This window comes from Strix aluco, chromosome 2, assembly GCF_031877795.1.
Source record: "Strix aluco isolate bStrAlu1 chromosome 2, bStrAlu1.hap1, whole genome shotgun sequence".
Taxonomy (NCBI): Eukaryota; Metazoa; Chordata; class Aves; order Strigiformes; family Strigidae; genus Strix; species Strix aluco.
This window is the reverse complement of record NC_133932.1, coordinates 51,867,790-52,156,147: the sequence shown is the minus strand read 5'-3', so window position 1 is coordinate 52,156,147 and position 288,358 is coordinate 51,867,790. Positions and strand designations below refer to the sequence as shown.

Sequence of the window (288,358 nt, the reverse complement as noted above, 5' to 3'; positions counted from 1 at the left end):
TCCTCCTCCTCCTCGCCTCTAGCAGCAATTACAGATTTTGTATATTGAGCCATTAATTTTCTACAGGGCTACATTTTAACTGCTTCTGAAACTTCTGTATGAGGAGAAGGACGTGGAGCAGCACTCATGATATATGGAGCTTCCATTTCTGGTGGCTGTTAATGGAGACATTAATACCTCTTGTGAAGTTGAAGGGAAAGTCATTAAGCCGTAATGGTATGAGGAAGATGTTTTACAATGATGGGTATATGCAAAGAGAGAGAGAGAGAGAGAGAGAGAGAGAGAGAGAGAGAGAGAGAGAGCAGTGCAGACCCTCAAGGGCACCCCTTGTTGACTCCAAGCTTCCTTTGACTTGGACTTTGGGTGTGGGAGTTTATTAGAGGGTGGGTAAGAGGGGAGAGGGTTGCAGGGGTTCTCTCTGCTCTCTTCCTCCCATCAGGCAGGGGCTTTGCAGGGAGCCAGACACTGAATCTGAGGATGGGAGCAGGGCCGCGTGTCTCAGATGAAGGCCATGGTACGTGTCAGCCTCAGGGGTGGGAGAGCTCAGATGCACCAGCCTGAAGCTTTCCTTTGCCAGGCAGCTGGTCCCCTTCCCCTACGCTGCCCAAGGCATGAACCCGGGACCAGGCTTCGGCACATGGAGTTAGCTGTTAGCAACAGAAATGAATCCAAAAGAATGAGCAGCTTCTCAGCCAGAGAACCTACATGGACTGGGCAGTTTTCAGGCTGACAGAACAGACAAGCAGTCGGGTAAGAAGCAGCAATTATGAGTGCAAGGAAGAGGTGGAGAATGGGGAGATGAAAGCAGGCAGTGGAAGCTGAGATAAGAGCCACCTCCAGGCCTGTTAGCATTGCACCTTTATTAAAGTTAGCAAGCAGCCAGCCAGAGAACGAAAGGGAGGCAAAACAGCATCCCTTGGCCATGAGTAGGTGACAGAGAAAAGGAAGGTGTCAGCTTCAAAGAGAAGATGGGGCCACTCAGTTTAGAGAGAGTGGGAAGAAAGGTGAGCACTGAGCACTGAAGGGGTCATGCTTTCTTGGGCTGAAGGCTGAGAAGTGAGGGCGGGGGGAGACCATCCATCAGATCACACGTGCGCATAGGGAGCACACAAGGGAGCATGGCCTTCCCGCTCCTGCTCTGGCGCAGCAGGTGACGGGAAGAGCAGCAGCAAACTCAGCCAGGTGGGAAGGTGAGGCAAAGGAGAACAGCGAAGGCCTCCGTTTCTCAGTATCACAGGCCTGAAGTAACATGTCTGGCCCAGGCTCTCCCACCATCCATACTCATATCTGCTATAAAATTGATATGTCAATGTGGCTCCCAATCAGTGCCAATTTTTCTTTTTTAACCACTTCTACGCATTTTCTGCTCAGCCCCCCCCAAGAGCACCAGGATGATTACACCATTTTGCACATCCCTGCAGAGGTTTGACCCACAGGAGCTCAAGGAGCAGCTTCACGCACTTCTTGCCTGAGAAAGCTTTCAGGGGAAACTGGCTGGCACAGAAGTGGCCACCAAGCACCAAAGGGAGCAATTCAGAGAAGTCTGTGCCCCTTCACTTGCACAGAGGCACCTCAGGACAGCGATCTGACAACAATAAGCAACTCGTTAACAGTCCTCATGAAGAATCTTAGACAATGAAAATAGCATAAAACAACATTGCATAATATCCTGGTGCCAGATGTTTTAGTTTCTTTTTGTGCTCAAGTTTATAAAAACATGCTGCAGGGCTCAGTCAAAGACCTCGTCTTCCTCTGGCTGGGATCGGTTCCAGCCTTCCCAAATGCAGCCAGCCTGCCACTACAACATTAATGATGTTAGTTTGTGCAATTTGCTTTTTTTACTCACCTTTCACTTTTTTCCCAATGCTTCCTCCTCCTCTTATTTAAAGTTGCATTTCTATTAGACTATACAACATACTCTTAATGCTGAAGTCTGCAATTCAGAGCACTATGGGTCAGTCCTTCACACACAAGCAAATCCCCTAATTTTAGTGCGGAAAACATATTTTCCACAGTTGTTAAAATCCTGGTATTGCAGCCCTGCTAGGAAAATCCATTCTGCTGTTAACCATCTGAAAAATTTCTTCATGTTTGGGGAGAAAAATTACTAATTGCTAAAATATTTAGCACTGTTTTGTGCCCATATACCCCAAAGCTCTCTCAGAATAATAACATAATATCCTGTTATTGAAATTATTAGGATACTTTCAAACTAAGAGGGGAAAATTAAACAAGCAAACGGCAGGGTAGAACCTAATCAAGTATCTGGAAGGGAGCACTATTTTCCAGGTAAAAACATTAGTTTTCAGTGTTAAGAAGTGCATGTTTCCAGTGAAGTGCTGGCAACAGATACATCTCATCCCTTCATCAGCCTGTGCCCGGCCCTGCCTTGCTCCTGGGATTACTAATGTTCCTTAGCCCACAGCTGTCTCAAAATAGTCACATTTTCTGCATTGTTTCAATATCATCCTTCCCACCACATCCTCATCAACAGAGTTCCTCTTTCTTTGCTTAAGAACTGAAGATAGGCAACGTTTTGTCCCTGTCTGGCATCTCGCAGACCAAGGCATCTCTGTGACACAGAACAAGGAGGTCCTTTCTGAAGCTTACGTACTGCAAGAAAACCCCTAAAAGTCCCATCAGTAACCATTAGAAAGCTATTAATTTTTGAGGCTTCTGATACACAAGCCATTTCTTGTTTACTGAAAAAAAACCCAAACCTTGCCTGCATTCACAGTTATAAAGGTATCAAGTGGGTTTTTCATTCTTTAAACAATTATTTCAAAGTAAGTACCTTGAAAGCTTGGTCCACAGAGCACGGTCCAGCATACAAAAGCACGTGCCTGCCCTTCAGAGACACTCCGCAGCTCAACCATGATGGCACAAAGCCACCACACTTGATCGTAAACCCTGATGATGCATATGCCACGCTCACCTAGCACCACCCGTATTCGTGTACAGGGGGTTGGAATGGGGTTAAAGAAGACCAACAGAATATTTAAGTGCTTGTGATCCACCTTTTGCCACTTTAAACGACATATTCAACAGCGCTCTAACTGTGCAACAATGAAGATCTAAGAGAGGAGAAGTGCTCTCTATGGATAGACTTCTTGGGCTAGATATTCTGGACATCTGGACTGTCAAGCGAGACCCCTTGTGTGGTAGACCATGGGATCTGCCAGCATTTCTTGGTTAGTATAATGTGCGCCTGAACATTTCCTTCTGAATGCCAACTAGCTCTTTCAATGAAGGACTCAAGTTAAGGGGTCTGTTCCATCTTGCAACAAACAGCACTTTAGGTGGGGAATTAGCTCACATGCTTAAGTTAAATGAGACAGGTATTGAGGCTCTTATGATAGATACTGGAAATCTAGTCAATAAAACTATTAGAGTCAACAGAGCTATTCATCTCTTTGTAAAGCAGATGTTGGTATCTGGTCAGGTCACTCATACCCTCAACTCGGTCACCTAGACCTCCATGAACTACAATGAGAGAGAATCTAGACAACTATGATATAAAGACATGAAGTTATATGAAATTAAACCCAACCTGGTATTCCTAGGCTTTGGCTCCTTAACTGCTCTGTCTTTAAAAGAAGTTAGATCAAGAGGGAATTGGTAGCAGCAGCTCATTCAATTAGGAAGAAACAATTTAAGGACAGAGGGAGGATGCCCCAAGAATTGGATAGGCAATTACAAGGATTCAGCCCATGTTTTCAGATTAAATCACATTAAGATAAAGTATTTCACACCCCTGACATGGTTCAAAATGTTAATTCTAACTTACCTCTTTAAAATCACAGCTCAACACAGTCAGATGCTAATCCTGACTCAACAGTCAGTGCATCCAAATCTGAAACAGTTTAAATTAGTATACCCACCTGGTTTTCTCCTTTCTGAGTTTCCATTACTTCATTATTCATATATTTTCCTTCCCATGTTTATTGCACCCAAACCCTACCACCCATCCAGGCTTCCATTTCTGTTTTCTTTCAAAAGTTAAATTTTCCCTAACCTGTTCATTTCCCGTAGCCAAACGCCACCCAGGCAAAGACAGTTTACAATTAATACACTATGGTGAATGCAAAGATGTATGATATGAAAGTAATATGGTCTCTTTGGCTGAGCTGGTCTCTTGAAAATAAACAGCTGACAGCATTCAGTTAAAAAAAAAGCACCACAACAAACCAACAAAAACTCCCAAAACTAAAACCAACCAACCAACAAAACCTCCAACTCCCCACCAGTGCACCTAATAAGCGGTATGTCCCAAGTACATTACAATGACCTATCTAGTACCTCACCCCTACAGCACAAGCATAAACCAAAGGTAGACTAAAACTGAGCATTTACTTATTAATTTCTCCCTCCCCACTATTTTGTTCATGCAAGCACAGGGACTTAAAAGAGAGACAGATTGACAGACAGACTTTGTAGACCACACCTTGAATAACATCACCCAGATGAGAGGCATCTGTTCATAACAGAGTACCACCAACATTCCCAGGCAAGCACTGAAATCGGTAGCAATAGTTGGTACCTACATCAGAGATAGAGCACGCAAGCTGCAGAGGCCTTTTCTTATTTTTCAAAACACATGGGAGTAAGAAGCACATGCAAAGATCCTTCCCTCAAAAGGGTCTCCAATAAGAGGAAGACCTGTTTGGCAGCACTGGTTTGGAGAGATGGAAGTTGAGGGAAGAAGAGTTCAGACCTGTTTGAAAACACCACTCTTGAGGATCTAGACAGCATTAGTACAATTGCTTGGGGAAACAGAGTGACTCCGTAACTACTGAAAAAAAACTAAATATGGGAAAGGGAGAAATCTAGTAAAATTACAGCCTCTTGCATTTGAGCATCAGACTTTCTATGGTGAGCCACTATTCATCAAGATTTTTCCCAATGCCTTGCCAATTGCCTCAGCTTCCACCTGGGAGGGTAGATGAGTCTTTGTCTTTCCAGTTCTTGACCTCAGTGCTGAGACTGCCAATGCAGGGTAATGGCAATTATCGTGGTGGTTTTGTGGTGTATTCATTTCCTTCCAGCTGTCATAACTAGAAAGGAACCATTGGCAGAGAGGGTTTCTGCCAGCTTCAAGCTGTACATCTGTTCGCATTTGTCTGTTCACACAACATGGGACGCGATCTCTCTTTCCGCTTGTGCTGGCATGTGTTTGCTCGTACTGTTTGTCCTGGAAGGGCTTTGATTTCAGAGGCTGAAAAGTGAATCTCTACGGATGAAAATGTCTTCATGTATTTTAAAAAGAAAAGAAGTAGAGGTGTGCAGCCTTCACTATCAGCACTAAGCAGTTCCCCTGCAGATAATGAACGCTGAAATAAAACTAGCAGTGGTCCATAAAGCTGCAAGGAGAAGCAGCTCATGCAGGACTCCTCAGCTTGTACAGCAGGACTGGGAGATTTGGAGCTGGAGAAAGCTAATTCTGATTCAAATGGGACATATTACAGCTAATCAAAATTATCTGCTAGGACAGGGATGGATGATTCATGTAAGTGAGGGATTTAAAAGCCTATTGGACCACTGTAATAGCAAATTTTAAGTACACATAGAACTCCAACCATCTACACAGCCACAGTAGTGCAAATTTATTTAGGACAAACCATCAGAGGAGAAATTTGTCAAATGTATGTATTTTGCTAGTTTTAAAAAAACAATCTCTGAGCTTCTCACTGTAAAAAAAAAAATTTTAAACAGTTAAAATGTCTCATAGTTACAGACTCAAAACCACTGTGAGTTTACAGCTGACTGTTCATATTTTAAGAAGATAGTCTCAAAAAGGCTCTGCATGACCTCTGAAACAACAGGAGCACTGACAGTTGGGGAACAAGATCCCAGGATTACAGACTGCTTAGTAATCTTTACAGAGTGAAAGATTATAATCAAGGCTGGAGAAAAAAGCAGCAACCATTTCACCACAGAAATGGATGTGAAATCAGCTTCTGCCTCCCTGCATCCCTCTTAGGCACTTCCAAATGAGCACTTTTTACTCACTCCAATAGTTTTACATGTAATAAAAAAAGAGAGAGAAATATATGACCTTTGAAATTGATCTCGAGGGGGCCTTTTCTTTTTTCTTTTCTTTTTTCTTTTTTTTTTTTTTTAATCAAGGCAGCCTAACTCTACATAGCTTCAACTCAGCAGAAACAGCAGCAGAAAGATGAAGATGGCTGTAACTTTTCAAATAGGTCCACACATCTAATATTGGAATTAAATACTCATTTTACTCTGTTATGTAACTAGCTAGTGAATCAAAATATATATACACTTTTAAAATGTGCATGATACTGCACTAAAATAGGCTATACTCTATAGGTGACAAAAGGAAGACTGGGGAAAATGTGGGCTGAAGGAAATGCGGGACCTCACTACACAGGACATGGAAAAGGCTGAAGTACTGTATGTCTGCTTTGCCTCAGCCTTTACCAGCAAGAGCATCCTTCAGGAATCCCAGCTCCCAGAGACCAGGGGGAAAGACTAGAGAAACAAATACACACTGGGTGGAACAGGATCTGGTCAGGGAATTCTTAAGCAAACAGGACATACATTAAGTCCAAGGGGCCTGATGGATGTACCCACAAGTGCTGAGGGAGCTGGCTGATGTCATTGTGAGGCTAGTCTCCATAATTTTTGATCAATCATGGTGAATGGGAGAAGCGCCTGAAGACCGGAGGAAAACAGATCTCACTCCTACCTTGTGGAAGGGCAAAGAAGAGGACCCAGGGAACTATATGCCAGTCAATTCCTGGGAAGGTGATGGAGCAGCTAATGCTGGAAATCATTTTCAGGCACATGAACAAGATGATGATCATCAGGAGTGGTCAGCATGGCTTCACCAAGAGGAGTCATGCTTCAGCAATTTGATAAACTTCCATGATGAAATGACTGGCCTGGTAGATGAGAGGAGAGCAGTGGATATTGTCTACCTGGACTTGAGGAAGGCCTTCAACACTGTCTCCTTTAAGATCCTCACAGACAAGCTGCTGATGTATGGGCTGGATGTGCAGACAGTGAAGTGGATTGGAAACTGGCTGAATGGCCGAGCCCAGAGGGTGGTGATCAATGGTGCAACATCTAGTTGGAGGCCAGTGGTGTACCCCAGAGGTCAATAATGGGTCCAGTCCTGTTTAGTATCTTCATTAATGATCTGGATGATGGGGTAGAGCGTACCCTCAGCAAGCTTGCTTATGACCAGCAGGAGCGGCTGATACATCAGAGGGTCACGCTGCCATCCAGAGCAACCTCAGCAGGGGGGGGAAAACAGGCAGACAGGAACCTCAGGAAGTTCATCGAGAGGAAGTGCAAAGCCCTGCACCTGCGGACAACTTCAGTCACCAGTATGTGCTGGGGGTTGCCCAGCTGGAAAGCACCTTGGCAGAAAAGGACCTGGGATATCCTGGTGGACACCAAGCTGACCATGAACCAGCAACGTGCCCTTGCCACAAAGGCTAATGGTGCTCTGGCCTGCACGAGTAAGACCGTTGCCAGCAGGTTGAGGGAGGTGATCCTTCCTCTCTACTCAGCAGTGTTGAGGCCACACCTGGAGTGCTGGATTCGGCTCTGGGCTCCCCAGTACAAGAGAGGCACAGACATACTGAAGAGAGTCCAATGAAGGGCCACAAAAACGATGAAGGGACTGGAGCATCTCTCCTGTGAGGAAAGGCTGAGGGAGCTGGGACTGTTCAGCCTGGAGAAGAGAAGGCTCAGGGGGTTCTCATCAATGTATAGAAATACCTGAGGGGAGGTTGCAAAGGGGACGGAGCCAGGCTCTGTGCGGTGACAGGACCAGAGGCAACGGGCACACACTGAAACACAGGAGGGTTCCTCTGAACATCAGGAAACACTTTTTCACTGTGAGGGTGACTGAGCCCTGGCACAGGTTGCCCAGGGAGACTGTGGAGTCTCCATCCTTGGAGATACTCAAAAGCTGCCTGGACATGGTCCAGGACAACAGGCTCTAGGTTGTCCTGCCTGAGCTAGGGGGTTAGACCAGCTGACTTCCAGAGGTCCCTTTCAACTTCAGCTAGTCCTCAATTCTGTAATACACTCCTCAACTCTTACTTAGAATGGGGCAGATACAAAAAGCTGTAGGTACAAAACCTGCTGTATTTAATTTGAAAACCCTCAGATCTATGCTGAGCAGTGTATTTGGTTTTCCCTGTAGCATTGCTTTCTATACACTCATTACCTCCAGTTACTATTTTCTGTTCTAGAAAAAACTTTAAAATTATATAGTTATATAGTTTCAGAGCAACTGGTATAGAGAACCATGCATAAAAGTTTCATAAGTGGTCTAAGACAAAAAAACTAAGAGGACTTAAGATAATCTTTGATAATGCAGAACGGAAAAAAACCCCAGTCAGCTCAAACCAGAAACAAAATAGATAAATAGTATAACACAAATTATCTTAAAACAGTGACTACCAGCCTATGGTTCAAGTTGGCTGGACACAGGATGCTTTGACTGCCTGGTTCTGAATGTCAGGTCATTTAAATTAAAAGTTATTTACATTATAGATTCACATAAACATACATATGAATAAACTTTCATTAGTTACTCATATTTAAAGGAAAACATGATCTTAAGTTGGCTTACTGGAATAATACACGAATAGGAAAAGGTGACTGGAGCCCTCTGAGTTAAGCAGGAAGATAAACTATTAATTCAACAGTGTACCCATGCTTCAGTTCTCTGAACTTCACCTCCAATTAAGGGAAAGACAAGCACAAAGAACCATGGCGTTTCATTTGACCAGGTTCAAACTTCAAGATTTTAGCCATCTTTACCCAGGGTTTCATTTTTTTCCCCTACAGGAATAATTGAGATATTCAAATGTAGAATTTTTGTATCATGTTCAGGGCATACACAATCACATGCACAGACTCACATAAAACTGTCATCAGAGTTACAGAGAAGGCTACCATTGCTTTTGAGCAAATTGTGTCCCTGAGTGACTAGAAAGGAAGAGGAATTCCTACAAATATCGTAAGTATTCAGATTAACATCTTTGCCCCTATGTCTACCACCAGAAGTAAAAAATTGTGTGCTTTTATTAAAAGCAACAAAAAAAGGGGAAGATGCTCCACCCTTTGAGCCAACACTTATAACATGATGTTGTTGTTTTTCACCATCATTCCTGAAATGTCCTACAATATGTATACAGCCACAACAAACTTGTTAGAAATGCAGTCATGTCAACTGCAACGTGCAATCACCCTGCCAATACAGCATTCTTCAGTTTCAGTATTGCATAGGTCTTCTGCGAGAAGAACTGTGAGAGCTGCTAGTCCTCCCACAAAGCACAAATCTAATTTCAAATAGAAGAGGCCTTACGATGTAATGAGGAGTTATGGCACTCTCTTGCAAGACGACTGAAAGATACAGAACCAGATAAGCAGATGAATCCTTGTCGATAGAAAAGCAACTCAGAGAATACACTGCGTTGTCTTCTATATCAAATACGCACCAAAGAGATGTTCAGTATCTTTTGAGAGAGATCAGATGCAAAATGCCTCTGGACTACTGTCATTACCAACTTCCAAGTTCCGTAATTTGCCTGCAAAGGAGTTGAGGTTACTATTAAGCCAATTTAACTTACTTCTCAAGCACAGGCTAATCACTGAGAACAACAACTACTGGAACAACAGACTTCTGTAACATAGAAATAAGAAAACATGAAATGTATAAAGTTCAAATCTATTGCCGTTAACTGCTTTGATTTAAAATACTTCAGGTCTTCACCTGAACACAGGACAAACAGTTTTTAGCCATCTCTTCCCCTCAGTGGTTATATGAGAATTCTGTCAGCTGTAAGTGGCAAAATGCTATATGCAAAACTAAATAGTTGAATAAATTCTTAAGTTGTTATTTTGAAAGCATAGACCAACCCAAGTTCAAACATAATTGCTTCAGATAAACAATCTTGGAATGATTTTACCCTTTTGATTAAAACTTCCTTACATCAGATGTTTACATGAACTGTCAAGAACTGCCAGATGTCAGATAAGATAGCTACCCTAGCCTATGCAAACAGCGGTCACACATACACACAACATCAAACAAAACAGACAGTTGCAACAATGAACAAACTATTTTATTTTTGTTGGCAGGTAAGAACGTCCCATTGAAAATAAAGAATAAAAAATATATTCTGCTACAACACTTTGAACGTTTCGATCTCACGCTATAACACATGGTGAAATTCTGGTACTGCAACATCACAGCAATCCCTGTGCACATGAATGCACAGAAACCCTTGAACAAATATTTATACCCATAATAGTGCCATGTACAAAAATGTCATTCCATAAAGGCCAAACAGAAAATTTAAACATCTTTGTTTTTCTTATGCCAATGGCAATGTAAAAAATGAAAACTGTTTTCAGTCAATTACTTCCACTTAAATAGTATGGAGATCTTTTTACGCTAAAGAACTCTGAAATTCAGCATAATAAAGTGTGGAAAAAGTAAAGTATACACAATATACTGAACATGTGGGGCATGATGTTTTCCTCATACAGCTAACTTTCATATGGTTACACCAACAATGAAGACTGTATTTTCCTAACACAAAGAGAAAATATTCTCGTTCTCCAATCAATGCTCTGACCTTTTCTTACTATAAAGAGCATGCTTGTATTATTCATCTAAGCATACATGCACCACTAAAGATATGCAAAACAAATTAATACAGATAACCTTTATTGTCAAATGTCTAATGATATAATAATAAAAACAACTCTTGAAGTCCAAATGACTTGCTAAATTAAAATTGCATTGCAGTCACTTAAACTCACAAAATACTTGGGACACTTGTGAGCCACAAAACTTATTATTTTGCAGCAGTGTATCTGCTGAAACCTGAGGAGTATCAGACTATTAGTAAATTGAGGCATTTTCAGAAAAGGAATTTGTAAAAAATACATTTATACTATATGCTTTCTTATAAAAAGTCAGTAAGAAATATAATAAAACCTACCATTTTAGGACTACACCTTCTCTAGCAAATAGTTTTCATCACTCGCACTATTACATACAGTACATTCAGTTTCCTACACAGAAAGTATATTTCCTTGTCCCTGATGTATATTACAATTGGCAGTGACAACAAACTGCTTTATTATCACTACTTATTCTTGCAGCTTATACAAACAGCATCATTTTTACCCAAAAAAGGCTTACCAGTTACATAGTAGCACTTCCTTATAGGAAATATAAGCCCAAAACATTGGAAGCAAATGTGTCTTTCCAGAAATATACCAGAATATATGGCTCAGAGTTAAGAGATGAATAACCAAGAGTATTGCATAGTACAGGGATCTTGCCTGCATGAATAAACCCACTCTCTGATTGTTTATCACTTTCTGACTCCAAGAATGGACAACAAATTAAACAGGTGCTAATGAATATGAAAGTAGTACACAACTAAATTTACTGGTAAAAAAACAACAAGAAATTGTACAGTTCTCTCTGGCACAGTGCAAAGTACACATTAAAAAATTGAATACATATGTACAGTGTGTATGTATATTTTTATATATATAGTATGTATTTCCCCGACACATACACGTGTATATATAAAAAGCATGAACACACATATCCATGCCAAACTTAGCAAAAAGATGGAATGTTTAAAATATGGATGCGTTGTTCCAGTTAAATCAGTCTGTCCTAGAAATGGCTGTTTAAACAGCCAGTAAGCCCTTCCATGAAACAGAAATATTTATTTCCTGCATAAATTGACAATATACCGTACATTTGTCCTTGTAAGTTATCAAAGGACTGATAATCGCACTTTATAAAAGCTTATATTTGTATTAAACCCTCTCCTCCATAACCCTTCCCTCCCCACACCTCCATCCCTCATAATCAACTCATATGGCTATTCCCTTTATGGAAATCTAGGAAGAATAATATAGAATAATATACTAGTGTATTACTCTGCTGGTGCATCAGACACAGTATTCACTACAGAGATGAAATCTTCTATTTTAAATTTTTTTTGCAATATATAGAAGTTTACAGCCACTCCTGTAAAAATTATTAACACCTGATGCTACTTTGTTTTATTATTTTCCTTTGGGATTCAGCTGTTTTGGTTCTGAATATGAACATGTTGGCTGAAGTCTGTAACAGAGAATGCACTTCTCAGGATTCGGTGAGCACTGTTACCTGACCTGCCCACCCCCAGTATGATCAACTGTCCTTCCCTGCAAACTTTCTGAAATAGTTCCGCAAAATACTAGAATGCAATACAATTTTTTTCCCCCTTCTTTATCCTGAATGTCTTTTTTACATTTTCAGAGCACTTTCAAAAAAATAAAGATGATTTATACCAGCAAAATAGTTTCCAATAAAGGCGATGGCTGTGAACCTGAGAGCTTAGTGTGATACGAACACACTTATTTGTGGTACCCCCACTGGCTAGTACTTTCCTTGTTTAAGTCGTTCAATGTGGTAGCACAACTTTAGCGCAGGCCCCAGCTTCAGTCCCATATATTTCATTATCATATCACTCCTCAGTAAGAGTAGTGCCTTCCCATCAATTTCCTGCAGAAGGAAGAGAATAAACACAACAACATACAACTACTTTAACAAGCTGCACGGTAAAACTGGAAAAATACATTATATTTCTTTATACTGTAGTAAAAATTTATCTATTATATATAAAACAGTAACTTAGTATAATTTGTTATTTACAGATGGCCACTGAAATTGAATTTATTTTAGTATTTTTTAATGTATGATTAAAATATTTAAGGTGCTAAAGAAAATTATAGTAAGTAAAGAAACTGACCAAACAGCCCTCAAAATTAGGTACCAGCTGGGAAAAAAAGTGAATGGGTCAAGGGGAAAAAAAAAAGCTGCAAAGGAAGGTCTGTGCAGTTAGAGATTAAATGATCCAAGCACCAAGGCCTTGCACTGAACCTTGAACACAGCTGTGGGAAGATTCTGGCATGTGCATGCAAACAGTCACATGGAGGAAGGGGTTACAGACCATCTAAATCTGTGAAATAAGACAGATCTATGTCCAGGTTAAACCAGACAGATTGTTAGGATCAAGACCAAGGACAACTTAGATTTCAACTGCCTGGTTGAAAGGTGCTGAAATGTGACAGTCCTAAGCTCTTAGTAGCATTACATACTGTAGACAGGCAATTAGTTCCTTAAAACACCATAAAGAAAACCACTCTGTCTTGTCAGGTTTATGTTTAAAAAAAAAAAAAAAAGTGACATTTAGTCTTGTTATATAACTAAGAATAAAAGACAGGAAACTCTGTTAGAAGTTATTTTGAGTTTTCCTTCCAATCCAGCTTACTCTGAGATCTAACTGTTAGTAGGAGCTGGTGCGGAACAAGGTTGAAATACAACCTCTTTTTGGAGGGCCATATATACAATGAAATAAGAAAGAAGTTCTTTGCTGAGCAATCTGCCATAGAAAAGCACAGTGAGAAGGAAGAGGGGAGACCAAAAACAGCACAGAGAAAATGACACAGTTGCTCTCTCTAAATACAACATCTAGTTAGATCTTATGAAACCCTACACGTTGTTTTTCAAAACAGATTAATTCAACATTTCAATTGATTCTCTGAATTTTAGCATTAATGACCAAGTGTAAAGCTAATGAGTCATAACTGCACCTCCACTTTGGGATAATCAGTCTTCAAAACAGACTGTCTCAGGGAGGTGTCATCTATGTGGGCCAAATGCCCCATACTGTACATGAGAATAGTCTCTTCTCTAGAAGTACCAGGGATGACAGGGGTACCATGGATGCTGGCCATTAGAACTTGGATACTTCCAGTACCGGCATTATTCCATGTAAGCTGGAAAGCAGTGGATATTTACTTTAGTCTAACAAGACTGGAACACAGAGAAAATATACTGCAGGAGGAATTTCAAGTGGAAAAATAATTTTCAGCCTCCCTCTGATATACAAAGTAGAATCTATTCTACCTTCAATTGCAAATAGAGTGATAGACATGAAAGCTGTATTTTAAGAGACTGACACGACACACAATCTACTAGAACAGAATGAATATGCATCATACATGTCTCCTGAAGAGTTCTGCATGGGGAGCTAGTGCCTGTGGATCAGCTTCTTTCACAAAATGCATTACTTCCTCTATTGACCAAGTAGAAGGATCCTTATTCAATATTCTTGAAGGTTCCCTCTTTAGTGAATTCAGATCCGGTCCAGTTGTGGAACTTGCAGCTTTTAGTATAAAGATATTGTGAAAGGAAGAACTTATCACTAGTCTATACAGGGATAACACATTTCATTTTACATAAGACATTCTTAATATTAACATGCAGCTTTTATTATGCATTCTTTGCAATATATTAAAATGAAAGATGCTTTATTTTCCTCCAAATAATATTGAACTATTCCATTTGTCTTTAGAAGCCTTATATAACTGCACATATTTATAGCAGCATAAACATTAGCACTACGACATACCTAGAGGGATTAGTTCAACTTGTACTTGGCTCCTGGGTCTCAAGATGCCATTAATTGGGAATGTGGCAAAGGCAAGTTAAGCTGTGCAGACAGAGGGAGGGACAGGAGGAAACGCTATCCCCATATTTCAGCAACATGGTAATAGTTGAGAAGATGCTTGGGAAGGGAGCTGCGTGTAACTAGCCCTCCTGGGTCTGGCGTGCTGCCGCGTCCACAACAGCAGTGACAGGAAGGTGCAGCAGGCAAGAACCCCCCTGGCTTACATGGATGTATTAGTTCTAACAGGCTGAAGTTCTGCCTTTGCAGTTACATTAGCAAGCCTGACATGCTTGGCAACAGCACAACATTTCACTCCATATCCAAGCTTTTCTATGGCAAAGAACTTTTTTATTCATAACTCTCGGACTTTGTACGTTAATAAAAGCAGTTATGTACTTTGGAAAGTGTAGTTATATAGCATACCTTCAATTCGCCTCTGTATTCGATTTCTACTAACTTCATAGTAACCACCGCTCCCAGCAGAACTCAAGGACAGCCTCCGCAGGATTGGGCCTGAATTTGAGGTAGCAGTCACTGGCTGAAGGGAATTTCTGTAATATGCTGCACTCCCTGATGTACGATATTCTGTGGAATTTTGATGGGTTGGACTTGAAGGATTTACAGAACTAAGTGCAGAATCCATAGAGTCCTCAGAAAATCGGTGTTCTTTGGAAGTGCTGTTTTCTTCTATAGGTAATGTTTCTGCTACATAAAAAACAATTATCAATATGTTCAAGGTGGTGGACATTATACCTTTGATATTCAACTCCTTGCTATGTTCTCTTGAAGATACTGACATACTGTAAACCTGTTAACAAATCTCCTGTGAGGCAATCAGTGCTGCTGAATGTTTGCCCCTTTTCCTCAAGTAATCATTGGGCTGTTACTATATTTTTAAAACATTTTTTGTAGCAAAAGATTTAATATGTCAAGTTTGAGACAGTCTTCCATAAATCATTTCAGTTGTATTTGTTAAGTACCATGAACAGGGAAGTGACAGAGGAAATTTTTTTGGGGTAGAATTGTCTGACATTAAACAGTGTTAGTCCAGCATTTTCATTATATTTTTAAAACATATTCTCAAAAAGCTAACTATTAAGAGTGTGTTACCTTTATCTTGCAAAAAAATTTTAATATAAATAAAACCTCTCATGTTAACTAGCAATTGTTTAATTTGTTCCAAACAGCAGAGGGAGTCACTAACTTCATAAACAAAACAAGTGGACGATTATCATCTCTAGATCCCAACACATTCAGACACTGAGGCCATCACTAAAAATTGAACAGGTTATAGGCAAAGCCACAGAAGGCTGCAAGTGCCAGGTACAGCACACTAACGTAACACGTTCTGACCACAATGCTCTATCTACATACAGTCAGTTCTTTGCACAGGGCAGGGTCTATGAGCACAGACTCTGGAAAGCTAAAGATACATGTAAGTTACTGAATCCACTGAGCAAGTTAAAAAAAAAGAAAATCAAGTCTCAGGAAGGGAGTATAACAACATTCCCCTTTTTAGTTCTTAACACTCATCAGCTAATTTCTACTCTGCAAAACACAAACAATGCCTGCTTAGAAGACTCATGAATTTTTAGAGCTTGTCAATACTGTTTCTAAGCCAGATGAGCAGAGTTTAGTGAGTTCCTTTCCCTGTGCCATGAAACAGGAGCCAGGTTTGCTTGATTACTGAAAATTCCACTCTCAGTCAACCAAATTCAGGTCTGATTGGGACAAACATGCTATGCAAGGGAAAAAAAAAAAAAACAACAAACAAATCAATGAGAACACCACTCCATTCTCTAGCAATCATATGTATTCTTCTCTGTTTGCATCAGGCCAATATCTAGCCCCAGAAAGAAGTTGGAAGCACGATGCACAAATCTGTATGAAACAAATGCTGCTTTGGCAGGAGAGTTAAGAGCTGGAAAATATAGCTAACAGGTTCACAGAAGTGTAAACCCCACACAAGCATCTTGAAAATTACTCTAGTGAAGTTATAAAACATATGCTAGTGAAGCAGCATATTCTTTGGGATAAGAACTGGTATGTTCTGTGAAACAAGTTCCTGAAATAAGCTTTTTACTACCCTTCTTATATGACAACTTTCAAGAATTTCTTGGGTGAATACCCAATTAAAACTGAAGGTAAAAGTATTTTCCTAAAAAACCCAGTGAGCTTCTCAAGCATGTTTTCAACTTGCTTCACAAGCTCTTACGTTCTCTGCTGAAACCTGTTTAAAAGCAGAGTGCAGTGAAGAACTGTTAAGTGTATTTTGGCCTTCAGACAGCATAGTCCCGAAAGGGAACAAAGGCACTCAAAGCCAGCTCCCTGTTTCGTGAATTCAGTAAGACAAGATCTGTAAGACGATGTAACATCTTTTACTGAACTAGACAGTCGTGGAATAAAGCAGCTTTTATGGACACAGGCCCTTCTCTTTCATATACACAACCCTCTAGAACAACTACTGCAAAACCTTCTAGTTTGTTAGATTTGAATCACAAAAGCAAAGTGGCTACTGAGGTTTTCAAAGAAAACATATGAGAAAACCAACTTCTTTACATTTGTCAGCTTGAAGTAGTTGCAGCAACTTAACAAAATAAAAACCAAAAGCCATCATTCTATAGAATTTCAGAGAGACTTTAAGAGATGTAGTCAATATGACTATAAAATTAAAGGGTAACCAACCAAGGGAACATCAGAACTGTAGAGAATGAAACCACTAACAGAAATCTCAGTCCAAGACCAAAAGGCAGAGGTGATACTCTAAATAGTTACAGCAAAACTATATGGAGGAGACTAAGGTTTAACTGACTGAACCTGTAGATTCAGATTTCAGAAGTCTTGAAGGGTAGGATGAAACAATGGAGACAATACTCTCCAGCAGAAAGTTTCAACTACAGTATTTAAGCATGTATCAGCCAACTCCATGTAATGTATTAAGAAAAAGCCTTTTAGTTTTTATAGTAAACAAGCAGGCATCCCACATACAGGTGTTTTTTCTAAATACTTGTTTTACATAATCCTTGTCAAGATTTCTGAAGACAAAAAGATTTTAAAAATTGACTGTATTACAAAAGAATTTAATTGTATTTGTACCAATTATATCCCAGATTTCTCTCTGATGATATATATCCTAAAGTAAACAATAGTAAATAGGACTCGGAAAGATCAACTCTGCTTTTTTCCACAAGATACCAGCATTTAAATTTATCTTCCTGTAAATTCTCAATTCACATACACAATGTGGAAAAGCTGGCATATTGCCCATCATCTTTTAGAGAAGGTGTTCCTGTTCAGCAACTATAGTGTCCAATCCACTTTCTATCCATCTAGCTTCTCTACAAACAAAACGCAGCTGTAATCTTGTTGAAAAAGTGGTCAACTGGTATGACAGCTGATTCAAAATCAGCATCCAGCAAATGGAGCTTTGCAAACCATGGAGCAACAAGTCACACACTTCTACTTCAACATATCGAACATTTGTGAATAACAGTGGTATGGAAAAACATGGGAGGTTCCACTGCAGAATGTCTGATCTTTGGGTAGATTAATAAAAGGCCTTATGTTTCAAATGTAAGGATGACAACAGACTGTTTAAACACTGAAGGCCTTAGCAGGAATCGGACGTTTTGTTTTCTTGAAGCTCCTCTGGGAATTAGAAGGCAGTTGTTCTGCCTCATACATAACGGGAATGATGTAATCGGCCGCAGTAGTAAGAACACTCTGTTTTCAGGGAGAGGGAGACTGAGCTATTCCCCACCCGCGCCCCCCTCCTTTATCTTTCATAACTTTAAGAAGAAACTGTTAGTGAGCATGAAAGAGCAAAATCTGCAAAACATATCCCTGAGCAGATCAGAAGGGAAGTAGCTGTTTGAAAGACCCTTTCCCACAATTATTCCACTTTGCCTTCAAATGATAGTTCAAAACAACTATTTCAAGACAACTATGTCTCAATGGAACCAGAACTTTTTGGAGGCAGATCTTTCTTGCTAACCAGCCCATGACTGACCGCTATAAAATTACCTCCAGATTTTCAGCGGAGGACATTGCCCTAATGGGAAACATGCAACAATAGAGAACACTTTGCCTCTTGAAATGCACAGAGTACAAATTCAAACCTCTGAAACCATGGCAAAACACTTAATTATTTTTTATCCAAGTAACTGCACTTTGTCATAAACTATTGATCTTAAAATGTATTTTAAGGAGTACACTGACTTCATTTGTAAAAGTGATCCATTAGTAAACAAGGATTAAAAAGCAGTATGTGCACGCATGTTTACTTGAGGAAGATTTCTTACAAGACAATGCAGGTCTACTCAAACACAATTCTGCTCCAATTGAAACAACTTCATTTGAGTATAATTAAGTGCTCTACACTTATTAAGTTACATACCAGAAATATATGACTTAGGTGTACAATATATCTGTGGAATTAAGCCAGTACCTTCTTTTGGAAAGACACAGAAATCGATAATCAATGCAGAACTGTATTTCCTGCTGCTGTTATTACATACAAAGAATATGCTACATATGTAAAATAATAAAATGTACTATTTTAAATAAGCTATCATTTTGAACATTTCACTTTGATATCCTTTTCTGCTTTAACCGTAGTCCTATGACTTTTTAATCTGCCCAGAAAAAGAGATCATTCTGCCCCAACTGATGCTAATAGACACAAAATGACCCCAGGATCTCCAAAAAGAATAAAAAATATATATATATATGAAGAAATAAATAACTAATCCCGATCATATTTCAAAAAAGCATTTGGAAATGCTGTGCAAATATCTTACAGCAAGAGAAAGTATGTATCAGATGGGATGAGTCAACATCAACAATTTACCATGGCTTAACCAGTTATGCAGCAAATGCAGAGTGAAAAAACCCACGTTTTCCTCAGTCTCTCTCCCTGAAGTTTAATCCTACTTTACTTCACATCTGAGGCAGACTAAGACTCGACACATGCTCAGTTAAGCTGAGCTGCAGCACAGGAAAAAGGTGCTATTCATCAGTGAGCTAAATCAATCTAACAACCAGCTGCCACAGGGAGGCTTCTCTGCTCCCCTGGCCATGGTTGCATTTTATTCAAACCTTTTCTGTGCTCATCTGAGTCCATGGTGAGTCAGTCCAGAGAAGTAAACTGCAAACTACTCTTAGCTTCACCAAAACTTTTTCTGTGCTTTTGCGCAGTGGTTCAGCTCACCACCCAGCCGGGCGGCCTGGAACCCACTGTAGGGACAAGGAGGCAAGGAAAGAAGGAGCAGCACAACTTTCAGTGGCAGCTAGCCATAAACTCAGCTGAGTTGTATCATCAAGCTACGCCCTTACTCACTTAATGGCCCCAGCCTAGAGTTATTAAGAGTTGCTTCTAATTTATGTCCTAATCCATTTTGAGGCAAATGGTTTTCTGCTAAATAGCCATATATGAAGCAGGAGGCTTCATCCATCACCTATTTGCCCAAGCCCCTTCACAAAAAAGGCTAGCAGGTTTAGTAGAAGGACTGCTGGAACTTGCAGTAGATCTTCCCTAAGTGCAAAATCTGTGCCAGTGATCAATAATTAACATACTTTCACCCTGACTTGTCAAAGGCTAGAGACAAACCAGACACATACGCTGAACTTGGTCCTTTTTGACTGGAAATACTGAAACCATAAATAATCCTCGTACATAATCCTGACATAATGTAATTACCTTCAGATGGATGAGCGTCATTTCTGGGAAGCTTAGGGGAAAGAGGAGCAGTATACGGCGGAGAGTCCTGAGAGTATCGTTTAGCACTCCTGTTTTCAGGTATTTCTTCTTTTGCTGCAAAGAGGAAAGTCACCACCTATTATTCTAGCATAAAGCTGCTCATGGGGAAAGTCCAGGAACAAAAGCAAAGACACCTATCAGTCATTCACCAAGTTACAGTTCCGTTTCTTGTGTCACACAGAATCGGTCATTTCAATACAAACTTTCAACGCTGAAGTACAGCTTAGTTTATACTGTCATCACCCAAATTACCTTACCTTGGCTACTTTTCAGAAAAGAGTTTAAACTAATAACTTTCATATGACAAACAGAATTATAAACATAATTTCTCCATTGGAAAGGGGGGAAAAAAGAAAAAGAATATTTTATTTTCTAAAGCAGCACCCAGAAGACAGACTCAGCTATCAGACAGCTGTGAGGAAGCTTCACACCCAATATTCATCTTCTGAAATTACCCTCACATCAAGGTCTTCTCAGCTATGGCTCCTGGTAACCCTTGGGCTGGGACTTGTAATACCAGGCCCTGGAAACAACCTGATGGGAGATCTTGTTCAAGTCATTTCATTGCTGCACTGAGAGTGTAGAGTGAAGGTGAAAAGATACTGGCCTCATACAAAATATCACAAGCAGCCACCTGCAAAATCCACCTTTTGTGCTAGAAAACTGGACTGTACATAGTAGAATGTAAAATTTTTGGAGCCACCACCGAGTAAGTTGAATAAAGAGGGAAGAAAGGATGTTTTACTGGTGTGGGAAGGCCTAGGCTGAATTCCCTTTCAGGGCAAGCTCCTTCTCATAAGGCAGTAAGTATCTTTTTGTAAGCTTATTTTATGATCTGAACATAAATTTAACAAATGAAATGTGAAGTTTTGAGCAGTATCACGGTGGTACAATACATATGTTTCCTGGCTTGGCTACAAGGAGGAGTTTGCTGAACAAAATGATTTCTGCACATGTGGTATGAGCTATCCCATCCTGTCAAAGCACTGCTGCACTGGAACCAATTCACTAAGAACTGAAGTGTATTCATTTCAATCAACTCATGTCATAGAAAGACAGATTAAAAAGTTACATTTCATGAAGTTGGCACGCTTCTCAAAAATATCAGCACTTTGAAGTAACAGTTGTTTAACAGTAGTACCTGGCTTGTTCCTATCATACTCCGTAGGACTATGCGCACATCCCACATAAGGGCTGAAAGGCTGGCTACTAAAGAGATTATCACACTGCAGGCTGTGGCAGAGTTTCTCCAAGAAGCGTAGGACAAACGATGCGCTGTTTACAGAAGGAAGATTGATGGCATGCTTTTCCCCATCAAAGGAAGCTGTGAACAAGAAGATGATGTCAAACACCCCCCAAGCATCATGGAGTACAGTAAAACACCATCATTAACTTAAAGGAGAAGTCATCAGATTTGATTTAAACCACACAAGACATGAGAGGAGTAAACAATCATTCTGGTAGTTTAACAAATTTACATCCAAAGGACTGATTTTACCTTCTGTTGGATCTATGTCAATTTAAATTTGCCTTGTGGGACTTATTTTAATAAAATAATTTTGGATTCACACCAGCATAACAAAACTTGCAACTATTCCCTCATCACCAAAACCTTACGTTTCTGTTGTTTGCTTATAAAACAGCAAGCTCTTCACCACATTTACAGGAGATAACACAGCAAAGACCCTTTACAGTACTTGCTAAAACAAAAAATACAAAATATATATAAAAAAAAAAGAAGCAAACAACTTTAAGATTTTTTTTTCTCAGTTTCTAACTGAACTGAACATACTTGTGGTAATGTGCTGGCATCCACTACCATTGAAATTCTGACTACAGAAACTGTTTTGCCATTTGCTATTTTATCACTAGAGAAATCTATGCTGCTGTCAACACTACAGTGGTCAAGCTCCCATTTATTTCAACAGGAACTAGGTGGCAGAGATACCACAACAGCCACAAATGGATCTGGTGTCGTTTAAACCGAGTGATTACAAAAAGCCTGGACATGTGCCTATGTCTTTTACTTGTTGACCTCCTTTCTTGCCCCCCAGAGTGTTGCAGCTTTTTTTGTTCCTTTTTTGTGAAAATTAGCAAGATTTTGAAAAGACTCAATACTACCATTATATGGATAAGTAATTACCATTATATTAGCTGAAACTTAGTTATTTCTGATTAGAAAGACATTATGACAAAGCAGGAACAAACTTGTAACTTAAGCTTAGGGCTAGAAAGAAGCGGCATAAACACCAGGTTTATGCATCAATTTGCTTCTTGGTTTTCAGCCTGTCATGCAGTTTTCTGTTGTTAACATAAGTTTCCAAACGATAAGTAGAGCTTTAAAGGATCACATTTTGTTGGTAGCAGATGCATTTAAAAAAAACCAAACCAAAAAACAGAAATTACAAGAAAGCCTTTATTCACAGATCTGAAAGGAACATTTCCATATTGTGTTACAAGAGAGACAGATAATATACACAAAACCAAAGAAAACACCCAAGTTTAGCATATTTTAGGCTTCCTTAGGAAATCAGAAATGTCAATTACTTATACTGTTGATGTACAGACGCTTCTGATTAGTTAACCAGCTAGCATCAACGGCAATGTGCTACCTCTCTCATCTTGCTTTCATGACAGACTGACCCAATGCAAGTGCTTAAAGTTTAAGGGTCAGTACTACAGGGACAAATCTCGGACCAATGTGTTTCCATGGCCCATTCGTTCAAACGTTCAAATGATATGCTAAATGATTCACAGTCCCACATGTGGCTCAGACACAAGGTCCTCTACCTCATGTTTGGGGAAGGGGTCTCCAAAGGCAAATTTTTGCTTGCAACTCAACCAGTTCTGGAGAGCAAATGGGCTGTGAGACCTAGCACAGCTTGATCTAACAAATTTACTGCAAGGTAGTAGTCAGCTACAGCAAAAATTTAAAATGCTTTATAATAGCCTTACGGATCTTCTTATATGACCTTGGGGAAATCACTTACTCTCCACGCCTTAATTTCTCATTTTGAAAAGAAGCATTGAAAAGAACAATATTATCTTAGAGTTGTCAGGAGGGTAAAGCAAGAAACAGTCAAGGCAATGTGACTGCCCCAGCAAGGCATACAATGGGGAAAATCCACAAACAAAGATTCAGTGCGAACACAGCTTCCCTATACTCTGAACACCCAAGGGCAACCATACGAACTTCAACCAAGGGTGTGAGATCCAGATCCATAGGCTCAATGATCTGCTCTGCTAGGGGACAACATAAACCTCTCACTTCCCACATAAATGCTAGGGGAAAAAATAAAAAGGAGTACTTCTGAGGTGCAATAACCTCAACCTTTAATGACAAATAAACAGGGACTGGAGCTTGTGTGTGCAATCCTAGACCCCAAGATGAACAGCATTCTCATTTCTTCACCTTCCATTGTGTAAGTATGTAAGTATGTTTTAAATACCAGGTTCAAACCAGGAGAAAGTCTGAGAGCTAAACTATCAGATAAATGTGTTTGTCTGATAGTGAAGAAACTCACCCAAGAGTCTGATTTTAATTCTCTGCTTGAGAAAATTTATCTGAGCCTCAGTCTATTTCATCCCACCAAACACCCTAGTCTCTGCGCTACAAGGAGAAAGAAGGGGCTGACACCAGCACCACCATTAGTGGGCTTGCTAATCAAGCCTTTAATTTCCTTTCAGTTATATTTGCCTGAATTGAAACCTTATGCATCAAGCAAAAATAAAACAGTTTGTGCTTTTGTTTGAGTAGGAAAAGATGGAAAAATCGTAAGTTCAGTTCTATTTAAAACAATGATTTTCTTTGGCAGCTGAACCAAAAGAACCCGCTAATTATTCACATGTATTCTGGCACGATTATTTTATCCACATCCTCAGCAGCATACAGTTTCCTTCTACAGCAGGTATAATACTCATCATGAAAGTATCAGTCCACAAAAGATTTAGATTTCTTTGCTTATTCTCTGCTGCAATGTATTTTTTTCCTTGTCAGTCTAAAAAAATATCTGAACAAGCCACACTCCAAAAACACTTTCAAACAAAAGCTCTACAAGCAAACACTCTCACAATTTCATCCTGTAATTCCTCATTTTATTTCACCATAGCTTTCCTCCTATTCTTTATTGTTCACATGCACAGCTGGTTGCAATGTGCTATATTAACCTAAGTCACATTCTGTGGTTCTCAAAACACATCACACAAATTTTTGATAAAATGACAGGGAGTATTTGCTCACCCACTTCTCAGCAACTTGTTTGACAAGCAGATGAGAAGGCAAGAGGTCAAGAACACCAGAACCCCACAGGGGTCTTGTGGCTCACTATCACCTGGACGAGGTCTCTGCTTCAGGAGCAGTCCACATCACCAAGTTCTTCAAATCCAGGGCTACAGAGCTGGTTTCTCTGAATCCAGGCCTTGGGGTGAAGCCAGGTGCAGAACAGCAATTCCTTTTCATACAGAATTTTTGAATGTAAACAAACCACAACTACACAATGATTCTGAACTTTCTTCCTCCTCTGTGAAGTAATTATTTTCAACTACTCAGTCACAGCCCAGATACGCCCCTGGCCTACAATTTAGTCCTTAGTGATAAACAATCACAAACAAAATACTGGCAATGCACATCTCAGTGTATTTTGTTCATGAAAATTGATTTGTCTGGATTATGTACAGCAAGGTATTAATGTAATAAATTTTCATATATCTTGAAAAAAAAAGCAATATGGGTTTCAAAACCACACATACAATGCCATTAAACCTTTACTACACAGCAGAGAAGCAGCATCCATTTTGTGAACAAACTCATGGTGACACATAAGCAAGGCATACTGTAGTTCTGCTATATGCAGGTCAGGGTGCTGCTTTTTAAATATTGTTAGACAGCAACATCTTTATGAGGATTTAATTGAACCTGTATTCCACTAATCATCTTTCACATCTGGTGTTAATGTAAGGAGATTAAAGTAATGCAAAGTCTTTTTATCGCCAATGATGGAATTATGAATTGATGTGCTAACTGTTATATAGAATATTTCCTAGCCTAGAAGGAAAAAAAATGTCAAGCAGCAGCTATTCAGTTTGAGATATAGAGATAATTTATCTGTAGACCTGCCATTAATATGTAGCAGAAATAAACCTATTCCATAATAGGGGACATAGGTGGATGAACACTGACCTAAGATACTGCTACAGTTCTGGGGGATGTGGGAAGGGAAGAAGCAGCAACTTTAGCATGTGGAATCACTTGCCTGGAAGCTAAACAGATTAGTTTGAAACTTTTCACCCACTTGGTTAAGACATTAAGAACACAAACACTATGTACGGATAAGATTATGTGAATGACTTGGATTAATAAAGCTGATATTTCACTTGTACTGAGTTTACTTGACAAATGTTTGGCTACAGCTTCTAAATGAGGTGCACGAGCTCTACTTAGTATAAGAATGTCACTGTACCACGTATATGTAATTTACCACTGCTATTGCTAAACTCTAATTTAAAGAATTGTTCAAATCATCCCCGACCCAGAGTGAAATGAAACACACACTGTCAACACTCTATTAGTAAAGAGGTTCACAAGTATATGTTCTTGACTGTGTGAAATAGTTACAAAAGTGATATAAACTCATTGCGGCTACTTCAGTTCTTCTGCCCTACTTCAAGTTCATAACCAAGTGAAGAAACAGAAGAAACAAAACATCTTCACGTACCAGTTATCATTTCCCCTCCGTGATGGCCAGATTTCAGAAATCCGAAGACTGTTTTGGATTGATAGGCACAATCCACGCAAGCCTGTACAGCCTGTTGAAGTACCACATTGACGGGACCTGGTCCAAAGTGATCCGGAAGCTGTTGAACCTTCTTCTTATCCAGGTGAGGCCCAGAATTTCCATGCTTGTTGACATAAACACACACTAAAAAAAAAAAAAAAAAAGCGCCATATTTATTGCCAAGGAACTAAGACATGTTTCCAAGTTAGAACTGCAAACCGTATTTTTAGTTTTAATCTTGAGGAAAAGATGTACTGGTCAACTCAAGAAGCTGAACAAGCATACACGCTTTCAGAGCATGCAAAAAGTGCTCTGTCTTCTATCAAGGTTCTCCTTTCTGCATGAGTCCTAAACCCACTTTTTTTTTGGTCTCTAAAGTCCTTCTCTACCACACTAACATAACAAAGCTGTCATAATCTGTGCTTATCTTTTATTTGGACTAATGTCTGTTCATACACTAGTTCAAATAAGGTAAGAATTACTGGCAGGTACTCTAAACTACCAAAATGCAATTCTAAAAAGCTGGCCTTACCAAGTTACTGCCCTAAATTTTATCCTATCTGAGAAGCTGCTACAAAGACAACCCTATGGTATATACCTACCACTGATGCTCATTCTGAAGCACCCATACAACATTAATGTGTGCACGTATAATGGTTACTGAAGTCTGTACCTTCAGAAGCCCCGAAACACTCATGTATGGTTTCCACACTGCAACTTGGCCTTCTTTGCTAAATAAAATAAACATACTTCTCTAGAAACACCGTAAGGCAGTTTAAAGCTTAGCACAAAACAATCAGATAGGTCCTCTGAAATGATTTCTTATAGACACTATGCAAAACTGTCTTTCAAAAGGAACAGCAAGGCAGAAAAACATGGGATTTGTGGTGATGAAGCAATCTAAGTATTCTGTTATACAGAAGACTGACATATTTTCTGAACTGTAGTATTATTTGGTCTTAGTTAAAAACCTGGATTTTTAAAAGTGAAATATTTCTGTCTTCATGCATATCTGCTCACTCTCTGATGTCTGATTGGAGGGAACCTATTTGTACAAATAATCAAAGATACAAATCAGCAAAAATAGTTTTCATGTCATCTTCTGTCTCAGCTCAACAACAACTGCCTCCTGAAAGATTTATTTTCCTAGGAAAAACATACATATTTTCCCCTCATCCATGACTGAAGGTGGGAGTGAGAAGAGGCTGACACCTTCTATTGTAAAAACAGTAATAAAGCACCCCAAACAATATTATCATAATTTATGGAGCTTTTAGAAAGTTATGACATTTCAGTTGACAACAATACAAATTGTTTCACTACAGGGTTACAAGTTCCACAATGAGTTAGTTCATTAACTAGCTTATTTCTCTTCTTCCAACCCTTTTCAAGATACATTTCACTATATTTCAAAAACAAACATAAGAGGAAGAAGGGAAGTAATTCTTCTGATTGCCTTTACTTGGTTTAAACAGTCTGAGTTGTTTCTTTTAATGTAAGGCTATACAGATATAAAATCTCCATTTTGTTATGTTACAGTACAGCCTGCATGACATCAGAATATCGTATGGGTTTTTAGCTACATCTATTCCCATTTCATACATTAAGGAGTGGGACAGACATGAAAGTAGTATACAGTTTCCTTCTTCAGACAGGAACAAACTGCTAGGTCTAGCAGATCTATCAAAAGCCCCTGTGCTCCAGCACTTCTTGCTATAACGCAGGCATCAAAACACTAGTTCTGCAAAGAACACTGGCACCTACGAGTATCTTCAAAGAGTAAGGTAGTTGGATAATGATTTACAGTAGTAAGTTTGCAGCACATTTTCCATAAAATTACACTAGTAGTTTGCTTGAAATGGAAGCCATTTCACAATAAAAATGTCATTAATTTATTTCTTTGGTTTTTACCTGTGGATATAACTGATGCAGTTGCACCCGACGAATTAACTCCATCTTTAAGTATCTGCGTAGTGCCACTGTCCCCCTCAGAAGAAGAATGAGGAGAAGGAGATGCAGAAGTCAGTTGCTCTGGCAAGATTTTTTTCTGTTTAGAGAAAAAAATTTCAAAATATTTAATGTTTTTTAAGGAGTCTACAAAACCTTTCTGCTATTAGTTACCTTATTACAAAAGTACTACACGCAGCAGAGAAGATAAAGTCCAGGAAAGGAAGACCAGAAAACTGACAGTTTGCATTTACAGCTACTTAAGTAAGGCAGTGGAAGACAAATTACTCAAAAAGGAACCCACCTCTATCTAAAAAGTGGGAAGAGAATGAGCTTTATATACTAATTCATGACCCTTCTAAATCTTAGGAAGCACACAAAAGGTGTTTTGGATTGTTTCCCAATACATGCCCTTCCCATCATCTGGGTTTATCACAACTCAAAATCAGTTAGTTGGGCTCTGTATATATTCCCATATAAAGCCTGAGTCACACTTAGGTGTCAACTTTACAGTGCACCTAGGTTCTCCCTCAGCTTGTTTCAAAGGGGCTGAAATACTCAAGTAATCACTTTCAGGAACTGGTGCTTTACACAAGATATCAAATAAACCAGTAGTTACAATCCAGCCATGTGGGTTGCCAAAACCTTTTCGTTTCCCAAACCAAACTTATTTGCAGCTTATCATATGACAGACAACCAGAGTTTGCAGCACAAAGATTTAGAAATTGGTCAGTGTGCATTATCTTCCACCTGAGGAAAAGAGAATTTTGTTGGACTGGCGTTTAGAAAAAAGACATGCACAAGGAAGGCTTTTTTAATGTGCTTTGACATTCTATGAAAATATATGGAAATCAAAGAAATAATGAATGGGAGAAAAGCTCATCACCTCTCCCTTCCCCATTTATTCTTGCATGAGAACATATTATGTTCTCATTCTCTTACCTACCAAAAAAATTAGGAATGTAAGAGATTACCCACGGTCTTGACACTGCTGAAGGCAGCAGAGACTTGGCTACTCATGTGGTAAGGATTTAGTGCGAAAATTGATCTACAGTGAAGTGAAAATTCAGTTGCTAAGGGAGGCTAAGCCCTCTTCCATTTAGCAGTATTCATCCTTTACACTTTTAGAAGCAGCATATTTTCCAAATAATATATTAAAAATTATGTAGAAAGCAATCAAAATATACACCTTCCTAATAGCAGCAGTGCTTAACTTCTTCACACCACCTATAAATTTACTTTCTTCTGAAATCTGGGGCACTTTAAACAAAATTTCGGTGCCACTTACAGCTCAGAGAAGATAGGTTTGGCTGGAGAAACTACCTGACAATATGGTACTTGGTGGAATCGCCATGAACATAAGAAATAGACTTCCAAGTCTTGGCATTGCATTGTGAATGAAACAAGGTGGCCCAGGTCAGACACTGAATCAAGTAGTGATGGATTGATTGTCAGGAATTGCCTATGTCACAGGGTGACAGAAAGGTGTCTCCCCATCCTTAACACAGAGAACAAAAACGCACTTGGAACATCTGAGCTTTTGATCTGAAGTCTGACATTCCTGAAAGTGCCTCTGGAGCAGGGACTCTTTAGGGGGGCAGCTGTCTGTCACCACGCTGCAAAATACAGATGCTTGAGTTGAGGGGAAAGAGGAGGAAATGGGAGAAACACAGGCATGAAAACAAATACAAACACTAAACTGTAGCACTGAGGAACTATCTGCCCTCCATACCAACATGTAAGTGTGGTGAGGCTAGCCAGCCTTTTCCTACCTTCTCCTTCAGGAGGAAAGAGCATGTGTTTTAGAAATACAGCATGCCGTGCTTGCTCAGCTGAGGTTGTAATTTTGCAAGCCCAAACTGATGAGCAGCGAACTGCAATCCCAAAGCCATGTTGATTCACGAGGCAGGCCACATTCCCAGCAGGACTCAGCATGTTTGCTTGGTCAGGGTGTTGATGGCTGGCCCCTGCCAGCTGGGAGGGCACGCCAGCTCCATTTGCCTGCAGAGAGCACTGCTCACAGTCTGGCACTACATGGCCAACTTCACAGGCTTTACCCTGATGCTTAAAAACTCTCTTCTTGTGGGGTCAAATTCAGGGCTGTGATCCACACTCAGAGCAAAGCACTTCCTCAAGAAATTCTGGAAGGATATCTTTGCATTGTTATGCAAAGTGTACTTTTAAAAATAGTGAAAGAGATGTAAAGAGATTTCTTCTTCATTGTGACAGAGTAAAAACATACAGTGCAAACTGGGAGAGACAAACAGAAAACAAAACCCAACATGCACCTCATACTTACAGAGAAGCTTAGAAAACTTTTAAATAAAGAAGAAAAATGACGTAACAGCTCATCATGCCTAGCTGTGTAATAAAAGTTAATACCTGCACAATGATAAACATTGCAGCATAACAAACTTAAAAGGGCAAAGAAAGTCAAACTGCTGTACAGAGTACCAGGCATAGGCCAATCTCCCTAAATACACAGGTTTTGAACTACCACATAGCCAGCTCATGCTTGAAGCACAATTACTTAGCCTGAAATCTGGAGGGTTTTTTGGATCAGTCTTAAAAAAGTACCTTCAAATCTCCAGGCACATTCCACTTGCATTATATTTGTGTATGTATTGTAAGGTATACAGGCTGTATGGCACTCCATGTAACATACACCCTGCCTGTGCAGAACTCCCACAAGACCATTTCTTCTTTTCCCCCTTATGCTAACAGGTGTAACAGTCCAAAGAAGAGCTTGCACATATGTATAACATGTCGGCAATTTAACCATGTACCAAAGCAATAACAACCTTTCATGGATTCTCAAAAGGAGCTAATTTTTAAAGTTTTTAAGGCAAAAGTTAGTGTAGTAAAACTCCCAAGTTAGATAAAAAAACAAGATTCTGCAAAACCTAACTCTTAGTTGCCTGGTCCCACAGAGGAAATCAGGAGTGTGTAGAGGTACCTTGGATTCACTGCCTCAAGATAGGGAGTATCAGCAGTAACCCTCATTCTGCAAGCAAATTCCCCCAAGTACCTCACACAGACCAGGTGCCAAATGCAGTACTCCAAGCAGACACTTTCAGACACCCGTTTTTTAGAGCCCAGAAGCCTCCTCTAAGGGTGAGATGCCTCCAACTATTCTTTCAAAGGACACATAAAGCCTCTCAATTTCTTTTTCATGATACACACAAACTCTTAGATGAAAGTGCGCATCTTGTCATACCCGAATATGTCCTAAGAGATAGAAGTTCTGTGCTGAATGCTCTCCTTTAAAGCCCCCCAGACTTATGGAGAACACCCCATTCACCAGCTGACTCTGTATGGGAGCACCTTTGTCCTCTTTAATCTGTGTCTCTGTGCACTTTTATATACCAAGCAAGAGATAAAGCTGGAGACCACTTGCATCAGTAGCCTACCAGTTTGGATGCCTGACTGGAAGGAGCAGGCAGCAGAGGAGACAGTGCTCAGCTTTCAATTTCTGGTCCCCAGAATCATTTCTTACCTTGTGGTCATCATTTCAACAAAGTGCCTGCTTCCAGTTTTGTGTTAGAGTCTTCTGGGTATGCTCTAATTATGTTATTTCACTAGCACTTTACACTGATCAGCACTATCACTGAAGGGGGAAGTCCCCCGCCCCCCGTGCCATTACTCCACTCCTTCCCACACACATCACTAGCAATAGATCCATAGCCCACAGTGATCCAGACTGGAGGAGAAAAACCCCAAAACTTCAACTTTTTGAAATATTTCAGTGGGCAGAGAGAAGAGAAAAAAAAAAAAAAACCACACCCAACAAAAAACCCAGAAAACACAATGCCCCCCACTCCCCACTGGTGCTAATGCAAAGGAGGGAGGAGCACAGGGACAGACACAAGTTGGGGAAAGGCATTGCAGGATTGCTACTCCTCTTTGACAGCCTGCAGTGGGTGAGCAAGCCTCAGAAAATAGATTGTACTGTCATGGCAATTCAAATTGCCATGAATCTGCCCTGCTGTGATCCTATCCTTCCCTGCAGCAGCTGTAGCATTAGTGCTTTTTGGGGGTGGAGCAGACAAAGAAGGAGGAAAGGGGGATGGATGCGGGTTAGCTGTCTACCCATTTAGCTCCCTGAACTAGCTCGCTCTGGTACTGTTTACCCACCAGTGTTGGTGTCACGTGGGAGTGGGAAGGGAATGGTTACAGCAGTGCCTATTTGTACCTGATCAAACAACTCCAGAGGAGCTGAAGCTGGAGGCAGCTGCCAGCGCTCCAGGTCTGACTCAGCTTGGCAGGGAGAAAGGCAGAAAGGCATCACATCTTTCACACCAGGGCAGAATTAGGTCCACGCCTGGAGAAATGTATTGCCGGGAAAGAAGCTTCCTGCTTCATGCTAGTATCTCCAGGATTAGGGGGTATCCAACAGATTCATTTGGCAAATCCAGCTGTATGCTTAAGATGCCTAAATTCTGCAACAAAGCCCTCACTGTTCCTAATCCTTTGTTTCTAAACACAAAACAAAAAAATAAATGAAAAAACATTATGCAAACTATATATATATGGTTCAGTAACAAAATAACCCAGACTAAAAAGCCTAAAGGCTTCCCTGGCTCTTGTAATTTTACTGAAAATAGCCATTCCAGAATAGTATTTTTCAACACCAACAACTCACCCATAAATAAATTAGTAATCTTGTTCTGGAATAAAATAATCCACAGAAGTTTATACTGAAATATTCCAGAATAGCTATTCTAGACTATTTCTTGTAATCAGTTGCTGAAAACAGTAAAGCCCTGAAGGCTGAAGAGAAGACAGAAAATTAAATAATAAAAAAATCTCACTACAAAATTTTGCAATATAAAGTAAAGTAGTAGATAAGAACTAACCTTTTTTCCAGGTTTTAAACTTTTTTTCCTTGTTTTAAGATTTTCAGTATGAGAGGTGCTTTTTGTCAGGGGAATATTTTTAGGAGACCTGCCCTTCTTGGGAACTGTAGACTGTCCAGGGGGTTTGCCCCGACCTGGTTTCCTGCCCCGTTGCGCTGGTACTGGAGCAGATTTCTGTGGAGACTGCATTGAACGCCGGGTCACTTTGGAAGGGGAAGATTGGATTTTTGCACTGCTCTTTGTAATGGAAACTGAGGAAAAACAAAAACAAAAGGGAAGGGGGAAAAAAACCTCAAAATGAACGATGGAAAGCAACTTTTCTAACGAAGGTTTAAAAAAATAAAAGTGTAGTGCACAATTTACATTGTAAAATAAATATACTTGGATATTTTGAACTTAAGTGGTTGGCATGAAACTATATAACTTCATTAAAGCCAAAGAGAGAACTCTTTATACTCATTCTTTTAGAGGGACTTTCCTAAGAGAAAAACATTCAAATAAAAATTAAAAAAAATAATTAATCCACTCACCTTATAAATGCTTCCCATAATTTAATTATGATATTTATAAAGTGCCATTCGTCAAGAAGGCCTTCAAAATACTTGACAAATTGTACAGCCCATAATACATCTGTTCTCCTCTAAGAGCAGTTTCCACAATTACAAGACATGCCAACTAGGGAGCTACAAACCAGTTCTGAGCAGCAAAGAAAATCATTCCACTGAACAGGAGAAACTGATGATAGGCAAAGTATCATTAATGAGCATTTGTCTGAGATGACAGTTTAGAAAGTTAAGTTCATATAACTATACCCAGATTGTTCTACTTGGAGCCATCCAGACTTAAAATTTTATTTGGAAGAAGGACTTCATTCTTTACACTGAAGTGGTTCTTTGTCGAATCTCCCATCCCAAACCGAAATTGATCCTATATGTATATGATGTGACTGTATTATAATCTGGTGTGAAGCTGCAATATGTAATCAGATTTCATTGAACAGAACTTCCTAGTTAGCAATCTCTTCCACCCAACTCATATCTGAAGTAATAATGATGGTTTTATTTTAACAATGCCTTTCTCAATGGACAAATTAAAACCCCAGAAGGATGCCCAACAGAACCTACGGATAAGGACATATCCGTATTGCACCATTCTACAGCAGCATCTGTGGCCAACGAAAAGCAATTACTAAGTCCAGAAGTCCAACAAATTTCTATTTTGTTGGTCTGATTCCTGGTAAGCAGACAGATGTATAAGTTGCAGAAGAGGTAAGTAGAAGATGAAAACGGGAGATTTTGTGACATCAAACCACCCTTGTTGTGAAAGGTATGGGAAAGGAACACACAACATTGAAATAATTTGAAGCCTTTACACTAAAATTAGATGGCTTTCTAGTATCACACTGCCCCTACCACTGCCTTTTGCATTCACCGAAGTTGAAACTCCTCTGACTCACCTTAACCTTAAATACTATGAACTTAATGTGACACAACTTAGAAGTATTGCAAGGTAGGGTTCAAGCAGGCTTTGACTGTGTCAATCATTAGTGCCTGACCCAAAGCACTACTGCTGACTGAAAGTGCAGCACAGGGGGCTGCTAATAGTTAATTTCCTGGATTTTTGTAAATTTGGAATATTTCTTCTCCTAAAATATTAGTATGTTGAGGCTTTCTGCTAAGCAAATAAAACATGAAATAAAACTCAAAGATACATTTGAAATGAAATCTTGAGAAAAGAACATACTTCAAGATTGAGTAACAGTTTTAATGTCTAGCTCTGTGAGTGACATTCACCTTAACAGTCCAGCACCTAGCTTTAAAACTGTTATGATTTTTTATTCAGGAGTTAACTGTTATTACGTATTTGCAATAGAAAATGTCACGGAAAGATGAAATACACACTGCAAACAGACTTCCTATAAAATACAAGTACCACTGACACATTTTTAAAGCTGAAGGTGCATTTACATACATTGCTATTTGATTTGGTTACTAATCTAAATGGCAGTTCAGAAGAAATCTCTTCATTATGGCTGGTTGCAATCCTAATACATCAAACACAGACATGATATCCCTAGGTATCTGAGATGGACCACCTTCTGGATGTGCAAAGTGATCACTTTCCTTTTATTTACGCATGCCAAAAATTATTTTCATGTGCAATGATGGCTTAAAATAAGATGAACAGAATTTTAACAAATGCTGGCATAGCATTACTTTTACGTCTCCGAATTGCTGAATGACAACTTGTGTCAAGTTGTATGTCTGGAAAGCAAAACAGTATCAACTGTATGCAGTACAATACAGTACTACATGTTGTGTTCTGTATTATGCTTACACTAATGTAAAATGCAGCTATTTTTATTTATTTGTGCCATACAATTACGTGTTTAAGAAAACAATCATAACCTCATAAAGAAATGTTGTTTCAGAAATTCTTTGTGCCTCTGACTCTGCTGAAATCTAGCAAATGCATTTCTATTCTTGCACAGTAAAGACACAGCTAGGGTTAAATACACAGCTAATTGCAATGTCAACAGGTTCTGGGAGCACAGGTATGAGTTTAGGGACACTGGGCAATCCCTGCTCCCTTCCAGAAGGACATATACCCGACAAAGAGTAACAATGCAAACAGCTCCAACCACTTTAGGCTGCCCTCTTGAACCACACACATCAAGTACCGTTATCTCAGCATCTTCCTACCTGTATACGCCAGAGGACCAAATATTAGCAGCATTAACCATTAAGGGGGGGGGTCAGGTCCCATTTGGTATTTTCCTTCTGCCTAGGGCTGAAGCTGCTGTTTTCAATAGGCAGGACTGCAACAAAAGCCCATGCTGCCTGGGCAGCCTCCCAGAGATAGCAGCAAATGAGGAGGCTGCTATTTGCATTTGTTGATTTAAGAGAGGATGGGGGGAACGCAAGGGAGTGGGAGACTGCTAAAGCAATTCCCATATTGTCTGCAGGCTGTATTGACAGTGATCATCAGTCACCTGCTCATACTTCCTTCACCCCGGCCTTCAGAGGGAGACCAAAGGTTACGCTGGGTCACAGGATCTGGAGGGAAATGAAAAGACATGCAAAATCGAGCTGCCAACCCACTGCATCTGTAGACAGAGTTACCCCCACTAGGCCACATGTTCCAAAACCTAAGATGTTTTAATAGTCTCATGAGAACTTGTTAAAATATAACGATGAAGAGAATAGAGGGGAAAAATGCCAAGCTCTGCTTGCAATTACTGCAGTATTTAGCTGGGATATTTACAACCAAAAAAGCACATTTGCCTTTTCAGGATGCTGCTTTGCATCACAAAGGCCTTCTCATTTGCACAAACAAAATCAAGCATTTGTGTCGAGTTGCTCTTCTACACAAATATCCACTGCTCCGGTTTCAGGAGTGGGATGCATTGCATGGCATTCTTTCCCAAGTCTCTTATTTACACCCAAAAACTGTACCTCAATAACTACATAAGCATACTTTGCCATAGTAATGTTAGCAACTGAACAGCATTTTCAAAGTTCACAGAGCTCTAGTTATACTGTCACGTTAGTGAGGGCTATCGGTGACTACCTTAATGCAACACACAAACAGCTTTCATACTTTCAATTACTGCTCATTCAAAACATTCTCCGCTTTTTCCCCAAACCATTCTGTGAGAATCCCAACACCTATAAACTTTGTATCCAACGTATGTAAGAGAAACCCCACATTCAGTATCTTGGAACTTACAGCCTAAAGATGCATTGCCACAACTCAGTCCTCATTCGCACAAGCAGATCCACTGGAGTCAACTGAGCTCATTTGCATGAGAAGGACATGAAAGATTAGACTTCAGATGAGGGACAAATTCTGCTTGTAAAAGCAGAAAAACTGCCCAGCCACATGCAGGACTGCAAAATTTGACCCCAGAATGTTATCTTGCCAGAATAAGTCAGATATTTAAGACAACTGTGAAATCTGAAGCTACTGAAATTTTCGGCACTTGGGAAGGGGATGGGACAGATGACAACTCAGAAGCCTGAATTCTCATGCAATTCTAATTAGTAAAATTCCCTCAAATAATCCAGAGTGATGGTTTCACTCTATGTTTTTATGGCAAGCAAGAGAAAAAAAGATTCAGATTTGTAATATTTAAACATTAGCAATCTGCTATTCAGCTAGTGTCACAAGATAAGACTTTAAAAAGCTGCAGTGAAATTACACAAAGCAAGGTAGGAGCCCATTCTGCTGTATATTCTGTGAACACAGCATTGCTGTCTTAGGTGGAGGTGCCAATTAGGACAGTAAAAACAGTAATTTGGTGTTTAAACTAGCATTTCTTTCAAGACAGAAACAACTCGTATTTGTACTGCAGTATTGTTCCTATGCCCCCTCTGAGACACAAGCCAAATGCTCTTCTGAGAATATAAAAACCTGGCCCTTCTCTCATCTACAGACAAAAAATACAAGGCGGAGAGATTTAGCAACTTACCCTAAATCCATGTGAGCATTCCACAGCAAAGTAATGGAAACATACCTCCTGAGTTCTAGCCTGGGATTTTAACTGTAAAATTAACCTTCTTTAATACAGTAAGTTATTATCATGATAGTTTTGACAACTGGCAAAGGAGGTGGAAAAAATTAGCAATTTTTCAAAACAGCTTACTGCCAAGGATTATAAAAATTTATGTCCTTATGTCTCAATTGAACAAGAGCACCATACAAAAGCATAAGTATCTGTAATACATGCCACCTCTTTCTATCTGTGTTTGGATTACTTCTGGTTAAGAGGTAGCTGTGAGATACTAATTGATATGTTGCTATGATACAAAATCAGTTAGAAGTCATCATTTTGCTATCTAAAAAGCGACACTGCACTTGGAAACTTCAACATCCACCTTGGCAAGACATGGACATTATGGCTTGCAATTTTCTTCTTTCTAGATTTTAGTTTCTGCTACCCATATAACACAAGCAAAGAAAATTAAAAAAAAAAAAAAAAAAGAAAGAAAAATAAGTCTTTTGCTATCTTCTGTGAAAAATCCTAGCCCTCTTTTCACAGCCCTGAAAGGTGAAATGGAGAGCTCCAAGCAAAACCGGAGGAAAGGAAAACATTTCTTTCCTAGTGACTTCCCCAGCCAGCATTGTAGCACCTTGGGTCCCTCATCCCTATCTCCACTCTCACACATTATCAAGAGCTAGGCAAGCCAGCACCTACAGAAAAGACCTGTGAAAATACTAAGATCTATCAAAACCCACTGCTAACCAAACTAACACACATCACTTCCAAAAAAACCAACTTTTAATAGCCCAGCTGGGGCAGGTGGCATGCAGGAGTGGGGGGTACAAGCAAAACAAAAGGAAGACTCCTGGAAAGATCTTTCCAGAAACCAAGAACTGTGAAAAGCCAGCTTCTAGTCTCACCCTTCAACAAAGCATTGCCATTGCAACCACACTAGCAAAAAAATTTAAAAAATAAAAAATGGAGCAAGTAAATACCTCATAATTTATCAAAGCAACACAAACTTGAGTTACCTGAAGACAGTTTAGGTGTGCTGCTGTTGAATCTGTCAATAAGCCTGACAAAGCCTAGCTCTTACACATCAGGTGAGAGTTTTAACATCCTGATTCTTCACCCCATCATTATTGATTCTGCCCAGGTTTTGCCATTATTTTTCCTCACACAGCATCAACAGGATGAAAGGTGGGGCCAAAATGAAACAATAAAATGCAACAAGTTTCAGGGGAAGAAAAAAAAAATACAGAGCATGGTTAGTGCAATGCCACAATCTGTTTTGTCTCAATATCTGAATGACAGCACTGATATTCTTAACATAGTTTATATGTACTAACACAGATTTGGAAAAAATCTACTCAATCCCATCCACTAGTTGGGCAGCACAACCACAGTGGACATCAGTATCCACAAGACCTGAACAAGAGCAAATAAAAAAATATTTTCTGTGTAACAGTCAAAAGTACATGTGTTGAAGTACTTGCAATTTAAAAGAAAATTACAACTACCTTATAAATAAACATGGTAAGACGGTGAGGAAACCAGACTTACAGTAAGTTCACAGCTTTAGGAAAGGCAAAACCTTTATTTTTTCTTAAGTGATTACTGCCCTGTAGCAGCACCATCCAGGCCTTGCTGCAAGATGCCAAGACATATTAATACCAAATAAAAAAAGCTTAACATGTGAGAGAATGTGGCAAATCAGATTTTAGCCTGAAGCACTGAGGAGTTTTTCATGTACAATTCTGAAGACAGCATAAATCTGCTTACTGTATGTGCCTGATTTAACTACTGTGACCTGCTCATGAAAAGAAGCTGGCTGCACCAAGAGAAAAATGAAACCTCCAGCAGTATGAAATTGTACCATTTCAGCATTTGTTTTTTCCTTTAATGAAACTTAAGAATTACCATGCTTATCTGATTTTTTTTTGGCTACTTCAAACAACACAGAGTCTTTTCACAGATCTAACTCTAGCTCTGTCTAAAGTTTCAACACTTCTTTTGTTTCATCTGCAAACACACAGTAGTACTTAAGTTTATATTGATGTAGCACATTTATGTACAACTCAGCTGAAAATACAGCACAGCTATTTCAACATCATTTAATTATCAGTAAGAGAAGTGCATCTCCAGTAGCTAGCTCGGAAAAATCTTCACAAAGGTGAGAACACATCTGAAAATTAAATAAAACTAAACTAAGAAATCATAAAACAGACAAATAAGATACTTTTTAATCTCTGCTTGAGCCTGTACTACTCATATTGCTGCAGACAGCTTTTGAAGGAGACCTTTAACATCACAGGCTGATTAGTGTAATGAAAGAAGATTGCTCTCGCTGACAATAAATGCACTGAATTGGGAGAAAAGCAATGAGGGGGCACACGATGTGGAAGGGGGGGATACAGAGGAGAAGGAAGGAAGGAAGGAAGGAAGGATAAAAGCTACAGTGTATCACTGTTTTTATTTGGATTACTACATGATCTTCTTTTGGTCACCCAAATTCTCTCCTGTACGGCACAGAGAGCAGTTCCTCCTTCATGAATTCTTGCATCACCTTTATCTGTCAAAGATCCAGCTTCATAAAACTGTGGGGATCAGAAACTGATCCCTCTCCAGATGCTGTTCACATCTAAATGATAGATACTACTTCATACCGAAATCAATCTTTGCAGGTGAAACTACTTATTTCCCACATGGCTTGTCCCCAGTTGTTCTTTTGTTTTCTCTCTTTTATGGAAAAGGTTTTACTTCTATTATAAATAAAAAGGTGGGTTGCCTAAGTAACTGCCATTTACGTGTAATGACTAAACAGTAAAATGAATTTATATAGAAACAGAAAACGGAAACTGCTCTGACAATCTCCAGTCATCTGCTGTCTACTTCAATTATAAGCCTCAGATACAGCTAGCTACAGTGCAATACAAGAATATTCTTAGTCATAGTAACAGCTTTCTCTTAGCCAATTGAGTAAAATAAAAATTACAAATTATGGTGGCTAAATAGAAAAGCATAATATGTTTGGCCTAGAAAAAGAGTTAATAGAAAAACATCCAACAGATATCCAACTTAAAAAGCCTTTTTAAAACATATCAAAAGCAGAAATTACATGGACCCAATAGAAGATCAGATTTCAGAATGAGCAAACACTGAAGATAATGCTAAAGCAACAAGGCTGAATGTTTTTTTGTGTTCATACTCACTCCAAGAAGGTTTATCACATCAGTTCCTATATCAGAACCCCTCTTCACAGTGACAAAATGAGTTTCCTGACATGAAGTACCAGTAGTAGAGGTCAGAAAACAGAGAAAAAACAAGCAGTATAGAGTTGACAGGACATACAGCACTTAAGAGTTCTAAGGAAATGAAAAGATGAAATGACCAACCATCCAACCTACTGATGGTGTTGTAGAAGTTTGTCCTTGAAACCACCTCAAGTTCAGAGACTTAAAAAAGTGGTAATGTGATGCCAACACTCTAGCCAGCAAGGTATGGACAGGACACTTGATGTTTGTACTGGCCAAGCTGCTAAAAACTCGTACCGAACAGAGGCAGTGAACCCAAAGATAAATAAGCTGTATTGGGGGAGAAGCAATCATAGCTTTTGTAGAGAAAAGTCATTTTTCTCTACAAAAGGAGGAGTCAATAAGCAAGCAGACAATGGAAAGTCAATTGATGTAGTCCATGGATTTGCACTTGACAAGATCTCACATCATAGTCTCTTAAAAAAATCCTTAGCTGGCAATAGATACAAGGGAAGATCCTCATGATCCTTCTAAAGAATTTCTTGGAAAATACCCTACAGTGGCCAGGAATAAACAGGTGTGTTTCACAGTCAAGAGAGGGCTCTAGAGAAATCTTGATGAGATCTCTGCTTGGGCTTGTGCCATTCAATACATATCTAGGACAAGAGTAAAGCATGATATGGTAGCAACTGCTGAACAATTATTAGAGTCAGTAAAGACGTATAAAAAGATCTTGTAAAGCTGAGCAGTTGCTCAGCAGAGGGAGTAACAGATGAAATTCAATGTCAAGCAATTCAAAATAATCCAGCTTCTGAGATCGATGATGGGCTATTAGCTGATGCATACAAAAATAAAATCTTAGTATTAAAAAAAGTATTTCTATTACAATATTAGTTCATTGCTCGGTAGTAGTTCAAAATTCCCAAATACCGACTCATGAATAATTATAGAAGGAACAGAAAACAAAACAAAACCACCATTATGCCATTAAGTCTTAAATACCTTATGCACTTCTGGTTCCAGTGGCTCAAAAATGCCATAGCTGAAATGGAAACAGCATGGAAGAACAAGGGTGAGCAAGAGGAATTAAACTGATCCCATAACAATGAAAAAGAAAACAGAACAGGATAGCTGAGGGAAGCTAGAATATAGGTCTACAAAATCATGATGGATATGAAGAAGGCAATTAGGGAATGACTATTCACTGTCTCTTCCTGTACAAGTGCTGAAGTACAAGAAGCTATTTCAGTACAAGAATACAAGGACAACATATTAAACTACCAGCAAGAAAAAGGATACCTCCTTTTTCACAGAACATATACTCAAGTACAGAACTTCTTACTACAGGATGTTGTAGGTGCTAAAAGTTCAGATGTCTCCAAAATATAACTGAACAAAATAAATCAAGCTCCTTCAGAAGGTACTCAGCATAAAATCATTATTCTGGGCTTGGGAGGTGCTGGGTTGTAGACGATATTAGGAATACTTCTGCAAAGCTCTCTCCTATGTGCTTATGCTCTTCTTCAGACATCTGCTTTCAGCCACTGCTGGAGAAAGCCTGCTAAAGCAGATGGTCCTTCACACTGATCCAGCACAGACATTATCATGCCAAATTCTTTCACCAGCTTTTTTCTTTTAGTTCACACCGATGCTCCTGAGTGACAAGTCATCTCTAAAAGCATCTCTAAAAGTGACCAAGCATCTAAAAGCATCTCTAAAAGTCATCTCTAAAAGTGACCAAGAGACACAGAGAAAACCATTTATTGCATCCTTAAAATATTAACCTTGGGCCAGCAGGCCAAGCCAACATCAAGCACTGTTGTCAAACCACACAGAACATAAATTACTACTATCAGAGATATTTCTAAGGAAACAAACTACAATATTAGCCAAGCACAGCTTCTGCTAGTATAAATACTGAACGCTGCATTTCATACCACTGTACACATACCCTGACACCCAGCCAGGTCCACTTAAGTCATATTTTCTGATAAGGACCAAAGACAAAACATCAACACAAAGATTAAGGCCTGAATGCTAAAAATGGTTGGTCAAAAACAACTTTTCACACACTTCTCCATTTTATCTGTTATTAATTGTGTCTTAGTCGCTGAGCTCATCTGTCTAAAACCAATGCGAGTTACAGAAGATACGACTATAAAGACTAAATATACTGTGTAATCTGGTCTGAATAAATTCACCCGCATCTAAGCCTGTGTTTAAACTGTTCTTAAAAACCTCCCATAACAGAGGTCCTACATTCTCTCTGGGCATCCTAATTGGCTAAAACAGTAAACAGCTGAGATAAAATCTTCCCTAATTTTCATATTGTCTCCCTTATTGAATTTCATCTGTCTTTCAAAAGGCAAAATTAGACCCTAAAATATAAGTCTCATGGCAGGAAATTTTTGTCCTAGATATAGATGAAATTTAAAGCATCCTTTATTGCTTTCATACTTAGATTGCAGGATATTGCTTTGGCTTGTTCACTAAAATCTGAGGGGTTTTTTTTCAGTCCTTTAACTAATGATTTAATACATTTAAATGCTTTCAGGAAAGGTAGTTACAAAAATCAAGAACAGTTCTCATTATATTCACTCTGAAATCTAAGCCACACTTAGTCAATTATTTTCACTTTCTACTGCGGTAATTCAAAGCAGAAATATTAAACTAACCTGCAGGAAAAAAGTCCAGGCCAGAATAATACTGTAATATTTCAAGTGAATCCCTACAATATATTACCTGTCAGACTTTCTTCCTTAACGGGAGTAGTCAATGTTAATGTGACTTAATGAAGAATCCTGACAACATTATCATATTTCTGAATTGAAATGACTTGATTACACTCTCCTTGAAGCTATTATTTACATCTTAATAAAGGACTATCACTACAGTTCTTTAATGGCTCAAAAGTGATCAAATAACCGTGCAAAACACAACCTGAGCACAAAAAATGTTTCACCCAGCTGTGTAAATTTGACAAATGCATATAACATGCACAAACAGCACATAAAAAATAAGCACATGAAGCAAAATTGAAAGAACGAAATTCCTTATGCTCAGAACGGGGGAAAAAGGAGCACACAAAATTTCCATACAACTGCAGTTAACTTTGGGCTCACTTTTAGAATTAAAAATAACAAAATCCCCAGCCTGCATCTCTCCGCCCTCAGTTTCTAACACATGTCCAAAATTCTTAGTTTTGACTACAAGTCTGTAAGAGCCTTGCTTCAGGTTTTATTAATGCCTAAAGTGTCATCGCTTTTCATAACAAAGCAATAGAATTCATAAAAATACCTGGGTAGGTATTTCAAGCCTTCAGCAAATTTGACCATACCCAAGAATTTTGTTTGCTTTATTACTTGAACAACTGGAACACATAATCAATTTTACTAACTAATTGTTAAACAATTCTTTGATCCCTATCAAGAACTAATCAGGCAAGAAAAATTCTGTATGTATTATCTCAAAATATTGCTGGTTTTCCAGCAGTGAAACTGGAGTAAACTAAACAATTTCCAGAAGATGCAATTGGACGCAGCAATCTAAACTGTCAGAAAAAATCTTCTAAAAATTTTACACCCTCTTATTTATACAGTTCCTTTTGTATAAAGCCATTTTATTTCACCACAATTATTACAATTAAATTACCATAATAACACATCTCATTCATGATTTCTCAAAACAAGGTCAACCTTCTGAAGAAGCTGAGGAATATACTTTACGGATTGGGAGCACAGAAACATTAAGACTGAGATCAGGCTTGGTACCTACCAGATGACTTCTGACTGAACATAGATCATCCTCACCTGACTTCCCCCTGACTTCTCACTGCAGGTTTGTACTGGCGGATCATCCTGGATCTGCCAGTACAGCTACACACATAGTTGCTCCCTTGTTGAAATCCGCCAAAACGGACTAAACTAGATTACAGGTACTATGACCACCAACAGTAACTGTAGACAGTAACTACAGGCAGGTGAGGGAAAGGATGCAGAGGTACCCTGAACTAATTTCTGTTAAATTTTCCATACGGTTCTTGACCTGTTGGCAAAAGATTAAGAAAAATAATGGGGATGGAGAGGGCAGGAAACATGACTAATTTCTTGCCTTCTTGCTTCTGTTCCTTTTGCACTTCCAGTGAGAGTTCTGCGATACCGGTCTACTTGTTCTTGACTCACCTAATACCAGCTGTGAAAATGTTTACCATGAGAACAAACTATTCTGGTCAATAATAGTAAAGTAATTAATTAAAATATGGTTCCCATCTTTAAAAACCTCTCTTCCTGTCAAATTTGAAGGGAATGAAGACAGAACAGCCTAAACAGTTTGACAGAAAAGCCTTTTACTACAGAAATATTACAATAGGTCCCCAGATTAACAGAGGGATTACATTCAGGAATAACCCTCTTTATTCCATTTCCCTTCTTTCTAAGGTAGATAGCTGTACATTATAAAGCACAGTGGCCATTAGTTAAAGGGACTCTATAAGCCTATGTAGAAACATCCTTAAAAGCATGAGGATGATAAAGCATTCAGAATAGGCAGCTTCAAGACAGAATTTTGTGAGTATGAAGGAAGAAACACTAACTATATAGTTTAAACCTTCAACCATCACAGAAACAAGACTACTTTACTTTTTTAGCAGTTAGCTTAATATAAAGTGCTGCTGCAGCCAATATATTACCATTAAACAGAAGCATTTAACTATCTATAATACAAACAGCAAATCTAGTTTAAGTCCAAGATTCTTCACAAGTACACAAAAATCAAAGATTATCAAAAGCCTTCCTAACAGTATTAAATAAAACATGTTCCCAGAGTTACTATGAACAGACAAAAATTGTTTCCCAAAAACTATCTTATTATCTTTAAACTACATAAAGAAAAATTAACATTTCATCCTCATCAGCTACTCACAAATCAAATCTTCAGTCTTATCTGCATACAGCCAGTTCGATTTAAAATTCTGCTGTAATTGAGGGGAAAAATAATTAAGCAATATTATTAGTCATCTTACCATTGCTCCCTGGTGGTTGTAATGCATCTCCTGTCAAGCTACACCATCCAACTGGGAAAATATCTCGAGAATCACATCTGCACCAATAGTCAAATGCTCCTCTCCAGCCATCAAATGTAACAAAAACTTCGTCTCCTTTAACATCTCCAATGGTTGCTGGGCAAATCAAGTATGGGTTCTTTCTATCTATAGCTTCAAGTTTCATTCCAACTTTAAAGCAGTTTGGCACAGGTTTTGGTGGTTCCTACAAAAGTAAGAGCGGTAGAGTATTTGTATTTCTATGGCCTCTGTTTTTCTTCAACATCCTTACTTCTTATACTCACTACTCTCAAAAAGTTAGAGCAGACATCCAAGAAAACTTACTCATACTTCAAATTTGCTTTTGCTCTTATGTAATTATAAAAATCTAGATTCTGTTCCCACAAACATAGCTGGGATAATTAGCAAAATTCTCTATGACACAAAGACCCTGCTGAAAGTGTTTACATAAGCAATAGGTTGCACCCAATACATTATGTCTGGGCAGTAAGACAGCAAAGACACTAAAATGAAATTATTACATGCTAATAAAGAAGAGGAGGTTTGCAGGGAATGGATATTTCTGGGGACTGATAACTGTCTAGTAAAAGCTTCACCTCCCAGTTAATCCATGAAAAATTCATTAGCATTGGACGTTATTTATAGGCCTCTGTTAACTCTGTTGGCCTTAGACCAATTCCAAGTGGACAAAAGAAAACCAAAAATCAAGTCAATGGGACCAGCATAAGTGTACCCTCACAGCAGGAGTTGTGACCTGATGGAACCTGAACTACCACCCCAGCCTCAGGAACCTCATTATCCAAGAGCCGTCTCAGATGTGCCAGTAGGCTAGCACTGGGAAGCACGGCTCATCATGCCTCAGAAAATTTATATAATCTTATACAAAAAATTATATAAAGTTAACATGCAAACAATGTGATTGCAAGTCTGAACCCAATTGTTTGATTTGCTGACATACTTGTCAATGTCACTCGCAGGATTAAAAATGAAGTCACTCTATGTGACAGCAGGGTTTTACCACCTCGACAAAAAACCGAACCAAGTCATTTTAATATTACTGTTGTTTTTATATAATTTTTCATGTTTCACGATAACTTACTTGAGTCATGTTTAAAAAACTGAACCACTTTTTCTCCTATTTTCAACTGCTTTCTCACTACATTTTAAATGATGAGTATATGCCTAATGAAAACATTTAACAAAACATTTCTAAACACCACTGTATTCCGATGGCTCTTATTCACCATTAAAATTTTTTATACTCCTGTGCACAATCACATGAATATGGTGCTGTTAAGAAATGTGATATGCATCATATCTTAAATCCATGAGACAAAAAATGAGCTAACGTAATCTTCCTAAATAACACACCATACTTTCAACTCAGGAAAAGAGATGCCCATCTTGATGGACTAGAAGCAGATTGCTTCCTGTCAAGCTTTGCAGCTTGCCAATCCAGTTCAAAGTCATTTTAAATAATAGTCTTGCTTTCCCGTGCTGCAGACAAGAAGGTAATATTTTCGCATCCTCATTCAAAAAATGTAACCATGGACCAATTGATAGAAAGTTGTTTACTGGCAGTCTCTTTCTTCTTACCTTCTTAAAGAATGCTGCGGGTGCCATTTCAGCTCCATTGAGAGTTCTTAGGAGAAACATTGGCCAAGACGATGCATTCATCTGAAATCCTGAGTAACAAACAAACAAATAGCCCTACTTCCAGTTTGTAAAATAAAACAGGAGAAGAAGGATATAAAGTCTGTTTTAACTAATGCCTCAGTCCCTCTGTTTTGGACTTGGCCAAAATAAAAGTAGGCAAGAAGGAACAAAGAGGGTTGCTGTCAGTGCAGAAAACCATGCAATACATTTCCATTCTGAGTGACGTGACTGCAGAATCACTCATCATAATTTGTGATATTACAGATAAACATCTGGAACTTAATGACATGCAAGTTCTAGTACAGGAGATCATAAGGTTGTCCCACACAGTCCCTGGTCCAATGAAACTTCTCCAGCCCAAGCGCCTAGTTTATTTTTCAGGTCTGCTTTTTGCTTTCATTCTAAAACAACATCCTCTGCTCCAACTTCTCTCATTTATTGAGGAGATACCTTTTTATTTTCAAGACTCTTGTAATTCTTTCACCAGACCACAGACAAAAAAAGAACAATCTGTTCCTTCTCCCTCCCCCATTAAAACAAATAAATAAATAAAAACCAAACAACACGTAACAGGGAAGAACTGAAATACAATTATTTTAATAAATGCATGCATCATATTGGAAAATATAAACTGGAAGATGTTTCTACTTTAATATTCTTCATTAGCAAGTGAATAAAAGGCACAAACCATAATCAAATTTGTTTAGATGAACTACCTTATTCAAGCAGAACAAAGGTTTGGCTGAAAACATTCTCATTCCAGATAATCTTCCCCCTGAATCAACTACTTTCCAGTTAAAAAATAAAACAAAACAAAAAAATCCCTTTGCTTTCTGTGCTTTCCAAATGGATGTTTCAAAGTAATGAGTAAGATAACAGACATAGTGGACATTTTTTCTGCATCTTTAGAAGTTATGTCTGGCACAGTTCTACAGAAAAACAGACATAATAGAGCAAATTGGAAATTTTTCCACAAAGCAAATAGTACTAGAGTCTGCCAGGAACTGATGAGTTCCCTCATAACTGAGCCTCGACAATTCTCTTAAAAAAAAAAAGTAACTAGAAAGGTGAAACATATCTGCAATTCTTGATCAGTTAAATCATTAAGTCATCTAAAATTGGATTATATGGTTCTTTAACTAGTAGCTTTAAGCTATATTCAGTTGCATAAACAGTTTTCAAGTTGGAACTACCTATGCAACACCTAAATGAATACAAAGCTCATATTTGATAAATGGTGTCATAATCTGAAGACTGCTGAGCTGATTATCAGTCCTGCTTTGACACTGGAGTCTTTATACAGCCTAAACATCTTTGGTTACTGAAACACAATATTCCTAACCAGCTAGTCCAGAAAAGACATATACGCAAGACAGAGGAATGACAAATGAACAACAGATTCAATTAACTTAATTTGGCCTTTAAGACGTCCTGGTAAAACCAGAGAAAATGTCCTCAACGTAATTTGTTGAGAACATTAAGCTCTCAACAACAAAAAAGTTCACCTATGAAAAACAGAGGCTGGAACAGGAACCCTTCACTACATTAATCACTTCTGTAAAACCCTTATGTAACATGCATAATTAAACCTATGTAAAAATCAGGTAGGAGGGACTACTTTAGCTAGTTATTATGATAGAAGCAGAACATTAGTATCCAGAAGGTTCCCTACTACTCAGAAAAAAATATAAAAAATCAGTCTCTTAAATGTCTAACAGGAGGTAATTATACACCCAATTAGCTTCCAGCTTTACCCAGAAACAGGATGCTGTAAAACTGCCAAAAAGGCTTTTTCAAAAATTTATCTAGGTATGGTGGAATGTTTGATTGCTGGAATTTAGCCTATCTCTAGAAAAATCCAGGGCAGGAGGGAAAAAATAATGGCACTAGCGTTCTTTTCTGAATAACCAGCAATTGTTCAGAGGACAGGTAAACTTACATGCCTGGGTGCAGGGAAACAGCTGCTTGTTAGGTGCTGCACTACGAGCAACCTGACGGAACAGGAGTAAGAAACAGTATCTGAAGAGACGGCATCAACCTTTCTACTGATGATCACGGAAAGTTTCTCAACAGATCGACTGCCCCCATTATACATAACGAGAGTTTTTTTATTCATCAGACTGGTTTAGAAACACATTTAAAAAAGCACTATCCTCCTGGACTGAAGCCATATATTGAACACTGTACATATGTGTAGCTGAAGGAATAGGTAGGTATACTCTTCTCTATTACAACCCTCTTTCATACTGGTATCACTACATTCATTCCACAAGGTTATACCAAGAACTTCAGAGAGGTTAAACTGAGTAACTTCTCAAAAAAGAAAAAAATCAGAATCTTTTCCCCCACGTGTCAAGAATTTCCAATGCTTTCATTCAAAACCTCTATATATCCACAGGAAAAAAGGAAAAAAGCCCATCCCTTTCGGGCTCAAACTGTATCTATCTATCCCAACTAATACTATTCTAGACTGGCACCCTGGTTGCATGGCTTTTCTTCTGTTTCTGAAGCAGCACAACAGCAGAAAAATCTACCCTTATAATCTATGTGAAGTGTCTTAATGGTTATGTCAACTGCTCCTGTGTCTGCCTCTACAAGTAAATCGTTTCATATCGTAGTGAAATGATACTTTTCATTTCATCTTTCCAGAACTGAAAGTTGTTAACAAATTGGGATGACAAGTTTTTTGAGAAGCTACTAAGAGAAAGCATACCTATCTTCATAAACCTCTGATGAGAGTTACTTATGACACCAAACCAGAAGTAGGTTCATAACCATAAGATGGGAAACCAGCAGTAACCAACTTCTGCTTACAGCTGATTTCTTATATTATTTTACATTATATTATTCTTATATTAAGAACATTATTTCTTGCATGTTCTAAAAATTACAGAAGATAACAGGATAATGGGGGGGGGGGGGTGTTGCTGTTGTGGGGGGCTTGAGGGGGCAGGTTTAAGATAAATTTTGGTCATTATTTTTCCTCTTTTTTAAAAGCAGAACTATTTTCAGACCTCTGTGAAAAACGTGTTTCTTTCAAGATTTCCACACCTAGAAGTTTAAGCTCTAATAAATATGGTACAAGAATGCAGATCTAAACATACAGGTTAATCACAGCAAAGAAAGGTGATATCACACTTTATTACCCCTAGTAGTTCGTCAAAGTTACCTCTGACTATTCATCATATAGTAAGGAATTCCTCTGTGCAGTTCCCCATTTAATAAACTTTTTTAGTAAGACTAAGTCCAAGCACTATTTTTCAGTTTGGGGAGACACATAATGTCACCCATATTGCTTGTGGAAGGCAAAAGAAATTCTGCATACTATTTTTAAGCATAGTAAAGCTACACCTTGTTCGAAAGCATTCATCATGCTCACAAACTCATCATGACAAACTGATCAGACGTTCCCCCAAATGTGTCGATTTGAGGAGACGAGAATCACATGCAACATAAGCTTGCAGTTTGCTAAAGCTCTGGAGTGCTATTTTTCCTACCTCAGAGCAGAATGCTGCAATACCGCCATTAACCCACCCTATGCTGCCTTTCCCAGACCACAACCAATTTGTTCAATCCCCGAAAAAACATTCAGGCTGTCCTGAACTGCTGCACCTCCTGCAGCCCTGCTAAGCAGGTCGGTTAACAGCGAGCGCCTTCTAGTGCTTCTCCGATTGACTGAAGAGAAAAAAGGCAAGTCGGCTTTCCCCAGCTCGTATGAAGGTCTTCTAAAAGGATCATGCACAGCATCAAGCAAGAAAATGTATCCATACACACTTGTAAGACATGAGGGAGCATGTATAGAATGGGCACATGACAGTGTATCTATCATTCAGAAAGCTGTCAGACACTCCCACTGAATATCAAGGTAGTATTTTAAAAAAATAACAGAACTCAAACTAATTATTCTGCTCATTCTTATGTCAAAACATCCAAAAGAAGAAAAAACCCATAATTCACTTAGCCTGAATTAGTCTGCTTACCTCTTTTTCAATTAAATAATGGTTTGGTGAAATCTTAGTACCACTGAATTTGCCAAGATAAAAAGGTGAAATCAACTTTATGAAAGCAATACTCCACAGACATTAGTTCAGAAGCTTTGTTTCTTACCAAGTGGAGGCTGGAGCATGCCCCCTTTCTTTTCGCAGGTCCCAATGGGCTGTATGTCCGAGGAATCCACAAGCCTCCAAAAATCATTTTTGTTGTCACTTCCATCCAGCCGCAACCTTAGCCTGGCACCAGTGATTCCAATTACTGTAGCTATACAAACTGAGGTAACATTGCGAGGATCGTGAGCTTCCAGTTTCATACCAACTTTGAAATCGTTCGTAGGTGGAACTCTAGACTACAATAAAAGGTAAAAGACTTTTTCTTATTGTTGTTAGTACTGCTAAATTTACCAGCCAGTTCAATATACAGCTTTTGTTCATCCAAACATATCATATAAATGGGAAAGATAAAGAAGCCTTTGAACTTTGAGTGTTTAGCAGCGAGTCAGAAAAGGCAGCTGGATAACCTACCAACAGCTACTTCAGATACTTGATTTTTCTACAGCATAAACATGACTGATTTCTAAAATGATAAGCACACTAAGAAGGGTAACAAGGTAATCCTGACGAAGATATGAACATAAAGATGGGGGAGCCTTGATTAATACTTGAAGTGAATGGAAAACAAGGACATTGGGAAACATGACATTCAACTCAAAAAAAAAAAAACAACCCAAAACAAAACCCGACCCACAAAAAAACGAACCACCCACAAGATTTATTAGCTTTCAATTCAAAAGAAACAGTTATTTTATAGAAATGTCTCAGAAATTTAAACAAACGTTGGACCCTACTACACTAGGCACTACAAAAGCTCAAGGCAAGAAAGAGTTTCTGCATCAAAAAAAAAAAAGCTTACAATACAAAGAAAGAAGACAGAAAAAGGAGTTACTGTTAACTGCATTTTACACAAAAACAGTCCTAAAGTCACATAAAACTTCTGTGCTAAGAAAAAAATTGCAGCTTGTGCTTATTCGTAGAGAAATGAATATATTCATACACATACAATGAAATGCCAATTTAATTAGCACAGGGAAACGAAATGTGATGAATGCAATTTGGTCTTTGAGCAGAACTTTTTGTCACAAGTTAAAGATGAACAAAAGAGAAGGAGAGTATTTTTACCTCATGTATCAACACACTATTGGCAGATTGACTAGATCACAGTCTGATTACTTGCCTACTGTAGTACTGCAGGCAATAATATCATCTAATGATGTTCAAAACTTTGTATTAACACTAACTGGGATTGAATGCCTCTCACTATTGTCTTTAGATGTCTCTAAAGATCTCCAGCCTAAATTTATTAATGGAATTTTTTGCCAACACTATCATTTAACTTAAATTCTTTTTGCACCTTTGCAACTAATAAAATCTATGCTGTATTTACAGAGGGCAACCTGACCCTCTCTCAGTACTCTTTTAACAAGGTATAAATAAGCCAAGCACTGAAGTTTCTCTTAGAAGGAGGTGACTATCCTCCTGTCACCCTGGAAGCCCTTTTCTGCAACTCTTCAGTACAAAGCTGCTCTTGAACACAGACACCGAGAACTGTAGGCAGCCTTCCCCATGACATTTAAACCCAGTAGTTATCCCATACAGACTAACACAGTCTGAATCCTAACACAGGAAGCAGGTAGAAAAACCAAAACCAAGGGCATTCACGCTCACAAGGTTCTTATGTCCCTTCTCCTGCCCTCCTGACCAGGTCAGGTGGGGATTCCATGGTAAGCAGATAAGGGTGCAACTTACGTGCCTGGATACACAGGAAAAGGCTGAAGAAATCCGCTACTGCAACAAGTGATATTTTGTTTCCACCACATTTAATTTTTTAAAATACATCTTGCTCTACTTACTATGGTGTGCAGGTGCACTGTTTACAACACACCCTAGACCAACAACAGCAGGAGCCCTGGAGGAGCCCGAGCCCAAAAAAGAAAGAGGCGAGCAATATTCAGTGAACGCTGAGTGTAGCATCTGCCAATACTGCATTTAGACAGCAGGCTGTCTGAAAGGGGAGCCTGAGCATATTAAATTTAAAGGGCAATTCAATTTCAGGATATTGCTTGTCAAGCTGTTATTTTCTACAACCATGAAAGGCAACTGAAATTGAGAAATTGGGGAGTTTGTTTATTTTTTAGTAGAAAAGATGAGCTTGTTTAAATCCCAACAACTCAAGGCATTGTACTAAAAAGGTAACTCCTCCATGCCAGTCTGTCCTGACAGCAAAATAACAAAACCCACTCAGTAACAGCCTTGTTTTAAACTCTGTTCAAATCACAAGGGACTAAACTTTTTTATCTAAAATTTTCAACTGCCTGAAAAAAAGTTTCAGGGTGAGAGAAAGAGATGTGGAATGCACCAAAATTTTAAGTAGTAATTAAAAACAACTTAGAGGAACAGATAAAACACCTTCTAAATTAAGATAAATACATTAACCAATTTCCATTAGCTGTCTGTGCCTGTATCTTAATTTATGGTACAGCCTTTAATTTATTGCTCCCCAGTTTATTTTTAATTTCCACAAAATTTAAACTTTGTAGAATTCCCCCAGGTCACAAATTCTGGATGTAATTGTCAAATTAAGCTTCTCTATGCTATTTGTTTTCTGGCTGGCCACAGCAGTGTATTTCCTCGCATTACACAGAGTGATAATGACACAATTCATGTGTAACCCAATAGAAGTCAAATTAGTCCTACACAAAGCTCAAGCACTTTAGTTTCTAAAATCTGCAAACATTATGTAGTGAGAGGAGCTAGCTCTGCACTAATTAATATTGCATATCACTTTCTACTTAAAGGTCAACTCAGAAAAACTGAAAGTCTGCATATGTAAATTGTTTTGAAATTTGCTATGCACAGAAATTAAAGCTCTTCTTTCCAACCCACACACTCCTTAAGCAATCCAGGTCACTCAGATTTATCTATTTCAGTCAATGCATGCCATTTCAGCGTCTTTATTTAAGGTGTTATTTGGTTGTTCAGTTTGGACCTCTTGAGCATTAGTAGGGAAGAGGAAGATGCAAGAAAGGCACAAGGAAAGGCTTCTGAGCAGCTTTCTGCAGTTGCTGCATCTCTCAGGAGCATACACCCTGGTCATGGTGGCCTGTGAGTATGGCATTAACCTCAGAATGATCCAGGGATACGCTACTGCTCTCTGCCTCTACCCAAGCAGAGTTTGAAGTCTCTGCCTTGAGCTGGTATCCACTGTGACAAACACATACTGTAGAGTTATTTCTGAAGCTCCACTCAAACAGAGCTATGGACACTGCTATTTGTAGCCATCTCTCACTGAAAGCAACATGTGAGGGGCTCTTTGTCCATTATCCTCATCTGCAAAGAGAAAGCTGAGATTCAAGATCTAGTACAAGGAAATCCTACCACCTGCATTTCTCTCTCCCTGTTCTCCATTCCCGCAACTACTTCAGATTCACTGAGTGACAGTTCCTCTTCTCCTCAGACTATTCTGTTCATGTTGCTTTTTGTTTGATTCCCACTGGAGGCCAATATCATTTACAGTACCATCAGACTACCAAGAAACCTTAGAAGACACCTTTCTGAACGTGCCCAATCCACTAAACTAGATGTGCACCTCTTGTCACATCTATTACAGTTCTGTCAACCTGAACTATCCAATTCCTTCAGCATCTTCCTAACACAGTGAAGGCATACAGACCAAAACTCATCCTATTTAACTTTACACAGCTAAGATCCTCAACTTGTGAAAAGATCAGCCCCACCTGCCTCTACAGAGAGAAAGATGCCTGCAGAGGTTGAGTCAGTCTCCAGAGGGCTGAATAACCAGAGGTCATTAGCTCACACAAGATGGTAGATTTAAACTGCATCTGCAAATACATACCAAGCCATCATGCAGGGGGGAATCAAACTTGTAGGGCACAGTGTAAAATATAAACCAACACATTAAACACCCTTCATTATAAATCCAGTATTTCCTTTGTATTCCCATATATTCCCTTTGATTTATTTTTTTAAACTTCAGAATCTGTTACTCCTTAGTAAAAAACACTCATCTCAGAAAGAGACAAAATTAAACATATTTGAGAGATCCAGGAGAGAAATGGTGAATAAACTCTCCTATACACACATGTACACACGTCTTGTAGCTAGCCAGAATTTAAAGGACTCTTTCAGAAACGGGGCAGGAGAAAGGCTCCTCTGACAATCAGCCAAATTTTAATTCTCACGAAAACCATGGTACCTATAAGATTACCAAAAAAAGTAGAAAACACTTTTAAACTCTGATAAGACTATCTGTTTTCATTAACTAGTCTTTTTTTAAAGGAAAACAGAGTCTGAAACTACAATTTTAATGAAACCCTCAAAGTTTGGCTTGAGGCAGAAACCAAGAATGAAAAACTTCAGTAGCTAGCATCTGCCAAAACTGTACACCACTGATAACTATAAATCAAAAGAAGTCAAATGGGAAGTTTGCAAGCAGTCTAAACATAAAAGTTGCTCTAGGATCAGCCTGTAACATGCATACATACACACACACACTTGCAAAATAGTATCTGTCATACCTGTCTGAAACAATGGAGAGGGGCAGCTACTGATTCAGTCTCTTTCAGATAATCATCCCAATTAAACTGTTCTGGAAGACATAAAATAAAAAAAGACCATACAGACAGTTTTTAAAGGGAACTTAAATTAAAAGAGGGGTTGGGAAAAGAAAGGGACAGAAATACCCAACTATCTTGTAGAATACATTTTGTTTCAAGAACAGGATTACTCTCAAATGGGAACTCCATTGTTGAAAAACATACAACCCTTGAAGGAGCTTTAAGAGTACCGTTAATTCACAGAGGTGATCACACAATAAGCAAAATCAGTATCAACCTTCCCCAATTTTTTTTTTTTTTTGTCATCCACATAGAAAGATACAAGTCAGGATATCTAGATTCATTTCTCTGTATAAGGACCTCCCAAGCATCCCTGTACAAATCACATTAGCCTTTCTGTACCTTAGTTCCCCTAGCAGCAGGACTGATACAATAACCTCATAGGAGTAGTGAGATGATACATGTTGAAAAACACAGACACATAGATTCTGTTGAAATGTTATGTTGAGAATACTATCCCTAGTCAACGAGAAAGCAAAAGGATTAAAACAGCCTTCCAAATATATCTTTGTCTCTTTTCATCTGAAGTCTGATAAAACCTTTGTAAGGTAATTATTATGGCAATATTCAGCAACAGAATCATGGTATATTTTTTCCAGTGTTAACATTGGCATTGTTTACATGCACGGGTGAGTGTATTCTGCATTTGATTTAATCAGTGTTATCAGTTTTGCATGAATGGAACAGTATGAAGTACTAACATCAAACATATAAGCAAGCATGACTTAAATTAATATAAAGCGCAAGAGAAAAAGTACAATGGCACAACTAGCATTTTTGTTCCTAAATTATATAAGTGAGCTCTTTTGCTTATTTTTCTTGTTTGGGCAGCTGGCATCTTTCTGATGTTCCTGAAGAGTAAATCACCCATGAACCCCAAAATGATGCAGTGATGCCACCCAGTGGCTCAGCAACAGCCATTCACATGGCCTGTAGCAAAATCCTTGGTGATGATGGAGAGACCACACCAGGTTTATCAGTAATCCTTCCAAAAATGCCACTGGGCAACCACATCTCTACAATTTTCAGGAGAGGGGAGAAGCAAAGAAACAATCAGAAAATGGCAGCACTTTCCAGCACTCACACACTGCTTCTCTGAAGGATACATGGTGGCTTGAATCCAGAGTCTACCTGCATTAGCATAACGTCTAGTTGAAAATATATAGTGCCTCAAGCAGAAGAGAACTACCCCCTTGGCTTGCTGAGATCCTCTTTTTTTTTGGCACAACAGACTCAGAAGCGTAGGAGTGATTTGTCCTTGACACTGAAGAGGCCAAGTGGTTGTTAGCTATGTAGCAAGTCAGTAAAATCTCAGAAGCTGTTAATTTGGTGACCCAAACTGTATGTAGGCTGATAACAAAGACGTTTCTATACATCTTGGAAGTCCGCCTACTTTGGAATGAAAATTTTATTTACACATTTCTACAGTTAGATTGATTTTGTATTACTCACAAAGGACAGGGTACATTAACTTAAGCATATGTTAGATATTTGTTTTTCAGGAAGGCACGCTCAGGAAATGGCTCTTCAGAGCCTTCTCCAGAAAGTAGCCTCCAGATCTGCTGCTCTTTTCATTGACAGGCCAAGGAGGCTGCAAAAATTAAATATGAACAGCTAGCAAAGTTTCATCTTATAAAAATTATTCTTTGAGTCTAATAATAAAGTTGCTGCTTGAGGTTGACTTCTGATTTAAAAAAAAAAAAAGTTGCTTTTTAATCAGAGTTTACTTTAGTAAACTTTAAAGTACACAATTCAATAAAATTAAATCTAGCAAAAAGAAAATGTTTGTTATGTCCCGGCTGTCTCAGACCTAACATAATGTAAAAGCTGTAATCATGAATCAGAGCCTCACTGTGTTAAGGACTGGATAAATGTAGGTATTTCAGAGACACCACCTTTCACCAGGAGAAAAACCCATTCACCTCCTCCAAAAAAATTATCTCTCTATACCAGCATTTCCCAAATGTTCTCAACTGTTATAACACGCCTGTAAATTTGGTGGGATAACCCAAAAGTACAGAGAGAAACAAGGGATTTTTTCCAGGGAATATTTACTAGAAAGACACATAACATAACACAAGCAGTCAGCTGCAGATAAAGCCAAGGGGAAAACAACATTGCCTGGCTCTTTGCTTTAAATCCTGGCTATCAAAACCTCTTTCATCAAGCAGAAATGACCTGAAGTTTAAATTAGAACCTCTCTACCTGTGAAGATACGTTGCATTAAATTAAACCCAAGCTCTCAGAGATGGTACTAATTATCCTTTAATTACTGCAGTCATAGAAATAGGAGATTAATGTATGTTTGCAACATGTAAAATACATGTCTAGGAAGATAATCACATTGAAAAAAATCTCTGCACAAAAAGCTTTTCTGTATTCTCAGCATGCACAGGTAAAGAAGCAGTTGTTTTGTATATATTTCTAATTCTAAAGCCCCTGAAAACATGCAACTTCTGAGAAATAAAAATCCTTAAGAAAATTAACTCACACTAAATGATTTAACATGCATTTCTCTTCCCACTCAAACCGGCAGGCTGAATTAAACAGCTTAAGAAAAATCCCTTATGCAACAAGCACAATTTATAATCCACTGGCAAAGTGAAAACTAGAGAGAGAAATTAATTTTTGACATTGAAGAACAAACCAGCATATACTGGAAACAGGAAAAAAAAAAAAAACAAACCAAAAGCAAACAAAACCGGAACATGCCAGAAGGTAACTAGGACCTTTTGTAAAAAAAATTAAACAATTGGTAACCAACATAAGACTGAGACTCTAAAACAGTGATCCAAGACAACCACCATAGGCAAACACCCTGACTAATTTAAAAATGGAGAAAGTTTATGCCATAGTTTCTTGCATTACTGGTAACAACCCATGGGTCAACGACCCTTGATTTTCTCTGCAATGCTGTATCAATACTCTTACCACTTCTTGTCAAACCTCCCAATCACAAAGCAACTCAAGCTAAAAGGAATCACAGGAGGTCTCTAGTTCAGCCTCCTGCTTCTCCAGGGTTACACCACTCTCAATGTGAAGATTTTTTTCCTTCTGTCGAATAGAATTTTTCATGCTCCAGCCAGTATTTGTCGCTTCTCATCCTTCCACTGTGTCTCTGAGAGGAGCCTGGCTCTGTCCCCTCTACAGCCACCTGTCAAGTAAGTGAAGACAGCAAGATGATCTCCCATAAACTTTCTCTTCTTTTGGCCGAAGAAACCATTTTTCTGGTTTCAGTACCAGTTTTCCGCTTGCATCTTGCATTCCAGCTCCTTCATTTTTTTGCTGGACTGACAGCCAGATTTCTCCAGTATAGCAGTGTCTTCCTTGTACTGGGGAGCTCAAAACTGAACACAATACTCCAGATACAGTCTCACAAATACCAAAAAGAAGCAAATCCCTTCTCTCGACCTGCTGCCTACAGTTTTGCTGATAGGACTCGGTATGCAGTTGATGTCTTTCACCACAAGAGCACACTGCTGGCCCACACTCAACTTGCTGCCTGCCAGGGCTCCAGGGCCTTTCCTGCAAAACTGCTTTCCAGGCAGCCAGCTTCCCGCCCGGGCTGCTGCAGGGCTTCAGTCTGCCCAGGTGCGGGAGGGATTCTCCATTTGTTTTTGCATCTTACAGGGTTCCGGTCAGCCTGTTTCTCTAGCATGGGGAGGTCCATCTGAAGAGCGGCCCTGTCTTCCAGCCTACCAGCTACTCCTCCCAGTTAGATGTTGCCCACAAACTAGCTGACAGTGTGTTCTGTCCAATTGTCCCCATCTGTCAGTAAGGCATAAATGGCATCAACCCTAGTACTGACTTCTGAGAAATGCCACTAGCTACCAGCTGCCAAGTGGACCTTGTACTGTCTGGCAGTCCAGTCAATTTTCCATCCACCTATCCAAACCACATCTCACCAGTCTGGCTGCAAGGACACTACAGAAATCGTACAGAAAGCCTTGCTAAAGTTGAGACAAACAACATCCACTGCTCTCCCCTTGTTTACAGAATCATTTATCACAAAAGCCAGTCAGTCACACACAGTTCACATTTGGCAAATCCATCTCAGCTGTTTCTGACATCATATTTGTCTATTTGCTTGGAAATGGCTTCCCGGCATAGTCTTCCCAAAGACTGAGGTCAGGCAGGCCAGCCTGTAACTCCCCAGGTACTCCCTTCCTGTATGACACTGGACATACTGTTTGTCCTTTTCCAGTCATCATGAAACTTGCCCAGTCACTATGACCTCTCCAAAATAGGAAGAGAAGCCTCACAGTGACATCAGTCACCTACCTCAGCACCCTTGGAGGCATGCCATCTGCTTCCATGAATGTGAATGCCCACTTTGCTGAAGTGCTCCCCGTCTTCCACTGTAGATAATGCTTCAGTTTAGTTTAAGTCAAAGTTTTACAAAATTTAAATTGAAGATTTAAACCATGAATTAAGTGTCACTTGTAGATAGGTAGAATTTAAGGTCCTGGTTTATTTAGGTTAGTTTAATACAGTATCACCATAGCCCAAACACTGTTTAAGCAGACAGAGCACCTCATGTCTTCTCATTTCACCCCTAGGTTCCCTTGGCATGCATCTGAGCCTTTTGACACAAAGATGTGTCTTTCCTAGTCTTCATCCCACCATCTCTCTTTGTCAGAGATGAAGTCTCTCCTTTTAATTTTGGTTTACAGACTCTTGCAAACATAATAGTTTAAATGGAAGGTATTTCATACCCTGCTTTATACCTCGTACCTCCTTCTATATGTTGTGATCATTCAATTATAATTTTTCTTCTCCTGCCTTTCTCTACCTAGTCTATTTTTTCACCTGTTCTTCTCACATCTCTACGTCCCCCTCCTCCTCAACTTTTCCTGTCACACATTCTCCTGAAAACTCTGGAGATTTCCTGTATGCTAGCCCAAAGCATTGTAAGGCATCTTTCTTCATCCAGCATCAAGAGGCTCCTTCTTTTTCCTTGTCACCAACAAGCAACAACACAGGATAAAAATTATCACCTCATCTACAGAAAATCAGAGATCTTGCATGACCTTGAGCAAGGCACTCCTCTCTTAAGTGTTTGACAGAGCCAAGTCTAGATTTCATGAGTAAATTCAGTGCTCAGACACTAGATTAACAGCGTAGTACCGAGTGGCAGAACACAGATGACAGAATAAGGCTTGTCTGCTTAGCACTGCTTCTCCACAAAGCTTTTTCAACACCTTGCTCTCTACTGCAGGAGGAGTCAGGGGCATCTTCCAATGACTCGTGAAATGTGGTTATCTTATACACATATGGAAAGCACTTCCCTGGTGGGGGGCAGTCTTATGTGGTTCTGTCTGTCATGTCGAACATTATTATTTTAAAACAAAGACATGCTGAGTCCAGTTTGACTGGAGCTCCTCTTACACTGCAGAAGAGGGAAAACAGAAACAATTACACTTCCTCTCCTGTCTCAAAGTAACAGGGAAAAATAACAAAGACGACTGCTAGGATGCCAAGAAATGGAAGAATTAAGTCTGGCAAATGTAACAGCAGAAAGCTTTACTATGGTTGATGGTAACAGGGTATCGTATCTTTTATGTAAAGTCATCACCTCAACTACCCAGGTACCATGTTAGTATCTCAGCATGTTTGTTCAGGGACTACACTACTTGTAAGGAACTCCTCCGCTGGTACCCAAGGAAAGCTCTGAACTAAACCATCTATTATGAGTCAGAGGTCATGCAAATGTAAGCATAGTGAGAGTTTAAGTAACACAGTGACATTTTATGGAGAATTAACTAACAACTCCTGAAGAGATTTTCTACTTCAGTCAACAGTACTCATGACATTTCTTACTGCCTCAAATTCAAGCAACCAACATGAAGGTATGAAGGGTGTATAAGGATGCCGCTGCCCTCTCACTGCAGCCCACAAAAACCAAATTGCCAGCAATCCCATGTATATGCTGCTGTATGGCACCTGCTGAGGATAGTAGAGGTTGTCTAAGTTTGATAAGAAGCTGGATCATTTCTGACAAGTATGTAGTTTCCTCAGTTTATTGTAAAAACACAATTGATTTGAAAACAAAATTTGTTTAAATTAAAACTGGAATCCCAAGCAATTTACTCCAGTTAGCAATCCTAAAAAACTCAAGACTATTCAACTGAAAATCCTTTCTTTGACACCAGCAAACACATTAAGGAAAGAGAAGATAATGCGACAGAAGAGGCATGAAACTGGGAAGTACACGATGAGAAGAACAGACAAATCAGTAATGATTTTCTATACCAAAACATACTTCCCTATCAGAGTTAGACAAAAGTAATGGTATCTTTTTAACTACCCACCAGTAATAGCCAAAGAGATTGCAAAACAAAAGCCTCGGGAGATAGTACAATCCAATACACACTTTTTCTTTCAGGGTACCTTAACTAATAACCTGACAGCTGTAATACCTACCACTTTTTAAAGACGGGTTGTTTGCCTGCTGATTCTTTCCATCTTTCTCTTTTTTAATATTCTTTGAATCTAGAAGACAAGATTCCATTACATAATAAATGTAATATTCACATCATAACGATGTCCAGCATAACACAGAATGCTTTCAAACAATACAGGGTGTCTTGTTCCAACTACTTTCTTTTATTCATTTCAGTGCATACTCGGAAAGGTATTTGCATTATAAATTTAATCACTGCACTATTTTTCATTCAAAATATGAGAAGTACAGCATGAAAAAACAGAGCTTTTGACTACTTTATATTACATTATCAGAATAAATCTAGTTGCAGAAAACGTAGTATTAGCTCCACAAAGGGCAACCCTGTCCTAATTTTTAACAGCTTTACTCAACCTACATGCAATTTGAGATCCTCAAGATCACTGGGTATCTTTTAAAATCTTGTCTAGACCACTATGACCTGAGAAACAAGAAAAAAAAAACCAAAACCCACCCTAAAAGCGTATTTCTGCGTTAAAGATTCCATTCTATATTTAAATTCTTGAATACTCAAATGCAAATACCCATCTCAGTGCACATGTCAGCTATTTAAAAAAATAATTCAGAAGAATCTACCTTCTCTATCATTCATCTCTACACACATACAGAATGGAGTCTGTCATTTCATTTTTGCCAGATTTTAGTGCTTATGAGACACACAGGGGGACTGGAAGGCTGGAATGGAGAAGACTGAGGGAGCCAGTTCCGCTCGTTCCTTTTAGTCTTTAAAATACGTTGGTTTGGTGACCTGATTTTGACATTCATGGACTCAAGCGCAATTGAAATATAACACTAAGCTGGCAACCAACGTGCAAGTAGATTTTCAGATTTAAAAAGCTTACCAAGCTCTGTATGGCAGAATAACTCTCTGGGTTTGCAAATGCCTCAGCACCTGGAATAGGGCTGCTCGTCTTGGAAGGCACATGACTCAGCTCACACCTTGGGTCATCCTAGGCAGCCTGAACTGTTACAAGTGAAGGGATGGCTCACTTGTTCTGAAAGATTGTGTTGGCAGCCAATTCCTGTAATAGCTTGCACTAAGTCTTTAGCTATTGACTGGCTTGCACTTGAAATAAAAACACTCCTAACCTAGAATAAGAAGTATTTGGTGACCAGAAACACTTGAAATACAATGAATTGTGTCCCCCAGGGCTCGGTTTTGGGGCCACTCCTGTTTAACATCTTTATTGATGATCTAGACAAGGGGATCGAGTGCACCCTCGTTTGCAGGCGACACCAAGTTGGGTGGGAGTGTTGATCTGCTCGAGGGTAGGGAGGCTCTGCAGAGAGATCTGGACAGGCTGGAGCGATGGGCTAAGGTCAACTGTATGAGGTTCAATAAGGCCAAATGCCGGGTGCTGCACTTGGCTCACAACAACCCCCAGCAACGCTACAGGCTTGGGGAGGAGTGGCTGGAGAGCTGCCAGTCAGAGAGGGACCTGGGGGTGTTGATTGACAGCCACCTGAACAGGAGCCAGCAGTGTGCCCAGGTGGCCAAGAAGGCCAGCGGTATCCTGGCTTGTATCAGAAATAGCGTGGCCAGCAGGGACAGGGAAGTGATCTTATCCCTGTACTTGGCACTGGTGAGGCCACACCTTGATGACTGTGTTCAGTTTTGGGCCCCTCACTACAAAAAGGACATTGAATTACTCGAGTGTGTCCAAAGAAGAGCAATGAAGCTGGTGAAGGGTCTGGAGCACATGTCGTACGAGGAGCGGCTGAGGGAACTGGGGTTGTTTAGTCTGGAGAAGAAGAGGCTGAGGGGAGACCTCATCGCCCTCTACAACTACCTGAAAGGAGGTTGCAGAGAGCTGGGGATGAGTCTCTTTAACCAAGTAACAGGAGATAGGATAAGAGGTAATAGCCTCAAGCTGTGCCAGGGAAGGTTTAGACTAGATATTAGGAAGCATTTCTTTACAGAACGGGTTGTGAGGCATTGGAATGGGCTGCCCAGGGAGGTGGTGGAGTCCCCATCCCTGGAGGTGTTGAAGAGGCAGGTTGACATAGCACTGAGGGATATGGTGTAGTTGTGAACTGTCAGTGCTAGGTTAACGGTTGGACTAGATGATCTTCAAGGTCCTTTCCAACCTAGATGATTCTGTGATTCTGTGAGATGATTCTGAGTTGTTCTGCAGGAAAGATTAAGCCCTTATAGTGTTTCTCTTCTGTGTTTTCTGTAAGGCTTTTCCTGAAACAATGCAACGTGATGTTCATAATTTTCACCCACTTCTTTCATTATTTGTTGAGGAATTGCCACGTACAGCAAGAGCTGAAATCATGACAATCTTCTGTCATCAATCCCAAAATCCTCCCCCATCAGTCAGTGAGGTGGAGATAAGCCATCCACCTGGCTCTGTGCTGAGTAGGATGTGGTGCTACAGCACTGGCCAGGGTCCCCTTGGGGGTGGCCAGGCAGGGCCTCACCAGCCAGCACCACCCTATCACCCTGACCAGGAGCTACTGGAGGTGAGGCACTAGGGGCAGCCCCAGCACTGGGCACCCTCCCTGGGGACAGGTTGAGGCTGGGATGGGACATAGGCCCGTGGGTGGGCAGGGAATGGCTGCAGGGAGCTGGAGACTGGCCCTGTTCTGGCATTGCTGGGGCAGGGGCTGATGGCCCCAAGGACTGACATGGGGCCCTGGGCAGTTGAGGGAGAGGCCCCACATGAGGCTGATCAAGGCCATTAAAGCCTATTAGTGTACCCAGAGCCAAGACACCTGTGCTGGGTTTGTGTGGCAGGGTTTTTGGTAGCAGGGGAGGAGGCTACAGCAGTGGCCCCCTCTGAGAAGCTTCTTGAAGCTCCCCTGGCTCCAAGTCCAACCTGCCTCTGGCCAAGGCCGAGCCAATTAGTAATGGTGGCCATGCCTCTGCGATAATGTATTTAAGAAGGGGAACCTGGGAATAGGAGCTGTGAGGAGAGCATCTGTGCAAACACCAAGATCAGTGCAGGGCGGGGGGCGGGGGGAGGGGGAGATGCACCAGTGCAGAGATCCCTCCCTCTATCCCGTGGTGAGAGGGCAGGGCTGCCCCCATGGAGGTCTGAGGTGGAGCAGATGCTGATCTGCAGCCTGTGGAGGACCCCACACCGGAGCAGGTGGCTGCACCCAAAGGAGGCCAGGACTCTGGGAAGGAGAAACCTCCACTGTTGTAGTTCAGCACTGGGAGGATTGCAGCACAGAGATGCCGACCTGCAGCCTGTGGAGGACCCACACCAGAGCAACCTGCAAACAGCTGCATCCCATGGGAAGGACTCACACCAGAGAAAGTTTGTGGAGGACTGTCTCCCGTGAGATGCGAACCATGCTGAAGCAGGGGAGAATGCAAGCAGTTCTTCCCCTGAGAAGAAAGGAGCTGTGAACTGACCGTAACCCCCATTCCCTGGAGAAGGTAGAGAGATCGGGAACAAAGCTGAGTCTGGAAAGCAGGGAGGAATGGGGGGGAGCTGGTTTTAAGATGTGGTAATGCTTCTCACTGTCCCACTCTGTCTATTAAGTGTTGTTGTTGTTAGTATTTGAATTAAAGTGATACTCTTTTTTTCTTCCCCTAAGGAGTCTGTCATTTGCCTGTGATCATAACGGGTGAGTCATTCCTCTCTGTCCTTATCTCAATTCCAGAGCCTTTTAACTCATTTTCTCCTTCCCAGTCCTGAGGGGGAAGGGGTGAGTGAAGGGCTGCATAGTGCTCAGTTGCCCTCTGGGCTCAAACCACGACAATACATTTCAAGAATAACCCAGACTCCACAGTCCTAGAAAATATACCTACAGCTACATACCTGCTCAAAATATGCTGCAAAAATATAACCTGTTTCTCCTAATGCAGATAGTGGGGAGTACTGCAGCACCTTTGAAAAGGAAAGAAAAAGCTACATTTACTCCTTGACTTACTTCCTTGACTTACACAATCTTTCTTTTGGAAAAAGTTTGCTTTGAAATATTTTCTACTTGAAAAGTTCCCAAAGAAAAATCCTTACAGAGGTCAACTTCAGATGGACCTGCTGAAATGCTTCTGGATGGTGCCCACAAAGCTCTAGCCCCAGTACTTCATCAGGAGTAGGGCTTTAACCCACACAAGTGGACACCCTATGTCCTGACAACAACTACCAGTGGGAATCTGAGAAGAGATAGCGTTAAAACTAGTCAGTAGCTTTGTGTCTTGTCATTGTTAACATTCACCTTCTCCCTCCTACAAATCAAAATATATTCCAACCAGCTTCTTTGGGAATTAACTCAATCCAGCTAGTTTTCTTCTGGGCAGTGGCAATCACCAGCAGAGCTTTTGCCATGTTCTACAAGCTCAGTTAGTCAGGCTTTCTCAAAAACAGCCACAAGACTGTTGTAGACATCAGGCTGACAGCTTACAGAATAGATAACTTTGCAACCTGCTTCCTTCCAAAGAGGAAATCCAACGGAGTCCCACATAAGAGACTTATTGAAGAAGAGAACTAATAACTGCTTCCTGCGAACACCCAAAGCTTGAAAGGACAGAGTCATGAAAGAGTATCTACCCAACAGTGCCAGATTTCAAACAAGATGACAGGCTTTCATGATCAGAGACACCATGAACAGGTGAAAGAATGTGAAAAACTGCAGCCTGGACACCAGATGAGTTCTCACTGACAAACACCACCCAAATTATTTATTTCCTGTACCAGTTAGGTTTAGTGCCTATCTCACAAATACCACAGGAAATACAAACACTGAAACGGAACACTCTTGACAACACATTTTTCTTATCAGCAGCCATTAGAAAACTGAGAACAAGAGATTATGACATTATTAAGAAGAAATGGATTCCTCAATAGCAGTTTAAACATCTATTTCGTTTGAGGCAGAGGCATCTTCATTCATAATCAACCCAAAGCACCACTATCACTTGTTTTCAATGGCCTGAAATTTACTCTAAAACGTTCAAGTAAAACTCAACCAGCACATGCAGAAGCATCAAAAGTAAGTCTGAATAAAACCAAGATTGTTTTCAAAGGCTCCCCTTGCTTTTATGTATTCCAACCTTCAGTATTGGGGGAAGACCATTACAAAGCTGCAATGTTTTGTCTAAGCAGATGGAGAGCTACTAGCAGCAAGAATTAGTAACCTGTTTTAACACGAGATACCCTGTATCTACTACCACCTCAGAAAACTTTCCTCCAGCCTGTACTTCACAGTTGCTATGATGCCTTGATCTGGTGTGTCTTTTCCAATGTCAGTAGTTACAGTGGTAAGAATTTATGGTTTATTTTCAAAAGCAACATTAAAAACCCCAAGATTTTATTAAAATCCAACTTGATTTGGATCTGATTTGGATTTTATTAAAATCCAATATGAAATACACACTTTTTTTGAGTTGTTTTTTTTTTTTTTTTAAATGCATGCCTATCTATACTTGAAATTTTGATATCCTAAATTCTAGTAAATATAGTTTCAAAAGATGACTGAAAACAACATGAAGACATGGAAGACTTATATCAAATCACTGGGCTGAGGAAGATGACTCCCTCAGTATATGACCCTCAGCTTGGTCAAACTTTGAGGTCAAACCTCAAAAATAAGGTTATGAAAGAGAGAAATACTTCTGCAGGTACAAAAAGTATTTTACTTTTATCTCCTTCACCTAGCCACATTCAATGACTAATTCCTTGAAACCTGAAAAGTGGACTTGAAAATGGGAACTTTATTCATATATCAGAGACAGAAGAGACTTACTAGTTCTAGAGTCTTGAAGCCCATGGTAACAAAAAACAGGTCAGTTTAATTCATTATGTCTCTCCCTCTATTCATAAAGCCCATTTTTAAAAAGACAAGTTTCAGTCTACTTTCCAGTGTAAAACACAGTATGTTTTAGATGATTTTGTCAAAACATAAATGAAATGAAATGCAGCTACTGTGGACTTAATCACATGCTAATTGGCTCTCCAAAAAAAAAACCCCCAAACAACAAAAAAATAGAAAAGAAAAAAGAATTGAGATACCATTTTCAAAGAAAGTTTTAAAAATATAGTAATACATGTAAGTATATAGAGTTTATATATTTGCTATGTAAATATATACACATTTATCCTATAATACATACAGGCTAAATATTTATTTTCAAAACCCCATGAAAGATTGTTTTCTTCTAAGTAGCAAGATTAGAATACAGCATATACTAAAATTACAAAAGCAGCATATTCTATTGTTGACCAACTAACGGCTTTTCTACAGTGCACTTCATAAACTAAAGCTGTAGATACCAAACAAGATTAGAGTAAGATCATTTAACATAGTGCTTTCCGCTTACCAATTCAAAACTCCATGTGTTTACATTACTTCTACTCTATCTGTAACCACAGAATTCTTCTGCTGATAAGATTACTCAACAGAAGACAGGCAAGAGCAACCACATCTATCATGCAAGAAATTAGAGACAAGGAAGAAAAAAGACAAAGCTATCTTGACTGACCTGTGAATGCAAAAAAAAAAACAAAACCAACAACCCACCAAACAAAAACAATCAGAAAAGCACCTTTAGAATATAAGGTCTGGTAAAGATAATCCTGGTGGCCAATGTATAGTTCCTCTTATAAAATCCCATGTTGAACTCCAGCTTCTTGTCTGAGATGCTTTAAAAATCCACAACACTTATTTCTGGGAAAAGTTAACCTTTTAACAAAAAAGATGACTGCTTTGTCTGCATGCTGGCAAGCATCAACTCTTTTGACAGTATTAGTTTTTACCAAAGAACAGCATGAGGAGGCATACATGTGTTATCTTCTAAGACTTGCTATTTGCTTGCTGTAGAACATGAGGAAAAAGCAGTTCACAGTCATGCTTTTGAGATTTCTGCAGCTATTTCTTAGTCACCTTAAAGTATTCAATTCTGACGGGTGTTCAAAACATGGCAGAAGACCACTGTTCTCAAAGAAACCCCTTGTCTCTTCATGATGGACATGAAATACCTTTGGGTGACATCAACATTTGCTCCTCCCATGCCACACGTTTACTAAGACATGCCGAAAACTTACTTTTGCTCAGGAAGGGGCCTTCTTCACTTCGTACCACACAGGGCTGTGAGCACCTTAGCTACCCTTCACCAAGCCTTGGTGCAGACAGTTGAGAATATCAAGACAGAGTGAATATGAAATGTCTCCTTTCCCTTCTTTCTGTGCTTCCCTAGCAGGATTATTATCTTATCTGACCAGAACGGGGTATCTCTTAGTATATTTAGACAACAGCCATGCAGAAAACCTTCAAGAAAAGGGGATGAACTTCCTCCATAAACTCTTGGTGCACCAGTTAAATGGATGACTCCTGCCATTACAGAAAATCTATTATAGCAAAAGACAATTATTTACCACGGGAGCACACAAGCAAATAGAGCAGCTTGGGCTGAAGGTGGAAAGCTCAAGAAAAGTACAAAAGTGTTAGCAGCCTTTTATGGGGGAGGACAACCCATCTGAAAGCTTTCAAAAGCAGCAGCAGCCTGGTTTCAGATAGTGGGTCATTCTCCCTTCACATTCTCTTTGTTTCACCAACCCAAACACCCTTGTTTCTTCTTAAGTCTCACTCTATTTTAGCACTTAACTCACAATTAACTTCTGCAGATGTGACACAGCAGAAATCACACCTTCATAGTACACTGTGCATTTGTGGATGAATTTCTTTTAAAATGTTCACTTCATCTTCAAGAGACAGCTGCTAATGCCATTTGCTGTGATAAAATTTGATTCCTTATACCAATCAGTTATTGTCCTGCTAAATTATATGCAGCTACAGAATAAAGCACTACATTTAATTTAATATCACACCTAGACACATTCTTCAATTTTAGAGTAGTATAGTGGCTTCAAGGCTATCACAGGAGAGAACTGTTTTGGTTGAACTTGTAGAACTCCAGGATGAACCAAATTTTCATACCTACTCTAAAGCAATGTGAAGTTTGAACTTACCTGTATTCAGCATATATCATAAAAGGTCTTCTTTAAACTAACAGTATAGTAACTGCCAAGTAATATCCCACCACCTTCAGAAACAGAATTTAGCAGGTTCCCTATTTTCTTTCCTCTTGGATAAAAGCTACCAGGCCTTACCTTTAGCTGCTGTTCTCCCCATGGTAACACTTCTGTGATCTCCCTTCTCACAATAAAAAGGCTGAAGTTGAAAGACCAGTTAATTCTTCCTTTCAGCACAACAGTTTCCTGTGGAGTAGTAATACAACAAGTTAGGGGGGAGGTTGTTGTCAGGGTTTGGGTTTTCTTTTTTTGGAAAGGAGGGTTTTTTTTTTTTGTACTGATGTATAATTATCTTGCTAGTTTTAAGTTGCAAATGTTTAACAAACTATGTGTAGAAGAACAGCATGTAAACAATGGATATATCAAAGTAGCAAGGGTACAGAACCCAAATTTTCATTTCATTTAGACAGTCATTGTATAATGATTTGCATTTTCTGTGGATTTCTAATACAAAGAAAGATGCAAAACATGCTTTATTCTTTTTTTTCCCCAAGAAACATTACTGAAAAACAGAAGAAAGACTTTTATACATAACCCACTTGTCCTGCCTCACTTGCACAGAGTTAAACAATCATCAATTTAAATACCTTTGGGTAAAACACACTATCTTGCACAGCTACAGTGGAAGGGGAAACAACACACTGATGTAAGAAATCTACACAAAGGCCCAAGTGCTCACTGATACCCCTGCCCACTAGGACTTGTAACAGAGCACAGAGAACCTGTTAGGGAAACGCTAACTGCAGATAAAAGCAGCGAGCCACATTCTTGTAGGGTTTAGAAACTAGAAGGGCCAGATTAGTTAAATTATTGTAAAACAGTAAAACCAAACTTTTTGTGTGTGTGTTGCTATGATTTCCTACTCCAACATCTAGTTTTTTGAACTTTGTGTTCAAGTCAAACTCACCTGAAGCTTTTTAGCCTTGAAGCAACAAAGCCAGTGAGTTTATTGTCCTTTTCTATTAACTTTTCAAGTAATAATGGGTAAAAATACATTCAAATTTCTGAATTATCTTCTGTGATCATTTCCTTTCAAGGAACTCCCATGAGGTTAAAGTTGATATCATCAAAAGTTCAAAATTTTTTGAAAAATTTAAATATGTACATACTTTTTCCAAGACTAATTTTGCCAAAGGTAACATTTCTAAAAGCTACACCTTTCCAGTGTTAGATAAAAAGAATAATAGTTGAAAAGCAAGTTATCTACTTGAAATTTCTTGAATCTTATACTCGCATGCTAAAAAAAGAAATTACACATACATATCACATATAACAAGAGAGGCATCACACATCTGAGTATTTTCCTGAAACGGTGACATTTCAGTGAAACTTCGAGGAACTTGCACACTATGGTGATGGATTGCATGATGAAAACTTCATACAGTGTAAGTCCCATGGCTAAAACAAATTAAATATGGTTTTAAAAATGCCAGTGACTAAAGAATTCATTTAGTGTGTGTGTGCTGTGTGTGAACATGCTGGACAGTTGTTACAAAAACTCTCAAGATTGAGACTTGAAAGCAGTTATAAATAAAACTGAATACTACCATAAAATAAGCAGGTTTTGCTACACAATAGCATTCATAGCATAAGTGATCATCAGGATTAAGAACAGAAATCCTTTTAAGCCATCAAATAAATTTGAAATACTCGATACTTTTGTAGACTCAAAAAAAAAAAAAAAAAATCAAAGCTTTTCCGCTGCAAGTAATAAATTGTGAAAGGTGATGCAGAGTCAAAGTAACTGTTTTTACAGATTACTTTAAAACAGTGCATGGTTTTTATCTTTTTGTTCCAAGTACCAGATTGCACTTGGTGCAGTAATAAAGATTCCAACCCCGCAGTGATAGTCATCAAGTTTAGCACAACCGAAGCGTCTGTCAGAACATAAAAAGGATTCCAGCTTTTCATTAGCTTGTGTTGTACCAGATAGGCTATTTTACAGCATGCCCACCAGCCTGTTAAAAATATAAGACAACTGAAAGTTCTGAAAGCACTGTTTGAAATGAGGCAAACCCAATTGCAGGAATACAATATATTACTGTTTCAAAAAAGTGCTACTCGAAACTCAGTTACACCTAAGTATTCGATTTAGAGCTGCTATTAAATTAGCTTGTAGATAGTGCTGCTTGTCACAAAATAACATTGAAGAACAGTATTTCTGAGCTTCTATCTAACAACTGCTACATGCTGAATTATAGCAAAATGAAAACCAGTTACCTCCAGAACAGAGCGGGGTCAGTCTGAAACAACGTGTAATTTCATTTGCAGGGGCAGACCTAGGAACAGCTCTCCATCACCTCGCATAATTAAGTGGCAAACCATAAGCAAGGCAGCTATGTCCTTTGCTAACCAAGGCAGAGTCCTCTTACGCTGCGCTCACCATCACCAGCCTGGCTCAACCCACAGCACACCAGCCGCAGAAGAGAAGAAAACCACAGCAAATACAGGGGAGAAACCTCCAGGGATGTTTTGCCAAAATTACATAGAAAGGACAGAGCTCAAGGCATTCTTGTACGTGCACCTCCGCAAGCAAGCTAAGTGAGCAATACAGAAAGTTGGGGTTAAGAAATTAATCTAGCAGCTTCTAGAAACGAAGGGAAAAAATAAAACAAAACAAGGTCACGAATATATGAGCAAACAAAGAAATGCAACGGCAAGGCTGAAGTGTAATGGCATTTGGGTACACAAAGCAGCAAAATGAAAACCAAAGTTACAAAGACCAAGCTAAACATAGTGATTGTCGATCACGGATAAAAACTGACAAAAACCCACTGATTTAGGGAATGGCAGTACAGAATCCATATCGGACACCAGTGAGAAACTGTTTGCTGTAAATTAAGGAAACTAAAAAAGCTGACAAAAAAAAAATAATCCATGAACCTAGGATAACATTAGATTCATCATCAAAATACCTTCAATTTAAAGAGCCACGGAGGATCTCCACACTCATGAATACATAATTTACATGAATACACTTACATAATTTACATCTCAATTCATCTTGTAAACTGAGTTTTATTCTTTCTCTGATTAGCGTCCCTTATATCAGTTACTTTTTTAAAAATCAGAAGGAAAGCATTCATCTGCCTTTAATTCCTTACTGAAGTTTTCATTGTTAATCCCCAAATAACTTCTACTAGCCACCTCCCACTGTGCAAACCCTTTGTCAGAAAGCAGTATATTAGTAGACAAGCCTAAGCCTTCACCCTCTCTGCCTTGCTATTACATAATACTAGGTGTCAGAAAACAGGATAGAAAATATTTTTCTAACTTTGCTCTTCTCATTCTGAAAGAATTACTCAAAGGACATGTATTGCTGTATTTCAAAGAAGCCAGTATTCTACAGAAAATGTCAAAGTCATTCTCTGTTTTGCCTGCTACGCATCTCCGTTATCCTTCTCACTGTAAGACAGGCACTCAAGTAAGCCAAATGTCCTGAAAAAAATCATGCATCTTTAGGGCTTCCCAGTGCAAGTTTATCTAAACAGCATGCCTGTTCATAAAAATCCACAGCACAGAATACATTTAAGAGAAGCCTAAGCAAAAAGTAGATTGTGGGTTTAGTCCCCACCAAAAAGACTAAGGTTTTTCTGTCAATGACTCTGCATGTCATTTTCAGAGGTAAGACAGAGACACCAATTTTAAAGCCAGTTAGCTTTTTAATCCTACCACTGGTATAAATGCAGTAACGAGTAGACCACATCACTGCCATCCTCAGGGAAGAAGGGACAGTCATCAATGGGCAGTCTCTGCTGGGTAAGGACTGAGGCTATTCTTTTATACAGATACAGAGCACAGAAGAGGAATCTAACAAAACATACATTTTGAAGCATCAATTAAGTTCTTCTTAATTTTTAGCTTGAAATACAGGCAGACATTTTTCAGGCTCAATCTGAACAAGGAGTTGTACTTGTCCCTCTCTTTCTTCATTCTTTTTCTTCTACAAATGCTTCCAGATCAAATTTTCATACATGAGGGGGGAAAAGAATTACGCATAGTTTGAACAGCCAAACCAGTTATAGACAGAGAATAGGCGCACTGTAAGCAAAGAAATATTCTCCCCCAACTCTTTTGTGCGTACAAGTCCTACGTTTGCTTTCACCACCAGCCCTCCCATGCTGTTAGCTTTAGAAAAGTAAGAGACACCAGTTACAACTGCTGGCCAGTATCACCACACTCCCATCGCTGGTACCGCTCCTCGCCTCCTTCTTGTTGTTTGTTACAGCCAACACTGCAGAAAACCCTTCAAGATAAGGACCTGCACAGCCTCCTCCGTGGACTGACACACAGTCCAGCAGCCGCGGTTCCCACTCCAGCTTCCACGCGTGGGTAACGTGTACCTACAGGGACCAGTCGCTTCCCAAATAAGTGCGACTTAACTGCATTCCTTCAAAGTTATCCTTCATGAAACTGGAAATACCTTTTTTTAAACCTAATCATCTATTCATGTTATCTCTTACATAAAAACCCTACTTCATAGCATTTTCACAAGCCTTTAAGGGGCTGAAAAGAGGCAAATAAAGAGAGTAAGACTTAAAGAAGTATTTCTATAACATACAATACTTCCCAATTTCCAATATTTGAAAATTTACTTTCCAGCAAGTTACCCAGTGTGAGACTCATTTAGTATACTTCAAGACACAACAGCATATACTTCCTTATTTCTGTAATAGTTTACACCTTTTAGAACATATTGTGGCATCATTATAGAAAACTAAGATCTCAAAGGCTAAAAGAAGAAAAACCTCACACAAATGTATCAGAAGGTTATAAATGTAATACAAGCTTTGTAACTGTAAAATCAGTATTATTTAGCATTACACCTGTACGATTTCAAAACAAAATATAAAGATCAGGTCTTCTTTTATTTATGCACACAAATATCAAATGAGTTGGTGTTCTGACAAGAAATCTGATCCAAGTTGGAATATCCCTACAGTTCACATTCTTTGTTAAAAAAAAAAAGTGAGATTCTTTCAAGGAAAGCTTCCATGTTTTCATACAGTAGAACTCATGAGCTGGTATCTGAACACCTTGTCTTCTAGTTGATAAAAACAGAGCTAAGAGAGATAGGCTTTTGTCAAATTTATGGGCTTTCAAAAGAGCAAATATTACCTAGCCATATGTATTATTACAAAAACTAAGTTTGAGTATTTCTTAAATTGTTAGAGGAAGAGAGTGGTACTTAGTGTTTTACAAATACCATTTTATAATGTCATTTGCTTTAACATCAAGAAGAAATTTTCTGCACTTGCAAAATTCCTCAGAAAGTCACCAACAGTGTACCACTCACTATTTATGAAGTGATTAACATAAACAAACTTTTAAGCTGTCAGCAGTAAAATACTGCCTGTAAATGTTCTGCCCTCTCTCCAGGTAAGTTTACGATCTGCTTTAGAATAGGAGCAACTGTAATTACAGTAAGTCATACATTTCAAGACTACAAAAATCTCTCTAAACTCTCAAACCGTACTAAGTGTATTATTCAGTACAGAGCAAGGCACTGTGTATTTTAAAAAGCAACACTACCAAGGTTTAGACCAAAGATTTGTCCCAAAAATTCCTGAAACAAGAAATAATACTTATAAATGAGAGCAGCAGAAAAGGTCTCCGAATTAAACAGCAGAGCTTGTATCAACACACATCAGAAACAATTTATGTCGTGTAGATTCAACATTTACTAATTTGATAGTAATTTTAAAAATTAAAGTTTAGAGCTGTTCTATGGCTACCACAGTGGAAAATAAAAATAGCTTTTCTCCTCTTTCACTCCTTCCCCATCCTGCTTTAAAAGTCAGAAGATGTGGGGTTGTAAAAACCTGAAAAAGGAAATGGTATGTGTGAAGTCAGCAGTTCAGCAAAGCGGCTGACTGGCCATTAACAGCTTTAAATATTCTTAAAATGCCAGTCTTCCCACATGAAAGGGTATTTTCATGTTATATTCAAATAAATCAAAAATACAGCTCACAGTGCTTACATTTCTATCTTATGTAAAACTGCCTGTTTTAGTAGTTCACTAGTACATATTTACAGTAGCACAAGAGTTCAACAAATTGTTTAACCATTTTGGTCAATTCAGCTCACTGAAACCTCTGTGCTGTTTTACACTTCCCCCTTCAAGTCTGGAGTACTCTTCCTGAAAACATTCATCATCATTATTCAACCTGGCTTCGTTCAAATGCCTAACTCAAATTTCTTTCATAAAGCAAACTAATTAAATTATGCACAAAACCCCCAACAATTTTGTATGATTATCATTGGCTAAGAGCTACATACCTGCATGAAATTCTCTCTACACCCAGATACATTTCCTCTGCCTTCAGCTCAGCCTTCCTTGACACAGAAGAGAGCTCTTGAACTATTTGTTTTGTGAGGCACCGAGCATACCTTTAGCACAGTGTAAATACAGCAGGTAAGGGAGACAAGAAATTGCTGTTGCAAACATAGTAAGAGATGCCCAGATGCTAGAGATCCCTATAGAGCTTTTCTGTGCTTGTCTTTGGCAGACAACAAGCAATACCAGCAGCTTTAAAAGCAGCAGTCAGAGAGAGCATGTGTACGTAAGTGGATAAGGGGGAGAAAGACAAGCAGAGGAGGGATGGAAAAGGGATTTTACAACCTCTTAGGCAATTTTGGCTTCCTCCCATCTACATTGCCTCCAAACTTGAAAAGGACTGTGGAAGCTCAGTTCAGATATGATCTAACAGAGCTCTATCCACACACTGTGTAGCCAGCAAATCCATCCCTGTGGTCCAGACTTTTTATTCATCTTTTATTTGTTATTCATTTTTTATTTTAGAGTATCTACAGAAACGCAAACACCTTTAGTCTGATGCAGAAAGCTATGAAAGTTCACAATTTATTTATTGATTTCTTTGAAGGCATGGAGAACAGCCTTGGGGCATTTCTGCATAGGATCAACCAGTCTGCTGCCAGCACCCCAGGTGGAGTTCGCTTGTTTCAGAGCAACACACTTGCCTCCCTTTGCTTGTACTCAATGCCAGCAGCAACATACTTCTGCTAACATCCTCTTCCAGTGCTTAAAGTATACCTTTCACTCTCCCCACGTGAGAATCCAAACAACATAATGGTGGCTGGGACTCCCTGCTGCTATGTATTAACAAAGACAGAACTTGTCTCACCGCATCTATCTGTTGCTGCAACACACCGCGGTGTACCCGGGCTTATACAAGGGGACAACTACATTGGTCCCACACACTGGTGTCTCATCAGGGCACAAAACCAAACCAACCAGAACTACATAAACCTTTAAGCAATCTCCTGGTAGCTCCCCCTTCCAGAGGATGCTTTTGAAGGGAGGAAACCCCAGAGGGCTGCTTGCAGTCTCCAGGCATACCCGCATCCTTGCACAGGGCTCACCTGTGCTGCTGGTACTGATGGCTGTGCTGTTTCCCCAACCTCTTATTTCTCTAACTAAAAAGGAAAACCCTTCTTTAACCCCCTTACACGAGGAAGAGAATTCATCCTCCACACAGATACCGCCAAAAATATTTGTCCACCTATTTGGACAAACATTCATAAACACCATTCAGTGCTGCTACACATTTCTGCAGCTAACAAAGTGCTGACAGGTCAGAAAAGACAAGACAACTCCTAGGTGCAAAAAAGACTAGACAGCTGCAAATACTCAGCTGTACTATTTGCTGCACTCTTCAAAAATGGAAAATTAAAGACCCAAACATGAAGAACATCCACAGCAAACCCATACCTCTCTTTTCCACTTCCCAGGACAACTTTCTGATTATAAAAAAACAAGTGAAGGTAGCTGTAACAGGGCAACCTCCTCCACCTCTTCCTTAGCACAGCTGTCACGTGTTATGAGTGGCTCCAGCCCAGGACAGAGGCAGAGCATCTCCCTTTCTGCTACTTCTGGAGATTACCTTTCTGGAGGCCATTCCCCCTCCCTCCACCACCCAGTGCTTACACTGCTGAGCACTGGAGAACATTCAGTCAAGGACCTAGGTAGCATTTTCCTACAACAAGCTGAAAAAAAAAATTACACGCCACATACAAAGTTTTACAGCTAATTATAACACCCTATTTTGTGATTAAAATCAGTACATATCTTCTGATCTTTCCAGAAGAATGCTGCTTGACTCTATAGCACTCCAGTGCAGGATACACATACAAGAGATTTGGTATGAGAAGTACCATCAAACATGCTACAGCCCTTTTAATCTCCAAGCCCCTGACAGACAATAGCAACAGTAAGGAGTAGTTCCACCAAATTTAGCAGCTCTGATACCCTTTCACATTCCTCCGTGTACAAGACTCACTTTTACAAACTGCTTTTCAAATGGCTTTTTAAAAGTGCCCCAAGAATTGCACTCCTTCCACTGAACCTTCCTGCATTAATCTCCGATAGGTCCCATACAGTACATAAATAATGGTAGGTGCTTCATTTTAGGTATACACCTCATTAAAATGGTGCTACCCTCTTGCAGGTTTTATAAACCTCAGATGCTCCCTGAACTAATGTATGCTAGACATGATGAAAGGCTCAACCTCGTCTTTGCCCTACGCTAAAAGGGATATCATATTACCTTGAGAAGGCAACAGACTTAGATTTCCATCAAAGAAGTTCATCCCTTTCATGAAAAGACTGAATTCCCTTGGTATCTTAAATAGAATTTGACCTGATTTGTGAAGCTGAAGACCTAGAATCAAATTATTTAACCACGACATCTGCCTTTAATGCAATGTCTTGCTTGGTTTTAGATGACAACATACAAATGGGTAGCTGCACAGAAAATATACCATTTATGGGTAAAAAAAAAAAAAACAGTCCAAAATGCTCTTCACACTCTTCATACTTAAGCTGTATATAGCACTATTCTAACAAACTCAATAAAGAAAAAGTACTTTATGATTAGTTTGGACATAAGATATCTAGAGAGCATCTTCCCTGTGGAGCAGAAAGGCTACCCCCTGCTGAAACAAATGCAAGAGCACTAAAATTCTGTTAAAGGTTTTAGTATTTCAGAAAGACTTTGATATTAGGCTCTGCAAGTAATTCAGAAAGGCAGGAAGAGAGCACATGGAAGAACCACAATAAGCACACACTTAGTATTGCACCAATTTGAATCCAAAATGATCAGCCACTACCCATGAAGCAGGCAACCGTTAAAGTCCAGAACTATGATTCAGTCTTGAATCTACACTGCTGAAACGAGAGACATGTAACTTACCATCTCAAAGAAGAAGTGTATAGTTCTTCAATTCATTTAGATCTAAGATAAGAAAATTCTGGATTTTTGGTCCTATTCCAAGGACACAGAAACTAAGCTGTTACTTTTTGTGACAGGGATCTTGGGAGGAGAGATGCTAAGGGTGGGATACAGTATATCCCCTCCACTAGAACTGATCTAGTTGTATATACCTGTGCCCAATGTCCACTGTATACAATAGAAAGTATCAGAGCAAGCCCAACTAAGAGATAAAGCAGCTTGTGAAAACAGTTGCTGCTTTCTGAATGGCTGTGATGCAGCTCCTGACTTTCCTTGTCCTTGTTGACCAAGCAGAAAGACTAACAAGGAAGAGATGCAAGTGCCTCTGAGGATCGTTATCACCATTTATGTATCGGTTAGTCTTTGTCTATACACCTACTGCAGATAAAAGAGGGAACCTGCTCCCTGTTGGCTCACGTACCCGAAGCCACCCCTCCACTCCTGCAGCCCTCCTTGCCCATCCCAAAAGATAGATATACTTGAAGAGATCACAGATACGGGATACAAGTTTTAGGCAATGTGAGGAGTTTACACACAAACACACACACATGTGGACTGAGCTGGTCACTCACCAAATTGTCTCTTGCTGCTCCCAGGAGCAAGAGGCAGCATTGCTGCTGCATGGCCAGCACTGCTGCAGGAGCAAGGGGTGGCAGGAGCTGGGCACACACCCTCGGTCCTCATCGGCAATGCAGGTCAAGTCAGCTGGCAGGTATGTGAAGGTACAAAAATGGTATTCACACAGAAATATACTCTTAAAATAAATTACAACTCACTTAAAGCCTCTAAAAAGTGAAACAGTTAAGTCCTTAACTCAAGCACATGAATCGTCTCTCCACTTAGACACGACAGGTAAAGCTGCTCACACACACCACATGTACCTCACCATTATCAGTTATTGCTACAATGCAAAAATAAACTTAAAAGCATGTAACTAATATTAAAGCTTCCTACCATTACATCAAGATATCACCAAATTATAGAACACTTGGACCTTAAAAGAAGTCTTTCAAAGAAGCTGTACAAATTGTATTAGTAAAAACACTCTCATACACCAAAACACAAATCACAGTAAAAAAGAATCATTCACCAAATTGCATCAGAATGTTAACAAATATTCTGGGACTTCAAATTACAGAAGACAAACTGCAAATCAGAAGTATTTGCAAAAATACCAGGACTGCTACATGTAATTAAAACACCTGTAACATTCAAGCACAAGTAGTTTTCCATTTAACATTTCTGTTGCTTTATATTCACAAACTGCTCTATTAAGCCTCAACAACTTTATACAGGATTTTCTGGCTCTTCCCACACGCTAGAAAAATCTCAGAGTTCTGGGCCATTTACGTTGCTTGTCTTACACTTTTAAGAACACAAACGGTATAGTCCTTTACATTTAAGATTTTAATCTCTGGAACAAGCAATCAGCACCGAGGCTGGGTGCCTAAGGCTATTTCTTTCAAATGGGAATGAACAGAACTTTAAATGCCCTGCAGATGCAGAGGTCAAGAAGTTGGTTAACAACCTCCCTTGTGCAGACTCCTTGAAGCAGTGTCCTAGTCTCTACCTGTAATTTGTTTTACATTTACACTTAAAAAATATTACAGTAGACTGTCAAATGGTGTTTTCAAATATTATCTTAAAAACAAGCAAGAATAACTGTGTATTTCACCCATCCTTGTTTGAGGAAGGTGTTTCCAGACAAATAAGAGAGTCAGCTGCAGTGTCCTGGACAGTCTATGACAAATGTCATTTCCTGTTAGTGATGCTATTGAGTATCAAGGAATAATTACCTAGGACTTCATTTCTCCCTGTACATCCACTCCATTATGGATTGATTGCAACAGTAAAGGGAATAAACAGAGCTCTCTCACAGCTCACGATCCCATTGGAATAGTAAGAAAACAATGAGGCAAAATCGTACGAAATACATCCATGTACAAAGGGCAGAAGGAGCTATCTACGTTGCTTCAGGCTTTTTCACATTCTCCCTTAAGTAAACCCGGGTCGTTGTTTTATACACACAACTTTTAGACAGATACTGGAATTAATACTTTCGCAGTACTACAAATTTCACACTAGCGAAAATAAAGTCACACTTGTTTTTTTAAAGAAAACGCTCTCCAATGCCTCTTTTGAACTCAAGCAGCTGCTCCAGAAAACAATGTCTCTGCCTTACGAGAGCACGATATCTGGATGTAGCAAGGACAGCCCCAGCAAAGGAAAAGGGGTATCTGCACTATATTCAAAGTAGGAATATACAAAGTTTGAGGAAACATGTTTTAGAGGACTGTCATTGCTTCTTCCCTAACCTCCCTACATCAACACTTAACATATGACTAAATTTTAAGAACAATCTAATCAGTCATGTTTGCGTATCTACACGGCTTCTAATTGGTGTGAAAGTAGTTTATACTTGCAGCTATAACACATAATCAAAAGCCAGCATTTGTTTTTGCTGAATCTGAACATTACTATAAAAAAATACAATAACAAGCAACCTGAAAGATATTACACAAATATTACTACCTCAGCACACAACATTACTACAGATTTACACCAAACAGAAAACTAGAGCATCACTCCATTAGTTGAGTCTCAGACAAAACTGTAAACATTATTTTCATATTCAACACCAGACTGTGTTAAAGTCAAAAGCTGTGCAAGTACTTCCAGGTCTCAACTTCAGTTTTACCATATACTCGTTCCCGCTGCCTCCTGATTGCATTATTGCGAAACCTCTCATAAATAAAGTACCAACGGCAGCGTCTTCAATGTGCTTTTTCTTTACATCAATTCAAGTCATATCATCCTTAAATAGTACTTACATTTTACGATACCCTAAGGGAGAAAACCATCTCCCCCTGCCCCCAAGCACGCAGCCTGGTTGTACGAGTAATTTCCCCAGACACACTGCCAGAGCCCACTCACGTGGGGCTGTGGGCTGCTGCGGTCTGAGCAGCACTTGGTGGTGGCCCACAGAGAACTGGTATGCTGCAACACGTTCACTCCCTATTTATTACCTGATGTTAATGTGACAGCTACAGACACAACCGTAACACAGTGAACGCTTCATGCCATTACTCTTCCCAGCTGCAGAAGTGCTGCAGTTGTTACTGACCCTGAGTGACTGCCTCACCGACTGCTTTCCCCTGCCACTTCCAAAGAGTAAGGTGCTTTAAAAATCCAAAGGTTCACAGCTGCTATTCTGAATAATAAAAAATTCATAACCAAACTCGAAGAGCTTTTTACAAGTCAGACAGGGGGACACTCTGAAAAGCTACTGTCAAATCTACAAAGTCTATGCTTTTTTTAAGTTTTAATCACCAAGCCTACAATAGTTAGAATATGCACGGGTGACAATGAGGTTTACATCATTAGAACTCACTAAGGTATCAGTATTTCACCTCTTTATTCAATTTTTTAAGCTTTAGGATTATTTCTGGCTATCTCCTGCAGCCTAATTAATCAGTGAGAAACAGGAAACAGTTGTAGGGAAAAGCATCAACTTTAAACTGCAGTAAGTAACTAGTTAGAGATTTTTAAAAACACTTGAAGTGTCTCTCTACTCTGAAAGAATAACTGAGCATAAAATTTAACTTGAACATTGATTTAACTACTACAGCACTGCAATCTGCTTTGCAGGTTGTCCCAGCAGTTCAAGACAGCGATGACGCACAACACTGTCAGGACAGAACTTTTCATACCTTAACGACTTTCTCTGAACCATCCCACATCTGTGGGGAATACGATTCCCCGTGCAAGACACCCCCTCTAAGTCGGCAACCAAGGTATGCCATCCGTGCCGTTTAACTGCAAAGAAAACGGGAACCGCGCCGCGGCACATCGCAAACCGACGAGCGCCCGCTAACCGGCCCCCGCTCGCCGCGCCGGCCGCTGGCGGACCCCCAGGCCCCTCACCGAACACAGGGGCACGCTCCCAGCGCTTTCATTTTTAACGCGTATCCCGTTTTTCACGTGAACACCCGTTTCCCAGGACCTCGCCAGCCTCAGCGGTCGCCAGGCGCCGCGGCAGCCAGGAGCGGGGCCGGGGCAGCCCCGCCACCCCCTCGGCGCACCTCCCGCCGCCCCGGCCAGGAGGGCGCGGAGCCGCCGCCGGGGGAGACAGCGGGGCCGCCCCGGCCGGGGGAGGCGTGTCCTCCCCGCGCTCCTGTCAAACGCCGCCGGCCCCGCGGCTCTGGCGGGCGGTGGGGCCCGTCCTGGGCGCAGCCCCGCCACGGAGGCACCGGCGGGGCGGGCAGCAGCCGGCTGGGGGCAGCGCCCCCCCCGGGCCGCTCGGGGACTCCCCGGGCCGCCCCCCGCTCCGGAGAGGAGTTTCGTGGTGCCGGGAGGCAGAGCCGCGCCGCTCCTCTCGCCGGGGGGCGGCTCCCGCCGCGCCGCCCTCGCAGCTGCGCCCCTGCCCCAGCGACCGGTGGGCTCCTCGCGGGCGGAGGGCGGCGGGACCCGCCGCGCCGGGAGCTCAGCCCGCCGAGGAGGGGAGCGGGCAGCTCCGAGAGGCCGGGACGCGGCGCCCGAGCCCGGCGCAGCCCTGGCCGGACCCTCTGCCGCCCCCCCCCCCCCCCGCCCTCCGGCGGGGGGCGACAGCCGGAGGCGCCCCGGGATGGAAAGAAGGAAGGGGGGCAGGGACGAGGGGACGGGGCCTGCGCCGCTCTCCTTTCCCCGCGGCGCCCGGCGCGGCCACGGCGGGCGGAGATCGCGGTGGGAGCCCGGGGAGGGGGCGCGACCCCCGCCTCGCCTCCCTTTCTCCCCCCGCTCCTCCCCGCCGCCGCGGGGGCCGCCGCCGCCGCCACTCACCGGGCGGGCGGGCGGGAAGCGGGTCCCCAGCGTCCCGCGGCGGCTCGCGCGCGCCTGTCAAGCTGCTCCTGCCGTCGCCCGCCTCACGCCGCCGCCATGTTCTGGGGGCACCGCGCATGCCCGGCAGCGGCACCGGGGGCGCGGGCCTTTCCCCCCACACCCCACCCCCAATTCCGCCCGCCGCGGGGGGAAGCGGCGGCGGCGCGGCCCGGGGTCCCGCGCCCCTGGCCAGGGACAGCAGACGCCGCGGCGGGGGCGCGGGGCTGCCACCATCCCCGCACCTCGCCCGTACCTGCGGGGGGCGGTCCCGCCCTAGCGGGCACGTTAGGGGCTGCGACGCCCCGTCCCGTCCGGGGAGGCCGTGAGGCGGCCCCGAGCTCAGCGCGGCCGGCGTAGCCCCGGCCGTTCCCCTCCGCGGCCGCCCCGCCGTCCTCCCGCGTTCAAACCTGGCGCCGTCCGCTCGCCGGGCGCAGGGGAGGCGAGGGGCGTCCCGCCGCCCCGGAGCCATCTTGCGGCGGGGCAGGAGGCGGCCGGCGCCCTGATGCCCTCGGCCTCCCGTGGCAGGGAGGGCGGGGGGGCTTCGGTAGCAGTGACCGCCGCACCGGCACGTGTCCCCGTCGCCTGGCTGCGGCGGGACGGAGCGAGACTTGGGGGGCGCGGGCGGCTGGGAAGGGGTAGGGTTGGCGGGGGCTCCGCCGTCCTGCGCCCCGGGAGCGCCTTATGAGGGGGGAGAGTTGCCCCATGGCAGGTGTTTGTGTAGGAGCCTTCGGGAGTTAAAGGCGAAGTTTTCCACCGGGAAGCGTTAAGGCGAGCGCTGCAACGCGGGGCAGCCGTGCCTGTGCCTGTGCCTGTACCCCCAGCGCAGGGCTGCGGCCACACCGACCCATCCGCCGCGGTAAATGAGGGGCCGCGTTGTGCGCTGACCGCAGCTGTATAACGCGTGTTGTAGTTGTTGCAACCTACCCGAGAAATTTTATACAATTATTTTACAGCGATCTACGCTTATACATACTGCATAATAGCCGAAAAGCGCTTCCTTGGCTTTTTAAGAGGGTACGTCCTCATTTTGTAAGCTTTGGGTATTTTAGTTCAGATCCCAAGAGGCGTGTGGGCATAAGTGTATCTGGCGAGAAATCATCTTTTGAATACTACCTGTGTTCGGGGCTTTCTATGCCCGAGTTTTATCTTCACTGCTTACATCAGTTGAAAGTGAAATTTTAAACTCTAAGCTAAGTCATCAGAGTGAGATTTTATGAGGTGGGTTTTTTTGGGGAGGGGGGAGAGAAGGAAACCCATATATATACCCCCAAACCCCTCAAACTCTTACATAGAAAAGTGAAATTCATACAGCCCACTTTAGTATCCTGCATATATTACAAGCTACTACTAATTATTTTAAGCACTCCAATAAACAGTAAATGGTTCTTCAGAAACAAGGAAAATTAATTCTTGCCATAAATTATAAATATTTCGTATTTAGACAACATGAGAGAAACAAAAAAAATGCTAATCCAAGTGATTAAAAATATACAAGAGAAAGACAAAGACGTACTGAAACGTGCTTACAGAAAATCTTTACAGGCAAGTGTGGTAAGCTCGTAACCAGTGCAGGTAGGATGCTGCTTAATTTGAAATATTTCCCCCTTTCTGTCCTATCGAACTTTTGCAGGAAAAGGGGAGATCATGTTCATTATTGAGATGGATACAGAAATGTGCCAAGTGTCACAGAATAAGTCCTTGGGAGACACAGAGGAAACAAAAACATATTTTAAAGTTATCCTTTAAACCCAAGCCAGTGCTAGATATAACATCTGAGGGATTTGCTCCCTGTGAGCCAGTGGGACACCACAGCGTTTGTTGCCACAGCTATTGTTGCAGAGCCTGTCAAACGTGAACTGGTGCAGTCCTCGACCTGTTGTCTCCCAGGAGGCTGAAATCAGGAAGCCCAGCCAGCATTAATCCTGCTACCTAGACCCCCGATGTGGTGAAATTGAGAATAAACAACAGACATAGGAATAAATGTCTACAAGATCACAGATACATCACCAGTAAAAAAAAAAAAAAAAGCAGGATAGAAGAAAACTTTTAACGATCTCTTCTAGTCCAGGAACGAAATGGGTCTGTAACGCCTTCACATGTGTCCTTCACCAACAAGTTATAGCTGATGTAAAGCAAACAATTTATTTACAGGATTATTAGAAAAGGAATAAGAAGTCATGCCTGCTTCCATTTTCCAGCAGAATGATGAACTTGTTTTCTGGTGATTCACCCATCATCTTTCATTTTCTTTTATAGATATTAAACTGAATTATTTGGGTCAGAAAAGCCAGGCAGTTTTTAAGCTCTCTGTTCTTCACAAAGAGAGAGATAAACGTGTATATGTGTATATATGTGTGTATATATGTGTATACATGTATATATATGTGTATACATGTGTATACATGTATGTGGTTTCAGTTTTTTGCAGGGAGATTCCGTGATTTTAGAGAGAAGCAACAACATAAAAAACAAAACCAAGGTGTTTCATGGACACTCCAATGAACTCATACAACCAGTCAAGATGATGTTCTGGGAGGTTGATGCAGACAAAAAAGAAATAACATTAAGAGTGTAAGTAAGTGACCTATCCATGCAGAAGAGGTAAGGGGCACAGTAAGAGATCAGCCTGGCTGTCACAAGCTCTTCCTGAACCTCAGATGGGAATGAAGATCCAGAAAAGAGAAGCTGGGTCAGGTTACCTGGGAGAGCTACAGAAGCATAGCCCAATCATGTGAGGATGAAATCAGAAAAGGCAGCAGAAAATGAGACACAACTAGCAAGGGATATTGGGAGTAACATGAAATCATTTTAAGAACATTACCGGAAATGGAAAAGCGTCAAGCAAATGATTACTCCAGTATCAAGCAAAACTGGAAAATTTTTGACAGACAACACTGAGAAAGCCAAGCTTCTTAATATTTTTGCATCTAATTTTGATTTTTTTTAATATCAGGCATTATTGATACTTGCAAAACCAGACAGATTTCAGACTTGACTATCAAAGGACCAAGTGAGAAATTATTCAGACAAAATTTTCTGCTTTTCCATCAGCTGGACTTAAAGGTCTCGCTGATGAAATCTCAGTTACTAGTGGTTATCTCTGAGAATTTACAGTGAAGGGATATTACAGGACAGAAAGGGACAAACAGTATTGTTGAAAGGAAAGAAGGAAATAGGAAGTTATATAGCAATCTATTTAATTTCAGTGCCCAGAAAAGATGCTGGAGCAAGTAAACAAGCTATTTTTAAGCACTTATAAACAAAAAGTAACAGCCAACACAGCTTTGTCAAGAACAAAAGATGTTGAACAAATCTAATCTCTCTTGCAACAAAGAGGAATCATCTGTGGAGGAGAAACACTGGATGTCATGTTGGATATCACTTTAGTAAGATTTTTTTTTCTATGTTTTCATATGCTATTCTTTAAGTAAACAAGGGAAACAATGTAGATGAACATATTTAGAGAGATGATACAAGCGGCTCACTGTCAGAAGGATGATAGTGAACTCAGCAATGGTTCAGAAAACATGTTTACATAACTGCAGATTATACCAAACTGGGAGACTTTAGCATGCTGGAGGACAGATGTAGAATTTAGAAGGATTTTCACACACTAGAGATTGTGTCTGAAAAAAAGAGGATACTATTCAACAGGGATAAGTGCACATTACTGGGCAGAGGCAGGTATGATCAGCTATACAAACAGGAAAGGGGGAACTACTGGGTGTTCTGCAGAGAAAACAGTTGCAATTACATGAAAAATTAAAAAATAAACAATCTATGCAAAGGGGACAATGTCAGAGAGCTGCAGGGAGAAAGTCAAACCACATAAAACAGCGGAGAAAGAGAAGTACACATTCTTCGTGAAACAGCCTGATTTACATGGCCCTAGAAAAGCTCAGTAGCCATGGTCTGTCTGGCTTCAGTAAATATGTAGCCCATAAAGAGAGCAGAAAGGAACAATCTGAATGATCGGATATCTATTAAATATGACCTATAAGAAAATTCTAAAAAAACCTGACAGGGATTTAGGCTGAAGGGGGAAAAGCTGAAGAAGAGACAATAACATACATAGCTATACAATACAGACAGGAGTGTATATCAAATATATGAAAGACTGCTGTAAAGAGAAGAGGAGGAATTTGCTCTGTGTTCCATAGTGGATGGGTCCAGAGAGAACAGGTTTAAAATGCAGCAAGAAAGATTAGCAAATAAAAATGATAAGGATAGGGAAGAAGATTGGCTGGGTGGTTGTGCAGCCTCTAACCTCAGACTCTTCAAGAAGAGCACAGGTAGACTGACCCTCGGGCAGAGGGTGGACTCAATCACCTTCCATGGTCCCTGACAGCAACACAATTCAATGAATGTAAGCTTTCTTTAAGGCCATTGGAAAGCATCAGCTTCCTCAGGGAAAGGGTTTTATTGTTTCTGCAACAAGCATGCCACTAGCTTGCAAAAATAAATTGTTTCAGTAAGAATTTTAAACTGCCTTCCTATTTTCTGAGTCCTCCTTCTTTCAAGCTGTCACAATATGATTGTCCCTATGTAACTAAGTATGTTATAGGTACACCAGAGGATGCAGTTTCACTACCTGGAGAGAGCCATAATTTAGACATAAATAGGTCTGCCTTCTACTCTCAGTTGTGTGAATTCAACAGAAATTGTAGATTTTTATCTGACAGCAAGTTAACGTGTAGTTCTTTCCCAGGAATGAAGTTTTTACCTGTTCCAGAACAGCCTCAGAAGTCCTTCAAGGCTTGAAATGTGACAATGACATATTCTTTTAATAATGTCTTTTTTTCATTTTTTTTTCTTTTCTGCTTGCTCTTAGGAAATGCCATCACCTCCTTCACAATTTTTAAACTGTGTAGATTAAGCACAGGAATAATTACAGATGACAAGTGTAAAGAACACTCACTGCGACTATATTAAGTAAAAATATTCAGACATTCTAAAGCAGTTTCATTTAATGCTATAGCATTACAGTATATACATAAGGTGTTTAGACATGCATGTAGGAACTGGTAACACTGAAAGAAAAGGAGTTATGTTATTTTCATCTGCATGGCTGCAAACGTGAAAATAACTTCTCTGAGGTACAGGAAGCTCACAGAAATAAGTGGGAACAGAGAATTGACCACACAACTTGTTAAAATATTTTGCTGTATTAGTTAGAAATTGATTTGTAGGGGAAAAGCAGTAAGGAATCAATTTCAGGTAAGACAGACTTAAGCTATGAGTAATCTTTTGCCACTGGATAGATAGTGATTAAAATTGCCCCAGCAAGGGAAAATAGATCTTTTTAATTTGGTTTTGTATTACCTAAAGTGAGCGCTTCCTGCACAGTGACAATCAAAAAGAAGAAAAAAATACTTAGTCCCAAAATGTTGGGGACAAAAACCTGAGATAGATTTGTAATACCAAAAAAGATAAAATTTGAAGTGATGGAGCTCTTTTCCTGACATGTATCAAACTCTCTGGAGCTTCAGGTTGCCTCTTGGTTTCATAAATAATATGGAGGGATGGACAGAAAATTGTTTTTCCTTCCCAATGAATTTTCCCTTTCGATGGTATTTTTTCCATAGCTGAAATATCAAAGTCCTGAACACATTCATAAGCTGACCAAGTAAAACTGTTTCAGTCAATGGAAACGGTTTGTTTCAGTGTTTCTAAATACCCCATATCGACCCTTTCTTTCTCTGTTTTCACATAAATTGCATTGTATTTGAATTGAAATGTTGTGAATCAAACTTTTTCAGAACTTTTAGCTTTAAATATCATATTTTGAGAATTAAAATATCCAACCTTAGTTTGGGTTTTTTTGTTTGGATCTAGGAATGGCACAAAAATCATCCCTTTACTGGAGACAATATCAGTGAAGCAGACCTACTTGTATAAATGTAGTAGGAAGCTTTCCAGCTAGTCTAAAACACATGAATAAAATGGGAGGAAACATTTTATGGAATGGATATAAACATGGGATTTGAAATAAAGCAGCAACACTGGGAAATAAAACTTCTACTTCTGGGTCACAATAATCCAGATCAGTGATTTGTATTAGGGGGCCAAATTCAAAAGCTGTAATATACATCCTAAGTCACCAATCCTGATGCATCAGCAAATATTTTAGCAAGGCACTTGACCCAAATTCCAATTAATTTTGCAACAATTAAATTTCATGATTAATTATTCTGATTCAGTTGAGGCGCTCCACAAAATAATATGGAAGGTGGCATAACATACCCCTTTTTCTCTTAATGCACTTGGTTTCTCTGCATGTCTAGGTAAGGATGAATCTCTTCAGGGGGTACTGCAAGCACCATCCAACAGGAGAGTGATGAATGGTTGAGCTCTTTTGTTACCACAGAGGAACTATTCTGGCTCCAAGTTCACATTTTGGCAAACAAAAGCAAAGTCTCCTTTAATGTACCAACATTTCTCCTTTGGATGCTCTTTAAAAGTGAAAAGGAAATTCAAGTAAAGTAGAGCACTCTCTTCTCTAAGAGAGAGAGCAAATAGGATGAAGTGCTAATAATCCCTGCCTTTGAATTCAGCGGTTGGTGCTAACGTTGCTGTGTCCCTGCCGCTGGGGCTTATCCAGCTGTCCGGAGGGATCACTGCCCAGCTCAGTCCCAGGCATGCGGCAGGAGCTCCGTCCGGCAAGGTTTGACAGCTCTCTGGGTGGTTAACAGAAAATAAAAATCCATCTCTTCCAGCTGTGGGAAAGCTTTGAGAAAATGAACAAATTTAAGCAAATACACTGAGGTGTCCCAATATTTTTAGGCAATCTGGGGTGACCATACAGGTACGTGTGAGGGGTGTAATTTCTCTCATACTCAGGCTTTGGACTTCGTGGTCCCACAGCTTCCAAATCCAGTCAGGTTTCTGTGATGGCACGGAACCGGGCACTTCTGCCATGGGATTTGCCAGTTGCTATCTGACATTTTCTTTTGTCTCCTTGCCCCGCTGGTGCCTGCTGTCAGCCTCCCGTGGCCCCTGGCTCTGCTGAAGGAGGGGGAGGCAGAACGGAGCCAAGACGCCGAGCAAGCAATGAGTGAGGCAGTGAGGGAGAGCCCAGCTGGTGAGCGGGGGACGGGAGTGAGCAAGAAGCACAGGCTGGCTGCCGCCTGGGCTGCCTCTGGGGCAGGGCGGCAGCTGTGACCTGGGGGAGCCAGGGAAAGGAGCTGCTCCTGTTGGCAACGAGACCCCGAATTCACTGTCAGATGAATTAGGCCTCTGAATTACGGCTGTGTAAGTCCTGCTCATGCTATACACCTTGGTGAACATGCCCCAGATGAAATGCAAGTGCTAGGGAGTGCCATGGGTGGGTGAGGGGCTAACTGCTAAATAAACGTGCTGCGTAAGAATAAAACCAAAATTGTGCTTTTCTTGAAGCTGGGCTTTATCAAGGTTTGAGCCAGGTTGCTATCCCTTTCAATTAGTACTCTAAGACCAGAAAAATTAACTGATAATAACACCATTAAAGCACTCTTGAATGTGTAGTTTCAAGTCGTACATTGTTTGGCATGATGTGACCGACTACATACACCCTGAGAGGCCACTGCAGTCATGAATAATATGACAAATGCCATTCTTCGTGTGAACAGCACTTATTTCCATTTCAGTGCAATGAAACCTGAGATGCCAAAGTGGTTAATCCTGTTTAGTGCTACTGTCAAGTCAGAGATCTGTCAGCGTTGTGTTTCCAAATGATGACAGAGGCAGTCTGTCTGCAGCTCTTGGCTTGCAAGCCACAAATGCCAGTGACTTCTGCTTTCCTTAAAACACTATTCTTTGTACAACAGAATAGCCTGGCTTAAATAGAATACATAAAGTGCTGTTTCATTTATTCACCTTCTCAATCATTTATTTATTCATTTATTTATAGTTTAATTTATTTGGCTTTATTAGGAATAGATACTTCTGCCCACGAGGGCACTTGACATCCACGTTCGGAGCGACACGGGCACCAGTGGCGTGCAGGGGTCTCTGCCAGGCACAGCCTTTCTCAGCTTTCTGGGGACGGAGCCCCACCAAGTGCAGTAGACCCCAGGGTGTACCCTTGTTGCTGCAGAGCATGGAGAGAGAGCAAAAGGGGGGGTGACTGGGGAAAGTGGGTAGGACAACGGCCAGGAGCACAAGCAGCAGCTGCCAGCACCTGTGTCTTTTCCTTTCTGTGAGGCAGGAGTGGTCATCTCCTGCCACCCATCCCTGTCCTCCTTTGGGGCTGCACCTCATCTGTGCAGTGATGAGACCGAGCAACGGAGGGACAGGGAATGTCTCAAGCTGTGGAACAGAATAAGAGTGCCAAATGGAGCATTCTTATTAATATTCATAAGTAAGGATTATTTTTCCCAAGGCAACGGTTTGAATTAATAACAGACAACCCCAAATCAGCAGTATATAGAGGTAATGGGGTTTTCTTTTCTCTGTGTCAAAACATTACTATTAAATACTTCAAACAAATACATAGTTTAGTTTGTTAGTATAAGAAATGATGTTATGGCAGTTGAAGCATTTCTTACAAAGATACAAAAATAATGGCCTTTTCTGTTCTCATATATAAACCACCTTACCTTTAGCCTTCAGCATTTGGCTGAACAAAATTGTTTCAAATGTTTTAGCTAGCTTTCAATTTTAACAAGATTTTGGCTTGTGTTATATCTTTTAAAAAAATGTAAATGTTCTTTGTTAAAAATAAGATAATATGAGTAAAGTTTAGGTGTGAAGGAGGGTAGAAACAGTAAGAAAATGTTAGAATAACTCTACACCATTTCTGTTCTACCTCCAGGTAGTAAAGATGAAGACCGAGGAATTGGAGGGAGAGGTGTTGAAACAGCAAGATAAAGTGAAGGACAAGTCCTCAGGGTTAAATGGTACTTTAAAAGAGTTTTGAAATAAATGGTGGAACTGCTAAAATAGTACACACTCACTCTTAGGCAAAACAAAGAGATACTTCTCAGGAACTTGTTAGGGATACTTTCTCTGCTTAAGGTATTTTTTTCAAACATTTCCCAACAAAGGGTCAAAGATGCCAATGGTCCCTAAGGCAAATCCTGCTCCACTTTGGAAGTGTCTGTGTAAAAGGATCATTATCAAGAAAGGCCTATAAGCAACATCGAAAATAACACTGACAATATACAAGCATTATTTAAATCAGAGGTATATTTTCCATTGTGTTTAGTTTTATTCTTTCCATCTCAAAACAATGCAAATAAAATTATTTCAAAAACAGATGATGAAACAAATTAGAAATTCTTCTGAGACTTTTATACAAGAAGAGACCATATACATGGAGCTGTTTAATGTAGAGATGAATGAGGGGCAATAAATAAATATTAAAAAAAAAAGGAAAAAAATGCAAAGAATGTAAACTCATAGAGTCTTTTATTCCAAACACAAGAATATCATACACTGAACTTGAGTAACAGGAAATGTGAAGAGTTAAAACAGAATAATCTATGAAACCCTTTACCACAATATAACATTGCTGTTAAGAGTATAAAAAGAATAGACCTGTAGAGTTTAAAATAGGCCTGACCATCTTATGATGATAATAATAGAGATAATTTTAAATAGAGAGCATCCCTTCAGGTTTTTCTTTTGCAGTTGACAGCTGCTAAGGGTAAGAAAGAAAATTCTTTTTTTGCCTGTAACAATTGCTCATACTTTTTTTGCAGTCAGTTGGGTTGTCATTGTCAGAGGAAAGTCATGGGACTGCATGAACCTCTGATCTTATAAAGTACAAAAATTCCTTTGTTCTTAAAGATGAAAAACTGTCATGACCAAAATACCAGCTGAACAGGAGGCAGGGAAGGAGAATCATATTTCTAATGGAAACACCAGGGATGTAAAGAAAATGAGTTGCATAAGAAGTAAGATATCAAATATCTGAGTTATCAGAATATAGTGTTTTTCTTTCTAGTAGTTCTTTTTCATGAGTGTAAGTTCATACACACTTGCCATTAACAGCTTTTTCTTTATTCTTTCACAGTCTATGTCTTTATTCTTGTGTTGTCTTTATTCTTGTTCCGTTGCTTGTGAAGTTATTCCCAAAATAACTTCACAAAGTAAGCTCTAATGAAAAAATTCTCATGTATTCAAAGTAAAGGAGGATACGAGCACAGAGACAGAGCCAAAATATTTTCGAATGAAGCCCCTCTGCGTTTGCACCCAGTTGTTGATGCAGAGGTTGATGTTCCCATCACAAGTGGAGTGTTTCTATACGTGCAAAAAGGATCCTTGAGTTCCACTACTGCATTATGTGCTTGGTGTAGGAGTCTGGGCCGCGCTGGGAGAAAATTAGTGCAGACAGAAGAATGCAAGAACGAAGACAAGGCCAGCAAAATAAGGCTGGCAAGAACACACAAGACAGTAGATAAGTGATAAACACCTGTGGTCAGCAAAAGCACAGAAGTCTGAGCAAAACAGGGTATGAGATAAGGGAGTTTTGGCAAGTTTTGGGCTTTACGTGCTAATTGCAATTAACCAATGCAAATGCTTGTAGAGGCACGTGAACAGCACGTGTAGATGACCTGTAGCCTATTAGAAGATAGATGAGTGCGTGTACGGAACTTAGTAGAATATAAATGTAACCAGAAAAGGAATAATAAAAAAAGGATGGACGACCTGATCATCACATTGGTGTTGCGTTGTTTCTGTTCCCGCACGGAGAAATAAGGACCCCGGCTAATGGTGACCCCGACAGCTTGGGTGGAGAATTCTTTACAACAGGATACTGCTGCTGCCTGGGACAGCAGCAGTGCTGTATAGACATGTACATATCAGATATATGTATACACAGTATAGCACATATAGTATTTTGTGTATGTAAAATATATATAAAATTGGAGGAAGCTGGGAGAGATCGGAAAAGGGAATGACTGGAAGGTGAAGTGGAAACTGAGCAATGAAGAAAGCATGGCATGAATACACCGTGTGACCATGTAAGGTGGTGACATGAAATAAGGTGCAATACTAGTTTTACAGGGCTAAATCTGTGCTCCACTCCTGGTGGTGTTACCTGGTGTGTGCAGTCCATTGGAGGCTGCTTGCCTGTTACGGCAATCTGTATGAGCTATATGAGTAGTCAAAGCACCCCTAAACTGTAACTACCTACTGGTCAGTGCTCTCCTCTCCAGATGGGAGCTCCAGCTGGGATTTGGACCCACTAATCTGGCATTTCTCTGTGTATACAGGAGGAGTTTTGCCCATTACCTGTTTAAAGGACCCCAACCTCTTAGAAGGAATGTGAAGTATTAGCCCCTTGGCTGCAAGCTGGTCAGAAATGCATCGGTCTCATCAGTCTTGCCAACCATCTGCATGAAACTGTTTTAGCGGGAGCTGAGCATGTCTGAACACAGTTTGGACATTTTTGTGCTAGGAATTGTCTAATCCAGTCAATAGGCAGTGTACTGAAGGGGTTCCCACTAAGTGAAGTGGCAGGTGTGATCCTATACCTGTTATAGGTCTTTTCCTACCTCTGTGGAATGCACAGAGTTAATTTCTGGACATCTTCTTTCTCACATTAAAGATGCCACTAGCTAAGGAAAGAGAAGTGATTTACCTTCAAATAGCTCAGCTGACCTTACACATTTATCACTTTACAGGATTTCATTTTTCAATAGAGTCTGTTATTTCAACACCATTATCTCCACTTTTAGCAAAGACAATTACAGGGCATTTATTTATACACCAGAGACACATTGCTTAGATTTTTACATTCTTTTCACCTGAAATAGTTCTGTCACAAAACAGTTGTTTGTCTCAAGCAAATATTTTTTCTCTCAAAGTTGCACTTAAAAATACTCAACTGTCTTTTTATTTGCACAAGACAAAGACCTTTTTTACTAACGTGACAAGTGAAGAACAAGTTGGGGTAATACACTGACAAGACATGGATTACTTAGCTAATGTCATACCATTGCATGGACAGACTTTGTTTGAGGGTTTGGGTTTGGGTTTTTTTTTCCTCTCTTAGTTGGGCTAAAAATTATCTTTCTACCAGACTGCTCTTGTAAACAAATAGCAAATTACTGATGTCCTACTTAAAATTACTTTGTCACAATGAAAAATGTCGTTATTTTGGATTTCAAAGAGATTTCACAAAACTCTCCACTCCTTCCCTGCCCTCTGCCACCAGCCTTGTGACAACTAGTGAATGTGTATGGTCACCTAAATAATTTAAAGATTAAAAACCACACTTTTTTGGTTGTTTTGCATTTACAAACTGGCATTTGACACTGTCCCGCATGACATCCTTGTCTCTAAATTGGAGAGACATGGATTTGACAGATGGACCACTCAGTGGATAAGGAATTGGCTCAATGGTTGCACTCAAAGAGTTGTGGTCAACGGCTCAGTGTCCAAGTGGAGAGCAGTGATGAGTGGTGTTCCTCAGGGGTAGGTACTGGGACCAGCACTGTTTAACCTCTTTGTTGGCGACACGGACAGTGTGACTGAGTGCACCCTCAGCAAGTTTGCTGACGACACCAAGCTGTGTGGTGCGGCTGACATGCTGGAGGGAAGGGATGGCATCCAGAGGGACCGGGACAGGCTTGAGAGATGCGACCATGCAAACCTCATGAAGTTCAACAAGGTCAAGTGCAAGGTCCTGCACATGGTTCAGGGCAATCCCATGAACAAAGACAGGCTTGGCGATGAGTGGATTGAGAGCAGCCCTGCAGGGAAGGACTTGGGGGTAATAGTGGATGGAAAACTGACTATGAGCCAGCAATGTGTGCTTACAGTCCAGAAAGACAACTGTATCCTTATCCTGGGCTGCATCAAGAGAAGCATGACCAGCAGGTTGAGGGAGGGGATTCTCCCCCTCTACTCCGCTCTCCCACCGGAGTTACTGCATCCAGCTCTGGGACCCCCAGTATAAGAAGGACATTGACATGCTGGAACAGGTCCAGAGGAGGCTACAAAGATGATCAGGGGGCTGGAGCACCTTTCCTATGAGGACAGGCTGAGAGAGTTGGGGTTGTTCAGCCTAGAGAAGTCTCCAGGGAGACCTGACAGCGACCTTCCAGTACTTGAAGGGAGCCTACAGGAAAGATGGGGAGGGACTCTTTATCAGGGAATGTAGTGATAGGAAAAGGGGTAACGGTTTTAAATTGAAAGAGGTAGATTTAGATTGGATATAAGAAAGAAATTATTTACTGTGAGGGTGATGAGGCACTGGAACACATTGTCCAGAGAAGTTGTGGCTGTCCCCTCCCTGGAAGTGTTCAAGGCCAGATTGGATGAACGACCTGATCTAGTGGAAGATGTCCCTGTCCACACAGGGGAATTAGAACTATATGGTCTCTTTCAATCCAAACCATTCTATGATTCTATGTTTCCATGTGTGGAATAAGGCTTTCTATGCCCCTGACTTGTGTTCACAACAAACCATTGCAGTCCATGGCACCATTGCTATATTCATGCCATCTGCCACTCTTTTGGCCATGGCCAGCTAGCTGTGGTGTGGTCTGGTCAGAAGCAGCAGAGTTACATCACCCTCTTAATTCATAATGTTTGGCTGCAAGCTGTCCCTTAAATACATTTATAAAATCCCATGCATACTGGAAGTGTGCCAGGACATCAGCCCATAGAACTGTGATCTATTTTTCTTGCGGACCTGAGACCACATTTTGGGGTGTTTTATGCTTCCAACTGAAAAGAGCCCACCATGGAGTAGCATATAGCTGTGATTTATCTATCATCTTGTGGACTTTTCTCGTCTGAGCCAATGTAAATACCTAAAGGAGGGATGTTGAAGGACAAAGAAAGAGCTGTAACACCCAAGTAGTGCTTCTGAGATCATGGGATGGGAAAACAGTAATGCCACTGCAATGTTCCCATCCATGTATTACTACTCTATCCAGTCCTGGTCGCAGAAAATTCTTTTTGAAGATAGAAAGTTGTCATTTCTGAAGAGACTGTAAACTCATTTTATTTTAATATACAAAGTCAGAAACCTTTATTTTTGATGTTTCTTGATGTTAACTCAATAATAAAACATCCTTTACAAAATGGTGCCCTAGAATTCTTTGTTGAGCATTCCAAGATGCCTGAGGCATTTGGAGAAATGACTACTGCATAGGGAAGTAGTGTTTTCTCTTCTTTTAGTTATAATTAAACTCATATACTTCCCTTTAATGAAATCTGTTCTTTTGTGCACATTTTCAGTGCTTCAGTAGCTTTAGGAAACAATGATCTGAAGAAAATATAGCAGTAGGACGTAAAATTGCCTTGTTTCAAAAAGCCAAGGTAGTTATGCAGAAAACAGGAAGGTAAACACTGAACCTCAAGATTGGGCTACAAGCTCTTGTGAGATGGTGTATGCTCCAGCAGAAGGGAAAAATGGCAGACTGAACTGATTCAAAAGGAACTGCTGTTTTCATTTTGCAACTTTGGAAAGCCACCACTCTAGTTTAGCACACGTTAAAAAAAAAAAAAAAAAAAAAAAAAAAAAGAGGTAAACTAGGACTGCATTGAAAATCAGATACCAAATTTGATTAAAAAGATACATATATTCCAACAAAGGTATATCCACAGGGAGAATAATATTAGGATCCAGCCCAAATCAATTTTCTCTCTTGTGAGTCAGGACCATGGAAACATGGCCTCAAATAAAATTGAATCTGAATCACATTGCTCTGAACAACTCCCAGGTAATATCAGCCCTGACATGCATGATGTTACAGGTCGTGGTGACCCCACCTTCAGTCTAAGTATAAGCAAACCCATAAAAATGATAGATTTATACTTTTTTTTTTCTTTTAGCTGCATTTGAAGTTTATGTGCAACAGTAAATTTTCATATATATCAACACTTTTGTTATATTTATCAAGACTCTGTGTACAATGATGTGCTGCATTCATTCTTAGGGTTGAAAAATTATTATATTGATCCTTAAATCACATGGCTAGCCAGTATTTGGGGCTTTACTGCATATTTCCACTAGGAAGAAAGCTACTTACATCAGTCATTGATTACATGAGTATTTCTTTGGTGCTATCTTTGGTGTGGTTTACAGAGAGTCTTTGCCCATCTCTGTTGCCCTGAACACAGGAGGATTCAAACAGGAGGAAGCTTGTCTCCTCCACAGTTCCAAGCTTGCTTTTCCCAAAAACCACCTGATAAAGCCTCCTGGCTCTATCCTGTACTGGTGTTTCTTTTGCTGTCCCTTAATTCTACATGGGCTTTTCAGCTGCCATCACCAGAATCTCAGCAGAAGACAGCACATTATATTTGGCTCTGTCCTTCAGTGGTGGCTCCATTTCTGAAACTACTGCTAGGAAATGGGTTTCTTTCAACTCAGAGCATCATACGCAGCATATTCAAATAAATCTGCAAACCCCAGACAACGATATACCTGTTCAGAGATATTAATGTCATATATAATCCAGAATTCTTAACAATCACTTTAAATCCAGCATTGTGCAGATTAAGTGGGACATTTATTATTACAGGCCGATGGACTCCTACATGTTCAGCACCTCCCATATACTTTTTTCCCTCTGTTCACATAGCAATATATTGCAGAATATAAATGCTTAATATTTTAGCATATACTTGATTTGGCTACTACAGGTCTCACAGGGTTCAAAAATTAGAAAAGTTCAAAAGTTAACTAAAAAATGTTTATTTTGAACAATCTTTCTTTAATGGCTTTTAGACTATTTTTTTACAATCACTGCAAAATCCCTCCAAAGTACAAGAAGCTAATGAACATGAAATGAATGTTTCATTGAAGGTGCAATTACAATTACTAAAAGCAAGGTATGAAAGAGAGTATCAGAAACATCAATCAGTGTATGACTAAAGTCAAATAGAAAGAAATTTTCCTTTTACAATGTCGGAAAAAATGGCAGACTTAAAATGAAAATTTCTCTGCATTGACTGTGCTGAACAGAAAAAAAGCTCTAGAACTATAATAATAATGACAAAAATGATAATATGGACTTAAAGTGCTGAAAAGGGCTTAGCAAAGATACATCAGTAACTAGAAAGATTCCAACCTCATCAAAATTACCAGGAGCAAGAATTTTAATTCAAACAATCAATGCAACGATGACAGTAATTTTTAATTTTTTAGGTAAGGAAAAATAGTTGGGAGAATCAAACAAGCTGTATTTCAGAGGCCAGTTCTGTGTAAAGGAGTCACCATGGCAGAAATGTCAACAGCCACCGCCTTTAGGCACAGGTGCAAAAGTCCAAAATACAAGACAACATATAGCGCAGAATCCTGTTGAGCAAATGCTCAAGAAGGAGGTTTCAGATATGACTTGGGCTAAACCTTTCACAGCTGTATATGCTGAGGCAGACTGAAGCTGGATCTTCCATTGAAATGAGCACGCAATATAAGGAATGTGAATCAGGCTGATTGTGTTTGCAAGGTTACTAAGCATTTCCAATGTACTGTATACAGTGAATCAGCAAAACAGTGGAAACCCAGAAAACCCAGGAAGATGCATATGATACTGATACGAGGTAACCATGAAATAAATAAGGTGCAATCTATGCAAACTGCATAGCTAAAAGCTTCATCCAACACATGGTTTTCCATGAGAAGGGCACCATTAAAAGTGACTCCTAAGATTTTTGACCCAGTATTTAACATGACTCCATATGAAGAAAAGCAAAACAGAGAGGGGATAGCCTTATTAAAAATATCCTGATCCAACAACACTTCTTGTTTCCTGCAGTCGAGGACAAGATGGCTCAGAAACATTCATCTAGCAGCATCACTTTGGCATTCCTCCCAGAATTTTCAGGGTCCGCTTGGCAGAAAATATGTAGCTGAATAATTTTAGTGTGCTCAACATCTCTTATCCCGTGCTTTATATTCATCTTCCCGGAAGCTCTGCTTAAGCTTAAGGTGTGTAACCATCAGCAACCTCTGTATTTTAGCTTCCTCAGTGATGAGAAGGAATCACTGACAGCCTCTGGGGCTACTGCTTTACACTTCAGGCTGAGCTAAGTGTTAGTCTGAATCATGCATGTGTGGGTGCAAAGAGGAAGGGGTACACATATGTCAGACCAGAGGCAACAACCCTGATCACTTGGCATTGATAATCAATTCTAGAGAGGGTTATAATCAATACAAGCACTACCAAGAATGCAGAGACCTCCAACTCTTGAAATAACAGGTCATGATCAACAATATCAATATCAATTGCAAAGTCCATCATACCCAAATGAGTTTACTGATGTTAGAGCAACATGCAGCCAGTACTCAGGACCAGCATGATCTTGGTTCTGTAGCAAAGCCAAAACTGATCTTGAAATATACCCCAAATGTAGCTGAGTTCAAGTGCCCCAGGAGTGAAGGAGCCTTCCCCTCCCCAATCCTTCCGAAAACAAGCATCTGGAGAGGGAAAGATAGTTGGTGAGGACCCTGCATTCAAGGCCACCACATTTTTTCAGAAAAGGTGGCACTCTTCCTTCCTTGAGCAAGGCACGACAGCCTTGGCACTAGTTCCTTGTCTTACTGGCACAGTGGTAACTGGCCAGGGTTGGCATTAGGAAACCCAGAATATCTGAAACATCTTCATCAGAGACCAAATTAAACCCAGGAAAAGGAAGAGGTCTGTTGTGACTTTTGGCTTCTCATAACAACCAGGTAAATTAGTCCTTGCTTTATACTTCCTCTCTGCTGTTTGATCTCTCTGTGCCATTCTTTAAGATTGAGACCTTTTTTGTGAAACTTGTTTGCATAATTTTCTGTTTTCTCTTCTTTGCAGAAAATCTCTTCCTTTACTGCTCTTCGTCTGAGAGGATATCCTCACCCTTTTCAGGCTGAAGGGGAACCCTTGCCCCATCTCAGGCAGTGTATTCCCCACCATGGGATCAGGTCCCACACGTGCGGAAATCTCCCCTGTTCCTCAGGAACAGGATCAGGTCTTCCCCTGCACACCTCAGCTAAGGTTCATAAAATGGCATTTCAGAAGCTTCTACTTTTCTGAATATTAATTTCCTCATCTTTCCATATAGCCTGTTTAGGGGATAAGTTAAGATATTTAACCTGTTCAATTTACAAAGTTTCTTTCTCAAAATTAAGGATAGCTGTAGCACAGAAAGTCCTTGTGTGGCCCCTGGGGCCTGTGTCAGACAATCATATTACAGCCAGTACCTGGGGCACATCCAGACTATCTCCCAAACTAGCCTACAAGGAAGTCAAATGGCTGCTTTCTCAGAAGATGTCCGTATGCTAGCTGGAGTAGATTTTAAACTGAGTTTACTACCATTGTGCCCTCCCCTGTGATTAAATAATACATTTTTAAAAATAAGACAATGGTCACAAAAAGAAAATACAGAATTTGGGAAAGAGGAAACTGGGCAAAGAGGAACCTAAAGGAAATGTTCTAAGAAAGTCAATGGCTTCCATATAGACCATGCTTAAACAACAATTTCAAAGCTAAAAAAAAAACCCCTTTGCAGGCCTCAACACTAGGTAAATAACATGGCAGTACTCCTCTTTGTCAAAATAGTTTGGAAGGTCTAATCATCAGTAGGAGGACAACAGAATTGTGTTATTGTTTAACATACACACATTATTTGAGGAGATGATGGATCATTACATATTGGGTGTAGTCCACAAGCCATAGGCCAGTCATGGTTAATTCATATGACAAGGTTTATTTCCACATTTCACTGTTCAGACTGTTACAGAGGGTTTGCATGTTTTTATTTCTTTCCACACCTTTCCACCTCCTCACTGCCAATTTAGGAGCTGTTAGTCTCAGTTCATAGTAATTGTGAGAAAATAAAAGTCCATCTGTTTCTGTCAGGAAAAGGGAAGATAAGGAAGGGAATGAGAGAATCAACAGAAAATTCCACTTGCTAGACATCCTTTGCTGTAGCTATTACTTTTCTAAGGGATGCCTTGCTCAGTTGTATTGCACTAAGTACCTAGCACTTAGCGTATGTACAGTATTTTAATTTTATATATGTCCTTAAATTCAGCACTCCAAGAATATTGTGCCAAGCACTATTCTTCCACTGTTCATCTAAATCCATAAATATGAATCCTATGTGCAGATAGTGCCATAAAGAACTATTCAACTAATAAGCAGCCTGAAGCCCATTTTTCCCCTCACTGGGTTTTTGGCTCCAGACATATTTTTAATAGGAATGTGTAGGAACTCATGCCAGAGTTGTTGAGCACAATAGCAAAATTCAGGCTTCTGTCTTTGCAATCTGTCTTTCCAATAGCTTTGGAATGGCTTAAAGGTGAACAAATAATGAGGAAGAGAGACAGAGAGAGGGGGAGGGATACACACACGCTCAGACAGAAGCAGAGATAGATTTAAGCTAAAAAGCCATTAAGAGTTAAATGATCTGCAAAGAGGAAAGCCTTGAAATTAAATTTCACTCGATATCAAATAGGAGATTTAAGAGTGGTATGTTAGAAGAGGCTCCCTTCACGAAAATGGAAATAGCAGCGAGCTGGTTTAATTATAGACTGTAAGTGTTGCATGCTGGGAGACTAGGAAAAAATGCAGAAGAGAGCAGAACCATAAAACCTTCCTACCAGTATTTTCAGGTCTTTTTCAAACAACAGTAATCTCAATGGAGCAACATTTTGCAGCACCATTATGCTTTTTTCCCAGCTCATTGATAGTTTGGCACATGCATAGACTGATGAGATTTCTTCTGCTTGAAGGTATCCCTTCAAGGAGAGTCTTGCAACTAAAAGGGCAAGATGCTCTCCACTTCAGAAGGGTGGAGGTGCAGGCATGAATCCCACTTTCCTCCTGATCCAGAGACCTGCAACCACCGCTGCCAATGGCTGGAAGATTAGATCCCATAACCCTGGAGGAAAGAGATGGAAGTATCCAGGTGTGGCAGCTACAGACCACAAACCTTCACCAGCAAACAGGGCAGATCTTCCCTACAAGCAGCTGTAGGTAACACAAGTAATTAATCAATAAAAACAGGGATTCAGTTTCATTTCCAGTACAAAACAGTGCTCACTGGCAAGAGGAGAGCATAAAGAAAACACATCATTAAATATGCTCTACCTAAATGTAATTCAAATACAAGCAGTTCACCTTAATAGCAGAAGTGACAATTCTCCTTGTCCTTTCCACCTCTTCCCACTCACTGTGGCATGCAGCCCCCTAAATTCTTATCTTTCCCATCCTTAAGTGAGAAAAAAATCCCTTCACTTCCATTTTCAAATGGAGAATGAACTAAAAGTAAAGCACAGTCTTTCAGGAATTAAATATTTGCATACAAAACAAGTTGCAGAATACATTAGTTAGGTATGCATTTGTTTAAAGCCTGGAAACATTGTGATGATGGCTGCTGAGTAACAATCAGATAATAGCTCTGAAATATTCAAAGGGAAAAATATGAAACCCCTTGGTATTTAAAAATACATTCAAGCTTTGATGATTGCATTATGTTTAAGAGAGGCCATCGCTGCTTTCCTAAGGCTTTTTTCACCTTCCTTCAGTAGATGTCACTGCAGTATAGGATAACTTGTTCCAACACAGTTTGGGGGAAAATTATAATATTAGTTTCACCAGGGAGTGGTCGACAATGGAGAACTGAAGTCTTATGCTTTTGGATTTTTGGCAGCACTGAGTATCAGTCCTCACATCCAAATTTTTTTTTATACTTTTGTTTGTTGGTTGGTATCGAACACAAGAAACTATTCACTGTCATGGTTGGACACACCTGAAATCACATCAGGGAAGCTAATCTGGGACAACCATCATTCTGAACCAAAAAACAGCTTTTGTGTGCTTCATTTATTTTGCTCTGAGGACTCACATCACAACCTTCTTTCTGGTGCAGCCTCCAATCAAGTCCTTAATCCCATGTATGCATTGTTCTGATCAAGATTTGAACTCTTCTCTCTTCATCTCTTGCTATAACTTCAAAGCAAAATGTCTACCGGATTAGTTTTTCATTTTTCTGATTTAATGTACTTCACTGTTAAGATGGCTTGGCTGCCCCTATAGTAAAACAAAATGGTTTTTTTAACCAGGGTTGAGGGGTTTTACTTAAACCAAGAAATCTTCAGACGTTAGCAAGCAATGAAAAGATTTGAAAGTAATATGTTCACTAAGTTGAAAAAATCCATTTTAGAATATTTCTGGAAATGCCTGTATGTCAAACACAGAAGGACTGAAGCTAAAAATGGAAAATAACAGGATGTGTGTGCGAAGCAGCATCAGAAACTGAGGGTTTTACAAGATTAAAAACATACTTTCAGCAAGCTCATGTACAGTTAAAGAAATGCGGTTGCTAACAAAGTCATCAGAATTTAGTCAGACTGTACAAACTCCTCCTCTCTTAGTCATTCCTAGAAAACAAACCAGAACCGCAGTCTGTGCGGCTCCCAGAGCCTAACAACCAAATCCCTTTTCAAAAACAGGAAGGAGAAAGCTTATCTTGGAAACAGGCTTTGTAGCTTCAGGCTCTTTTGTAGACATAATGACTGAAATACTAACGCTCATCAAGAGCACCTTGGTGAGCACACAAAATATGAGATCAACAGACCTTTCCCCAGTATATGAGGAAGCAGAACCCCTTCACCTGAAGAACCCCAGTTGCTCAGTTATTACAAGGAGTGAGCAGTGTATTCATGTGAGACGGATCCGTCCCAAAGCTTTGCAATGCATGTAAAAACACACACTTTGAACTTCACAGAAGCCAAGGCTGCCTGCAGAGAACGTTAGGAGGAACTCGCTCAGCCAGTGAGTGTTCTGCGCTGGCATGGGGAAGCTCCCTTTTGATCCCTGGGCATGGTTTTATGGAGCACTCTCTGCAGAAATCCGAACTCCAGGTGACACAACCACGGAGAAGCAGCAGGGTCCATGTCCAGGAAAAAAAAGGTATCCGCTTCCAAGAAAAGCTCACACTGCAAAAAGTCTTCATGGCTGCTGCTAATGCAGAATAAGAAACGAGAAAGTCCCTAGGATAGAAACCAACAGCATTTTCAAGCAGCAGAACCCTCCAGTGCAGACTGCTGAAATAAACTTGGTCTCAGCCATTTAGGTTGCATTCAAGCTGAAGTCCATATTAAGCATTAGTGCTGACATCATCGAACCAGGCCTGCCAAATGTGATGAAACAGAAAGATCTAAATTTGTTTAGGAATGATGCTGTTAACATCTATGCCTTCTCTCAGCTAAATCAATCACCTGCTACTCTATTAAATATGGTTTCTATCAGCCTTTCCAACAGCCTTGTGAACACGTTGAACAGGAGGCAGTAGGAATCAGTAGTTCATTTCCCTCTGCCCTCCTCAGAGGAAAGCCCACACATCTGAGCAGCTATTTGTAGATGATCTCTGGAAGGAAAAGAGAAAAATGTTTTAAGAGACCACACTTTAAAGCCACTTTCTACTGAAATGGCTAAACGGAATTCAGGACCATTATTTTTACCATCCAAGTTTGAAAATTTTGTCTTGTCTTATGCTACATCTTCCTTTCTCGTTGCTTCTACCTGTCTTGTTTCACAGCTTCAAATTTCACACCCACACCCTTCTTTCCTCCCACTCTCTTTGTCTCTGTAGAAAACCCCTGTCATCCATGACTTCTTCATATGTCACTCCCTTCAGCCTCACCAAGTCCTAAATCCTTTTGTTTCTCTTCCCTCTCTTTCATAGGTTTCTGTCTTCCATACATTTCTCCCCCCAGCTTCATTTCATGGCAATCACACTGGGCTTCCACTCTCTCCCTGCCTATGCTCCTCCCTGGCTACATCCCTTATATTCTTTCTTCATTTTCAGCAGCATTAAATACAACCCTTCTTCACTTCCCCCTATCATTTTATTGCTGTTTGCTTTCCATGCAGTGGTTCACTTCAGCCTTGTTCTTTGATTTCAACTCAAGGCATTCTTCTATTTTCACCATATCCCATGTAAGTCTTTGCTGATCCATCCTATATGTTTGCTGAAGAGTCCCACGTCTCCCTTCTGTGTTCAGTCGACATTCCTCCTTCAGTTCACCCTATACTAAAGCTTAGTGTCTTGCACTGATTTTCATCAGCCACATTCTCAGATCTCTGATGCTGTGTTCCTTCCTTTTAAACAATAATCATATATCTTTTATCTTCATACTTAAGGTCTTCTCCCTCATGCTTTGTCACTCAGTCTTTCCACAATTTCTAGGTCATCGGTAATTATCAGTATTTGTCTCCCCTCTCTTTTCCCACATTTCTTCTTTCCTTTCTCCTTCTATCTCAAGGATTGTTGTTCACTTTCTACTTGCTTCACTCTTCACCCTTTTCACCCAAGAGCTGTCTTTCCCCACTGTAAGTTTGTTTTATCCATCTTCAGTTCTTCCAGTTTCCTAGTTAAGTAATTCTCCGTTCTCCGTTTGGAGAACATCTGTCATCTCAAGCAGGTTTTTGGCTACCCTAAATCATCCTCCCCCTTACCCTGCTCCTGCATCTCCTTCACTCTCCACATTGGGATCTCACCAGTGTCTTCTACATGAAGACATCTGCTTTCCATCATTTCCCTTTCTGTTACTTCTTTCCGTCTTCCATGTCACATATTAAGAATTTCTCTTTTCCAACTCCTCCGTTTGCCTCAGTTCTTCCATCCTGAGCAAACTGTTGTTCACTCCTCCTTCAGTTCTCACGCTCCCACCAAAAACATTCTTTTTCTGATCCCCTTTTCTCACCAGCTACAGACTGCTCGGCTCCTCTTTGCCATCTCCAAGCTCATTAAACATACCTCTTCTCCAGTTTCATCCCAGAACCTCTGTAAACTAGCCTTCTTCCCTTAGACACAACATAATCTGCTCTTATCTATGCCTCTCATTGGTTTTGAACGGAACCAAAGCTGAAAAATAATAATTATTCATTGAAACCTTGTCCTCCTTAAGTTTCTGTGACTGCCTTTTTTTGTTTGTTTTCCCTCTGTGTGTCTGTCCATTACCACTTCATGCCATTTGGAGTTTTTTCAAGACCCACCTCCAGCATTTATGATGATCTAACCCTAGGATGATTTAGTTATTATTTTGAATATTCATCTCTTCTCTCCAGATCTGTCTGTTTTTATTCAAAGGAAAATCTCAAAAAATCTGGCGCAGATTTGTTCTTCAGGGACATGACCGCAAGAACAGTATGTTTAAAACAACACTTTCAGTTGCATCTCCTTTGCAGTCACCATGACAAATCATATCTAGCCTGCCACTTATCTGCACTTTCCACCTCCATCTTTTTCTCATAGCCAAATTATGCCATAATCCTAACAAGAATTTCTTCTAACATTTCTAGTAAAAGGCTTTTTGCATCCTTCTGCATACTAAAAACTCATTCGAATTTTCATTATGCCACACATTGATTGCTGCAACATCTGTTTCCTTACCCTTGCCATGCATTACCTTAATAATTCATCATCGTTCAGGGAGATGGTAAGTTTTAAATCTTCCTCTCTTACAATCCTTTCTTTATTCTCCCCATCTTTACAGCACCAGTGTACGCGGTCTTAATTTTCAAGTCCATTTGCAATCTATCCCCACCATATCATCTCTCAAGCTCTTACATCAGCCTACCCAGGATGATAGTTAGCATCTGCTTGTTAAAATTCCAGGTATGCATAGCCACGTTATCTCCCATACTGGTCCCACGTGCTCTTGCTGATTTTCTCATAAACATCATCAAAGCCACTTCAGTATTTTCCTTAAAAATCTCTATTTGAAATTCACCTCTGCCATGATGCTACAGATTTGTGTAAGTCTAGCCATCTATCATGCTGTGTGAACTACCTCATCCTTTACCAATACTCTCTCACCTGTTACCTCTTGAATAATAAGGGTTTTGTGTCAGGAATCATCTTCATATTTTGTTTGTACAACACCTGATCCACCTAAATAAGAATTCTGTCCAAAAGTAGGACTCTTTAAGTACAATAGTCATGGTAATACGTTACAATAGGTAGAAAGTGTAACATCTCAGCTGTGTTGATATTGTTTTGCAATCCCTCTCTGCTATATTTAAATTTGTATTTTAGAACATAATCTTCTGTATGTCAGAGTACAAAAAGCACAGACGTCTTTTCCCTTGTTAAAAAAACATTAAAAGCAAGTTATGTCTTTGATTTAATTGAAAATTACATTTACTGGGACAATGTCAGCCTAGATGCAATATTTCATGTATTACTGTTTCATACATAAAGTTTAGAGATGCTGTATACAGATGTTAAGTGTAGCGGCACAGGCTCTCCTGTAGGCTTGGCTTAGTAAGACAGTTAATAAATTCTAATTCTTCTAGAGAGGAAGGGGGATTCTTCTTTCCTATGGAAACCTATTCTCTTAGGAAATAGGTCAAAAGAGCCCCAGGTGGGGGATACTGCTGGTACAGGTGAAAACGGTAGTAACTAAGTAAAGTTTAAATGCAACCAAGAGAGAAAAGAGTATGAGGGAGAAGTCAGACAGAGATGGAAAATAGAGTATTTAAATATAATGAGAGGGGCATGCTTTGGAAAACTGCTTATGGAAAGATACAAATGCTCTGAAAACAAAACTGATTTTAAGAAAATAATCACCTGAAAAATATGTGAGAAATATCTAATCTGTTTTCATTCTGACATCATTGCTAGGGACACCAGAGCTCCATGGGGGAAAAAGGGGGTGGAAGACAATGTGATCTGTGAGACTACAATGATGTATGTCAGTATCATTATTTTGAGATGAACTGAGAACTGCAGCATTGATGGGTCTAGACATACAGGAATTGCCCTCAGAGCTTAAGACACAGACTACTACAACAGAAAGCCACCCTGCAATCATGTCATCTTACTCCCTATCTTGTTCCAACCAAATGCTGACATAAAACCATGAATTAGGCTCAAGGATGAAATACCTCATGGGCAAAGCTACCTACGTGCACACTGAAGGTGCCTATTACACATAGTAAGAGATATTAGGATGAATGAAATCCATTAACCATAACTGGTCATTATTATTGAAATAAAGACGTATAGTTCTTTGAAATGTCAGATTGTGTAAATTACTGTAGTCTGGAAAGAAATATTATTTAACTTTATTCTGTGTACTATTTTCTTGCCATGGAGAAGTTATAAAAACACTCTGACTTCAGAATCATAAAAGAACAACAAAAGTGGTTTTACTTTGCTAAAAATCAATTTACTTCATTGGAAAATACAATGCTAATGATGGCTTGCACACATAAGTGTTTTCATCAGGTACCAGTACTGTCATAAACACAATAAATTACAGTAAAAAGTGGACCAAGTTCAGAGTATCTAAACAAATTAAATGTCAACAACTCAATTATTCATCTTTGCTTCTGCAAGTCAAAACAGTCACATCCTGATCTTGCAGGTTATAATTAGGCTGAGTCCTGGCTCTGTAAAAGTAGAATGTGTATCTTACAATCTACCCACATACATTTGGGAAGCCAGAAGAAAGGGCAGTGGTAATGCATAAGAGGAGAATACAGCAGGTGGCTAAGCAGCACAGAAAACCTATTTTTAAACTAGGAGGCAGAGGGTAGGTAAGCTCTAGATCACTGGTACTTTACATAGCCTAAACAAGTCTTGTTAAATAAGACAGTAAAACTGTTTCTTACACTGTTTATTCTGGAAGGGCTCTGTCTTAGAAGTGCTGGGCAGAACAGCTAGCAGTTCTGTGGTGGGAATGAGCAGAAAACCCTCATCCCTGTTGAATCCCCAGAAACACCCGTACCAGGCAAATCTTGTGGAGTGAACCACTGGCCATTTCGGTGAAGGATGGTTGCAGCACCCACCAAATGGAGGAGCAAAAAATTGGTTTGTAGCCATTGCATGGAAATGATTGCACAGGGAGGAATAAAGCCATAACTCTTTGATCATGACCATAATCTTCAAAATTAAATGATCCCATTCAAGAGCTATACTTCAAAATTACACATTTTAAAATACGCATTTTAAGAAAAGCTTTGTAAAAGGATGTTGGTGCAGTTATAGCAAACTCTACCACCTGAGAATTGTGACTGTTGGCCTTTATTGCATGTATTAAATATGCAACGTTGTATGGGAAATTCATGATAAAATTCTTTTTAAATAACTGTTTGCTCAACTGAGAGCTTGGTTCCTGGGAAAGCAACAGCCAGTTTGTAGAGAATAATAACAAAACGAGCATCACTCCCTTTTGTTGCATTGTTTTCTCTCAAGACTGTAAGAAAGAAACAATATCTATTCACTTCTTCATGGTTTTTGTTTCTTCTGCATGTAAATGAAATGTCACTGCAAGAAAGGATAAATGAATAATCTGCTCCTATCCATGTGCCAATTTCTGCACTTTTCAGCTAGGCGAAACTCTCGTTGATTTTTTCCTGTTTAAAGGCTCTTCTAAAATGCTGTGATAGTATCTTGCCCCATGTATTTACATTTATACCTGTCTAAACCATATGGATATTGCTACTTACTCAGTGTCCTTTTGCCATCCACTTCCACTGATGCTTACATCAAATTTATTCCTACTTGGCTCTTAGTGTCAGTGCCTTGATACAGATGTGGTGGGCAAGCAGCTCTTTCCTGCTGAGGCTGTGCTACACTGGTTAGCCATCAAACCAGCAGTAGCTGCCTGTACGCCCAGCTGATACAGTGAGTCATAGGCGGTCCTAGAGAAGACATGTAGGACTTGGCACTTCATGTGGTTTCCAGCAGAACAGATCAGACTGCTCTGATCTGCGCTGGAGGGCCAGCCTGACACCGAGCCAGCTAGTTCGTGGGACCAAAAAAGGAAGCCAAGACCATCTGGCTGCTGCCTTCAAGTGTTTGTCTCTGGCCTGGATCACTTCACAACCCCTTTAGGAGTCTCCGGAAAAAACACTTAGGTGGCCCAAACTTCGGCATTTCCCCTCATTTTTACAGGAAAAATGTCAAAAAAATGGTATATTCTTGTGAATGAGACCTGCTGCTTATTTGTATTCAGAGTCATATATGCTTGTTTTACCTGGTAAATCACATTTTCTCCTATATTTTACCTTAGTGACTTGGTGGAGTCTAGTTTAGCTTCCCAAAACAAAATCTCTATTATAGACCATAATGTGCGTGTCAGAAAAAAAGGGCTTGGCTTCCACATCCATGCCTGATTTGTAAAGGTTGATATTAGAAAATTCCATCTTTTTAGCTGAGTGAAATTAGCCTTAAACTTTTGGATACAATGAACAAAAACCTCTTGTACTCTAACATTTCTGTTACAAGCAGAAGATTAGGGAGAAAAATATTATGATGAGTACTGAAGAAACCCAGAAGACAAGTGAGTTATGATGTTGTACTGGGTCTGGCTGAGCCGGAATTGGTTTTCCCCTGTAGCAGCCCTCATGGTGCTGTGTTTTATGTTGGGAGCTGGCAGGGTGTTGATAGCACACTGGTGTTGTGGCTACTGCTGAGTAGTGCTTACACAGCACCAAGGCTCTTTCCAACATTTCCCCCCCCACAGTGGGACGGGGTGGGCAAGATCTTGGGAGGGGACACAACCAGGACAGCTGACCCAAACTGACCAAAGGGATATTCCAGACCATATGACGTCTACTCAAGTATAAAGCTGGGAGAAAGGAGGAAGGGGGTGGGGTCACCCTTGGTCCTCCGAGGCAACCACTACGCGTATCGGAGCCCTGCTTCCTGAGAAGGCCCGACATCGCCTGTTCATGGGAAGTAGAGAATAAATCTGTTTTCTTTTTTGCTTCCGCGCGCGGACCTTTGCTTTGCTTTGCTTATATTAAAACTGCTTTTGTTTTACCCACAAGGGTTGTGGTGGTGGTTTTTTTTTTTTCCTATCTTGTTTTCTTTCCCCTCTTTGCCCTGTTGAGAAAAAAAAGGGGAAGGGGGGGAAGTGACAGAGCGACTTGGCGGGTACCTGGCATTTAGCCAAGGTCAAACCACCTCAGATGTCTGATTTCAGGCATGTAAGATTATGGACTGCTGTCCTTACCGAAGCAAAGTTCAAGATTAAAGTTTATTATAAATTGTTCAATCTTCTCTCACATACCATATGATGAGAAACATCGAAAAGAAGGCAGATCTCAGTAAAAAGAGTAACTACATCATGTTAGTGCGTGAAACTGGTTACTTGTGAGAAGCACTGTAGGAAAAAGAAATTGATTTTGTGTGGGTTATATCAGAAAATCCACAGTTCTTTGCTCAGATTTGCCACAGCAGTGGTTCTGTCTATGCCTTCTCACAAAAATTGAACATGTATTACATCACTTACAATCTGGCCTCATATTAAAATGACAAGATACACTGATAGAAAAAAATTGTTTTAATTGCTAGCATATGTTACTGGAAATTAATTTCATTATTTTAAAGAGTTAAAGCATTACCCAGTTATTTATCTTAATTTTTAACTTGTAGCACCACTGCCTTCTATCCTGGAACCAGTTACAGGCATAGGAGGATAATTAAGGATCACAAAAGCCATTGACAGTATCTGGAGTAGCAACACTGATAGCATATTTTCTACCCTTTAGACAACAGCGTCACATCTTGAACTTCAGTTCAAGGTATCCTTATAGCTATGATGGTGGGATGTACTCCTGACACAACAATATGGGAAGATCCATATACAAACTGTGAGTTTTGGCAGAGTTTTAAGCATCAAAGATTCAGAAGATCAGCTTGATTGCCTGTCATGAACCATGAAGCAGGTCTTTCAGATGTTACATCAGAAATCCTCTGGACCTTCCTTCTGAACTACAAAGCTCCAAGTCTTTGACTACACAGGCAAGCACCAAGGCCTAACAGAAGACCTGTAGAATGCAACAGCAACAGATCTTCAAGCTATACACATTTCAGGAATTCCTAGTATTCAACTAGTTCAGTTTGAGCCTCACTGAGTGCTCATTTGTGGCCTGAATGCATTAGGTGTGCTCCTGGAGCACCTCTGCCAGTTGAGCTTCATCCAAAAGGGATCTACTTCATGCACTCCCAACACCACTCCACACTGTGAATCAAAGCACTGTAAGCAGAGATGATGACAGCATTTACTTCAACAATGCATCCCTGATCCAAACTAAAACATTTAAGTGCCCTGAGGCTCATGAAACAGTCTGTGTGGAACGACAAACGAAAATGAGGAGCCTGATTTTTATGCACTGCAGTACCTTAAGTTCTCTTATCTGTGTGGTTTATTTTAAGGTTCATATCCTTACAAAAGAAATATACTTTTGGTTAGTGTTAGATTAGCAATACCCAGCCATTGCTGAGTGCTACTGCATGTTATGTCCAGTGGGCTTCGTAACATTTTTCTAATTTAAACAACCATTGAAGTATACCAAGAAAATGGGAGCTGAGTTCAAGCATCCATAACTTGCAGAACTGCATTTTACCATGATGTGTGTGATATTCGATGTTTGCCTGAAAGTGGCAGCTGAAAGTGCTTTAGTTTTTAACTGTATTTTTAATTTGTGTAAGCAAAGCTGGAAAGCGCAAGGCACCAGCAATAGAATCTGCAAACTGAGATTATGATTTTGTAAAGGTTGGAGAAATGCTTGAGTGCTGGAGACATTTTCACCGTTTCAGGAGCTGGTCTGAGAATAAAGGAGATACTGATTTTTAACATCCCTGCTGTCCATCCATCCATCCATCCATCCATCCATCCATCCATCCATCCATCCATCCATCCATCCATCCATCCATCCATCCAAAGCAGTAGCAGCTCTTACTGCCCTTCTCCGCCCCCCCCCCCCGCCCCTCGTTCCGCACACGGGTGACTAACGGCTCTGCGTGCCGGGGGCGTGGACCAGTTTCACTGTCAAAAAAAAAAAAAAAGGCCCATCCATTAGGAGAAATCCCCCCGAACGAGGAGCCACCTGCCCCACTCCCCGTCCAGGGAAGGCCACGGCCCTGCCGAAGGCTGAGCCCCGCACCTCCACCTGCCCCCGCTGCCAGCAGCGGAGGTGTCACTGTTGCCGCCTCTCCTACAGCCGGACCCCTCCGCGGCCACCGACCGCCGCTGCCCCGACGCGACCCACGGAGCCCCGTCCCCATCGCCGCCCGCAGCCCCGCGCCCGTTGCTCGGCAGCTGCGAGTCAACCGAACCTGACGCGAGAGAGGGCGGTGCCGAAGCTACGGGCGGTGCCATCGGGGGAGGGACAAAGGAGAAGGCTCACGGCTAGCGCCTATTGGTCGAGGAGGGTGTGGGCGCGGCCCGGGGTCGCTCCTTCCTGTGCTACTGGTGGGAGGAGGTGTCATTGCAGGCTTGGGGGCGGGGCTGGGCGGCTAGTGGTGTCGGTTGAGCGCCGCGCTAGGGAGGGACCGCGGCGGGCGGGGGAGCGGAGTGAGGGGGCGGTGGCGGGCGAGTGAGCGCGCGCCGCCGGGTGTAACGAGAGCAGCGGCAGCGCCGGAGCGGAGGTAGGGCAGCTGCGCCGGGCCGGGCCAGGCGAGCGCCGGGAGGCCGCCCCTTGCCCTCCGCCGCCCTTACCTGTCACCTCCCGGCTGCTGGGTTCTCGCTGCCGCGGCGGGGCAGCCCCGCGCCTCGGCTCCCGTCCCTTCCCCCCCGCCCCCCCCCGGCCAGCCGCACGACCCCCGCTGCTCGCCACCCACCCCCCTCCCCGCTGCCGCCGCAGCCGAGCGGCCGCCGCCCACCCTCCCCCCATCCCGCCGGGAGCCGTTTCCTGACGCTGCCGCGGCGGGCGCGGGGCCGGTGGGTGCCTCTGCCGGCGGGCAGCGCCGCGCCGCGCCCCACTCCGCAGCCCAGGTGCGCCCGGCCGGCGGCGGGGCGAGGCGGCCGTGCCCGGCGGGGTCGGGCGGCGGCGCGATGTCCGCTCGCTGCCCCGCTCGGAGCGGGCAGAGCCCGCGGGCGCGGCCCCTCCGCGGTCCCGCCGGTCGCGGTTTCACTGAGGTGCCCGCGGGGGGGGGGGGGGGGGCGGCCGCCTGTGGGATTCCGCCCGTGTTCGTTGTCGTGGCTCGCTCGCCCCTCTTCATCCCTGATACCGGCTTCCGCCTCGCGGGAAGGGCTCGGGGCTTTTTCTAAAAAGATACTCTTTAGATTATTATGATTTGGGGGAGGGAGTGTTTCTCTGGGGTTTTTTTGTGTGGTGGGTTTGGTTTTTTTTTTTGGTTTGGTGTATTTAATCAGTCGCACTATTGCTGGGCTTGTGCATTTTCTGTGCCAGTTATGAGAAAATACACTAGTTGTTATCGGGTAGGTCGGTGGTGATGGAGAGCATCAGAGGGGACAACACCCAGGAGAGGAGGCTGTTCCTCAGTTGGAGCCGCTAGGAAGAAGAGGGATGCCGGGATTCCCGTTGCTGGGCTATTCCTTGATTCCGTTCTCACATTTCATCTTTTATATTGGTCGGTGAGCAGGGAAAAGTGGGTTGCTATCCTTGGCCTTGAGCGTATGGAAGGGAAAAGGGATTTTTTTTTCAAGCAAGGTTTTGTGTGTTTGCGGCAATGCCTCTTCTTGGGCTGGAGGAGCAAGCAGCTCTCTTCCTATTCCATTCTCTTCAGCGTATGTGAGGGCTCTGCGTGCAGTTGCTGCTGTTGAACTACTCCAGCCTCTCTCAGAGATCCTCCTCCTGTCTGCATCGTGTACTGCCTACCATTGCTGCGGCAGGTAGCAGTCTGAAACAGCAACAGCGTGAAACTGCCATAGTGAAATTAGTAATGATCATGCAAATTCCTCTGTGCTCTGCTCTGAGTGAGGGAAGCTATTACCTGACTTCTCAGTAGACTTGTCAAGGTGGTAATACATTGGTCACAGGCGTGTCTGGAAGAGTTCTTATTTATGGCAAATACATATCTATTTAGCAAAGCTTTGGAATGTCTCAAATAGGCTGTTAGAAAATATAAAACAGAGGAAGGCTAGGAAGATCCATTGGCATGCTGATAGATGCAGATCGTGAATGGCCTTCAGGTTCTGCAGTATTGCAGAAGAGAAGTTTTAAATAGTCCAGTTAGTTTCTTTTATTGTCCTCATGCCTCTCTGCTGTTTTTCAGAGAGGTGTTGAGCACCCCCAGCTTCCAATATATGAATGATCAAGTTGTATATTGCCAGTTGATAATGGTTTCTTGGCTAGTACAATCTACAGTTCCCACTTCATTTTACTATCAGTGAGGACACTTAACTATTTTTGTCCTAGATCACAGTGTGTGTCAGATCTAATGTTTCAAGTAGTCTGTTGGGTTTGCTTAAAACAACATGATCTTTAAGATTTTTCTTGTCTTTGTGTGTGTGCTGACTTAACAGTGAAGAGATCTGCAGATGAAAAAAAAGGCAAGCTTTTTATAAAAATATACCTGCCTGTAGTAGAAACACAAAGCGCCATTTTAATAGGCGGATTGAATAATAAAAGTATTGGCTTTTTCTATTGTACAGACTTAAATACTACCTCTAGTTGTGTGGGTGTTTGAGATTTCTCTCAATTTGCTCATTTGGCAATAGGAGGGAAAATCTTCCCCTTTGTACTTCTGGCAAGATGTTCTTCAAGGAGAGAGCTCTCTGCTTAAAGAAGCCTCTGCATTGAATAATTCTCAGGAGTGTGGCCTTGTTTGTCAGTATTTACCTAAAACTGTAGCATTTAGGGATTTAAATCAAAATTGTATCAAAATCTTTGTCACAATGTTTTAGCCCCTTAGGTTCTTCTGGCATGCAGAAAAATTGGATGATATATTACGGTGGTGTAAGATCATAGTTTATAGGAAAGGGGAGAAATTTAAAGCTGTAGCAATCACGTGCTGCAAGGTGCAAGTGCCATACCGTATTTTGGAACTAGATCTTTTGAATTAACTTCAGACAGTGCTTAGATCTGCAGCTGAAAGCAGTTATCATCATTCAAAAATACACATGTAAAAAATACTTGCATTATGCCAGATTTTTAATTTTAATTGAATGTTGACAATTTTAATGAATCTGATCTATTTGTTGTTTTATGTTAAAGATTTTTTTCTTAATGTTTTAGACTTGAACTTTATGGAAGCTGAAACTAGAAATTTGTTTTCATTCCTTTTGTCTGACTTCAAAATGAGAGTCATAACAAACCTGTTAGTGTTGTAGCGGATCTCCTCTGGCTTAGTTTTCAAAACTTGAAGTGTTGAAACAAATTGCAGATCCATTTCAATGTTCTCATAAATCCATTCAGTTTAGTTTAATAATAATGAGAAGAAAATACACTTTGAGATTCAATTACTGAAATGTTTACTGTAGCTCTATATTCCTAACAAACCCCTTGAAAATATCAATTTCGTAAGCCTTTTGTACTAGTGGAATAGCTACAGGAAAATGTAAAAAATTCTGTGGTCAGTATGGAGAGAACTTCTTGTAAAGGCGTTTGGGCTAGTCTGGAAACTATTATTGGAGCACTGGTATAGTTACCACTGTGTTCCAGTATTTAAAGGGTGGCTCCAAAGAAGATGGAGACTCCCTTTTTAGAAGGAGCCACAAGGAAAAAAAACAGGGGTAGTGGGTACAAGTTACTCCTGGGGAGATTCTTACTGGACACAAGAGGAAAATTTTTCACGCCAAGAACAATCAACCACTGGAATAATCTCCCCAGGGAAGTGGTAGATTCACCAACATTGGGCACTTTTAAGATTCAGCTGGACAGGGTGCTGGGCCATCTGTCTAGACCATGCTTTTGCCACGAAAGGTTGGACCAGATGATGCCTGAGGTGCTTTCCAACCTGGTATTCTATGATTCTATGAGCTATAGTGCCAGCGTGGTTTGACACTCGCAGTGGCTATTTCTGTTGTATGAAGCAGGACTGTGTGAGTGGGAGAGCTAAGACTGCAAGTACAAGGTAGAATAAGAGAATAATTTCTGTATGCAGAAAACACCCTCTCTATATATAACGAAAAGTCAGCTCAGTGCTGTTATAAAAATAGCTATTTATAATACTGACTATATATGGATGCTCTTGAAAACCGTTCACATATAAGCATTAGCTTTCTCTCTGTACAAACACACAACACTCAGCAGTGGAAATCTGGAAAGAAAAAACCTAACCAGCAGTTTTCCTAGGTATTATTTAAGCTCTGGGTAAGATATTAATTCTTATTTATGAGAATTTTCATGAGGTTATATGCTTAATCTGAGCAGAGCATGAAGATGGGTCATGAAACAGTAATGAGAGGGAGCTACCCTGAATATGTGTTGACATGGAAGATAAATGACTTCATTGTGAACTATGTGCTCATCATGTGAACGGAACAAGAATGGCTTGCATTTGTCAGAACTTCTATTTGAGAATTTTAAACAGTTTTAGCCCTACTCATGAGCTAAACCTAGCAACTTTAGATTTTTATCTTGATTTTTTTACATGAGAACATCAAGGCATGAGAATGGTCAGTGACTTGTTATCACTGAAGAATGTATGTAATAAAATGAGTAATAGAGTTTATTTCTTGGATCCAAATTCTGTATTTAACTATAATACTTTAGTATCTAGATGGAGATTTATTTGTGAATGTAACACCAACTTTCTGCATCAGAAGCATTAAGAATTAATTGCATAATATAAATTAAAATGAGCATTAAAACAATACATAAGTAAACTGAGGAAATTGCTGTTACAACATCAGCCCTTTTGCCGAGTCTGTGCAGTTTCATAATATTAAATATGGATGAAGGAAAAAGTTGAACTTCTGAATGTTCACAACACTAATGTATTCAGCTTTTAAAAATAAGGTTTTTTTATTTAGAATGTGATAATGTATTTCTTTGTCACTGTGTTAAATAAGATATTTTAGCATAGCAGAAATAATTGTGTTAAATATCTTGATGAAATTGCAATGAAAGAGCAAAGTAAATTGAAAAGTTTCTACATGTCTTAAACTCTGTTGCTATAGAAATATTGCGGGGTTTTTTTTTAACTCCCTTCTCTGAGGCAACCATGAGAATGTCGTAGGAATAGGCTAGTCTTCAGACAACTTCCATGCCTGTTTCCTTTGAGCAAAATAGCTTTCAGAAATTAATGTATGGGCTCTTAAGCTAGAGTTGTGTTCTGCTTCTCAGTTTGTATTTTCATAAGTTGATACCTAAGTTATGTTTAGTTGCTGTGGAGTTAAAATAATATATTGCTGTGTCTTAAAATGAGGAAAATTGGTATGGAGTAAGATGTTACAGTTAATTTATGGTGACTTTCTGTGATACTGAAGTGTTTAGGTCTCCAGAAGCTTTTAATTCTAGCTTTAGTGCAAATACATCTATTTTTTTAACATTACTGCAGAAGATATGTTAGTATGTTCCAGTTTGGCTTCAAATTTGTATTTCTAATCTAAACTGGTTGAACCTCATAGTGTTGGACTTGCCTGTTAATGTTTTGAAAATGAATCCTTTAGTAGATTTATTTTTAACAATAGGATAACTTAATTTAACACTGACACTTATTTTGGAAAAAGAAGATAATATTGCTGTGGGTGACATTCACAAGAAATACTTGCCTGGCAATATTTTAAAAAAGAGGGCGAGAAAGCTCCCTAACCAAAAGCCAAATTTCTTCTCTGAAAAAAAACAAAATGAGAATCAACTGAATCCTCATTATGCCAGCCACATAGAGCTCCATTATTTTGGTGAATTGTATCACTGTCTCTGTTAACCTTTTCTTACAGATGACTATAGAAATACAGATGTTAATGGTAACATGCTGCTTCATTCAACTGAAGGAAACGGAGGATGTGACTGCGAGGTTCAGTAGAATAAAATATTTATTCAACTGTTAAGTATAAAAAAAATAGTAATTCTTGGAGCTTGAATATGAAAACAACTTTTTTCATCCCCTCCTCCACTTTTCATCATAATTAGGTGTCAGTGTTTAAAGTCATCATGTATTGTAGGAACTGTACATTTCTTAGTGAATTCAGAGAAATGGTTAACACTTACAATGACTTACTTGTAGGAGAGAATTCTTACTTAGCTTAGTTCCTTACAACTATATTTTGGTTGATCTGACAACTAATTGTGAAGCCTTTGTGGGGAAACCCTTAGTTTTCAAACTCAGAAGTTGTAGTCTTGAAATGGATCTTTTTTACATTCCTACTGAATTGATAATTATCTGGGGTAACTATCTGGCATAGGATCACTCGGAGTTTTTCATTATGTTTGGTTTACTTTGAGTGACCTTGGTGCTTATGAAGTGAGCAGCTACTCAGCTGTGAAGTCCCACTTACACGTGAAGTAAGTGAATAGCTACTTGAATGTACATCAGTTCAATGCTTTGTATTCTCATCCGTTTCTGACCTTGAGAAGATAGATCTTTGTTTGGCCTATATGTGATAGACTGGTTGACATTTTAACTTGTTGGAGCACTGATTTCATGGCCACAAAATAACTGCCAGCTGGTAACTTTTTTTAAGCCTTGTACCAGCAAGTGGGACTTTGTACTTACATATTTATCTTTAAAGCATAGAAACTTTTGGATTAAACTTGAGAGCACAGTAAATTTGTGTTTATAAGTTTCCTACTTGTTGCTACATTTCCTAATCTTAAGAAGGTCGTATTTATTTTTTTGTGTAATTTGCACCTCACAAACTCCCTGTGCCTACTGACACATCAGCACTATGCTGGTGTTGGTAGAGCTGACGGTCCAGCGTGCCCTGAGTGTTGCAGACTCACAATGCTTGGTGGTGTGTGCTGCTCTTTTTCTGTCCTCTCCCTTTCCATCTGGATGACATTTCTAGCTAATGGTGAAGAGGAAACTGTGTTTTGATGGGAGTCCTCTAGTAGATAAGCTTCAGAAGCTTGCTGGAAGGATTTGGATATTACTTTCTGCTGGCTCTTACCAGACATACTGAAATTTGTTGTATCTTGCGTGCTGCAGCATATCATATTAATTGCTGGTTGATCAGAGCAGTTCTCTGTGAATAAATGTTATTGAGTTTGGTTGTTCCGCATCTTCCAAGATGGTGGGGTTTTTTATAGATTGCATTGTTGGCTGTTATCTGAAATGGTAATAGCAAAACTGAGGTGTATGGAAGGTGGGGATATGTCATAGCTTTTCATAAAACTCTTCTTAACAGAGCTATTACAGTTGTTCTAAATTCCTGTAACCTGCTACATTCAGTAAAAACTTTACAGTAGCTGAAAACAAACTGCAGGAAAAGTTTCTGCTTCTGTTTTTTATTTTGAACACTTGGCAGCACTTTGTTTATTCCCTGGAGTCATTCAAGCCCTCTCTACAAATATTTGTGCACATGTAATAAGTTAAACATATGTTTAACTTCAGTTGTATTGCTTATGGGGAAGTGTATGCAGGACGGGGGCCCATCCGACTTCAGTTTTTATGTGACCCCCTTCAGAGGTGAAGAAATCTTAAAACTCATGTAGTGTATGAAACTGGTTTTGATCTCACATCTTAATTGATATTTCAAGTTCATGTTGTTCAAAATAGTTGGTAGATGTACTGGCAGCTCTTAAGTGTTGTTGGAATATACTTTGGGGATGAAAAACAGGGGATGGGCATAGATTTATGGTAATTTAGAACAAGTTTGCTTTCTGTTATGTACTATTTGTGATCAAAAAAAGTTTAATTTGCTTATGGGTTACTTATGTATAGAACGATTCATCCAAAAGGTAAAGCTGTTTATTAGTCAAAGAGTAGGCAATTGTCATAGTGACAATCGATGTTAATAACTTTCAGTTGTGAACCTCAGAATGTGCACTTTAATTTATCCTTTTTTTATTGCAAGATGAGTGTTCAATGAAGTGAGGCTGAATCTATTAATAAACATAGGGTTACCCCTTCCCAACTTTCTGCTGCTGTTTTTAATATGATTGCTTAGGGTATTTTGAAGTGATAATTAACATCAAGGGTGGAAGGGGAACCTCAGGAGGCTGTGTAGTTAGATGTTCTGCTCAAAAGCAGTATTTTCCTAAAATATATATTTATTCCTGAAATGTCACTAGGAAAAGTTGTGTAAAATTGAATTATTCTTCTTTTTCCAGGGCACTCCCCCCCCATCCCTGCTCAACTCATTTTAATGACACTGCTTCTTCTGAGCACTTTACAAGAGAATACCAGCTAAAAGGACGCAAAGGTCTTTGGTGCAAGCAGGTGTTTTTTTCTCCATTTGACACTGATCCCCCCCCCCCCTTTTTTGTTTCTACTCTTAATCTGCCACATCCACAATGTTGCCATCTGGTTGTTTGCTTAACCTCTGCAAAAATACTTTCAGTCTTCCTTGCCTTGCTTGTCAGACAACACTGGAGTTGCAGTATCCCTGAATACACCACTCCAGACATGCACACATAGTGTGCTGTTACCTACCTACATCTATAGGCTTAAAAAAAAAACCAAACAAAAAACCAAAAAAAAAAACCCCTCAAAATTCCTCACCTTAACTAATTCTTGTATGAAAACACATACAGTAAGTCTATGCTCGTTTCAGAAGTTTCATGCTTTAAAAACTTGAGTCTACCTTATGGACCTCTTCACACTTTCCTGATCCATCTGTTCATCTAGCACAGCTTCTTCTCTATCCCTTCACACAATCTTAGGCTGTTGAAATGCAAGACGCCTTTGCAGATCCTTTAATTGGTAGTAGTCTTTATTTTTACTTCTCTAGATCTTTTTGTATTCTTTTTTTTAAAAAAAGAACCCACAAAAAAAAAAAAACCACCAAAAACCCCACCCCAAAATCTTGTCTCTTCTTTCTCCTTTTTTTGTTGGCATTATTATTACGAAGGATGTTTTAAATTACATGCCATTATAATGTTTTTATGCAACCATTCTTTTTCTGCTTAACTGTGAAATCTTGTTTGGGTACAGTTTGTGTTTCAAGACAGTTATTTATGGAGTGCTGTAGCTGTACATCGTGATGTACAGCCAGTAATGTGTTGATCCGGTGAGCCTATAGACTAAAGCTACTACTTTATGCAGTATTGCCTATTATAAAACAGAAAACCTTGAATTGGGGTGTGGCTAGTACTGATGAAATGCTTTGTGGAACAGGTGGGACTTCAAAGTTTTATTTTAGTTTGAGGGAAGGTTGCTTATGCAATTGTTCCATCTGTCCATCCATCTGTCCATTAGCCTGTTCTCCCACCCTGCCAGTAACTTCTGAACCACTTGCTCAATTCCTAGTCAACTTTAGCAGAGGGGCAGGGTTCTCCAGCTCTGACACAGACATACAGGTCTTAAGGAAACAGGCAGATGGTCAGGGAAGAGACTGGGCAAGAAACAGAGGGAACTCTGTTCTATGTCTCTGTGGTCAGCCTGCCATGACATTTGCTGGCTTTTGCCAAGCTAGTGTAGTATGGAAAGCGAGAAACATGAAGCTGAGATGATAGGTTATTGCGTTGTGCATAATGAGGTGGGTGTCACAGGGGCAATAATTTGAGGATGTTATTCTAGGAGGGAAGTAAGGGTACGCTCATGGGTGGATGTGGGACCCAGAGTGATTGTGGGAGACCTGTTTGAGAGTGCCTGATGTAGGTTATGCAGAAGTATAACTTAGGTTTTTAAAGAATTCCCAATCTTTAAAGGAATTGGGGGAAGAGCTGCTCAGTTTAAACCTATCATAAAGAGCAGGGAAAAAGGAGAGGATTGTAGGTGGAATAGAAAACATGTCATCTGATGTACGTGGGTAAGAGGTTGTACATATCCTACAAAGTCAGTGACAGAAATATGAACTTGATGCAGGAAGAAGAGTGGCAGCCAACCAGGAGGAACTTCAAACATAGAATCTCATATATAGAATGGAGGGGGATTAGAGAGAAAAGAGGTGCTGTAGCACAGCAAAATGAATCTAAACCACTGAAATGTTTCTTGAAAAACTTCTGAGGCTGAAACATTCTGTTGAGTTTAGGATTTCAATAATTTTGCAATTTCAGCACAACAAATGGGTTGCTTGACTTTCTTTAAAAACTGTGCTGCTGCTATAAATAAAAACAGATTTCAGTATGAAGGTGACAGTGTGGGATGTCCACGGTAGTAGTAACAAAACAGTATTTTCAGAAGGTGAACCTTGACTGTGCTTTCCTAACAAAAGAACTGTTACTGTCATTTGGAGATCATTAAATCTGTTTCAGTAAATTCTATACACACTGACATTTTAGTTACCTAAAGCTCTGTGAGTGAACAGCATATTTGAGAAAAATCATGGCCTTACTTCTGTTAACCTAGTTGTTTTTTGGTTGCTTCTGCTGACTCAAATTATGTGATATAACTCACAGAAAAAAAAATCCATGCATATTTGTAATTAATGTCTTTGAAATTTAAGATTGATTAAAGTTTTGATACTGGGAGATGTTTGGTGGAGTTTTTTGTTGGTTTGGTGGGGATTTTTTGTGGGATAAAGCAAATTCGTTTAGACAAGTCACCATAAAATACAGTGACTAAAATTGTGTTGCAAATAATATGTATGGATGAGGGGAGATGGGAAGATATTTGTATTAAGGCCAAAGTCTGCTTGCCTTTGATCATACGAAGTACTGAACAGCCCTGGGAGGCTAGGAGGCCCATCCTGTATTTTTCCACACCAGTAAAATAGGTGACCTTTTGTTTGACTGTTCCAGTTATATTCACTTAAAATAACATTTCAGCTATTGTTGGCTATTTCACTGGAAATGGAATGGCAGATCAAGCATGTTAGCTTGCTGTTATTCAAAGAAATTAACAAAGAGGAAGTATGCTGTCCTTTTAAATAATGAGACTACATAAAGCTTCAATGCTAGTGAAAAAAGATTGTTCAATTATAGAAAATAGGAGTAAAACAGTTTTAGTAAATTTACCTTCTCACTCCAAAATCAGTGGCTTTTTAAAATACTAGTTCATACATTTTTAAATATCTCAGATTTTTAAAGAATTTATTAACAATGGTTGTAACTTTCACTTTGTGACTATCAAACTATTTTCTGGATTTTTCTTACATTGCTTAGGGTTTAATACAACTTCTTGCTCACTTCCTGGTTTTGATCATTAGTTTTAGTTTTGATCTTTTTTTTTACCTTGTGAAGTACAGCAATAGTTACAACAGAACGGTCCCCACCAAAAGACGTGCAAGCTGCCAGGCTCCATGCACCTTTACTATCCAACAGACATACATACCCCCAAATTAGGGGAATGACTTGTAGTGTAAAATGTACAAGGGTGACGGTGTAAAAAATAGGAGTGTGTTTTTATGCTGTCAAATCTTGAGGGTAGAGGCTGTATGATGGGACTCCCTGTCCTAATTTGTGTTTATGGAAGCTGCTGTACAGATAAATGACTGCTTTCGGTTTCTTCCACCTGTTGTGAATATAACTAATACTTAGAAAGGAAAATATGGGATCTTTCCTATCCTTAAAGCTGGTTTTGCATACAACATTGAGGAATTAAATAGTGGAAGCTGGCTTGCAGTAGTGGAATGAAAGCAGGGATGAAAATGAAACTATGTTCTTGGGCATATTTACAGATTTTTAATCTGTTGTGGAGCCCTGACACTGAGAGACCTGTGGGCTGGGTCTTATGGAAGGCCATGGGCCTTATGCTGGGCCATGGGATCAAGAAGGGTCTGGTATGAGGCTGTGGTGAGAGTTTGCTCTTGTGGATAGGGGTCCCGCTAGCCTTGAGTCTTCCTGCTCGAGGTGAAACACTGCCTGGGCAAGCTGTGCTGCCCAAGTGTGGTATTATTCAGTTGATAGTAGGCCCTGTGCTGCCCTGCTAATGTTTGAGCGGGTATGTCATGCTAAAGGTTTAAACCGGGGAGTTGTGTATTCAGTTTAGTGTGTGATATGACAGCTCTGTATGTAGCATATATATTTGTGCAGTGTTAATTTATGGGCTTTTTTAATGATTTCATGGCTCATTCATGTGTCTCAGGATGAAAATCCAATCTACCTGTAAAGCTGAAATAATTGGATTTTATTTCAGGTGCAATGATAGATGAAGATTAAAATGGACCTCTAGAATCAATTACGTTTGTGAGATGGATGGTGAATTTTCCCTAACTTCCTTTTCCTTGTCTGGTAGACTTTACCATTTTATTGAGGAACTGCAGGACAGATTAAAAGAAATTGTAGGCTTTCATATTCATTACATATGGCAGACTATGGTGGTGAAGTTCCTCTGCCGAAAACCAGAAATAAATTTGAACGTGATGTGAATTGCTTAATGTCTGCCAATGCCTGGTAGTTTTATAGAACAGATTTTCGTCATGATTCCACAGGAGAGGTGGCATTATAGTATGCTTTAACTTGGAGTTTAAATCTAGAAGCAAAATATTAAAAGGTGAAATTGTTTAACATGTAATAACACTTGCTGGAAAATACTTTTGTCTAGTTGCATTTTGCAAGCAAATTTTTGCTCATGTTTAGGTTCTATAGGGCTAGTGGTAGAAGAGCAGATGATGCTGGGCATATAAGTATTTGTAGGCTAGAGAAATTCCTGTGATCCTTGCTTTAAGATTGCCTCTAAGAGTACAAAAATGTACAAAACATACTATTAATGCTCTACAGTTTTATTATAAATCAGACTTAAATTATTTTTTACAAAATTAGATTTTAAATTACAAAAGCCTTATTTCATGCTCTACTTAATCTAGCTTGGCTAAAAATTAGCTCTTAGGGATGTCTTGCTGCTGTTTCTAGTATTACTGTATGCCGCTGATTCTCACATGGACCACTTCTGTAATCATTTACGATCTCTTATGTGGGACTGCCAATGGTGATGTATTGATATTGGGAAACCACTGACTTTTTTTTTTTTTTTTTAAAATACAAGGAATATACCTTTTGTGCCTTTGTGGAATGTTTAAGAAACAGAGCAAATTATACCATGCTAACAGTTTATTTTCTCCTGATTGTTTTTTTAGAAAACTGAAAGTGCTTGTACAAAGGCCACAGATTATACTGAAATTTTTGTCCTTTAAATATGCCTCCAGAATACATGAACTGAAGAGAAATTATCCAAAAGGTATATGGAATACTGCAATATGAAGGGAAGTGATTTTAGATCATTTTCAAGGAGGTCTGCTGCTGGCATATGTATTTATCATACTAGGTTTTTTTCTACTAACTTTTTCAGTTTGATAAGTCTTTTTCCCTTTTCTCCAATTAAATGAAGACAAGTGGACATTCTCTTTCAAACATTGCTCCTTACCAATACAGAATAAAGTAATGTATGTTGTGCTTGTCAGTTTTATAGTTGTTATAACTCATTAGGGTGCTTTCTAATAATTCCACCTGAGGAAAATAATACTGCCATTTAATTAATAGCAAAACCAAATCATTGGAGGAGGAGAAACATAGCTCAAACTAATCTGAAAAAAGATGAACGCAAATGTTGAGCAATTGCACTGCAGTACCTAAGAGAAATGTAATCCTCTTGAAGGAGAAACATACAAAATAAGTTTCCAAATCGATTTTGAGTTAAGGTGTTAGTAGTGGCGTGAGAGAATACTGTGCATGTGCCAGTACTAGATATATATGGTACAGCTGTGATTGGAGTGCTGCAAATGTGAAATACAAGTCAAGGTAACAACGGGACCAAATTCCTGATGAGTAAGAATTCTGGTGTACAGCCATTGACTAACATTTATTTTGGTTCAAGTTACTGCACTTCTAAATTATTGTGAACATGTCATACCTGAATTAAAATCTAAACACTACTAAAAGTACGCCCTTATGACCATTCCCTTTCAGAACAGAAGGATTAGGTGAAAATAGGACTTGGTCCTTGGATAGTGTGAAACAGATTAGTTAAATTGACAGATAATTGAGAATTATTTAGCTGCATTTGTTATATGTTGAAAGCTGTTATCTCTTCTATCAGCACTTTTGAGAGTTGGTTTTTGCAAACAAGTAGTCTGAGCTTTTTGTTTAAAATTCTACCAAAATTTTGGGACATCAAGTAAGCATAGTATATGTACTTTTAAATTGTCCTCATGCTTTCAAGGAATTTAGGTAATAAAGCATTGTGTGCTATGGTATAAACTACTATAACCAATTGTTCAAAGGTATTGTGCAGTAAATGTATTACATTTGGAAAGAGTGGAAAAATAGACATGGTTTTAAAAATCTGTGTAGTGTAAGGAGTTTTGCTGAGCATGATGTGAAACAATACTTCGAGTTCCATGAATGGGCCTATTTAATTGTCTTGTTTTGCGTGTCTTTAAGAGGTTTGTGAAACAAGCTGGTGAAATACAAATTGGAGCAGAATTTGAGAAAGCAGAAATCTATAGCATGCTTATGCCTTTTGGTAGAAACTGTGAATGTTCCGGGCTGTATCTGGACTTGCTATGTGGTTTTCACCTTTGTTGCTTGGCTCTGTTCAAGGTTGTGACTTTGTTCTTTCGTGCACCACTATTCATATGCTGTTTTTTAACTTTAAGGTAGAAAAGTGGTCAATGTTTTCTTTGACACTCATTTTTAATTATTCTTTTAGTTAGAGTATAATCATCAAATAGCCCTTTTGCAAAATAGCAAACATGATTCCACCCCCATATGGTAATACTGTAAGCTATCCCTGTATTGTATTTCTTGCAGTTAAGGCACAGGTTAATTGAATCAGCACTGGAGGATGTGAACAGGAAAAGCTTTCATCTATTCTACTTAAGAAACCTTAAGGTAGAGCTTAAGTGGAAATGAGTTTTGCTGGTGGATATACTGAGAAGGTATTTTAGGTAGATTTTGCAGCTTTGTCAGTGATGTGAGGTGTGGTGTTCTGAGCAGACCTCAGAGTGTCACTGCTCCTGTTCCTGTATGTAGGAAGCTGTTTGGAACTTCTTAGTTGTGTTCTTTTGAATTATAGGGATTGTAGAGGTCTTGACTCGGCATTTGAGATTACTGAATAGGAACCAAAACAAGACTCCTTAGGTTGTAGACTGCTTTTAAGAGAACTGAAGTATGCTGATGTGGTGGGTTGACCCTGACTGGATGCCAGGTGCCCACCAAAGCTGCTCTATCATTCCCCTCCTCAACTGGACAGGGGAGAGAAAATACGATGAAAGACTGGTGGGTTGAGATAAGGACAGGGAGAGAACATCCACTAGTTACAGTTATGGGCAAAACAGAATCCTGATTTCTCTACCTCCTGCCCCTGAGTGGTGCAGAGGGACTGGAAATGGCAGTTGTGGTCAGTTCATCACACATTGTCTCTACCGCTCCTTCTTCCTCAGGGGGAGGACTCCTCACACTCATCAGCTGCCCCAGCCTGGGGTCCCTCCCACGGGGTGCAGCCCTTCAGGAACAGGCTGCTCCAGCCTGGGTCCCCCACGGGGTCACAAGTCCTGACAGCAAACCTGCTCCAGCGGGGCTCCTCCCCTCAGGTGCTGCCAGGAGCCTGCTCCAGCGTGGGCTTCCCACGGGGTCACAGCCTCCTTCGGGCACCCACCTGCTCCGGCGTGGGGTCCCCCACGGGCTGCAGGTGGAGATCTGCTCCAGCGTTACCCTCCATGGGTGCAGGGGCACAGCCCGCCCCGCCATGGGCTGCACCACGGGCTGCAGGGGAATCGCTGCTCCGGCGCCTGGAGCACCTCCTCCCCTCCTTCTTCACTGACCTTGGGGTCTGCAGAGCTGTTGCTCTCACATATTCTCACTCCTCTCTCTGGCTGCAATTGCTGTCACTCAGCAACTTTTTCCCCTTCTTATTTATACGTTATCCCAGAGGTGCTACCACCATCACTGATGGGCTCGGCCTTGTCCAGTGGCGGGTCCGTCTTGGAGCCGGCTGGCATCGGCTCTGTCGGACACAGGGGAAGCTGCTGGCAGCTGCTCACAGAAGCCACCCCTGTAGCCTCCCCGCTACCGAAACCTTGCCATGCAAACCCAATACAGCTGAGCTCTTTTATGCAGTGATAATTGTCATTTCTCCCTAGAAGTTCGAGTAGTATGTCCTTCACTGTTTTGATCATTTGTATCAAAGAGATGAAAGGTTAGGCTGGTGCTTTAGGGGTTTTGCTTGTGATTAAGTGTATGTTTTGAGTTGTTTTGTATTTTTTGTTTGCTGTTGCAATTTCATGCAACCTTGCAGGCTGTCGTTTTTTGTTGGGAAATACTGCTCAAATTATGAATGGCTAACTGCTTAGTGATGCATTTTAATGAAGATTACCGTTTTATGCTGTGATTTGCTTTGAACAAATTTCCTTGTTTCTAGGGCCTTGGTGTGTCTTCCAGTGAACCTGTAGAAGGTATGGCAAAGATCGGTGGTAGAAATGGTCCTTTTTTGTAATGGTTCTATTTTAGGTTTGCTGCTGTGGAGAGCAGATATTGAATAGGGTAAGTTTAGGAAATGAATGTGGATTGTTTTATCTAATAACAATTATTTTAATGTGAGAATGAAGGTGTTACTTGTCACATTTTTCTGGTTTTGTTTATTATGGCTTTTTATATGCCTTTCAGTAGCTTGACTATTCCAGAAATTATTAAGACTGACGAATTACTGTTGAAGGGAAGTTGTGGATGGTAGTCCTTTTCCTAGAGAATAAGCAGATCTTGTAGGATCCAGCTAAGTTTTTTTTTACTGAGACTTTGTCCTTGATATTGTAATGTATATTTATTGAATATTAACCACAGAACTTTGAGTTCCTTACAACAGTATTTACAGTGGGTGTTTAATAAGTAAATGCAGCAAACGTTAGGAGTTGGATCTCAGCTCTTCAGTATCCAAACTCCCTGTGCAGAGAGATGTTAAGAGATGTATTACCTAACTGTTCCTGGTTTGCAAAAGAGAATAACAATGCCAGGACTATAATGAAATAAAGTTGGAGTCCTGAATCTGTATAGTGTTCAAAAGTTTTTGTTTATCTGGAGGTTAGGTTAAAATACTCTCATCTTCTGGAAAGGTGAAGCATTTCTTTGTGACTCTGTGTTGTCTGGTAACAGTTGCTTAACATGCTTTGCTGTGAGAGGCAAGGTGTTTTGGGCTATTGTGAGCACCTCAAAATCTGAGCTGACCTTTATGCAAGTCATTCAGGTGGAGGAAAAAAAGTCAAAAATCTTCAATCGCACAATGCATTTTTTGGTCATACATTTAAGTTTTGTTCTTCTAATTAGTTGTGCTCTTGTATGTGAGAAAATAAAACAAATAAAGTTAAAGAATATCTCTTTATAAAATATGCAGGTAATGTATGTTTGGGTTTAAGCCATAATTAATAAATGAGGTGACAGAATGTGGAAGTACTGAGAGGGGAAACATAGCTTGTGAGATTGGGGGAGGAGGGGGAAGCGTTTTGCTGTAGTACAGCTATAAACACATTTTACAAATACTGTAATTTAGAAACAGCAGGCTAATTTGCTTTTTCAACAGTGGGAAATACATCTTTAGTGAGATCTGCTCTTGCACTCTCTTTTACAGACAGCTTAATCTCTGTATCTCTTGAATCTTCCAGTATGGGTTATTCTGTTTGGTAGGCTTCTATGGTTCTGAATTTTTTGGGAGACTTCTGCAAATGCTGCAGTAAACTAGGGAGAGGAAGAAAAAAGTCTTGGTTGGGAAAAAATCCTGGTGAATATCAGGCTCAAAACTTCTATGTTTATTTTATCAATAAAATTTAAGAAGTTCATGTTTAGATGGCAGTTGTGTACTGTGTCAAGTTGAAATAGAAAAAAATGTCAGTCTGCACTGCACATACATTCATTTTCACTAGAGCAAAGAATACATGTGTAAACTTGATTCAATCAATTTTTGTTTTTCTGAAGTTTGAAGTTCTCTGTCACTCTGAAGTGAAGCCTACCTCTTCCTTTTTTAATCTTAAATAAACTGCATTGAGTTTTGTAATTCCCAGTATCAAATTAGATTAGATAATTACATTCTTACTATGTGTATAGTTTATAAATGCAAGGTGATCTTCCTAAGGGAAGAAGTCTTTTGTATGGTATATGGGGTTTTAATATTTTTAGTTTTGTCTTTCATTGCCCACATTTCTTCCCCAAATATGATCTTGAAGCTGTTTAATTGTAATATTAAGAAAGTGTCTTTTGAAAATTATGGTGAACTATCTTTTATCAATTGAATAAAAAAAAAAAGGACTGAAACTAGTTAGCTAATTGTCTTTTATTCCAGCTTTTTTGACACTTGCCTTTAGATACTTACAATACACAGTCAAATTTTTAAGAATAAAAAGATTGGTCTTACTATTTTTGTTTAGATGTGGCTGTGATAGCTTATCCATATTTGCAACAATAATAAAATGAAATACTTAACTAGAACTATTCCCCAAAGTCTTATTTGCTGTCAGATATCCCAGAAAACACAGAATGATGCAAGGTGTTGTAGTAGTAAATCATTATTTGTGTATAGTAAGTGTATCCTAAATTAATTGGAAATGCTGATGTTCATTTTCTTGTTTCAGATGAGACAATAATGCATTGATCAGGTACTTTGAAAGAAGGGAACACACAAAAATTGATTCACCTCTAGAAAACCGATATGTATACATAAAATTGACACTACTTAATAGGCTCTGCTAGTGGGTATTAGGTGTAGCAAGGTCTACTTTGTGATCTACATACGGAAGCTCTACTGTTACTCTGCTGTACTTCCCTGGGGCTAACATCTTAATACATGGTGGTGTTAATGAAATTACTATCAGTAGCCTTTAAGATTTTTAATTCTGTTTTTTATCAAGGTGTATTTCATAACTGGAACTCATACGAATATGAATTTTTACTTTCTATTACATGCCTGAGAATAAAAATTCACTGTTACTGCCCTACAGAGTTTGCTTTACAGCATAAGATCATGTGGCAGTCTTGAACATTAGTGCTTTATCAATGTTTTTCTACAACTGGGTCTGTATAATACTTGTTCACTCTGCATATTTATGGCAGATACAAGATGTAGTAAAGAAAATAGGTGTTGTTTAGGATCAACTCTTTTTACAAGTCATAGGTAGTTTATTTGGTGGCTAGTATAGGGTTCTGTTGTTAGTGTCACATGTTTATGTGCTAGTCAGTTGAAATACAGTGAAGGAGACCAGAAAATATTGAGAGTGGTAACTGCATATTGTTCTCTTTTTGAATCAGTTAAAGAACTGCTTTTAAACAAGAAAGAAGTGTGTCTCTTCCTTTTCATGTTTTGCTTACGATTTCTAAACATAAAAAACTGTATTTCTAAAAATAGAAGTTAAAAACTCTATTTCTAAAAATAGAAGTTAAAGCGATTTAATTATGACTCTTAATGAGTGTCACAGTGAAAGAATCAAGTAATCTAAACTTCTTGAAGTACTGAAAGCACACCCTATTCAATTTCCACTCCCCATTACGTTTAAACTGATAAAATAAATGGAGAGGCAAAGAAGAACAAATAGGACTGCTGTCGTATACTAACTTGATGTTAGTGGTCAGGGTTCCTTACTTAAATAGGATATTACACTTTAATAGCTATCAGATCAGTGTAACAGTAGTGTATTTCAAAGGACCAAAGGTAGTGTCTGTTGTTTGGATGTTACAGATCTGCAAAAACCAAAGGGGCAGAAGGCATAAGCGGATAAGGGATGTTCTGTTTCTGTTAGTGAACTTAAATAAGAATTTCACAGTATTGAAATCTGTTGAATTTGGGAACATTTGAGAGGAAGAAAGGGAATTCTTTTTGACTTGAAACACGATTTTACAAAAGTGTGCAATGTGTGCTATTTTTTCTTCTCTTCCTATCCTGTCCAGGTCCCTTTTTGGAGTAAAAGTTCTAATTCATCAGTATAGCTGAACTGCTACACTTAACAGCACAGACTGATAAAATAATAAAATGAGAATAATCACTCCCGCCGTTGTAAGAACACAGATAAACTGTGACAATAGCTATAACTTAATAGCTTTTGAAATTTCTCATTTCCTGTGTGCTTTCAAATAGATACCACTTAGTGCTATTTTCAGTATTCAGTGAAAGCAATCTGAAGACATCGTATGTAGAACTGGAGTGCTGTAGTTGTTCTGCACTTCATGTGAGCTATTGTAGGTGAAAAATCCTATAGCCCTTTGTTAGTTTCTCTGGGATCCTAACCTTTTTTGTTGACGTTTGGGCATAACCAGTTTAGGTTCTTCAAACAGGGTACATGCTTTGTGGCCTTTTAATAATGAATGTGACATTTTTAGAAAATATTTTGAACATATAGCTGAATTATTACTCAGACTTTTTGGATTAACTGTTGCAACTCTTGGTTAGCTAAGGCAGTTTGGGTTTTAAAAAGCTTGTTTTCTTCATTAGAGCTATGTTCTTTTTACCACAAAGTAAGGCTAACAGGTTTTAAGCCCTAGAGTAGCTACTGTAATCAACTGCCTTAGTCTGCTACAAACCAGTTTCTAAAACTCCATCCAGTAATTTGTGTATAAGGATGATACCATCAAGTTTGAGCTAAACTAGTCTATATTTGATAATCTATATTCAGTAACTTGTATTAAATTACTTGTGTTAAAACTGTCTTATTGTCAATATGGCATGAAATGATGCCCTTTTTAGCTTTTGGGCTGTATTAAATAGGTATAGTTTTGTCAAAGTGCACGAAACAGGGCTGTACTGAAATCTAGATCTGAGGAAGAGATTATCTGACTTGAACGCAGTGAGGACAATAGGATGTTGGGGGCGGGGGGGGGGGGGTGCTGTCTGTATGGGGCAGAGTCTTTGGTAGAGTATTCAGGGTTGTCTTTACATGCTTGTAGCATTCTTATGCTATACTCTGTATTCCCTTCTGGGTGATGTCAGAAACCAGATGCTGGATTTGGTAGACTTGTGGTAAAACAAGTTTAACTATTTTAATGTTTTCGAAAGATTGGATTTTAGTAAAGATCCATTTTTTAGGCAGGTGACAGTTGTGAAACTGATGACATATGAACTAATCTTTCAAGTACCCATGGTCTGCAGGGCTTACTAGTGTTAATTATCTACTTTTGGCTTTAAAAAAAATAAGCTCTAGGAGTTTCTAAAGATATCTAACCTCAACCCCTTCTTTTAAAGGCACAGATCCTATGCTTATGCAAAATACATAACCCTTTTTTTGAAGATGCTGCCTGTATTCTTTCTTGATTGGAGGGGCTGGGGAGGCATTTTTAAAAGAAAAATTTGATAACTAGATGTGTTGGTTGGATCTGGGGTCCCTAGTCTGGTTCTGTATTTAGCCGGTACTTTTTTAGTGTTACAGATAGGATTTTTACTTTCTTAATTTAAAATCTGAATTGGTAGCTGTGAGGAAACCTTTTGACTTGTATAAAACTCTCAAGGAAGTTGGAAGAGCCAGTATTAGAAGCAAATAAAGGAGGAAGAAGTAACAGTATCCTTCCCTGCTCATTAACTGGAAAGTAGGCAATAAATAGGCATTTTGTTTTATTTTTTCATTAACATATTTGGAGTACGAATCTTAACCTTTGTTTAAACTGTGAGTCTTGTGCCTGGCTGTTCACTGTGTGAATTACTGGTTTTATGACAGTTTTCTTTCATTTGGGAAGATGTGGGTGTTTGTGCCCATCTCTTCCAAATATTTGAATGATTGAGTGTGATAGCAAGACATTTTCCATTTTATAATGGTGAGAAGTAGTGTATCTGCCTTCAAAAAATTCCTCAAGCAATTCTAGATAAGGAGTTCGCTAACTGAAGCTGTTTAGTTCTTAAATGAGGTTTTTTTGCATACTGCATAAAGAGCATTTATACCATGGGATAAAGCAATGTATTTTGGACAGATTAATAAATTGTGGGCAGATGTTCATGTGAGGTTTTTGCTGGTGCCTCCACCTGCTCTTTCATGATTTTGTATTGTGTCAGGACCAGGGTGCACTAAAATAATTTCTCTTTAACACCATCCAACACCATCCTGTTTGTCAGCATTCAGAAGATGTCATCAGTAGATTACATTTTATTGTGAACAGGGTGGAGGAATTTGAGGCTTCTGAAAGCTTCAGGAACTCTGAGGAAGATAATTTTTTTAATCCATTATGATGGATTAAATCATCATGATGAAAGAGTCTTAAGCGGGTCAGAGGTGAAGGTTTCAATGCCAGCTATACCCAAACTACGTACCTGGGAAAAGCATCACAAACAGTACCTCTCTCTCCTAGTTTATATTGTTTTATTTGATGTAATATTAAATGTTATAAGAGGCACATGATGTCTATGAATGGATGTGCTTACTTGGGCTTTTTCTTACCCTAGTGCTTCTCTGTGGGAAAGAGATGTTTAATGGTTCTTTGATACGTGGATGTGATTTGCTAGCTTTTGAATTGTGCCTTGGCAGTCTAATTTTAAAAGGCAAAGAGCAGAGGCATCAGTTTCAAAACAAGAGTTAAGAAACTTAAAATCTATTTTCTTACAGCTGTGTCTTTCACTGAGTGCCAGGCTGTCTGTCCCTGTATGGTGAAATGGGAGAGGGATATTAGAGAGAAGGGACCTTGTAAGCGAAGAGTCTTCTCTAGTTTCACAGCTTACTCAGTGAGTAGGAGAGAGAATGGAAGCCAATCTTCCTTCCTTGATTATAGGAGGTTGTCCTTTCTAATTTGAACACCTATTGCTTAGTCAGCGCTGGTACGCTCCAGAGAAATCATAAATGTGCTAAGAGTTAAGCAAGCAATGGAAAGGCATTGCTTGTTCTTGTGGGAATGAAAATATATAGTCTGGTCCCTTTCAATAACTTCTCCCTGAAACCTGTTCTCCTCTTTGCTGTTCTAAGTAGTAAACTTTTCCCCATCATTCCGCATCTCCACAGCAAATTAAAAAGACTAAAATCCTAAGGAGAACTTGAGATGGTGACGTATTTTTACATGTTTGGTTCATGGTTTGATCAATGTCCTGCTTGTATGTGTGAGGTTTTATAGCATTATATCCTATTATTCTTTTGAGTTATACTGCACAGTGTTCTGTTACGGCTTTTTAGACTTGACAGTCTTCTCTTTGTAATATGAAGTAGAGAATTTAAGCAGCTAATAAGTAATTTGCTATACAAATAAAATCACAAAGGGGAGTTAATCCACTGGTGAGGCAAATGCTGGTAACCTTGGATGTCTTGAAGAGTCATTTCAGGCTGTGTGCAGCATCTTCAAGGGAAGTTAAAGTTCATTTTGTATCTATCTTTTGGTCCCAAAGGAAGATGGCACAGCTCCTACTGCTTCTTCCAGTATAGGAAGTTAGCCAAGTGAAATCATTCCATTCCTGGTGGCCTCTGATTGGGATTGTAAGTGAATAATCTATTGTCTTAGTTTTGTTGATGGATCATTGGAACTGTTTCAAAACAAAAGTTACAATTCACAGGCATTTGTGAATTTCTTTGTCGAAGTAACTGTTTCCATTGTGGTGTGCACAGCAGTACCAATTGGCCTCTACTATGCAACATAACAAAATGATTTTTTTAATGTAGAAGATATGGGGAATAAAGAAGCAAAGCTTTTTTTTTGAATAAGAAGCTATAAAGACGACATCTTCAGGAGATACTTCACTTTGCATTGAAAGACAGAACAGGCAGTTCACCTTTGGTAGAATAGGTATCTAAGAAAACATTAGCAGTACTAAGTTTAAGAACTGTCTTAATTTAGGCATATCTGAAGGGGCTCTGGATAACAATGTCTACAAAACTACTAGCTGCCTTGAAGTGTGGGCAGGAGCAAAGGAATATCTCAGGACTAAGGATGATTATGGCAAATTAAAATATAGGAGTTAACCATGGACCCAGGATACTATAGAAAAAGAAAGGGATAACATGAAGTTTTGCAGTCCTCCAGCTGAATTTGGGAAACACCTTCCTGTTGTCGTGTAATACCCTCAGACACATCATGCACTATAATTTGAGAGAACTCCAAAGGTGTGAAAGAGTCACAGAGGAGTTGAGGCTGGAAGGTACCTGTGGAAATCTAAACCCCCTTCTTAAGCTGGGTCACTTTGAGTGGGTTGCCCAAGGGCCATGTCCAGTCCTGTTTTGAGCATCTACATGGAGTCTCTGCAACCTCTCAAAGCAGTCTGCTCCAGTGTTCAGCCCTCCTCACCGTTACAGTGTTTTCTTATGCTCAGATAGAACTTTCTTTGTGTCACTTCATGCCCATTGCCACTTGTCCTTTCAGGGACACCTCCAAGAAGAATCTGTTTTCATTTTCTTTACACTCTCCCATCAGATACTTAGTAAGTCTTTTTACCAGTTGACCTTCTCAGCCATTTCTGCTGTACATCCTAAATTGATAAGATCCCCCTGTGGTCACCTGTCCAAAGTCCTTGACACTGCAGTGTAGGGTATGGAGAGCAGCAATGCCTGTTGACTCATAAAACCACTCTGAAGACTCGAGCATTCCTGGAGTTCCTGCTACACCATCTCAAATTGAGGGCTTGTGTATTTGCAATTCATACTGTCTCTTAGGTTTTTGATTAAAAACTTTGGCTGTTTTGATTCTTAGAGCAGTTTTGTTAAAATAAACAAAATCTCATTATTTGTGGATCTTTACTAAGAAGAGGTATTTTCAACACAAAGTTCAAGATTAATTTAATCATATTTATGAAAATAGCATACAAATACTTCACAAAATCCTGTAACTCCAAATGACCTTGAAAAGTTATCTGGTTGCTATACTTCATTTGGTTTTCAAATTTAAAGGAAAAAAAAATGCAGTTCTCCAACCTGTGAGATGAACCCTGCTAATTTGGCTTGTATTCTGAAAGTGTTTTGAATGACTGAGGAGACTGTCTAGCATTTTTTTTTCCTCTCTCAACCATCAGTGAGGTTCACAGATGTTGCTTATGCAGTTATAAACAATGTTGTTCAGCAGCTTGTAGTCTGATCACAAGACAGACACTACCATATCCTTTTCAGTCTCACAAATACATGTTCAACCTGCAGCTGGTTAATTATCTGTTAAGCACTTCCTCTCTAATTCATTGTTAAACTCTGCTTATTCTCTATTTCTGTGGATTAAGCTTCTGAATTAACAAAATGACAAGAGAAACATCACAATCTGATTGATATCACCAGGATGATGAGAACGAATGGGTTAGTCTGTGGCAGCATGCTCTTGGTGCTGATATTTCATCTCAAAGTTGTGAGTTGCTAAAGGTTCTAGTCATGAACAAGCAGTGTTATTTTTTGTGAGATTGCCATGGTGATCAGGCAGGTTGTGGAGCACAGGGAAGAAATACCTTTTTTCAATTTATGGTCTTAAGAGAAAAGGGGAATTTGGGAACCCCCATTAATCTGAAGATGACGGGATCTTTCATGTCTTGCCAATACCGTTCTACTGCTGTTAAAACTGCAAGGGGCAGAGCACAGTAGCCCTAGTGTTGTTCTGCCAGTGTGAAATTGGCAAACTAATCCTTGCTAGCATTTGAGTTTATGGAGTATCCTTAGTTTGCAGGTGCTCGTGGTGCACGTCTGAGTAACTAGGTAACCTCAGTAGCCTTCTGCAAGTGTCTTGTCTTTTATCACAAGACTTTCCAGCTGTTGCTGGAATTGTGAGGCTTCAAAGTAAGTATTTTTTACCAGTTTACCTTCTCAGCCATTTCTACTGTACCTCTTAAATGCACACAAACCAAGTAGCATGAAAGTAACATGAGAAAAATTCTTCACACTCAGTTGAACGTTTTTTAATGGTCTTCTATTGCTACAGCAGTTGATCCAAAAACTTTTATGCTGTTACTGCAAGTTGCTTGTTATTACTGAGGCTGACTTGCAAGGCATTATGTTTGTCTCTACAAACCACAGTGTATTTGCAGTGATCACTATTATTGTAGGATAGTATAAATTAAAACAATACTCTGTGGTTGGTACAGAAAGAAGTAACTCTTAGTATTATGACTGCAATGTGCATTATGAATCTGTTTAGATGTCCATTTATTCTTGCCATGTTCTGTGTAATCCTTAAAGTAGTGGTTAAAAACATATGGAACTGGATCATATGGAAGGGATTTAATACAGCAAAAGTGCTTAATATATATAGAAGCAAGGAACTTAAGTGAGTCTGTGCTAGAGTTGCTGTGGGGAATAATATGTATTAAGTCCACTGTTACTGCTCTATATAGACAAGTTCAGCACCTGTGCTAGAGACATAAGCCTTTTAACAGTGGTTTGGTTTCTTGAATGATATCCAAATTAATGAGATCTTAGTGTCTTCTCTCAGAATTTATAGTTTGGCATGTAAAATTAGTGTGTACAGTACTAAAAATCAATGAATTGATTGACTGTTCTTATATACTGAGTTTTAAAGGTGAATATCATGCCAGAGTGGGACAATTTGTAGTTATTTTGTATAAGACAGGTGATTATTGTGATCCCTCTCTTTTTTTTTTCAGAGTAAGCAGTGTAGAGAAAAATATCAATGCTGAAGGATCTTCTATAAAACTAACAATTGGATGGAATGCAGGCTTAGTGCGCTTCTCCTTGTGTGCTCTGATGCAAACTGATTTGCCTACCAAACTGTAGGGGCCCAAGGAGGTAATAACTAAGGAGATAACCACTGCAGTACAGCTTGAGATACAAATGAAACTCGGGATTTTGCTGAAGTTTGGGTTCTTGGAAAACAGCATTGCCAGTAATTAACTGGTGCATATGATCAAATATCTTCTGCTTGCCTCCCAAGGCTTCCATTTCTAGTTTCAGTTTAACTAAGCTGCAAAACAGGTTCCCTGATCTATATTTGAACAATATTTAACTGCCAAGGATGCTGGTCCCAAATACCATTTTTTTAATTGGTGTGTAACATTTCCCTCTTCACAGGAATGCAAAGGTAGTTCTGAAATTGAATTTAATAACTTCAAGTTTTATAATTAAAAGTAGAAGTTCTAAATTTTATTAGGAAAATGTGTTGTCACAATTAAGCATTTCTTTGTAACTTGTGCATTTACTGTAGCAATACTCCTATGTAGTCCCTACTGACCATGTGGATACAGTGAGTGATGCTAAGCCTTAAGATAAATAAGTATTGTGATTGAACATTGAATCACATTTTCTTGACATGTGTATGAATCCAACTATCAGTATTAATCTGCAGTGGTGATCCAGGAAGCAGAATTTGTTAATGCTTTTCATGGTAGTGAAATGACAACTTAGCATCACCCAGAAATAAGTTTTAAAGACTCTGGTGAGAGTATGCTGAGTCTCTACTTAGTACAAACCAATATTAAACACTTAATATGTCTCCTCTCAAGCTGTAGAGTTTTATTCTTCTTGTTGTGACAGAAAAAAGCATGCATGTAAAACATATTAGAAAGCCCCAGTCATAAGAAGCTGTGATAAAAATGGATATAAAAGGCTAAGGTTTGAGACGTTTTATCCCTGTTACTGTTCTAGAAAATGCCAGTTTTACTAATGAAACTTCTGTTTCTTTCAGGTAATCCTGAAAATGTCCTACTGAGTAAGCAACTGGCAGTCTTCAACGTAAATTACATTCACATCTGTTTTAAGTCTGTATCAGTTTGCTGATCTAAGTTTTGTGGTAAAGAAATTATACCCATGCAATATCTAATGAATTGCAGTACTTCAGAAGGGAGTGGTTTCCCCACCCCATATGTAGGATTTGAAACACTTTCCTTGGGTAATTGCCTTTCATTTTGTAGCCCATTATCTTTCCCTTTTTCTTCTGTTGAATTGAGCTTTTGTTACAGTTCTTTATTTCAGCCTTTCCTGTTTCATCAGCAGCAACTCATCTGTTCTTGATAGCAGGTCACTCATTTATTAGATCTAGCAGAAGTCTAGTGTATCCATGATTTTACATGAACTGCTTTTTTTAATTTAACCTGTTTTGTTTCATTTCACTAAGTGAAACTTCTGAAGAAACAGTTTTATGCAGGAAAGAAATGCTTGAGTAACTTCTTGATATGGGCTTCTTGATATTGTCTTAAACTTATGGCAGAAGAAAGTTTAAGAAATTAAAAAAACCACCAAAAACCCAAACAAAAAACCCAGATCCTAGTTCAAGGTTTGTGCAAAGGTGTGGGGCTTTTTTAGTTGTTTGGGTTTTTTGAGACCACTGGCCTCTCTGTTTATAATTTGTAATCCTTAGGCTCATTCTAAGAACTTTTTTATTTTAAAGATCAAAACATACACATTTAAAGCAGTCTTTTGTTTATCTTGCAGTGTCAGTTTTATTTGTCATTAAGAGCAAGGGTACCACCAGTTTCACACTGCATGCATCATACTAAATCCATCCCTTTCTCTTTGTCTCAGATCTCTGAAATGGAACAAAGCCTTCATCAGTATCATGGTTGTCAGCTTGAAATTTCTAAATTTGAATACTGTAACAGTACTCATATCCTGTGATATATACAGATTTGGAGATAAAATGTGAGATCTATTAGTTTAGAATAGATGCTGATATATATGGGAGTTTCCAGGCTTATTGAAAAATTTGATGTTTCTTTATCAAATGCACAAAAAGAAAAAATTGAAACATCTAGTCTTACTAGTTTTGTTGGTGGGGTGGGGTTTTTTTTTGTAGACAGGACTGGAACTACTATCTATAATTAAGGTTCCCAAAATTTCCCCTTTAAGACCCAGCTTTTAAATTGCTTATAACTTTTGCCAAATGTGTCTGGGCTGACAATTTTTCTTTTTCTTCTCTCCACCCTCCCTGTACTGGATGACTGCCTCAGCCTGATTATTTCACGGATTTGCATGTGGTTTGGTTCTGACTTTTATTTAATTCAAGCCAAAACAGTTAATTGTTGAGAAAGAAAGTGCTTCAGAAGAAAAAAAAGGTTTCTTTTAAACACCTTTAGTGCTGTTACAATATTTAATAAGGAATGGAAAGGTTACCTTCTCATGGTTATGCATTTGGTCAGGTTTTCACAAATAATGGTAAAAATCTGGCCAGGTTTCATACACTTAAAAAAAAAATATATATATATATATATAAAAATTTCTGTTTGAATGGGCTTATTATGGCTTGGAATTTAGCTGTTACCTGGATCCAAAGATGAAAAGCCTGAGGACAGTAGAAAATTGATTTAAGTTGATATGGAAAGAGGACTTAAGGTATAGGATAACAGTGTGAGGAGGGGAAGGAGAAGAAGCTATTTGAGGACAAGGTAGAGATAGATTATTGAGAATGGGATAGAGGAGAACAAAGTTGGGAGAAAAGGGTAGTAATTAGAGCCTGCTGGAATGCCAGATTTTGGAAGGGAGTCTCTTCAGTCACCCTCTGCTGTGAAGCCTGGTGGCAAGGTATGTCTCTTACACCTTTCTAGAGCTGTTTCTTCACAGAATCATAGACTGGTTGAGGGTGGAAGGGAATTCTGGAGGTCATCTGGTCCAACTCCCCTTCTCAAGCAGGGTCACCTAGAGTCAGTTGCTCAGGACCATGTCCGTGTGGCTTTTGACTATCTTCAAGAGTGGACACTCTGTAACCTTCCTGGGCAACCTGTGCCAGCTCTGTCGCCCTCACAGTGAAAAAGGGTTTCCTGATGTCACGTGGCACCTTCTGTTTTTTAGTTTGTGCCCATTGCCTCTGGTCCTGCTGCTGGGCACCACTGAAAAGCTTCTTGTGAAAGTTCACTTTTCCGTGGGAGCAATGATTGCTTGAACGATGATACGTCTGGACTAGCTTTTGAACTATGTACAAGCATCATGCAAAATGCCTTAATCAGCTCTTTAAGTTTGTGCACACTGTCTGGAGAACCTACACAGGGATATGCATGTGTGCATATAGGCAAATTGTTAAAAAAATTAGAGTAGCAAAACAGAGTATTCAGTTAAGAAATGAGAAGATTAAGGTGCCTGTGGCTTCTTAATTTGTGGCCTACTATATTTGCTTTTTAGTAATCATACGATTGCATACTCACACTGAAAAGGACTTAAAAAATGAAATATTGAATAACTGATTATTAAATAAGCACTGCACATTGTGCAGAGTGAAAAAAGCTAAAGAAAACATATTTACAGTGTTTGAACGCTGATAGGAAAGCAAAGTCATTTGCTTTCTCATCAGCTCTGAGTATCTTGATCACTGTATGGTATGAGCTCTTGGTACAATTCTCTGATTTTGTGTCATACTTAGAAGGATGGGTGCTCCTGTTTGACCAGACTTGAGTGAGCACAAAGTTTAAAATAATTTTTAGTACTGTGTAACTTATTTTAGATATCTTAGTTTTTAGCATTTCATCTAGTACTTCAATATACTTTGTTTTTACTTTTCTTGAAATCACTTGCAACCATGAGTGTACATGCTTAAGCTATCAAGATGGGAACCCAGGGAAGAATGACAGCAGAGTTTTTCCATGCTGTATGGATTTTTTTTTTTCGGTAACATTTGTTTTATGGAGTTTCAATACAGTCCATTTGGAAATAACTAAATTTATTGACTTGTTTGTCACATGCTAGAGCTTCTTGAACTTAATTCCAGAAACTTCCTGGCCATGTAACTGACTTAATTGTGCTGACTTCCTTGTTTATTAGAGGGTAAAGTTAATTAGTGTGAGGGTGAAGTAATTTAATTTTTCGTAGATGATTTTCATGAAACTTGGCTCTTCCTTAATAGTTTGCCTGTATTGGGGAAATTTTTTTTAACTGAATGGGTGGGGGTCCAAGTACAGTTTTTTCAAATGTTTAAACATCTTTTATTCATTCATGGTGAGTTAATCTTCCACTTTTTTGAATGCTGTAGGGCTTTTTAAGAAAACAAAATGTATCTATTTTCTCAGGATGATTCATATTGCCTCAGTGTATTTATATCATTCTACGAGTCTTAAATATTGACTCTAGTATAAGAATATTCTGCCTCAAGTACTAGAATAATGTTATCCCTTACACTAAGAAGGGAGGGATGGATACTGCATCTTCATGATAGTTACTTTGTAGACATGTATTTTTGTATAGATTTATGGGGATGCTGATCAGTTGGTAAGCTTTATTTTTGCTTGCTCCAGTTCCCTCATCGCTGCACCTTGATGTTCTATATTTAGTATCTGTAGGCATTGAATTAAACAGTATGGCATAATGATATACCCAGATTTAAGTATGTGACATGACAAACACATTTGTAGCTGTTAAAACTAAGTGCATTTACTACTTTTTAAAAGTACTTCCCATCTTTCTCAACGTTTGTTCAAGCTAATCAGTTGCATTGGAACACAATTTTTTTTTAAACAGTTATGATTTTTACCAGTGCAGTTGTCATGCTACTAAAAAAAGTTGTTATGCTACTGATCTGTTAATGATACAGTGGAGACTTAGTCACTTCTGTTTAGATACAGAGTTAGAAGACAACCTTGAATGAATTTGTAGTGTTGAAATATTAAATGTTAACCTAGGCTGGGTTAAGAGGAGGTGTCTGAGAATCCATGTATTCTAGGTAGCTTGATCTGTGCGTTGTCTGTGACATGAGGCTGGGACTGTCATCCAGCAATAGAAAACAGTGGCAGGATCCTGTAAAAGCTTTGGTCTCTTTGCTTGGAGTCATTGTATGAAAGAGCATTATTAATCTGGCAACGTGGGATCCAGATGGCAAAGCTATTCCTGAGTGTCTCCTTGAGCCTGCTGTGATGGTGGCCTAAAAGGGAGAGCAAAACTTTATGGGGGGAGGAGGAAAATCTGCTCTCTATCTTCATTGTGTAAAATCCTCTGGACTAAAAAAAAAAAATAGTAGGTTTATTGAAAAGATTTTGGGAAATAGTATCTAATTTCAAAGAAGAAAGCGGGATTTCTTCCTTTTTAAAAAAAACAAACAAAAAAAAACCCCAAACCAAAACCAAAAAAACCCAAATAAATTAGTGTAAAATCTTAAACAAGAATAACTGAATAACTGCCGTTTGAGCCTGCAGTGGTAGAGGTGGTAGAAATAGGGATTTGTGATCAGCTGTGGATACTTAGATTTGCTGACAATTTTATATGGATCAGTAGCAGCTAGAATTGAGTACATGATTGTATCCTAAAACATTTTATTATTGTCTTGCAAATATTTGTGGACACTTGTATTTTTATTAGTTTTGGTTTTCAGTTCTATGATCTTCTGTAAAATCAAGCTAAAAAGCTTAGTGTACTGTACAGGCTTCTATAACACCCAACTAAAAACAAATCCCTGCTCAAACACCGTAAAATAATATTAGGGTGTTTTACTCTCAAACACATGCTGGGCTTACCATGATAGAGACTGTTTTTTAATGATGAGGCCTTGGCCAATTTCTGTTTTCTTCTCTCTGAGCAGGCTGACCCCTGCAAGTACTTACTTTACAAACCAATAAGCTTGGTTTTCTGTCTGCAATGTTCATAAATTTTTGTTAGATTTTCTTCTTTGAATCAGGATGAGGGCTTTTTAGGTGGGGATTTTTTTTTTTTTCCTTTAAGGAATAGATAATGTAGTCCTATGTGTTATTTTTGATGCTACATGGAAGTTTTCATATAGTAGAGTCCTGAAGTACTTTAATTGGAAAGTATGTTAGGGTAAGGGGAGGGGAAATAACAAAAGTGAAGACATGAAAATAAATTATACCAAATTAACTATGTAAGAAAACCTCACCTGAAGAATCTGTGTTACATTAACTGAGAGTTAATTCCGATAAATATCTGAAAATATCTGAAATACCTTGAAATGACTGGAAGAATAATACGTAGATTTGAATCAAAACTGCATAAACTGACATTTGAGGGGAATAATCAGTAGGGGATATGTTCCTTCATATGTTTTCTCATGTGAAAAATTGGTATATTAAAAATTAAAAGGTCTTGGAACACTTTTTGCTTAGAAGAAGTCAACAAGGATGTATTGAAGTCCAGATGGAATATGTTGCTGATATTATTTTACGCCTTTTTGCCTGCACTGTACTGGCCTGACAGTCACTACAGCAATCCAAAGCCAGTTATCTGTTGCTGTTTCATGTATAATGAGATTTTTGGGAGATTTGATTGAAAAGATAAGAGATACTCAAAAAATGGCATGTGTTTGCATATGGCATTTTTTCCCTTCTGTGTTTGAATTCAATATTGCTTTTTTTGTGAAGACTTGGTCTTTTTAAGTGGTGTACTGCATACCTGTATGTATACTGAATACTTCCTTCCATGTGCAGTATGTTAATTCAAAAAAGTCAAACCTTTTGTAACAGCAAAAATAAATGTTAAGCTGTACAAAATTAATATCAGCAAAGCACCTTGACATAAAATAATGTGCTATTTTCAAGAAAAAAATCTCTAGTATTATTGTATGACTAATGTCTAAAAATAAATACCATATGTCTTGCAAAATATCATCTGTTCTCTTGAAAAGAATCTTTGTCAATGCTTTTTGCTTACTGTACCTATTTAATTTAGTTGACTGTAGTCCCTCATTACATTGTTCTAGCTACTGATGAAGTTATTTTAGAGCACAATTCTTAAAAGGTCTTAAGTAGACAAAAACATTACCTTAAAAAAATGATACTTTTTTTGGATTGAACAAGATGAAAATAAAAGCAGATTATTTTTCTTGGGCCTGGAGAAAGTACAGGCTTTATAAATACCTTGCGTGTGGAATTTCCAGTCATCCGTTTCTGTTGTGGCTTATTCAGATGGATTGAGCTGCAAATTCTGTGGAACACTTGCTAGCAGTGGGGGAACACCTGAAAAAGCACCCCACAATCTCAGTTGATTTTGTTTTGATTATTCAGCTCTTCTGGGTTGTCGCTTCTTCTGGAACATGTTTGTTGTGTACTGAATTCATTTAATTAGAGAAACCAAGTAAATACAGGGCTTTTTAGAATGGTAATTTTGGGGATTGACAAGCACCTTTTCTTTCTGCATCTTGATTTGCAGGATTGGAGGGGCTCCCAGTCAACTGCTGAGGTCTTACCTGAGTGCAAAAAAACAGCTATCAGCCAGAATGATGCTAAAGAAAATATGAGGTTCCACTTCAGTTCACTGCAGAGAACAAAAACTTGATTTTTGCTTTAGAGATTTTTCAAGACTAATTGTGTGCCATTAGAGAAGCTTTTAAGAGGAGATGTCATGAAACTTAGAACTACGTTCGTAGACTTCAGTTTTCTTAGCATAGGCATATTGTAATAGGTTGGTATGTTACTGGAAGATAGTGCCAACAATTAAACTCAAACAACAAAAAAACAACCAACTTAGGCACTTGAATGAGCTTTTTGTTAAAAGTAAATGTTAATACAAGAATGTTCAGTACAGAAGTTCCCTTGAAACTGTTGAATAATATCTGCTCATCCTTGTACTCTTAAATTTGTTGATTTGGTTTGGGGTTTGTGTGGATTGTTGTTGTTACTGATTCGGCTGTAAACACGATACAGGATCTTTTTTTTTTTTTCTTCAGATGCTATAGTCAAAGCACTCCTGTCATCATGTTGTTCTAGCTTGTCTTTTTAGGAATGCTTTGCAATCCTAATAAATATTATAGACTAAGTCCTGAGCAACCTGATTGAATGCCTCTGTCCCACTTTGAACAAGAGCAGACCAGGCATCTCCTCTGGTCCCTTCCAGCCAGAATTATTCTGTGATTCTAATCTCGTGCACCTCCTTCATAGCTCACTTATGGGAACCAGTTTTTTTTTTTCACAGGCTGGGTGTGGTTATCGGTATGCCATCCAGACATTCTCAAAGACAAATGCTTCTTTACATTTTCTCTCCTGTTATTCTTCCATATAACTATTATATAGTATGTGTATACTTTTATAAACATATATGTGTGTATATAAACATATATACTGTGTATATATGACAAGTGGTGCATTTCTGGCTGCTAACAGTTGGTTGACGTTATCAAGAGCTTTTTGCATCTTTGCTTCTACTGTCTGACAAGTTATGTGGTGTCAAGAGTTTATTATATGAAAGCTGATACTTGCAGCTTCAATTATGGGTGTTTAGAAGCTGGTTAGTAAATTGGTGAGTGCTCTTCAGTGAATTAAATTACATGTTGTAAAGGTGAGCACTTCTAATTAAGGTAGTATGTTTGAGTGTAGCTGGTTTACACACTGATGCCAAATAACCTATGAGTGTTGAAAAGCACGATGTTCTAAGTTACTTGTTGAAAGAGAAGCTCAGTGTAGGTGTAGCTTTTCTGGAAGCCAAGCCTTTAGCAAATGTTGGTTCCTTCCTTCCAGCCATAAAAGCTCATATTTGAGTTTCTACTCTTTTCAGATCTGGCGAGCTGTTGAAGCGCGGTATTGTGGTTACAAGAATGAGCATAGGTACTTGCTTTAATCCTAGTGAAGATGTCCTTGGCCCACAGACGTGCCTCTGGTGTGGTCTTACTGCTGTTTTTCCTGTTCTTGTATCTACATGCGCACAGAACTAGAAAGATTTTTGTGTTTTGCTGTGGGGAAAATGTACGTGGATATGTTATTGAAGTGATGGATTGTTATCTGTTGTGCCTTGATGACATGAGATAAGTTTGGACAGTATCTCTAAAGGTGCTGTAAAACTCTGCTGTTATTGTACTCCCATCACCCCAAACCTCTATTTCACTTTTAAAGTAACTTACTTGAAGGAATATTAGGATTGTATGGTTTCTCTGAGCTTGGTTTCTGAAGTTGGTTTTCCTTACTGCAGCAGATCTTTTTGATAAGGAGGTTAGAGCCCTAGTAGGATGTTGGGTCTTGAGACCCTGGGTGTCTAGCAAAGAACGCAATGGAGAGCTTTGTACTCTTATTTCCCGTTGTCTTGACTTGCTATGTGAAAGTTAATTGGTTGGTGCTAATTGAAGGCTTGTCAAAGTTTTGGCTTCATTTCTGTGTGGAATTTAATAGACATTAGAGAGCCTCTAGTGGCATGGCTGTGCTTTGCTCTTCAGTTCTCAGTGGTCTTGCTGATTTTTGTGCAGAGACTTGGTGTAACACTCTGAGAAGTTTTTTTGAGGATGAAAAATAAAACCTCAAAAACTGACTTGATTAGATCTAAAAGAAAAACTGAAGTGATCTTGGCTTTTTTTCGTTTGTACTTGAAGCCCTGAGTAAGGAGCAATGGTGTTTTGAGATCATATACTTTGGCAGGCCATAGGTGCTGGTGTCTTTACTATTGTCAGTAGGTAGCTTGCTAGTGAGGATAGTGAATGCTGTAGTTCTGTGCCTGTGAATGAACTGGAACACAACAGCAGTGGCTGATGCTTTATATTGTGGTGGCTTTGGTTTGTAGATTTTTCCTAAGTAGTTTACATAATCTTACTATAAAGAATGTTTTCAGTACTAGACGGATTTTACTTTGTATGGCAGTAGATTTCCTTTAAAATATTCTTGTTACCTTTAAACGTTGTATAAATTTTATTGGGGAAAATGTTGATTTTTTTTTTTTAGTTTAGTGTAAATTTACCATCACAAAACTTGTTTTTAACTAATTAGGTTAGAAATTAAAATAAATCAGACTGTACATATTAAAAGCATGTTTTCATTGCCAAATTCAAACTGGCACATTCTGTGTCCAAACAGTTTACATAAATGAAGCTGAATAAATTGGGCAAAACTGCTAAAAGGACATCAATTAAATTAGCTCTGGGTTTTTGTATGTGTTACACTTGCTCAGTGGGCATTTGACAGTACCTCTGTTACAACTAAAATGTGTTGTATTATGCCTAAACTTTTAGTCTCAAGTTCTTGAACTTTGGAAGTTTAATGGTTTGCCACTTTAATTGGATGCTTGAGACAGGATTAAATGCTGTTTCTCCTTTTTATTTTCACTAAACATTCATTTTGGCATGTTTGCTGAGGAAGTAGGCACAAGTTTACAAACAGTTTTGAGGAGATCTTGCCTGTGTATAGTGTGTCTGGGGAGGGGATTTCCCTTGTACAGAAGAGGATGGAAACTATTTTTGATGGCACAGTGCATTTAAAAAGTGGGTGAGGATAAGAAATCTTCTGCTTTTGTGCAGTGAAGTATTGCAAGATCTCATTGCTTCAGGTTTTTGGGTGCAAATTAATTTGTCTTCCTAATAATGACATTTGACATTCCCTTTTGTAAATTATTAACAAAAGTATGTACTGGACACAAATTAACATAACCTTATTTATAAAAGTTCATTAGCACTTCTTTCAGCAAACTTAAAATAGTTGCTTTTCTTTACAGTATGAATATCTGTGAATCTTGGATTAAATGTTTTGCTAACCTTTTTCTTGTGTGATGGATGTATGTGTTAATGTGTGCTGGGGAGTCTTGCAGAATGCCTGAAGTTAACCATGTTCAGTGTTCTATTTTTAGTCTTACTTAGCTGCTACTGCTGCTTACAGGCTGAATTAGAAGTAAAATCATTGCATTTCACCACCACTGGAGCTAAGGGTACAAAATTAGTTAAGTTCTCAGTTGGCCAAGTTCTCAGCTTGCCAAGAAGCAAGTCTGTAATAGTTGGAAAATGTGCTGATGGATTCCTCCTCCCCTAGCCCCAATTAATTGAACCTCAAGAGCTGGAATATATTTCTGAAGTGAATTGAGAGCTGCTTATTGGAGCAGATTCAAGTACTATAAGGAGAAGTTCTAAGGGAAGAAAAAAAAGAGGCTTGCTTTTACATAAGTAAAAGGGCTGATACCTCCTCCTCACACCCCCAAACAAGATGAGAATGGTATTAGATTTTGCATCTCTGTTTTTAATTGCAAATTAATAAAAAGGGCATTATAATCTGCTTTCACATCTCAGGGCAATAACGACAGACTTCGTATTTTGAGAAACTGCCTCTTTTAGTGCTGGAGACTGTTGATGTTTTTCTTACAGTTGTCTTCATGTTCTCCAATATGCTGGGCAAATATCTTCTTACCTGTGATTTGCATATCAGTTACACCCTCCTGCAGGTGCAGTTACTTTGTTAATTCATGAGCTGCTACCTTTACAGGTTTGTAAACGTATAATTTCTTCAGTCTGAAGTGTTGCTTTATTTTACAAGTGTTTTCTATGTACAGCTTTCAGAAAGCAGTTGTCTGTATCAGTATTTGAGTCTACAGGTCTGTGTGGGATCTGGTTTTCTCTTGGCTTTCTTGGTGCTTTTTCTGCATGGAAAAAGTGTCACTTATTACTTTAATGGCTTAGCCTTTTATAGCAGATCTGCCAGCCATGGAGGAACATATCCATCAGACCCTTTCTTCGTTCTTGTAGAGTTCAACTTGTGAAGTTATACTTAAAATATGAAATAAATTACTTTTTTTTTTTTTTTTGCTTGGGCAACTTGGGATCTGTTTAAAAGTGCTAAAAAGAGATTAAGTTTTGATTTGGAGGAAGCTTTTAGCTTATGTATGATTCATTTCTAGAAAGTGGAGAGTAGAAGAGGTAATTCAATTTATTCACATTCATTTTCAATAAAGAAAAGAAACGTGACCATTTAGCTGAAGTTCTAAGAAAATAAATTTATTGGGTGGAGGAATTTGTCCCCTGTCATTGGGAGCAGGTGCATGCACATGTGCATTTCTCTCTGTGGATATGTATGTAGAGATAAAAACCCCCATTAACTATATATGTCTGTATAGCTACTTGTGGGTCTATTTGTGAGGGGCCAGTCATATTTCTAGGAACAAATTAGCCAAACCTTCATTTTGTCAAGCTGATCAAAGTGTAATCATGTTTTCAATAAAAACAAAAAAGGCCCCAAAAGCCCCAACATATATATAATGTACTCTTCTAGGGAGGTGAGGGGGTTGGGGCATTTCAAACAAGGGGACAAAGCAAATGACAGAAAAGCATACTTAGATTGGACCATTGTTTGGACTAAAAGATGCATCATGGCAAAAGATGTTGCGTTATAACTTTTTCTTGTTGAATTTCTTGAAAAAGTCAAAGCTATTGCATACTCCCCCAATGACAGCAGTGACAGTCTTCAAAAGTTAATCTATAAACTAGGCGATAATTTTTACTCCCTCTTTTTTTTTCTCCCTTGAATTAGCATGTTGGACTGTTTTATCCTCCTCCTTGTGAAGTTAACTGTTAGTTTTCTTCCAGATTAAGTCATTTAAAGGTAAATTCTCCTGCAAGCAGGGTAAGGGAAAAGAATGATGCTAATCAGGTAACACTTGACTAAAATTTTGAAATGTTACTAAATATGAAAACTGTCATTACTCATTTTTTTCTGTATACTAGCTTTCTGGGGAAAAAAGTACATATCCATAAGGTGACAATAACAGATTTTATGTCCATTTTACATTACAGGTAGCTGATTAGATTTATTCTTTTTAAAACAATAAGAAAGCAGGCAGGGAATGTAGCCTAATTTTTTTTACCATTGTTCAGTATTAACAATGGAGAAGAGAAGGTGGCTTCTAAAGTTGGGTACTTAATGAAAATTCATTCTCTTGCATAAGCTACAGAGCAATAGAACATAACACTGTCATTAAAACTGACTCATAGCATTCAACAGAAGGTGTGTTTCAAGCTTTAAAAGTGCTAAGAGAATTACTGCAGTCTAGTAAATACCTTGCAGTGGGAAAAAATACTTGTGTTTTGTTGCAAAATGCTGCATGCAAATTGTCTTGAAAGTATGTTGCTTTTTGTAAAAAAAATCAGAGCATGCAAGCAGAGAAATGGAGTTATTCTAAACTACTAAGTATTTTTATCAGTTGCAAAATGGATGCAGATAAGACTATGAAATGCATTTAACATCCATGTTTGAAATTCCAGCTCAGGATGGAGACTTTTGCATTACTTGTCTTTATAAAATCTGTCTCTAGCAGCAGGTATTCAGCTCTATAAAGTAGTGTTTTGGTAGGTTGGGTTTGGCTGGGTTTGGGTTTTTTTGAGATATGAGCGGATGGGAATAGGAAATGTGTATTCAGCACCACAAGAGGCATAAGTGTTAAACTTGCATTGAAATTGGTTTAGTATGCAGTCTCAGCAGCAAAGAAAGTGGTATAATCCAAAGAAGATTACAAGAATTATATCTGACACTTTGAGTAAATAGTGTATCCCCCATTCTATCTGGGTTACAGAGGAAAGTGGAGATTACTCTTCTAATGTTAAAGGCAAAAAGAGAATGCTAGTGGAAAGGAATTATATAGTGCAGTAATCTTAAATGTTGTCTTCCTACCTGCTGGGCAGTGGCTTCTTTGGTTGCATGTGCTGGGTTAGGCACAGAGTCAGTGTGTTGTTGCTTTGTGATTACTGCATGTGACGGATGATGACATGTCTTGATATGTACCCATCCAGTTCTAGATTCTTGTTGAACAATATTTAGGCCTGTCACTATATGTATATAGTTTTGTACAACTTGCTTACAGCAAATGAGAGACAACTTTCATCTTTTTGATTTGAAGAGTCTTTCACCTTGGAAGCTTCCTTACAGCCTCTGTCACTACGTGTAACTGAACTTCGGAAAATTCTTTTTAATCCTCTGAGACATGATACGGCCTCTAGTGTTGCCAGCCCTTATTTTCTTACATATTTTTAACTTTCCTTTTACAGAAAATAAATAATAATGATTTGCTGGGAGTAGACTTTTGTGTTCAGAGCTCTCAAATTACTTCTATTTCCCTTAATGTTACAAGACTATTTGTACAAGAATTAAGTAGATATATTAGAATCAAGAAAGTCAGCTATGCAAATATTGACTTTTCGGTGCTGCAACTCTTTATTTTTTTGTAAGCTAATATAAATCTCAAAACTTATGATGAACTCATTGCTCATGCCTGAAACATCTTAGGTTTTTGTTTTCCTCTTTTCTTTCATTCCACAACTTCCCCATATGCCAGCCTTTCACTGTTTTCTGTGACTCCCTGGGGTAGCTTCCCTTCCTCCCTCACCCACCCTTCTTGCCCTTTGCCAGCGGCATTGCCTTCCCTCTTTTTTCACTTCTCTTCCCCACTCTATAATTAAACTTAGAAGACTCAAAGGATAGAGAAATGCATGAAGGATGAAAATCACAATTATGAGGCTTTTTTATTACCTTTCCTTTGGCAGACCTGTCAACACTGTTTACTGTTTAGATGCATCTCCCTTTTCTCAAGACCTGTTTTTCCAGGTCCTCTTTTGGGTCAGTAACATATCCAGACATGCTTTTGGTGCCCTGAGAATCGCCCATGCAAAAGCTGTCAGCATACCAGAGAGAAGCTCTATTGGCACTTGTGAAGCAGTCTGCTTGGGGAGAGAGGCCATGCACCTGCCATTTTCCTGTTTATGTTTAAATATTTTTCTACTGATAGATAATATTTCTAATCTGGATGATTCTTCAGATTATAGAGACTAACTTGTAAATACTAGCCTTCCACTTTTTTTTTTTGAGGTAGCTCATGCCTTTCAGTAGAAAACTCTTCTATTTGTTTAGAGACATGTTTGCCAGAATAATAATGTTGACCTGGACTGTGGCATTCTTTCACTGGGGTTTTATTTTAAATACTAAATTTTTGGACAAAAATAGTAGTTAAGCATACTTCATTAGATATGTATGTTTTGCCAGTATATTGATGGTGGTGGATGAATTTATAAAACAAGTACAGGCTGCATTTGTATTAAAGTTTGTCTGAACACTGATACTTTTGAGGATATTTTTCATGTTATGGGATATTTAAAATATCTTTTTTAACTATTAAATGGAAACTACTAGGCTGAAATAGCAAGTGAAGCTATTACTTGATTTTATTTTTTTAAAGTCATTATGGAAGCTGGCATTAAAAGTGTTATTATTAAAAAAAAAAAAAATTATTACCACATCCGGTTTCCAGAGATTAATCAAATTGTCTCCTAATGTTTTTGAAGTTTTTTTCCGGAGTCACCTGGTAAGACTTTCATTTACATAAAAACTTGTATTTTACCACAGCAGTTCTGTTCATGCAAAGAACCAATACCATAAAGATGTAATGTTTGAAAACATGCTATAAGTTACCTTATAACAACCACCAGAGGCCTTCAACATAGCAAAAACGTTTCCTTATCAAAGAGCTTGACATCTAATTAAAGACAAGACCCAAGAATGCATCTAACAGTTGAAATAAACAGGAGAGAAGTGAACATTGTAAGTGATTAAAAGTCTTTGCAATTAGGTTTCTGTGCTGGGTTGACCCTGCCTGGACACTATGTGCCCACCAAAGCCAGTCTGTCACTCCCCTTCTCAACTGGTCAGGGGAGAGAAAGTATAACAAAGGGCTTGTAGGTTGAGATAAGGACAGGGAGAGATCATTCACCAGTTAGTCACAGGCGAAACAGACTCGACTTGGGGAAAATTAATTTATTACCAATCAAATCAGAGTAGAATAATGAGAAATAAAACCAAATCTTAAAAAACATCTTCCCCCCACCCTTCCCTTCTTCCCAGGCTTAACTTTACTCCCCATTTCTCTACTTCCTACCCCTGAGCAGCACAGGGGGACAGGAAATGGCGGTTCTGGTGACATGTTGTCTCTGCTCCTCCTTCCTCCTCAGGGGGAGGACTCCTCACACTCATCAGCTGCCCCAGCCTGGGGTCCCTCCCACGGGGTGCAGCCCTTCAGGAACAGGCTGCTCCAGCCTGGGTCCCCCACGGGGTCACAAGTCCTGACAGCAAACCTGCTCCAGCGGGGCTCCTCCCCTCAGGTGCTGCCAGGAGCCTGCTCCAGCGTGGGCTTCCCACGGGGTCACAGCCTCCTTCGGGCACCCACCTGCTCCGGCGTGGGGTCCCCCACGGGCTGCAGGTGGAGATCTGCTCCAGCGTTACCCTCCATGGGTGCAGGGGCACAGCCCGCCCCGCCATGGGCTGCACCACGGGCTGCAGGGGAATCGCTGCTCCGGCGCCTGGAGCACCTCCTCCCCTCCTTCTTCACTGACCTTGGGGTCTGCAGAGCTGTTGCTCTCACATATTCTCACTCCTCTCTCTGGCTGCAATTGCTGTCACTCAGCAACTTTTTCCCCTTCTTATTTATACGTTATCCCAGAGGCGCTACCACCATCACTGATGGGCTCGGCCTTGTCCAGTGGCGGGTCCGTCTTGGAGCCGGCTGGCATCGGCTCTGTCGGACATAGGGGAAGCTGCTGGCAGCTTCTCACAGAAGCCACCCCTGTAGCCCCACTGCTGCCAAAAGTTTTCCAGTACAATTTCATAATAGGGGTTTGGGAGTCTTTAAAGTTTGAGAAATAAAATAGCAATCATAATCTCATCTGTTCTAATATAGAATTAGAGATACCAAGTTTAGAAATAACAAATAATTTTTCCACTGTAGCTTAAATTCATAGGGGAAGGGTATACAGGGGGAAGTATTCTATGAATTTCAGTAGTTTTCTCAAACGGTTTCTTTAAGGGAGTAAGTCTCTCCAGTGGTCCAAGGCTGGTTGCAGGGTTCACATTCAGCCTTACTGTGATCCAGGATGTCACTGTTAGCCTTGATAAATTCTAATTTCTCAGTTTCCTTTAATCTTTATTGAAGGTAGTAGTTCTACCAATTTCCTTGTAGCAGAACTGCCCCCTGCCTTGCAGCATACTAATACAAGCATGTCTTCCAACCTGGAGTTCACTTGCAGCTTTGCAATTTGAAGCACAGTGGTGGTTCACTTGTTTCTGAAAAAGAACTTCTGCTTTAGCTAATACTCTAGTTGTTTTAAATCCGTAACCACTAGGTTTTAGAATTTTTAAACTGCCAAGCTCTGAACTATCCAGTTTTATTTCATGCTGTATCAGACAAAAGTGGATCTTTTGATCATTGAAGAGATTTTTGAGTACAGATATTCAAAAGAAAATAAAAGTCACAACAGCCTGTTTTCACCACCACCACAGTTTCACTATAATTTCAATAGAACTTAAATTTTGTGTTTAGGTAAAACAAATGGTACATGAATGACTATGAGTAAGTGTTGCTCCCAGCGTATTTTTTCTTGTATACAGATGAACTCTTCATTAGTATCCATTCACTGATCAGTTAGCAGTGTTTGAGATAAACATATGATCTTGTGCAAAAGATAATATTCTGGTCGTCTTTGCTTTTGCCTGACTATTTTCAAGTTGATTTTTGCTGCTTTTACATGAGAGCTCTAAATTTGTGGTTTTGTTTCTGTATTTTTTTCTCTACGGGAAAGCTGTTTACAGGTTTTGCAAATTGACTTGGTTCCCTTAATATATTTTCCAAATAGGTTTGCAGTAATTTACATAGCAAACTGAAGTTCCCCTACCTGAAGGTGTTCTAGGCAGCTCAGCATGAGGTCATCTGTTGTAACATTACAAGTTGATTGCTCTGTTGCTGTACTTTCTCTGCAGTGGATTTTCACTGAACACAAAGTTTATTTCAGAGTTTTCACTTTAATATTCAGAGTCCTAACTAGAATTGCCCTTGGTACCTGATAGATTGCCGCTGCTGCTTCTGTGGTGCTGCATTCCAGAAGACTCAAAGCTTTCACCCTCTGTTTCAAGGAAGCTTATGTTAATTGAGAGGAATTGTTGGGATTTTTTTCTTTTTTCTCCTCTATCGGGAATGTGAATCTTTTTTATTGAACTTCAGCTTATTATAACAGTCATAAGGTCTTAATGCAGTCTGAGCCACTTCGGAGATTAGGCTTCTTGGTTTGGGTTTCACTTAAATGATTTATTCACCTGTGTAAGTTTAACAGGTTTTTTTCAACTAGAAAGTATGGCAAAACTCACATTTTATTTAAACATGGTTGGTGTTCAGTTACTCTGATAATGGACATAATAAAAATACCCTATGGAGTGTTAAAATAAGCACATTCAAATATTTTTAGTATTAATTGTACTCACTGTTATCTCAGAAATCTGTTAAATTGGAGCAAATCTCTTGTGATAGACTCACATAGAAATAGTAGCAATATCTTCACATTCAGGTAAACCTTTGTATGAAGGGATGTTTCTATAGGTTTCAATTTCCTTGGATTTTTTGAAGCAAGCTGCTTTTAGGTTGATGGAGTTAGTGAGTCTTTTTCTAATTAAAGAAAAAAAAGCAAACTGAAACAAAACAAAAAAGCCCCCAACACTTCCCCCAAAATCCCCACTAGACACCATTTGCCCACCGAGTGGTTTAATCACTTGTAATGACTTTCATGAAAGAACCAATAATTAAAGCCTTTGAGTTGTTTCTTTAAATATGTTTCCTGCACATGTGCTTGCATACTAATGTGAATTTATTCTTCAAATGACCTGTCTTTGAGTGTTAGGGCAGTTAGTAATTGAATGGCTTCTTTTTGTCCTTTATTGAAAACTTCTGATGGCATTTTTTGTAAGGTTAACTTTGTCAAAGATGGATTGGTATTATTTAAATAAAATGCCTCTGACTATTTGCCTGGAAAACGCATTGAGAAGAAATGATAATTTTTATAGTGTAATTAAAATATAATTCTGTTTGCTTGCATTGTATTTTCTTATTAATTTAGTATTACATTTGGAGGGGCTTCCCCCTCATATTTTTATGTTTTTTCCATGTCTTTTGGTATGTCCTTTTAAAGGAAAAAGTGATTTATGGGGGTTTTTTCTTTTTATTTCAGATAGTGAACCAGTAATCTGTATTTAATGATATGTTTGAAGATTACAAGGAAGAGTAGTCATTGCGGTTATTTTGATCTGCATTAGAATGCCCACAGAATTTAGTTTCAGCATTCATTTGCTATATATAAATACTTTATATTCACCTTTGCTTTTCTGTTCTTTTATGAGAAAGCTCCATCCCAGCCAAAGCCAGTGCAGAGGAACATCTGACTTTTAGAATGTGAAGGGGAGTTATTTTAGAACAATGAAGACAAAACTGGGTTGGTAGGAGGGAGAAAGTTTGTCAGATTAGAAGAATTTTAGTCTTTTTTTGTTAAGAGACAGTCTTTTTAAATCACCAGTATGCTTTGTGTGTGTGCGTATGAAAGATTTGGCGGCTGATCCAGTTAGGAATGCATCAGAGGACTTTTTTCTAAGTGGCCAGGTCTTCTGCATCTATTGTTCTGTCTGCTGCCAGCATGGCGGTATAGGATTGCTGGGGCACAGTTAGTGGTTGTTGCTATTGCGGAGAGGAACCTAGCAGTGCGCTTTTTGGCAGTAGGCTGCCAAAGAATAGAGGGACTGGAGAATGTGAGAGGCCTTTTTTTCCACAAATACCCTGCTGAGCTCCAACTTTAGAGCAGTCCTTCAACTGACTGGCTGCTCAGTGATTCTAACATGTTCCCTTAAAGGTAATGTATTGTACTTTTCTCGGACAGGAACTCTCTCTGCTCAGGACTTTGAATGTACTCTTTTTTTTTTTTTTTTTTCTTTTTTGTAGTAAAGAAAGAGGACCTTTATGCTCAACACTTTTTTTTCTAAGCATGAATCTTCAAACAGAAATGTGGGAATTGAGTTACAAAGTGAGTGCTAATGTGTAACTCTGAAAATAGTAGCTTTTTTTTTAATTATTAAAGATGAAAAAGCTATGCCTGTAATATTATTTTATAGCCTGGGGATTTAAAGTCCATGGCAGGTTGTCAAAGATAGTATGGGACTAAATAGTAGGCAACATGACAAATGAATATAGGATATTACTGGAGACTGGTGTTCTGAGAAGAGAGGGAAAGATTAAAATGAAAGAACCAACTTCTGAGTCCACTATAAATATTGTGTCAGATAAAGAAATACTATCTTATTCCACAGGAAGACATTCTGTTATGAAATAAGACCTTCTTTTATCTAAAAAAAAGTACCCAACTTTTTTTTTCCTTGCCGACATCTGCCTAGCAGTATGTCAGTAAGCAGAAGTGTGATTTTACTTCAACTACAAATGTTGGACTCTTCTATTTGATAGAAGTGAATGTGTGTCAGGCTCCTTGTGCCAGATTAAACTGCAAAGGCTTTGGATTTAAGAGGTTGCTGTTGAGAGTGTTAGCCTTTGAACACTGGTTGTTTTTCTTCAGAGCTGCTACAGGTATGGTGAAGACCGCCCAGTGTGCGTAAGGACCAGCATAAACTGCGTAAGAAGCTGTCACACCCACAATAGATATATTTGTTAAGGTTCTTATTGGAGAGGAAGACTAAAATGGAAGCAAAATTGTCTTTCCTGTCCTTCTGTTATGACTCATGGGAGCTGCTTTTGTGCTCAAGCTTTGATAATCAGTCTGCTTATTTGTCACTATGGTCTTAGAAGCATCCTGCTAAGCACCCACTCTTTTGAGTTGGCCACAGCTGTTAGAGAAGCTCATGAATCCTGTGCTTTAACTCAGAGAAGTGAATTTAGTTCATATATCCAGGATGAGCTGAATTTATTTTTGAATCTATACTTGCATACAAAAGGAAGAGCACTCAAGAGAACAAGATAAAACAAACCAAATCATTATTGGGGCCCTGGTCTGCAAGCCCAGTTTTCCTTTAGGAATTTAACCAACATCTTTAATAGTTGGGAGCTGATTCAACACTTTTCCTAGTTGTGTGCTTGCTGCAGGATGGGAACTTTGTTCAGGATCTTCCTCCCTCTACCCCTGGCCCTGCTGCCATGGACGCCTGCTGCCTTTTAGGCCAGTTTTGTGACAATGACTTCCTTTGATGTATAACTCATTCAGATGAGTCTGTAGGTTTCAGCATATCAACAGCTATTGACAAAGGAAAAAAAAAGGCAAAATAACTCCAAAAACCAACAACAGTGAAGTCAAGTTCCAATGATGTTATTAGCAGTGTCAATAAAAGCATGCTGAAGCTGAATTTTAAAAACTGTGAGCTTGTGCAAGCAACCTTGGTGGGGTTTTTTTACATAATTTGTTCAAGTTTGACGGTTTTCTAAATTCTGTATTTATTTTCACCAGCTGTTCTTTTCATTCCTAATTTTTTTTTATGAGCAGAGGAGGGTAGATTGGAGCCTAGAGTATGAAAAATGGTTTGCTTAATTGCAAGTTCTTGTTGCTTTTTATCTCTTCTTCAGCTTTTTTTTCCCCCAACTTCCACATTGTGAGTTTCTCCATATTATGAAATCTTGATCGCTCTTCCTCCAGAACCTTGTCCCATTAGGTCTGCTGTCCATCCATAAAATGGAAGAAAAAGTGGTATCTTTTTTCCAAATTCAGGAGTGAGACTGGCAAATTTTCACAAGCAATATGATTGTTGCATTTTATTGTATTTTTTCTCTCTCCATTCTTAAAGTCAGAATATTACTACTAGCTTCCTCCTCACAGCTGTTCAAATACTGAATTTGTTCTTCCTAATTTGTAATTCTTCACAATATTCCTGGAGCATTCATCTGGATCAATAAATCCAGAAAATTTCTCTGACTATCTTCTTGACCCTGTCACTTGTATATTCTGTTATAACACTGAATTAGGTGCTAGTAACTCAAACTAGGGTGTTCCTGGAAAATTTCAAGAAACATAATTATGCATATAAAGGGGAGGAGAAGGAAGGGTGCTGTAGTAGTGACACATCATGACTAATAGAGGTGGTGAATGCCTTCTTTCACGTGTGTACCTTGTACAGCCAAAGATCTGCCAGGGTTTGGATTAATGCGTAACCATCAAAAATGCTTATATGGTATAAGTCCTTTATGTCTGTTTACTGACCCACTGTTTTGTTAAATGTAACGAGCCTCTAGAAATTCTTAATTGTATCTTCTCACTGAGTAAAAGTAATAAATAAATAAATAAAAATATTAAGTTTACTTCTTGTTTTAGGAGAGCAAGAGGGCTGTATTATTTACTGGCAAGAAGCTTGTTTAAAAGCTAATGGATGACTTTGAAGTCAATTAGAAGTTTGTAACTGACTTCATCCAAGTGCAAATTGTACTTTCTCTGTCTTGATATATGAAATGAACTGTACACTTGATGTACAACACATTGATATGCAAGTCTATATTTCTAGAACATAGTTTAATTTCTCCAGATTTTGTGAAGACAAATGTCCACTTCAGGTTTTTTTATAATTATCGCTAAGTGTCTCTACTAAAATCTAACTATGTAAAAAGTGCTTCCTCCCACCCTGCCCAGCTATTGATGATTATGAAATAATGTGTGGCATTTTTATTTAGGATTGAGGCCTTGGAGTGAGCGGTTAAGTTGAATGCTTTTGGGTGATGCTCTAGAATTCTCAATGGTCATGAAAGGAAAAGGAATTGGAGAAGAGCTAGGGTTTTTCCCCGTTGTTTTAATTTAAATGCAAATGATCAGGTACTGTAATGCTGTATTAGTCCATCTGTTCATTCCCAGAATGCTTATACAGTTTTTGGTTTTTACATATAGCCTTACATCCTATTGCAAAACAACTACATTTGATTAAAACCTCACACTGTTACAGCTCTGGACTGAGTAAAACTAATTTATTCTTGTTTCTTTTTCCTGAATTGGCTCTGTGTTTTGTAGAATGCTGAGGTAACATTGAGTCCCTTTCAGATCTGTTGGTTTAATTCATAAATTGTTGATGTACTGTGAATCTGGCTGCCTCAGAAAGGGATGTTAGGAGAATGAGTGCGTTTCCTACTGAGAACCTTTGAGAGGTAAAGAATGGGCTTATTTCCTCTTATGCTAGGCTTATCATTCTAGCCAGCAGGCAACTTATTGAAACAGACTTATATGGTACTCAGTGCAAAGAATGAAATTGTGGTTGCTATTAATAAGGTTTTCCTTGCTATTTCCAGTGTTCAGCTTGAAAGAATACACTGTCTTCACGAAGTTACAGCATAATGCAATTCTTGTTATGGATAACTTTCTTGAAACTACTTTGTTGGTTAAAACTTCTCGATTTTATTTTTATTATTACAGTTGCTCACTCTGCCATTCACAAGTGATGTACAGAGTTCGAGTTCATGTTACCAGATTTCTCTGCAAGAATCAGTGGTTTGAAAAACAGTCTTAACAAGGCCGGTGCCTTTCGAAAAGCAGAAATATCCCAGAAAGTTCAGTGGGTGCTCCCACTGAGCAAGTATTTTTAGCACTTTCTTTTCAATCGTTCAGGGAGCTTTTGAAGGCAGAAATCTCAAACAAGTATATACGTCTTGTCTAGGGAATAGATGGGTCTAGCTAGTCTGACTTCACTAATGTTGCAGGAGAGAACTAGTCTGAATTAGTGTCCTGCTTGAGGAGATGTGGCAAAAGAGCAGTTGCAAAAAGTGTTTGGGTATGAATCCATACTACTGCTGCATGCCACTTGTCATCTTTTCATTAGCTCTCCTTTTCGTTTAAGGATTAGGTTCTCATAAAGTGCTCTCAGCAGAGTTTTGCATGCAGATGACTCTGGAGCTAGTGCAAAAGAGGTGGGTCACTCAAGTGCACTTTTCTTTTGGGAGTCCCCCTATACATGCATCTGTATTACCTTTGCTGTCCGTCATGATGCACTTTGGGGAGAACTCTAGAAGCTGGTTTGTGTGTTTCTTTGGGCCAGGTGAAATGGCCTATCTAACTATTACTAGTGGTGAATGAACATCGGTAAGTGAGTTGACAGGCTTTTACCTTTAGGGAATTACATGTGAATGCTGCTCTAGATGTCGTGCGTCCAGGAGCACCAGTGTAACAAGAGGATCAGCTTTCTGTAGCTCTTACTTGTAATGAAGTAAAAAGGGAAAACTTGCATGATCAGTGAGGAGAGGAAGGTGTGTAGTACTGGATTTCAGAAAGGAAGGTTAGCTGCTTGCAAATCTAACCTTTATTCACAATAAAAAAATACGATACGTACTGAATACGCTTGCAGAACTCTGAATCACAAGCTGCAGGCCTGTATAGCTTTAAGTAGTTTATAAGAAATTTAGAAATTATGAATGAGGGACAGAGGAAACTGCATCTAAATTTCTTGTTGAGTTTTTGATACATTATCTCATAAGCGTCTTTACTGTTTTGTCATAGATCCAAAAAGTATTGTGTACACTGTAGGACAGAAAGACAATGTATGGTGATAACATTAGCAAATAAGTAATGAATGTTATTGCAAACTAATGTCTAGAAAGACTTGTCAGTGAATAATGTTGGGAACTGAAGTAGCGGATTTGGTGATGTTAATGAATAATGCTAATAGAAAACAGAGTATATGTTTTCTGACTGTTCCTTTCTTTCCAGCAAGTATTTTTGCTGGTTTGAACGTGGCTGACCTGTTTTCTTGCATCCTGCTTACGTTATGGCATTAATGGTTCTTTCAAGGTCTCTAGCTGTATTTCTGTCACTCAGCTGCAGCATGGGGACAGCCTGCTGCGCCCGTGTGCCTGGTACCAGCCTGTTTCAGTAGAAAGATGAAGCAGCTCAGTGCAGGCTCTGTTCTGTTGATGGGTGCAACTGAGCACATGCTCATGCTACAAGTGAAGAAAAAATTGATTAAGACTAACTTAAACCACTGAAATAATCCATTAAGGAGGGGGTAACTGTTTTTAAAAACTAACAAAAAACCCCATAACCATCCCTTTAATTCATAAGTCACTGCTTTGTTTTCAAAGTTTGTTTCCCAAATGCTGTGGTTGATTAGATTGTTGCTTCTAAAATAACAAAACCCCCCAAATTATTTCCCTGTGTCTTGCTGAGGTTACTGTCATTGTGATGTCCCTCCACCCTTAAGTCGTCCTTCTTCTTGTGCGTGACTTAATCAACAAGGGCTTTTGGCCAGCACCCTTAGCTTATAGTAAATAGCAATGAGGCTTCCTGTGTGTGTGAGCTGAAGCCAGTATCATTAGGTCACTCTCACCCATTACACACAAATTAATTAAATGAGTCCACTTCTATCCTGCCGTCTTGTTCCTCATGAGTAGTCGTGTTGTTGGAGCACTGAGCTGTGGAAATGCCATACTTCCAATTCATGGTGAAGCAATTTTAGCTTTTTTCCCATTTTTGTATGTGGGATGTATGTCTTTAATATTAGCGGTAAAAATGCAGTCTGAATTAGCAAAACCAAACTTTGGTGTGTTTAGTTTATCAGATTTAGAAGATTATGGGAGAGATGGGGTGAGCCTAAAACAGACACAAAAAACTTTGTTCTTTTCCCTGTGTATAGTTGCTTGATTTGACAAATTGCTTCAGTGTTTGGGAAACATGGGAAAAAACCCTTTGAAAACGGTTGGGGTAAGCTTATAATGGAAATAATTTTCTATATCTGATTGCTAGTCAGTCTAGCAAATAATTTCCTTTATTTTTTTAAACAATCACAGAAAATAGTAGTAGAAGAATATTTTCTATTGTTTAGTGTTCTTTCTACCTTATCCTTTTTGTCATTACAGTGGACAAGTAATAAATTGACTAAACACCATTTGTTTTTATACCTACCTGTCAACGTACACCAAGCTGAGAACATAAGCAATTATAGGTGTATTTTTGCTCTCTGTGGTAATTCCTATCAACATTTTTGTTTGCTTCTGTCCTGTAGAAAACAACTTTATGTAAGTTAGTTACTATTGTAATAGACATACTAAGTATGGGATTACAAGGCCGGCTGTTCTGTCAGACACATGTTCTCAATAGGTTCCGCCCATTATACATGCTGCTAAGCTCTCTTGATCATAAAATGTAGAAGTAAATTAATTGTCTGCTAACAATTGTTAGACAATCTTGGTGTGATGTATATATACCACTGCACTCTTACTGAAATAAAACGAAGTACTGATTACATTTTCTCTTCTTTCCTCAGGAAGCTACTTGCTGCCTAGAAATTAAGAAAAGGTGTGAGGAGTCTGGTTGATCAAGGTGGATTTTTTTTTTTTTTTCCCAAGAGCCTTTTCACAATTGCCTTTTGCAAAATCTTTGGACGCTCCCCATTGTGCCATGTTTTGTGGCTCTCACCGTAAGAGGAATTTGTCTTGATGAAGATTCCTAACATTGGTAATGTGATGAATAAATTTGAGATCCTTGGGGTTGTAGGTGAAGGTAAGTAGTATCTTAATAGAAAACTAATTGGAATTTTATATAGATTTGACTTAGTCCTCTTGATGGTAGTAAGCTTTCATTTGCAAAATATTGCTTGTATGCAGATCTTAAGAAACATCAGTTTTTTTCTCTACAGCTCCTTCTAATTCCATTCTCAGGTGGAAGGAGAAGTTTGGAAGATAAAAGGAAGAGAAATGGGACAGTTTTGTGGTTGCGGGTTTTTTTGTGTTTTTTTGTTTTTTTTAAAGTTTACTATATTCATTTCTGTTTAGTGATACTAGGGGAGATGTAAGTTGTCAAACTTCTCTGCAGGTATATTTAAAGAAATAATTTCAGCATTTTAAAATCCATTTACTTTCAAGCAATTTTTATAAAATTGTTTCAGTGCACAGAAATTTAGTACAATACCTGTATGTGCAAGTTTGGATAATAATACTGGGAGCAATATTATTTCTATAGCCAGGAGGTGATTGAAGACTGTTTTATCTCGCTGCTTTTTTTTTTTCTGCTTTGAGATGGTTTATCTCTTATCTTCTTTGTTTCAGGAGCCTATGGCGTCGTACTTAAATGCAGACACAAGGTAAGTAAATTGCTTTAAGTCAGACATAAGTGTTGGTATTTGGGTGAAACAATGACTTTTGATAACTGAGATGTGACTATGTGTGAGATGTGGCAGTTGGGGTGTGCTTTTCCTTGCAGTCAGTTACTCAGTTTTCTAACTGCGATACTGTCAGAGGAAATGGCTACATCTACTACCAAACCTCCATTTTTTGGTGTTTAATATTTATCTGAAATATATGAAGTATTACTCATGTTTCATTAATCTCAACTAAGAGTTTTTTAAAAAAGAAAAAAAGAAAAGATGTTTTGGAATGCAGTTTATGCTCAAACAGTCTCAATTAGAATGTCAAATGAATTACCAAATACTGCTGTATAAGTACTTACCTGTCTTGGGGCAGGGGGAGGGAGTCGGATGCATCTGCAAGTTCTACAGGTGTTGGACAATCAAACTGCAATAAGCAAGCACTGACTTCTGTGCTTGTTGATTTTAATTTGGAAGAGGAAGAAGTAAAAAAAGAAAGAAAAAAACGTGTTTCAGACAAAATTGAAGTCTGGCAACCTGTCTACACTATTTTAACTACTGTGTAAGTTGGATGTATCCGAACTTGCCGCTCATCAACAGGGAACTCTGACGTGAGGTACTTTGTTGTCTTTGGAGCTACAGTGTAGTCATATAACAAAATAAATTCTACTTTTCTGAAGCAAAACATTTCAGAATCATAGAATGATTCATTTGTAGTGATCCAGGAATATATAAAAGTCTTTATATGTGGTTCATACCTTTTTCTAGAAAAAGTTAACAGTGTGCAGAGAGCCTGAGTTCCTGTGACAGCTTTTAACATGTACACAGGAGGACTTTTGCACAGGACATATATTTGGAGTGGCTTACACTATTACACTGACTTAAAGGAAAAAAAAATTAGAACCTGGAAAGATCCTGTCTCAAACTGAAGCCTTGTCAGGCTTGTGGGAGATTATAACACTCAATAGAATGTGTTTGGTAAACTGGATGGTTTTGGATAGTTACAGAATAATAATTCAGGGTGAATAGTTTGAGCGTACCTTGGTAGTGACAATATAGTTTATACTAGGCAGCTCTCTTCTTTATGGAGGGTAACCTCCCAAGTCTCAAGAAATTTCTAGGATTTCCTGCATTGTTGAGAGAAATTTAAGTTCTGCATATTTTTAGTTATGTCCTCATTTGAAAGAGTTCACTGCTCTAACAGTATAGTATACTGTCAGAGTTCCTATAAGAATACCTTACAGTATACCAGGTGACTAGAAAAGAAAGGCTTTTCTTTGGCAGGGGAAGGTGATTTTTCCTGCAGCCTGTGTAGGGTCACTGAATTGCTTGTGAGGATCTAAATTTGTAGGTAGTCGCACCATTTTTTTTCTGCAGCTTCAAGCTTCGAAACAACTGTATTGAAGTTCTGAAACAAAGTGGTATTTATTAAAGCTTGTAGCAAGTGGGTTTACTAAGACCTAGGGTTTCCAGTATTTGGAGATCTGAAGAAAAGGCAAGGTATGTTGTGATTTAAGCTTACTGATTTATGATCCTCACTTTAAAAAACTGCACCCAACCTCTAAGAGCAGATGACTTTAGGGGCTGTTTTACTAAAAAAGAATAACTATCTAAAAGTTAAACTTTGACATACATCTTTTTTCCCATCCTTTCCCTGGCTGTTTGTCATCTTAACTTTTTTCTTTTATGCCTTGGTAAAATATGTTGAGACACACCTGTCCCCAGGTCTTTTGCAAGGTACCGCCCAGATTCAGAGCAGACGTGGCCTGCTTGTTGGCTAGATAACATTTGATAATTGCCCCAGGAGTTTAGTTCATGTTTAATTATAAGCATCATAATAAATATAATTATTTACTAGTCTCTACATTTTTGATGGATTTGGTTATTTTTTACTTGGCTTATTCCTTTTAAATATGGAGGAAAAGTGACTGTTAAGGAAGAGAGTTGGAGAGACAGTATGAAGTAGAGCTTGAAGATGTGAAAAGATGCTGCCTGTTTGCTCCAGATTTTCATTTATCTTAAGACAGAAAAGATCCAAATTATAGACAGAAATTTTAAGGTTCTGATATTAATCACTGATTAGAATGAGCATGATAAAACTGAAGTTGTAGAGAAACACCATTCTAATGGGAAGGGGAAGGGAGAAAGAAAAGGGGAGAAGATTCTAATTCCTGTGACTTCAAACATGTTATAAACTAAAGGGGTGGGTTTTAGGTGAGGCCTAAAACCAGTCACTAATTAGCTCAAAATGGGAATTTCTACCAAACCACGATAACAAAGATTGTGCATTAAGAAAAGTTACTTGTATACAAAGGAAGAAAAAAACATATTGCAGGATGGTATATGTAGTTGTTCTTCTTGATCAAGAACTGTTTTTTAATGCAACTTTCCTACTTGTATAGGAAAACAAGCATTTAATTCACTTTCATGAAGTCTTAACAGAAATACCTGGAAATGCAAGGGCATGTGGGTTTTTTTGTTCGGCTGCTGATGGGATGAGCATATATTTTTTTAGTATGGATGAAGAAAGAAGTTTTTCCACATGATCTCTCTGCAGGTAGCACAGTCAAACTTTGAGTGCATTACATAGTAAGTCTATTCAGCACCACACAAGAAGCCCGGAAACAGTATAAAAACTAGAGAATGTTGTTGTATTTTTAATGTATGTATGGTATATACCAGGCCATCGTTGGTCATGTTTGCTCAGCACGTAGTGCTTTTCTTTTTGTGCAAAGCTAGCAATTATGTCTAAGAATTTGAATGTAGAAGTATTTGTATTCATCTTTATGAATAGTGGTAACATGCCAGGATCAAATTCTCAGCTATTGTAAATCAATGTGTCTCCATTGTATTGGTGAGAGGGTAAATTCTGTGTGAATTGAGGAGCTGGCCCCTAATTGCAACAATTTTCCAATATATAATCCACTGGTGCATCAATAAATATGTAGCTTTTTGCCACAGTGTCTTTCATCAGCATGCGTATATGGATTTAAATTGGAGAGAATGGCATAAGGAACAAATATCTTGTCATTTTTATATATGTTTTTTCTTTGCTAAGGGAACATTATCAGAAAAACTGAAGTAGCTCCTCCAGAATGACTGTGTGTACGTTAGTATATAGCATGTTTTTATCACAAGTACTTTTGCTAATTGTGGTTTGTGCATAAAGATTACTTGTTTATCTGGGTTTTTTTCCTGATGTAAAGCTAATACAAATAATGTTGAGATAAACCAGATCTGATGTTCTGAAAAGTGCTTTCCTTCTTTTTTTTTTTTTCTTTTAGTGAGAGGACTTTTCATAAGGAAATATACTGGAGTACATTGATTTGAAAATAGTGGAAATATATTTTATATTCACAAACTATTAAAATAGGCTATCTTGGTTTATTTACTGGATCTCAGCTATGTTTTCTGAAAAGAAAAGCCATTTGAACAGTGTCAGAGATCATGGCTGAGGAAAGGAATCTTTGCTTATGTTTAAAACTTGTCAAATATTTGACCTTTAAATAAAAACACTATCCCCTTTGCATTGTGGGCTTGCAGCTTCATGTGGAGTTATCCTTTGCTAATAGGGACTTAGGCACAAGTGTTAGGAGGACTCTGACATCAGATACAAAGCTGACAGCACAATATTGTTACTTAATAAAAAGATAGGAGGTTGCTGTGGGAAAACCATAGGTATCCAAAGACAGGCACAATGAAGAAAGAAGCCTAGAGGAAAAAATTAAGCTGAAAGTCAGTGAGAAAAGGGAATGTATTGATATACTGTGAGGTAATAAACTGTGTGTATAGAAGGAACATTGAAAATTGCAGCTGCAAGTAGGAGGAGTTTGTAGAAATAACGTGAATACATCTTTGGATGACTGAGATAAGTGGAGACTGTCTCTAGGTAGACAAGGTGATGACACTGGGGGGTCATTCATTAGAATGAGGCAGAGCTCACCACAGGGCCAGGCTGGAGAAGAAGAAGGATTTATACTACCAGGTAGCCAAACCATAGCTGTTATACTAATGCTTTGAAAGTAGTGATTCTAACTCCAGCTTTAGTTCCCATCTGCAGAGCATGCATAGTGGTTTGCTTTATCTAACTAGGCTTTTATCAAAGTTGAATGTTTGAGAAGAGCACAGATGCAAGTCTGTTAAAAAAGAAAAAAAAAAGGTCATTTTTTTTCTTCAGAGCATTTCATTATTGTCTGTTAAATAAGGAATAGACTGCATCTTAAGAAACGAGCATGAAACACCTAGACACCTAAAGCTGATCGCTATATAAATAACAAAGTGTGGTAGCTGATGATTTTCCACTTTTAGACCTGCTGGTGTGGGGGGCTGGCAGAAACTTGCAGGAAAGAACACTGAAAATATGTGAAAGGGAAGATGCCTATATACATATATCTGTATGTATAAATTTATGGGGTTTTTTAGGTTAGCTAGGTGTGCAGGAAGGTGTGTGGTGATACAGATTCTCTAAAAGCACAACAGAAATTTATGTATTCTCCTAGACTTGTCCTTTCTCTTGCTTATGTGCTGTGTTACAAGAGCCCTTGGAGCCTGAGGGAATACAGTTTAATGATTTAGAAATTTAATGCCATTTGTTCTTATATGTACAACATGTCCTGCCTAATGAGATGTTTTTTCTGGTCTTTTATTTTAGAAGTGTGTCTGGTTTTGGTTGTTCTTTATAGTATGAGATATTTTTAGACCCTTTTCTTTAAGATAAACACCACTGATTAAAACACCCTGATTAAAAACAAACAAAAATAAATGTTAGTTTACAGAATTATTTGGCCACTTCAGTGCATTGAAGAATAATGAAGAATAACCTTTTTAATAGGTTTAATACTTCCAGGCAGTTTCCTCTTAGTCTAGTATTTAGTTTTGTCTTGTATGAGCCTTAAGTAATACTCCTGCATTGTCTTCTGGTAAGTCTTGTGTGTGTCTCAGAATATCTGGAAGAAATATTTACTGACCTCTTAAAGAAAGGTATAGTTTACCCATTAGAAAATATAATGGATATGCATATGTAACAGAATAATTTGATTTAATTTGAATATCTCAGCCTTTTCCATGTGTCTTATCACTAGATCCCCTACTGACCAACAGGGTCACAGTTCCCTTAGTTTTTCCTTTAAAACCAATGTTTTTCTGTTCCTCCAGGTAGCCCATCTCCACTTCTGCACTCTTCACACTATTTGTTTGTGTTTGAGCTCAGTCAGGAATTCCCCATTTACCAATTCTGGCCAACTCAAGAAACTTTTCCCACATTTCTGTGTGTTGGAGTGGGCCACTCCTGTGCTTTGAGGAAGTCATCCTTGTAGAACAGCCAGCCCTTCTTGACTCCTTTACCCTTTAGGGCTCTCTCTAAGCAGATCCTTGAACAAGGGGAAATCTGTTCTATTGAAGGTCCAGGGTTGTAATTCTACTGTCCCTCTTTCTTAATTCTTTCAGGACCTTAAATTCCACTATACCATGGTGTTTTGCATCAGGAGATGCTGGTCTGTTGTAATCCCAGTAAGAAAGGCACTCAAGACTCTGTAAAATGTCATTTAAAGTGCTATTTCATTATAGTGTTAGGTTTAATAAAGTAAGAATGGTACAAGTAATCTTACATCCCTTTGGATGCTGGGAACCTTGAGTTGTGCAGCATCAGTTGGGCCTCTGATAGGGGTGCAGCATACTGTGCAGGCTGTGTCTGTAAGAAGGGGTTACCCCATTTTCATTATTCAAGCTGTTACTGGATTTTCTTGTAAGAAAACTGTTAATCATTTCTACTGTCAAACAGAATGGATGTTCATGGGTGAACTTTTTTTGCTGTGCTTTTAGATTAAAGGCAAGGCCACGCAGGTGATGTAACTGTGGGGGGCTGAGTGGGAGCTGCCTGCAAGCTCCACTGTTACAACAAGCTGGCTAAGTGTATCCTGCGGCCAAGGATGTGGGCAGCACAGCCCTGGGCCTCCGCAGGTGAACTCTGATTTGGATCTACTTGATCTACAATGGTCTTCTGGTCAGGGTGACTACACACTGTCACTGCCTCTTAGGTTGTCATCAACTTTCACATTCCTATTGGTTCATTGGTCAGTTGTGTCAAGAAACTGCCTTCTGCATCTTCTAAAAATCTGATTGTCTTCATTATGCTGTATTACCCTTGCAGCAGATGTTGGAGTGTTCCAAGTCCTCTGTGAAAACTGGGCTTTATTGTAAGGTGTGTCTTAAGAAGTCTTTATCTGTTTTGCTCTCTTGATCAGGTGCTTTGAAGCAGATGTCCACCCTAATGTCACCTGTGTTGTTCTGTCTTCTAACCCTTATGCAAAAACTTTTTGACTCATTTCTTACCTATTTCAAAGCAAATGTCCTTTGCAAGCCGAAGACTCCCTTTCCTTCGTAAGAATCTCCTTGCCTTCTTAGCCCATCCTCAAAATATCCTGAGTCTTTTCGTGGCACTGCTCTTGTCATGCAAGCTATCCTACCACATTTTCTGTAATCCTCATGAGTGATTTCATCCTCTAGGATGACAAGCAGTTCAGATAACACGCATAACTGTGCACTAACTCCTAGTTCCTCATATTTCCCGTGATTCTTGCAGTTTGTGTACAGACACTTGGGACCTGGTTATGTTGCTTTCACAGAGGGAACAAGAACTTCATACTCCTAGAAAATTTGGGGTGTCTCTGATGTTGTTATAAAAATGGTGTTCTGAATTTGCCTGGTAGATGTTAGAATCCCTTTTCCAACTCATATATCTGCTGATGATATTAACATTGTCTTACTGTTCTCACTGGAAATCTGCTAAGGATTCTTTTTGTGTTGATGAGTTTCTCTTTAGTGTCAAAATTAAAAGGTAAGTGTGCTTGTTTGTAAAAGTTGTGTTTATCTTCACTGTGTTGTGTTTTCTGACATTCTTGCTTTAGGTCTGGGTTTGAAGGTTCCTTAGCTCTCCAGCATGTATTAAGCCAGATGCTTGGACTGAAGAATACAGTATTCATTGCAGTTTATCTTCAACTTTTCTGGTATCTTGTGTACTGAAATGGATACAACTCTTTTTCCCGCCCCCCCTCCCCCTTTTACTTTGGATTTGACTCATTTGACAGTAGTTCCTGTTTGGATGACTGAGAAATGAAATGATGAGTAAATGAAAAATCTGAGTTCCCAAAATGAGCACAGATTGCTGTCTGTATTGTTCCCCCTTGATATTATAATCTTTCATATGATGGAGGTAGTATGAGCTGATTTCAGGTTTTGGCTTCTCAGCTAGAGAATAAACTAGTACTGCCTGGTATATGAACTCCAGAATACTAGCTATGCTGATTCAGAAGTTTCAGGTTCTTGGTGTTTATATTTCAGTATCCTTTTTGTAATACTGTGAGTTCAGGAGAGGTATTTCTATTTGCTTTTGACAGAGATAGATACAAGGTACAATATTGCTATTCAACATTTTAATGCCTGATCTGAAGGTAAATATGAAAGTACTGCTGTTAAAAGCTGTGGAAAACAGACTGCAGTGGTAAGATAGTAAAAACAGAAAATAATAATGCTGAGCATTTAGCATTATGTGGCAAGTGACTCAGTTCAGGCAAAGCATATTTTAAATATTTGTATTTCTTCATATACAATTGACTTTCAAAATTAGAACTTCCCAGCGAAATTTGAATTATGTTATTTTGAGCACTCAGTTTTATAATTTCAGAGTAAAGCTGAAAGCTGGGTAATGCATAGACTTTTTCCAATCTACTACCCTGATATACACAAGAATGGTCATTTTGAGTCAGATGAGTTCAGCTAGCTCAGGATCTTAAAAGTGACATTGTTAGAGGTAAACAATGAATTAAGAACAGAGCAGGCATGTTGTGATATTCCCCACAGTATTCACAGTATCTAATTGGTACGGTGCTACTGGAAAGACATTATCACCAGAATATTCTAGCACAGATTATGCCAACAGTGTATTTTTTATTACCTTATCCTGTGCCTAAAGCCATCTGTCCTTTAAATCTTCTACTTGCCTGTGCATACTGTGTAAAGTATTAACTGATATTTCTGTATACTGTGTGAAGTATTCTGTCCTGCATTTTTTTATATACCATCAATTTACATATAATTATCCTTCACCTAAAACCACGTTAAAAGTACAGTGCCAAATCCTACTGATTTATGTCTAAGATGTCACACATTCTCTCATTGTTACTATTGCTATCTCATTGCTGCCTCTTATTTGGTTACATTCCCAAATTTCTTTCTGCTCTTTTTCTTTGATTTTTGTATGTAATTAAAAGCAGCATTGCTAATTTTCTCTACTAATCAAATCTGGTTTGGTTCTGTGGCAAGATTTTTGTTTTTAATCATGGCCGAGGGCAGATCTTTGTGCAGTATACCATTTTCTTTCAGTAATGGCAGCTTACCTATGGAGAATTATTGCACTTAGTGCTGTTGTTCCTCAGGCTAAAGTACCAACTCACTGATGTGCTTTTGTGCCAAAACTTGTGTAAAATACATATAATGAACATAAGACCTGTATTGAGCTTCTGAATTAAATGGAGTGTGCCAATAGTAAATGTTTGCACTAGTCAGAGTTGAGATCTGTCTTGAGTATTTCATGAGGAAAATAGAGCAATTAGGCAAGTTGGAGTGCTGCAAATCATATTAACTCTTTAATAACCATTTGCTTCAACTTCACCATTAGGCAATGAATAACCCTTTGAACTCCTTACAGAATTCTGGTTTGAAATACTAGGTATATAGTATTTCTTTCCCGAGCTTCCATACTCTGCTTCTATTGCATTCCCTTGAGTGCAGCAGTGAGAGGCGAGCTTGATTAGTGCTAATCCACTTCAGTGATCACTTTCGTATACTAAATGCCATACAGTGAACAACTGTAACTAATGCAGGGTAGACGCTAATATGGTATTGAAAATTTCTAAAGCTTTCATTTTTCATTGGTGCATTGTGGCATTTGTCTATACCTGAAGCCAAGCCTCTTCCATAGTCCTCTCAATTCCCTGTGGCAGGGGGAAACAGACAATCAGGGTAGCGTTATACTAATATGTTTTAAATGCCACTGATGTCAATGAACTTCTGATTTATATTGAAGTGGAAGATTCATATGTGTTCTGTTACTACTCCAAAGATCAGATAGTTGTGCAGAATAGAGGGTGGAAACTAAGTTGCTGAGATCCCACACGTTGAGAAGACTGTCTCTCCTTCACTTCCCACACCCAAGGTGGGCTATGTGTCACAAGATTGTTGCGTTTTATTTCTTTTCCTCAAAGTCTTGTTCCCAAGTCTTTCTGCAATTTTTTTAAAGAGAGTTGTTTCATAAGGTACGTCTTAATAAAAACCATTAGAGCACTAATTTTGAGGAAGCTATCCAACTCTAAAATGACTTACCCACTGGGAAAAAACATTCGATCTCTGGTGCTGTCCCAGTTTCCTAGAAGTCTGAGTCCTTGAATTAACTGAAGTAAGCATTTGTTTTTCACACTTATAAGGCTAAATAGGATAAGAAGATAAAGCACGGTAGTCCCAGGTCTCCTTTTGATTGCTTCTGTTGCATTATGTTGTCTTCTGTCTGTTACTTCTGCTATAGATTGCTATGATATGCTCTATTACAAGCATTTTAAAATTTACTTTTATATGAACCCTTGCTATCTTTTTCAGTCACATGCAAAGATTTCTTTAAGAGGACCTGGCCAGGTTGTATAAAGCAGGCTTGAAAATAAATGCATTAAATATAATGGTTTTCATTATTCACATTGGTCAGTCTATAGCCATATCAATGGAATGGTGCTGTCTTGATGTCTGCAGTTCTGTTGCTTCCCTCTTGGGTCTTTCATGACAATACAGACTGCTGTGTGAAATGTCCCTTGTAGGATAGTCCATTCCCTTACCTCCTTCTGTGTACTTGTCACGTTATGAACCCTGCTCAGGTGTGGGCGGTATTCAGTATTCAAAACTGGCAATCCTTTTCTCCTTTCTCCCGAGGCTGAATTAGAAATGGAAGGTGCAGGGGAAAGGTGAGAGAGTGCTTTCAGAGGGGAGAAGTTAACTTGTTGTAGAAGGGGATACTAAGATTTTTTTTTTTAGGTGTGTTGAATTTAAAGGAGTACAGTGTGAGGGTGTTTCTTTCAGTGCCACAAATCAGGGTGGATTAAGTTGGCTTGGCTGTTATAACACTGGCTAGTGGAATTTCATGCAGCACAAAGCTGGGATGCAGAGAGACCAGATGCTGCAGAAGATCTTCAGAACAAGAAGGGGGAGGGAAACGGGTGTTCATCCTTATATTCCAGAATGCAGGTAACTGAAGGAGGTATAGAAGCCTGAGTTAAAAATAACAGGAATGGTTCGTCTTACCTTGGGAAGGATATGTGAAATGTATTACTGATGGTTTTCAATTTAAATAAAGTCGAAGTAATTTGTTACAGTCACAGTATCTCAGATCAGTATTTCTTCTAGTCACACAGCTTCTTCCAGTTTGTCACACTAATAGCTCTAGATTAACCAGACATCTGTTGCACTTTTTGTTTCTTAAGGAAACTGTGTGTCTTTCTGATAGTCTTTTATGTAATATGTTGCATGAATTCCTGCTGTGGGTACTGGTTTGACTAAGTGAAAGGTTACTGCTTATGCTGCAAAGAACACTTTTCCTTGGTCGATTGCCAATAAACAAACATGCTTCTTGGTAGTTGCTGCATACTTCCATCTGCAAACAGATTATATATCATTACACTTGTAATAATACAGGAATCATATTCAGACCTGCAGCAGTGTGTTCTGTGGCTGCCTGTAATGGCTCTTAATTGCAAACAGCTTGCACTGCTATATCTCATTCTAATGAACTTGTAAGTGAAATCTTATTTTTAAGTGTAGATGTGATGAGCACACAAAGCAAGACTATCCATACAAATTATTCTTTCTTGCAAAAAGTTGAAAATTTTATGCTGAAAATTGAAGTTGAAGAACATGACTACAATATTTCTTAGAAGCAGCAGCAGAAGAAATTGGAATAGATGAGGATTTGAGACTTGATGTAGGGTCTTGGATCATTAGGAAAGTAGTGGTGCAGGCTAGGGAATTTATGGTTAATGCAAATTAATATATGGGAGAAGGAATGACATATGGTTAATTATAGGACTACATCTGTAGTAGTATGAACTTGCTTGAATATTGGATTACAGTCTAGTCTTGTAATCAAATTGCAAATTACTGTGTAGCATAATTGATGCAAAGAACATTGTATTTCTAACTTTTAGGCTAATTGTTTTCCTGCAAGGGATTCTGGTGGACTTCTCAAACTTTTGTAGAACATGTGAGCAGCTCTAAGAGCACTAATTTAATCACTCATCTCTGGATGCTCCATGTATTTAAAAAAAGGCCAGTAAAACAGAGCACAGTTCAGTGTTCAAGAAAATCATGAATGTAGATTAATAAATGTGCCATGGTAAAAATGTATCTGGATCATCTAGCTGGCTCTCAAAATTATTTGTAGAAGCCAAGTTGATCTAAAATGTTACTTGAATATGCCAATTACATTAACTTATTTTCTTAATTGTTTTCGTGAATTTAAAGTCTTTTTTAAAGCCAGGAGTCCTGGAAAAGGAACATTTGACAGTGTGGGTAAAACATAGACAATAATAGTGAAAACTGTCCCAGCATTTGACTTTATCTGAAAGCTATAGGCTTTTCTTGGCACATGTATTTTTTCATCAGTAAGGATTACAGTGTGTTTTTAAATAGTCAGTTGTCCTTCTGAATGTCCTGGTTAAAGTAATTTGATTTTCCATGATTACTCAGTTCCTTGTAGCTCCTAATTGGTGGAATGCCCTCCTAAAAATATGGAAAACTTTATTTTTGAATAAAAATTCCTGGAATATGTAACTTCTTTTCAAGTATAATGGTATTTACTTCTGATTCAAAGCCTGGATAACAATAAATAGGGAAAAAAGGAAAGTAGGTTTCATTTTACACATTTCAAACAGCTGTAATGTTATCAGATGTGTAAAATTTCATGCAAAGAACTCAATAATTGCACTTACCGTATGTGGTGTTTGATCTCAGGTGAAAGCCTGTGGGACTAGACAAGCCTGGCATCAGAATATGGTGATCAAGAAATTTTGGATACAGTGGGAGTCCAGACTGAGCTCTAGAGCGGAGGCCATTTTGTTAAGGCTACATAGTGCTCAGTCTTTTCTTCATCTGATAGCAGTTATTACGGGTTTGCACAGAACTGGAAGCATTCTTTATGCTATCTGTACCTTATACATGTATTACAATTCTGAAACTCTCCAGAACACATGCTTCTGTTTTGCTGCATTTAGCTGCACCTGGACAATAAAGCTCCATGAGTCTGCTGCTTGCTTTTGATAAAGAATAGTCCAATTACATGCTAGCTTCTCCTCTTCTAAAGGGTATCTATTTAAGCTTCTTCTAGTTTAATAGGAAAACCCAAACACCTTCTGGATTTATAAAGTATTTGCATTTTTATTATCCCTGGATTATTTTATCTTAGATTGCTAAATTAGACCAATCTTCATGCAAGTCCTTTTTAAGTCCTTAAAACATAATGGCTTAAATTTGCCCATTATGAAAAATCACCCACTTTATGGTATTCTATTTTAATTTTTCCAGATGTGTAGCAAAGTGAGGATTTGCTTCTGAAGAGCACAGGTAACTCTGGAAACAGATACCAATTTTGCTCTCAAGTTTATAGTTGCTTGTGCCTTAAAAACTTTGAGAAATCATCTTCTGTTTCTTCCTCCATGTGAATACTAATTTCTGTAGAGTACTGCAGCATAGAAGGGTTAGTATAACAAAATTCAGTGCAAATCTTATGGAAGGGGAAGGTGAATATTTGCAGGATCTTGAAGTGGAATGATTGTACTGACCTACACCCATTCTTTCATTATCTCATTCACTTGTACCCTCATATCCACACTCTCAGAAGCATGGAGGTGTGTGTGTGCCCATGTGGGCAGTATCTCCAGTGTGCAGGATGGGGGACAGGGGTAAGTAGCTGTGAAGTTCCTCTTGGTGGTGATGACAAACTAGTTCTTACATCTTTTGTATATATTTTATGTTTAGAAGTTGTCAGTTGTTACGGGATGGTCCTTTGCCTCAGTCTTGCTTATTTCAACTTCCATGATCTGTTTTTCCTTGTTTGGAATTTGTGTTTGAAATGTATGTCTATAATCCATCTCCCTGATGGGCTAACAAGAGAAAGGCTGGTATATATTGTAAGCTGCAGCCTTGTTGCCATCCTCCTGTTAGGATGCAGGGTCTGCTTGTAAGTCAGCTGTACTGCGACCTTCTGGGCTTGGCATAACATTTTACTCAATTTTACTATTGGAGCACCATCCTGGGAACAGTTTTCTCTTTCATCAATAAAAATTATTCTTGAAACCTTGTGCAGTTTCTTATGGTTGTGCATGCTTGTGTGCATACTCTCTCAATGCCTCCCACAATATCCTATTCATCCTTACCCTGACGTGTTACATACTTCCACAGCAGAAACAGGGCACACAAATGCATATGTTCTCTGAAAATTTTGTTGCTATTCTATTTTCAGTTCTTAGTATAGAATTGTGCTGCCTCATCAACCAATTAAGTATCAGTTGACCATAAAATGCTTTGAGAGATAAAGCTTAGTTTGGGTGCTGCTATATCTCCTAATCTTTCAGTCCACAGTCTTTGAGAAGAACTCCTTCCCAAATGTGTGTTATGGAGCATATTTTTACATAAAGTTCTAATAACAGAAGATTACCACAGATGCCCGTGTGCTGAAAATGAGTTGTGAAGCAGTTTTCTTAGACTTAACCTTGGCTGAACAAGGTTACCATCATTGTCAATTTTCCTTTTGGCTGTAGAGAGACTTTTCTTTAAATTGTGAGGTTTTTGGGTATAACAGAGGTAGGTGACACTTATAAGTTTAATCATGCACTGAGGTGTGGAAAAATTAAATTGTATAGGACCAAAAAAACTTGGTTGGCTGGTTACACCTACCTCTTCTTTTGACAGTACGCATCTTGACCAGGAGGCAAGCTATCTTCTTGAAATCAATTAACATTTCCAACAGAGATGGAGTAATGCCATGTTTATGCACAGAAATATGTTACAGGCAATGCCATCTGCAGAGTAAAGCTGACTAGCTGCTGCTTCTACAGGATCAAATTTCCTGTGACTGTTTGTGTGAAAAATTCATCTGAGTGGTGTGTACCTTTTTTTCCTCCCTCAAAGCATCAGCTGGTGAAGAACAGTGTTAAGAAATGTATACAGTATAGTAGACAAGTGGACTTGCAGCCTGGACTCTGAACCTGCTCTAATTTTGTCTTCAATGCTCCCACTGCTATAAATGTTGCTGTAGTGCAAAGGAAACAAAAGTATTTGGGGAGCAAAAAAGAATCAGTAGGAACTTCACGTCACATTTAGGAAGACTTAAGAGAGGCCAAATAACATCTATCCCATGGACTCCAGTAGGTTTGAATAAAATAAAAAAAGGGGGGGGACAGAGCGGTATTTCTGTTTAGAAATTCTGGAATGTAGTGCCCTCTTCATCCAGGTTCTCCAGATCACATGAAATAGAGACTGCAAACCAGATCTCTTAGATGATGTCAGCATTAGAGAAGCAAATCAAGGGAGATCAGCTGTCTGTAGTATTTCTTACTTTCTATTCACTATGGTTCTCAATGAAATTAATAGTTTTTAATTTATATTACTGAAGATTAGCTTCTGTTGTTTGACCAACATCCTTTCTATTTCACATGTTTACATGTACAGAGCCATGCACAAGTGGATATACACACACACACACACTTGTTAGTGAGTTACAGTGAGTGTTCTCTTCTGGTGAGTTTTAGAAACTGATACTAGCCCATTCCTTCTATTGCCTCTTAGATTTTTTTCATGTACTAGTTAGCACACTGTTATGCTGGTCCCTTTTATGAATATGGGAACTGAACACTTGTGCCTCAATATGAAATGCAAGTGGCAATGATTCTGTTGTTTATCAAAGTATTCAGCAGGAGTGTAGAAGTCTTTAACCAAAATCTGAATGAAAAACTTCACAACTGAAGGCCTGTGATTATATTTTCTTAGCTTTCACTTGTCTCTGTCTGAAGGTCATGTTTCAGGAACTTTCTGAAAAATTATCCTCATTGCTGAAGCATCTTGTGCATTTTCCCTAAATGTGTTTGCATGAAGGCAGGCAATCTTTTACTACTTCTGAGGTGTTTAAAAAAAAAAAAAAAAAAAGAAAAAGTGAAAATGAAGGGTCTATTTAATTTTGATAGCTCTATTTTTACAGTAAACTAAGTCCTGGAATTTTTCAGTGGGAGAATGTGCCTTTTCTGAAAATATCTGGCTAGGAATCAAATTATGAGGGTATAGCTTATTCTTGCAAAGAATAAATCTGTGGAAAGACAAAAGTAAAGGAATAACTAGGTCCAGGGTTCTCTTTTCCATGGATTTGTTTGTTTTTTTCCTCTTGATTTTTAGGTTAGGTTAACAATTAATATTCTGCAAGACCACCTTTTTCTTTTTTGAAGAGGTGGTGATAGTTGACTACTCACACTGTACTATGTGAATGAAACCTGTGTGAGGAGACTGATTCATTTTTTTTTTTCAGTAAGGATTTTAACTGGATTTAGAGTAATTAATGATTGACTTGTTACCGTTCTTTTATATTACTCATCACACCCAGAGCTTTGACTATATAAACTTATATTGTAAAGTTGTTTTTTCAAAAAAACAAAAAAAACCCCAAAAAAAACCTCAAGAAAAAAACAAATAAAAATTCACATCCAGAATCATGTTATAATGAAAGCAAGTCAGATTTAGTACATTCAAACACAAACACTAGTCAGCAAACTGTTGTTAGAGCTATTGTTTATGCTCTGTACCAACAGAAGGCTTGCTACTATATCAGTTTACAAAGGACAGAAGGCAACCTTCTTCTGAAGAAGCTTTGTTTTTCATATCTGCATCTAGTTTAGACCAAGTACTGCAACAAAGCTTGAAGCTTACTTGTACAGTTTTAACTTCTGGATTTTTACAGTAAAGCTAAACGTTTTGTATTCCCCTAATCAAATCTGAAGTAATAGTACTGTTATTAAATATTAATGAGAAATTTTACTAAGTAAAAGATTTGAAACCTTTACTCCACAAAGAATCCTAAAGCTTTTCCAGTTGTTACTTTAACTTCCATTTAAATGAATCTTTATAGTGCCTTGAAACTGAGAGAAATATAGCTCTAGGAGATCAATATATAACATATATTCTAAATCCATATTTTTGCTATGACAGCCTCTCATATTAATGTTTGTGCTCTTACTCAAGGATCTTAACTGAAACGTTGTCTGCAAGCTTAACATAAGAAAAGGAGCTACTTCTAATAGGGCCTTCTTTGCAAGTTATTTAAAGCTTTATTGATCTCAGGTAGTACCTTCAATTATACCAGGAAAAGGAAATGCAAAGCTTGTAGGAGAGATATTTATAGCTTCATGAAGATACTCACCATAGAACATGTACTTTATTATCTAATGTGCAGGTTAAAGAAGAAGGATGAGCTTCAGAAATTCTGGTCTTGCTGCTAGCTATGCCAGATTGCTTTGTGGGATGTGAGAATTGACGCTACACAGTTACATTGGCAATGGAGATGTTCTTAATTCAGTAACACAGTTAGGAATACTTTGTTTGTATTTCTAGCATGTGTATTACAAACAGGATCCAATGGACTGTGATATTAATGTAGCAGTGGAACTTAAAGAATACTGATACAGAGAAGATAGTATCTCTGGACTTACACTGTTGATCACTTTCTAAAATGTACCTTAAAAACATATGCATGCATATAAGTTTGTGCATGCGTGAAAAAATAAGACAGACAGACGGAAGGATTGCGAAGTCAAGTAACTTGGGTGGAATTAATCTCACTCACAGTTTCAGTGCGTAGGTCTTGCATAACCGATCTCCCTAGTCTATATAAATTGAGCGAGTCCAACATCCAAAAAGCAATTCTTACCATCTGGAAATTATTAAAATCAGTAACCTTCTGGCTGAATCTTCTTTTCCTCCCTTGCTTTTACTAGTTGTGGCGAAAGCCTTGACAACACACATTGGATATGTAACTCTTAGCTGGCTAAAGTTAAATGAGATGGACTCTACCTTAGGAAATATTTGAGGTTTTCTGTTGATTTATTGAGTCTTTTTAAACACAGAATATACTTGTTCTCTGTTTAAATTTAGCTTTGGATATTGCTATTTCTATTTTAGACCTGAAGAAAGGCTTCAGTTTCTTTTGCGTGCACCAGTAGTTCTAATAAAAGAATGCTACCTTTTCCCCTCAAATACTTCCTTGCTTGCATACACTGTGGTAAACTTACCTTTTTGCACATAATTTTCTAGACTTCTCAAATACAAAATTCATCATGTAACACCATATGGATACCCACGCAGTTGTCACACAGCTGTCAGCTTCTAGTATTTGAGATGGTGCAGCTAGTAACCTGTTTCCTTCATCCTCCATGCATACCAGAATGCTGTGGAATGAGACTCATCTGTGGTTTTAGTGGGTTTGCAGCTATTTCTGACTTCTCACCATTCCTCTGCTTTCAGTAAAACCGGTTCCAGTAAAATTCTAGATGTTCACAGGTTCATTTGCTTATTTGTTTTGCTGGTTTTAACACTAACTTCTGAGTCCAGGTACCTTATCCCAGTTCTCTCTTCCAATCTGTTTTCAGCCCACATTTGTCTGCCTTCTTTTCCTAGTCTCTTTAGTCTGTGTATTCCCTGGCCCTCAGCTCTTCATTCTGCACTTCTTTATCCCCTCTCCCCACATATTGTTTCCACTGTTTGGGACAATAAACTTGGTGAGATCAAGACACTGTTTTCCTTCCCCTTTTTCTAAGAATTATTTGTTTGTCACATTTGGGCAAACCTTCACAGTGAACCCAAATTCTGCATGATACCTTTTTTTTGTGGCTCAAAAGTGCGTGTGTGTATGCAAGATCTGAAAGTGGGATGTGTTAGATAGTTTTATAGGTAGGAACAATTTTTGTTAGAATACCTTTTTTAAATCTTCCTGGAACTTGTATGATGTTTAGACTTTTTTCTTCTTTTTGAGATACAAGAGAAAATATACTGATATAGTCATGAGTCTTTGGATGCTGCAGAAACTGCCTGAAATAAGTCCACACACTCTCTTTCTCAATTTAGCTTCAAAACTGAAATTTCATCTGTAGAAATGCTATTTTTATGAAGACTTAGCTGCTGTTTCTTCTTCATCTATTGGTAGTAACAGAAGTCTTCCCAGGGTACAGATTTCTTTATTTCCTCGTGTATGTTCTGCTTCTCAAGTTAACTAAATTACCATGCAACTTGTGTAGAGGAAGCCCTCCTGTTCCTCTGGCCTCTGCAACCATGATCAGTAAAACCTGTGTGTGTGAGGTACGAATCTTGCCAGCTGTCTTTTTTAAAGAAGTTTGGATTGAATTTTAATTCTTAATGCTATTCTATAAAGAAGAGAAATCTCTAAAAGGAATGTAGTTTTAAATGCTTGGCAGAGCAAAATAGCAGTTTTCTTAAGAGTCAAGAATTTCTCTTATCCAAAGAATGCACTGTCTACACAATCCTAGAGAAGAGAAACCTATCTTTCTCTGCAAACCTGAATGTAGAAACTTTGAGCAGAAATTAAGGTGTCCCCTGAAACCCATATCAATACACAAACTGGAAAATCCTTTTTTAATAAATAGCTAAATTGAAAGGGAAGTAGGGAAGAGCATTGATTTAGGATTCTGTAGAGCATCCATCAGGCTGGTAGGGAAGGAGTCAGAAGTGAGGAGAACTGATCAATAAAACATCAGGAAAAATTATTCTGCTCTCTCATAATGCTATAACAATTAAAAATTTGAGAACAAGAAAATAGTACCAACTTGCATCTATAGAGCTTTCCCTGTTATAAGATTGCCCTAGAATTTTGCTTTGAGCATAATGTCAGCAAAAATATCACTTGATTGAGGAGAAAAAAAAAAAAAGTAGAGAGCAAAAAGATGTCTTTTTGTAAATGCCACAAAATCCTTAGGGGAAAGAAAAAAATTCTCTCCATAATACTGTTGTCTAATGGAAGAAGTAGCCAAAGAACTGAGGCTAAAAAGTACAGGTGGCATTTCCTGTTCAAATTTATTATCTCTTCCCTAGAGAACAACACAGAGAGATCTGAGAGAAGTGAAAGGGATGTTCGTGAACCTTAGTGCTACTTGAGGAGAAAGGAGATACAGTATGATGGAGAGGACATGGAATGACAGATTCTTAGCGTTAATGTAAACATCTATGAAATGTTCCATAGCCAAACCTATCAACGAGATGAGACCAGATTACCAAAGGTGTTGGTTACATTCAGTAACACCTTTTACCTACTAAATTGCATGGTGAAGACAGTGTTACACTATTTTGCATGCCCAAAATGGGGTAAAACCAGTTTTCAGTTTAAAACATTTTTTTTTAAAAATTAGAAACACTAAACATAAAACTTCTCATCTTTGGGATTCTAAACAAGAACAACATTCCCCAGATGTGGAAAGCTTACAATTACAAACATATACTCTCTTTCAAATTAACATATTAAAACCAAAAATAACCTCAACCATGGCTCTTGCTTCTGCTCCAGAGCGGATCTGGAATGGCTGTTTGGTATCTGAATAGATGATTACCACCACTGGTGGTTTAAGACCCACTCCAGAATACTGAGGACCTGTTGCTGCCATTTGTGCATGAGAAAGTTCAAGTTAGGGAAAACCTGATGTGTAAGTCTGCAGCATGGAAATGACAGTAGCTATTTTATTTTTTTTTTTCCTTCAGCACCAAGACAGTTTTTCTTTCGAAGATAATGGTAAACTGAGAAAAGTAAGCTTGAGAAATCCTATCCTAGCTTGCATTCTAAAATGAAAATTTACTTAGTATTTAAAAATTGTTAAAGTAGAGTTAATACTGGAGCTTTATGACAGAGGGATAGAAGCACACCAGGAAAGATGGACTCAAAAGACAAAGAGGGGTGAAGTTTCCCTTTGTGTGAAGCGATGTCTCAGATATATGGAGGACTCTTCTGGGATGGATGACAGTGTGGTTGAGAGCCCATGGTTCAGAATTAGAGGCAAGACCAGAAACTGTGGCGTTGTATTGGGACTTTGTTGTAGAGCATCTGATCAGGGTGAAGAAGTGGGCAAAGCCTTCTTTAAACAGCTGATCAAGTTTCTGAATCACAGACCCTGGTTTTCATGGGAGACTGTAACTTTCCTGGCATCTTCGGGATGCATCTGTAAGGGCAACGTGGTGGAATGTAGGTGGTCCCAGAGATTTATGGAGAATGTCAGGGAAAATTTCTTGACACAGGTGCTGGAAGGGCCAGCCAGATTATTACAATAATTGACTATAATGGCCATGAAATAGTGGAGTTCAAGATCATAAGTACACTGAGGAGAAAAAAGTCACAGACTACAGGCCTTGAACAGAGAGTATTCAAGAAACAGGTAGGTGGGGAGCTGATGGGAGACATCTCTAAAAGGCAAGGGAAAGCTGGCAGTCCTTTAAGAGCAACATCCTCCAAGCATAAGAACAGTCCATCTCAGTTCTTGAGAAAGCAGGTAGACTTCCTAGGAGAGTGAATTGTCTAAACAGGGAGTTCATGATGGAGTTCCAATGTAAAAAAGTGGTATGCAGGAGGCAGAAGCATACATAGGCTGTAAAGGAGGAATTTAGAAACATTGCTTGGGTGGATCTGGGTGGTGTCAGGAAAGCCAGAGCTCAGCTGGAGTTGAGACTTGCAAAGGCAGCAAGAAGGGTGTCTGCTGCTACTTTGGTAGTGAAAGGCTGAACAAGAAATGCTGAGTGGGGAGGCAATTTAGTGATAGCAGAGCCAGACAAAGTCTGAGGTGCTCAGTGCTGCCTTTGCCTTGGTTTTCACCAGCAAAGTCTCACAAGTCTCTATGCTTAGTGAAAGGGTTGAGGAAGAAGATGAGTTACCAGCAGTGGGTGAGAATTGAGTTGGGAATTACTCAAGAGAACTCAGTCCCTACAGTTTAATGGGACCAGACAGACAGCATCCAAAGGTACTGAATCCTTGCAGCAGGACAGCTCTTAATTATCTTTGAAAGGTTGTGGAAACTGGGGAGGTACTTGATAAAAAGAGAAGGGACTAACATTTTTTTTAAATTAAGTACTCCCCCACACTCCAACTGCTTTTACCCACCATTGGAAAATCTGAATGTGATTTGCATGCATTTCCCATACATGCTTCAGCTGAATATGTGCTTTGATTTGATTTTGTTTTCATGTGCTGGTAGACCTGTAAAGATGACATGATTAAGATGCAAATTTAGGTATGTATGTGTGCACCTGTACAAGTGTCTAAGCTCCCACTATAATCCATGGAAATCTAGCCAAGGAATAGAAGGAAGTTCAATTCATGCTTCTTTGGGGATGAAAGGTGCACTTTAGTTGCCTAAGCATAAACTCCTACTGGTGTTGGTGATACCTGGGATGCTATACCTTACCTCTGGCTTCTGCTCTAGGAAGTATGCATCTCTAAATCCTCTGTCAATTCTGTCAATACCATGTGAGTGTTGTAGATACCTAGGGAATGTTAAATGCTACTAGATGCCTATGTTTAGGCTACTGAAATATGTCTTGAGTGACTTGTCAATTTAGAGTTCTCCAGCTCTGCTTGTTGTAGTAGAAACTTAAACACACAACTCACATGCAGGTATCTGAATTTAGATGTCATAATCTGAAACTGAATTCCACCTGAAGAGTTTTGGCTTCAGGAGCCTGCTTGACAAGTTTGCCTTTGGTTCATAGTAGGTCTTCTTTTACAGATTAAAGAAAATGCCTGTCAGACTTGATAAGAAAAAAAACCCCAAAATTTAAAACGTGAAAGTACCAGATAAAAAAATAAATAGTTTCAGTTGCAGAAGTAACGATTTCAAAATTAAAGCTTGATCTGTGATGAACTTCAAAAGTTTAACCAATCAGGCTGAAACTATGTTGATGCTCAAAGTTGGAATAATAACGCTGAAGACTCTGACACTGATGCATGTTTAAAAAAACCCCAGCCAAACAAACAAAACAAAGAAATATTTTCCAGTACGTTCTACCTACTCTTGAGTTACAACGTGCCCAAGGAAGGAACATTACATTAGTAATAACAAAGAATTAAGAAATACAATGTAATTATAAATGTCTTGTTGACCTCTGCATTTATGGAGTCAGCAATGTCTTAAAGGAAGCATAGAGGTAGTACAGGTTGTCTTCCTGCTTTTTTCACTTTGTTATCTCTTGTATTCCAAGTGTCAAGATTACACTATAAGAAGTAATTAAATAAGGCTGGTATCTGCCCGATGCAGTATTATGATATGTATAAATAGCTTTATTTTTATTCCCCAAATTTTCACAATTTTTAGTGTTAACAGACCAAAAAAAAGTCAAATAGAACTGGAAGAGGACTGAGGTCTGAAACTGGAATGACTGCTACTGACATTTCAGTATCAGAAAAATTTTATAGCCATTTACTGAATTTGGGTTCAGTTTTACATCTAGGGTTGGGATTAAACACTGCTGTCAAATTGTAAAATGATATAGGTTAATAAGATGAAATAAAGGCCAGATTATTATAAAAACTGCTATAATAACACTAATTTAATGTAAAAAGCCAGAATAGTTGCATTTATAGTATTCAAAAGCTGATTTTTATTCCAGATCATTTTAATTAGGCTATTGTGCAAAATCTTTGGGAATACATATTTACTTTCTTGCTTTGGAGAAAATGTTGAATAAATATGAAAAATCCATTTGGAAGAATTAAAGTTTCAATGCTAACCAGTGTCATCAGCCTAGTAGTTACGGAAAATACTGAGTGGGTTCACTTCCTTTAAATGTTCTTTTCAGGGTAGTATTTTAGGGTTGTAGGACTGTTTAAATGCTAATGTTATGACCTTGGGTTAAAGAAATTGCTAATTTCCAATGCTTATGAAGAGCCAGCATTCAGCATAATGTAAAAGAGGAGGCAGGGAGAATTTACACAGAGCTAACTTCAGTCTAGAGAGATGAGCCCCCCTAGGCTTCCTTGGGAGTCTAGGGAAGTCGCTTCCTCCATTTATGCAGAGGTGCCAGAGAGCATCTTAACTTTAGTCCTGCTCTGAATCACCCTGCACACCTCTGCCGATCTTGAAAGTGGGAGGGACTAGCCTGAAAGACTAAAGTTAGTCTTTGTAACTTTTGTGGAGAGTAGAAGGAGAAAACCCCAAACCATAAATTGGTAGATTTCAAATTTTTGAAGAATATAAAATGCATACATTGTAATGCTCTCCTCACAATTCAGGTGTGCTTCCTAATAACTGCTCAAAGCAGAATCAGCTACAGCAGGTTGCACCAAATCTTCTCCTGGTAGATTTTGGGTATCTCAAAGGCTTTTCATAGTATCTCCAGGGATGGGGACATTCAAGATTGGTTGAGAGGTACTTTCCAGCCCCAACTGTTCTGCGAGCCTGTAAACTTACTGCAGTCTGAAGAGCCTCAGCCACCAGCGGAGGAGGGACCTTTTGGTCTCTAGAGCCTGCTGCTGGGTCTGGGACAGTTCAAAGGGGGGTCCCAACCTGTGAGCCTGTGGATACAGATGGGACACTCACTTGTCTTACAGATCTGTCCAACGGTTGGGTGAGAAATGCTTGCTGTTTATGATTCCCTTAAATTACACTCGATTTAAACCAGATGAGTAAAATGCTTGCATTACCAGTTTTACTTGTAACATCTGAACAGACAACACAGTTGTTGCGTTTATGAAAGACACGGATAAAGAAATCAGAGAAACTGTTTCAATCTGCTTGCATTTTTTAAAGAAAAGTCTCTTTCTATCATTGCACATGCTTACTGGTCATTTCCTGACAAACTGGTAGCTAAAGGTTTCAGCCTTTTCTTATGCTTCTTTCCCCAGTGGAATATCTGAGCTTTTATAGCTGTTCCTCCTTGGAAATCTTCTAGTGGGTCCAGAGTGGTTTAAGTTTTCACTAGTCCTCCTTTTGTTCTTCCTCAACTAGGAGAGAGTGTGGCCATCTTCTTTAAAATAGGCATGTGAAGTATATAAATCTTTGTTCCATTAAGAGTCTTCTGCACTTAGCTGGTTAGTAAATAACATTCTGCTTTCAAGAGATATTAAATTGATTTGTGGTGATTCATTCTAGATGCTTCTTCTCAGGTAAACTGTAACATGTATGTGTTGGAAGAATTCTAATCAGTTTTCCTGTAAATAAAGGCATTGTGATAATGCAGACGTACTGTTCTGTCATTATTTACCAGAGGCTCTGTCTCTTCCTAAAAAAAAATAGGACTTTTGGATTAGTTCCTGAAAGTTCTCCTATGCTGAGTGATATTTCATAGATAAACCAAGTGTGGGTTGTTTTTTTTTTTAGTTTTTCTCATGGGAGAAACTTAAGATTAAAAGAAAGAAACACCTCTTGAGGAAAATTCCCCAAAGTATTTTAGGTGTACAAGAATACATAATGCTGTGACTTATACTTTCCAATGTCAAGCTGCTTGAAAAAAGAAATTGAATCCATCATTTTGCACATCTCTTTTTTTCTACAGAGAATATTCTAAGATACTCCACTACATTTTGAAAGTAATGTTGCAAAATTGCCAGCACCTAACATTAGGAGTCTTGCAAAGACAGGAAGCTGTGTTCTGGTCTGTTAGTACTGTCCCAAGGTAGCAGTGTTTTAAGGCAGAATGCAAATGGAATCAGGACAGTGTCTGGATGATATATTAAGGACCTGCTTTACATGCAGGTAACGATGCCTCTTCCCTCTCAGAACTTGCATTGCATGGTAGCTTGGCCTAAGTTTAAAGACTTTTGTAATGACAGATGTTACATATATGATACATTGATCGATACTGATTAAAATGTTAATATTTTCTGTTCTTGTTTTGAGAATAACTTTGAAAAATTAATTTGCTGGTTTTTTTAAAGTTTCATTCTAAAGGACTCATGAAAAATAAATGCTTTACTATCTTGTGATGGTTTCATGGTCTTCTGTTACCTCGCCGGTGATTGCTTAATGTTCTGTGATTTTTGCTGGAATCAAGATTATTGAAAGATCTATTCTAAACACTTAAATGTTGAAAAACATAATAATGCTTATGGAAGTCAAAGTAAAACTGTACTACTTTGTTCAGAAAAGGTTGCTATCTCTACTCATGTTGATTTTTATAAACACTTATTCTTTCAGTTGCTTAAAAAATCCACACTTGAGAAATTCTTGTAATCCTATAGGGTGAGGCAGGAAAATTATAGCTGAAAGATAGAACTTTCTGAAGGACATCATCTTATCTATTTTTCAAGAATCTTTTTGTGTGTGTATGCTTTTGTCAAATTTTCCTTGATATGCAAATGCAAAAAGGAAAAAAACCATCCGAACAGAAGCCTTTGAAACAAAATAGGGACAAACATTTGAAGATTTTTTTTGTCACATATTTTCAAGAACAGCATATAGTTTGGTAGGATATGTTTCTCTTTCCAGAGAAGTGGTTTTAGTTCTAAGATTTTGAGTTATGCTGTGGAGCACCTTTGTCCTCGAGTACTCCCATCATTAACATCAAGGATTTTTCTAGAAAACAACAGAGATATTATTAGTGCACTGTTTTGGAAAAGCACTATCATGTCATATATATTATGTAGAGACAATGAAAAAATAGTGGACCTCTATCCTTTAAATGAGATAAAATGAAACACTTTCGTATCAGGGAACTCTTCTAGTTTGATACCGGTGACAGGAAATACCAGATGCCACAATCTTGTGAGGAAACCTGGGAGAGAAATCACTGGGTGGCTAGCAGAAGAGCTGTGAGAACTGCACAGCTCCCATAAGGATACTCGCCTCTCATCTGTGGCTAAGTGGGCAGACAGTAAATCACATGTTTTCTCCAGAAGCAATTCCCACGCATATTTTGAGGTAAAGGAAAGGATTGAGCCCTAGCATGAAGTCATTCCTATCTCCAGGACTGGAGATATCCTTTTCCCATGAGCAGGCATCTCCTTCCTCCTCTCCTTCTCTCTATTTATGTATAAAGCAAATAGCACAGACATGGATTAAGAAATTTTTGTCTTACCCTTATTAAATGGTATTAGCAGGTTTGTACATGGAAAAGAGACATATTTTGTCCCATTTTAGACACATGTAATCATGGAGTCTGAATAATCAGTTTGTATACGTCCTTAACTTTTATACAAAGTGTTTTCAGTAACATTCATCTGTTGTTGCATACTTAGCTGTAGAACAGTGCTTTTTTCTATAGTTTTATAACACGGAATATTTATAATATACATGCTCAATAAGCAGAGGTAATATCAATGCTAAGAGAGATCTGATTTCTGCATTTGCAAATTTGCTGTTGCCTCAGAATGTAAAGTGAAATATTGAGGCCAGAATTTTTTAGTAGAACAAAATAATGAGATACTTAGTAATAAATACAGCTGAGTGAAGCAAAACTACAGCTAAATTAACTCACATTTTCATACTTCATGATATAAGCTACTAGTAGTAAGTATCAGAGTTCAGAAAGGACATTCTGTGTTCCATAAAGAGCACAGAATATTTAGGATTACTTGAGTTTTTTCTTTCCTTGACATTCATTGAAGTCTCATACATTGAGTTAACTAGTAACAGCTTTTCTATCCACATGATACATTAATTGGATATGAGAATTTTCTAGGCCAGGAGTTGGATATTGAGGTATTGTCTGAGGAGGGTTTCCGCAGTCAGACTGAACATTATTTTCAGTGCTGTTCCGTTTCAGAGTACAGTCTTGAAAAAAACATTTTGAAATGCAAAAAAAAAAAAATATTTAAGAGAATGACAATTCTGGTTTTGAGCATTGCTATTTGGCCTGGTTTTGAGGAGCAGAGAACGAGATCCACAAAAGAGCTCAGATCTCCAAAAGGACTTTTAAGTAAAGGTTTCGGTAACAAAAGTCTAAATTTGATCTGTAAAGAACCTTTCAGTATCCCACAGGAGTCTGATTTTTCACTGTTGAATTCCCTCTTTGCTCAAAGCACTACTTTTCTTTGTATCCCCGATTCTGTCCATCTTCTTGGGGCTTAGCAATGTGGTGTCTGCTTTGCACCTAGTGCATGTCAGTATTTGTTTGAAACTTCAGGTTTGGCCTGCATCATCTCTCAGCTCTAGCATCTGTGTCCTAATCCAGGCAGCCTACTTTTACCACCGCTACTATAAGCCTGCTAAACTGATCCGTCTAAAAAATGTGTTCCATGTTTTCCAGTCTCATAGTTTGTGTAAATGACAATTACATACAATAGCTGATCAAAAGCTATGTGTGTTAGTCCATTGTACAGTCTACATACGCTGCTTGTCTGCAACATCATACAGTGTATAGGAAACTGAGTTCTTACTGCTTTCTTCCCCCAAGGAAGGATATTCTATATATGGCTGACAAATTTGAGAAAATGTTTTGAAATTTTCTCTTTTTAAAACTTGCATTTCTCTGTAAAATTTGATTGAAACTGTACATCTAGTTTAAAATTGCTAGTGGTGATGGCAAACAGAGAAACAGAGCATTTCAGGTGGATTCTTCCTTTGGAATCTATTTAAAATATGACTAATGATGAGCTACTATTTTCTGTGTCACCTCATATAAACATTTAATTGGTTTAGAGCACTCAACCGAGAAGTAAGAAATGTGCATTCAGCTTCAATTTTCTGTTCTGCCTGATGGAATACTCTGAAACCCTTCTGTCTGGGAGATGTTCCACATCATGGGGAAGTTACAGACTTTTTGACAAGCAGGTGCATTGTATTTAAAAATCTGTGCACAGTAATCTTCAGTGTCCTTGTATCCATTTTAGCTTTGGCTTGACTGCTTCACCAGTAGCTGATTCCTAGAGAATACCATTTAGATAGGATGAGGTCTTCCAAGAAACTTAGACGAGAATGTCTCTCCCTAAGGGGGAACAAGATGTTACTAGTGCAACTCCTCAAGGCACCTATTGTCTAGTCTCATTTTCGTGTTGTTTCACTTCAGGTTATTTAAATATATTATTAGTCAGGTTTTTTAAGATAGGGAATATGTCATGTATAAATTCTTGATTGCTTAATTATGACACCATTAATTAGCTTAATAAAATAATACAAGTGATAAAGCTTTTCAGATGAAAATTTCTTAAATGTTACAGTATTTTGAACTGTTTGGATAACTTTTTCTTCCATATGCCTGTTGCTGAAGTCTTTATGTTCCTGTTCTTCATAGAGCCACTCACGCTTTAAATACTGTGAATAGGCAAAATCCTGCAGGATGTTTGATAGCATATCTTACATAAGTCTTTGCATGACTGTGACCCAAGAGCTTTTAAAACTTAATTTCCAAAATAATCACATTCACTTTACCCATCACGGACAGCAGCATATGGCAGAGAAGCCACATGGGCTAGATTTCTTGAATGGTGCAGAACTGCTGTCAGTGTGAGGCAACAGCTTTTAACTCCTACATTTCTTTCAGTGTGCTTAGCCATTACTTCGAGAATAAAAATACAGCCTTTTGATGGTTGCTGAAACATCTACAAATTTTTCTTTTCCTTCATGTGAAATAAGAATGTAATGCTAATGGATAAATTTGGCTCATCTGCAAAGTGGTGTATGCACACACTGTCTAAAAATAGACATATTACAGTCGGCAGAGGCTTTTGAGGGCAATTATGGTGTTCCTTTGGTGAAAAACCTTTCAGAGGCTTAATTAACCAGAGCACCTAACAGTAGATACCAGAAGGTCAAATAAGATAAATTTACTCACTCTCTTAGCCGTGTTCCTTCATAGTGCTAGTAACTATTACTACTATTACTATAGTTAGAGTTAATAAATATAACAATACTGTACCTTAGTAGTAACAATATAATTACTAAAATAGTTTGTTCAGTTTAGTTTAGAAGATTCAGTTTGTAAGCTTCCCAAAACAAAAATATTTCAGAACTGTATTTAACATAAAAGGTATAGACAAGCCTTTCAGAATCACTTCAAACCTGAAATACGTATTATCTCCTCAGTTCTGACACCCGTTTCTTTGCTGTTCTGTAAATTGGTTGAGCAAATGGTAAAGCTTAGACCTTTGTAGTATCTCAGCTGAATTTATGCAATATATCAGCTTTCAGATTAGACCAGTGTATATGAAGGGTAGGTTTCAGTAGCAGAAAAGCAATGCATATCCTCTCTTAAGAGTTAGTAGCATGTGCTGCTTCTGCTGAACTAACCTTCTTCAATGCAAGGTAGATGCAGTTTGGTCACTTAAATCAATACTCAACAGCATGCTTCCAGGTTTTTCTGGTAGATGTTATGAGTGATGATCAAAGGTGGTTATTTTTTTTTTTTTTTTTAAACATACAAATTATACACACACACACATATATATTTTTATGTTTGTTTGAAAACTCATTTTTATTGATTTTTGTTCATAATAGTATTAACTTTAATTTAAAAGCCTTAAAAGGCATTGTTCACTATCTATACAGTAGTCTTTGCAGGTGCTTTTAAACAAGATTTTAAGCAAGATCAGGTGTTTTACAGGTTCATGTGTTATGACGATTTGAAATGAAAAATGGAGTAAATGTTTGTGTTATTCAACACTTAGTTATGCACATGTCTTCAGGTATTCCAAAGGGCTTAACTTCTTTACTGTTGTTCTTCAATCCAGGATTTGCATGCTATTAGTAGTGGGATATTAGTTTCTTTTTTTGAAAACTGTGATGTTTGGAAAAGGTGTGTAAGCTAGGTCTAGCTCATACAGCAACCCAGGTAGCCTACCGCCTGCCTGCTCATACACCCTTCCCCTGTGACTTTAAAGCTTCTTCCCCATCATGTTACTAAAATTCAGGTGCTGCATCGTTGTATGAACAGGCCTGCACTATTCACGTTGCCTACATTTTGGCCGTGCGCTAAATGCATTCCTGCTCACACAACAAGAGAAATGTCTTCATTTAAGAGAAAAATGTGAAGTATGGTGATCAAGTTTGGTGAGAATAGAGAATACTAGATGAATGCAAAGGCAGGCAGGTGTTAAGGAGTTATCACCTATGACCATACAGTAAGCACAGATTAGCATGTTCAAATGCAATTAGTGATTTTGGTTTTGGATAGGCTTCCCTTAAGATGACAACTTTTTTTTTTTTTTTAAAGAAGCACAGAGAATTTACTTTCATTAAATCATGTTCTTTGTGGATATTTGAACTTCGAAACACCAAAACTTTTGGCAACCAAAATTACAGGTCTCATTGTAAACCTTAGCCACATGCTAATACAGTATTTTCACATCAGCTCATAAAGATAAGCAGCCACACTCATACATTGGTTAGACAAAAGATAGTTTGACTTTCAGAATAACTAAGCAACAAGAGTTACAGGAACAACTCTTCTGAAAATTTAATTGCTATCCGGTACAAGGTATTTAAATACAAATTTTGGGCATTTAACTTTGTTCTTTCATACTGGGGTTCTTAATTGTGACGTATCTGCTACATGTGGTTTTGCATTGCATTTGGCCTGATCACTGAGGTATTTACCAGATTTTAAATTAATTTTGGTTTGCCTTGTGAAATTTCTCTGGATGCTTTCTTTTTTCTTTGTCTGATGCTGGCAGAAAAAAAGCAAGAGAAAACAGGTAACAGGTCTCACTCATTTCCCTTTCTTTGCTTTTATTTTACAGGAGACACATGAAATTGTGGCTATCAAGAAATTCAAAGACAGTGAAGGTAACCTTTTCTGCTGTACAGTCTTTCATGTCAATAACTACATTGTTAATATCTCATCAGTTAAAATAAGAAGTCTCATATATCAAGACATGATTTAAAAATGATAATGATTTATTAGCTCTGTGAATATTCAGTGTACTTGATCCTTCATACCTGCCTAGGGACTGCATTATACACTGCAACTAGATAACTACCTTTCTTTTTTGGTGCATCTGTCTTAATATGGCTGAGATTGTGGTGCCAGACACATTAGTAAGATCTACCACTTGGAGACTGGTTGTGATCAGAAAATAGCAAAAACTCCTCTTGTAGTAGTGGCTTGCAGAATCTTTGGGCTTTATCACTCTTCATCTGTGGGAGGGGATCTAAGTGTTAGGGGCACTTGAAGGGGTGAATGGAGGAGACTGAGAGAAGTCACTAAGTTCAGTGGTACAAAGCGGAATCTGGGAGCTCTCAGGGATCTGTGGGAGGACTTGAGGGACCTGGGTGGCAAGGCAGCAGCTCTTCCCTCCCTTCAGCAGGCTCCACTCTCCACAGGAAACTTGCTCTTTGCCCCCTTGCAGCAGCCTTTGTGTACTCTCCAGTGTTGCTGAGTTTGCTGAGAGGGAGGAAGAGCCAACTGCTGCAAGGCTTACTGTTGCTGGCAAAGTGGGTGGCAGAAGACAGGACACATGGAAATTATTTCCAGTGCTGCACACACCTATTCCTCACCCAGCAGTAATAAATCCAAAGATCTGTACAAGACTGGCTCTCTGACCTACATTTGTTGGGGGACAATGAATCTCAGTATCCTATCATAGGCAAAACTGGCAATTAACCACGAGAGCAACTGTCTACCTTGCATACATCAGAAGTTAACCCTGATCCATAGTGGCCTAGCACAAACAGAAGGAGAAGCCAAGTATGAAGTAATGAGAGGAGTCATCCTGGTCTGAGGCAATGCAGCTATGATTTGCCATGTACCAAGGCTTAACTGAAAGTTAACTATGTGGTTTAAAGGAACAGCAGTCACTTTATTTTAGCAAACTTTACTTCTTGCTATAGGACTGCTGGTGGCTATGGCGGTGTGGTTGGTTACAAGGACTGCAATTTTCAGTCAGTTAGACACATCAGTGTCTGTTGTTTTATGCAGTGCAACCTCTTTGCACTGATTTTGCTAGACACTTGAAGGGTATATTTGATTAATTTTTTAGCTTTGCTATTCAGAAATCTGTTTTAAATCCCTGTTAAAGAATGTAGGAGATAATTTAATTGTGGTAACCATCTTGACCAGGTCATGAGACTACTTCAGAATTGCTTTTTGGAACTCTATATGGCTAGTCAGTAGGAATCCTAGGCAACGAATCTCAGTATTAAGCCCTAAACAGGATTATGATATTAGCCGTCTACCAAAAAATGAAAACAAAAAATGCAACATTGCCATTAAGTCTGGCTTTCCAAGAGTGTTACATAATACCAGTTTACATGACTGATGACTGCTTTTCAGAGTTGTAGCTAGTTGTTTACAAGTTTCTGGAAATATGACAGAAGTTCTTTTGATGGATTTGATTCAGCCCATTTCACATCTGTCTCGTTAATATGGTAGTTCATTAGAAATCTGAATATACTGTAATTGTTTCTATTGCCATTTTTGTTTCACTGAATTTTTGCTGTTGTTTGACATATGCGTGCTAAATGTGCTGGAAAGAGTGTGTCTAGTTATAGATGAAATTATGTAATCAGGCTGATGCAAGCCAACACCGAGCACTCAGTTTTAAAATGAAATGATTTAGATTGCTTTTAATTATATATTTTTTAAGCAAAACATTTATGATGATAGTATTTTGTTTTCCTCTTCCCTTCTGCTACACTTGAATTTTTATTTATTTTTTTTCTCTCTTCTGATGATGATTATGTGTGTTTGCACAACCTGTATTAGTCTCTCTCCCCAGCAGACCTGTCTTTGCCTTTTGCTTGCTTGGAAAAACAATTTCTCTTCCTTGTTTCTTCTTCTTCTGTCTCTGACTGTCTTTGTGGCGCCTGACCTGTAAATGTGATTTAGCTTTGAATTTATGCAATCATATCCCTTTTAATATACCTCTCTTGTGGATAACAGTTCTAAGAGATTAAGAACCTTGCTTCTACATGTGCATGAGCAAATTTACTGAATTAATGGATTTCATTTTACTAAATGAAAAATAAAACCTAATATAATCTGGTTTACTTGACATTTCGTTGGTAGTAACCTTTAGAACTCAGTCAGTTCAGGGCCCCTTGATGATACGCAGTGTGTACGAAGCTTTAGTAAAACACTCCTCCTTTCTTAAACAACTTTCAGACAACTAAATTGTCAAAACAACAGTTAAATTTCTTGACTCCTTAGAATCAGATTCAAGGCTTCTTTGAATCAATACTTGCTCTACTGCCCTCTGTGACTGCTACACTGGACTGTATTGCTGAATTCCCATTGAAAGCCTTGTGGGGAAACTTACAGGACTTACGAATCTGTGCTTCAGTCTTAAACTTTGTCATGGCTTTTGAAGAATAAAATTATTTTAGAATCAAATAGATTTCTTGGACATTGTTCAAACTTTGCATTCCACCGTTTCTGCTGTGGACATACTAACCTTGCCAGTGCTTCATGCATTTGTGTGTATTTGTGGGGTGGAGGATGTGCCTATACATGTATGTGAATATTTTTTGAAGCATATTAGTGCTCTTCATAATGAAAAAGATAGAAATGAAAATTATTTGTTTCTTATGACTTTTTCTGCCACTGAAAACCTAGATGGTAGTGACAGGAAGTCTGTGAGTGGTGCATAATGATAGCACAGTCACCAGTTACCTTTCTTCCAGTGTAGATGCATCCAGACAGCAGAGAGAGTCCACACTGGAAAAAAAGCGTTTTTCTTGGTACCATCTAGAAATGGAGAATTTAATCAGGGGTTTAAAATAAAGATTTATAACACTTGTTACCTGGGGGTTTTGTTTTGTTTCTTAATAAGTTTTACTCTGTCACTTTTACTTTGCACTCTAGAAAATGAAGAAGTCAAAGAAACCACTTTACGAGAGCTTAAAATGCTTCGCACTTTAAAACAGGAGAACATAGTGGAGCTGAAGGAAGCCTTCAGAAGAAGAGGAAAATTATACTTAGTTTTTGAATATGTGGAAAAAGTGAGTAGGGTTTGTACTATCCTTGTCACAGTTAAATCATCAGCTTACTGGAAAAGTCTTTAAAATTACTTTTACTTTTAAAAATTAAGCTATCTAATCTATAAAGATGAACAGCCGAAACTTTAATATAATCTGAATTGTTGTAATTAGACATTTATTGTGAGAAAGCAACACTGATGACTTTACTGTTGTTTTTACTTCATGTGTTGGTATTTTAAAAAAAAGTTCTTCCATATATGAACACAAATGTGTTCAAATTATGTAGACACTGGAATACATATAATTTGAAAAAAAATTTCCATCCAAGCACTATAGTCCAGTTTAATTGTAAAGCTGATTAATGCTGTGTAATGTATCTTGACGTAGTCTTTTTAAACAAGACCATAGAGTTTTGTCCTTGGAATCTGTTTCAACTTTCTCTGTTCTTCCCTGTTAAAAATAGGATTTGTTTGTATATTTCTGTAACAAGGCCACTATCAATAGTTGCTTAGAGGGATTTGGCAAAGATCACTGTCATTATCTCCAATCCTGACCTCATTTGAAATGATTCCAAAATTTCCTTAGATTGGCCTACTACTGCCAAGCATTCTGGGCTGTTTCCAGGGAGAAACAACCTAGAACAGATCAGTCTTTTGTTATTTTTGCAACCTTCATGATGCAGGTAGACCTCCCCTCTGAATTCTAACCATTTAGCATTTCTTCCTGGAAATAGTTCGATGGTATTCAGATACACACAGTAAAAATAAATGCAAGCTTAAATATACATATCTGTGTAACTTTCATGAGATATTGTTCCCTTGGTTGAAAGTTTCATTTAATGTCCTGCCAGGGTGATGTCGCAGTCTAGCTGAGTGCTAGTCCTCTTCAGTCAATTCTCTCTCATGTATAGATTCCTCACCCTAAATGCTATGTCTCCTTTACCTCAGTTTACAATTTATTATGTCGTATAACTTTATTGTGTAATGTGAGGTGACCTATGTTAGCCCAAAGTTTGGCATAAATCGGTTTTGTTTTTCACCAGCAGATTAGCAGCTTCTAATGTGGTGGATCTTATGTAGATCTAACGTCCAGAGTTTGACTTGTTCCACCCATGTTCCTTGTAATTGTTCCAGACACGTGGAATGTCTTTAATCACACACCAACTTAGAACATACATTTAATTTTCTATTATATTTGACTTGGCTAAGCTTACTGTAGTAGTGGGTTGGAAGAGCAGCATCAGTAAAGGACGTTTAATTGATCTGATAAGAAGCACACTTCAAAAATTGTTAATATTGGTAAAAACACCAGGCTGCAATATCTTACCATTATTTGCATCAGAACAAAAGAATATAATGATAAAGGTAGACATCATGTATAGTCTATGTCTAATGTCATTTCCATATTAATGGTCACCTTTGTTTTCAGTTAAACTTTGCCAGTCCATGAAGGTTTCTTATTTTCAGATATGTGAAATAGTTTCCACAACAGTTTCTTTGAAGACCAGAATGATTTCTGTATTTTTGAATCAGGGAAGGTTATAAAAGGAACTAAATAAAATGTGGTATAGTAGGCTAATTTTTGTTTTAACTGGTGATGAGCACTTTGAATCCTTCAGTGAATCTTAGCTCTGCAATAGTCAAATCCAGGTTACTTAAATTCACATTTAGTATAATCTCCTTTATTCATCATCCCCTTAGTTAATGTCTTCACATAGGATTATGTCTAGGTGTGTTGTTGCTACTATTTTGGTTCATATTTGTAACACTAACTTCTTGACTTACTTACACAGATCCGCAGGCTTCTGTGTGGACAAGAGTCTAACTAAAATCAGTATGGTTCCTTAACAGAAAATTCCCTTTCTCAGATCTGAAGTGTATTTCTAAGGAAACTTACACTCAAGCCCATAAATTCCAGCATTTAATCACAGATTGCAAAACTTAGAAATGTTTTCAAATATTATCAGTCTCCATTTGTTTTGTCTTGTATTTGTGTTCATTAAAATATATTACAAGAGAAACATCAAAAATTTTATTATGCAGCTAAAGAAAATGTCAATGACAAGGTAAATTTATTTTGAATGAAAAAATCTACAGATGCTCAAATCCATAATTAAATGAGTTGTGTAAAGCAATATAGCCAAAATATTTTTCCTGTTTCAGTGTTCAGTAAATAAGACTTTTTTCTCTTCAAGCAGGCTGCTGCTGGCCATTATTCATTCAGGATTCAGAATACAAATTCCATCGTACTTCTAATTGTGCAAAATTGGAGACATTTGCTGACATAATGGAAATCTAAATGTCCTTTTCGAAAAAGAAATTTACTAGTATAAACAATCAGTTTATTTTCTTCCCTAAGTATAGCCATAAAACAGTTAATATGGCCACAGTTACTGTAGTGCAAATATGTTTAAGATCAACACAGCTGATATATAGCTATAGGATACTCCCTAGGTTACTATTTATGCCTCTGTGAGGCATTTTTACATCTGTTACTTTATTTGCACTAACAGGTTTGTGTTGCTTTAACTATACCCATTTACATACAGACATGGTTTGTGATTAATCATGGTCCTGCTATGTCAGACAGCAGAACTAGATTAATAATGAAGAAAACAGTATGTTAAAGCACAGTCAAATACTTATAAAATGCTGTGCTCTACTAAACTTTTCATATAGCAACATTGACCTGGTGTTTCTGTTTAAGCAACTTTTTGGAACTAAATGACTTTTTAGAAGTTTTGAGATAAGTGGTTTGATGAGTCTTTTAAGGAATTTGGGTATATTTGTGGTTCACCTTTAAAGATTATTGTCTTCACAAGTGCTTTCTCTAGAATGGAAACGACTGGTAGTATGATTATGATAAAAATACAGTCATTGAATGTTAAACTACTGATTTTGCTTAGCCAGGCTCAGTGGCCTAAGTATGTTGCTTCAGAATGCTGAAAGCTTGTTATCTTCCAGCAACTACAGTATAACTCTTTTAAATAATGTGTCTTTTAAACATTTAGAATATGCTTGAATTGCTAGAAGAAATGCCAAATGGAGTTCCACCGGAAAAAGTGAAAAGCTATATCTACCAGCTAATTAAAGCAATTCATTGGTGCCATAAGAATGATATTGTTCATCGAGGTAAGTGTGTGGTTCTCCACATGGAAATAAGCCCTGGGTAGGAATTTGCTTTCTAAAGGGAAAGATGTTACAGCTTGAAGTAATTTGCATTTAACATAAATAAAAGCAATTGCTTTATATCAACAGAAAAAAATATCTGTAAATGTGGCTGGGTCTTAAGTCTGCTGCGTGACTTCAGATCGTTTTAAAACTAAATTCATCTACATATAAAGCTTGCTGTCCACTGTCTTTGGTGTATGAAATAAAGATTGTATCATATGCACAGCAAAGTGAAACTGCAGTACAGACATTGCCAAAGGAAAATTAATTTTTTTAAACATTTCATGGTACTCGGTGATTTCACTTTTGAATCTGATAATAGAATATTAGGAGAAAAATAAGTCAAAACCTAGAGCTTGGTCCCCCATATTTTACTTCTTAAGGCAGTTCCTCCCAGCTTCCATGAGTTCACTCTTTATATTTACTTTCTCCCCCAAGCTTCAAGCACTTAGAGTACATATCTTGATGTGTGACTTTATCTAGTTTTACGTATTTTATCCCAATTTAAAAAAAATTGTATTTAGCTTGTGGCTTTGCAAGAGTAACATTTCTAGTTAATGTTTCCAGTAAATTAAAATTCTCACACAAAATGCTATTTATATTTACGACTGATCAAACATAAGCAAGTCTGAAAATATTTTGTAAAATACAGTTTGAAAACTATACCATATATGGAAACCACAATATCCATATAGGGATAAAAAAAACAGGCTTAAAACTAGACAACACATTTTTTCTAAAGAAATGACAAGTGATCAAGAAGATCATTATAACTGAAATCGTTGAGCACAACATACTTAACATTTTATTGGTTAACTGGGTAATTAAATGTCAGTTCTTTGTATTATTTGCAATATGCGATATTCTGCATATTGGTTTGCTGCCCAGGAATATCTGTAAACACCTTTTATCTTCCCATATTTTGTTGGGAAACACTTCTGCATGTTCACAAACTGAATTGCTGGAAGCTGTTTCAGCAGTCGCTCTTGCAATGCTTTGTTTATGACTGCATGAATATCTCTAAATACGTTACAATGAACTAATATTTGTTGAAAATTTTCAAAATTAAGAGGAGAAGTTAACAGCATTTTTTTTCTCTCTCTCACTCTGATACTCCAGATATCAAGCCAGAGAATCTCTTAATAAGCCACAATGATGTTCTGAAGTTGTGTGACTTTGGTAAGTTCAGTAGCTAGATACCTGCTTCTTACCTTTTTAAAGAAAATCTCTTGCAGTGGACTTTTGCCTTATTCTTGTGAGAGTTCTATGGTATGTCCTGTTTGAAACCCTTTTAGTGGTAAGAATTGATTACTACTTCAAGTTTGTGATTAGTAATTTAATTTGAAAGATCTTTGGCTTAATTTGCATTACCCTGTAAAATACTCGCATTAACAAGTCAATAGAAACGCTGCATTTATCTCTTCCTGTATTTGACATGGTTTTTACTAGAAGTGTTACTGGCACCCAGCTGAGAACAGCGCAGGTGATAAGATGATTAGGAGGCTAACAAAATGGTAGGTTTGCCTGGCCTGCGTATTAAAAGAAAAGATAATTCTTCCTTGTTTACTAAAGACACAATAAGCTTACACTTTTTATGTATTTTTTGAACCACTGGCTTTCATGGACTGTTAGGTGTGTAGTTACAGGTCAACTTTTACTGTTACGTTCATTAAGGAATCATGTGTCCACATGTGGTTAATGACTGCATGGCTGGAGGTTAGAGTTGGAGTTGTACATGTAATGTTAACTCTGATGTTTCCTGACCTATCAATACCTGTTTAATACCAGCTTTCAGACTTTGGAGAATCAGCACCCAAGCACAAGGCAAACTTTGCTCGTGTGCATAATCGCCAGAAGACAACAGGACAGAGTGTACACTATTCCAACAGTCTGTATTTTTATTTTAAATGCTACATAAACTCAGAATAAAATATTGTTCCCTCTAAAAAGCTTGCAGTTTGGCTTGGTAAATAAAAAACAATTCCATAGTGCTACCCAAGGGCACTTTTCAGTGAGAGCGGTTTGAAAGCTGTCATTTCAAACTTCTGCAATTTTGAATGAAAAGAACTGCTAAAAAAATAGATTGAAACAGTTTTTTAGGAACACAGAAAATACGTTTTTCATTTGCAGTTCTGCTTATTTCTTTTAATCCTAAAGGCATTTTTGCTTAAGTATTCAGAAACAATAACTGTTCTAGGAAAACCCTTAGAAGATTTGGTCCGTGTGAGTTCTTTGAATTCAGGGCAATTTATTCCACAGTGTACAGAACTGCACAGCCCTGACAGAACACCAGGTTACTGTTGCGTGGCACCCTCAGTGCCTTTGCCTTTCAGTATCCACAGGCCTCCTGCCTGCACCATTGTGGCCACCCTCCCCTGACAGCTCTGTGCCCAGGCTGCCCTGGCACCATTGTCCAGAGCCCAGAGCTGGTGGGGCGGGATTCTTCCCTTACTCTACACTTCTTTTCAAGGCCTTGCCCCTGCAAAGCAAGCCCCACTGGGTTTGGCAGGGCCAGGGCTCTCCCAGGCAGGTGAAGGCTGGTGTAGCGTATTCTTTGCTCCCTGTCCATCCCTTCACCCCCCCTGCACCAGCTTTGGGTGCTTAGGGGACCCAGTCACTGCCTTGCACAGAGCTTGACAAACCAATCAGTGGGCAGTGCCCGCCCCTGATCAATGTGTGCTCCAATTGGGGCTAATGGCATCACAAGCAGGAACAGCCAATGGGGGCATGAGTGGGTCCTGATGGGAACTGTTCACCTGAAGGGCCATAGGGAAGAGCCTTACCTGGCCCTCACCCTTCCTCCCTTGTTTGTTTTTTCTTTCTTTGGGGGGGTGGGGGGGTGCTGGTGTCCCCCCTGAAAGTAACATTCACCATCAGGATTGGCATATGCCATCAGCTAACAAGTCTTGCATGTGAACTCATGTCAACATCCTCTGTGCAGCAGTATTACAGGAAAATAAAAAGCTGAACAAATGGTACAGTTGTGTTCTGGACATCAGTTTTCTTACTCGATATAGATGATGTGAATTCTAGCAGTGATGTTCTATGTGGTCTGTTGGCTCGCTCATGCTGTACGCTCCAGCCATGTTCTCTTTCTGCTGCTGGAAAAGACATGCAATCACAATGTACTCAAGGTGCTCGGCACAGTCTCGAGGAAGGCAAACTAAGTTATGGGAATGTCTGTTGTTCTCACTGTTCATGTGGGTTAGTTTGAATTTTGATCAAAGTTTCAGATTTAGTTGAATTTAAAATTCCAAGCAACTCCTATAATTTGGATCAATTTTAATTTTTTAGCCTTATTGCTAATTGACATTATTGCTACTAGCTTAAGCTATTACTGTAAAATGTTTGTCAGAACGGTATTAGCCACAAGCGTTTCCTGAACCTGTACAGATTAGGATACAAGAATTCACCGTTTAACACAATTTAACATATGCTGTCTGCCTACCTAACTTAATTCATGTTTTGGAACACAGGTACTTGTCACATACAGTGTCACGTTCCTCATGTGATAACAAATGCAAAGAAAAGGTCCATGCATCCATCCCAATGCAGATACTGAAGTAATTGGATGCTTCTGAATAGCCCAGTGGACAAAACAGTTTGAATAGAAAAGTTCATAAATTTTTAACAAGATAGTTCTTCATAATCCTTGTGCCATGTGTTCTGTACATATTGTGCTAGATAAAAATGAGATTGAATGTGGTGCTTGTCTGGACACATGTTGTGTGGGTGTCATTTCTGCCAATAGAAGTGGAAAAAGAGAACAGTACAAAATACCGATTACAGCAGACTGTTGGAAATGGGCTTTCTGACTAGTGTGTTTGCTGTTTCAACACCAGGGCTTCAGAATTACTTGTTTTAGCAATCTCTTAGTCTCTGTGTGATGCATAAGCATAGAAATCATGAAACACAGGACTGGAAAAGACCTCAAGAAATTCTCTAGTTCTTCCGCCTACTCAAAAAAAAGGATTAAGCATGTCTGTGTCATTCTTGACAGGTGTTTACTTAGCTTATTCTTAAAATTCCGAATAATGGAGGTTCCCTAGTGTTTCTAGGCATCTATTAAAGTACTTACATGCCATTAATGTTAGAATGCTTTACTTTATGTCTGACTTAAATTTGCCTTAGTTCTCTTGTAAGAAACTGACAATCTTCTTTTTTCCTTACACCTTTTTCCTTGATATCTCTCCTACCATGTTCTGAATTGTTTAAAGCCCTTTCTTGAAATTTCTTATTTTGCTTGTTCTCCCTTCTTCCATCATGATGCATTTACAAACTACTGCTTTTATAGTTGCTTTCAGCCAAATTACCTTCTGTCTTCATCTTCTAATCTATTTCTTCTCACTGTGCAGAGTTTGGTCTAATCTTCTCCCTAGTTACCTTCTCTTATTTTAGTATGAAAAAATTCTTCACAATACCTCAGCAGAATTTGGAGAAAGGAACAATAAGCTTAACTCCAGCACAAAAAAGAAAAAGTAATTGTGCCCTTTGAAAGGTATTATGCTTTCTTGAATTGTTAATTCTGTCCATCATCTTTCAGCATGGTGTCATAGAGTCAGAGCAGTAGTGAATCCATAAAATGGTTTCTTACGTCACCCAACAATATATATATAACACTGAAGCTCATGACTTTCTGTCTTGCCACATCAAATCCATGCTGCACCTAGCCTGTAAAGTTGGGGGCTGATTTTTCAGACTATATTAGTTGCCACTGATTTCTGAACATAGTAACTCCTGACTGTGTCCAAGTTCCAGTAGACTAGTCTAGAGGGAGGAGGATCCATCCTTGACTTGTTGATTGTTCTGGTGCATGTAGGCTGCCAGACTTGTGCATTACATTAGCACATCTTTTTATTTGTATCATGTGACACCTTTTTTTTCCTTTCTTTCTTCAAGTTTTTTTTCCCCTCATTCAGTTTAGGGCTTCCCACTGTTCATTTTGGCTGTCCCATTTCTGCAGTGTAGCTCCTGGTTATCTTCCCTCTCTTCTTTAAACACATGAATGAAAGATTTTTCACTGACAAGATTAATCAGATAGGCCATGTAATTTGAAACAGAAACAGGGCTGCCTAAGCAGTTCTAAATACAGTAATGTTTAGAAATGTTACAAGTAATAAAAAAAATCCCTTCCAGCTTTTCTCTAGCAGCATCGGTAATGTTCATTAAACTTTATGGAAACAGATCGGAATTATTATTATTTTGAGACAACTTTGAAATATCTGTCCCTCGTCATACATGCCTTTTAGTTTACTAACACTTGAAAACAGAGGTATCTTGCAAAAGTAACAGCCGTAACCTATGTCAGTAACAAATCCATCATTTTCTCAAATCCGTAGTCTAATAATAATCTGCACCCAAAACTTTACTTCAACTTGGAGTAAATTAGTGTTCCACAGGAGTGAGTGGGGTTGGGCTCCTTCACACTAAGCTGCCAAATGAGATACACGTTCAGAATACTAATTAAAAAAAATTAAAATTGCAACCTTACAAGCATAGTTGTGTGGGTAATGTTTTGGCAGCTTCTGCATAAGAACACAGATACCAAGAAAAATGAGTATTGTATTTAAGTGGCACTTAGTGATTCTGAAAATGAAATGATGCCTTATACCTCTGCAACACTTCAGAAGTTTTATTCTTTCTTCTTCACTCATGCAATAATGGAAAGACTCCTAGTGATTTCACTGAAGTGAATTTTGGACCAAATTTTATGCTACATCCCTGTAAGAAAGCATTTTGAAAATGTTGCTTCTGCATTTCAGTCCCCAAAATCTGTCTCTGTTTGAGCTCTAGTAAGGAGCCTACACATCTGGAGTCTTGCTGCGAAGATCTGTCTGTCCTCAGTCTCACCTTAATATTAATTATTTATTTGAAAACAGTAAGACACTTGATACTTTTCTGAAAACAGTGCCAGCATCTGCCTTAGGGTATTTCTACATGAAGAATCCAGTAACATCATTACTGTGGTGCTCGGCTGACTTTTTATAAATGGAGGAGAATGAAAACAAAAATAAAACTTAATTCTTACATCTGGGTTTTCCAGTATATGCACTCTTCTCACAGTCGGTGGTCTTACATGTTATGCCTTAGGACAGAAGTCAAGTTTTGGTACAATTGCAAATAAGTACACTTTTTTGTTTATTCTTAACAAAATGATGTGGAGGAGGAAGCTAATTTGGACTTGTTTTCTGATTCTTATTTGCTAAGAACCTTGCTATGAATGCAGTGCTAAGGCAGGTGGGAAGCTGACACATGTGGAGTGAGCCAAATGCAGATATAAAGCAGTTTTGCTGATTTTTGGTAGACTCCTGCCTTTTGTAGTTTTGGGGACATGACCCTGTTCCTTGCCAGGGCAGGGAGGGAGTGTCCTTAGATGAGAATAATACATAGTTTCTTGACCAGTTTAAAAAAATGAATGCAGTGAGGCTGTAGTAGTTAGGATCAATGACTGGAAGAATCTACTCCCCAAGCATATGTTGTTACATTTCTAATGTTATGGATCTTCTGCAAACAGCATTTCAGTGAAATTTAGTGGCAGTAGTTCAATGCTTGCATGGCATACTGACAGGTAACTTTTATCAATCCGTTTTGATTATGACAAAGCACCAAAAGTAATAGCAAAACGCCATAGACTAGACTTCTGAGGAGAGTACACAAGTAAAGTAGTCATTAAAGCAGACATGCTGACTTTCACTGTTGTATCAATAAAAGCTTGCATTTCAGTAGACAAACAATTGTTGGAGTCATCATTCTGCACTAGGGGTTGTAAACAATTTGCTTCTATATAAATAGGTGTGACGTCTTACTGCCAAAATCAGTAGTGATATGCATATTGTATTTAAAACAGGATATAATCTTTCACACTGTTTCTTTGACAGGCTTTGCTCGTAATCTCTCTGAGGGAAGCAATGCTAACTATACAGAATATGTGGCTACCAGATGGTACCGCTCACCTGAACTCTTGCTTGGGTAAGTACAGTTTGTAGAACTGCCATGGTAAATCTTGACTGATTCTTTACATTTTTTCAAGCTCCTTTGGTAAGATTTACCCATGGAGTAAAAAGACTTATAAAAGACTTATAAAAAAGACTTGGAAAGAAAGCATCACTTGTGGCCTTTTTAGTTACACAACATTTTACTCTTTGTCTATAGTAGTAATGAGAATTAGGAGGAAAGGCATGGAAAGCTTGGCAGACATAGTATTAATCTGACCTGCAGTTTTCAAAACTGTTTCATTACCAAAGGAGAATTAGCAGGAATCGTGTCTGTTTGTAATTGACTAAATTTGTTTGATTAGCTTGTATAGAAAGGGAGGGGGTATGTGTATTTAATGCGTATGACTTCAGCTTTGCTGGTGTATGTTTTTAATGCCAAGTTTTTCTGGCACATAGTGATGTCTGTTTCTTGGCAATCCTGTTCTATTTCCCAGACACTCATCTTACCCATTGCCCCTTCCCCTGCATTTACCAAATCTCTATAAGCATCTAATATTCAAAAGTTTTCCCAGGATTATTAAATTAGATACATTTTAACAAATACAGTTTTACTTTTTCAATTTCTAATACACATCCCAGAGAGGTTTCTGTTTGGCAATAAAGTTCAAGATAAATTTCAGGAGAGGAAAAAAGTTGCTGCCTAATTATTCACAGAACATCCAAAATCTACTCACTTTGGAGAGCCTCAGGTAACTGTTAGTGGAGAACTCTGTACCCTTTGATGACAAAATATTGCTAAGCCAGTAGATTTTAAAGCATACCAAATTACTGGATGAAACCATGTTTTGGATTAATTTGTGCGGGAGTAGATTATAGTACTTCTGGTTCCTGTAGGAGTTATTTCATTGATCCAAGTCACATCACTCTTGCATTGTTTGCACGTTGTGATCTGACAAGACCAATTCTGACAGTCATCAGTACAGGAGTCTTGAGCATGCCTTTTCAAACAAAAAAGTTGCAGTTTACCACTGCCTTAAGAAATGGATATTTTCTGATTTGTTTGACTACAGAGTAAATAGTGGAAACTTCTTAAACTGTGGTTCAGCTTCCTTTATTCTTTTGAGCAAGGAAAGATAATGGTGCTTGCCTCAAAGGAGTTTTAGCCCATTCCGCAGTTGTAAACCCTATCTTGTTCTCTATGCCCCAGCCTACAGCAACCTTTTCCCCATTTCACATTTCAGTGGAGAAACCTGCCTGTTAAAGGGGTTGCAAATAAAGAAGTGCTTGTTTTTCTGTCCTGATAAAAAGGTAGGTTTTTTTAGTTGCACTCTTACAAACTGTTTTGCTTAGAGAGCCTCAGTTTTCCAGCACAGGCACAGAATATCTTAAGAGCAGATCTTTGGCTCTGGAGTCTGTTCTCATCTGTGTTGCCTTTTGCAGTGGTGGAGAAAACTAGCCCTTCCTTGGCGCTCAGACCTGACCTAATGGATGGGTTGGACTAGCAACATTGTAGAAAAAGACGAACATTGAGTCTCTCAACAGATCCACGAATTAGTGAGGGAATTATGAACCCACAGAACCATTGTAGTAGTAGTACTTCAGGAGTTTCAGCATGCTCTGCTTTGCCACTGGTGGTTCCTTGACAGCAGTCTATTCCAATGGGGCAAACTTTTATTTTGTGATGATTGTTTGTGAAGGGACTGCAGGGTCTCATGGCAGGTTCTGAAAGGCAAACAGTTCTTGACATTTTGGTGTCCTACTTCAGCTTTCCTAGCTACCTCAGACTCCTGCACCAGGCATCTCAGTGGGCCTGTAGTTTCACTCAGGCTAATGAGCAGCTAGAAATGCTTTCTCACCTTCACCTAACTAAATTATTACAAGAGTTACAGGGTCCTCTGTCCAATAAAGTGAAGTAACTAATCATGAGTAATCAGTGGGGAAAAGTCAGGTATTTTTTTCTTTAGTTTGAGGATGTTCTCTCTCTAAACATCTTTAATCATCAGGAAGGAGTGAAGGGAACAGATTTAGGGTAGGATTTGTCACCTGCAACTCCTGGTGTTGTCTTATTCCAAAAATAGATAAGACAGCTGTAACTTAAAAATCTCTTGAAACAGAGGTTGAGTTTTGGGATTACAAGTTTCAAAAAGAAGAGACTCAGTTAAATATGTTTTCAGTTCAATCTTTGTTCCAGTCTTTATTCTTTTTATATCCTTTTTCTTTGACTTGAGAAGAATGTTCTGGTCGTTCTGCTCAAAACTTAAACATCCAAAAGAGATTCTTGGAATAAGTTGGATGTTTACAAAAAATTTCTAAAAATTCAACAAGCAAGAACTCGGGTGTACAGAGAAGGACTGGCTTCGGTCTATAGTAAGAACAATGAAAACCCAGAAGTATGTAACACATGAGCTGTTGCACAGTTGAGGTAGGCAGCTAAACAAGCTTCCTGAGGAACTGAACCTTAGAGTGAAAATCAGAAACTGTCCAAAAGGATTCAGTGCTTGTGCCTTTAGATTGAATGTTGCAGTAGTCTACCACTCTTTTTCTTTTCATACAAACTTCCATTCTCTACATTCTGATTTTGTCGTGTATGTCTTACAAATCACCCTCGAGCCCATAGCCTCACCTGACTAGAGTATCCATATTGCCTCTTCTTCCATTAAATACCTTTGTATGTAGTCTCAAGAAAAGCTGGTATAGCCCTCGCCGGGTGTAACACTCACACCACTTAAGTTTTGTTCCTGATTAATTCCCTATACCTCTTCATTGCTGACCTAGCTTCTTTTGTCATTAGCAGTTTAAAATACCAGGTGCCATCCTCCCCACCATGCAACATTGCTTGCACACACAGAGACCACCCATGAGAATTTCTCCCCAAAACCCCACCTGTGGCTTTGCTCCAAAACAGAAATGACTTATTTTATGATGTTTTCATTGCTTCCTCACCTGTGTTTTTTAAGGAATAGTTTTCAGGGGCATTCTGTTGTCTCTCAAATTAAAATTTCACTGTACGAATGCTGAAACAAAGATTTCTCATCATTTCTGTTCTCCCGGTGGCCAGACCCAGTATGCCTATCCACCTATTAAGCACAATGGAAAAAGAAATGTAATGCAAAAATAGAGCACAGTCATTAACCATGGGAGAGAAGGGAAGTTAGTGCTAGTTTAACTGGGAATGGTCACTGCTTCACAGTCAAAAAGCTTATTTTTGTACGTTAGATTTTTCACAGAGGTATCAAGATCCCTGGGGGTGCTTGAGAATTCCTCTCCCGCCTTCTCAAGAAGTGATACATCAGGCAATCAGGGCAGAAACAGAGGGCTTGGTATCTGAGGTAGTTTCTTTAATATCAAAGTTTATTTTTCTATGTTGTAAGGAAGCAGACCATGGGAAATATGGCCAATAAATTGAAACAGCTCAGTAAGAAGACAGTGTCAGTGGGTGAAAAACATTGTACGTTCACTTTACAGAGCCCCTTATGGAAAGGCTGTGGATATGTGGTCTGTAGGCTGTATCCTGGGAGAGCTGAGTGACGGACAGCCCTTGTTTCCTGGCGAGAGTGAGATTGACCAGCTCTTTACCATTCAGAAGGTGCTAGGCCCACTGCCAGCCGAGCAGATGAAGCTCTTCTATAGCAACCCACGCTTCCATGGCCTGCGGGTAAGAGAAAGCTTTGTTCTTTTCTTTTAATTTACTCGCACAGTATTGTCAGTATTGTCATTGTTGCTGTGAAGTTTCTTTCATTTACGTTGTGCATTATCTATTGTATGTGTTTCTGTGTAAGTATAGGATATTTAGATTTAAGACATTCATAATTCAAAGTAAAATTCTGATACACCAGTATTGAGTTTTATAAATATGTTTGGTTTACTGTTAAAAGTTGATTAAAGATTTTCTTTCATTTCTTTGACTTCTTTGGCATGCAAGTTAGTGTTTATACCCAGCTTAGCAGCGTTTGCACTGTGAAGTTTAGTGGCATAGGTCTATTCATGCCTGCTGTCTTCAGGCTACTCTGCTGGAAAAATCTGAGCCATAGATGCTTGTATTTTGGCAGAAGAGCTTTTTGCCTTTTGACTTATATTCCTGGGAAGTTGATGTAAACCACGTGAGTAAAAAAGCTATTCCTGCTGACGCCATTGTTCTTCTTTGAGGGATTTGCCAATACCATGTAATGAGAGAGACTCACGAGCGTGGAGAAGCTGCTCAAGTTGGGATGCACAGTATGGCAAAATCCCAGTATATAAGTAATAGCTCTGTTATCTTTAGCAATACCTGGGCAGTGATTTTACTCGTGTTTCCGTGTAATTCAGTTTTGGTTGTCATTTTTTATTAATGAATGTTGCTTGGAAAGGTGAATTTATGATCTTGATAAATGGTCTAAAATGATTAGTGTAAAATCCTATAAAGAGACGTACAAAGGTGTTAGGAGACCTGATCTGTGCTGAAGACTGGAGATTTGAGTTTTACTCTGTAGAAGAGAAAACTTGGAGAATGAGAAAGGGAAAGAGGGAGAACCTAGTTGTGTTAAAACATGTTAAAAATTGCCATAAATTTGGTTTAGCTGCTGATGATAAGAAAATAAATAATCGGCTTAAGGTGTTAGGATAATTAGTTTAACTACAAGGATACCTAAGTCCTAGGAGTTTTTGTTGGAAGTTTGTAGACCTTCCATCAGTGAAGAGTTTAAAAAAGCAATTAGACAAGCATTTCTTGCAAGGTTCTATTTGTATTTGATCCTGTGTAGAACAGTGGGCTGGATGGGATTTTCTGTTTTAAAAAATTTATAGCCCCTTATCAGGAAAGCAATGCTTTAGAAGTTGTAAGCAAAATAAATGACTGCCTCTTCAACATTATTCCACAACAGTTCTAGTTGTGCAGTGTAATCTTATTTGAATAAATGGTCTGTAATGTCTTAGGATGAGAATGAAGTATCTTTGTTTTGTAGCTTTAAAATACAGTAATTCAAGAAGACAGCATGGACCTAATGTGATTAGCACAGAGTTGAAAGTTGTAAGTCTCTGTTCTCATGCTGGATCAATGGTTTATTAGTTGGCCTCAGACATGTTGCTGCCTTCTTGGCCCCATCTGTGAAGTCAGGATACTAATGATGACGACAGTGACATATGCCTTCTAATACAGAGTTGGTTTTGAATACTGAAGTAAATCTGAATAATGGCTTAAACATGAAAAATACTACAAAAAATACTGGTTCAGAATGTGATATTCTTTACTTAATTCATGGGAAAAATTTATTCCATGCTTAAGACAACCTGAAAAGTACATTTTTCTGAATGTAGCATAGTGCTTAATGGTAGAAGATTTTCTGTTGCATAGCAGATAGAAGGTTTGGTGTGATCATGCAAATTATTATTTGCAAGCTGGATCTGGCACTGGGTATTCACAAGATAGAAACTAACCCATGATGTGGAATTGTTTATCCATATGTTTAGGCTTTGTGAATTTCTGTATTACCGTAACTGTGAGTACTACAATATTGTAGCACAGGATTAAAACAATTCTAATACGAACACTCCACCACCACATGCACATGTATACAGATGCATATTTCTGAACTTTCTGTCTTTTCTTCCTGCTTATTTCCTCCATGCATATATATTTATATATACACACAGTTTTCCTCACTCCTGAGGTTTAGGGAGTATTTAGTGATATCTTCTCCTTTTGAGAAAGAAAACATCCATGGTATGTTGAAGGCCCAAAGAAATAATATGAAATCAGAAAGTACCAATAGGCTCATGCCTTTATAGAAAATGTGAGTGGTAACGTAGGGCAGTCAATACTGTTCTACAAATAAGTTATAATGAGAATCTGAACAATTCCAGTGAACAGCCGTGCTTTGCATAGCTTCGGCACATTTTCATGTTTCCCTGATCATTCCAGATGTAAAATCTTCTTTATGATGGTCATTCTACATGAAGACAGTAATATTTTGTCATTTGGTTCATGTAAAAAGCGGAGGAACCATGGACACCTTGGTTCTCCTAAGTTACTATCTAAGATCAACATAGCAGGCTTGGACTTAAAAAAATTCTCAGTCATTAGTAAACCACTTCAAAAGGAAGTAAAGTAAAAATAAAAATACAGAGACTATTTAGGAATAAACACATTCAAACTGAGGCACTTTCATTTTCCTTCAAAACTCACATAATGTAATTTATGAAAAGTAATGCCAGTACAAACAACGGGCAGCAGTTCATAGTGGTCTAATGCTTATGCACGTACAGTGCACATGCAATGCATTTTCCTTCCAAATGACATGTATTTTTGGAAATGAGTGTTTGTACTGGGTTGCTGTTTAAAGAATAGGTTTGAAGCTAGTATTTAATCTGAGGAAAGTGAACGTGTAAATATATGCACCTATCTGTAACAATCCCTAGATGTAGGTGAGAGCTGAAAAATGCACAAGTGAAGGTAAAGTCTTTAAGACTTCCTCCTCATTGACATTTTAGACCAAACATACAGTTCTCGAATATTTTTATACTATAGCAAACTTCCACATAAAATGTTTATTTTCATGTTTGTTGATTTTTTTTTGTTGCTGTTGTCTGTCTTAATCATTAACTTGAATGTTATTGTTTTCTTGTATTTTCATTGATTTTTAACTGTAAATCAGTATTTTATGTGGATATATTTTACGTATGACTTGAGCCCATTTGGGTATACATTGATGGCTTTTATGTACCAGTAGACGAGAACACTGCATGCTTCCTATTGTTAGTGCTCTTGCTTTGCTGTGTTAGCTTAAGAGGACTTCTTGGAAAATACATAGGGTGTAGATGGGATCAAGCCAGGCTGCAATTGAAACACTTGCATAGTATTGGGCAAATTCCACAACTCTGGGAACTGCTAACAAAATGTCTGGATCTCAATTGTGTCGTTTTGGATAAACTGTGATTAATGCCAGTAGTCTAGCTGATTGTTGTTTTGGTTTTGTTTATTTTTTTCCCGAGGCTTCTCTGGTATTCAAAAGTGTAATTTTCTCTAAAATCAGCGTAAGTTGGATCCATGAGGTTTTTTTATGCCTCTGTTGGAAATCCAGCCTTAATTTCTAATTCTGAAAACTCTGGCATATATGTTTAGTTTTTAAATTTGAAGTTACCTCACTGAAATCCGTTTATCTATTAGTTTGCAATCAGTTCAACAAGTGCCACAGTCTGGAAATGGATCTTTGTTTCTTTTCAACTCATTCTACTTGACATTATGTTATAGCAATGAAATATTGAGAAACTTTTCTTTCATTTGATAAAAAGAAAAGGTTCTGTCTTCATTTTATTTGACTCTTGCCTTGTTTACAAAGCAAGTAAAAAAACCCCAATTCTGTGCTTTACTTTTTCTTTCTTCTGCCTGTCCTCTTCTTCTTTCTAGACAGGGCTAGTTTCAAATACTGCCTTCATGGGGAGTTAATCTTTGCTATTCGATTAGTTACTATATTTACACTCTCAAATTCTGTCAAAGCTATTTTTAATCTTTTTTTAAATACACATTACTTATGTTATTTCTGAATCTATTTTAAACCTCCCACCTCTTGTCAATCATAATGCCACAAACACATTTATAAATCTAAGTTGATTATTTCTCATTTGAGAGAGGTTTCTTGACTACCCTGCTAATGAATAATACTTTATTTGGTTGACTAGATGCATAACATACATTAACAGTGATTTGTTTCATTATAATGTTTTGTAATGTTTCATAACATTATTGGCTACAGCTGTTAAGGATAATAAAAAATGTTTCTATAAATTCATTAACAGCAAAAGGAGGATTAGGGAAAATCTCCCTCCTTTATTGGATGCAGAGGGAAACATGGTAACTAAGGATGAGGAGAAGGCTGAGGTGGTCAACGCCTACTTTGCCTCAGTCTTTAGCAGTGGAACTGGATGTTCCTGGACACCCAGCCTCATGAGCTGGGAGATGGGGAGGGGAAGCAGATTGAGGTCAGCACAGTTAAAGAGGAAGTGGTCAGAGACCTGCTACACCACTTGGATGCACACAAGTCTGTGGGACCGGATGGGTTACAGCCAAGGGTGCTGAAAGAGTTGGCAGATGTGCTCGCCAAGCCGCTTTTCATGATTTACCTGAAATCATGGCTAACTGGGGAGGTCCCATTGGACTGGAGGGTGGCAAATGTGACACCCATCTACAAGAAAGGCAGAAAGGACGATCCAGGAAACTATAGACCTGTCAGTGTGACCTCGGTGCCAGGGAAGGTCATGGAGCAGGTCATCTCGAGTGCCATTAAAAGTGATATAATGGACAACCAGGGGATCAGGCCTAGTCCGCATGGGTTTATGAAAGGCAGGTCCTGCCTGACAAACCTGATCTCCTTCTATGACAAGATGACCCGACCATTGGACGAGGGAAAAGCTGTCGATATTATCTACCTGGATTTTTGAAAAGCATTCGACACAGTTCCCCATAGGATTCTCATAGAAAAACTGGCTGCCCATGGCCTGGATGAGCGAACGGTCTGCTGAGTGGTGGTCAATGGAGCTAAATCCAGCTGGCAGCCGGTCACAAGTGGTGTTCCTCAGGGCTGGGTGTTGGGACCATTTCTGTTCAACATCTTTATTGATGATCTTGATAAGGACACAGAGTGCATTATCAGTAAATTCGCAGATGACACCAAGTTAAGCGGGAATGTCGATCTGCATGAAGATAGGGAGGCACTACAAAGGGACTTGGATAGGTTGGATCAGTGGGCCAACGTTAACAGGATGAGCTTCAACAAGGCCAAGTGCCAGGTCCTGCACTTGGGCCACAACAACCCCATGCATCGCTACAGGCTTGGGGAGGTGTGGCTGGAGCTGTCTGGAAGAGAAGGACCTGGGGGTTCTAATTGACAAGTAGCTGAACATGAGCCAGCAGTGTGCCCAGGTGGCCAAGAAAGCCAACGGCATCCTGGCTTGTATTAGAAATAGTGTGACCAGCAGAAGTAGGGAGGTGATAGTCCCCCTGTACTCTGCGCTGGTGAGGCCACACCTGGAGTATTGTGTCCAGTTTTGGGCACCTCAATACGAGAGAGATATCGAGGTGCTGGAGCGAGTGCAGAGGAGGGCAACGAAGCTGGTGAAGGGCCTGGAGAACAAATCCTATGAGGAGAGATTGAGGGAGCTGGGACTGTTCAGTTTGAGGAAGAGAAGGCTGAGGGGAGACCTCATCACTCTCTACAGCTACCTGACAGGACATTGTAGAGAGGTTGGTGCTGGTCTCTTCTCACAGGTGATTAGTGACAGAACAAGGGGTAACAGCTTTAAACTCCAACAGGGGAGGTTTAGACTGGACATTAGGAAAAAAATTTTCACAGAAAGAGTGGTCAGACAGTGGAATAGGCTGCCCAGGGAGGTGGTGGAGTCACCATCCCTGGATGTGTTTAAGGGTCGTTTAGATGAGATGTTGGGGGATATGGTGTATGGGAGACCTTTGTAGAGTAGGGCTGATGGTTGGACTCGATGATCCCAAGGGTCTTTTCCAACCTGAATGATTCTATGATAAACCACTTTTTCAGTGCATATGATTCCCATTAATTACATGCCTTGATTCACTGTGTAGCTTCTATTTTTTGAAACATTGTATTCATATATACCTTGTTTGCATTCTCAGTATATTTATGCTATATTATTTTTACAGTTTCCAGCAGTCAATCATCCACAGTCTTTAGAGAGAAGATACTTGGGAATTTTAAGTGGTGTATTGCTTGATCTTATGAAGGTAGGAAAATGTATTTTATTTTCTGTCTGTAATATGTAGGGAAAGATCTAAGTGACTTCTTATCTTTGTTTCCTAATATAATACATCTGAAAAGTACTTGTGAACTTCTGTTTGAGATATTTTGATATCATCATTGTTTGTAGTAAGGCTTGATATTTCCTGGGTATCAGGAAAGTACCTTTTGCAAATGCCCGAGAGTCTGTTCAAATTTGACTGATTTGATAAACAATACATAGTCCAGACAAAAGAATCTCCATCATTTGCAGCAATAGGCATTCACACTGAAGTGCCTTCAGATGCACGAGTTACCTTAGTAATGCTGGCGTATGAGCTCTCAGCCCATAATAAATTTAGATAAATCCACAGAGTGTTAGGCCATCCTGAGTTGTTGTTCATTTGTGGTTGGATAAGCATGAGGGTGTGCACAGTTGTCAAAGACAAAGTTGATGCACAATATTATTTTTTTTTTTTACCTGAGCCCTTAATCTGCTTGCTATCACTCACCTCTACATAGCATGTATGTTAAGTTACTCTTCAGTCCTGTTTTGGAGCAAGTTAGCTAGTTACCCATGGCCAAACTAGGATATGGTACTCAGATAGTTTCTTACAGGGGATAAGGAGAAGCTGGCTCCCCTCAAAGTGGCCAAACATTGTAAAGCATTGTGCTATGAATTTGTGCTGTATTCCTGAGCATGCAACACATATTATTGTCCTTCTTACTGTACTATAAAAACATCACCATGGTAAGATGCAGTAGAACCCTCCCATTATTTCATCCACAGTAAGCTGAAAAAAAAAGTCAGTGTCAAAACTTAGGTTTAGCATCACAGGGGTACCACCTAAAAATTAAAGGCAATCTGGGACAAATATGAGGCATGGGTATGGCTAATCAACTCTAAATGAATTGTGTGGTCCCAAGCCCATCTGCACTAGTTGTCTCAGAAACCAGAGGTCATCTGCTTTGGGGTATACTTGGGTGTTTATTTGCTTTTAATAATATTGATGTAGCCAGCATAAACCCACCAAATTTGTTGTACTCTTCAGCACCACACAACCGGTTCAAATAACTTTCATTTAATCTCCCTGCCTTATGAAGAGAGTCAGCATAACTTTTATCTTGGTTTCATGGAGTCTGCAAAATTAGATACCTCGATACATGTAATTACTTGTTTTGATATTAGACATTCTCCTCTCTTTTCTAATTCACAGATACTTTTTTCTGGCATCATAGTTAGCTGTAGTTCAAGCTGTAGTAGCATATATTGCAGAACAGCAACTTCAAGATCATTGTTCAGACCATTGTTACACCTGCTGGGGCAGGGTTTATTTTCATTTTATCCTAATTTTTATGTTATATCTCAATGCTTTTGGTTCTTTTAGTGTGATTTAAAAGTTTAAAAAGTTGTGAAATGAAGCACTTGAATTTTAAGGAAACAGGTTTCCAAATAATTCCATTCCACTTTAAATCTTTTAAACTTCTCTGCCTGTATTTCTCCATACAAGATGAGAAAGGTCAGGAATTCTGTAGAGGGGATATTTTGTGTTTGACCTACATTACTTAATTCAGCAGTTGAAACATTGTTAAAGAGTGAGCAAAAGACTACAAGAAGAGAACAGAAGAGACTTGTGGTTAAATTGCATGCTACAAATGCTGCACATACTTTGCTGTATGCCTCTCTCTTCTCCACACTGGACAGTCTGGCACATGTCCACGCTTGGTGTGTTCCTCATTATCTGCATTCCCAGGGACCCCAGGTCTGATTACTAGATTACTGAATAACCCACACTTCAATTTATGCCAGCTAAAGTAGTGAGTTATTGATACCTCTATTTAGAGAGCGTTTCTGGGCTAGATTAATGAAGAGGCAGATTTTTGGCCCTGTTGCTTTGTTGCTTCTCTCCTTCACAAATCATGCTGTTTTGCAAGCTTGCATTTGGGAGTTGGGAGCTGGTTTTGCATGTGATGACTTGGGCAAAGAAGACATTGAATGTTACGGTCTTTTTCATGTCATCTGTCATTCAGTTGTCTCCCACATTCAGCAGCAGACATGCATTTTCTCTGAGCTTCCATTTACTTGTAGAATACTTGAGAACCCCTTCTTTTTACCCTTGATGTTCTTCACTTGCCTTAGGTCCAGCTGGACTTTGATCTTCCAAAGTGGCCTATCCTTTGTGCTACCACAGTGCTTTTATGGTCCTCCTTTGTATCCTGTCCTTGCCTTTACTTCTTACACACTCACGTTTTGCATTTTTGTCCATTAAGAAACTCCCTCTTATGCAAAATTTTGTGGTCTTCTGTACAATAAGATGCTTTTTTCCTGAACTCTCAAGAAATTTTCTTTAAAAATCAAGTGTCTCACCTGGACACCTTTCCTCTGATGGCAGTTTTTCAAGAGATTCTGTCCAGTTATTCCCTATAGAAGCTGAAGTTCTGGGTCTCTGAAGTCCTGGGTCCTATTCCTGATGCTTATCTTCCCACCCTTTGAATCCCAACTGTAATCATCTCACGGGCACTACAGCTTAGACTGTCTTCTCTGATCAGATTCGTCACCAGTACTTTACTGTTGGTGAGCAGCAGGTCAAGTAGAGAGAAGTCATACCCTTGACTGATTTGGCTCTCCAGCAACTGCACTACAAAATTGCCACTAACATAGTCGAGAAATCTCCTGGATCATCTATACAGGCTGGATGTCTGGATAGTTGAAGTCTGCCGTGTGATCAGGAGACTTCTGCTTGTTGTTGTAGAGTTGTCCTCTTCATCTTCTTCATGCTCTTGAATGCATGGTTTGTAGCAAACTCCCACCATAACATCACAAATGTTGCTTTCCCTTCTAATCCTGACCCAGAGACTGTCAGTGAATACACCTTCTGTTTCATGCTGATATTTGATACCATCCAGGAACTCAAATTATATGGAGTGCCACTCTTCTCCTACTCCCTCCTTCCTTCTGAAGCCAGCTGTACCCATCAGTGACCATGCCTCAGCCATGAGCCCTGTCCCACTACTTCTCTGTGATTCCAGGCAGGTTCACAGCCTTGTGATTCCCTATGGACTTCCAGTTCTCCTTGCTCGTGGTCCAGGCTCTGCAAGTTAATGTACAGGCATTTGAGGGAAGCCTTTGGACATACTCTTTTCTAAGGAGGAATGGTGGAAATCACGTGTGGGCTTCTTGTGTTGTTTGACTATTTGAGCCACTGTAGTGATGAGCACCAGAAAAAAGGGGAAAAGAAAAAGTTAAGTCATTCAGTACATAGTTTGTCACTTGAGAAAGGAAGATACTGTATCACCAAACTACATAGGAATGCAGTTTGCCACTTGCTTTGTTTCCCAAGCATTTTCCATTTTGAAGTGAAGGGATCCTGTGAAGGGAAAAGCCAGTTTATGATCAAGTGGCTGAATACTATGTTAATGCATGTACAGATATGCATTGTGTGTGTGTATACACATACATATATATGCATAGAATTGTTCTCTATTCAACCGATGTAACCCTTAAAAAATAGCTATTCTTTTAACTTTATAACCATTCAAACTTCTATCCTGGCTGGCAGCCATGCATGTTCACATATTCCAAGATATTCTTGTATTGCCCTGTTCCTGCAAGAAACCTTTCAAGCTTATCAAAATACCCAACCTACTGGTTTTCAATTTTGTGATTAAATATTTTCTACATGTCAGAAAGTGTTTAGAGTCACACCAGATCTAACAGAATTATAAGGCAAATGTTACTTTGAGTGCGTTGTAAACAGTTTAGATGATTCTTTAAAAATATGGGTGGACTTGAACCCTAGAAGTAAAAACCAGAACTCTTATAGTTGTATATTTTAAAAAATACTCACTTTAAGAGACTGTTTTTGTTTGTATAACAATGTACCCATATGCTGGTTCTGTTTGTAAAGCTTGTTTCGTTGTAGCATTTTATTACTGTTAAATTTAATATTTTTAGTTCTAAACAACATCTTGTAAGGTATATCCTGAAAAATGTGTTTAAAATACATATATTTTAAACATGTATAGGTATATACATAAAACACATTTTTAAAATTTCAGATATTTTAAACATTTTAAGCACACATATAATTATATATGTATGTGTATATATATTAATTATATACACACAGCACATATGTTTCATAACAAGCAAGGCTGAGGCCTTCCATCTTAAGTAGAACATAGGTTTTGTAAGTGTTTATTTTGTATCATACGTAGTTTAATGGAACATGAAATAATTCTAGCAGTTATATCTCATCACAGAAACTCTGGACATTAAAAAAAACCCAATAATGTTCTTTATTTTGTTACATTTTTTGCTGATACAAATACAGATACTAACATTTACACTTTTGGATTTGTTTTCCAAAGAACTTACTGAAGTTAGATCCAGCCGATAGGTATTTGACAGAACAATGTTTGAACCATCCTTCATTTCAAACCCAAAGACTGTTGGATCGCTGTGGAAGCTCACCTTCACGGTCAGCTAAGAGAAAACCTTACCACGTAGACAGCAACACATTGTCTAACAGGTAAACGTAGTCATGTCATCATCATCATCACTGACATCTGCTCTGCCAATGAGTGTTGCTATCATGCTTACATACAACGTCATCTACAAGAAAAGAGAAGTTGTTGTTTGACAATTTAGGCACATTGAGACGTATATACTGTTCCATGTTGCCTCACTGCATAAAGGAAGTAGACACAGTTTTACTGTATTATAACTATTCAAACCAAAATTTTTGATAACTTTCTGCATCAGGCTGAATGCTTCTTGAAAAAAGCCAAATACAATGTTCAAACTGTTTCTGTGTTATGATAAAGAAAAAGTAAGTTGGCTTACCTGTCTTTAAAAAAGTTAGCCTTTTTCTTGAACAACAGTAGGAATTTTGTGGCTTTGAGGACACCTCAGATTCCAAAGGAATGCTCTTTTCTTTGGAATGCTATCATTACTGTATATGTGCAAATCTGTCCAAGGTTTTGATATTTGAAAGTTCAAAATTCACATAGATTTTTAGCAGCTAAACATCCTGAAAATCATGTGCATTGATCATGCTCCAAAGTGGGGATGAACAGAATTTTGTCTGCAGTTGCAGTTATGAATCAAGTCTAGTCTACTTGAACTTAAAGCAGGATGTATTTGCTCAGTGACTCCCTTGTTGGACCAACATAGCTTGAGAGAAGCCACTTGATTTTAATACATCAACAAACCAGGTTTACTGGTGGATAAAATACTTCACCACAAAAAGCCTCATGGTACTCGTCTGACAAAAGCTTTCCTAAAGGTCACCATCTGAAGTGTGCAGAATGATAGTGGCTTTTAATCCTAGCCATGTTTTTCTTTAGCTCTCCTGTGAGATTCAAAAAATTACTCCCCATTTTAAGATTTGGGATGATGACATTTACAATCCATACTTTTTTGGAGATAGACACCAAAAAGTTTTAGCTGCCCTTATAGGTATTTAGGATAGAAGTTTTACCATTAGAGGTGTGGCATCAGAAAGGAAAACCTAGATCCATGGGAAGCGTCTTGTCAAAAAGGCTTGCCTAGCCGCTTGATTTAAAATTACTAGGTACCTTTTTCTACCTTTTAACTAAATAATATTTTAAACTAAAAAATACTTTAAACTGGCATTAAAATTGCTAAATTTCTAGAAACTGTAATAGGGTACATAATTAGATCACTGAAAATGGGTAATACAAAAATCCTAGGTATAAAAATGGCTAGTATTATCCAGTCATAATTATCAGCAAGAACAACAAGGTACAAACTCACCTGTACAGTGAGCTCTCACTTTAACCCTCAGTGAGTTACATTAACATAGATTTGATACAAAAATAAGTTAACTGCTCATAGCTGCCTAGGTCCGTCAAGGCTGACAAGTACAGCTGCAGCACTGCTCAGTCATGGCTAGTTTGTAATGCCAGCATAAGCCCAGAAGCAGAACTGGTTTTATGCCAGAAATCCCGCTCAAATAAATTTAGGCAGAGTGTTTGCAGAACCAGCTCATATCACAGTCCTGTATTCCCAACACCAGAAAGCTAGAAAGTAGAGTGGAGGTTAAGGACGTTAACAGGTAGCTCTGCACCAAGTCAGTCTGGTTGCAGAGCGTTTTGGGTGCAGCTTTGAGAATGAGTTAGTGTGCCAAGAACTGGGATAGTGCCAAGTTGCACAAAAGTTAGGGTTCCTGTTGTAGACCTGGGTTTGGGTTTGGTGTTACAGGGCTTGCTGTGCTGCACTGAGCTCAGGCTCACTCCATATGGATGTCTTTATCAGCACCATAACCTCTTTTCCCCCTCCTCTCCTCTCCCTTCCCCCTCCAAATCAGACATACATTAGATGGCCTGGAGCATTGATTGTATCAGGTTTTTTTGATGGTACTGACATACTTTATTGTTCTACCTTCACTTTGATATGCCAGGTGTATTTAAGATTTTTTTCAACAGATATATAGCTAATTTTCTTAATGTAGTGCTTACATTATTGATGTGCACATATATTAATCACACACATGCATAAATGTGTAAATATATGTTGGAATTTCTATGATTGGATTTTATATCTTCCTTTTTTTTTAGTCAGCAAAATCTGTTAACCAAAGCTGAGTTTGTCCATCAGGATATAACCAGAAAGAAACAACAATGCACTAACACCTTCAAATCTGTTATTTTAGTGGAACTTCTGATGTTGGCAGTATTTGACCTTACTGCAGTTAAATTTTGTGGTTTTAAATGGCACCTCCTTTCTGAAATGAGTGTACTTTTGTTAAAGTTATTAATACATGACTATGTAATCTGGTATATTAATGCTTCTTTATGCATTTTAATGTAGAAATCAAGCCAGCAAAAGTTCTGCTTTGCAGTCACACCACAGATCAAACAGCAAGGATATACAGACACTAGGGGTTGGCGGGCCAAGAGAAGAGGGTCTTCCAGCAAATGAAAGCTTTTTGAATGGAAACCTTCCTGGAGCTGCACACAGTCCAATGCATGCAAAAAAACCAAGCAACACACCTGGATCTGGCAACAAGGATCTAGCCAATAATAACATGCCACATCTTCTCAGCCCAAAGGAAACAAAGGCAAAAACAGAATTTGATTTTAACGTGGACCCAAAAAGTTCTGATGGTTCAGGCACAAAGTACCTGAAGTCTAACACCAGATCTCAGCAGAACCGGCACTCATTTATGGAAACTTCTCAAAGCAAAACTGGGACACTGCAACCTGGCGATAAGCACAGTCGCCACAGCTATATCGATACTATCCCCCAGTCTTCAAAAAGTCCTTCATATCGGACAAAGTCAAAGAGCCATGGGGTTCTGACAGACTCGAAATCTGTGGGCAACCTTTCTGAGGCCAGGGCCCAAGCTGCAGAACCAAACAGCAGTAGGTATTTTCCATCCAGCTGTATGGACTTGAACTCTCCTACCAGTCCAACTGCTCCTCGACACAGTGATAACAGAACTTTGCTGAGTCCATCCGGGAGGAATAACCGCAGCGACGGTACTCTGGACACCCGAAGACCATCAACAAGACACTCCAAAACAATGGAGGAGTTAAAACTGCCAGATCACATGGATGGAAGCCATTCCCACTCTCTATCTGCTCCACATGAATCTTTTTCCTATGGTCTAGGTTATACCAGTCCTTTTTCTTCACAGCAGCGCCCTCATAGACACTCTATGTATGTGAGCCGGGACAGAGTGAGGTCAAAGGGCTCAGAGGGTGGCTTAAGCATAGGGCAAGGGATGGCAGCCAGAGCAAACAGCCTGCAACTGTTATCTCCACAGGTGCAGCATAAGTCACTCACAAGATCTGTTGGCTCATCACGAGAAGACTGTACAGAAGATACTAATAGGGTTAGTTCAAAATATTGCCTGTTATGGAGGGCTTACCTTCCTTTCTTTACTCCATGTGGGGACAGTGTCCTGCTTTCTCTGTTCTGTTTGTTTACAGTCATTATTTATTTGTCTTGTTATAAGGCAAGGGATGTTGGGTTTTTTTTCAGAAGGGCTATATATTTCAAGTGCAAAATGAGAGGCTATTTTAAAAAATGGACTGTGACTACCATTCTCTTAAAGTGCTGGAATGTGAGAACAGAAAAACTTGTCTCTGAAGTTAAAATTTCATTAGTGGTTCCTGGTCTTTGGTTACATTTGCTGATGCCATTTTTATCATATTGTTTTGCTTAATTAACCTTCTCATTTGTGCTTTTATTTAGCTTTTCTTGTATGTATTTCTGTTACGGCTGCTAATGTTAATTTTTGAATTGTGAGCTAGCAGGACATTGTTGCTGAAATGCTGTAATTTACTATAAGAATACCAAAATTTGCAATATTTCTCTTGATTACTATGATAAATAACTGGGGTAGTCTAGAGATTTTATGTTGGAGAACCCACTGGTAAATTGACTCCTTACAGTGATTACTGTCACTAGATATCTTGTTGTGTTTTACTGTGAACATTATTTAATGAGTAGAGGAAGGGCTAGTTTGGTGTTGATTTACATTCCTTACTCAACAGTTCTGAATTATCCGATGTTTTACACATCAGATGCGTAAAGATGACTGCATTTGTTCCCAAATCTTTAAACTGCTATACCATTGATCCACACTGGAGGAAAATGGTGCAGAAAGACATACAAAAATGAGTGTTTGCTTCTCTATACGTACAGCTGTGATAAAGTGACTTCTAAGGAGAGAACATCTAGTTCAGATTTGTTGACAAATTGAAGGAAGTCAAAGAGCTGCAAATATTAAGGTCTAAGAATTATGCTGTACTGTGAGAGTCTAAAAAACTCTGCCTACTTAGTATATGTAAGAAATATGTGTAGCTGATTTGACAGTGGTCTATAAGTACCATAAAAAAGAGTTTTTAGGTAGTGGTTGACTCTTCAATCCAGTAGAGAAAAAAAGGCATGTTTTTTTCATACTTACCACATTTACTCCATTCAGGGTTATGTGTATTCACACATGAGAAAAGATCTCATCAAAATAGGAGAAATACAATGTAATAATAATTTTTTTAAAAATCTACTTAGAAGGGATTACAGCAGCTCCATTTCAAAACCGTGGTGTTTTTTTCTTTGTGTAGTCATTTTTCTCTCTCTTATTTCAGTCAAGTTAAATGTTACCTATTCTTCAGGTTGCTACTGTAGAAGGGCAATAACACCAACATTTGAGGTTTTGATAATAACAGCTCATGCTACCTTGTATTTTTCAGCTCATTAGGATCTTTTTCTGCATTGTGTAGCAGATATTAATTTGACAAATAATTTTAATTTTTGTTTCATATTATGTAGAGGCAGATTGTTTTCATCAGATCATTCTTTGTCTTTTGACAATTGGTTGACAAATTTTTATTTTAATTAGAAAAATTGATGTATATTTTAACACGTATGGTTTTGTTCATTTTCATTCGCTTTGGAATGCCTAATCATTTGTAAAGAACTTGCCTTTCTTTCTTATGGTCAGTGTTTTTAAACCTAAGCCTTCAATTTATGCTTTTAAATCTGTATTTCAACCATGAGAAATCTGAAAGGAAAAATACTCTTCTGAAATAGATGGCAAGTGAAGTAAATTCACAAAGCTGTTTTTGTTTGTTTATACTACTTTCAATAACAAATCAGCATTAAATTGTTAATCTTCTTACTCCTGGTAAAGGCATTTTCACAAAGAAATCATTCTTTGGCTCCTTCCTATCCCTTTTTTTTCTTTTTTCTTCTACTTTCTGCATTAGAAATCAGAAAATTTCACTTCCTTCAGGATTACTGAATTAAAAGATCAGGAGTAACCTAAGTGTGCTCAAAGATTCTTTATTATTTTCCTGTTACTTTTTTTTCCCAATCAGTTCGACTGGTTCCCTCTCTCTGCTCATATTTTGTGATGTTTCCTCACTTCCATGTTCCTAGTTTCTCATTGATTTTCTCTTTAGCTCTACCAGGTATTTTAAAGAAAAGCATTATTTAAATCTTACTTTTAAAAAAAAATATTTGCATTCAGTATTAGTTCTGGGGCTTTTGAAGTCTTAGTACAACACTTTTAGTTTAAGGGTTCTTTTTAATTTTAAATTAAATGTACACCAATGGAGGCAAACAGAAGAAAATCAAGTACAGGTTGCTATTACTGTCTCATATTTGTAACTTAACTGCTGGCAAAGAAAAGGTATCTTACACAAGTAGTAATTTAATCAAATGCTTCAGCCTCTTGTAAATTTTAGAAGAATCAAACTGTGATTTAAAGCATTGTTTTAGCTGCACTTCTTGTCTTGGTACAGTTTCAAGGGTTGTTTTATCTGTGACAAGATCTTCATTAATAAAAGGCCAGATCTTCATTAATAAAAAGCAAAATAGATTTTGCAAATCACTCATATAGTGAATTGAAATCCCAGTTTTTAATTCTGGTTGGGTTTTTTGTGATTTTGGTTTTTTAACCTTTGTCATTCTTGGACATCCTAGATTTAAATTCATATAGGGGTTTCAGTACAGTTTCCTGTGGGGTCTTGTAGAGAGCATTGAATTTTTCCAGTCAGTCCATACTGTGGGAAAAGTTGCAGCATCTGGTTCCTTTAAGAGTGGGGTTAGGTCATATTTGGTGACAAATTACATGCATATGGATGTTTCTAAGGGCTTGCTTAAGCTTTTGCTTGAAGTACTTCCAGGAAGAACTGTATTCAGGAAAACAGAGTGAATTATATTCTTTTTGCTATCCTGTCTGACTTAACTATTTAGCTTATAGATTTCTTAGTTCAGGGACTACGTCTTATTTTGCATACGGTACATTTTGTTACTGTTGGTACCTCTAGGTACTACTGTATAACAGCTGATAAGAAATAGGGCTTTGGTGTTGCAATTATCACCAATTATATGCATCTCCTGTTTGCTTTTTAAAATTTGCCAGTAGCAGAGTGACCAGATTCCATCAGAAATTAATTTAACAACGCCTCCAGTAAAAGATTCCTCCAGAGGTGTTACAACTGCATTTCATTCACAGCAAAAATCTGACAGTCTGAATCATGCTCAAGTCTATAAAATTAAAACTAAGAGGCAAAATTTTGTTAATGCTATTTTTGCGATTTTGGAAAAAACAAGCAAGCAGCAAAACCAAATAATTATTGATTACATAGTCTGTGATTTGATATTGGCAGTTATTAATAACATGAAAGGAAAATTGTGTGGGGTTAAGTTCAGGGTTTCTTGCTTATGTATGTTGGTTTAAAACTGCAAACGTTTCATTTTAAATAATTGATTGTTCCTTTGTTTAGGGTGGAGCATATCATGATCCACACACAGAAGATGGAGCATCTACTAAGGAAAATAGAATTCTGTATAATGACCCTGTTCCAAGAAGAGTTGGCAGCTTTTACAGAGGTAATTTTATGGTGGATCTTTCAAAATTAAACAAGAATTTTAACATGGAATATAAGTAGTAGAAATGGATACAGAGAACTAACATGAACAACTAAAAAGGTGTATTGGAAAAAGAATTGTTGCCCCACTTTCAGAGACTGGGTTGACGTGCTAGGTTGTATGCAGTAACAGTGTTAGTGTCATATTATTTATTTGCAAATGATAACTCACTTTGATTGAAAAGTATATTCAGTGCAGTACCTTGTAAAGCAGAAGATAATTTATCAGGGGCAGTTAGTATTGCCAGAATAAGCAGTTCATTAATGTTTTTAATTTGTATTTTAAATTCTTATTAACACTATATCTAAACACCTTTGTACTTGTAACGCATTGACATACTTACTGATCTATTTCAGATACTGTGGAGCATGGAACTGTAATGCTAATTTTTCATTGCTCGAAACCTATGTTCATTTCTTTTGTTCAGACTTACTAAAGATCAGGGTGTCCTACAAGCAAAAGCACACTTATATAATCCCAGTTCAGCATAAATAATAGAACAGGACTGTGCATGTGTATATATATGTATGTATATATATGTGCGTGTGTGTATATATATACACACAAATAGGTACTGTTCCATTATGGTACACAAAAGATGGTGATTTTTGAGCAGCTGCCTCACATCTAAACCTGGGTAATCCTTTTGAAAAAAACAAGGATGATGAGAAGCTAATTACTGTTCTGCAAGTGTTAGGAGGCTTGTGGGGCTCCCCTGAACCTTAAGAAGTCCCAGTCAGCTAAAATTTGATTATGAGTCACCTAATAACCTTAAGCAGAGTCACAAACCTCCCTCTGATCCTCTTCAGGTTGATCAGTTGGCTGATAACCTGATTTAGACATGTTAAAATCTGCCAATCCTTGCAAGTGTCCCATTGCAGTATTAAAACCTGTGAGCAGTATTAAAGTTTGTACTGTTTTGAGCAGTGCTTTTGAGTGTAAGGTTTTGTAGCACATGCAACAGAGAATCCTCAAGAATCCTCAATCCTGAATTGCTTTTATTAATCCTTAAAACACTCCTAAAATTGGACATGGATTATCCTTCTTTTTTTATACATAGTAAAACAGAAGTTCAAGGAAGAATGACTTTCCATAAGACGTGTGCTAAGGAAACTGTAGGTCTGGGGTTTATTCAATTCCTTATTATAAACTAGAGGTTTCTTCCTTTTTAGCTGTATCTATGAAACAAATATATTTTAGTTCAGACTTAATTGTTGCTTTGGAAAAATTATACTATATTTAAATAAAACATTGATAAAAGTATACGCATAAACTATTGAAAGAAAAAACTACTATGAAAAAAGTAAATTCATATTTATGCAGTTCTTTAAGTAATGGCTTAATAAAAAGGTTATTGGGATGTACTTTTGTACTACATCTTGAACAAAAACTTAAGAAATTCAGTTTTGGTAGATAGTATAGTGTGATGCTGCAGTAATGCTGCAGCTAGTCTCTGATCAATTTTTAATCCAGTGCAGGTATTTCTGGTGATATTCATAATTCTAATACATGTATGTTCTAGGTACCTATAACCTATTTTGAAACCCACAGTATGTCTGTTAGAAAAAAATATAATATCTGATTTTGATAGTTTCATTTTTAGTGAGTAATGTCTTAATTATATTAAAATCCAAAGTAATTTTCTTCAGGGTGGGTACTACCTTTTTTAAGGTCTAAGTGAAGACAAAGTATAAACTGTAGTATTTTGTGTCTTTAATAACAGTATTCCAACCTTTTATTCTATTTCCTGTTTTTAAATATTGATTTCACTTGTGGCTCCCTACAGATAGAAATATTCTCAAATCTAATAACAACTTAGCTAAGTTCTGATGATGGTCTCACAATGGTCTCATTTCACAACTAATATTACCTTGCAAGTATCACAAAACAACAGCTTTCCGAACTGTAAAAATATGCTTTTTTTCAGTCATGCATAAAGTACAACTGCGTCTTCACTCTTGTTTCTGTAAAAGAGGTAGAGAGCAAGCAGACAACTGAAAGATGGGATTTTTGGCAGAGCTCAGTATCCATTGTTTGCTCTTTCTCTGTTCAGTTCCATCTCCTCGTCCAGAGAGTACGTACATAGAAAACAATGTGTCAAACAGAGCATCTGTGTTACCAGCAGACAGCAGCACGGTGGCAAACCACTCAAAGAGACAAACCACCTTTGATACCTGGTGAGTTGTTATTTACACAGATGTGTAGAGAATGGCAGGAAAAAAAAGGGATTTTTAACAGGAGGGAAAAAACCCCACATTTTTCTCAAAATTTGCAACTGTCTATATGTGCTTAGTTGTTTCCTCTGACTATACTGACATAGCATGGCATGTTTTCTGTCCCCTTTTGGGCAACAAGAAATAATTCAGTACACCATCACACTGAATGCATTAAAGATTACATACTTTTGTCCAGTCTTCCTGATTTTTTCCTCTATTAATCTTCAGTTAAAGATAATACAAAGTGCTTGTGTGCATATAGTATGGATAGCAATGCCGTAGCTTCATCTGTGGATTCCAGAAGCATGAATTGTCAGACAAATGGAAAAAAATATCAAAATGCATGTTTCCATATATAAAATAGGACTGTATAATGAAGAATATAATATTCACCCTACAATGGGGACTGCTGCTCTTTTTGCTTACGCACCACAGAAGGAAATGAGTACGTTCTATGGGAAAAATGGACTGAGCAACATCTTAATGGTGTATGTTGGTTTTTAAATATTAAAAGCATCACATGTCTCCATAATATATCATAGAACAATTAACTATAATTATGCTAATAGAATGCCAGCATATGCATAGCTTTGCAAAGAGAAATATCTTCATTTTGTTGCTCTGGGAGCTGTTCAGTTCTAAAATAGTCTTATTCTACTTTGTTCAATCACAATAAAGCACACTTGAATAAAAATAAGCAAATGGAGCTTCAGAGGATTGGTAGGAGAAATGGACTGCATGCATTCGCATGGTTCAACTGTGCTTCGCACCACTATCTGAAACACTGCTCTCTGAAAGTGCGATAAAATCACGCTATCTTAAGAACTGTTTCAGTGTTTTGTTGACTTAATGTGTTTTCACGTGAACAACCTGTGAATTACCTGCTTAAAAAAGAAAGGGGGTAGGGGGGAGTGGGGAAGGGAAACAACTGGTATTTCAGCTTGTCTTCAGGTTATATACCCATGTCAGTAATAGAAGATGTTCACTCCAGAACCCTTGTCACCTGCTCTGATTCACTAGAGTCTGCTTCCTGTCCTTCAGTAGCTCCACCTACAGCCATTTTGTGGAAGTTAGCTGAGGAATCCGGTCATTTATGTAAAAAGGTGGTACTTAAGGTGTGACTTATGTGGCTAAAGAAGGTATTTATTCGTGCTGTTGAACCCTTTTACATATTTTGTTGTCCTTCATATATGAATCTTTCTATCTTGCATATAACATAAACCAACTGAAATCTTGTTTTGCTTTATATATCATTCAGCAATATATTACCTTTTATTACGTGGTCACTGCAAAGAAACATGTAATGTTATTTTAACTCTGATCTGAAATAATAGCATATGTTATTAGAGCTGGTTGGGAATTTTTTGACTAAGTATTTTTTTTGCTTACAATGCCAAATTATGGAAACCAAAACTTTTCAAAGGAACAGACTGATATCTACTAACCTTTTATTGGGAAGATTCTTCAGCTCCAGGATGGAATTGCCAGTCAAAACCAGAGATACACTCAAAATAACAAATATTCTGGGGTCAGTAGTATTTTTTGGAATGTGAGAAACTCAAGTGCAGGGCCTTTGTTCTTTGTTATTTAAACCAGAGGCTTGAACCAAGATCTTAGATCTAACAAGTGAACGCCCTGAACCAGAAGGTAGAAGTTGTTCTGGAGCATGTTCTCTGTTTCCCTCAATATATTCTCTTGAAGCTGTTTCATCTTGTTGAAATAGTGAAAGGACCACAGAGATGCTGAATATGGCCTAGTGAGTAAGGCCCTTCATTAACTTTGAGACAGTTAGATTTAAGTTCTTGCTCCAATTAATGTACTTAGATATTTTCACAAAGTGGAACAGCTCCTTTGAGAGAAGAACCCACAGAAGAATAAGCATTTCTTCTTACGAAATGGGAGGAATGGCAGTGCCAGCAACACCAAGTTACTGCTATTTTGGCATGCGTTTCTCTTTCTCTTTGCTTTTCCTACTCCCTGTTTTCCTGAAATGTTTCCTGCCCAGCTCTACATGTTAACTCTGTGCAAGTTGTCCTGGCAATGGTCTAATGTTGTTGCAAAATTGTTCTGTGCCATAAATGCAGCTTAATCAGATTCCTGAGTGATGTAGAGTCTATGTTCCTCTACTTGATTTTCTGTATAGAAGTTGTGTAAATGCTTATGAAAATCTTGAAAGCTCTAATGGAATGTGATTCTGCTTACATCAATTTTATGATGAAGTAAATATTTGATGTTTGACTGACACACGTAACAATTCATCTCAAATTATGAGTGACATGTATTCCACCTGGACTTGCCACTACTGTAAAATATTGCTTCTCTCATACTATTGCTCTGTGTTGCCTTTCTTCTGTGAAAGATTTTGTGAATGTTTGCTAGACTGAATTGTCACAGATGTTCCCTTGTCTTTGTGTGCATTTCTTCACTCTGTCCCCACTGTCCTGCCTCTTTAAAATAAAGATGTTATAAACTCGACTTTTGTCATCAGGTTTTACTCTTAAATTGCTAGATCATTTCTGAACTTTAGACAACTGGATTTGAAAAGGCAAATTTTTCATCCTTCTAGAAAAATCTTTTCTTTGCCAGAGTTTACTTTCCTGTAAATGACCTTGAACTTTTCCTTCTTGATACAGGAGTAAATGTTTTATTCTCTTTCACTTGCATGGGCTTTGTCTTGAGCTGAGCAAAATCAATAGGTATAGGCAAGATGTTTAACCTTGTTCTGCCAGTGTGCTAAAATGTTGGCCTGAGTTATCTTTACCGTTGTTATAGTTCTAAATACATCTTTGGAATAAAGTCCAACATGCAGTACATTCTCTCAACACTGGAAGTGTTTGCATTGATTGCTTACAAGATATTTGGGGACTTCTGGAAAGCTTTATTGTTTTAGACCTTTTATGTCCACATAAATGTATTCATTCTATGACAAACAGCTTGTCATACCTTCTCTAGCATATGTTGTACCTTCCTGCAAAAATAATAAAAAGTAGAAATATCTATAATATTATTATTTTTATATGCATATTATACGTATAAACACAAACTAACTCTCCCTGTCATTCAAGAAATGAATAAAAATAGAACATCCTACTCTTAGGAGTGTCAAAGGCTTACAATTATCTATCTGTCAATACTTTTCAAGACTCGAAAATGATACAGACATGACATGTCTGGCTATAATATCTCTGTTTTAGTATTAGTGTAACAATGTAGTCACACTTAATGTTCCTGAAATGAAAAGGTTGCCAGTATCTGAGCAAGCTGGTTTAAAGCTTGTTCAGCTGTGTCTGCAGTACAACTGTTGCTGTATTGTAAGTACTTCCCAGGTCATTTGCAGAATTCTTGAATTTGTAAAAAATAACAGGAAATTTCAAATTTGTAACTTGCAAGCTTAAAAATCACCTGTGTGTGTTACACTGGTTTAGGCTTTAGGAATCTGCTCTGCATAACTTGAAGATGTTCACCCTCCTTATAGCGTTCCCACAAGACTTTCGCACATGCATTGTCATCCAGTATGTTTGCTTTTATTCATCTATTTGGCAACATCTGAGCCTTCCTACCAGTGCTTTCTAGTAATCAGTACCTCTTCTGTGACCCTTCCCCTGTCATTAGTTTTTTGTTTTGTATTAAAAATTAGATGATGCAGTCTAATATTATTTGCAAGGAAGCTTTCCAGAATTTGTAGTCATCAATATTCTGTCCAAAAAATAAGCCTAAGGAAGTATACACTTTGTAAGTTTACAAAACCAACCACTTCCAAATTTTTCTGGTTACTAATTGTTGAACCAGACCAGGGCAGGAGGCGGGGGGGGGGGCAGGGGCGGGGGAGTGTAAAAGGTATGTGTGTGTATATACATTTATATGTATACTTTTTTTAGTGATGACATAACCTTAGGTGATCTAGTAGCTTTAGTGGCTTCTGGGTGGTATTCTGTATGTAAGAGAGCAGATCTGGGGTTTATTCCAGTTAATTAATCCTCCTTTCCACGTGAAAAAAAAAAAAAAAAATGGAGCTCCAAGCAAAGTTCAGATTTGATCTTTGATTTTTAAGCTTTCAATGCCAGGCTTTTAGACCATGAAGTTATACTATGGGCTTCAGCTTGTGGGACTGAGATTCTTCCCTTAAGTAAACCATCTATTTGAGGTGTGTCATTAGTTTCTGTCATGTTCTTGCCTTCATTTATGGTAACTGTATAACTGCCAAGGGTTTTACTTTAAGCAAAACCAAAAGCTAACCTGGCGAATTGGTGCTTGTTCATTTGTCTTCTGAAGACAACTTCAGACGTTTCAGTAACTCCTCCATTGGATAAAAATCTTCCTTGTGTAATTGCGAGTAAAGTTCAGTAAAGGGAGCTGTGTACTGGCAGTTAAAGAGGATTTCCAAGCCAGGCTGCCTGCTGAGATTAGGGTTGCTGAAAAATAACTGCAACAAGCATGAGGAATTGCCTCCCAAAAAGAGCTGTCTGCAATACAAATCTATCTATGGCAGTATGAATGCAGCATGCTTCCTATTTATTCTTTTTAGTTAATATTAAAGCACATCAACTTGCTTGCCCCATGCATGTTTGTTGCTACACCTCATTGTAACTGCACGAAGTTGGATACCTTCCTGCCAAGGGCAATAAATGCTAATCACAGAATTTCTGTTCATACCTATGCCTTTTCCAAGCATCTCAGACCAGAATAACCGATGTGATCTACATTTGTATGTCCTAAGCATGCAAAAGGCACACAAAGATAAAACAACAAATAACAGCATGTTTTGCCTTTGGTTTCTGCTTGAGGGTGAGCTCTCTGTTTGGGGGCTCTTCTCTAGGGCTAGTCTTACTTGCTAGTAAGAGAGACCTGCATAACAGATTCTGGTGTAACTGTTTGCTTTCAAGAGCTGAAACTTCATGCAAAATACCAAGATACTTGCAGTTATTTATTGTAAGAGTTTCATGTTAAGTGACTATGCCATTTTTTCTGATAAACTTAATTTCTTCTGGTACTGTCCATTGTCTGAAAATCATTTTTTGGGATGCCTAAAATATCCCAGTGTTTCATCTCATAGATCAAAATGTTCTGCTCTATTTTTACCCAGTTCAGAATCCTGGTGTTGAAGCTTCCTGCTATAATGCTATATATGTTCACTCTCTTCACATAATGAGCATGTGTTTTGAAGCAGTCGCTTTTCAAGGTCAATGCTTTTTCAGACAACTGTACTGCAATATGAGTCATAGGAGTTAATGACATAAACCAGTTGGTGTAAAGCCACTGGCTTTTGGGTAAGCGGCAATTGAAAAAGAGCAGAGTTCTCAGCCCCTTATTTTCCTTCTCTGTCTGGTCACTGGAGTCATAAAAAGGAAATGATGGTGCAGAATTTAATTTCCCTCCTGTCTGCTCATCTGCTGTAGGGAGCAGTTGTCTCATCCGGGTTCACTGGGCCAAAGAAAAGAATCACACTTGAGTGAATCTCCATGTAAAAGTACGGCAAAAATCGTCCCAAGCTTTATTCTGAAGATTAAGTTCACCTTTAAAAATACAGTGTCTCTATTTTGGAATGGGTGTTGGAACAGAAAAGAAACAGAAAGACATTGAAATATTTGAAAGGACAATGTAGAGTAACCACATGGGGACTTCCTTATGATCTGACGCTGGTTCCTCAGCAGACAACATAGTTGCTGGGGTGGTAATTTGCACTGAGGCTGTGCTTTGGGGTATGTTTGCAGATGTGGATGCCCAGTAGCTGCTTTAGGGAAAGGCTCAGAAGATTCTCAGCCCTGTTCACATGAATTTCAGAGTACAAGCAGGACACTTGGGGTGCATGCTTTCCTCCAACTTTTCTAACAAATAAAGTAAAAATCATGTAAACAGTAGGTGTTTTGTCTGTGTTAAGTCAGTCTCATGAGTTCACCAAATCTGTAAAGCTGTCAGTAGTCTTTACTCCTGGGCTTTCTCCTTGGTGCTTTAAGTGATTAAATACAAGACTGCCTTACTGCTGTTACGTAGTGGTATCAAATACAGGGACATGACAGAAACAAGAATCTTTAGCAATCTGGTATATTTAAAAGGTGTGTTATAAATCTAATAATTATATTAAACTAGAGATTTTTCCTGTAGCGTTGTAATTCTCACGTTAATTCTATGTTGTTGTGTTCCTGGATCTAGATGTAAGTTCCAGAAAATCTAAATTAGGAAAATTTCCACCATACTCTCTGCCTGTGAATCTTTCCTCTACGCCCATTCTCTTACTCAACAATTGCACTTTATTACAGTGTTTACACACAGCATGCATTTATATTTGGAACCAGGTAGCATTTTGAGCTTGAGGTGGTTTTGTGTTGAAATTGAGAAGCTGATCAAACCACCTGTCAGAGTAAAGATACTCTTATCGATAAGGAGGATGACCCCAGTGATTCCTATCCCAATTATGTGTTTCACATTTGCTTGGAAAAAAATGTCAGCTTGGCATGTAGTAGCAGCTGAATCACCAGCTGATAGCATAGCATTTAAAGCCAGAATTAGAAGCCAGTGATAACTATAGTAGACAGCTAAGTGTTGCTACATTACAGTTACTCCAAGAAAAGCTGCTCCTGTTTGTCGTTCAGAGCTCTTAGAATGGTGGCTTTCCTTTAGGTTTTCCATCAAGGCAATGGAATAATTTCATTTTTGTTTTCATACAGCTGAAGAGTGAAAAAGGACTGAAATCACCCAGTATGATTTTCTGTATGTTAGTTGCCATTAAGTGTTGTCTGTTCTCTGGAATCCAGGTCTGGTAGCATTCCTGACTAATGTGTGTCTCCCAGAAGAGTATTGAGGTTCTGATTTGAAATGTCAAAGATGAGAAATCCACTTCTTCACTAAGGAGTTTGTTCTGGTGGTTAATGATTCTTATTGTTAAAATCAGTGCCTTATTTCTAATATGACTTCTCTGGCTTCATTGTCCACCTACCTGTTCTTATTATGTCTTTGCCCTTTACTTTAAAGATCTTTCTAGTAGTCTGTAATTCCTTCCTGGATAAGTACTTGTGCGCCGCAATCAAGGAAACTAAATATTGGGGCTGGTTTGGCTGTGGTTTTTAACATACTAAAGAGATTGAAATCTCTGACTCCTTTAACGTAGACCATTCTTTCTATCTGAATTTATTTCTGTGACATTTTCCTGCACCGTTTCCAATTTTCAAATTATTTTAAAGGGCACTAGAACTGCATTCAGTTATGTATCACCAATGTCCTACGTAAACCATCTTTCTACACCGTATCAGTACTTTACATACATGTGTATACTTAAAGTAACATGTTATTTATCAGCTGTAGTTAAGTCAGCTGTGTAGACAAGCTAAAAGGTGGATATTCGGTATTCAGGCAAGTCACCTGTTCCACTTTCGGGTCATCTTCTTTTGCCAGCACTGTCTCACCCACGCATAACAAACTAACTGAAGTTTTTAAGTTGAAATGGACAACCGTAGATCCCCAGCTTCCCTGATGATAAATTTGGATCCATGTCAGCAAAGGTCAGGAAGTTCGATTGAAATTGGTTCTCTCTGGCGAACTTTGAAACTCCTGGCTCTCCAGCAAGCAATGGATAAACTGGACCTCATGGTGCTTTTATACCTCATCACCATTTGTATGTTCTCTCAGATATGATTTTCATTTTTCTAAAAGACCTTGTGTGTGATATTTTGGTTTGAATATTAAATTCTGGCTTAAAAAAAAAAAAAAAAAAAGACATGCATGCTTTCCTAGTCCCTAAATAACTATTTACTGGTTTGAACTAATCAGTTTACCCTGTGTTCCTCCTATCCCACTTAATAAGACTATTTATCCGGTATTTCTAAGTAACCCTTGAACCAATGAATGCTAAAACATTAAGAATCTTTTTGCTTTAATCAATAATTTGCATTCTTTGGCATCAGATCTCATTACACAGAATTTACATAATATCAAAATAAAATCTGTCTTACAATGCCTTAAAATCTCTCTTACAATGCCTTATTTCATGTTTAGGAAAAGTCCTGAAAACCTTAACAGTCACTCAGAACAGCTCAAGGAGAAAGAAAAGCAAGGTTTTTTCAGGGCAATAAAAAAGAAAAAGAAGAAATCTCAAACTGTAAGTATACAGTATTTCTAACAGAAAATGTGTTTATCAGGTTTGAATTATGCCATGTTAATGTGCTAGATTAGTACAGTACCTTTGTATTTGTGATCATGCCTGCGTGTATCTATTTGTTCTTTTATTTTCTGTCTTGACAATATGAAAGTCAAATTCCTTTCCTGTTCAGGGTTTATTTATCATCCTTTTCAAATATTTCTTCATCTATTAGTCCTGTGCCTCTTTGTTTTCATTCAGACCCACTGAGAGCCAGTTTCGATGCAAGTTTTAAGCTGATGTTGCGGCAAATTCTTTTGCAGGATATGGCGATAGCGTTCCAAGAATAGCAAAAGCATTATTGTGTGTCTTTGGAACTTGAATAATTTCAGACACCCATTACGAGGAGATCAAACTGTTATAAATGAGAATTCTTTCTGGTTTTTTTCATGGCAGAGTCTTGATAACAGCCTTCTTGCTGTACCCCGTGGCTGGAATAAGGATGATGTGTCTTAACTATTCTTAATGTTTTATGTTTTGCTGGGGGAGAGGATCGTGGCTTTTGTTATTCAGTGCAAGCCTTTGATATCTTTTATATGTTTTTACATTTTCATGTAGTTTTTTGGGAGGGAGAAAGAACTTTCTTTTATCAGAGAGCATCAGTATGTTAACATTTCACAGTTTTATAATGAAAATCTCCCTGAGAACGGAAGTAACCTAAACATCATCTTGTCTCATTCTCAAATAACAGTTCTGGAAACAGTAAAATACTTTAAATTTCATTTACATAAAGTTGCAACGTTTCTGTAAGTGTAACTGCGGTTATAGTTTTGAAGGTTCTCAGAATGGAGTAAATCATGCTCACTCCTGGTGAAGGGGGGTAACTAAATCAAAATATGTACTGTCACACAGTGAGGTGGAGTGACTCTGGTTGTTGATGGAGGGATGATCTGTTGAAAATTGAGGGGGAGGAGTGACTATCAAGCTTTTTTTTAGTTTCTTTGAACTGTATGGAACATGTGCATGTGTGTGTTAACTAGCACTCAAAAATGCACCTTGCCTTCCTGCTGGGCAGGTTTTAGAGCAGTGGCATCTACCTCTCCTTCTGAACTTGTTCATCCTGATACCTGTACGCAGTTCAAAACCAATCATTTGCATTACACAACTGACCAAAAAGTCTAGATTATAACTCTGGAATTATTTGATAGCAAAATGTCCATGAAAGGATAGCACACCTAAGGCCATTGGTTCCAGTGATGCATTTTCAAAAAAAAAAAAGGTGTTAAATTTGCACTGTTCTAGTCTGCTCTGATTCCAGCCACTCACACGTGGTGGCAAGGAGCACTTTAAAAGCACAGCTGATCAATGGTATATCAACTACTTCTAGATTAAACCGTGTGAAGGAAATATAGACTGGACTCTGTTGCATCTCAAGATCTGGCACTTTCCAGAACATGTAAATTGCAAGTACCTTGATCTATAGCTACCAAAAACATCATTGATTACAAGACAGGACAGATTTATATATAAGCCTTACTCCTGTTTCTTCTCATTCTTACAAAGAGGGGTAGAGGGGAGGGGGGGAGAGAGAGAGAGAGAGGTGTGGCTAGTTAGAGCTAGTATCTCACAGGAATATGAATAAATTAGTGAAATAAGATAGTGATCAAAATCTTGCATCCTCAGCTGGAAACTTGATGACATCAACTTAATATTTGGACCCAAGCAGAGACTGAAAAACTTATTTTCATTTCTACTTACAGCTGTTTAACAGGACAGTATCTAGAGGTAGACTGTACCTGCCGGTATGTGTACAAGTGTCTGGTTCAAACACTGTTCTTTGTCTGTTAGCTGAGCACATCTACCTAACGAACATTGGGTTGTTCATTAGGATCTTCCAGCACAAACAAAATTATTGCCTTCAGTTCAGCACCAAGTTTGACTTCAGTAGCAAAAGCTGTGAACAGCACTGTAATATTAGCTCCAACTATATGAATAATGTTTTCTATGAATTCATATTAAAAATCTAGCAGATACCTTGTGACTACCCAATTTTTTTCTGATGCTTATAATTCTTTTAGAGTTCTAGAAGTATGAAATTCCACTTATGTATGCTGACTTTCTGCAGCAAATAACAAACTAGACCTGAGAACTGTCACAATGCTGAGAAGCACATCATAGCTAGCTACTATTTACTTCTGATATCCTTTGGCAAGTCTCATTTTGCTGATGATCGTCATAAGAGTCATAAAAGATACCTGAAATTGTATTGAAGACATCTCCTTAATAATGTCATTCTCAAAGTCTCTAATAGCCCAGAAGTGATCCCAATTCCTGATACTTCCTCCTGCAGAGTTATTCCCATTAATCAGTCTCCCTAGAGTTCTCCAGGTGCAGTTCCTCATGGGACAGTAATTGTTACTGTCTGCTACGGGAATTCTTGGCAATACTGTTTTTGCAGAGCTGTTCCTATCCTCATTTTCATCTTGTTTGGAGTCTTTTAGTAACATAGCAAAAGGTTGTGAGGATCACTAGAGTCACAGTTCTTTCTGTTATCTGCCACCAAACAATTTGATATCCATGAGAGTTGTGCACAGTGTCAATAGGCACTATCTTCAGAGGAGCCTGAGTTTTGCAGATTTTGGCACATATTGTAAGCGAAGGGTCTGAAGAAATTATCTGCTTTGGAAAAAGCAGTTGCAGGTGAGCATTTCTCCTAGTGATGCTTTGATTCCTTTTTAATTTACTGAACTTGAAACAGGAAATTCTTCTGACCATAAAGTTCCTAAACAAGCTATGCTAATTAGTGACTCTTTCTTTCATTGATTTGGATGGACTCTAGAAATTGAGACAGCTGTTTGAAAACCCTCACTTTTGGTAGTGCACCCATCATTCTCTGTAGTCATGTAATCATTATATTTTATTATAAAGTTTTCTTTCGGTAGGCAGAATAATGCTAGACACAGCATAGGTGTTTTATGCTTGTTTGTACCTGAGTAGGGGAGAAATAGTCCGGTTCATAATTTTAATACTTGATAGTTCTGTTTGTTGTTTGTGCATCCACTGGTACGCTCTTCAGTTGTGTTACGAAATTAGAATAAAACAGCCAGTGCCCTTGCAGTTATACATGAGGTTCTTGACGGCATATTTTTGTCAGAACTGAAATGATTCATCTTGGAGCCCTAGCTCCTTTTACAGTTTAAAAATAGAATACTTTTATTTCATCTAGAGGTAGCTATCAACTGCTCATTCTGAAACCAATTGCTGTTATTGTTAGTGTATCTTTGATATTTTATTTATATAAAAATAAGAAATGTCATACTGCTTTAGGTCATTATCATAAGTGACAAATTGTTGCCAAACTATAGGATTTGATCCAAAGCTCAGTAAAGTCAACAAGACCTACCAGTTGTTTCCAAAAGGCTTTGAAACACACTCTGCATTCCTAATGAACATGGATATAAGAATAGGTGTACTGATCTCTTTTTACATGCTTTATATGCATTGAGTTCCTTGAATTTGTTCTATATGCTTTTGTCATTCAATCACTATTGTATTTTCCCAAAGCAAATTGTAGGATTGATACCATATATTGTTGGAATTTTTTTTTAAAAAAGGAAAAGAAAAAGAATTAATACACTAAGGACAGATCTCCTGAATTGAAATGCTATGCATTTAGTTTTTGTATCTTATATTGCAGACAGACTCAACCAACGGGGAGAATCCAAGCATCAAGAAATCCCTCTTTCCTCTTTTTAATTCAAAGAATAATTTAAAGCATAGTTCTTCTTTGAAAAAGCTTCCTGTAGTCACTCTACCCATGGTATTAATTTTTAAGTACAGTAACACTGTAAAATGCTCCAGTAAACTTGTTTTACTGACTACAGCAGCATGTGTTTTATTTTCATGGGATCACTTTCTCTTCATGCCAGTTAAGTATCTTGGGCCAGTTCGATAAATTTAAGTAAAATTTGCAGTTCTGTTGAAATAGGTCGTGCCAAAAAATATTTTTTTTGTATTTAATGTACTGGAAATGTAACATACGCAGTTTCAGAAAGAATGAGCCCTGGGACTAAAACTAAAGGATGAAAATAGTTGTGAAATCATGTATGTTTAAAATTAAACTGTCTCATTCTGTTTCAATCGGGAAAAAAAATAACGTGGTCTGTCTTATAGCTATATTGGAAATACATCTTTTTATGCAAACTGCTCCTTTATATATTAAACTTAATTAATCAAATATTAACAACAGGTTATCTGAAAACTAAATTTTAGCTCATGCATCTGCTGTATTTTTGTTTGTCCTGATCATTCATGATAAAAGACAGCTTCTATTAAGCATAGGTTACATTTTAAGTGTCCTTTTTATGCTTAGAACTCTTTAAATGAGATAAAACTCTACATAAATTTTAATTAAACTTAAACTCTATATAAATTTTAAATTATCCTTCTGCCATAAATTTTGTTAGATTTTCAGCGGGGGGGAGGGGCTGTTCTTAATTTTTGCTTTCATTTGGGATATTTGTGGAGGAGAAAGTTGGAGAAAGGAAAAGCTCTTGGGTTTGTGATGACAAAATCAGCCAGACATCCATTTAGAGAGACTTTGGTCTGATTCACTCAGGAGCAAATTTATGGAACTGATCCATGGTCTTAACTGCAGTATGGAATGCTTTTTAAATGAAGATGAGGCTCAACAATTTTTTATTTTATTTTATTTTTTGAAGCCTTGTTTAACTGCTCTCTCTTACAGCAAATAACACTAACAGCATGCGAATGCTTTAAGGGCTAAGGGTGTAGCAAATCTGCATGATATCCACAGCCACTTGCTCTTACTACGGGGAAAAATGTTGAAAGGTCATTGTAATTCTGCTGCAGTAATGGGCTTCACTTGTGTTCTGTAATTAACTGGGGAAAATGATTTACAGGTGTTCTTAAGAATATATTAGGAGACCGGTATCTAATATTTTGTTGCAGATGCCTAGCAGTGATGGTCAAGATCTCTTGGCGTTACAGAAAGCCATTCATTCTTCTAATCACCAGAGCAGCAGGCAGAAGGATTGGCATCCTGAGAAGATGACAGAAATCCAGCCTCATGTAAGTGGCATTATCAGTTCCCTGTATTTTAACATCACTGAGGTATCTTGACAGCTCTTTCTCTGGTGAATAGAAAAATTGCATTTGACATTATTTCCCAACCTTCCCATTCCCCACTCATTGGAGGTAAAAAAACTCTATGCCCACAATCCTGCATAATGCTTTGAAAATCTAGACATGAATGACAAGGAAAAGAAGAGAGACTAAATGTCCCTGTGTCAGTCTTTGAGCCTTTCGAAATACTGGTTATGTTTTTGCATTAGAGGCAAGCAACACTTCAGGGCATGTCTACGGTAGCTATGCAGTGCTGTAGAAAAGCCTTCCAGTTAGCTCTGCAAGGAATGGTGAATCCTGAGGGCATGCTGCTACTTGACATAGTTTGATACTTGGTGGGGTCACCAGAGCATCATGATCACGTTACAGTGCGGCTGTGCCTCAGCTGGCACAGACTGCGGTGTAAGCAGACTACATTATTGGAGCATAGCACTGCACTAATGCACCTTTATTTTCTCCAGTTCTAAAACCAGCTTGGGGGGCAGGATTTAGGAGGGAGCTTCAGTGCCGTGCTCTGTTGCTGTTACAACATTGAAAACTGAAGAGGGTTCATTGCAGCTGCAGTGTTTGAAGAAGCAAGTTGCTCTGTGAGCTGTGGATTTTAATGAGGCTGTTTTCATGCCACTCTGTGTATTCAGACTTCCCCAGGCTCTTGCTACCCATTTCAGTAACCCCATGTCTCCATTTTCCTTCAGCCTGCTCACCAGTTAAGGAAGCTGTGAGGGACTAGAGCAGCTTATCACCCAGCTGCCAGCAAACAAAATATCTAACTGCTGAGTTCTGCCAGCCCTTATTTCAGTGCAGATGATTACTCAAGACTCTCTCTAACCCCTAATTGATGTTCACAAAATTTTAGGAATTTTGTATTTCTGATATCTGTGCCCCATAAAATGTGGCTGAAGTTCTAAAGTTAATAGCAGGAGTAGTGACAGATGGACAGCTAATGCAATTGTCTATTCCTCTGTTTTCATAGGAAGCAAAGTTAAAATAAATGATGGGAACAATTTTTTTTTTCTGATCTAGAAAAGGTTCCACCTTTTCAGGTAGCTAATAGATTGAATCATAATGAGAAGACATTTTCTCAGGTGTGTAGTCGTAGCTTGGAATGAAATATTGCATATGAATACAAATTAACAGTGAAGTTCAAGATGTTCAGTTTAGGATACAACAGTTTTGTTATAGGAGGTCTGATATGATGGAGAGCAGAAGGTCAGGTGTTTTTTCTGTGTATCTTTCAGAGCCAGCCATTAAAATCTCTTCGAAAGCTCTTACACCTCTCCTCTTCAAATCATCCTGTCCCTGCCGAGCCTCGCTTCCAGCCCTTACCAAGTCAGCCAGCCAAAGCTTCTTTCTCTGAAGTGCGGATTCACCCCATGAGTCAAAGCTCCAGCAGTGGCAGCAGCAACGTGCGGCAAGAGCCTCAGCCGAAAAGCAGGCCGACGCTGCAGATACCAAGCCAGCTGGAACCTACCTGGCACGTCTCCCCGGTAAACAGGAGCGCGAGCGATGGGCCTCCCTACTCCGACCAGCTGCCTTCCAAGAGCGGACAGAACGGGCACACGTATAACCGAACAAACCGATCGCGAATGCCAAATCTGAATGATTTAAAAGAGACAGCCTTGTAATTGCACTCCAGAAAATAGGCCAGTTCAGGTGGAGGTCAGTGTAGGGGAGTGGTGGTGGTTCTGGTGATGGTAAGACTGCATTTTCAGCTTTATAAAGGTGTGCAATATGTACATGTGGAGCTATGCCATTTGGCACCACAGTGAGAGTCAGGGATTATACAGTAAGACAAGTTGAATTAGGAATTACCGGTCATCAGAAATGTCGCTGGATGCCAGGCAGAGTGTGCCGGTCAGGGAGAAAAATGCATTGCCATTTTCTCTCATTTACATTCCAGCTTAGTGCACATCTCTGTCTGAAAGCTGGGAGACTTCTGGTATGTATTGGCACTTATAAGGGTGAAAACATTCATGTCTAGACCTATGCCCTTACTACATTTTTTGCTGCCTAGTTAAAACAGTAGGGTTTATGTGATAGAAGTGTATCCCTGTTAAGGGTTTAAAGTTAAATTGTATGTCTTAAATTTGTTTTTTAAACTTCCATATTTGATAGGATTTGTAATATTTATTTATGATGACCTAATATCGTACTGTTATAATCATATCTTTTATGTTATAATGTAAAGTTATTTTGAGCTGTTTGGAACATTGTGAAGCAGTGCAACAGCTACAGTAGTTTCTATAAAAAACTAACAGTAACATTTATATATTGCATCAGGAGTATTTTATTCTATATATAAATATATATATAAATGGAAAATAACTGTCTGTTTTTTAAATATACTCATTTAAAAGAAAAGTATTGTTATGACACTATCTGCCATATTTTTATACATTTGTGATATAAAGTGCAGTATTATACTTCTAATAAAAGGAAGTTGAATGTGGATATAAACGTGACTGTAACAGTATGAATCTTGCTCAGCTATGAGAGCCCAGTATTATAGGCATTATTGGTAACAAACAAAAGACAACATTCAATTCCAAACTTTATTATGGGCTACTTTGTTGGAAGTATTGGCTAAATGTAAGAGACTGCAGAACTGTACAGTAATCTAAATGTGGTATGTTCTCCCCTGTGTCCTTAGCTTTCCTAGTAATATTAATGGGATTTCTGCATCTGCATCAAGAGCACAGAGCCCCAGTACCAAATTTTTGTTTTCTCTAAAGAGATAAAGTGCCCCATGACTACAAGCTAAAGCAGGTGCTCTTCCACTTAATAGCAGGGGTGAAAACCAAAGAAACATAGCATGAATTGCAAGTGAAATGCCAAACTTTGACACTTAGGCATAGCATGGCACTGCAGATCATGGTATAAGCTTTTATGCATATGTGTATTTTACATCTTGTTTAGCAATCTATTAACTAATAAGATAAACACTGTATTTAAATTTAAACTACTCTTGCACTTTTTCTTATATTTCAGGATGTATTTAAAGCTACAAATCTGATATTTGAATATTGAGGGAGAAGGTTGCCATGCAGCTTAATTTCTCCTTAGGTCTTGCTATCCGAATATTCCTGTACACAGTTCAGTTACCAGTCTCAGCAAAATACTAGATCTTGGGTTCCAGTCTCCTGTACAACATTGTTAAAACTGCCTTTACGTTGGTGAATGTCGAGTGTAGTAAATACACAACCTGATTCCTCTGTTGCTACCGGTAAACTAAATCAAAGGTGAGCCAGTAGGAGTCAAGAGTTATGCCAGTCTAAACTTTGTGCAATAAGAGGAGAGTCAGGCCTGTAGTGTCAGAACAATACAATCTTTCCTTTTTAAACACCTTAGTTCAACTCCCTCATTATTCTGCAGCATACTTTGTTTTCTAGATGCTGTCCTCATAACACACCTGTACTTGCAAACACGTTGTCTTTTCCAAAAAGAGATTAACTGGAATGTAAATTCGATGATTTAGCCATAGATGTAGTTAACAGAAGCGGACAGGCAGTAAGAGCTAAACTTCCTACTTGGATAACAATGCAAACTGGACATGTTGTTCAGTGCCTCTCGAGTCATACCAAAGTTCTAACAATGGCAAATTTGGCACCACTACTCTAAAAATCTTTGTCAGAAGGTACAATATGGAAGGATGTTACATCAGGTTTGTCCAGGGCTAAAAATTACAAAATAAGAATTCTTTCTTTGTCAATTACCTGCAAGAAATGTGCATGTGATTTTCTATAGATATATATGATGTCTAGATATATATGATATATACTGTGTTGATATATCATATATATAGCATATATAAATAGAGTAGACATGAAAGGGTATTCAGTTTTTGGTAAATTCAGCAGGCATCCAGGAAAGACGTTGTGATATTTCCTAGTCATCACTATTAGAGTTTAGCAGCATATTTTAGCAATCCCTTTTGGATTCACCAGTTGGTCACAGCTAGGTTAGGCCTGTTAATCCTGCTTTGGAATGGGCTGATGCCACTGAAATCCCTCACAAAAGCAGTGTCCAAGAGTGGGGCTCTAAGCAGTACAGTTTGAATGTCTCCAAGGGAGCGTTCAGACTAGGCTCTTCTGTACTTCATGGATATGTATCCTTTTGCCTCTGCAAGACTTTTAGCCTGCTGGTAAGAGCTTCATGCTGGGAATGATGATTCTGGGCTGTATGTGGCTGTTCTGATTTCTAGCAGGGAAAAATGTTTCCAAAGTATTTTTTTTCTCAGTACCCTTTAAGTTAAATCAGGGTAATCTCTGACTGTACATATAGCTGTTTAAAGTAGTTAGCAAAGCTTCAAGGGTGACCCAAGGAATGTTCAAGTATTTGGTGGCCCGTATTTACAGAAAGTTGTTTCTACATACTGCATTTTCTTCCCAAATTCAACAAGCTGTAGTAGATTTCAGTTGAATACTAAATTGTGTTGAATGTATGTAGTATTTTCTTCCTTCTGTTGGAAAGAAATTCCAGCAGCTTGGCCAGCTGGTGCTGGGATAAATTGTGTATTTTTAACCTTGCCTAACTTCCCAATATGTAGAATATTGCTAATGTAATTTTGCCGAGGCTTCCAAAGGAGTCTTATTATAGTGACTGAGATTTGCTGGCTCAATAAAGGGGAAGAGATTTACAGAGCAAACTATTTTGTAAGTGTGAGCTTCACTGGTCTGTGGGTCTTGTGCTACATGTTCTGTAGATTTACTTAGTATACAGTATCTTAGTTAAACTGCATTTTATTCTTCAGCAATCTGTTTTGCCTTATGGCATCATTAATGATGTGAATAGAAAAGAAACTAAGTTTCAGAAATTAATTATAATCATGTTGCAGAACTCAAGCTGCCTAAACTTGTCTATATGTTTTTACTATAGCTCTTGAGCTCTTTTTAACTGAGAAAGAAGCACCTTAAGCTCATCTTAACTGAAATTGTATATGTGTTTAGCTGTCCTTTTAAACTGCCATGTAAATGTATTAACCTAGAACAACATATTTTTTTGAACAGACACCCGACCACAGAGAACAGTCCCTATTTAATGCTTTTTGCTCCATTTATCGCAGTCCAAGATTCGTTGCTCCTCTGAGAGGTCGCCAGCACGGAGCACTGGGCAGAGTTCTTGGAGGAAGTCAGCAATCCCAGATTCAGTCCCTTCTTCCTAAACCATTCCCCATCCCACAGGGCTTGGGACTGATACCAAGCTTTGATTTCTGATACCAAGTCAGGCCTGCCTAAACGTGTGGGTCCTGACGCCACTGTATTTACAGATACTCGCTCTTTTAGATCAATATTAAAGCAGGCTTCAACGCTCCAAACGTACGAGACACCCTCAGGTTGTCCTTAGGCTTGTCACCTTTCTGCTACACCAACTTGTTTCTGGGAACAAAGCTGGAGTGATTCTTCAAGAAGCAGTGTCCTGTGATAGGCTTTTAGCCATTCCTTATCATTGCAGTTAGGTCTCTTAACAGATGAATCTTACTAGTGTAAAAAGCTACATACCAACCTTTTCTTTTTTCTTCAGAAGCTGCTGTAGCTATTAGCTGAGTAGACTCCTGTGTTCACCCAGAAAAAGCTATGTAGTCTTAACAATTCAGTGTTGTAGACCTCCCTTGTAAGAATGGGAACACAGGTTATATAGCTCTGAAAGCACTGTTGTGTTAGCTAAGGCAAAACCCAGATGCTTTTGAGGGGAGCCAAACTCTAGAATTGTTTGGGGTTTTTATTCATGTTTCAGTTTTTTGTTGTCCTATAATGATTTGGTAGTGAGACATGCTTCAAAAATATCTGCATGTAATTAATTCTGTATGTGTTGAACACTGTCAGAGTGGAGCTGGGAGAATATTTGAATCCCAGTCACACAGAGTATGAAAAGGATAGCCATATATAATATACTGCAAATTGTGGGGTGGCAATGAATGTTTATTTTTTCCATTCCAGATAGCATACATAATACATCTACTAATGGGGTTATATCAGAAACCATGCATCTGGGCTGTCATTCATGTAAGAGGGCCCACCATTTGAAACAGGAGTGTCACAGAAGATGATTGGAAAGGTGATGTGCCCTATTTAACCAGTTTTAAATGACCTTCAAATCAGGACACTTTTTAAGAACAGGTGCCTTTCCCTACACAGCTCTTTCTAATGGTGTCATGATATTAACCATTAATTAACTGGGTTTGTAGTGAATGAGGAGAAAAGCCATTTAACTTCTGGCCTTTGTTAAAAAGAGAGCGATTTGAGTAAACCCTTTTAAGATAACACAGCTTGGAACTTCTAGATGTTGGCTCTTTTTTCAAAGGGTCAGACAGCAACAGTTCATCAATGCTCAAGCTCATCAGGCAAGTGAAGGCTTGTGCACATCACTTGGTTCAGATGTACTGAATCTGACAATTTCTCATTTTGCAATCAAGCAAATTTCATGAAAGTTAAAGCAAATTTTATAGAAGATCCTTTTTCAACTGGAAGAGAAAAGCTGTGGTAGGTCATCTGTTCTCTCAGTGGACTGTCTTAACAGTTACTGCATGAGACAGTGTAGGTAAATCTGATGGTTAGGTCTGAATTTTACTTGCTCAAAGTTCTGCTTGGATGCTTATTTGATACCTTGTGTACAGCCAGTTTTTTGGTGCAAAAGTTGGCTTTTGCCAAACTAAGTGGAAGAGACATGAGAAGTGTGAGAGGACCAGCCCTGCTACATTTGGATGCTTTCATTCCACCAAATCAGATTGCTTCTCAGGCTTTTTCAGAACATAACTCAAAATATGCAGCCAGGCAAAAGTGACTCTTAAGACATGCACAGCCCAAGAGTCTGAACATGGAATTTGTGACTTAGGCTAAGAGTGACTCTACACATCTCTTGTCTTCTCTGCAAGTCAATCTACCTCCTCTCTCTTGCAGAATGTGGTCAAGGTTTGGTTGGTTTGTTTTGAGCTTATTAGTGACTCCAAATTTTGAAAAGACATCTAAAAAGATTCTTCCTCTAGGTACTGTTAGCAACCAAGTAATAAAATCTTGATGGGCCTTCATCTGATAGACTTCTGAAACCTCCAAGCCATCTGAGCTCTCCCTCTAGAATCCCAATGCCATCCTTTGCACTGCTTTGCAGTCTTCCCTTGCCCTTCCCCCTGTGGTTCTCAAATATTGCAGTTGCCTTGTTCTTTGTTGTTTCTCTAGTGCAGATTATCAGGGAGTTAGAGGCCTTATCTACTACTCCACCCTATTTGCTGTTTTATTCGAACAGCTATCCTTAGACTTGCTCAGGATTTTCTTCATTTTAATTTTCCATTTCATCTGGGTGAGATACCTTACCTCATTGTGCCCCCACCAAAACACGCTGCCTACCAGGCTTTTCGTTCCACCAGGTCTCTGTTTTCACAGGGCATTGTTTCTCTGGATCCATTCTGAGAAATGCAAGGTGGCATCGTAATTGTACAGGTGTAGAAGTGCGTTGTGAAGTAACTGCTGTTGTAGAGCTTTCCATTAGCAACGTTAAAGCATGTTCATAGCACAAGATGGAAGCCGCTATTCAAGTTTCCTGTAGGATATGAACCTCTTGGTGTAAACTCTTGACATATAAATCCAATGGCAGAGCTTTTAACTATTTAGTAACAAGGCAAAACTTTAAGTGTAGGTAACTGTCTCAACTTTCCTTTTCTTCTTACTTTTGGTTTTGCTAGTGCACATCTTAGACTCATACTACTGAAGGATATGTCTAATTGAAAGGAGTAACATATATGTATATATATGTTTGGTTTATATGGAACAATAAGCTAAAATCTTCCCTGAAACTGTAATTTCATTGGAAATTCTATGCAGGCATTTTAAAATCTGGTTAATCTGCTAAGGACGTCCAGGACTGCTTAGATCTCCACTGTGAAATGCTGAATTCTGAATTTGTGTCATTTGGGAGAAGGAAGGAAGAATGAGGTTTAGAAATATGTGATCTTTTCACAATCTGCCAGTACAGACTATTCCAAAAATAACAGGCTGGGGAGGTGGCTTCCAAAATTTCTAAATTTATGGATAAGATTCCCCGATGTTTTTTAACAGCTACTAGAAATCTAAAGCGCACAAACTTTTAAATCTACCATGCTTTCTGTTGTGGAAGGGATGTGATGTGGTGTTAACCTTTTTAATCCTGGAATACAAATTGATTTTAAAACGTGTTGAATATTTAAGGATGACTTCATGCAAGTTAATAAACCATTTGTAAAGTGTTTGTATACAACCCTTTGTATCATGTTGTTGGTACACCTTACCAAATTTTTTTTGGGCATGTATTCCATTCTTAACTTCTGTACAATTTCTATTGTTGCTGTAAATATTCTAAAAAAAAAAAAAAAATCCTGTGGTAACCTTAATTATCAGCATGGAAATGGTTAATTTTTACTGAGCACAATGTATTTTTGAATGGGCCTTCCAAAATATGTCTTTAATAAAAATGCAGATTTTGCACTAGAACACTGGCATTGCTCAACAGCTGATCTTATTCCTGACATGTCTCCTCCAGAGCACCTCCCCATATGTTAGCTTGGCTCGGAGTTGCAGAAGGGGCAAGAACCACACCAGGACTCCTCTGCCAGTCCAGGTCGCTGCCAGGCCCTGGCTAACCCCACCTGAGAAGCTGACTTGTATCTGTCCACAAGCCTGACAGTGCCACAGGAGCACAGAGAAAACAGGTCCGAAGCACCTTGTTGCCCACCATTCCTGTAGTCTCACTGCACACATTGTGGGAGTTTCTTCCTTTCAGGGCAAAAATGTCTGCTGTTGTTCTCTCTTTTGGACAGTATCAACCCACCAATCCCCTCAGCAGGCACTACCCAGAAATTAAAAGGCCCTGAAAGTTTCCAGTCCTTGAATTGTCTTTGCTGCAGAAGGGAATCCACCATTTGAGTAGCATGTTGGCATTTCAGCACTGCCACACGTAAGCTGAGACTCTTCCGGGTGTCAGTTATACAGTTCAGGTGTCACCAGTACAGTTTCTGATGGGTTCCCCTTTAACGTGCCCTGGCCATGACTTTTGTTGTCATTGTGTGCAGCTTTACAAACTTCAAAGATGTCTCTGCTGGTCCCTCATTCTTCAGGGTAAGTTGAAACAAACTGAGGAGCAGGGATGGCTCTTCCTTGGCCTCCCTTCTTTTCCTCTGCGCTCCAGCAGCAGACTTGCTGAAAGCCAGGACTTGCAGCCTGCTCAGATCCTTCTGAACCAGCTGCCTGGTCTGGGGTGCTGCAGCCACAGCTGGTGCAAGACCAGGCTGCTGCCCAGTGCCCTCACCGAGCTGCGCCCATCACCTCCCAAACAGGGCAAATGCTGGCCTGAGCTAATGACTTCAACTTCCACCAAGACAAGTGGTCCAGCATTCCAACAGTCCCAGCCAGAAATGTGTTTGAAATGCCTGTTTCCTTGAGGTGCCTGGCTCTCTGGGGGATCAGCTTTACTCTTACAACCTCACTTTGCTCTTACTCTTTCAGGATTTTGTTGTAGTGACCCCAGACACTCAGTGCCCTTTTCTGTACCCGTTGCAGAGCTCTAGAAAATGGAGTGGCTACCTGCCTGAAGAGGTCAAGAACCTTGTTGTGGTTGCCCCAACGTACTCAGCATTGGCCCCCCTTTGGATGGGGAGCAGAGTGGGTGTGGATATTTTTCCCTCAGACCACAGTGAAGCGCTAATTCCTGCATGTACCTATTGAGAGAAAGGGGCTATTGACTTACAAATGGTGTGACTGGTCTGGAGGCAGGACTGAGGCAGTCCTTTATCACATAGTTTAGATTGGGCAAGCTTGACTTCTCAGCAGAGTTCCCTCACTTCTCTCTGTAAGCGCCCAGACTAAAAATTCAGGTCATGAAGCTGAGGACAGCTCTTCATCCTGCCTCCTGTTTCAAACCTGTTGTGTGTTGTGCAGTTGCAAAGCCATGAATTGGTCTCCCTACCTCTGCAAGTAAAGACCTGCAGGATTTTCAATTCTAGAAGATAAATGCTTTTTCAACACTGCTTTGCGTCGTCTCATGCAGCCTCAGTTGCTGGCTCTGTTCTGGTTAACTGTGATCGGAGGCATCTGTATCAGTAAATTAAAATTATAGAGATACGCTAGCAAAAGTTAGACTTTATGAGGAAAAGCTTTGTATTTTTGTAATTGTATTTTGGCTGGTTCTATCCTGCCTTCATAACACCCTCAGTTGCACTGTTACTCCAACATGCTGTGTTTATGCAGAGGTGGAAGTCAAGTGCAATTCTAAAAGCATTTTAGGACCAATTAATTAATTAAACCTCTCAGCACCCCTCTTTTTAGATGAGGCAGAGGTCAAGTGAATTTCCAAAGGTCGATTAGCAAGCGAGCTGCATAGCTAGGATCAGAACAGAAATTCATGCTGTAGCAGGAACCATGTAGACATTGCAGATGAAAGCCAGAAGTAGGTCCCTTCCCCAGGCAAGCTGCAGAGGTGAACTTGCAGGCAAAGGACAGTGCAAGACAAGAAGCAAATGAACTGTGAAATTCAGTGTATGCCAGTTAGTTCCACCTTATTTATTGATGTACATTTCAATCTGGAAAAAGGGTCTAGTGGTTTCTTTGAAGCTAGGAGGCTGGAAGAGTGATAGCGCAAGTCCTTTCTATCTAGACAGTCTTTTCCTCCCTCCAAGGTTTTATTATATATTATATGTAGGATCAGTCATGTGAAGATACATAATTTAGTGTGGTGCCTTGGTGTATAATGGCATGTGGTCCATCCATTTAGGCTGTGGATTAAGTTTGCGAGCTCTTCCAAATGACGCAGGAACTCTTGGCCCTTACTGCAGGATGTGTTTCCAAAACCAGACAACTTGCGTGGGACTGTGTGTGGGAGTTCAGAGGACCATCACATCCAAAACTTTGGGTGGTTACAGTCAAGCTTAACTGCTCTGGGATGTTACAAACACTCATTGCCTGGTGCCCAGTCCATCCTTTCACTCCAACCCCACCCCACCACTTCTCCGTCATGCAACAAAACAACAGCACCAATCCTCCTCACCACTAGTCACCATCCACCAGGACACGGAGCAGAGCTGCCCATACTGTTTTTAGCAAAGGGAAAGCAGTGTGTTAACATGATAGCAACTGTGTCCAGGGCCTGGAAATGCTTCAGCTTTCAGTGTTACTAACACAAGAGCTATGATAGCTGTGGAGAGCCCTTGTCTCCCTGCTGTTGTATGTGCAGTACCTCCAGGGAGGCTGTTACCCCATGCTGGTCCCACAGCTCAGCTGCATGGAGGACTTGCCTCAAGCTCAGTGGACTGTCTCGGTAGAGCTTGCCTCAACTGATTATCATTAGAGAACCATGCAGAGTCACTGATTTCTTACTAAGAAAACATGTCCCTAGACCCATTAGGCAAAAATTCATTTGAGGGGTGGGAGAAAGCAAGGGAGTAATGGTGACATAATAATAATCATCTCAGCAGATGGGTATTGATCTTTTCTACATCTCTGTAGACTTCATACTGTTTGTATACTGGAGCAGAAACTTTCAGACTCGCTGGAACAGCTTGTTTTCCTGACAGCTATTATTTGTCTCTATATACAGGAAAAAACAAGGCAGAAACATCTGCCCTAATGAATGAATAAAATGTGATGAATTGCACAGACATCCAAAGGCTTTTTTTATGTTTTTGGTCGCATCTCATTTGTTTTTAGTCACATCTCAACTCCTGCCCTGCACACTGAGCATTTGCTTCTCTGTCCATACGTATAAGAAGAGGCCACGAGAGGCAAATGGCCTGCCTCAGTGCCATTGTCTTCATGCTTCTCTCTTGGCTAAGACAGTTCAGGTGCTGATGACATGACTGGGATGGATGCACAGATTGTTAAAAAATAGGGAAAAGGCTTCCAGTGCCTGCCAGGTGTGTGCCACAGATGTATGGTGCAAACAGCAGCTGCCACTCCAGAGCCCCCACAATCCTCCCACATAGGAGCTGTGGGGGCTGCTCTTCCCACCTGGGGTGTGCTGAGCATCAGCTCCTGAGCAGAGGCAGGGACATGGGCCACAGCATCCGGGTGGTCACCCCAGGGAGATGGATGCATCATCAGAGCCTCCACACGCCCCAAAATCCTCAGGCACTCAGCACCCACTGGGGGTCAGGCCATGGAGATTAAGGCAGTTAATGAGAGCAAGTCCCTGTTCCTGTGCCTAAATGCCCACAGGGAGCAAAGCACCCTGGGCTCCCAGGGATGTGTCAGTGCAGAACCAGAGAGGATATGGAGAGGGTTCAGCCACCCAGTGCACAAGGCACCAATGCCTGTCCCAAAAACAGCCACAGCAGCTCAGGCCAGAGGGGACCTGGTACAAGGGGATATGGGGTAATTTGAGAGTGTGAGATAGAGGTGGGGCCCCTTATACTGGGGACAGGCCAGATCTGGCCCCAGTCCTGTCTCAGAGATGGCAGAGACCAGCAGGAGGAGGATGAGGAAAAGCAAGGTGAGACGTCTGCCCCTGTGCAAGAGCCCTCCCTGGCCCAGGTGGGGCAGTGGGGAGTGCCCGGGCCTGGGGACAAATAATCAAGGACAGACCTGCCCTCCCCAGGAGAGTGCGAGCACTGCCTTTCTACCCTATCTACACCTACTTTGGGCTCCACAGCATGCCATCATGATGATTTCCCCAACCTAACACCCAGGGCCAGAAGCACCACATCTCACAGGACCAAAGCCGCGGCCATGAACCCTCCCACCTTCCCCAATGCGTGCTCCATAAACACCCACCAGCTTCACAGCAGGGTTTAGCTTTATCACCAGGCATGGTGTGAAGCAATGTTTATTCAAGAGAGCCCTTCCCTTTGCAGGCTGGGCAATTACACCACAGGACCGCGGCCGCAGCTGCCATTGGTGGTGAGGAGGTGCAGCTGCACAGGCGGACACCTACACATCTACCCCAGGAGACAGTGCTCAGCCACACTTTCCCAGGCACTCGAGGAGCTCCATACGGATGGCGATGCGCACGTGCCAGCCCAGTGGGATGAGGCGGATGTAGCGGGCCACGATGGGAGGCCGTAGCAGGTTCTGTACCGAGGATGAGCGGTCCGAGTTGCCATAGAAAACCTGGGGACAGAAGTGTGGGCAGGTGGTTAGGGGGCTACAAATCCTGCCCCATGAGTTTAGGTGCCTGTGCAGAACAGAGGAGGAGGGGGCTCCCTCTCCTCCACCCCCAAAATAAAAGACTTTAAAAATAGCCAGACACAGACAATTTTTGTCACAATGACTGGGTTTTCTGAGTAAGTCCCACATCATTCCTGCACTTTTTATGGATAGGCTAGACTTAATCTTGCCCATTCTCTCTCATTGCCTTCCCGCAGCAAGGCACCATATGTTTAGAGTGAGCATGGTTGACCTTGGCTGTTTGCAGGTCATGAGCTGGGCTCCCAGACAGGGACAAAAAACCATATTTGGGGGCCCTTTCCCCACTACTTGACCATGCTGCCATGTCTCCTGCTGCCATAACCTGCTTTTCAGGGAAAGCTCAGCACCTCCCCAGGGCTGCAGGAACCAGTACTTCAGCAAAGCCACAAGAGCCTCCCATGCTGGGATGGGGCCATCCCCACAGGGGGACACTGAGGACGCCTGGGAGGCAGCAGCTGTGACATCCCCCAGCCCAGCTGGGCTGCACAGAGACCACAAGCACCACTGTAAGGTCCCCCCAGTGCAATTTTTCACTTCAAACCAACCACTAAGAAGTGCAGCATGAGAGCAGTTTGGTGGGTTGTGATTTAACTAGTTGCAGATTTTCTCTCAGGTTTTTCTGCATCGTCATCGTGCATTGGCCCTGGACTTACAGCAAAAGAAGGAGCCCCCATTTTGCAGTGCCCAGATATGGCTGAGGTTGTGTGGCTGTAACTGAGAAAAGGGTTTTATCATGGAGGTGCTGCCTCCCCTGCAATGCCAGTTAATGCCTCCGAGCTTAATCTGGACCCCACTATCATCATTAAAAAACATAAAAAATATATTTTGTCCTTCTGCAGCTGGGCAGCGTGCCACTTGGTCTCACCACCAGAGGGACGCCCCCCTCTGTGCTTCCCCTGGACATGGGGTGAGCACTGGGCCCCATGCACCCAGCTGCTCCCACAGGACCTCCCTCTTGGGGCACCTCCCTTCCAAGACCTGATGTGTTCATGTCACCAAACACGCCACCCCTCCACTAGTGGCCGAAGCGCAAAGTCCACCGACCCGGTTGTTCCCAGTTTGGTCCTTGTAGTAAACCCAGTTGAGGTTTTCATCGGTGCGGTACTGCATGCTGTACTTGGTCATCCACTCGTCGGCATCACAGCGCCCTTGCGTGAGGATCCCCGAGATCACCTTCACCTCCTTCAGGTCGATCTGCAGCCACTGCCCATTGTCTTGGTACTTGGAGAGCCATGCGCACCTGGGGGGACACCACCGGTCCCGCTATGTCCTCCGCTGCTGCCCTCCCGGGCAGACCCTCCTGCCCCTATGCTGCCAGGGGTCCCTGGGCCCCCACACCCACCCACCCACAGGATCCCTCAGGGAGGCATTTTTGGACTCACCCAAAGCCTTGGCCGTTGAGGCGGGCCTTGTTGGCTGTCCAGGAGGAGTACCAGCCTGTGTACTGCTCAGGGTTGGAGCAGCTTATCTGGTCAGGGGTGACAGCACCAGACTCGAAGCCCAGGGGCTTGTGGTAGGGGCATTCTGCAGAAAAAGGCAAAAAATACCTTAGGAGACACGAGTGGTTTTGTTTCCTGGGTGTGTTTGCACGCTTGTTGACACACCCCTGTGTTTCCACTGCTCCCTCTCCTCCCTGGCCAGGATACTGGGGATGCTCTTAAACCCAGGCCACAACCCCTGCAGTATTTGCTGCCCAGGGGTCATGGGGTCTTCATTCCTAACTCTTCTCTTGTGTGAATTTCTAACTCCTCTCTCTCTCTCTCTCTCTCTCTAACTTACTAAACCTGCAGCATTTTGGGGGGGAAGGTTTTATTCGGATGTTGCAGTCTGAATCTCCTTGCAAAAATGTGGAAGCAGATGCAGACTGGATCCATCAACCTGGATCCAGCCTCTAGGCTGCCAGCCTCTGGTCCTTGAGAAATGCCTGGCATGGCTTTTCTTGATGGGCTTTATCTCCTTCTACTCCTCCATTCACTGTCTTGATTTATGGCTATGCCTGCATAGCAAAATTGCTGAGTCTGATCTGATCATCCCTCCACAAGCACCCTCAGATCTTCTGGTATGGGGACTATCTTTGCCTCTGGAGATGGTCTTGCCTTGTGGAAAACCTGTGGCTACTCTGGCGCCAGTGAAGTGTAATGCTTGGCCCTGCTGAAGGCTCAGGGATCTCCACCTGAGTTTTTGACTTTAGTTCTTCAGGCTACCAAACCTGACCCCACAGATGTCTTCTGTGACAGCAAGTTCAGCAAGACTTGTTGGAGTTGTTCAACAACCCCATGCATTGCTACAGGCTTGGGGAGGTGTGGCTGGAGAGCTGTGGGGAAGAGAAGGATCTGGGGGTTCTAACTGACAAGCAACTGAACATGAGCCGGCAGTGTGCCCAGGTGGCCAAGAAAGCCAACGGCATCCTGGCTTGTATTAGAAATAGTGTGACCAGCAGAAGTAGGGAGGTGATAGTCCCCCTGTACTCTGCACTGGTGAGGCCACACCTGGAGTATCGTGTCCAGTTTTGGGCACCTCAATACGAGAGAGATATCGAGGTGCTGGAGCGAGTGCAGAGGAGGGCAACGAAGCTGGTGAAGGGTCTGGAGAATAAATCCTATGAGGAGAGATTGAGGGAGCTGGGACTGTTCAGTTTGAGGAAGACAAGGCTGAGGGGAGACCTCATCACTCTCTACAGCTACCTGAAAGGACATTGTAGAGAGGTTGGTGCTGGTCTCTTCTCACAGGTGATTAGTGACAGAACAAGGGGTAACAGCTTTAAACTCCAACAGGGGAGGTTTAGACTGGACATTAGGAAAAAAATTTTCACAGAAAGAGTGGTCAAACAGTGGAATAGGCTGCCCAGGGAGGTGGTGGAGTCACCATCCCTGGATGTGTTTAAGGGTCGTTTAGATGAGATGCTGGGGGATATAGTGTAGGGGAGACCTTTGTAGAGTAGGGCTGATGGTTGGACTTGATGATCCCAAGGGTCTTTTCCAACCTGAATGATTCTATGATTCTAGCTGCAAAACCACTAGGGGCAGAAAGTACTCATTCATCATTAAAACTTTCTGTGGTGGGTCACCATGCTGTGCTTTGGAAGTCAGGCCTGTGGTGATGCTGCCATGCAGAGCATCTGCATGCTACCTGGACCTAGTTGTGGGGTTTCTTGTTATGATAATTTTTTATGCAATTACATTATCACTATATATCTAGATACACATAAAGAAGGTGCTCACAAGCCTCACATGGGGATTACCTGGACAAACATCTATATCATGGGCAGCATTTTCTAATTTTGCAGCCTGTGGAACAGGTGTGGTGCCCCTGAGAGTAGCTCTGTCACATTTTCCAGTTTACTGCAGTTCGTTTCATGGGTTTTGGCAATAAAGGAGCAAATGAAGTTCTGCACAGCTTCGCTTTTGGGTAGGACATTTCCTCACCTTAACCATGCTTGACTGACAAACGTGGTGCCTCATGTTAAAAACATGACCAACACACGGGGACCATCAGCAGACACCCAGGGCCCAGCATGACTGTGGCCTCCCTGGTGCAACACCCCAGCAATGCAGCCACACAGTCAATGTCTCATTAGCAAGCTCCACTAGGTCGATATCATGTGCATCAATCTCATTAGCATATCTTTCTCAGTCGGTATCTCATTAACAATTTTTTCCCCATGAAAACACAGAGCTGCCATCCCGCCCTCCTCCAGGCACGGAAACTTCGTGCTTTTCCCCCATGTTAAAACCCTTCCTCCCTTTGTGCCGGAGGGTGGGTGGACTGGGGTGGCCCCGCATGTTTACTACTCAGCCAGCTTATCTCAAACACCACATAGCTTTACTTTTAGCAACACTAATCCACAGACCGTGCAACCCTAATGCAATTAGCAGGTCACCTTCTGGCGTGTCCGGATGTGCCACACTCAGGGACTCGCGAAACAGATGCCTGGTGCCCGCCCAGCCAAACCGGCTAAGCCATTTAATGCCCTTACTGCCGACCTGGAGAAAAGTCATGCAGTGGTTGCAAGGCTGGTTGCTCCCCTCTGGCTGTGCCAGAGGCAGCTCTGCAACACCTCAGCATGGCTGCTCTGCAAACTGTCCGCAGGCAGCGGGGTCACTGGGCCACGCTGCCATAGCTGGACTGGGCTGGGCAAGGAGAGTGCAAAGCCCCCCTGCCTGGGGAGGGAGACAGCTGGGAGATATGGTAACTGCATTAATTATTCAGGAGAACAGCCTTCATTAAAGGAATACACCTTCACTACTCAGCGACATAATGCTAATACCTGAGAGCACTCCTCACACCTAGCCTGGCCAGGAAACCTAGAGTTGGTCCTCTCACACATGTGTCCCTCAGCTATGGATGGATCAACCAAACCTGACATGTCTCCTTTCTTTCCCTTCCCTCTCAAGGGGCAATGGTTTTAAATGGAAAGAGGGTAGGTTTAGACTAGACATATGGAAGAGATTTTTTGCAGTGCAATGGTGAGCCACTGGAGCAGGTTGCCCAGAGAAGTTGTGGATGCCCCACCATTGGAAGTGTTCAAGGCCAGGTTGGATGGGGCTTTAAGCAACCTGCTACAGTGAAAGATGACCTTGCCCATGGCAGGAGAGTTGGACTAGATGATCATCAAAAGTCCCTTCCAACCTAAACCATGCTGAGATTCTGTGATTCCGTGACTGGTGCAAGCGACAGCAGGGTGGCACCAGGATGTAGCAAGGCTTCAGGTGTAGAATTGTACACTGCTAAGGTTAAACAGCAAAAAAACATGCAGTAGGACCAGGCTGATGTTCCAGGCACAGGTGCCGGTAGGGATCCACCATGAAAAGAAGGAGGCTGGTCTGGAATCTCTGATGGGCCAGATGTGATTCAGCATTGCCATAAGGCTCTGTGGTGCATGTGAGCATGCTGGTACTGCTCTTTGCACATGACACCAGGGCTGCAGGAAGCAGGGGGTCCTACATGGTGACCTGGAGTGTTGGTAACCTCCGTTTATCCAAAATACGGTTTACTGCAGCTGCATGCAAAGAGATACAGTTGCAGGTGGAGGATATGCAGGTGTAGAGGGGCACCTTCTGAATGGAGAAAGACTCAGACAAGGGTGCAAGGACTGCAGGGACCTGACCATCACAGGTGGGCTTCGTGATGATGTTGTGACAAAGAAGAGTTGTGGTGGCCAGCCAGCCCTTTGACAGGGAGCAGTGACCTCAGGCAGGTCCCATGCCAGTTTCAACTCATATTTGGGGTAGTGATTATTATATTATATCATATCATTATATTATATCATATTATGTGTTTCTTTCATAAGAGACTGGAGGAAACCCTCACAACAACAGATATAAAGTGTCACTTCTGGAGCTCCTATAAGTGATTCTTCTGCATCACAGGGGCTGTCTCCAGGAAATGCCTTCTTCCTCTTCATACCAGCCCCAGCGGGCAGCCCTGTGGAGGTACTGGCTGCAGACACTGGAAGGACATAACCTGAGAAGCCATGACCCTTTACTGGGGATGTTTGGGGCCACTCTGCCCCCAGTGAGACACCACCCATGCACAGTGGATGAATCCTGCTTGTAGTTTCTCTGGGCAGGGAAGAAGCCTGTGGGCAATGTTCAAGCTGGTCAAGCCCCAGGTGACACGGCCTCCACAGGATCTGGGTGCATGGAGAGAGTGTTCAGGGGAAGCAGATGGACTGGCAAGGATGACTGGAAAGCTTCTGAGCTTGTCAGCTCCCTCACACCGTGGGAGGGAAACCTTCAGGTCCAACAAAAGTGTGGGATAGAAACGCCTGGGTTTTTCCCCCTCTCATTTCTGTTTGCATATGCCTGCAAGCTCTGTCATGTTTTCTTGTCAATACACATTTTTATTTGCTTTTTAGACAATCCTGGCTTCCACTCAGAGCTCTTCCAGGGTAACTCATTTAACCTCTTCCTCCTTCAGGGCAGCCATGACAAATGCCAAGCACTGGGGTGACCGTTTCCCCTGTGTATCGCCCCTGGGGAACCCGGGGGCAGCAAAACATACCTCAAGTTGTTGCACAGCCTCTTGCAGGAGCTGGAAAGAGATGGTTGCTAGTGGGCATGAGGCAGGTTCCACTCCTAGCACTCAGCTCCAGAGGGGGTGGACACCTCTGAACATCTGTGTGACAGAGGGCTGAGCAAGAGTGCAGCTTCTGTGGGACACATGAGCTAAACCTGAGGATCATCTGGGTACTGATAAAGCCTTGCTGGGGTAACACATCAGGGAAAATGTGGCAGTTGCAGAGAATAATGAGGAAAGATCTCAATCATAAACGTCTAAAACATGATCTGTGAGGAATGGCTGAAGGAGCTGGGCAGGGACAGCCCAGAGAAAACACGACTGTGGTCTTTTACTCTTTAAAAATATGCTGCAGAGAAAGAATAAACAGTTTTTCTTGACCCCTGGAAAGAGGAGAAGACGTTGCAGGCCAAACTGCAGCAAGGGAGAATGAGCCTGAGTGGTACAAAAGGTTTCCTACAGCAAATCCTGCACACGGGGGTAGCTGCCCCAGGCAGTTTCTGGGAGCACCAGCACCAAGGGCTGTAGGGACAGGGCAGGCAAGCACCACCCTGGGTGACCTCCCGAGGCCCAGGCACAGCCCCTGCTGCTGCTGCCCCTCTGCCCAAAGGTTCAGGGTCACCCCACACCTCCCACGGGTGCAGCTCCCCTGGCCCCACCAGCAGCTGGGTTTGGAACAAGTACCGCCATCAGGTGCCACCTCTGCAATGCAGGGTGCAACGGAGAAGCTGCTGAAGATCACCAGACAAACTTGGCTAAAAGACACTGGCCCATTACCTGGCATGCACATTAAGGTGTTAGTCCTGCTGGACCACACTGAGTTAGGACCTCCTTGACAATCACATTTGCAAGCCTTGCTGTGCCACAGTTCCAGTCTCTCATCCTAAAGGGAAGGTAAAAAACCAGTAATAAATCAACATAGTCATCAACAATGGTGACACGAGGCTAAATCTGAGTCCTGAAGCTTAGACAGACACACGTCCTGCCCAGGCTGCTGCACCTTCTCTGAACCCCTTTCTTCATCACAGCCTGGCATGAAACATGGGATGACTCCCCTTGGATTCAGAGGTCAGAACATGTGCCTGGGCTTGGAGGCCCAGATGCCATCCCTCCTTCTTCCCTGAGGCACCAGAGCCAGGCAGTGCTGGACCCCCAGCATTTACCCAGCAGCCAAACAAGCCAGAGAGACTTACCTCTCCCGGGGAGAGGGCCATCGCAGCTGGGGAAGGGGGCATGGAGGGAAGAAGAGAGAAAGAGATCAGAAATGAAGATTCTGTAAGCAAATGTCAGGAAATGCAATGAACATTTACTCCTGAGCTGGGGACAGATAAATCAAGGAAGGACTGACAAAACTACTGTGTTTCCCCAAGCTGATTTCCAGGGGAAAGCAAGAGGACATGGACAGGAACTACGTGTGCCTGTGTCAGTGCTACGTCACCACAACATTTTCTATTCAAAGCCTTTGACATCTCCTCTTTCTGATCAGATATGCCTAAAACATCCAGAGGAGAAAGCCATGCCAGCCCCTTGGCCTCTGCTTTATAGCTAATTTCACCCCTATCCCTTTTTGCTGTCTTTCTGCTCCACAGTTTCCCTTTCCCATTTTGCCCTTAAAACATATGAGCTGATGAACCCCAAGGGTGAAATCCCAGCCTGGTGCCACCGCAAATCCCTGGTGCTATTGGAGGAGATGGGACACCCTGTGAGGTGCCTGGCCTGAGATCAGTCCCACTGGACGGGATGAAGGAAAACAAAATGCAAATAGGTCTTCCCAATCCATCTGACCTACAAGACTCTCTTTATTTACTTTTTTAGAGAAAACCAGTTGTTGTGACCATAGAGAAAGAACTGCTGTTTTTGTAACATCTAACCTGTTTAATCTCCTGCTTGTCACTGAGCAATGGTTTTTTTTATGAGCCCTTTCCTTGCTGAAAGGGGTCTCCCGCTTTGCAGTGAAGTCCAAAGCAGACTATGTTAATAGCATTTGGACTGGCAGAATAGTGCCCACACAACTGTGAAAACAAAATAATTTTTAAAAATAAGTCCCATGACTACTGATAACTCATCACTACAAGTCAAATGTCAAATATCATGTTTTCAATGCCAGTAAGGAATCTGCAAGCCACTAAGGACTGAGCTACTGAGCAGATTAAAAACTTGCATACAGGAGCCATGAGAAACCCGCCATCTCCAAACAGAGGTTTTGTGAAGATGAAAAGAGGATCTTTTCACCAAATGAATTAGACTCTGAATTATTCACTGAAATCTAGTTATGATTTATTCATTCATACACTGTCACTTTGCTGAGCCTAGGAAGCTCCATCTAATGCTGGGAATTTACATCTTGCATTTCTATAGCAAGTTTCATCTCAAAAGACTGTGCAATTATAATCAGCTGAAATATAAACTATATACAAAGCTCTGTTTATTACTGAAATGCTATTGCTTCTTGGGTGTGACACTGAGCCTGAATGTATCAAAAGTCTGAAAGAAAGACCCCAGCAAAGAACAAAATGATAAAGTCGTTTTTTAAAAAATCCTTTGTTTAGCACAGAGATAGTCTCCTTTGCTTCAGTGTCCCAGGGCAGCATTTCTGGCACTGGGAACTTACCGCATTAACCCAAGGCATCAGCCCTGGCAGAAGAAGTAAAGATCAGTCTACAATAAAAAGCTGTGGTTTTTAGTCTGGCCCAAGAGGGAGGCAGGGGGGCACCCAGACCCCATCGAGCTCAGCAGGAAAATATGGGTGCACATCTCTGGACCTGGCCTCTTGGAAAGCATAGGCTTGGGGCCATGCACAACATCATGCTCCACCTTTCCCAGCACATATGTTACCCGGTTGAGCCCCATGACTCCATTGTGCAATGAGAAAATCAAGGCAGAGGTGCAAGCCCGGGGCCATGTAGTGCATTGCCACCTCTGTGCTTGCCACACAGGGCAAAGCAGGTCAACTTAAACCAGCATGAAGGTGGTTTAAGTTAACGCTTCCTGTCATCAGATCAATATGATACAAACCAGGACTTTATCACCTATGAGAACTGTACCATCTTTGCCAATAAAAGCAATGCAGTGCCTCTCCTGACTGCTTGATGCTCTGTTTGATGCCAGTGCTGGAGTGTCACTGTCACTGGGGGCATGGGAGCTGGGCAGCAGGCACCTCTCCTGTCCCTCCAGCCCATGGTGCAGTGGCCTTTCCCAGCAGGATGGGCTCCCTGCTCCAGGAGCACCATCTGGAAGGGCTACCTTCATTACCCGATTTGGGAGCCCGGCTCCCCAGCCAGCATAGCCCACCATGCATCCCCACTGCCCAGCAATCGCTGAGCAGGTCTGAGCTCCTTCAGTCTGCGGGTGTTCAAGTTTCATTCAGAGATGTGCGCTCACTATGTGTTTCTTAACCTCTTTATTTTCATCTTTAGAAGACTGTTTTTTGTGGAAAAAACTTTTGTGGGTTGTTTCCTTGACTTGACAAATGAAGCCATGCAAAGGTGAAAGCAAAGGTGCCTGCAATATTTGCCTGCAATACTTGCCTTGGCTCCCCTGCAGCATCCAGGTATTTTTAGGGTCTACAGAGAAATCTGGTAAACAAACTAGCAAATTAATATACATTGATAGGGATAAAATATTTCATTATATGTGCGTCAGGTCCATTTGCCCAGCATGAGGAAGATTGTATTGTGGTGAGGCCTACTCTTGTGCACCGTGTGCCTGCGGTGGGGGAAGAGGATGTGAATTACCAGGCTGATGTAGGTTACTGCTTTGGGTCCAGGCTGAGCCCTTCAGGAGGGCTCCTGAGTCCCTGCCTGGGTATTTGAGAGCCAAGATCAAAATTTGGCATGTCACTGATGCATACTCCTGGATATCCAATGACTGTGAGTGAAGCAACAGGAAAGAAACGGAATAGTTTTCAGGTGGGTGGGTGTATGGTAGCACAACTCAGCCACCAGGAATAAACCATCCTACCTGGGTTGCCCTGGAGTTGCTTCAGTGGCTGCACCCAGCCAGTGACGCCTGCTCCTGAACTATAAGAGCAGCTTTTAGGGTTTTTAGCTTCATCTGCCAGGGGACATCACTGTAAACCAAGAAAGGGTGTGAATTTCTAACACAAAAGCCCTTTTTTCAATGCAATGTGTTACTGGGACAACCCTGCAACATGCAGTGGTGCAAAGGCAATGCCAGGGCAGGGGTGCTAGTGTGCTGCCCCTCTGGCTGCTCCCGTTGGGCTGGGGTCCTCCACCCCTCACCACATGGCTCACTGGTTTAAACCTCTCAAATAAGAAGTCAACTCTGTCTTTTTGATCTAGAAAATGTTAACTTCTAAGGGCTCACTCCCACAAGCGGCTCAACCATCTGAACACCGGCAGCCGCAGTCTGCGGCACAGGGGAGTGACAGGCTGGGCTTGTGGTAAGCACAGCAGTGGATGGGCCAAACACCCTGCCTGGGAAGCGTGGCCTGATAACCCCTGGTGCTGGGAGAGGAAAGGAGACAAAAAGATGCCCTTGCCTGAAGTTGGCCAGAAAAAGTTGTAATTGATATATTGGTGTGTTTACATCTGTGGTGGGCCCTGTCCTACAAAGGAAATGAAGAGGAAATCTGCCTGCCAATAGTCTGAAAATGTGATGGCCAGCATGCTTTTACAGCAAGCGTGTTTGCCTTCAAGGAAGGTTACAAAGATAATTGGTAATTGTAGGTCAGACAGAACGAATTGCTGCAATTCATGGGAGAGTCGTAAGTCCTGCATGGCCACTGGGATCTGTTGTTTTGAAAGTACATTACTGAGAAAAATCCCAAAACATTAAAAAGGAAAGAGCCCTATTTACAGCCCCCAGAGTGCCCCAGGACATTCAGCAAACCATCAGTGAAATAAATTATTATTTGTGTGTGTTTGTGAGAGGTGGAGAGACATGGCATGTGCCTTCCCTGTCTCTTCATCCCACCCTGCAGCGTGGCCACGTCCAATGCACCACCACGCACAAATGCCACCCCATAGCACAGGATTTGGGAGCTGGGGCTTGGGCAAGCACCACGGGATGATTTTGTGCCAGAGTGCCTGTCCTGGTGGGGCTGGGCTGGAGCATGGGCCCTGGGATGGCCCCACTCGGCACCTGCTGGTGAGCAGGATGGAGGGGAGAGATATCCCAGGGACTGGGACAGGTTTGGGAGGGTAGGGAAGGAAAAGATGTGGCAGAGGCAGTCCTGGGATGTCAGGATGGGGGGGACAGGTTTCCTGAGTGGAAGTGGGATAAAACAGCAGCCACAACCTGGGGCTAGCTGGGGAAAAGAAGGGGCAAGCAGTAGCAAGGATGGTCAGCTGCTGACATTTTAATGACAGGAACAGATAACTGTTTGTCTCAGAAAATTAAAAAGAAAGGAGGAAGCTGAGTGTGGGCAGAAGTAACACTGCCAAAGGCTGAGCACATTTCAATAAGGTTAACTATGAGAGATCATAGTGAATATGCTGACCATAGAGCCACAACAGCACGCCATTTTTTTCCATTGTGGATACAATTAATGATGGATGCACAAGCATGAGAAAGCACATTATAAAATAAAAGAGAAATAAAATATAACACAGAATAAATGTCAGTCACTCAATTTACCGGAATAAGTTCACATAAACCTGGTCATTGTAGGCAAAGTATGTCAAAAATGTTAATGACTTTGTTTGTTTATTGACTTTAAGATTTAGGTGGCCTAGAAGCTTCAGCTGGAAAATAGTTAATTTTGCCTCTCATCTCTGCAAGCAACATCTCAGTTTAACAGAGCTCAGAGAGACAAGCAAAATTATTTTCTCTCCACTTCTCCCAGTGGAGAGCACTCCTTCCATCATGCAGCGCTTTCCCAGCATGGTGGCTCCTGCTGCATAGCTAGTCACCTGCTTCCCTTCTGCACGTGTGGGCCGTGGGGCAGGGGAAAGGAAAACAGCTTAAAACCCAGAAAAATGTGACTGGAGCCCCAGAAAAGCTGTCACAGAAATGAATGAGGTGACTGGAATGAAAGGCACTGATTTTATCACGTTTTCTGAAAGGCACTCCATTGCAAATCGCTATTTTCCTTGAGCACCACGTTAGAGAGCACCAGGAAGCAGAGTTAGTTAAGGCTGCAAGCAACACAGAGGGTCGAGACACTGAAAAAAGCATTGCGGTACCTCTGTGCCCATCAGGTGCTAGTTTGTGGGTTGCTGTATTATTAACACAGGCTATTTTTACATCCCAGCCCTGGAAATCGTGCCAGCCGAGCGAGGTGACTCACATCAGGCTGCAGCAGCCTCGGTAGCAAGGTGCGTTTGGGGAAGCTGCCACATCCCAGGCCACTGTTGCATCTGGCATTTTCCTCATCTCTCCTTGCCCCTGAGCCACTGGTGATGGCCCCAGGGTCCCTGCTGCAGCTGTGGCCAGTCCCCAGGTCTCCTCAGCAGCTGTAAGCCCCTTGCTCAGTCACTTCATGGTTACTTTTGTTGTTTTCTCCCCAGGGCTTTTTCCGTGGACATGCTAAGCAGGTCATGGGACTGTGTTGTGTTGCCCAAACAGTGCCTTTATTTCTAAAAATTGAAGGCTTTAAGTGGTCCTTGGGAGCTTTGCTGGCAGGCAGAGACCCCCAGAGCATATGCAGATCTGTGTCCATCAAAAGATTTTGGGAGCCAGGCTGGCCTGGTGAAAGCAGGGCGTTCATCCAGGGGCCCTCACCACCTAAAGCCGCACTGGGACAAATGCTCAGCCTGTTTCCCCTGCAGATAATATTCTGGCTCTGGCACCCCCGTGGAGAGCACCACCGCCCCGGCACACATCAGCCTGCGAGGGCTCATCTTTGCTGGTCACTGACAGGCATGGTCAGAGACAGAAGGCAAGAGGACCAGCACCAGCCTGCGGAGGGGAGAAGGGCTCATACTTCATGTTAAGCTCCTCTCTTGTGCTTTAATACGGCTGCTGTTTTCCTCATTCTTTTTGTGGGGATTTTTCAGGGTTTTATTATTTTCATTTCCATTTAATTTTCTTTATTTTAATTACATTTATTTGGTTTCCATTTTCACTCATTTGTGTTGTGTCTCATTTAATATTTACTGGTATTTATCCAAAAGTGATAAAACACATATTTAAATAATGACAATTATACCTATTTAATTCATATTCATTTCTCTTTTATGCTGCTGTCTCCATAATGTTTCCACAAAATTTTTTTATGTTGTGCAAATATTTGGAAAAAACTTAAATAATTTGAAAAAAATCAACATTTTCCCCTTTTCTTCTTAAGAGATGTATAATTATCTTTTTTTCCAAAGTGTTCCTTTGAAAATCTTTGGCAATTTCTGATCTTACTGACATGTTTGTTCCTTCCTGCTTAGAGCTATGCAGAACATTGCCTGCATAGTAATTTCATTAGATGTATCGATTATGCCAAAGGGCGGCACTAAAGATGTTATTTACTGTGATCTGAAGGCGGGTTTGGGCCTTTGATTTTGTTTTTTTTTTTTTTTTCAGAGCTGCAGAAAACAGAGAGGGAAAAAAAGAAATCCACTCTTTTAAACTGCTGAGATGTGCTTATTGCCCGACGTGCAGTGAGCACGGATGGAGTAATGCAGCACAGGCATGTCACATTCAATGTGCTAAAAGCATATTCATGTCAATCCGGGGCTCGGGGTGCTCCCCCTCACCATATGGAGGGGACCCGGCAGCTGCTGCGGCTCTTGTTGCAGGAGCCCGCCTGCTGCACCATATGCCGCTGCTGCTGCTGCGGTGGTGTCCCCGGCAAACACAAGCCCAGCCAAGGCGCGGGGGCTGGGGGTGCTCCTCTAAGCCACTTGCTCTGCCAGAGAAGATAAGCTAAGGAGCTTATCACGGCATCAGTGCACGTGGTTCGGAGGACTGACCTAGCAGTACCTTGTGCATGGTGGGAGACGCAGGAGTGTGAGGGGGACCTGGGCAAAGGGTCACTGATCGCTCTTTATCCAGAAGAGGACACTTGGAGAACAAATCAGAGAAAAACAGTAAATTAAGAAAATAAATTAAATACCAAAGGAGTGATGCCTGGAAAGTGATCCTGCAAGTAATTTTTCACTGCAAGCTCTCCAAAAATATCCTGATGTGTGGGTGTCTATTAAAAGCAAGCTGTGTCTGGGATTCAGAGCAAGGTATGAACTCATTCCAAGGACTAATTGCAGTTATGCCACCCATTGGGAAAAAAATGCTGGAGTCTGGGGTAAAAACAACCTTCCAAGAAGCTCAGGCACCAGTAACCTTCCAATGTGAAACAAAGAAGAGCAAAGAGATAAGGTATGAGGAGAACACACAAATATTTGCTGGAAGATTAAACGAAGACCCATTAATTAGACAGAGTGGGGTACAGCCAAGCATAACAGGATGAAATGAAGGCATGGCTAGTTGAGGAACACTTTCCTGTCCATGAAATTTGATAGACCAAAATATTCAATGGAAACAATAGAAAAAACTAGACAAAGAAAAACACTGAGAATTCAACATCCAGGGGGGGAAAAGCTGGACTGTCTGATAAATCTGTCCCACACTCTATCAGATCATACTCTATTCACAGGTTAACACTGGTAGATACTATCCAGCACTTAGCAAGAGCAACCTCAGCCTTGTTTAAGATGATAGCAGCTTTGCCATTGGCTTTGATGAAGCCAGAAGTTCAAACACAATCCAGAAAAATGATCTCCTCATTCCACAGCTGGGTTAATTAAAATGAAAGGAGAACATGACCCTGAATTTTCTGGTTTCTTCTAGCTACTGGTTACCTGCTATCGTTGCTACTTTTCTGAAAAGTAAATTTGAGAAAGCCTCAAGATTGATAAATACTTTTCCCATTTTCTTGACTAATGAGGCAAGAGTCAAACTGCTTTTTGTTCTTAAAGTCCTTTGGAAGTCTTTTCCAGGCCAAAATACCTGAAAGAGCCTTTAAAAGAAGGCAGATCTCCATCAGCAATGTCTTGCTGATGGAGAAAATGATCAGGTTTTGATTAATCAAGAGTTTTGATTAATGAAGGACCAGTCTTTCATGTTATACTGTACCTCATTTTTCAAATCAGCATTATTATTTACTCACTGGCTCAGCTGCACTACAATTTTCTTTGCAAATTCATATTTTGACAAATTATATGGCAATTTTTTTACACTGCAATTATTTTGTGAAACAGAGTTTTACTGCTGAATATTCATAGAGCTGTAAGAATGCTGCTCACTCATGTACATAAATTACACATCTCCTCCACAATTTTGCCTTTCCCCAAATTATTATGCTTCCATGAGAACATAGAGAAGAGCTTGCTTTGTACCCCACAGCCCCTGGCAGAAGAAAGAAGCTTGGATGAAACAAGAAATACAAAGAGGAACATCTGAAAGTGCCTCTCAGGAGGCAAAGTGCATACCTTTGTACCAGAAAAGAAGAGACAGCAGGACGCTTTCCATCTTGAACCGCATCTTTTCCTTCCTCTTTTGGGAATAGCTCCTTAGCGAGCTGCTTGGATTGCTGGGAAGGCATGAGATTAACTTAAGCATTGCCTAAGCACCTTACTCTCCTCCATTCTTGTGATGTTATCAAGCACCATCAAGCCAACCATACAATTATTACTGTCAAGCTCCATCCTAGAGGCTGTGTAACAGTTTTTAAAAGGTAAAAAGTACAGAGGTACTGACACTCTGAGTGCAAACCTGATTGTGTATGCAGATATATGTCCAAATAAACAAGGATATACCTACCTAGAAACCACATATACCCCCCATAGAAATGCAGATGTCTAATGCTTATAAAATATAGGTAGTATATATTGTCTCTTGTATGTAGTATGTATTCATTATCTTCCACCCCAATTATTTACCTCTACACTATCAATGCCTTTCCTAATAATAGCTGTGTGTAGAAATCTGCTCTGGCCTTACTGATCTTTCAGTCACCTAATTGCAAGGGACTGAAAACTGCAATTACTATATCAACCAGAAATAGCACATTTCATTTGTTTACTTGCTGAGCTGTAAAAATCTCAAACCAAAAAAGTAAACCTCCCTTTGCTAACAGTTCTACCTATAGTATCCTCTCAATCAGTTTACATCAAAGATTTAAAATACATTTGATTTTAAAATGACTGAAAGATTCGAGACAACAGACTGCTAGTGATTCCAGTGGATCTTGCACCCGTTCCTCCAATCTCTGTTAATTATGTGCAATTAGCAGTGAATTTTTAATGGAGGTTTTTGAAAGCAATTGCTTCAGAGGCAGCTTTCTTTGTTTCAGAAGATCTTGGATTTTATGCAGAGGGAATAGATTAAAGCGCTGCATAGATCACGTGGGCTGCTGTTGAATTAAGCTAGACCTGTCTCTAGTCTTCTGGTCTACATCCATTCAAAAAATGCTGCACAAACAAGGACACTGACACTCATACGCAGCACCCCTCTCGGGGCAGCGAGACCCACTGAAGGTCCAGCCAGGGGGTGAACAAACATGAGCCTCACTGAGCATACCAGGGCAGCCTCTGTGCACCTGCCATGGTGCAGCATCTTGCTCCAGGCCCTACACAGTATCCGGGCAAGTCTCGCTCTCTCCCTCTCTTTGCTGTCTGGTCTAAAATGAGCTGCCACAGAGACAGAGATTTCCAGAGCTGCTGAAGACACTATATCTATTCCCTCCCTACATTGATGAACACTTGGTATCTAAATCCCATGGGCCTGAAAATCCCATCTTAAAAATCCCTAATTACCTTCATCCATGTATCTCTTGGAAAACCAGACCAGGGCTTCAGCCTCTCTCACCTTATGGTCTCATAAGCACAGGTCACAGGGAGGCAGACCTGCCTACCCAGAGAGAAATCCCCTACTGTATTTTTAAAAAGCAAACCCAAATTCTCCCCCATCACCCCAAGCAGTTTAAAATCAACTTGGTTTATGCTCAACTCCACCTTCAAATAGATGTTGATTTTGTGTAAGAAATGCAGTATCTCGGGGATCATGTCCAGAAATAGTACAGTTACTATCAAAGAACATTTCATCCGAAGGGACACCCACAAGACTGGTGACTCCCCAGTTATAAAATTCCCTCCCCACAGAAAAAAGCCTTTGTTTAAAAATGTGTCTATAGCATTAAAAAACCCAATTGGTTCACATGAAGAGTAGAAGAGCCTTAAAATTAAAGTCTCTGTATAAATACTATGCAGTTCAGACCCTCCGTGTCTAATGGTGTTGACGGTCCTTCATTTTAATAACTGTAAACAGCAAAACTGTGCTGCCACTGCAGACAACATTGCTAAATGAATCACGTAGTTAATTCTTAGCAAGCATACAAATACTTCCAGGTACAGAAGACAGAAAACATTTTAAAGCCAATACACAATACAGCACCAGAAAGGACTACATTTTCCCTTTATAAAAAATAAAAATAAAACTTAAAAAAGGATAAAAATTAGCCTGGCAAACTGTGGCTAGTACAAGTGGTCCAAAGTAGGGCAGTTTGGTGACATCCACAATGCTACATAAAACAGGGGCAGGAACTGCCTGGGCAGGTTCACTCTTTTGGCCACACATCTTCTCCATGTCCAGCTCATGTCCCATTGGCCTTAAGACATTTTGGTACGTTTTCATGGCCTTCAGATATCTTGATGTGTTTTATTCCACCAGCTTGTGGGAAATAGTAACACAAAGGCCATCCTGCACCATTGGGGAATGCTTTTAGTCCATGAAGTTGAGAGTACATCTTGCATTTCCAGGGGTTCAATGTGAAGGCACAGAGGTATGTAAGGGTGCGAAGTCCCTGGGATGGCAGCAGGGAGAATGAAGCCGAGTGGAGGTTGTTTGACACCCTGCCCAGAGGTGCTCCCTGGCACGTGTCCTTCCACATCTGGGTTAGCTGGTCTGAACCACAATTTTATCAGGAGTTTGCTAAGAATTAAACAGCATGGATGAGCAGAGGCCAGTGCTCCAGTCCTTAGCTTGGCCTTGCTTTGATAACAGATATAGATATAGCTCAGCACCATTTGAGAAGTCCCATGCCAGCATCTTATGCAGACTTAATGCTTTCTGCCTGTAGCTTTCTCCTTATGAGAAATGGATTTGCTTCTGAGCACGGCAGAGTTGCGCATCCACAAGCTCTCAAAACATATACATGGGCACGGAAGCCTCCATGGCGCTTGACTGACCGGCAGCATGTGCACGTGCCCTCGGAGTGGAAGCAGGAGGGAAAAGCACTCATGTGTGAGAGGGAAGTGCAACTCCACATAGCGATTTCGTGTTTCTCCCAAAGTAAGTGCCAGACAGCTACATCAGAATGGCACACAGAGATTCATGTGTCTGGGAGCTGAATACACACAATGCACAACGTCTCAGCACAAATGTGTGACTGGCACACTTTGGTTTTAGCACAGTTAGGGAACGTACAAAATACACATTTATACATCTACGCGTGAACCACAGGCATCTCTCAGAAGCAGGATACTGATGTTCTGAGAGAGCAAGACTGCCAACACTTTCAGAGCTTGAGTCAAACCGTCAGGAGCTGGATCCCATTGAAATGGACGGAACTATGACGGTCTACACATGCTGAAGATCTTGCTCTTGAACTAAAATATTCTTTCCACAAGCCTGAAGTGTGATCTTAAGTCCTTTTCTGAAAAGGATCCTTTTTCCTAAATGTAAGAAAACATAATACAGATGGTTACGTGGTGCTGGCCACCAGGATCAGGCACCTGGGGAGCTGAGGTTGTTGTTGGCAGGGTAGGCACCATGGGATCACGATTCCTATTTCATAGGAAGTACCTACACCAAAGGCTTGCATACCCTACATTAGGAGAAGTCTAGCTATAGCTGATTCAGCTTTGAGCCTGTATCCTGGAAGCAGCCCATCTGTGGAAGACAGTTTACCCAAGAGGCAGGATACATTGCTTTGACTTCGCCTCCCATGGGCTGCACACACGTCACTAACCAAGCTAAGCAGAGGAAAGCCAGACCTCTGTATGTCTGTGCCTTGTGGCTGCAGGATACACAGGCCCTTAGCGTTGTTACATAATGTTATGACCTTATCCTGCCAGATCTCGCTATGTGATATATGGGTGCTTTCTACCCAAAAGAACTTTTGCAACCTGGCCCAGGTATTCCTGCACTGCACTGCAATATCTAACTTCAGCTTGCCCATACCGCAGAGTGTATCTTTAGTAAGAGCAAGCACTGATAAAGGTTAATGATTTTCTTAAGATGATGATGATAAAGGTAAGTTTCTTAATAAGACCCTGATTAAAGTAAGTTAAGCCAGTTTTTCTCTTTCATCTTTAAGATAAGTAAATCACACCATCCTGCTCTGACCCTGCTAAGAGACTCAAGAGCAAACTCCACCTCAGCAGAGCTAAGAGACTCTCCTCCTCCTCCTGCAGAGATGTCTTGGCCCCAGCACTCATTAGGGCTCCCACGCACAGACAGATGCCATGGCAGCATCCATGCCCAGAGGCTACCCTTTTCTAAAGGCTTGCATGTGCAAAATGAGACAACACGTTATAACTCACAAGTTAAACTGCTCTGAGGCAAGCTGAGATTGGCTCTTTCTTTCCCAATTAATAAAAACGATACACACAGTACAGGGGAAAACAAGGACAAAGTTAACTGTGCTTGTTAGCTGTGCACTGTGAAAAGCACTGGCCTCCCCCCAGCACTCGAACACTTCTCCAAACATAGAGGTGAAAGCAACTGTGCTTCAGTCAGCCCCAGTGAGACATCTCCTTGGGGATGTGTCAGGCTGCAGCCTTCACCACTGCCACGCAGGTGTTCGCATGCCCTTGGCCCTGCCTGGGAGGAGGCACAGGCCACTGCTTCTCCCTGCTGCCACCATGGCTGCCTCTGGTCTCAGCAGTCTCCTTGGTTACCCTCGCCTGTGCTGGCAGGAAAAGGCTGCTCTTGTAGGTGGCATTCAGCTGTGCCGAGGACAAAGCCTCTGACCTATGGCAGGGAGAGACCCTGTCTGCACCTCACCACAGCAGCCAGCCCAAGCCTAAATTACACCTGGGACCCAAAGGAAGACACAAAATGGCCCCAAACGGCCTGTAGATCAAGCAGGCTTAAAAGGAGGGGCAGCACTCTTTCATTAGGCTTCCAGCTGCCTGTTCCCCTGCCCAGGTGACCTGCAGCTCAGCAAGGCTTTGTCACAGAGGCCCACAGCCCCTGCGCCACCGTGGGCCTCCCCTTCACACCCAAGGCTGGGGGGCTACTGGCCACCATGAAATGGTGCCCAGAGAGTACAATATTGTGAGTGGCCGGATTAAAAACTTGTAAATCCTGCCCTGCACGGCTGTGCTGGGCAGGCGGGTGGAGAGAGCGCCTGCTGCTTCGGCACCTCAGGGTGCTGGCTGGAGCTAGCCCTCGCTGAGTCTCTGCATTTTGTCTAATGTTATTGCAGGAAATGGAGCTTTTTTAGGGGAAAAAAGCCAGTGCTGAAGCGACACTGTCTATATTCTGTCATACTCTGAAAAACGTGCTATTGCACAGGGCCCATGTAAAAGACCCTGGCAGGCCTGGGATTCCTGCTAGAGGGGCTTTTCTGCTCTCCTTGCCCCACACCCCTCCTCCTCTGCCGCAGGCGGGCCCCGCGCTTACTTTCCGTGCTTATGAGGCTGCCTGTCTTGGGGAGAAAAGAAGCAAACGGACCCTTATCGGAAATGACATAGGACTGAAGGTGAACACGAAAAACTGTACCGTTGGCGCTGGTTCCACTGGGGCTCGAACCCAGGACCTTCTGCGTGTAAAGCAGACGTGATAACCACTACACTATGGAACCGCCACGTTACTCACCCACCGCGGCAGTGCCCCTATTGTCGAGACGTCGGTGCGGCTCCTCCCGCGCCGCCCCCGCGCGGGCAGCCGTTGGGCGCGCGGCGAGCCGTTGGGGCACAGCTCCTGAGGGAGGGCGGGCCAGCTCTCCGCAGCTGCACCCCCCGCGCTTTTACTGTTTGGGGGTTTTTTGTGTGTGGTTTTTTTTTTTTCTTTTGTAAATTGCTGGTTAATGAAAAATGTAGTCATTAAAGCATTATCTTAACGCGTTTTCTACCCCTCAGAGAGCTCCAGAGGAGCAGTGAAGGGGGTAGATTCCTTTAACAGCTGTCACGCTGTGGGGAAGCCCAAGGTAAGGTGTTTTTGTGCTGTAGGCGTGTCTCCGCGTGTTCGGGCCTTTCAGCTGGTGGCCTCGGGCCCAGGTCTGCCCCACCAGACCCGGCCCAGAGAGGCGGGTAATGCGCCTGGAGGGCCGCGGTTTCGACGCTGCGTTTCGTGGGTGCTGCGAGCGCTCCCTTCGGTACGTCCTCGCTGTCAGCCTGTGCGCCCCTAAGGTGATCACCTCTAGCGCCACTTGGGAAGTGGCTGGCAAGCCCCTTCCTGCGCATCCTGCTGCTCCTGTGACGTGCTCGGCTGCTCGCTTCTCCCACATAAGTGGAGAACGGAGGTCGTTGCCTTGGTGCATTTCCCCTCGGTACCCTGCAGGTTGACCGAAGCATGGGAGAGGCAGGCTGAGCGCCGTGAGAGGTGCAGCAACACCCCCGCTGCTTCGGGGCAGCCTGGCCGCGTGGATTTCGTGGAAATCAGTCGGGGGAAGGCGCTCCACCGCTTCCTGCGGGGTGTTTCAGCGCTCTTTGCGGTGAGGGAGAAAGGTGTAGGTGACGTTCTCGGTGCAGGAGACGGTGTGCGGAGAGACGGCAGAGCCTGAAGTTTGTCAGTGTCAGTAATGCCCTTCAGGAAAATGTCGCGTGGTGCCCAATGGATCTGCGAAAGTTACCATTTATCCCCTCAGACACAGCACGGGACACGCTAATCGGTGTTTTTAAAACGAGGCGTGAAAGCGAGAGCTTTCTAAAATCCACCCCGAGAGGGTCGGGGATTTTCCTTTACACGCAGGGCGGAGGCCCTGAAAGCGGACCTTCCCCCCGCGCCCCCCCTTCCCACCCCGCTACACCTCGTCATGTAGCACGTAAAGCCCGCGGGTGCCCGCCGCAGGGGACGGGCGCGGCTGGGGTGGGCGGCCCGGGCCGCTGGGCGGGGAGCGGCGGGGGGGGGGCGGGGGTGCGGGACGGTGTCGCCAGGAGGGGGCGCCCCGCGCCCGCGCTCCCCGCCTCACCCCCAGGCCTCAGGCCGCGGCGTTTCTCCCTGGGGGGGGGGGTGTGTGTGGATGATACTCCTTTGCGACTGGATTTCTTGCTTCGCCCCCCCCCCCCAAAAAAAAAAAAAAAAGTTTTGTTACATGTGGATGTAGCACGAGGAGGTCTAAGCGTTCGTAGGCGTGTCTTTGTTAAAGGGAAGCTGATCGAGCTCCTCGTACCGTCTGCTCAGCCCCTACTCCCATCCAGCAATATCCAAGATCACTTAGGTTGTGGGTTCATGGTGCTGCTACTGCAGAAGATGGCTCTTTGTGAGGGTACAGAGCAGCGCAGCTGTTTCAGTGCAGTTCTGTGCCCATCTGCATCGGGTACTCATTCATTCAGGAGCTTTTTGTCATCTGTTACACTACACAATAATTGCCTTGTTTTATTATTATGTTTTACCTGGGGTTTTGCGCTATTTGTAGTACCTCAGTCCTCACCATACTAAATCCTCACATCCCAAAGGGAGTGGCTTGTGGAAATATCAATTAAGGCACCTGTACAGTGTTTACAGGACTGTGATTAAAAGTTACAAACAGAAACTATTATTTGGAATATAAAAGACAAGTTTGTTAATTTTCAGAAGCATATGGTGCCTATAAGCAAAACAGTGTATGGTTTGTAGCTAAATACTGTAGTTGCCTTGACTCTTGAAATTAATATTTTGCTGAAGCAGCAGGTGACAGTTACAAGATAGAAAATTTTGTCTTTTTTGTCATTAGAAGCAATTTCATATGAATAAGGTGAAAACAAAGGTGAAGAAAATTATTTCCATAGGCTTTGCTGACCCCCTACCATGTATATGATAGCTCCACTTAGTAGTTGGCAGTTCCCAGTCTTAAAAAAAACAATTTAAAATGTTTTTAAAAAATCCTTTTACATACTGATCATTAGTGTGCAAGTCAAATCTGTGTACCCAACTGTCCTGGAGAGCCTGGTTTAACCCAGAGATGCCTTTTGGGAGGAGGCAATCTGGTAGGCTTGAGGCTTCAGGATGTAGATTTTGCACTGCCTGTGCACCTTATGGTTCACCAGACCAACCAAATGCAGATCAAGCTGTCGTTAGGCAATTCTAGTGCCCATTTCTTTTTCCTCATGTTGCTTTACTAAGGTTTGGCAAAACTTGAGTGCTGTAGATAGCTATAATCTCTATAGGCTCTAAGCGGAGCCTGAAGCTAACTTGTGAGGGAGGTAGAGTTGCACAAATTAGGTCATTAGTCATTGCTTCCCAGAATAATCTGCATTCAACTGATAATTTGGGAAATTTTCCTTTTTTAAAAACACTCGTTCTCATTTTTACAGAAGGTATCCTGACGCTTCCATAGTGTTCTGGTCTAGTTTTTTGGCCTTCAGGAGTTTGGAGGCCTTACAGCTGCCTTTCTTTCACATTTCTGATTTTGTGTTCTTTTTGCCAAGGATGCTAGTTTCAATGTCATTTATTCATCATCTCGCCCTGAATTGTCAGTGGGGGGGAGATGTCTTTTCCTGTTCACCCAAATTAACCTACTCCTTTGGGTTTGTGAGAATAGAGTTCTGTCATCTAACTGACTGAGACAGAATTTAAAATTGTTCTGGACATTTATTTCTCTCTTAATTTCTTCTGTTCTTGTTATTCTTTCTGTTTGTGACTGGATATCCAGGTGTCTCAGACAGGGACTTGTTCCCTGGCTAGTACTTTAAAATACTTTGTTGGGTCACATAAAAATACTTCTTCGAGCTTGGTAGGTTAAGAGGAAGGGAACCACCGTCAGGGGTCTGACAGAGCACATTCACTTCGACTGTGATTATCTTCAGTCTTTCTGAAAAATATTTGTTACAGTCACTTTGTAGTGGGTGCTTCTGAGAAATAGGCCTGAAGCAGAATTTGAATTATGTATGTGGAATGCCTGCATGGAGGCTCTGTCAGGAGGTTAATGTTTCCAAAGTATTTGGGAAACCGAATATATGCTATTACATCAGGAAGGGCTGCTTGTAAAGGGATGTCCCGATTTCTGCACTAGCAACACAACTTCATTTTTTCTTGTCATGCTAGACTGCTCAACAACATATTGTCAGAATTTTTTGGCCTACTTTCTGTTGCAGCTGTTGATGCTAAAACCCTTTTCATCATCTTAAGTGTGTGTAATACATGACCACTGAACAAAAATGCGGTAGTATGTGTGACCTTGTGGGACTGGTATGTTCTCTTTGCCCTAGGTAGAATGGCCTTGTTTGGTACAGCCTGTGTTCTTGGACTCGAACAGGAAAGGTTAATTTGAAAAGCAAATTTGTGTTTCCTCAAGTTGCGTGTTATTGTGATCCCCATAGGTAACTGGAGAGGTGTCTCAGTCCAGCAAGACTGACTCTTTATCAGCTTGCTTGGTCACGTCATTAAGACAGAGGACGGACAACTTCCGTGAATAGCAAAAGAAAACAGACAGTGGAGACTTTATGTCCTACAGAACCTAACAGCTAAAGGTTTGATCCCTCTCCCATTGATCTTGGATGAAACCTTTCTGATGGATTTGTTGGCCATTGGAACAGACCTTGTAGCCTCTCATTATGCAGAGATCTTGGTAAATGCCAATATAGATGAATTTATCAGGTACAGTAAATGTTTCATAAATAATGTGTATCCCCAGAGCGCAGTGGAAAGAGGTTATGATGTATTTTTGTTTGCATGCATTTTGGCAGAACAGTGTGATCATACATAAATGATTAGCTACTGTAACTCTGATCAGGGAAAGTGCATCCTGCCAGAAAAGCAAACATCAAAACCCTTCTGGGTCAGGCAGAATTATCGCACCTGGTATGTTCTGTTTACTGTCTCATCTCACAGGAGAGGAACAGCTTTGAAAGTGGAAGCTTGTATCTGGGACTCTAGAACGCTAAGGGACTAGCTCAGTCAATCAAACCAGTGCATTCACACAGTGCCTTCTGCATTGCTGGCTTGGCACTTTAAATATCTTTTGCACATTAATAGATATATCTGTTCTGTCACAGTAAGGGCAGTTGTCTATCTGTCCCAAAAGATGATTTGATCACTCTGTCCTTCACAGTGGTTGGTGGTTGATGCCTCTAGGACTGTCACCAGACTGATGGCAAAAAAATCCTGAAAATACCATATTACGGTATTATTAGACCTTTGGGGCAGGGGCAGGAGGGTGAAGAACTTGCTTTGTTTGTCTCTGTTCTCAGAAATCTTCTGCTCCCTATCCAGTCCTGGTGGGACTCTGCCACAAGGAGAGACTGCAGAGCAAGGGGCATGGTGATCCCCATCTTGTGCCCATCTGTGTGGAGCTTTCTCCCACCACAGCATGCCTGATAACCTGTGGCCTCTTTGGACTCACAGGCCCCCACGCTGACCCCCACAGAAGTGGCTGCTGTGCTCTGTTCCATCACCTTGCACAGCAGCAAGCAGCCCTTCCCCAGCTTTTGGAGAGGGGTGGAAGGACAGGCTGGGAGAAAAGGTGGTGTGTTGAGGATGAGGAAGAATGATGCTGAGGACCGGGCCCAAGACTGTACTGGTGATATTACAATACCGTACTTGTACTGACACCCTGTATTTTTGAGTGTTTTGGGGGTGGGGGTGGGGGGGTGTGTGTGGGGGTGTGTGTGTGTGTGTTCAAAATCACTGTGTCCCCGGCCTATCGATACACTCACTGCCAGAAGTGACAGATTCTTCAGGGGCTGTTATGCTAGCAGTGAGCAGTAACAGATCGCCTTGGGCGCGACGGCTCTGCCCTTCCCTGGGCGCCTGTGCGGTGACTGAGAGTCCGTGGTCAGCGTGGCAAGGAGCTAGGTCAGAGGTGCGGGCCCTGCTGCCAGGGGTCAGGGTTTGATTTCAAAGCATGTGGCGCCACAGCTTCCTGACCACACAGGGGAGCAACGCTGCAGCGTTCCTGTCCCTTGTCTGGTCCCTTGCCAGTAGTCGACAAGGAGCAGACAAGCCAAAACATAAACCGAGTCCACAGAGTTCCAGTCACACGTTTATGGTGAGAACATGTGAATGTACATGAAGGAAATGAAGTGTACAGGCGTTAGTGCAGTGCTTTTGAGGGCAAGATCTGAG

At 39.8% G+C, this 288,358-nt stretch overlaps 3 protein-coding genes and 1 non-coding gene across 5 annotated transcripts; 1 reads left to right on the top strand and 3 right to left on the bottom strand.

Annotated features, from left to right (window-relative positions):
• Nucleotides 1–12,230: 12,230 nt before the first annotated feature.
• Nucleotides 12,231–84,602, bottom strand: SCML2 (Scm polycomb group protein like 2). The gene is made up of 14 exons (XM_074816888.1): nucleotides 84,507–84,602; nucleotides 70,516–70,623; nucleotides 55,891–55,961; nucleotides 51,411–51,645; nucleotides 47,244–47,332; nucleotides 45,609–45,852; nucleotides 32,852–33,102; nucleotides 27,960–28,095; nucleotides 25,989–26,192; nucleotides 21,416–21,598; nucleotides 20,215–20,328; nucleotides 14,940–15,221; nucleotides 14,068–14,231; nucleotides 12,231–12,565 (listed from the first exon to the last, which is right to left on the bottom strand). The coding sequence occupies exons 2-14, from the start codon at nucleotides 70,535–70,537 to the stop codon at nucleotides 12,440–12,442; spliced, it is 2,121 nt and encodes a 706-aa protein (XP_074672989.1). The 5' UTR covers nucleotides 70,538–70,623; nucleotides 84,507–84,602; the 3' UTR covers nucleotides 12,231–12,439.
• Nucleotides 84,603–115,797: 31,195 nt separating this feature from the next.
• Nucleotides 115,798–257,497, top strand: CDKL5 (cyclin dependent kinase like 5). Of its 2 annotated transcripts, XM_074814712.1 has the most exons (18): nucleotides 115,798–115,862; nucleotides 167,646–167,881; nucleotides 168,427–168,461; nucleotides 199,195–199,240; nucleotides 202,257–202,393; nucleotides 205,383–205,503; nucleotides 206,662–206,721; nucleotides 212,421–212,511; nucleotides 215,943–216,132; nucleotides 222,124–222,204; nucleotides 226,568–226,728; nucleotides 229,032–230,058; nucleotides 233,462–233,567; nucleotides 235,660–235,783; nucleotides 243,812–243,914; nucleotides 247,591–247,713; nucleotides 248,865–248,984; nucleotides 250,277–257,497. In XM_074814712.1, exons 2-18 carry the CDS (start codon nucleotides 167,818–167,820, stop codon nucleotides 250,661–250,663), a joined length of 2,976 nt encoding a protein of 991 aa, XP_074670813.1. In that variant the 5' UTR covers nucleotides 115,798–115,862; nucleotides 167,646–167,817; the 3' UTR covers nucleotides 250,664–257,497. The 2 variants fall into 2 exon arrangements, with proteins under 2 accessions (XP_074670813.1, XP_074670814.1); XM_074814713.1 differs by lacking the exon at nucleotides 247,591–247,713.
• Nucleotides 257,498–261,782: 4,285 nt separating this feature from the next.
• RS1 (retinoschisin 1) lies at nucleotides 261,783–277,674 on the bottom strand. The gene is made up of 6 exons (XM_074814710.1): nucleotides 277,579–277,674; nucleotides 269,392–269,417; nucleotides 268,976–269,081; nucleotides 263,563–263,704; nucleotides 263,225–263,420; nucleotides 261,783–262,102 (listed from the first exon to the last, which is right to left on the bottom strand). Exons 1-6 carry the CDS (start codon nucleotides 277,628–277,630, stop codon nucleotides 261,950–261,952), a joined length of 675 nt encoding a protein of 224 aa, XP_074670811.1. The 5' UTR covers nucleotides 277,631–277,674; the 3' UTR covers nucleotides 261,783–261,949.
• A 5,209-nt stretch (nucleotides 277,675–282,883) lies between these two features.
• Nucleotides 282,884–282,956, bottom strand: TRNAV-UAC (transfer RNA valine (anticodon UAC)). Its single transcript has one exon. It is a non-coding gene; the product is annotated as a tRNA-Val (tRNA).
• Nucleotides 282,957–288,358: the final 5,402 nt, after the last annotated feature.

Excerpts from the sequence above, each read along its gene's own strand:
- CDKL5 (XM_074814712.1), top strand. The coding sequence starts at position 167,818 with ATGAAGATTCCTAACATTGGTAATGTGATGAATAAATTTGAGATCCTT. Across the intron at positions 168,462-199,194 it reads TACTTAAATGCAGACACAAG|GAGACACATGAAATTGTGGC; the intron begins GTAAGTAAATTG and ends TTTATTTTACAG. Across the intron at positions 226,729-229,031 it reads AGCAACACATTGTCTAACAG|AAATCAAGCCAGCAAAAGTT; the intron begins GTAAACGTAGTC and ends ATTTTAATGTAG.
- RS1 (XM_074814710.1), bottom strand. The coding sequence starts at position 277,630 with ATGCGGTTCAAGATGGAAAGCGTCCTGCTGTCTCTTCTTTTCTGGTAC. Across the intron at positions 269,082-269,391 it reads TGGCCCTCTCCCCGGGAGAG|GATGAGAGACTGGAACTGTG; the intron begins GTAAGTCTCTCT and ends CCTTCCCTTTAG. Across the intron at positions 262,103-263,224 it reads ACCAAACTGGGAACAACCGG|GTTTTCTATGGCAACTCGGA; the intron begins GTCGGTGGACTT and ends TTCTGTCCCCAG.
- SCML2 (XM_074816888.1), bottom strand. The coding sequence starts at position 70,537 with ATGGGGAGAACAGCAGCTAAAG. Across the intron at positions 55,962-70,515 it reads GGGGAGAACAGCAGCTAAAG|AACAGTTTAATTGGGATGAT; the intron begins GTAAGGCCTGGT and ends TATGTCTTCCAG. Across the intron at positions 28,096-32,851 it reads GTTTAAAACCTGGAAAAAAG|AAAAAAATCTTGCCAGAGCA; the intron begins GTTAGTTCTTAT and ends TTCTCTAAACAG.